This window comes from Cricetulus griseus, chromosome 7 (assembly GCF_003668045.3).
Source record: "Cricetulus griseus strain 17A/GY chromosome 7, alternate assembly CriGri-PICRH-1.0, whole genome shotgun sequence".
NCBI classification, from domain to species: Eukaryota; Metazoa; Chordata; class Mammalia; order Rodentia; family Cricetidae; genus Cricetulus; species Cricetulus griseus.
In genome coordinates, this window is record NC_048600.1 from 82,547,686 (window position 1) to 82,817,291 (window position 269,606).

General features: G+C 43.9%; 5 protein-coding genes, 2 long non-coding RNA genes and 1 other non-coding gene across 17 annotated transcripts; 5 read left to right on the plus strand and 3 right to left on the minus strand.

The window, feature by feature from the left end:
* The first annotated feature begins 30,670 nt into the window (after positions 1-30,670).
* Positions 30,671-158,533, plus strand: Myh10 (myosin heavy chain 10). Of its 2 annotated transcripts, none has more exons than XM_027427091.2 (41): positions 30,671-30,693; positions 37,935-38,310; positions 58,361-58,517; positions 69,748-69,775; positions 83,467-83,569; positions 90,122-90,214; positions 98,812-98,875; positions 101,175-101,273; positions 102,783-102,926; positions 103,171-103,266; positions 104,589-104,707; positions 105,410-105,562; positions 108,825-108,998; positions 112,459-112,632; positions 113,245-113,359; positions 124,655-124,848; positions 124,938-125,059; positions 126,227-126,296; positions 126,486-126,646; positions 126,970-127,078; positions 127,168-127,299; positions 128,405-128,611; positions 131,820-131,957; positions 132,386-132,509; positions 133,263-133,434; positions 134,523-134,735; positions 138,232-138,376; positions 139,277-139,483; positions 141,779-141,883; positions 142,663-142,815; positions 143,182-143,430; positions 143,944-144,156; positions 145,643-145,855; positions 147,517-147,678; positions 151,069-151,197; positions 152,507-152,595; positions 153,385-153,508; positions 153,585-153,793; positions 155,022-155,130; positions 156,154-156,326; positions 156,956-158,533. In XM_027427091.2, the coding sequence occupies exons 2-41, from the start codon at positions 37,966-37,968 to the stop codon at positions 157,098-157,100; spliced, it is 5,931 nt and encodes a 1,976-aa protein (XP_027282892.1). In that variant the 5' UTR covers positions 30,671-30,693; positions 37,935-37,965; the 3' UTR covers positions 157,101-158,533. The 2 variants fall into 2 exon arrangements, with proteins under 2 accessions (XP_027282892.1, XP_027282893.1); XM_027427092.2 differs by lacking the exon at positions 30,671-30,693 and adding an exon at positions 30,806-30,960 and having other exon boundaries at positions 156,956-157,100.
* LOC118238282 lies at positions 144,459-145,755 on the minus strand. Its single transcript, XR_004770724.1, has 2 exons — positions 145,617-145,755; positions 144,459-145,098 (listed from the first exon to the last, which is right to left on the minus strand). It is a non-coding gene; the product is annotated as an uncharacterized LOC118238282 (long non-coding RNA).
* A 4,410-nt stretch (positions 158,534-162,943) lies between the features above and the next one.
* Positions 162,944-214,122, minus strand: Ndel1 (nudE neurodevelopment protein 1 like 1). 9 transcript variants are annotated; one of them, XM_027427083.2, is made up of 11 exons: positions 213,992-214,122; positions 208,026-208,227; positions 203,356-203,480; positions 188,517-188,614; positions 186,888-187,041; positions 184,315-184,463; positions 181,542-181,678; positions 177,984-178,157; positions 175,661-175,752; positions 173,127-173,278; positions 165,526-166,551 (listed from the first exon to the last, which is right to left on the minus strand). In XM_027427083.2, the coding sequence occupies exons 4-11, from the start codon at positions 188,600-188,602 to the stop codon at positions 166,458-166,460; spliced, it is 1,038 nt and encodes a 345-aa protein (XP_027282884.1). In that variant the 5' UTR covers positions 188,603-188,614; positions 203,356-203,480; positions 208,026-208,227; positions 213,992-214,122; the 3' UTR covers positions 165,526-166,457. The 9 variants fall into 9 exon arrangements, with proteins under 9 accessions (XP_027282890.1, XP_027282884.1, XP_027282886.1 ...); XM_027427085.2 differs by lacking the exon at positions 203,356-203,480; XM_027427090.2 differs by lacking the exons at positions 203,356-203,480; positions 208,026-208,227; positions 213,992-214,122 and adding exons at positions 169,753-169,787; positions 197,893-198,071.
* On the plus strand, positions 198,173-201,333 carry LOC118238283. Its single transcript, XR_004770725.1, has 2 exons — positions 198,173-198,589; positions 198,687-201,333. It is a non-coding gene; the product is annotated as an uncharacterized LOC118238283 (long non-coding RNA).
* Positions 214,123-231,586: 17,464 nt separating the features above from the next.
* Rnf222 (ring finger protein 222) lies at positions 231,587-233,864 on the plus strand. Its single transcript, XM_035448277.1, has one exon. The coding sequence runs from the start codon at positions 231,587-231,589 to the stop codon at positions 232,223-232,225; it is 639 nt and encodes a 212-aa protein (XP_035304168.1). The 3' UTR covers positions 232,226-233,864.
* Positions 233,865-238,871: 5,007 nt separating this feature from the next.
* Rpl26 (ribosomal protein L26) lies at positions 238,872-242,498 on the plus strand. Its single transcript, XM_027427081.2, has 4 exons — positions 238,872-239,026; positions 239,725-239,897; positions 241,021-241,161; positions 242,327-242,498. Exons 2-4 carry the CDS (start codon positions 239,730-239,732, stop codon positions 242,453-242,455), a joined length of 438 nt encoding a protein of 145 aa, XP_027282882.1. The 5' UTR covers positions 238,872-239,026; positions 239,725-239,729; the 3' UTR covers positions 242,456-242,498.
* Positions 242,499-248,053: 5,555 nt separating this feature from the next.
* LOC113832630 lies at positions 248,054-248,160 on the plus strand. The gene has a single exon (XR_003487394.1). It is a non-coding gene; the product is annotated as a U6 spliceosomal RNA (small nuclear RNA).
* Positions 248,161-257,807: 9,647 nt separating this feature from the next.
* On the minus strand, positions 257,808-262,404 carry Odf4 (outer dense fiber of sperm tails 4). Its single transcript, XM_027427080.2, has 5 exons — positions 262,361-262,404; positions 261,908-262,206; positions 258,750-258,923; positions 258,330-258,464; positions 257,808-258,148 (listed from the first exon to the last, which is right to left on the minus strand). The coding sequence occupies exons 1-5, from the start codon at positions 262,402-262,404 to the stop codon at positions 257,892-257,894; spliced, it is 909 nt and encodes a 302-aa protein (XP_027282881.1). The 3' UTR covers positions 257,808-257,891.
* Between the last annotated feature and the right edge of the window lie 7,202 nt (positions 262,405-269,606).

A 269,606-nucleotide genomic window follows, 5' to 3' on the forward strand; every position in this document is an offset into this window, starting at 1 on the left:
GTTTTGGTATTAGATTTGATATCAGTTTTTCATTCTCCAGTGATGAATAGTTCATTAATTCCTGCAAGACCTGCAGCATGGAAAATCAAGTTATTTCCTGTTTTGCATACCAATGAGCCTGGCTCCTTCAATAGCCAGGTATTCTTTTAATACAGAGACTGCCTACCTGGCCAACCATACCTACTGAAGATCAAAGGAGCTGTGGGGTGTTCTTAATGACCTCCATGGGAAACAAAGCACACGAAGAGGCATTGCCAGCTGAAAGATTCCTAAGAGAAATAATAGGCATGATACACTGAACTAGTTAAGAGCCTTGTCTGGATTTGAACTCTGGTTCTTCCATGCCTGCTTGGATGACCTTGAGCAAGTTGCTCAATCTAAGGGCACCTTGATTCACTTGTTTACAAAATGGGAACAACACTAGGCAAGTTAGGCTAAGCTGTTCTACAAAGACGAACCCCAACAATTCAGTGGCTTACGATTGCTTATTTCACAGTGACCTAGCTGTGGCTATCACTGTCTACTTTTGGCTCTTCCTTCTGGGACTAAACTGAAGGAGAAGCCCTTATCTGGAACATTCCTAATAGCATGGCAGCAAGAAAAAAGAGGCTGGTGGTGGATCTGTGAAATGGCCCTTCCTTTCTTTCTTTCTTTCTTTCTTTCTTTCTTTCTTTCTTTCTTTCTTTTCCAAAAATAACATTTATCCCTTCTGTTTACATTTCCTTGGCCAAAGGAATTTACAGGGCTAAACTTCATGTCAACATGGTAGAGGGATGTAAGTCTCCCACAGAGGTGCAATAATTTAGTCTACTGCAGTACCTATATATGAAAAATGCTTCAAATACCACATGACAAGGCCCTGCAAGTGTGTGTAAAAGGCTATTTTACTAGTATGCCATTTTCCACTTGAGTTTATTTGGCATTTTTCCTTAGGAGGCCAATTGCTCTCAAACCTTGATTTAAAACAGCCCCTTACATCAGGAACTGTCCAATTTAGCAAGAAACACCAAAATGCCAGGAAGGAACGTGTATGAACGAACAGTTGGAATCCGACCTCAAAGCCTGATTCAGGGTCTCATCGAAACAGTCCAGCGAAGGGGGAAAAATGCTGTTTTCCTGGTCCACTCGGCATGCCTCCCTGAAAGACAGGCATCAAGGTAACAGCCCATCATGTCTCAGCTATTTCAGGATGACTAGGCTTGTGGAGCACAGCCTCTGCAAAGCTATTCTTAACTTGCTTGTCTGGAGGCAGACAGTAATAGCTCCACTTCTGTCAAATGCTTAGACTATGGAGAGAGCGAGCCTGGGCTCAGAGCCAGCCATTCTGTTTCCTCTTAATGTTGGGAGTAGCATTATCTGGGTCCAGTGTGTAGCTGACAACTTTTCCATGAATTTCTAAGGGCACACAGACTGTCCTGTGATGGGGTGTAGCACAGGTAAGCTCATCCTGGCATGGGTTTGGTTTTGGTTTTCAACTAATTGGTCAAAATCTGGAGCTGGGAGCTGACACTGCATCAGAGGAAGTAAGATCTCTCTCTCTCTCTTTCTCTCTCTCTCTCTCTCTCTCTCTCTCTCTCTCTCTCTCTGTGTGTGTGTGTGTGTGTGTGTGTGTGTGTGCAGATGTGTTTTTAACACAGGATTTCATTAGCCTAGGGTTCCCCAAGTAGGCTAGGCTATCTGGCCAGCAAGCCCCTGGGATGTGCTTGTCTCTGCCTCCCTAGTGCTGGGGGCGTAAGTGTGAGCCACCAGGCCTGACTTTTAAACTTGATTTCTGGGATTGAACTCAGGCCCTCATGCTTGCAAGGAGAGCACTTTACTACTGAGCTTGCTCCTCAGCTATCAGCAAGAGGATTTGGCCTTGTTTTGTTTTTCCTCTATGGTTCTTGAGCCGCAAAGCCAGAGTATTGGGGTCTCAAAGAGTCTTCTCAGCTTCCAAGAACATCCCAAAGCTCTGCCATTGAGAGAGTGTAAGAGACCAAAGCTCTGATGACTGCAAGTAGAAAATCAGAAGGAATGACTTGTTTCAGAGGCTTTTATTAGGACAGCTTTGATTTTATTATCTTTCTTTAATGGCTTCCAGATCATTCTAGAATGCTCTCTACAGCTAGTCTTCCACCTTATCTCTTTTCTTCTTAGCAATTCAAATTTCAAGTATTTATAGATTGTTTACTGATGAATGAAATAGATACTGCCAAGGTCTTTGGACTCCACACACAAGGACTGAAACCAGATCTTTTTACCTACAAGCTGTTAGTCAGTGCTTTATGTTAGAGAAGTGCAGAGCCATTACACATTCAGAGCCAAAGGGGATAACACTGCCCCAGAGCTAGGGAGTGCTAGATATTTGTGATGTAAGTGATAGAGGCATCTAAAGAGCGTGACATTTGATACTGTGGATTGGATTATGTTCCTCAACAAGATTTCTTCCCATTCTTATGTCTGCTGTCTATAAATGTGGCAATCTTTGGAAATAGGGTCCCTACAGACGGAATCAAGTTATGATGGGGATCATTTGGGATTAGCGACTGACACCTTAATACAAAAAGAGAACTTTGGATATCCACATAGATACATGGAGAGTGCCTTGTGACAATAGAAACAATAGGGAGGTGTATCTCCAACTCATAGTTTTCCAGTTATTGTTGGAACTCAGTGAAAACTGGAGAAAGCAAAGAAGGAGTCTCTCTAGGGCAGTGATTCTCAATGTTCCTAATGCTGCAACCCATACAGTTCCTCATGTTATGGTGACCTCCAACCATAAAATTATTTCATTGTTACTTCGTAACTATACATGCAACCCACAGATTGAGAACCATGCTCTAGAGCCTTCAGAGAGAGCATGGCTTGCTACCACCTTGATTTTTATATTTCTGGCCTCCAGAAATATAAGAGACAAAATTTCTGTTGGCTTGAGGCACCTGGTTTATAGTGCTTTGTTATTGCAGCCCTGGGAAACTGGTGTTGATGGCAGGGTTGGGGGCTATTGGAAAATACTCTATTGGGACAGCCACGGTAAGTAAATGCAACAACTTTTGAAAGCATATGGAGCCTTTGGGAAATTAGTGTTTTAACTTGGCTATAGCAAAGGGAAGAGGTGGGAAAGGAAGAGCTGACCAGAATGAACTGAGAGGATGGAGATGCAGACCCAGAACTTCTATGCTAAGGATCTGGGGAGCCTTGAGTGTTTTTGACTGAAGCTATAACTATGCTTGAGATAAATACTTTCATTTTTCAGGGGTCAGATATTGCCATCCCAGTATGACTCTAGTTTCTTCTTTGTCCTTTTGCCGGGTTTTGACCCGAGGATGGGTGACTCAAAGGTAGAAGAGGCAGGGCCTAATTTATCATTGCATCCTTAGCATGAAGCATGGTGTAAGTAATGTGTTGTATTATTTAAGAGTTTAGCTGGGCATGAGGGAGTCATCATTTTGCTTGAGGAACCAGGAAATTCACTGACTTACCAAATAGGAGCACAGAATGAGAGGGTGTATTCATTCCCCAGAGTTGCTGTAGCAAATGATTACACACATGTGGCTTCAAACAACAGAAATTAATTCTGTTCTAGGGGCTAGAGGTGACTTTTTTTTTTCAACTTGATTACATCTACAATGAATCTAAGACAAAGAGAAAGTCACATTCACAGTTATCAGGGCTGGAGACTTCAATATATTTTTCTTGGAGAACCCTAAATAAAGGAATAGTTGGTTTCAATGACTCAAGTGGCACCATCTAGAGTTCCTCAATGCTTAGAGGCTTCCTGGCTGGTGGCACTGGAAACCCACAAATATAAGTACACAACAATGGCACCTAAGAGGCAAGGCAGAGGTGAGGCAGTAGGTAGTTGTTGTGATTCATGTTGACGGAGGCTGAGGGGTTAGTACATTAGGGAGAGAAGAGCAAGACATGGTTGTCAAGTGCTACCATTCTGATGTTTATCCCCTCAGAGATTGTGTGTTAGAAGCTTGGTCTTCTGTGTGGAGGTATTGGAAGGCAAGTCCCACAGGAACCCCAGATTAGTAGGTGATGCTTAGGTCAATTGGGGCCTGTCTCAGGAGAGATTGTAGGATCCCATTCTCTCTTTTCTTCCTGCTTCACACCATGACTCTGTCTCCCACAGTGAGTCCTACCACTGTCCCTGGGGTCTTAGCCAGAGGCCAGGCCATGTTATTTGAGCTTTTATACATTTTTCTTTAGACTGCTAACCTGGTGTTTTGTTTAAGTAACACAAAACCGATGACGAGGAAATGAGGTATTTGGGATGAAGGGTGGAGATAGGGAAGAGGGTGGTGCCAATTCCATGCTGTTACATGCCCTGGACACCTTGTTAGCTGGTTGGGGTGAGTCTCTTTAAAGGGTTAGGTCAGGAACACGTGTCCAGCATCAGACTCGAGAAGAGCCTTTTTATGCAAAGTTTGGTATCTTCTGCCAGGACTGGTGGTGCAGGATCTGTTTCCCCCACCCAAGTTCTGTTTGCCATTCCTCTTCTGATATTGGGGACAGTGCCATCCTTTTCCTTTAGAATAATTCTCATCACTACCAACTCTAGCTCCAGGAGTCTTCAGGTGTCTCAACAGTAGGCAATTAGAAGAGCTCATCTTCTTGGCCATTATGTTCCGCCCAGGGAAAGGCCTCTGTGTGCCTAGTGAGTCCCAATCCTTAGACTTTTTCTGGAACTTTTCCTGAAAAAGAAGTGCTCTTTTCCACTTGGGGAGAGGGGTGCAAAGCTTGCAGGATGTGTGAGGCTGCTGGAGACCATCTGTGCCACTACATGAGAAGATTCGGATATATGGTCATCAAGTGACTACTAACAGCCTCTCTTTTCATCTAACAAGATGCCTGAGGGCAAGAGGAGAAACAACATCCTATAGTCTCTGCCCAATACAGCAAAGGCTGCTTGGATTCACCAAAGCCCAAAGGTGAGGCATCCCAGAGCAGCAGCACTGTGAAGTGGAATCTAGACACTCCTGTAAATCCAAGAAATCCTATTCACTCAGCTAAATCAGAGGAGGAAATCCATTGGCTCAGGTGGATTCTGGAGAGTGCCTGGGAAGACACTCTTATTAGGCCAGGACCCGATATATTTGTACAAGCTAGGATCACTCTAAACTCTTCTTTTCTATCCCTATTTGTCTCGTGTGGTTGGGAGCTGGGTGGCAGGACCCCAAGAAGCCTAACAGCAAAAACAACCAACAACAATGAACTTTGTAGCCTGCCCTGGCTGAGCCATCAGTTACATTAGTTATCTTTGGCTTTACTGGACCCCACATAAATTCTGCCCTTCGATGCTTCTTAGCTTTCATATCTCATCTGATCTTCAAAGCAACCATGAAATAGAAGCAGGACTGATGCTATAACTGATGTTATTTCCACCAATGTACAGATGAAGAAATGAACACAGTGATCTGCAAGAGGACAAACCTGGTGAGTGTACTGCTGAGCTATTTAGCACAAAGGGAGGCTAGACTCAGTTCATCACTTACCCAACAATCTCTTCAAAAGACATTGATTGAGGATTTATAAAAGCCAGGGGCCTTGGGAGTTTTATTTTGATTAGTTTCAAAAAGACTTTAAAATAAGTAAATAAGGATCAAGAGGTCAAAAAGATCAGCAGAAAGCTAAAGATGTCTTGGACAAAAGACACCCAAAAGCAGGAGAGCTTGTGAAGTTGGGTTTAGGGAAGAGTTTTGGAAGGCAGATGGGACTATACTGAGGTGGGGATGGGTACTGCTGAGAATAATACTTTTTATTTTATTGTATTGTACATTTAGTGAGTGTGTACAGGTGTGTGTGTGTGTGTGTGTGTGTGTGTGTGTGTGTGTGTGTGTGTGTGTATGGTGTGCATGTAGAGGTCAGAAGGCAACCTGTGTGTGTGTGTGTGGGGGGTCTTTCCACCATGTAGGTTCTAGGGATTGAACTCAGGTTGTCAGGCTTGGCAGCAAGTGTCTTTTCCCACTGTGCCATGTTGCTGGCCCCAATGATAGAATGATAGATTTTCTCCTTTTGTCTTTCTTTCTTTCTTTCTTTCTTTCTTTCTTTCTTTCTTTCTTTCTTTCTCTGTTTCTTTGTTTGTTTGTTTGTTTGTTTGAGACAGGGTTTCTCTGTAGCTTTGGAGGCTGTTCTGGAACTAGCTCTTGTAGACCAGGCTGGCCTCGAACTCACAGAGATCCGCCTGCCTCTGCCTCCTGAGTGCTGGGATTGAAGGCACATGCCACCACAACCTGGCTTTGATATAAGACCTTTATAGTAAGAGTTATAAGAAGTAAGTGGAAGCTGGGCATTGGTGGTGCACGCCTTTAATCCCAGCACTTGAGAGGCAGAGGCAGGAGGATCTCTGCGAGTTCGAAGCCAGCCTGGTCTCCAGAGCGAGTGCCAGGATAGGCTCCAAAGCTACACAGAGAAACCCTGTCTGGAAAAACCAAAAAAAGAAGAAGAAGAAGAGGAGGAGGAGGAGGAGGAGGAGGAGGAGGAGGAGGAGGAGGAGGAGGAGCCTTATTGATCCCTGGCTCCAGAGATTGTCGGCACTGCTTCTGCCACATTTAGTGGCTGAAGCAGGTACAGAACCTACACAGGTTCAAGGAATTGGACATTTACTTAGTTTTCACTGGGAGCATTGTAAAATAATTGTAATAGTCTTTGACTTACTATTAGCAGTCTCTGGAAACGGACAGAGAGTAACAGGATGTAAACTGTAGGAGAGAATTCATAAGACTCATCAACCAAGTAGAGTCATTTATTTGTGAACTGGTTTTTGAGTGTTTGCTATGTTGGATAATATTATAAACATTGATGGCACAGTGGTAAATCTAACAGATAAAAACCTTCACTTCCTAGGAGCTCTGAGGCAAGTCAGTTGGATAGTGAAAGATGTGTCGAGTATCCTGGCTATCCCCAACAGTTCAGTGGTGCCATTATCAAGACAGGGCATCCAGCAGGCCAATTTGAATGCAAGTGTGATAGAATAGCCAAGAAACTAAGTGTTCAATTCTCCTGGCACTGGACTGAAATCATAACCACAGGACTGGCGCCCTCTGACTCCAAGCTATTGAGGAAATCTAAGACTTTTTACTGCAAACCACAGCAGGGCCTGAGAGATTGGAGAAAAAGACAGGCAATTTTAACAGCCTCAAAGATTTCCTGCCTTCCTAGGGCAGGAAAAGCATGTGGGATCATGGGAATACCACTGCAGTAACTAGGAGGGGGGCTGTCTACACTTGGAATTTACCCTCAGCTTCACTCACTCTGGCACTGTAACCTGAGAACCTCTCCTTAGATTCCTCATCTTCAAGAAACTGGAATTTATGACTTTAGAAAACTATTTGGTGGCATTTTCAATCTTAGTTTTATTGAAGTGTAGATTCAAATAGCTACAAATAAATTATTGACCTTAAAACTCAAATTGCAAAATCTTATGTATGTATGTATGAGTATATATATAATACATTTTTGTGCAAAAATAATCCAGTGTATAAAATCTGTACTTATATGTGAATAGGAAAAGGTATGGGAGGATTCATGATAGTCAGGGTAGAAAATATGGCCCAAGACTAAGCCACTTCCAAGATGAGGATGGTGTCTGTCTTAGGGTTTCTATTGCTGTGATAAAACGTCATAACCAAAAGCAGTTGGAGAGGAAAAGGTTTATTTCATCTTATACTTCCAGTTAACAGTCCATTAGTGAGAGAAATCAGGGCAGGAGGGGTGGTGGTGGGAGGGGATGGGGATGAGGGGTAGGTGGGGACAGAGACTGAAGCAAAAGCCATGGAGGAGTTCTGCTTTCTAGTTTGTTCTTCGTGTCTTGTTCAGATTGCTTTCTTGTATCACCCAGGACCGGCACTGCCCACATTGAGCTGGGCCCTCTCACACTGATCATCAATCAAGAAAATGCACCATGCTGGGCAGTAGTGGCTCACTCCTTTAATCCCAGCACTTGGGAGGCAGAGGTAAGCAGATCTCTGAGTTCAAGGCCAGCCTGGTTTACAGAACAAGTTCCAGTACAGACAGAGATACCCAGAGAAACCCTGTCTTGAAAAGAAAAGAAAAGAAAAGAAAAGAAAAGAAAAGAAAAGAAAGAAAGAAGGAAGGAAGGAAGGAAAGAAGGAAATGCAACACAAGCCTAACAATAAGACAATTTGGTAGGGACATTTCCTCAAATGAGGCTCCCTCTTCCAAAATGATTCTAGCTTGTATCAAGTTGACATAAAACTATACAGCACAATTGACTCTTTGTCAACTTGACACACAAATATATCACTATTCAACTAGATTCCTTCCTTTCTTATTTGTCCCCAATATGGCATGCCCAATATGAAACATTCCAGCTTTTAAAAGCTCCACAGTCTTTACAAATTCAAACTCTCTTTAAAACATTCAAAGTTCAAGCCTCTCCAAAATAGCCATAGTCTGATAACTGTAGGCTCCTATAAGATTATGAATTAATAGTAATAATAATTTAAATAATTTCTTTATCCAAGAAAGAAGAACCAGGACACAGTCACAATCAAATTAAAGCAAAACCAAATACCAACAATTTAAAAAGCTCAGTGCTTGACATCTGAGACCCACTCATCCTCTAGGCTCCAAAGGGCCCAGGCAGCTAGCTCCACTTCTTGGACCTACTGTGGTAGTTTGAATTTAATTGGCCCCATAATCTCATAGGGAGTGGAACTATTAGGAGGTATGGCTTTGTTGGAGTGGGTATGGCCTTATTGGAGGAAGTGTGTCACTGTAGGGGTGGGCTTTAAGGTTTCCTATGTTCAGGATACTGCACAGTGTCTCAGTCAACTTCCTGTTGCCTGCAAGATGAAGGATTCTCAGCTACTACCCCAGAACCACATCTGCCTGCACACCACCATGCTCCCCACCATAATGATAATGGACTGAACCTTTGAAACTGTAAGTGAACCACCTCAAATAAATGTTTTCTTTATAAGAGTTGCCATGACCATGGTGTCTCTCCACAGCAATAAAAATTCTAACTAGAGACGCCTGCCATTTACAACACATACAGCTTGTCTCCTAAGCTCAGGCTGGGTCTACTCCATGGCTGCTGCTGTCCTTGGTGGTTGACCCATGATAATAGCATCTCCAAAATGCTGTGTTGTGGTCTTTGAAACTTGGTTGTACCTTCATCAATAACCTCTCCTGGGCTCTATTTAGCGACTCTGTCCCTACCACATGGTGCCAAGCCTAAACTTCTCTCCATGACCCCTTAAATCTTGGAGCTTTGACTGCAACTGAGGCTGCAATTTCACCAATGGCCTCTCCCAACCTCTCTTCAAAGACCCTCATGCTGCTACATCTCTTCCAAGCCTCCTCTGCTATCTTTGATCCATTCATGCCTTCAAAACAAGTATCAACTGTGTGACTCATACTACCAAGTTCTACTGCTATCATGAGGTATAATCTTGGCACCTTCTGGAACACAGCTTCTGTGTACTGACCCTGAGAAAAATTTCCCAGATTTTCTTTCAATGATGCTGGTTTTCTTAAGAACAGCTGACTCTTCAGTCTCTGCTGACCAGTATTGACCATCCCAGCAAAGCAAAGTTTGACTTTAGTAGGCTTTTTTTGTTGTTGTTTGTTTGTTTGTTTGTTTGTTTGTTTTTCAAGACAGGGTTTCTCTGTGCAGCCCTGGCTGTCCTGAAACTCACACTGTAGACCAGGCTGGCCTCGAACTCACAGAGATCCACTCTGCCTCTCAAGTACTGAGATTAAAGGTGTGAGCCACCACCACCCGGCCTGACTTTAGTAGTTCTTAATTCAAAATACCACATGAATCTCCTTTACAGTTTCACAAGACAAACCTCCATTGTCTGAATTTCTCTCAATATTCATATTTTCCAATCACCAACAGAATAACCCACTGAACTCTGAGCACTCAATGGCTTTTCCAGCCCAAATTTCAAATGTTTTTACAGTCCTCCCAAAAACACATGGTGAGGTCAGTCTCCAAAACACCCCACTTCTGATACCGATTTCTGTCTTAGTTAGGGTTTCTGTTGCTGTGATAAAATTAATAAAACACCATGATCAAAACCAACTTTGGGGATGAAAGAGTTTATTCTAGCTTGTAACTTTCATATCACAGCCCATCATCAAATGACGTCAGGATAGGGACTGATGCAGGGGCTACAGCAGTGTGCTACTGTCTTGTTCTTTATGACTTGCTCAGTCTGCTTTCTTATAGCACCCAGGACCACCAGCCCAGGGGTGGCTCTGCTCACAGTGATCTGTGCCCCCCACATCAAGAAAATGCAATACGGGCTTAACAGCAGTTAACACAATCCTGTGGGAACATTTTCTCAATTGAGATACCTTCTTCCAAAAGTACTATAGTTCATGTCAAATTGACATAAAACTATCCAGCACAGGGGCACACATGTGCAAATCCCAATACTCAGGAGGATGAGGTAAAAGGATCAGGAGCTGCAGGCCAACCTGGGTTATTTTGCAAATCCCAGACCAGCCTAGACTATATACTGAGACACTGTCTCAAAAAGCAGAGGGCTGGCCAGATTGCTCAGCAGGTAAGCATGCTTGTCAGGCAAGCCTGGTGACCTGGGTTAGACCCTCAGAACCTATATAAAGGTGGAAGGAGAGAATTGACTCCACAAAGTTGTCCTCTGACCTCCATACATGTGATATGACACCTACACACACACACACACACACACACACACACACACACACACACACACACACACACAGAGTAATAATTAAAAATTTTAAAACACAAATCAAATACTTGTGACCTTAAAATCATAATATATGGAGGACTGGAGAGATGGCTCAGTGGTTAAGAGCACTGGCTACTCCTCCAGAGGACCCTGGTTCAATTCCCAGCACCTATAGGGCAGGTCACAACTGTCTGTAACTCCAGTCCTAGGGGATCCAACACCCTCACACAGACACAGACATACATGCAGGTGAAACACAAATGTATATAAAATACAAATAAATAAATTATTTTTTAAGTCACAATGTATGGAGCTTAGAGATGATTTGTAGGGCTTGCTGCTCTTTCAGAAGACCCAAGTTCAGTTCCAAGTGGCTCACAACCACCTCTGGTTCCAGATCTGGAAAATCTGACACCCTCTTCTGACTTCTGTGGGTACCACATGTGGGATACACACACATAGACACAGAAACAAAACTAAAGCGTAATCTTGTTTTTAAAGCCTCAGGGTAGATATGATGGTACATTTCTTTAGTCCCAGCGCTAGGGAGGCAGAGGCAAGTGGATCTGTACAAGTTTTAGGCTAACTCTGTCTATATAGTGACTTCCAGGTCATCCAAGGGCTGCAAAGTGAGACTTTGTCTCAAAAAAACAAAACAAAACAAACAAACAAAAAAAAAAACAAAAAACAAAAAAGCCAAGAAGTCTTCCTTGTCTACACAGAAAAACATTTTAAAAATTAACACACACACACACACACACACACACACACACACACACAGGTATACATACACTCGTCTATTAAACCATTTGTAGGTCCAGGAGTGGCGATTCAGTCCTGTAATCCCAGAACTGGGCAGACAGAGGCAGGTGGATGGCTGAGCTGGAGGCCAGCCTGGTCTACATAGAAAGTTCAAGGTCAGCCAAGGTTACATAGTGAGACTTTGTCCAAAAATCTATCAACCATTTGTCAGATGGGTGAGAGGCTGAGGGAGATTTTATTTTACTTTCCACTTTATAGAAGTATTACTTAACTGTCTCCTGAGAAACAATAAAAGGAAATTTAAAATCTTACTGTCTTATTTTGGACTCCAACTTGCTATTTAGCTGAGGATGGCCTTGAAATTCTGATCTTCCTGGCTCTACCCACCTAGTGCTGGAAATACAGGCCTGTGTCATCACATCTGGTTTGTACAGCTCTGGGGATCAAACCCAGGGCCTAGTGTGCACCAGGCAAGCACTCTACCAACTCAACTGTATACCCAGTCCCTCTTTTAAGCACACATTTATGGAAATATCTAAACACATGTAAGAAACAGCTTCATGATATCTCTGTTACCACCTTTTCTTAGTCAGGGTTTCTATTGCTGCGATGAAACACTATAGCCAAAAAGCAAGTTGGGGAGGAAAGGGTTTATTTAGCTTACATTTCCACATCATTGTTCATCACTGAAGGAAGTCAGGGCAGGAACTCAAACAAAGGAGGAACCTGGAGGCAGAAGCTGATGCAGAGACCATGAGGAGTGCTGCTTACTGGCTTGCTCCTCATGGCTTGCTCAGCCTGCTTGCTGAACCCAGGATCACCAACCCAGGGATAGCATCACCCATAATGGGCCAGGCCCTTACCCATAGATCAATCACTAAGAAAATGCCCTACAGGCTTACCTACAGCCCAATCATATGGAGGCATTTTCTTTTTTTTTTTTTCTTTTCTTTTTTCTTTTTCTTTTTTTTTTTTTTAAGATTTTCATTTATTTATTATGTATAAAGTCTTTTGCCTGCATTCCAGCAGAAGGCACCAGATCTCATTCAAGGTGGTTTTGAGTCACCATGTGGTTGCTGGGAATTGAACTCAGGACCTCTGGATGAACAGTCAGTGCTCTTAACCACTGAGCCATCTCTCCAGCCCTGGAGGCATTTTCTTAATTGAGGTTCCCTCCTCTCAGATGACTTTAGCTTGTGTCCAGTTGACACAAAATTATTCAGCACACCCCTATTTCATCAATTCTTTTCGGTTTTTCTTTTTTCCATGCTGGAATAGAACCCAGGGCATTGTATATACTAGGCAAGCATGCTACCACTAGTTTACATCCACACCCACCATTCACCAATTCTTTTTTTCTTTTTTCTTTTTTTCTTTCTTTTTTTTTGATTCAGGGCCTTCACTATGTTGCCTTAGCTGGCTTGGGGCTTTCTATGTAGACCAGGCTGGCCTTGAATTTAGAAATCTACCTGCCTCTGCCTCCCAACTGCCGGTATTAAAGACACATTGCACTGTTGTGAAATACTATTTTAATGTGTGGAACATTTGTTTATGCTCTGGAACATTTGTTTAACGATGTAAAGATGTATTGCTTTGTTTATGCTATATTTGCCTAACTCTGTGAAGCTGTGTTACTTTACCTGTCTAAAACACCTAATTAGTCTAATAAAGAGCTGAACGGCCAATAGCAAGGCAGGAGAAAGGATAGGCAGGGCTGACAGGCAGTGGGCATAAATAGGAGAAAAAATCTGGGAAGAGAAAAAGAGTAAGATAGAACAAGGAGAGGAGGACATCAGGGGCCAGACACCCCGCTACACAGCAAGTCACAGTGTTAAAGTAACATTTAAAGAAGTAAAAGAAAGGTATAAGCCCAGAGGCAAAAGGTAGGTGAGTTAATTTAAATTAAGAAAAGCTGGCTAGAAATAGGCCAGCTAAGACTAGGCATTTGTAAGTAAGAATAAGTCTCCCTGTGTATCATTTATTTGGGAGCTGGGTGTTGGGGTCCCCAAAAGAGCAAAGAGCCAAAAAAAAAAAAAAAGAGTAAAAAAAAAAAAAAGAAAAAACAAACAACCAAACAACCAAACATCTCACCACACCCAGCACTATTGGGAATATTTTTAGGTCAGGTGTGGTGGTGCAGTGACACATGCCTTTAATTCCAGCATTTAGGAGGCGAAGATAGACAAATACCTGAGTTCAAGGTCAGCCTGATCTACATAGCAAATACTATAGTAAGACTCCATCTCAAAACACAATAGCAACGAAGTATTTTTGTTGTTATTTTTTTATCATTATGAGCCTGTGTACTTAAATCCTTCTAATATCTCACTTTATTGCCATCATCATAATTATGATACTGAACTTGCTTCCGTCTTTGGCCAGCAGGGTCTCTTCACATTACTTTTTCAATCCTTTTGTCGCAGCTTGGTCATATTTCATTTTCTCTTTCCTTGTTTTCTTTCATGACAAAACATTCCAAACATATTTGGATGTTTTCTTCACTCAGATGTGAATTCGGGCTCTTCTCTGGGAGCCCTGGTTTTACCAGTGGGAAACCCAAGTTTATAGCCACCAGATTGTGCACAGCCCTGGGGATACCCATCATTTTAGGACTTTTCAGTGGATAGAGTTGGAGCTATATTTTCAATAATTTTTTTTTAATTTTCAGCTCATCTGAAAAGATTATAGTTCAAATTCAGTACTACAAAGTATTAACCACATCTGTCTTGAATAGATACTTGTTTCTCCTGCACAGAATAATTAAATAGAATTATTTATTTGCTTTATCCCACAGTATACACACGGCAGCTTCAGAATAAGGCTTCCACCATTGATGTGATTACTCAAAGTGATTTCTTTTCTTTCTTTCTTTCTTTCTTTCTTTCTTTCTTTCTTTCTTTTCTTTTCTTTTCCTTTTCCTTTTATTCCTGTTTTTGGTTTTTGAGACAGGGTTTCTCTGTGCAGCTTTGGAGCCTATCCTGGCACTCACTCTGTAGACCAGACTGGCCTCAAACTCACAAAAATCCGCCTGCCTCTGCCTCCCAAGTGCTGGTATTAAAGGTGTGTGCCACCAACACCTGGCCTCAAAGTGATTTCTTTTGCCTTCCTTCCTTTTTGCTTTTCTTTTTCTTCTTTTAGTTTCCTTGGTTTTTTTTTTTCCCCCAGATGAGTTTGTTTGTTTGTTATCATTAGGATATATTCTACTAAGGCCATAACTCAAGTTTCTAGGTTAATGTCACTTGAAGCAGGAAACAATGGAAACAGCTTAAAATAGTTAAGATAACATGATGTCACTGAAAGGATAGACACAGAGGCCTGGTATGCTGTGACAGGCCTATAACCCCAGCACATGAGTGGCTGAGGCTGGAGAATCATGAATTCAAGACAAGGCTGGATTACAAAGGAGAAACAGTCTAAAAAAATCAAATAAAGAAAAGGAATTCATTTGGAGCTGATGAGATGGCTCAGTGGATAAAGACACTTGCCACCGGGGCTGGAGAAATGGCTCAGAGGTTAAGAGCACTGGCCGCTCTTCCAGAGGTCCTGAGTTCAATTCCCAGCAACCACATGGTGGCTCACAACCATCCGTTATGAGATCTGGTACCCTCTTCTGGTGTGCAGATATACATGGAAGCAGAATGTTGTATAGATAATAAATAAACAAAATCTTAAAAAAAAAAAAAGAAAAGAAAAAAAGACACTTGCCACCAAGTTTGGTTAGACCCCTGGGCCTCACACATTGAAAGCAGAGAACCAATTTTTCTAAGCTGTTCTCTGATTTCCACATGTGTACACCCATTCTTATACCCACATATGAATGTGTGTACAATAAATAATGCAATTTTTAAAAAATTTTTTGAGACAGGGTCTCACTATGTAGCTTTAGCTATCCTGGAACCCACTATGTAAACCAGGCTGGTCTCAAACTCACAGAGGTCCACCTCCCTCTGCCTTCCAAGTGATGAGATTAAAGGCATGTACACATTATATCTGGTGCAATAAATAATATAATTTTCAAAAAAAAATATGTGTCTGTGCCCATGAGTGCAGGTGCCTGCAGAGGCCAGAGGCGTCAGATCCCCTGGAGCTATAGGTGATTGTGATGGGTACTAGGAATTGAGCTCAAGTCCTCTAGAAGAGCAATATGAGCTCTTGAAAATGTCTAAGCCATCTCTCCAGAACCCAATAATTATAATTTTTAAATTAAAAAAGTCCCTTGAAATGTTTTTTTTTCTCATATGGTTGGATATCAACTTGCATAAAAATGTTAAGTTTTTATTTTCATTTGCTTTAGTTTTTAAGAATGGCCTATCTTAACTTTCATAGGTTTTATGTAGGCTTCTGGGCAGGGGAATATTATTAACAATCTTACCCAACTATGGACTACAATAATGACTACCTTGGCCAATATATGACCATGCGTGCATCAGTGGCATGAATTATGGTGGTAACCAATGACATTCTGATTTAAGTCCCACTCCATAGGCTGAAACATCCTGGCCAAGAACCATGGGTAGTGAGCTTACACATGTTAGTGGTGAACCTACTTCTGTTATTCTGCTAAATGGTCATGATATCAAATTGCCTTCTAAGTTCATTCTTTATACCCACAGATGAGTTTACCTCTCAGACCTCATCAATGAAGTTTCTCTGTTCAGTGAACAGTGGTTAATGCAGAAACTTACAACTGATTGAAGTGCTGAGGGTAAGTGTCAGTGGATAGCTTAGTCAGTAGTAGGACATCTAAATCACACACATCCCACAGGGCTGAGGAACCACTGAAGGAGGAGCAGAAAGAATATAAGACCCAGTGATCCAAGAGGACTGGAGCTAAACTGTCTTCTGGACATGACAGGATTGCTGCACTCACGGGCCTTGCAGAAACTGTGTTGCTGGCACAAGATCAAGCCAGCCAAAGTTCTAGCATGGAGGGGAGAGAGGTTCAGGAGCCTTCACCCCCAATGGAAGAGTACAGTTTCTATGTCTCTCCATGCTGTCTTCTCTTTTCCTGTACACGTTTTATAAAAATGTGTAGCTTTCCTTTTGCAAATACACACACACACACACACACACACACACACACACACACACACACACACACACACACACCACAGTTCATAAATTCTATACATACCTTTCTCTGCTTGCTTCTTTGGAATTTTGCCACAGGCATTTCCTGTGGTAGTCTGAAAGAAAATGGCCCCCATAAGCTCACAGGGAGTGGCATAATTAAGAGGTGTGGTGTTGTTGGAGAAGGTGTGGGTCTGGGGATGGGCTTTGAAGTCTCAGATGCTCAAACCACACCCAGGGTGGCATTCTCTTCCTGTGGATAAAGATGTAGAACTCTAAGCTCCTTCTCCACCACCATGTCTGCCCGAATGCCACTATGTTTCCTGACATGATGATAATGGACTAAACCTCTGAACTGTAAGCCGGCCCCAATTAAATGTTTTCCTTTACAAGAGTTGCCATGGTCATGATGTGTCTTCACAGCAGTAGAAACCCTAAGCCAGGTCCCTTCCTGACCCCTGCATTTTAGAGACCTGCACTTATAGATGCAAGTAATACATTCACAAAGAGCTTACAATTGCCTCAGGTAATCAAAGTTGCCCTGCCACAGTGAGTTGCCTAGCCAAACATCTTTTCTCCTAACTACCACTTTTCAGCCTGCAGGGCCACATCTCTCATCTCATGCCCTTAAGCCTGGAAACAGTGGAGACCACATCTGTTGCCATGAATGTGTGTGGTTTGTGCTGCTGCCAACAATGGAGATGGGCACAGTTTTGCAGTTTAGGGAGCATTTGAGCAAGGAAAGTGTTCAAGGAAGAGTAGAGACAAGCAAAGTACCACATCAAATCCTTCTGCCTGGCACATAGATGCTGGGGATTGAACTCAGGTGTCTACATTTTCATGGTAAACACTTCAAATGAGCTGTCTCTCCAGCCCTTGCAGTAGATTCTTACAGAATAAAATAAAATTCCCTACTAAAGCAGAGTGAGCCTGTTTCCCTACTGCCTTGCTAAGAAGGTTTAGCCCATCTGTTAAGTCAGAGATAGTACTGTGTAGTTCTTTCTTTTTCTTTTTCTTTCTTTCTTTCTTTTTTTTTTTCCAAGACAGGGTTTCTCTGTATAACCCAGGCTGTCCTGGAACTAGCATTGTAGACCAGGCTGGCCTCAAATTCTGGCTCTGCCTGAGTGCTGGGATTAAAGGTGTGTGCCACTACTGTCCAGTTCTTGAACATTATTTTTTTTAATTTGAATTAATTTATTTTTGTTTTGTAAGCATTGATGTTTTACCTACATGTATGTCTGTGTGAGGGTGTCAGATCCCCTGGAACTGAGTTACAGACAGTTGTGAACTGCATGTGGATGCTGGTTCTCTGGAAGAGTAATCAGTGCTTTTAACCACTAAGCCATCTCTCCAGATCTATCCTTTACTATTCTTAGGATAAGAGAAACTGAATGGGATTATAGGCCAGGATCACCTTCCCAGGGAATGACACCACTCACAATGAGCTGGGGCCTCCTACAATTAAGATTGTCCCTCACAGTCATGTCCATAGATCAACCTTATAAAGACAATCACACAATTGACACTCTTTCTCAGGTCTAGGCTGTGTCAAATTGATAGTTAATGCTAACAAGGACAGGAGCTGAGGAAAAAGGGGAGATAAGTTATAGTGAATATAAAATAAGAGATCTGCATTTCCCACACATCTCAGCTGCATCATGAACTACAATTCTTGACTCTGATAATTCATCATCTCAAAATAAAAAATCTGAAATCCTAAATGCTCCAAAATCTGAAACTTTGGGAAAGTAAGACCATGATACCACAAGGGGAAAATTCCACACATGATCTCATGTATGTGAGGTTGCTGTCAAAATGAAGGCCATAAAAAATATTGGATATAATTGCCTTTGGGCTATGTGAATAAAGAATGTATGAAACATAAATGGATTTCATGCTTACACTTGGATCTCATCTCCAAGATAGCTCATCATGTGTATACAAATATTCTAAGTCAAAAAAAAAAAAAAAAAACCCTTCAAACCCCAAACACTTCGGGTTCTAAGCATTTCAAATGAGAGATAACCCAGTCCACACTCTAATGGTTAAAATGTGCCTGTCACCCCAATTTACATGTTGACATCCTAACCCTGATTTGAAAACATTAGGAGGTAGGACGTTCTGTCGGTGGTTGGATCATCACAATGGGGCCTTCAGGAGGGATGTTACTATAAAAGAGACTCCCAAAATCTTTATCTTTTTGTCATGAGAAGACACTGGAGGAGTTGTCAGTCTAAAGAGGATGCTCACCAGAATGCAGTCAAATTCTCACCTTCTTAGACTCCAACCTTCAGGACTGTGAGAAACGAAGCTGCACAGTCTCTGTATTCAGCAGCCTGTGCAGACAAAGGCGCATACTCATGTCATAGGACTGTTAAAAGGATGACATGAGACAATGCATGTAAATTGCTTAACACGGTGCCTGGAATAAGAAAGTATTAAACACATGTTAGCTATTTGACATTTTAGGATCAGAAAACAGTTGCTTGGGAGCAGGGCAGGGGTGGAATTCAATTGCTAGAGCACTAACTTAATTAACATATAGAAAGCCCTGGGTTTGAGTCTCCCTTGGCACTGCCTACACTGGGTATGGTGGCACATGTCTGTAATCCCAGTACTCAGGAGGTGGAAGCAGGAAGCTCAGGAGTTCAAAGTCATTCTTGGCTGCATAGTGATTTCAAGACCAGCCTGGGGTGCCTGGAGCCCTGTCCTAAAAAGTAAAACAGTTGCTGGGCATAGAGATGGCTCAGAGGTTCTGCACACGAGTCCTTTCAGAAGACCTGGGTTCTATTCCAGCACCCACATGGCAGCTCAGAATCATTTCTAACTCCAGTTTCAGGGGATCTGACACTCCCTTCTGGCCTCTGCTGGCACCGAACACATGTGTTACAAATACATATGCAGACAAAATATCATACACAGAAAATAAATCTAAGAAAAGTATTTTTAAAAAATGTTGTTGAGCTGGATGAAAAACTAAACCCAAGGATGAATGGCAGTTGGAATGGCAACAGTCTTTGGTGGTAATGATAGCTGTGAGCATCTGATGACTCCAATGTCGCTGTGCTTTTCAGGACACAGCTATCCACTGCCTGGACCCACCCTCCCCTTAGCAGGGATCAGGGCTGGTCTGGCACATAGATTCCCTGATTATACTTCTTTGACAGTTTTAACTGAGGAATTCAGCTAATTTGGGGTAAAATCCCTGAAAGTCCAAGTTCGCATTTCAATGCAGCCACATTTTCTAATGAATAACTACCTCGAATATAACTCCTGGCAAATGATCCTGTGTGTATCGGACAGAAATGTGCCATCATACGTGGTAAATAGTAAGCCCACTGCCTGGGGCTTGCCTCATCCGTGGGAGCTGGGGTATTTTGAAAGCTTGACCTCATTTGCAAACATGTGTCTGCACATACCTTTGGTCAGATGCAACTTTTCCGTTCCCGATTTAGCTCCTCATTTTTCTCCCCTGTAATGAAAGATGTGACTTTGAAGGGATAGACTTTTTATAGATTATAGATACTTATTCCAGGTATGTTCTGGGGGAACTCCCCTGTCTCTAAGCTAATTTCCTGTTGACTCAGGATGAGCCAGGCTTGGGAGACAGAGCAGGAAAGTACCAGAATGATAAGGGCTGCCATTAGGGAGAGGTTACTTTCATGTCAGACAGGGTACAGTGATTTCTTCATGCTTGCACTCTGACCTGGACCTAGAGAACTTAGTGACTTGCCTGCGGCCATGAGCACATGAGTGCAGGCTGCCTGTCTTGTAAATGCCTCTACTTAACCCCTGCACCAGGGTTTATCTGTGTCTTCCCTGTTTTAACAGCATCTGCCATGAGCCTTTCACTCTCTGAGTGGGACCTGGAAAAAGTTTTAAGCATTTTGCCACCAGCAGGCAGTGAGGGAAAGAGGAGGTTTCTGTGATTTTTAAATAGATGCTTTAGGCTCCGCACATGCCTTTAATCCCAGCACTCAGGAGGCCAAGGCAGGCAGATCTGAGTTCCAGGCCAGCCTGGTTTCCACAGTGAGTGCCAGGATAGGCTCCAAGGCTACACAGAGAAACCCTGTCTCGAAAAACCAAAAAAAAAAAAAAAAAAAAAAAAAAATAGATGCTTTGGGAAAAGTGTGGGCCGCCCTTTATGTAAATCCCCCACAGACTTCTAGATGAGGGTGCCATCATTGTGACACCCTGTGTCCACTCAGCTTGGAATAGATGTGAGTTCTGTTCCCAAGTTCTTTCCTATCAGTCCTCAACAGTCTGCTGAAGAAACACGCAATCGTTTTTTAGGGACTTCATTGAGACACGCTGTATTTATTTTTCCAGTGTATAGTTCAGTGTTCCATACATAGGAGATGTCCCACCAAAACCTAGCAGCTGATAATGATGAAACACAGAGGACTGTTGGACGGACAATGGACAGGAGACTTAGGACTGAGTCCCAGATCTCCCCTCATTTGCTTGTGTTTGGGGATGTTCCTGTGTCCACACTTCATTAGCAAAATGATGATTTCGGAAGTGTCTATGGCTCCATCTATGTGAAAAGGTCTGAGTTCTGTGAGTCCTACATGTTTATCTGAAGGGCAGGCTTGGGCTCTGGAGCCCCTTGAGGAAGTCTCTTTTTAGACAGGATTTCTATGTCTCCTGTGCCAGCCAGTCAACTTTCATAAACCAGGTATGGCAAACAGTGTGAGTGGGCTCCCAACCATTAATACTTTCATCAGGAGGAAATTAGGAAATTTCCTTTTACAAGTTCATGTAGGAACAGAACAAGAGCCACTGTTTCCTAGTGTGCATGCAACTGCAGAGCCATGGCACCTTAGAAAATTGGGGCTTTTTTTTGTGAGATGCCCAGTGATGCATCTCACAAAACCAAAAACCCAGCCATTAGGCCAGGTGTGGTGATACACACTGTTAATCCCAGTTATTTTTCTCATCTCTCTGACAAAATACTTCACAAAAGTAACTGAAGGAAGTTTGCTTTAGCTCACAGTTTGAGGGTACTGTCCATCATGGCGGAAAAGGCACAGCCACAGCTTGTCACATTGCATCTGTAGTTAGAAGAGAAATGAAGGCTGGTGCTCAGTTTGCTTTTTCCTTCATATTCAGCACAAGGCCCCAGCCCGTTGAATGGTGCTGCCCATATACACCTTCCCACCTCAGTTCATCAAATCCACAAACTCCCTCACAGATACACCCAGAGGGCAAGCAGACAATCGATACTGATCATCACACAGACCAAGTGCTCCAAAGAGGCAGGAAGCAAAGAAGAGTCTCTAAACTTCTGGACCTGGCTATCCTTGGGGTGGCTCCCCATTTGTCTGTGACCTTCCAGGAAGAAAATGAACTAACTTGCTGAAAATAGTCAGGCTTGTATAAAAATGTGATACACAGCCAGCCACCCAAGCTCTTACTCTCAAGTGACTTGTACAATTTGATTATCCTCTGTTATAGCCCATGCTAAAGAGTCATTTAGATGGTGGAGAGTTTGGGGAAAATATCTGGATATCACCATGGTAAGCTCAAGGGGAAGGGATTCAAGGCTGTTGACAACTAGCACTATCCTCTGAGACCCACAGTAGAAGTGGCTGCATGATTTGTCAAGACCTGGGATCCATCCGCACACAGGATGTCATCATAAGAACCCAGACATGTGCCAGTCGGCGATGGTGCACACCTTTAATCCTAGCACTTGGGAGGCAGAGACAGGTAGATCTCTGAGTTTGAGGCCAGCCTGGTCTACAGAGGGAGTTCCAGGACAGGTTCCAAAGCTACACAGAGAAACCCTGTATATCAAAAAAACAAAAACAAAAACAAAAACAAAAACAAAACAGCCATTAGGCCAGATGTGGTGATACACACTGTTAATCCCAGTACTCAGGAGGCAGAGGCAGACGAATCTCTGTGAGTTTGGGGTCAACCTGGTCTATAGAGTGAGTTCCAGGACAACCAGAGATATGTAGACAGAGCTTGTCTCAAAAATAAACAAAACCAAAACCCAAATGTTGTGGGTATTTGTACACTGTGTGAAGATATATTGCTGTGATTGGTTTAATAAAGAACTGAATGGCCAATAGCTAGGCAGGAAGAGGTTAGGCAGGACTTCTAGAGAGAGTGAGGTCTCAGGGAAGAAGAAAGGCAGAGTCACCAGCCGAACACAGAGGAAGCAAGACATGCAGGAGGAGAGGTAAAAAAGCTATGAGCCACATGACAGCACGTAGATAAATAGAAACTGGTTAAATGAAGTTATAAGAGTTAGTTAGGCAGGGCGTTGATGACACACACCTTTAATCCCAGCACACGGGAGGCAGAAGCAGGCAGAGCCAGCCTGGTCTCCAGAGGGAGTGCCAGGATAGGCTCCAAAGCTACACAGAGAAACCCTGTCTCAAAAAACAAACAAACAAAAAAAAAACAAAACAACAAAAAAAGAGCTAGTTAGAAACAAGCCTAAGCTAAGGCCAAGCTTTCATAATTAATAAGTCTCCATGTGGTTATTTGGGAGCTGGCAGGTGGGGCAGAGAAAGACTCATCATACCCAAGCAAACAAAAGAACCCAGTCGTTGTTTTATAGTGCCTACAATACTGCACTATTGAGTTAAGAATTGAAAGGGGACTGAGGATATCGAAAGCCTGAGACACCTATGTTTTCACGACTGCCCTAAGATATTTAGCACCTGTAAACATCTGAAAAATTGCCTCCTGCTTCTGGTCCACATAAAAAGGAAGCAAAGAAACAAATTAGAAAAGGGAATATGAGAAGGCTGGAGAGCTGCCTCAGCAGTCAAGAATATCTGTTGCTCTTGTAGATAAATGGGGTTTGATTCTCAGTCCTCATGGTGGCTCACCATCATCCATAGCACTAGTTCCAGGGGATCAGATGTCCTCTTCTGGCCTCCTGGTACCAGGTATGTATATAGTGCACGGGTGGTGATTAACTTCATGGTTATTAAACCTGAAGCTACCACAGTGGTCTACCCAGTTGAATTTGTCTAAACACAACAAATTAAATAATATCACATACTAACTAACCACATTTAAAGTTTATACATCTCAATGAACTTCTATACACTTATAAATATCCATTCTGAAGCTGTGGAGCCTCTCACAATAAACTTTCCACTTTCACTATTGAAAACATCTTTGTGTACTTATCCACCAGCAAAAATGAAAGACCTCTGATAGCATTAGAACTTGAAATGATTTTTAATTGGTTATACATTGAGATGTTATATTTCTGATGTATTTGAATTTGGTAACATTAAGATTAAGATGAGTACAAATGATGCGGCTTTTTTTTTTTTTTTTTTTTTTTGACAGAGCTACTAAAGCTTTTAATTAGCTATGTGGCTCAAACTGGTGGCTCACCTTCTATATCTGCTGAGCTGGTCTTATGACAGGCTACAGGGATGTGCACAGATAGAAAAAAGCAAGTTATTGGGACTCATCATGAGTGTGTTTATGAAAGTGTAGGGCACAGGGCAGGATTGTTTTTAGTTCATGAAGCCATGAGGAGGAAGGGCATCAACCTAAAATGTATTATGCATTGTGCTGGGCACTATAAATACCCTCATGTGTGATGATAGGCATTTTAATGTCTTCACACAGTGCTTGGCACTTTAAATATCTCATGTAATCCTTGCAGCAGCAATCTCCTCAATCTGACCTTGTCTCTCCTGCCTGCTGGCTCCTCCCCCATCCAAATTCATGCCTCTTAGCTGCATGGTTTGCTACAGCAGACACTCAGCACTCCCATCCCAGCCTGCCTTTCATCTTCTACCGATGGCCAAATGATCCCGATAAAACACAAACTTCACTTTTGTGTTACTCCCCAAATTAAATTTCTCTCACAGTTCCCCATTGTCTTCTGCCATCTTATTCCACTTTGCAGTGCATAGATAAGATCTGACCCCCCTGCCTACAACCCTCCTGGGTTTTCTGTCCCCTGCCTTTTCTGAAAGAATGTCCCCTTCCTTCATCTGGTTAGCATTTTTCTCTTCAGTCTATGTCTTCAATATTACTTCCCCTGAATCACTTTCTCTGCCACTCTTCTGGGTTCCGTGTCTTTATCACTTGTCCTTGGATCCTGATGTGCTTCTGTGATACAGTGCTGTGATAGTTCATATTCTTCCTCAACTTGGTTGGACCCAGATACCTAGATCAGTAAAATACCCTTCTAGATGTGTCTGCCAGGTCATTTCCAGAGAAAATTGACATGTGGGTAAACCTAAGAGGAAAATACCCACCTTGGGATGGGCAGAATAGTCCAACAGACCAGTGGCCCAAATGGAGCAAAGATGGGAAGAATGGGTTAGTTAACATGTACGTTCTACTCTTCCCAATCTAGATTGTCTACTCCTGCTGAATCATCTGTGGACACCAGACTGTCCTTCAGCCTCTTAGTGTGAACTCACACTGTGACTCTCCAGAACTCCTTCAGGACTTTAGCCTCAGATGGGCACTGCATCAGTGGTCCTTCCTGCTCTGAGGCTTCCTTTTGCTGGATTCTCTAAGTATCCAGAATAAAGATGACTACCATTGGACTGTTCAGTCTCTAATAGTTTAAGCTAATAAAATAAATTGCCTCCCTTATAATCAGTTCTGTTCCTCTAAAGAACCCTAAATTTTGTGGAATATTTGTTTAACTATGCTAAGATGTGATGCATTTGTTTAACTATGTAAAGATGTGTTGTATTTGCTTATGTTGTGGAATATTTGTTTAACTATGTAAAAATGTGTTGAAGTTGTTTAATTATGTAAAGATGTATTGCTATTTTACCTTGCCTGCCTAAGGCACCTGATTGGTCTAATAAAAAACTGAATGCCCAATAGTGAGGGAGGAGGTATAGGCAGAACTTCAGGCAGGGAGAGTAAGTAGAAGGAGGAATTTAAGCTCAGAAAGAAAAAGAAAGAAAAGGAGACAACAAGAAGATGCCAGGGGTCACACAGACTTGGAGGAAGCAGGAAAGTAGGACATACGGGTATAGGTAAAAAGCCCTGAGGCAAAATGTAGATGAATAGAAACAAGTTAAATTAAGTGGGCCAAGCATAAGTCTCTGTGTCTTTAGGGAGCTGGTTGGTGGCCCAAAGAAAATTCCAACTACATTTAATATAGTAATGAGCGTACTATATTGTACACGTGCATCCTTTTCAGATTAAGGGCCTTTATGGGAACCTGCTTTTAAAAGCTATAGATCTCCCCGGGGGAGGAATAGTGCACACAATAAAATCTGCACATAATTTCAGAACTCTTTACAACCATGTAGGTTTCCTTGTACAAATTCAAGATAAAAAACAAACCTCTTCTAATATCGCTGTTTGCCAATATCTTTCATATTTTCCACTAGATTACAATCTCCTGGTCGGGGGTGGGGGGCATGTCTGTGTTATTACTGCCATCTCTTCAGTACTTGGCACAGGCCCTAGGCACAAAAGACAGTCAATGAGCATTTGTCATGGATGATCAAGTCTGCGTTTTCTTTCTTATTTATTTTTGAGTGTTGGGTGTTGACCCAGGGTCTCATGATCCTAAGGACGCTCTGAGGTCCACTCCCAGCCCCAGGTTTTATAAATTAAGTAAAATATGACTTAGCCAAATTCTACGTGATTGAGGAGAAATGTTGAATTATTGAGTTTCAAGAACTACTTCTGGGTTTTCTTAGAACCCCAGAGCTTAAGGAACCTAAGGAAATTCTGGAGGTTTCTTTCTTTGCTCCTTGGAGTTGTCTGTTTTGTCATTACTCTCTCTGTTTTAAAATCCTCTTTGAAGACTCACTGATGCTTTTACCATAGTCAGGTAATATTGGTTTTGGTAGACTGAGAAGTGAATATCAGAGCAGTGTGCGTCTCAAGTTCCCACCATTTCCACAAATGATGCTCATAGGATGGACTTGACTGTACTTCTTACAGACTCCTCATCCTCACCGGCCCCTAACTTCCTACTGCCTCCCTGTCATAACAGAAGCAACTCATCTCAAAAACACCCTTCTCATATCTCTGGGATGATTTGCCATGAATCCTCTGCCCTCCTGCAAAAAGTAACAAAGTGATGCCTATGAAGCCTGGGGTGTAGCTCAGTGGGAGAGTGCTATGGAACAATTTTTGTACTATGTAAATATGTATATTCTCAGTGTGAATAAAAAGCTGATTGGTCAACGACTAGGTAGGATTTTCAAGGCAGAGAGAATGCTGGGAAGAAGGAGAGGTGAGTCAGAGGAGTCGCCAACCAGACAGAAAGGGAGAAGGACATACAGAAAAGCTAAAAGCCATGTGCTGCCTCAGGGCAGCACATAGATTGATAGAAATGGGTTAATTTAAGTTGTAAGAGCTAGTTAGTAATAAACCTGAGCCATCAACTGAGCACTTATAATTAATATTAAGTCTCCTAATAGATATTTGGGAGTGGCTGTGGGGACACAGAGAAAGTTCACCTACAGAAGAGCACTTATTTTTAACATACCCAAGGTCCTCAGTTTGATCTCAAAACTGAAAAAGAAAACAACATCAAAACAAACACACTATAATAATGACCAGATAAATATATTCAATGAGTAAATCAGGTCACCAGTAAGAGACAGCAGGGAGGAGTGGTGACAATAACATCCCAAGGAATATGTGCTTTTTCTAAAAATGAGCAACAGCTAAGACACCAACAAATGACTTTTGGATTTCCAGATCTTTAAATTTTTATAGAAAAGCTAGAAATCTAGGTTTTTTGTGTGCCAGCTAGCTCCTTTTCATTTTTAAAAACAACTTTGAGGTATATTTACATATTTCTATAATTCTCAGTATACAATTTAATGGTTTGGGTTTTTTTTTTTTTGTACGTTTACCAAATTGTGCAAGTGGTACCATAAGTCAATTTTAGAGCATTTTCATTACCCCAGTTGGATCTCTTATGTTCATTTACTATAGAATCTTGTGTTGTCCCTCCTTCCTGACCCCAGAGGTCATCTCAGGCAAGTACCATATTACTTTCTGTCTCTAGCTTTGCCTTTTATGGGCATTCCATGCAGATGGGATGATTCAGTATGTGCTTTTGTGTCTGGCTTTTTTCAAGTGCGCATAAAGTTTTCAAGGTTCATTCATGCCGGTTACACCCATTGTTTATTACTTTTTATTGCCGAATGGTAATCTGTTGCATGGATCTACCACTTTTGTGTATCTCTTTATCAGTTGATGCTCACTTAGGTTGTTTCTATCCTCTGGCTATTATAAATGATGCTGGGGGAACATTTCTGTGTACATTTTTTGGATCTCCCCCAACCTCCCACTTTTTTATTTTTAAAAGATACTTAAGCATAGAATTGTGGGATTGGATGGTAAATTTATATTTAACTTCTTTCTTATTGTGGACAAAAGCATACAACACACTTATCTTTTAAAGAAAATGCTTATTTTCCGAAATGGCTGCAACATTTTACATTCCTTCCCTCGACGACTGCAAAGTTCCTGTTTCTCTGGGTCCTTGCCAGCATTTGCTATGCCCTTACTTTTTCTTTGTAGTCTAGTGGGTGTCATTTCATTACCCTTAACTTTTCCATTGTAGTCTTGTGGGCATGAAGTGGAGCTCATTGTGGTTTCGATTTATAGTTCCCTAATGACTAACAATGCTGGATAGCTCTTAATTTTCAAATGTTGGAATTCATTCATAAAAAAAAAAAAAAAGCTGTCTATCAGTTCTGAACACATGCAACAAAACAAGCTCACATGCTCCAACTGCCCCGAGGGAATGAGTTTGGACTTCTGACCTAGTCCCTGCCAAACAATGGTCTGTGAACTTTTGCTTTTAGAAGTAAAAGCAGTCTACGTCACCAGCTAAAATTACTACAGATAAAGACGAGGGTTTCCTCACTCTTTGTAATGAACTTGTACTACAGAATTTTCAACCTATTAATCCATAATGTCACATTATTTTTACTCAGTAAACCATCAATTCAACATTATTTGATAAATGGATCTTCCAAGTACATATTTATATCTTCTTTTAGAGATGAGGTAGTTTGTCAAAGACTGAGCTCTCAGTGTAGTGGCAGCAGAGTTGCATTCAGAGCCAGGTCTGATTCTAAGTCCTGTGTTTCCTTTGTGCTGGTGAAGGGTAGAGTGGGGGAAGCCTTTCTGGGATGGAGACTGGGGGCCTAGGTTTGAAAATAAGGGAGGAGGAAGCATAAAGGAAGATCCAGGGAACTTGGGAAGAAGGCTTGAGTGGTGAGTTGAAGCATGAATGGGCAGAAGATAGATTTGGAACCTGTTACTTTTTTAATTTCCCTCCTATCCAGACAGAGTTGTGGCACAGACATCTGTGGACATCTTAGTCTAATCATGCCAAATCTTGTTTGGGTCCAGAAGGAAAATGGGACCGGGCTTGATTAGTACTCAGATGGGAGATATCTGGCAGAGGAAACCACGAAGAGACTCCAGAGCTACAAATATACTTAGGGACAGTTTGTTATTGAGCACTCATCAAGACAGATGTCTTTGTAAGTTTTAATTCTGCCGAACCTCTTGTTCTCTTCTTCTGATGGTCCATTGAGCTTGTAAAATTATGAGGAAGTTTTGAAATGATGAGACCCACAGGTCTGACGGCTTTCCTGGGGGCAATTTGTGTGGCTGCTCTAAGCGTGGAATGCTGCTTTTAGAAATGACTTCACTGGGTGACAAAGCTTAGACTCAGCCCTTATAGATATGCAAGTCTTTATTCTAAATACTGAAACAGTGAGAAGAGGGCTACCAGTGACGTGTTTTGTACAGCTGATTTATGCTTCCTCTGTAGACTTCACAAGGACAGAATTCTTCATGTGGTGCCAAAGTCGCAAGCCACCTGGACAGGGGGCAGCCACACCAGCGGGGCAGGTGGGGGTGGAGACTGCACCAGGACAAAGGACAAAGAATTCTGACTTCCACTTGAAGGGCTCTGCATTCAGCTGCCTTGGAGCTTTCTTTGAATTCCACCAACCCTTTCTTATCATTTCCTGCCTTGTTTTTGATTTTTTTCCACTTAAAAAAAATCAGTCTAGAAGTTTCCCAGGCATTTACAAGATATCTATTAAAACAAACTCATATATTCAATACTAAATACTAAAATTCTTGGAGCATTGTTTTTTGAAATTTTTTTCTTTTTATAAGAACAAGTAATCCATTTTGCTCGTGTGATTTTTGACTTTATACATTTGTGCTAGTATAATCAAGAGTTGACTAGATTCTGCAGGCATTTCATTACATTTATTTTTACTTCAACTTTCCAGTTTCCTTATTTTTGAACCCACCCCCACCTAAGGTCCTCGGCATTTTCTAAGGCATTTGAACCACTAATTTCTTTGGCTCTAGGGGATACGACAACACCGCAGGAATCTGCAAACCCTACCCAGCTTCTCTTCTGTAAGGAACTGGAATGAATGAGTGAATGAATATATGAACTAATGAAGTCGCTTTCACGTCTCCTCTGCCAGACCCTTTGGCTTCTCATATTTTTGGAATCTCAGTCCAGCCTAAGAGGTTGAGCAACCAGGTTTTATCCGCTTGCAAACATCCAACTGTGGCGGGCCACGAGAGGATGGTGGATGGCGGGCGCCCGGAAAAAAGCATCAGTAGCGGGGACCCTGGTGGCCTCAGTGTCGAAGCGGACTGCGGCCGGGTCAGGACAGAGCTCTTGCGCATGGGCTGAGCCGCACCCCTCCCCCACTGCAGGTGAGCCGCACAGCAGCGGCTCCCACCCCCTGAAGCTCCAGGGTGACGTCAGGCCTTAGGACCGCGCTCCCGCCCCGCCCCTGCAGGCAGCTCCCGGGTCCCGCAATTCCTCTGTGGAAGCGGGTCTGGCTGCCGGACCCAGTGGCTGCGGCAAGCGGACGGGCCGCAGAACGCTCGAATGGGCTGCAGCCGCGTCCCGACGCTACAGCGAGACGTGATCAGAGGGAGACGGGGGCTTTTGCTGCAGCACACCTGCCCCACTGCCCTCCAGCCCGGGCTAGCGCAACGCGCACGCCCCAGCAGGGTCGGCGCCGCTGCCTCGCGGGATCGCCCGGCTCCCAGTTAGTCTCAGCTGTCCATCTCCCCCCCAGGCCAGCCAATCGCCCTCCACTGCCCCGGCCGCACCTCCCGGCGTCTTTGACGGGCATGAGGGTCAGCCTATGAGATTGAGAGTCTGTGGGCCTAGGTTGGGAGCGGGAGCCAATGAGCATCATTCCAGGTGGGTGGAGGGAGCCGGACTTGGGAAGGTAGCTTCGTTCGGGTTGCTAACGTCTTTCCTGGGAGATGGGCGCGCAAACCGACCAGTGGGTCTGGGGGCGGCGGTGATGGGCGTGGAGCTGGCCCAATGAGGGTGGGAGTGGGTGGGGCAGGCGCGAGCGGCAGTGCTAAAGGAGCCCGGCGGAGGCAGCGGTGGGTTTGGAACTAAGACGCTGGATCTGTGGTCGCTGCTGGGGACGTGCGCTGGCGCCACCATCTTCGGCTGAAGGTGAGAGGTGCGGTTGCCTGGGTCCGAGTGCGGTGTCCCCGGGAGCGGGGACGGTTGGGCGACCCGGAGGAGAAGAACCCGGGCTGGGGGACCGGGCGACTGTGGAGCACAGAGACGGAGCGCTGGGAAAGGCAGACTGGGCTGTGGAGAGCGGACCTTGTGGAGGTGACGGGACCCCAGTGTATGGAGATGGAGAGACCCCCCCGGAGGGATAGGCAGTGAGGTCCCTGAGAGTGAGACCCCTGCAGAGATCAGGGCTGGGTGTGCGTGGGGACGATCCTTGGAGGGGATGAGGATGGAGATCTGAGGGTGGGAATGTGGAGACCAACTCCCGGTTGCATTGGAGCCCTGGAAGCGTGGGGTTGGGAGGTGAGTGCCCTCATCCGAGGCCGGAGGCTCTCGGCGTGTCTGTCCTCTTAGGAAAGGACTGGGTCCTGGGATGTGATCTCGGTGCTAGGGGCGCGGGAAGGAAGGGACCTTGGGTGGGTTGCATGGTGGGTTAGGCCGAGTAGGGCTTTCCCAGGCGCGACTGAGGGGTTCTCCGAGGACTCAGAAGGCGGACCCTGTATCTGTGAGGTTTAGGGACCGGTGGGATGAAGCTCTGCGTGGTCTGGGGAGCGTGCGGCGGGCGAGGGGCTCCCGAGCTGGGCGAGGGGAAGGAGGGCGGGAGTTAAACGGCATGCCACGCTTGCTGGGGACCATGGGGAACCGGGAGGTGGATGCCGGGCGAGGCCTGGGCGGTTGGGGGGAACGAGGCGGGAAATGTGGCCCGGGAGCGTTGTAGCGGAGCGGCCGCGGGGTTGGTTGGGGGGGGGGAGGGTCAGCCCTCGCTTCTGGATCGCTTTATTGTGTAAGTGATCTGGAAATGGCTCGCCGGAGAATCTCTCTCTGGCCTTCTGCAGTTGGGGGGGGGGGCACACCCTGATCCCATAGAATTGAAGTGGAATTGGGTCGGAGGGAAGTTGGAGCTGTGGAGTCCGTGGCATTGGCGGGGCTTTGTGGGCCTGTGGTGGGCGGATGCGGCCCAGGGACCCGAGAGGCCCCCACTCGGGCCTGCCTAGGAAGTGGGGCCTTAGGGAAGAGGTGGCCACTCGGCGGGTCTGACCCGAGCTGGTGAGGTTTGGGTAACCGGGTGTCTACCTACGACCGTTATCTCTTGTTTCTTGGGGCCTCTGCAGCTCTCTTCAAGATCACTGCGGTGGATGGAAGGGGGTGGGGTGGGTTGGGGTGGGGTAGGGAAAAGCAGGCGGGGTAGATCCAGACTGCGGATGGAACAAAGACTGCTGTTTTTGCTGAATAAAATAATACTAAATGTAATACTTTGGCTATGCTGAGATTTTGTTTTTGTTTTTTTAAACATTGGAACTAATGATGCTTTGGATTAGGTTTAATTATTCCTGATAGTATCCGACTCTGGAAAACTTTATAATCTGTTCATTGTTTCATCCCCTTCATCAGTCTGCCTCTATTTTAACTATTCTTGTAGCCTCGTGCTTTTGATGTTTAAGTATGTCCTGTCTGTCTCCGGTTCTGAAAAGTAGCCATTTTATGTATCTCCTTACTTCTGCATCTTAAATTCCGTTCTCCCCATCCTTATCGGCAGAAAGCATATGGTGCAATTGTGTGATATACCAGAAGCTTTTGCAGCAAAAGGATGTGACCTGTGAGTGCTTGGCTATGTATTTGGGCTCCTTAGGGAAATCATTACAATGAAGAGACTGGATAGAGAGCGAGATGGAGGAAAATTTGAAGGGCGCCGTTGTAGGGTGAATGACCATATGCTTCAGCGTTTGATGTACATTGTTAGCACATATGGGGAATTAAAATCCCTGGTTTAAAGATTCAAGTTTTGGAAGTATTTCATTATTTGGGAGCTAGTGCAGGGCTTCATAGCAGGTCTTACCTTTGTGCCTGTGATTGCTTAGATAAGTGGAATTTTGATAAATTAAGAGATTCGTGCAGCCGTGTAATGCCAGTGACCTCGATAGTAGACAGCATTACACAGATTGGGGCAGTTCTTATTTACTTCATCTGTTCCAGAAGCATCTTCTGGGGTGACTAGCTGGCATTATTTTACTTGTTCTTGTGTATTCAGTCTGATCATAAAATTGAATTGTTTTCCTCTGCCCACGACTACCTTGGGTGTTGGGAGGCTGTTGAGAATTTTTGCTAGGTGGCATTTCACTGGAAGTAAAAAATGAGCTGGGTGGATGCCCCAGGTTTTGGTTGTCTACAACCAATGCAAGGGATAGGAACTTTGACTCTGTAGGAGGCAAATTTATATATACACTGATAAACGATTTCATTATAGTTAGATAGTTACTTCAGGTGTCAGAGAATACCTTCAAATTCTCTCCATGCCTGTCTACTCCAGAGATTCCTTTTTATTCCCCCCTTTTCTTAAATGTAGGCATTTTCCTTCCAAATGTAAAGTCTATGCCAGATTGTGCTAATGTGCTCATCGATTGAACCTATAATCTTTAACCCATTATTAGTAGACAGGACTTTTTAATTGTGGTAACAAGTAATATGGATGCTAAATGTCCTTCAAAATTTATTCCCTGTCCACTTGACTTTGATCACTGTAGCCTGGTCTCTGGACTTAAGACTTCCTCTGCTACTTGTGACCTCTGCTGTGTGACCTTGGGCCTCTTACTTACTTGTCTGTTCTCAGCATTCTTTGGATTCTTCATTTGTAAAATGGAGTTATTAATGGAAGCTACCTTGTGCCCCTTTTGTGAGGGTTAAGGCCTTGATATGTGTAATTCATTAGAATAGTGTCTGGATGTAATTAGGGATGCATAAGAAGGTTATTTGTTTTGAAAATTGTGATATTAGCCTTTCAGCAAGGCAAAATATTTGCAAGTTGTACATGTTAAATACCAGTTTAAAATCAGATATAATACCAAATGTGCAATGTAGTACAAAAATGCAATATACTTGGCAAGCACAAGTGAAAAGTTAAACTAACTGAAGCATCTTTACTGGTCTCACAGACCCTATGAATTAAACAGCCCTGGGAGCACCTACCTGCCGAGTAAGCCTTGTAAGTTAGGTAGGTCGAGGAGACTGCCAGAAGGGCAGCGAGGAGGCTGAGGAGAAGGAAGGATTGAATTGCTAGATTGACCTGAAAAGAAAGTGTGAAAGGGTAGCATTTGGGTCAGGAGGGAAGGTTTTTGGTTGTGGGAGGCTGAAGTGAACTTTAAAGACAGGGGCCATTTATGTACGGTAGATCTGGGTTCTCTGTTATGTACCAGGGACCAGGCTAACTGGCCAACACCAGCCAGGGACAGGTAACCATCCACACGGGGTTTAATAGAAAAGTCTGGACATGTTAAAAATAAAAATAATTTGTAATCTACTGCTCAACTAAAGACTCAAAGAATTGACTTCATTTAAAAAAAAATAAATGAGGTTGGGCATGGTGGTGCATAGTGTAATCCTAGAACTTGAGAGGTGGAGGCAGAAACTTTAGGAGTTCAAAACCAGCTTCATCTACACACTGACTTCTAAGGCTGGGGCTTTTGAGCCTGGGGCTCAAAACCAAAGAGGTGTGTGTATGTTATCTTTTCCCCAGAAAGCTAGAGGCATGTGGTGATTGCAATTTCATTATCCACCAGGTTTTTTTTTTTTACATTAAATTAGTATTTCTACATCTTAAACATGTGCCAATAAATTTTTAATGTCCACATTTGATAAAGTAACAAAAAAATTACACAATTTACTTTTTCTAGACCTGCTATAGAAATGACTTGCTAAGTTTTTCCAGATTTAAAATGGTCTCTACATGTTCAGTAAATTAATGTATGCAGACTTACAGACAGCAGGATACTTTTCAAAATGCCATATATGCAGTTTGGCCAACTAAGAATAAGATAAATTGATTTTGTTGTAATTGAATTTTTTCACTTTTATTAGAGTCTGTACCTCCAAAATGTGGCCTATTATTTGCCCTCAAATTCACATTCTTCTGAGGTGACCCCTGCATTCTTACCACTGTGCAGTCTAAACTGGAAAGACAGCTAAGCCCAAACCTCACCATACTTCTGTATTGCCCTCTCTCCCGTATTTGCTTTAGATGCAAATGTGGGTTTAAGTTATAAAATAGGATAGCAACTCTATTTGTAGATGGGAGAGAGAACTGTGTAAGAGTGGTTGTCAAAAGGGATCCAGGTCCAATAGCACTATCACCAGCTGATAGAAATACACAGTCTTCGGCTAGAGAGATGGCTTAGCAGTTAAGAGGACTTGTTTTTGCAGAGGACCTGGGTTCCATTTCTAGCACCATACTGTGGCTCACAACCATCTACTAACTCTAGTTCCAAGGGATTTGACACCTTCTTCTGGCCTCCACGGGTGTGCAGGCAAAACACTCTCTCTCTCTCTCTCTCTCTCTCTCTCTCTCTCTCTCTCTCTCTCTCAATGGGGTAGCTAAGTATAGTGACACATACCTTTAATCCCAGCACTCAGAAGGCAGAACAGGTGGATCTCTGTAAATTCAAGGCTAGCCTGGTCTATGGAGTGAGTTCCAGGATAGCCAGGTCTACATAGTGAGACCCTGTCTCAAAAACAAACAACCCCCCCAAAAAAAAACAGTTAAAGAATAAGGTGGGGGGGTGGGGGTTGGAATACAGAATTTAAGCGTCACCCCAGACTTACCGAGTAAGAAGCTCTGGGGATGGTGTCCAGCAAGCCGTATGTTAATAATCCTTCCTATACTGTCAATGCATGCTGCAGTGTGAGACCCACTGCTTCAGAGCATGGTGTAACAGATACTTTCTGGAGAATCACAGCTCTTTGGCTGTTAGAACCTCTTTTTAGGGGTTAGAGAGCTAGCATCTGTGCTCACTGTCAGCAGTTAATCTTTCAGGGTCTAGATAGCCCTTTGAGAATTTGAAGCTATGGGTGGTTGGTCTCCTTAGAATAATGCACACATTATGTGTACTGCGTGGTTTATACCATTTCAAGGAGCTCATGGAGCTTGAGGTTTATTTATAGACTCAAGGTTAATGACCTATTTACAACTTTGGATGACTTCATAATGTTTTCCATTCAACCTACAAAGGATGACTTATTGATCTTCTCACCTACCAAGAGCCCCTCATATTTCTGGCGAGCTGGGTTAAGGGGAGAAGTCAGAGATCTGATAAGAGTAAAAGTCAGTACTTGGTTTCTTGGGTTGATTTGGATGAAGTCTTAGAAACTTCCTGTGAAGTTTGTAATACCTTGGACTTTGGAGTAATAGCAAGAAATGTTTGATTCTAGAAAGATGCTGTCAGGAAGGAATAACAGGTGACATCAGAAGGCTAATTCCCAACTATAGGAGAGCTGCCTCACCCTAACATGCCCAGAGATTTGCTTAGCTCCTTATGCACCAGTAGTCATTGAGCACTAAACAAACCAATTGTATTTTGAGCTCTGACTGTTGTAACAGTCACAGAACAGACCTTTCCTCAATGTGGCTTAAGTTACTAATGATTCATTTCTTATGTACTGGTTAGATCCTTTTCTGTAATATTAGGTTTGCTTTGGGGCCACACACTGTTAATGGAAGATATGGTGTGTTATTAAGACTTTCCCTCTAGGGATACAGCACACATGTCTCCTTACCCCAGACAGGGAGCCTACTACAGACCAAAGTACAGATACCACTAAAGTTCAACTTGGTGAACCAATGAGTTTTGTTACAGTTACTTACAGGACTGGGTGAGGGCTTACTGGAGTAGAAATGACTCAAAGACAGCTGCATCTCCAAAGCCCACCCTACCATGGGTGACAGCTCACAAAGCTGGGTACCTGGAACACACTGCACAGCTTGCAGGCAGCTGCACAGGTTGGAGAGTGTGTGCTTTCCAGGTGCCTCAGTTGGTGTAACCCTCTTCCAGGTAGTTCAGCCGGTTTCTGCTTCTTCTAGACATCTGGTCTGCTCTCAGAGTCTTCTTTGCTTCTCAGCTTGTGAGAGAGTCTTCTTTATAGCTTGGCTCTGCTCTTCTGAGAGGGGCTCTCTGCTTTTATTGCTTACTCTGGCAGGGAGGGGCCTAGTGAATCTACTTAGTTTCAGGGATTTCCTGAAGCTATGTTGAGTTGTTTACCTTCCTGCTTAAGGAACTTCATGAAGGATGGAATGTTTTAAACTCAGAGGGAACTGTTATACATGGACACTGGTGGGAGGTGAGGGTAGTGGAAGGTGGCGATGCCAAAGTGAGAACAGTTGATGGATAGAGATGGAGAACTGAATAGGTGTCACCACATTCTTGAAAGGCTTGGTTGAAGCCAAGTTGTAATTGTCTTCTGTGGTTCCCATGTAACAGATTAAAGGGCCATTGTGAGGCTATAGGGGGATTGCCTTGAGTCTTGTCTGAAGGTGAACTGGAAGACATTATTTAACTCTAATTGATATAGTCTTCACTTGTGTGTGTCTGTCTCTCTCCTCCTGTTTCTGTACTCTGGGGATGGAACCTAGGGGCCTTGTACATGCCAGTCAAATTCTCCACCATTGAGCTATTCCCTGGACCTGATTCCTTACTCTCTGGCAGTCATAGTGTTTTTGTAGCTATGGCCTGTGGTCACTCACAATAATTCCAGTACTACTCCATGGGCCTTTTATTATGTGTGTTTGTTTTATTTTTCTTCTTTGGCCTTTCCCTTCATAACTCCTTACTTAATTTGCGGTGAGGGTGAAAGAGGAGATAGCAAGGAAAAAAGGTCACACTGAAACCTTGTTGTTTGCCTCTGCCTTTGGTAACTGAGGGCAGATCTTGGATGGTCATTAGACAACCAGAGTCATGATTAGTGGTTACCCCTGAAGTTTACCTTGGAAAATGGGGTAGTGTAGCTGTGGGGAGGGAGGGATACTTGGCTCTTTAACTGTATGTTTTATGTTTATCCAGGGTTTTGCTTTAAGCTTCTTAGAAAGTCAAACTTGTAAATTATTTTGTATTTCATAAGCATCTAATTTTGCCCTTCTCTTCTAGAGGCAATTACTTTTGGATCCTTCTGTTTACAATGGCCCAGAGAACTGGACTGGAGGATCCCGAGAGGTATCTCTTTGTGGACAGGGCTGTCATCTACAACCCTGCCACTCAGGCTGATTGGACAGCTAAAAAGCTGGTATGGATCCCATCAGAACGCCATGGTTTTGAGGCAGCTAGTATCAAAGAAGAACGGGGCGATGAAGTTATGGTGGAGCTGGCAGAGAATGGAAAGAAAGCAATGGTCAACAAAGATGACATTCAGAAGATGAACCCACCGAAGTTCTCCAAGGTGGAGGACATGGCGGAGTTGACATGCTTGAACGAAGCGTCTGTTTTACATAATCTGAAGGATCGCTACTATTCAGGACTTATCTACGTGAGTAGTTCTTCTCAATAGCCCTGGGAGGGTAACCTGGGGAGGTGTACAATCTACATTATACACACTGCTGTAGCAGTGGGAATAGGGGTTCCCACACCCTTTCAACATTATGTTTCTGTTAAAGATGGGAAGATTTTTGCTTAGACAGTTCCTGCTCTTCTTCAGATTTTAACAATGCTACATTTAAGTGATTCAGTCGGCGATTAGATGTGATGAAATGGTGTTTGAAAACTTTGCAAGTGCTGCGCTAGAGGATAACATGTGAAGGGAGTATGTGGCAAAAAGGCCAGGGAATTTAACGATCATTGAGAGTTGATTTACAGGAGGATGGAGACAACAAAGAGTAGAAGGACAAGGAGCCTGGCCTCAGAGGTCTCGGTGGAGAGCAAGGACAGCTTCATTTGGATGAAGGGGAGTAGGAAGGAAGAATGTTGAGGTTTTTCAGAGGAAACAATTGGGGATAAGATTGAGGCTGTGGTTGTCCTGTGGTTGGCATTTATGTTGCCATCACTGATCATGTCTTTGTATAGAAGTTACTGAAAATAACTTAGGGTAAGGCAGAGGAAGAATGCTAGATACTGCAGAGTCTAGAATGGGCTGGGTGTCATGGTTCACATGCATGATTCCAGCACTTGGGCAAGGGTGAGGGGTGGGCAGGAGGATTTCCATGAGTTAGAGGCCAGCCTTGGCTAAAGAGTAAGATCATGTTTCAGAAAGTAGCAAGGGCTGGAGAGTACTCTTCACTCAAGGGTGAAGATACTGGTGGCCTTTCCAGAAGGTTTGATTCCCAGCACCCACATCAGTTCACAACCAGCTGTAACTCCAGTTTCAGGGGATCTGCTGCCCTCTTATGGTTTCCTTGGCCCCAAGACATAAAAGTGGTACAAATCTAGAATGAGAAAATTGGTTTGAGGAAACGACAGGCAGGTGACAGTGACTGAAGGTGGAATGGTGGCATGGATGAAACTAGCATCAATTTAGAAGGGAGAGACACAGAAAAGTTGATAGCAATGGCCTGAAATCGGGAAAAGGTGGTTGGATTTTATATGCAAAAATAAGTTAGTTGACGCTCACAAGTAATTCAAAACTCAGTCAGTGGGAACCTGTTCATTTATGTAATATTACCAAGTACATGTGTTGTGTAGGTGCAACGCAGTGAGTGCCCTGTATTTATGAGGTGTCCCTATAAGGAAATGAAACAGGGTTTAAATTAGGCTAGAAGCAGAATGGGTACCCCAGTGGGTCAGTGAAGGACTCTTTGGCAGGGTAGCATTGGGAGTGGAGTCTGCTGATAAAGGGAACCAGCAGAGGAGAGGATGGCAAATGAGTAGTTTTTGAGCCCTCTCTATCTCCTCTTCATTTTTCTGTCTGTGAGGTGGGATACACAGAGAGAGGGGAAGGGAGGAAGGAAGAGAGACAGAGAAGGGAAACTGGGACTGGCATGGGCTTTTGAAACCTCCAACAAGGGCACGCATTCTAATCCTTCCCAAACTGTTCTATTCCTTGGTGACTAAGCATTCAAATATATGAATGCATGGGGCCGTTCTCCTCCAACCCACAATGATCAAGGGCTGTGGTTTTCATACCACTAAAGAGAGACTGAAGGTATCTCAAGATGTTGTAGTCAGATGCCAATGTGGACTTTGAACATTAGAGGGCACCTCAGTTTTGAATTGAAGCCTGGTGCAGTGACTTAGGCAGGACTGGAAAGGAGAGAAGCACAACCAAGATGTACTGGAGGGTCTGGGAAGATTTCTTCTCACGTAGAGTACGGCTCACACAAGCATGAGAACCTAAGTTTGATTCCAGAACCCACAGAAAAGCTCAGGACAATGGCACAAGCTCATAGTCCTAGTGCTGGGGAGGTGGAGACAGAGCATCTCTAGAGCTTGCTGGGCACCCATCTAAGCCTAATTGATGAGACATAAATCCCAGTGAAAGATCCTGTCTCCAAAAATAAGCACAGCTGGGTGATGGTAGTTCATGCTTTTAATCCCAGCACTTGGGGGTGGGAGAGGCAGAGGCAGGAGAATCTCTGCGAGTTAGAGGATAGCCTGGTCTACAGAGAGAAACCTCTTCCTGAAAAACATCATCAACAAAAATAAGTACCATTGTCTTGAGGAACAACACATTAGGCTGACCTATAACCCACACACACACACACACACACACACACACACACACACACACACACACACACACACACACACGATAAAGGGCATCAGCTTGGAGAGGAGCCAGGCTGTGTTTGTAGAAGGCTTTACCTTAGTTCCATTAGTGGACACTATAGATATTTGCAAGGAGGAGAGAGAAAGGAGATGGAAGGGGAGAGATATTGCATTGGTACAAGGGAAAGAACAAAGGGAGAAAACAACTGAGGAGGTGACATAGTGGATAAAGTGCTTGGTGTGTCCTCAGCAGTCACATGAAAAGCTGGATGTGGCAGTCCATGCCTCAGGGCTCAGCATCAAAGGCAGAGCCAGGAGGATGGGGGGCGGCCAGTCAGGGAGCAGGTTCCATGTGAGAGCAGGCAAATGTCCATACACATAAATAGAATAAATAACTCTAAAAATTAAAATTGAGAACAATAGAGGATGCCTGGTGCCATCCTCTGGTCTTCACACTTGCACACAAGTGCATATACATTCACGAAATTTGTCAACATCCCTCATGATAGTTCAAAGTCTTTGCAGCTGGTGTGTGTGTGTGTGTGTGTGTGTGTGTGTGTGTGTGTGTGTCTGTCTGTCTGTCTGTGTCTGTCTGTCTGTCTGTCTGTCTGTCTGTGTGTATTTCCTCTAACCTAAGTGAATTTCTGAGTTTCTTCAAATCATGATTCTAGGTCTGTACAGAAGGGCAATTTAAGTTTTTTCTTGAAGTGTTAAGTTCACAGCAGGGTTTAGAGAAGATGGAGAAAGGTTCCCACCCAAAATTCTTCTTGGAGCAGTTGCCACTGGGGCTGGGAGAGCTGCTGCCACTGCACTTGCTATGCTTGCTTGGAATTAACTGGGTGGTTGAAACTGTCAGTTGAAGTGCCATGATAGAGAAAGATAGGCTGTGCTTTGGCCATGTGGTGTGGGAAAGATAAAACAGCTTCCTCCAGACAGGCTTGACTGCAAGTAGGCTGTGTGTTCTTTTCTTTGGACTTACTCTCCCTGAAGCCAAATTCTCAGATCACTAATTTTCATCTTCCCTCCTACAAAACCCACAGAAAACTGTCAAGATCTCTTCAGTACTGCTTCCATCACCTCACAGATTTGAGACACCAAGTCTCCTTACTCACTCTTAAGTATTTTCTAATTCCCCCACCCCTTGGTTTGGTTTGCTTGCTTTGTTTCTGGTATTTTTGAGACAGATCTCCTTGGGTAGGTAGCCCTTTGCTGGTCTGGAGCTTGTTACATAGATAAGGCTGGTGTCAAATTTGCAGCAATTCTCCTGCCTCTGCTTCCTGAGTGATTGGACTACAGGCTGGGGTTGTTGGTGTTTTGTTTGTTTTTTGTTTTCCCCATTTTTTATTTGTGTGTGTGTTATATGTACATGTTCATGTATGTGTGCATGCACATGTGTGACTGAAGGCTAGATAGAGGTCAACATTAGGTATCTTTCTCAATCACTTTTCACCTTATTTTAAAAAAATATTTATTTTTATTTTACATGTGTGAGAGTTTTGTTTGCATGTATATACGTGTGCTCTGTGCATGCCTGCCTATTTGCCTGTGGAGGCCAGAAGAGAGTTGGAGTTATATAGTTGGTTGTGAGCTGATGTGCGGGTGCTGGGAACCGAACCCAGATCCTTTGCAAGAGCACTAAGTGCTCTTAACCATTGAGCCATCTTTCCAGCTCCCATTTACCTTATTCTTTGAGACAGGTCTCTCACTAAGCCTGGAGCCCATCAATTTGGCCAGAATGGCTAGTCAGTAACCTCCAGGGATCTTCTGTCTCCAGCCCTGGGATTTTGGCTATGCATCCTACTATACCTAACTTTTTTTAATGAGTGTGTTAGGGGTCTGAACTCATGCTTCTATGGCAAGCTCTTTAACAACTGAACTGTCCCTCAGCCCGTTTTTTGGCGTTTGAAGGCAGGGCAGGGTTTTTTGTTGACTAGGTTATCCTCAAACTCATTGTGTAACGAAAGCAAGTGTAGAACTCCTGCTCCTCCTGCTCCACCTCCCAGGTCCTGGATTAGAGGTGTGTACCACCATGCTTAGTTTCAAGTGTGATTCTTAGTTATCTTTTTGCTGTTGAGTTTTAAAAGTAATCATAAAACAAAGATAATGTCAGTCTTTGTTTTTGTTTTTGTTTATTTATTTGATTGTTTTGAGATGGGCTCTCACCATGTAGTTCTGTCTGTCCTAGAACTCACTATGTAGACCAGGCTGGCCTCGAACTCAGAGAGATCTCCCTGCCTCTACCTCCCGAGCACTGGAATTAAAGGCATGCGCCACCATGACTAGCTAGATCCTTATTTTTATTAAAAATGCTTTTCTGTAAATATACTCTTAGTTTGGGGAGTGTTCTTTATGTTTGTAAAGATTGTAGTCTTTTACTGTTTGGTGTACTGGTCTATATGTGGCCACTAGATCAGGCTTTTAATTGTACTGTTTAAACTTTTATAGTCAGTCAGTAAATGCTTGCCACACCAGTATGAGGACCTGAGTTCAGCCTCCAGGACCCACATAAAACAGCCAGGCATAGTGGCACATAAGAGACCAGGTCTCAAACAAAACAAAACAAAACCATGTGTCAGTTATGAGAGAAATGTGTTAAAATCTCCCAGTGTGTTTTTCAACTTATAATATGTACCTGGTTTTATGTTTTCATGTAAATGAGTCTCATGCAGTGTCTGTGGTTTTTGTTTGCGTGGCATTACATTTTATAGATGGAGCCACACTGTTCTGTGTTGATGTATTTCAGTAGTTTTCATAGTGTGGTCAGTGAGATTTCCTTAAACCCTTTCCAGGAAAACTGAGAGGTCAAAACCACTTTCATAATCATTCTGTCATTTTTCCTTCCCCATTGATGTCTATATGGTCCAAGGGCAGCAATGACTAAAGCTCATGACACCTTCTCATGGGTAAAGGTAGTGACTGCAGGCTGCGTTCACAGTGCTTTTTCCCTTCACTGAGCTTTGTGGGTAGTTTTACCTGAGAATGTCCTTGTCAGAGCAGGAAAAATGATTAATTTTATTGTATCTCAACCCTTGAGAATACATCTTTTTAATATCATCCTGGGTGAAGCGCCGAGTGTGCATTAGTGCTTCTGCTGTGTGGGGACATGTGAGGCTGCCCGACCAGCAGCATGCGTGTTGTAATCGGAATTATAAGCTACACTTGCTACTTTGTCATGGCCTTCATTTTTTATGTGATAGGAGGATTGAGAGGTAAATTGTGGTTGCTTACGAAGGGGTACTTGGCAGACATTTTCTTAAAAATAAAGTGAAGCTGTTACTTGAAAGAAAAAAAAAAGCTGATGGTATTTTGTTGTAGTAGAATTTGAGGGCTTTGTAATGGTTCTTGTTTTGTTGAGACAGTTTCCTCTTTTCCAATCAAGTATCTGTGAGTCTGATTTCCTTCATGTGATCGGGCAACACAGCATAATCACAGTAGATTAAATACAGACACAGATATGTAATGGGGATTGGTCCGAAGTCAGGATCCCCCTGCCTCGACCTCCTTACTGTTGGGATTACAGTCATGTGCCACCACATCTGGTGGTTAAAATTTGATTATCTTTGTGAACATTAGGTTTGGAGGAAATGTCTGTATCTATCACTGTGAACCTAACAGCTTGTCCAGACTTAAAAATCACTCTATGTGATAATAATGAAATACATACGTGTATGTATACATATACATGTATGTATGTATGTATGTATGTGTATATATATATATATATATATATATATATACATATATATATATATACACCACATATATACACATACACATATGCACTTTGTATGTGTGTTATAATTATTAATGCAGTACTGGAGATTAAACACGGCCTTGTGCATGCTAGGCAAGTATTCTACCACTGAGAATTTTCCCCTCTCCCTCCTCACTAATTTTTTTTCCTGTCACATAGTGAAATGATATATAATAAAAAACTTGGATGATTGAACAAGTAATATTTTTCTAAATGAGGTCTGTGTGATATTATAAAATTATGCATGGTAAAGTTTCGACATTATGATAAAATATAATAGTCTAAGTTCTCTGCTAGGAATACAGATATGGTCAGGCGGTGGTGGCGCACTCCTTTAGTCCCAGCACCTGTGAGGCAGAGACAATCGGATCTCTGTGAGTTCGAGACCTGCTGGTCTACATAGTGAGTTCCAGGACAGACAGAGCTACATGGTGAGAGCCCATCTCAAAACAAACAAATAAATAAACACAAAAATGTGGACTGATAATACCTTTGTTTTATGATTACTTTTAAAAATCGACAGCAAAAAGATAACTAAGACTCGCACTTGAAACTAAGCGTAGTGATGCACACCTGTATCCTGGGACCTGGGAGGTGGAGCAGCCTCCAAAGCCACAGAGAAACCCTGTCTCAACACCCCCCCCATCCAAAAAAAAAAAAAAAAGAATACAGATATGACATTGCTTTTTTTTAAGACGGGTCTCACTATGTAGCCCTAACTGTCCTTGAACTCACAGAGATCTGCCTGCCCCTGCCTCCCAAATCCTGGGGTTAAAGGTATGCAGCACCTAACAATTGCCATTTGCTCAGCTGATAGTTTCAAAGGAATAGCCTCAATTATCTAAAAAGGTTGTTAGAGGGGTTAGGGTTTTAGCTCATTAGTAGAGTACTTTCCTAGCAAGCACAGGTCCTGGGTTCTGGACCCAGCACTGGAAAATATTAAAAAACGAAAACTAGGGCCAGAAAAATGACTTAATCAGTGTAAGGCACTTGTTATTCAAGCCTGGCAACATGAGTTTGATCCCCAGAATTCTTGTCAGGGTGGAAGGAGAGAATTGGCACCACGGAGTTGTCCTTTGACCTTCAAGAAAGCAGTGTGGCGCACATAACACACATCATGCACACAATAATAATAAAGAAAAAATGAAAAGGAGGTTAAATTATTCCTCTTTGCTGGCCAAGTATATGTGCAAGTCTGATTTTCTTCATTTGTTTCAGCAAAACAACAAATCACAGGAGATTAAATACAGAGTTAGATGTGAAACTGAGCTGTGTTGTGAAGCCATACAATTAAAACTATAAAAATATTGAAAATGTGTCCATCTCATTTTGTTTTGGAAAACAAAAAGTTGGTTTTTTTTGTTTTTTTGTTTTTGTTTTTAATAAGAAATGTTATTTACACCTGGCAGTGGTGGCTCACGCCTTTGATCCCCAGCACTGGGGAGGCAGAATCGGGTAGATCTCTGTGAGTTTGAGGCCAGCTTGGTCTCCAAAGTGAGTTCCAGGACAGCCAGGGCTGTTACACAGAGAAACCCTGTCTCGAAAAAACCAAATAAAAGAAATGTTATTTACACTAACATATGATATCTTTATTGTTTTAAATGTACATATAAAAAACTGAGTGCATACTCTATACATATACTTAACATACATACATATAGAGTACATAGAATATATAGCATGTCTAATAATGCATCCTATATTAATTAATAATTTCTAAGTGTAAAAAGGCTCTGAAATAAAAAGTTTGAGTAGTTCATATAATTACTGGAAGTAGTATTCCATTGTAAGTGCTTTTGTTTGTTTGTTTTTTGCTTTTGAGACAAGATGTCACTATGTAGCTCAGACTGGGCTCAAATTCATGACACCTCCAGCTTTAACCTCCCAAGATTATACCCACATGAACCTCCACAGCCAGTTTTCTAATGCTATAAGATTTTTGACCTGCCATATTTATCTACTGAACTGTTTTTCTATATTCCCTTTTCTAGTGTGGTACTAGCATGAACTTTAATGACTGCTTTAATAATTGGCCTTGCTTGTGTGCCTCACTGTACATGGAGTGGAGAATTCCTGGGTGATAGGATATGCAAATCTATTACTCATGTAGGTAATGCCTTGTTTATTCAGAGTTCCAGGCTGGTCCTTAGAGAATCTAATCTGTAGAAGGCTAACAGATGCCTGAGGGATGTTTGTAAAGCATCAAGAAGTCACCCAGTGTCCTAGTGCCAGCCACTCCAGATCCCTGATACCTCTGCCATCTGAGGGGTGTTCTTACCTGTCTGTGGGAAACAGGCTCATGACAAGCTTCCTGACAACTGTGCCCGACACAGGGATTCAGGCAGTTCATGAAAACTGGCTGGGAGGGACCCTGGGGAGTAAATTCCCTGGCCTCCATTCTCAATCCCTTTGTAATGCTTGCCATTGGCAAAACTCAGTTTAAAACTAGAGAAGGGAACATGCTTTTCAGGGGGTCATCTTGAATTTCACCCGGGATTGAATTTTGTGGGTGGTCTGGTAGGGACAATATATATATATATATATATATATATATATATATATATATATATTTACAGCCCCACATGGTTATCTGATTAATAAAGTACTAATCACTGAAACATAGTTTCTTCTCCACTGTATGAAGTGCCCTTTGTCATGTCAGGTGCTCATAAATGTCCTTGGCTCCCTCTTCATTAGTATAGCCTTACAATTTGTCTTATTCAGTGTAGCAACTCCCCTCCCCTCCTTGAGACATGGTCTCATTATGTAGCCCTGGCTGGCCTGGACCTCACTCCTGCCTCTGCCTGGGTGTGCTGGGATTAAAGAATCCACCACCATGCCCAGTGGTCCTCTCATTTTAGATTATAGCAATTGTTTATAGTTGGAAGGTCCTTCTCATTTCAATATAATTTTAGTGTCACTTGTCATTTTTTACAAACCTGCTGCATCAAACCGTTATAATTTTAATTGTAATTTTTACAAACCAATTTAGGGAAGAAATTAAATATGTACAAAAATAACCTTAATTCGGGCTGGGCGTTGGTGGCGCACGCCTTTAATCCCAGCACTTGGGAGGCAGAGGCAGGCAGATCTCTGTGAGTTTGAGACCAGCCTGGTCTACAAGAGTGAGTTCCAGGACAGGCTCCAAAGCCATAGAGAAACCCTGTCTCAAAACAAAACAAACAAAAAAACCAAAACAAAACAAAAAACCTTAATTCCTATAAACCCATTTATTTTTAATTTTTTTCTATTTATAATTTTCTTTATAAAAGCATTGTTCATTTTTTTAAAAAAAATCTTTTATTATTTTTTATCTTAACGTGTATGAGTGTTTTGCTAGCATGTCTATCGTTGCACCATGTGCCTGGTGCCCAATGAGGCCAGAAGAGGACATCAGACCCCCTTGTAACTATTTACAGATGGTTGTGAGTGGCCACGTGAATGCATGCAGAACAAAACCAGGTGCTGGTTGTCTTAACTTCCGAGCCATCTCTCCAGCTCCTATGCCTGGATTTGTTAAATTTATTTTTTGAATATTTGGATTTATTTTTCTAGTACTATTTAAATAGTATCTTAGCTTGGGTTTCTGTTGTTGTGATAAAATATCATGACCAAAGCAACGTGGGGAGGAAAGGGTTTATTTGGCTTTTGCAGTCCATCCTGAAGGGAAGTCAGGGCAGGAACTTAAAGGCAGGAGCTGATGCAGAGGCCACGAAGGAACCCTGCTTACTGGCTTCCTTAGGGCTTGCTCAGCTGGCTTTCTTATACAACCAGGACCACCTGCTTGGGGTGGCCTCACCAACAGTGGGCTGGGCCCTCCCACATCAATCATTGATCAATAAAATGCCCACAGACTTGCCTACAGAAGTCTGATGGAAGAATCTTCTCCATTGAGCTTCCTCTTCCTGATAACTCTATCTTGTGTCAAACTGACAAGAATCCAGCCAAAATAGTGCTCTAATTTTACCATTTTGATACATTTACCTTTTTGATAATGTGAATATATGCTCATAATTACTGCCATTGTATAGAAATACTCTGTTCTATGATTAATTTTTATATACTGACTTTGTATTCAATGGCCTTGCTGAGTTTACTCATTATTTATGGTAGTTCCCTGAAGATTCTTGTGCATTTTCTATGAAAACATTCATTATCTGTAAATGATAATTTTGTTTTTTCTTTCCAATTCCCACACATTTCTTCTGCCTGCTTTATTATACTATCTAGGACCCCTGGTGTAATATTTTTGAACAGAAGTGATAGGAGACGCTTTTTAAGAGTATCATTTCAAATCTCAGGGGAAGCTTTCAAAATTAAGAATGACATTTGTAGCTGGGTGTGGTGGGGCATACCTTTAATCTCAGCACTGACTCAGGCAGACATCTGAGTTTTACTTCAGCCAGGTACACAGTGAGACTCTGTCTCAAAACAAAATACTCTTTGTCAACCTAAGGAAAATTACTTTCTATTCTTAGTTTCTACCCAAAATAGTTGATTTTTTAAAAATCTTGAGTTTTAACTTAGCAAATAATTTTCTATTGTCAATGAGATAACAGTATGAACTTTTTTGTTATTTGTTTATATTTCAGAATGTTAAATAACCTTGCCAGGACCAAGGTTCTTACGTCCTCTCTCCGCTCTTTTCTCTCCCTTCTCTCTCCTAGCTAATATTTATGCCATGTGCATATATCTTCCTGAGTGATGGTAACTCAGTTTTCCTCTTCTGTAATATGTATGTGGACTTTTCTGTACCACTAGCCAGTTCTAAATATTCAGAGACTTATTACTAATTATAAATGCTGATAGCTTAGGCTGCTCTCCAGCCAGCTCTTACAACTTAAATTAACCCATTTCTATTCATCTATGTGCTGCTTCAAGGCTCACTTGCATCATCTATGAACTTGTTGTTTCTTCCCTGTCTGGCTAAGAGATTCTGGAGACTCCACCCTTCTTCCTCCCAGCATTCTCTCTGCCCCTAAAATCCTGCCTAGCCAGTGGCAGTCAGCTTTCTACTAACCAATTTGAGTAATACATTTTCACAGTGAACAAAAGGATTATTCCACAGGGATAATATTATTGTCACATTTTGCTGTTAAGATTGTACTGCCATTAGGAATGTGGCTCCATGGGAGAGTGCTTGTGTAGCTCCTGCAAGGAGGGTTCCAGGTCCGTCCTCAGCACACCAGAACCTATGCTAGTTTTATGAGATGAACTGAGGCTGCTGCATCTTTTTGTATAAGAGTTCAAATAGGACTTGTCTTAGGGTTTTCATTGCTGTGAAGAGACACCATGACTGTGGCAATTCTTATAAGGAAAACATTTAATTACAGTTTTTGAGGTTCAGTCCGTTGTCATCACGGCGGGGAGCATGGTAGTGTCCAGTGCAGGCAGATGTAATGCTGGAGCTGAGAGTGCTCCATCTTTCAGGCCACAGGAAGTTGACCGGTTGTCACAGAGTGAAGAAACCCACCTCACAGTGACACACTTTCTCCAACAAGGCCACACCTTCTAATAGTGCCACTCCCTTTGGGGGTCGTTTTCTTTCGTATCACCTCAGAACTCAGCTCATTTAAAAATGGTGATGGAGTTTTCCTTAGGGATAGGTTGGTTTGTTTGTTTGTTTTCTGTGATAGATCTGGAACTTCCCAGACTTCTGCTTTGTTTCAGTTGATAATTATATTTCTCTAGAAGTTTATCCAGTTCATGGACACTTAAATTTATTGGTGTGAATGCTTGATAATTCCTTTCCTGTGGAGAGCTTTGAACTTTTAATGATTTCGCTCTTCTCTCCCGTCTCTTTCTGTTTTTCTCCCATATTGGGGCTAGACTAAGGAGCACAGAGTCATCATGCACACTAGGCGGGCATTCTACCACTGAGCTGTATTCCTGGCCCTTCATTCTTGATATTAGTAATTTTTTCTATTTTTTAAAATGACTCTCACCATAGGTTCAAACCAAGATATGTGATTTGTTGTAGTCCTTTCTATTAATTCTTCCTACCTATGTGTCTACCTCCTTATCTACTTGTCACACAATCGTTTTTACTTTCTGTGGATTAGTTTGTTCATTCTGTAGATTCTGCAATAAATACCGCATTGACTTATTTTTTAGTAGTCATTTTCTAATATATGCTTTGAAAGCTCTGCATGTCATTGTATTGCTTTGGCAGTATTCTGTAAGTTTTATTATGTTGATTCCATTAAGAATAATGAGAATGTTTTCTTTGATTCCATGGGCTATTTAGAAATGAATTACTTAATTTTCAAACACAGAGGGTTTCAGGCTTACTTTGTTATTTCAACATAAACCCCCATGATTAGACAGTGTGTCCTGAAAGAGCTGAGTCCTTTGATAACTCCATAGTGTGTATCGTATGTATGGTCACTTGGGTAGGAGAAGGTGAGCTTAAAAGTCATATGTCCTCTGAAGTTATTGGGCCTAGCAGTGTATGTATACAGTGCCTTTTGATCTTATGTTATAGGTCCTTCAACTCTCTGTCTGTCTGTCTGTCTGTCTGTCTGTCTGTCTGTCTGTCTGTCTGTCTCTCTCTCTGTGTGTGTGTGTGTGTGTGTGTGTGTGTGTGTGTGTGTGTGTGTGTATTCGTGTGTGTATGCGTATGGAGGTCAGCCGTTTCCACCCCAGCAGTGCCGGGTTACAGTGCACTCACACCTACTTACTTCGAATGATTCATTGTTTTCCAATCTTTCAGCATCTATTTGTCCTTTGACTGAAGATATGTCTCCTATAAACTATTTGTAGTTGTTATTTTTGTTCCAGGTCTGACAATATTCTGTCTGGTTCTTTTGAGACATGGTCTTACAATGAATTGGGAATTGATAAACAGATTTTAATAAGGAGAATGAGAAATTGAAGTAATCTGGGCAGGCTGCAGTAGGCTGCTTATCAACAGTCTGACACTATTTCATTTATATACCTGGGATACAATGACTAATGTGTACTATTTAATCTACCATCTAACTTGTTCTCTCTCTCTCTCTCTCTCTCTCTCTCTCTCTCTCTCTCTCTCTCTCTCTGTGTGTGTGTGTGTGTGTGTGTGTGTGTGTGTGTGTGTGTGTGTGTGTGTGTACACATGTGTGGAGGTTTGAAGGCAGCTTGGCAATAATTTGGTCTCCACCACAGTATGGAACCCAGGGACAAACTCAGTCTTGTTGGCAGTTACCTTTACATGTAGAGCCATCTTGCTGGCCCTTCATCTTGTTATTTGAGATAGATTGTCACTGGCAACGGGGACTCACAGATTAAGCTGGAATGGTTGGCCAGCAAGCTCCAGGGATCCTTCGGTCTTTCACCTACCCAGTACTAGAATTATAAGCGTGCTTTTTGGCTTTTTTTATGTGACTGTTGGGGCTTGAACTCAGGTCCTCATGCTTGTATGGAAGCATTCTATTGTGTTCCTTTCTTTTATACTACCCTCCACCCTCTGCTTTCCTCCCCTGTATGCCTCCCTAAAGGGTGTTCATTGTTATAGTTTTATTTTTCACATCTCATAGCGGGGGCACAGATTTCTTTGTGTGTGTGTGTGTGTGTGTGTGTGTGTGTGTGTGTGTGTGTGTGTGTGTGTTTTCTGCCTGCATGTGTGAATATGTACCCATTGTGTGCCTGGTGCCCATGGAGACCAGAAGAAGGCATTGGATCCCTTGGAATTAGATTTACAGATGGTTGTGAGCCACCCTGTCGGTGTTGGGAACTAAACCCAGCCAGTGGTCTAGACTGCTGAGCCATTTCTCCAGCTACTTCTTTTTAGTTTTCTTTTTAGTGGTTATGCATTCTTACTTGTATTCTTGGCCCACTAAAGAATGATGTGACACATGATCTTAGCCAAAGGACTGAGAAATGATTTACACGAAGTAGAATTCTTACTGAGTTATAGGTAATGAAGGAGCCTGAGGGCACTTTAGTAGTTGTATTCTTCCCTCTCAACTTATGTTATTGTTGGTTATTTTAATTTTTATATTTTAAAATCTACAAAACACTTAATACTTTCTAGCAGTCAATAATTATTAGTTTTATCTGTTTATTCTTTCTGTTGATTTTCATTCCTTAAAATACTTCTTTGTTGTTGTTTTGTTTTTTATTAAGTTTTTTGAGGTAGTTTCCCCATGTAGCATAGATTTGAATTTGTAAATTACAGATGTGTGCTATTGTATCTGGCTCAACTTACACCTTTCTTTTAGAAAAGGTAGGTGTGTGTGTGTGTGTGTGTGTGTGTGTGTGGTCTGTAAAGATAGCTCAGTGGTTAAGAGGGATTGTTGCTCTGTTGTGAGTGCTGGAGTTTCTATCCCAGTCCACAAATGCCTCTAACTCCAACTCCAAGGTATCTGATGCCCTGTTCTGGTCTATGTGGACACCTTCACACATACGCACATAAGAGACACACATGTGACAATGAAATGTCTGTTTTTAAAGAGGGAGAAAAGAAGAAGATAGTCTAGTAGGTAAAGTGATTGGATTCCCAACACCCATGCACACCTATAATCCTAGCAGTGGGAGGGAGGAATCAGGAGAACCCTGGGATTTCTAGATAGCCAGCCTCGCCAATCCATGGATTCCAGCTCCAGGGAGAGATCCTGTTTCAAAAACTAAGGTGGAACAGCTGGAGAGATGGCTCAGCAGTTAAGAGCACTTACTACTATTGCAGAGGATCTAAGTTCAGTTCTCAGCACCTACATTGGGCAGCTCACAGCTGCCTGTCATTCCAGCTCCAAGGAGATCTGACCCCTGACCTCTGGCCTCTGAGGGCACCCACACTGACACACATGTACACACATACACAAAATTTTGAAGTAAGATAAATTACCTAATTAAAAAATAAGGATCTCTATGAATGAGTATGAGGCCAGCCTAATCCACATAGTGAATTCTAGGCCAGCCAGAGCGTCATAGTGAGGCCCTGTCTCAAGAAACCAACAGCAAAAAAACACTAAGAAAGACATGATGTCAACCTCCAGCTTACACACACACAGACACACACAGACACACAGACACACAGACACACACACACACACACACACAGAGAGAGAGAGAGAGAGAGAGAGAGAGAGAGAGAGAGAGAGAGAGAGAGAGAAGTCTTTCATTTGTCTGAAAGTGTCTGTTTCCTGTTTGTTTGAGAGTTTGAGACAGGGTCTTGTCCTGTAGCCCAGGCTGGATCAAACTTTCAGCAGTCTTCCTCCTCCAACTGGGATTTCACACCTGGTTCTATTTTAGGTTTTCTTCACTTTTTCTGCATTTAAGATGCTGAGCTGGTGGGCAGTATGCAGACACCACAGATGGTGTGGCACTGTGTTTTGCCTTCCATCTTTCTTGGAATTTAGCTTAGGGACTGGAGAGATGGTCCAGTGATAAAGAACATTTGCTGCTCTTACAGAGGACCAAGATTCTGTCTCAGCACCCACATGACATGCCTCACAGCCTCCTGGAACTTTCCAGGGTGTCTGATGCTCTCTTGTGGCCTCTGGGCTCTCACATGCCTTTGGTGCAAGATGAGCAGGTGAACATGTGCACACACATTTGAATTTCAGCTTATAGTTTAGAAACTTTTGGATTTTTTTGTCTAGATACAGTCCTTGTAGATGGTATAGGTGAATTGTCATTGCCTTCTCCCAACCCCGCCCCCAACCGCTCTTCTAAGAGCTACAGTTAGGGTGTTTCCCTGGTCGACCCCCTGATCCTGATGAGAGAGAGACTGCTGTGTTTCTGCTTCCTGGCATTAGCCCCCCCACCCTCTGCACCTGCTTCTATTTCCTCCTCCTCTAGTCCTTTGATCCTCTGAAACAATGCATACACAAAGCTCCACTTTCTTAAACACAGCCTGACACTTAAAAGACTTAAAAGACATTTTTGCTAGTGGCCTACAGGGAGGATGGCATTCCAGGTGGCAATATAAACATACCTACAAAATTGAGAATTTTTGTGTGTGCTCATATTTTTTATGTCTCTCTTAGGTAAGATGTGCAATCGTGTTGTTACATAGACTTTTCCCTCCGGCCATCTCAGTTCTTCAGGTTTTTCCTGTGGCTCTGGCAATTCAGTATGGCCAACTGCTCACTAAGCATCCTGCTTGACTCGTCTGTCGTCCCACAGACTCAACACATTGAAAAGGGAATATGGTATCTTCCCCACAAAACTCGTTATTTTCCCCTTGTCTCAGCTAACCTTCCAGTCTCTCTCTCAAGCTTAAAACCTGCATTTCTTCCTGACTTGGGCCTTCAGCTCTCTTCCCTGTGGATTCCTTCCTCAGTATGTCTGGGAAGCCTGTATCCAGTCTCTCGTGACTTGTCTCTCTCTGGGCTGCTGCTCTTTCTCTCATCTAGGCTGTGCTGTTGTTACAGGACTGTCCCGCAGCCTCCTCTTTCTCCCGGTTTCCTTCCTCCTGCTCCTTTGATCGTATTCCAGATGGCTGCCAGATTTGTGCTTGGTCTAAAGTGCTTCTTTCCTCCAGTCGCTCTTCGCTCCTGAGCTCCGGCACCTCATCACCTATGGAGGACAGAGTCTAAATTGTTCAGTGTAATTCTAGGCTTTTCTCACATTCCATTGTACAAACTGTTTTCAGCTATGCAGGTCTTCTCAGCCCGTCTCTGTAGGAGTCTTACACCTTCCACTGTTTTAATAGGACTTCCTTATCCCTCCTTTGGACCTCACAGCCTCTAAGGGAAGAACAACAACATCAAAGACCATGTGGGGCTGTCTGTTATGTCTGTTTCATAGCTCTAGACAGGATGCCATGGCTCTTGGTGCCTGGTCTCTGCTAGGTGTTCTGGCCAAAGCTCTCTCCATTGGCAATACATCTGCTTACCATTCTCTTCTCTGTTTTGCTGCCTCATGGTGTGACTGGCTTGTTTAGTTTGAGCCTGCTGTTTCCACACTTAGAATGTGTGCTTCTCGAAGGTGCTTAATATCTATGTACACATTCAAATACTTAATAAAGTTTATTTGAACTTACAGACCCATGTGTCTGTCGAAGGCAGAAGAAATACTGTGTTAACTCAATAATTAGTTTATGTGGAAAAAACAATATTTGAGCTAATTTCCAGGTACGCAGGGTTAGTGAGTTAATAAGATTTCTGTTTAACCATTTGTTACATTTGTCTTAGTCAAGCATGAGACACTAATGATTACTTAATGTTTTCTGTCTGATGACTTAATTCATATTTGTGAGACTTACTCATCTTTGTCCTTAGAAAACTGCCTAACACATGTTGGACTTGGTTCTGATTAAATGCGTCCTTGTTACGATTTGTTACTGTGCCATCCATACTTTGGAATATCACTCTTAATTTGTGCGTTTTAACTTCAAGGTTTTTTTGTTTGTTTGTTTGTTTGCTTGTTTCCCATTACCCCTTAAAAACATGAAGTCTAGATGCTATAGTGTCCTGATAGGCTATGACCTAAATTTTAAATGAAAAAAAAAATGATATGTTTCAAAACTTGTTGATGTGTGGCTATGACTTATATCGCTATATATAATGTAAATGCATTAACAACTGAGATTGCCTTCCTTTGTTTCATCCTTAATAAAATATTTAAAAAATTAAGTCTGTTTTGTCTCGGACACATTAAAAACAATGACATTTCCATGCATGCATACTTTGTGTACTTAGGTCAAATATATCTGTCTCAAACATTTATTATATTTATAATCAATTTCCCCCAGCTTTTTGGAATACATGGTTTATAAGTAACCCCATAGTGTGATAGCTATGTTGTTCCTGTAAAGCCTGTTTTTATTATTTTTTATTGTCTTTTGCATTCTGAGACTGATTAGGTATTGAGAGACTTGCATGGGAAAGTGCAAGAAGGTGGTCTGTGGCCAGGTCCCAGTTAAGGTTACCTGTATATATGCAAACAAGGTTTAGGGTGTGAGGACTTGAGCAATAGTGAGGGAGGCCTTGGATCCAGCCAGCTGCAGGCAAGCAAGGGGCAGGTTCCCATCTCATCAGGTCAGATGCAGGGTATCAGCCACCTCCTGGCAGGCGCCATCTCTGTCAAGCCTGCAGTAGTGAGTGCCTCAAAGAAAGCAGTGAAGAGCAGTGACAGAGATGGTTCTGGTCACTCGAACTGTTTTGGCAAGCTCTGCTCTTGTTTTAGCATTAATAACTGCAGCATTCAAGCTAGAGTGGTCTCAAAAGGGCTTTCTGCAGCAATTGCCAAAGGTTTCAGCCCTTATGGACACAGCTGTTCATTACAGTCCCCCTCAGTCATCCCAGGGGAGCTGGCCACACAGCTCCAGCCAACAGGCCTGTTTCCAGACATTCCCCATCTTCTTTGTATTTTATTGGAGTGTTTGGCTACATGTTGTATGTGTGTGCACCATGTGCATGCCTGGTGCTGGGGAGGTCAGAAGAGGGTGTTGGGTCCCTGGAACTGGAGTTACAGATGGTTGTGAGCTGTTATGTGGGTGCTGGGAACTGAAAGTTTCTTTCTCCAAGAGCAGCAAGTGCTCTTAACCACTTAGTCACCTCTCTAGCACTCTATAGTATCTCCCCAGTGGTTATTTGGTCTAGCCAAATGAAGTAGCCTTAATGCAGCTGGATATCCATTTCAAATGCCACAGTCTCACCTCAGAGGCCTGGCAGGCACATCTGGAAGCTGACCTCCCTATCTTTGTCTTTCTAATCGTGAGTTTTATAGAATAATCTTAGAAGTCAGTATGTGAAAAAATTAAAAACCAAGTCTTAAGTGTTCAGCAAGTCATTTCTTCGTTTTTTGAAATGTATATTGTTTTTTTCTAAATGTTTTATTATTATGTGTGAATATTTTGTCTTTTTGTATATATGTACACCACATGGGCCTGGTGCCCATAGAGAGGGCATCAGATCCTCTGGGACTAGAGTTACAGATGGTTGTGAGCCACCTGGTTCCTCTGCAAGAGCAAGCAGCCAGTGCTCTTAGCTGCTGAGCCATCTCTCAAATGTAGTGTCATTTCTGAGTGATAGCCACCCTGTTGGTCAGAAATGTTTCCTGGAGTCTTCTAAACCTTCATAAAACTTCACAAAAGTTGTTGAAGAGTATTTGGATTATGGTGACAATGCATACCGTATTAGAAACAAAAAAAATGTAATGCTTATTATCTCATTTTAAAGTAATAAACCCATAAAAAGTTAACATCAGGCCAGGTGTGGTGGTATACATCTTTAATCCCAGCACTTGGGAGGCAGAGGCAGGTGGGTCTCTGATTTGAAGGCAGCCTGGTTTACAGAGTGAGTTCCAGGACAGCCAGGACTGTTACACAGAGAAGTCCCGTCTCAACCTGCCACCCCTGAAAAAGTTAACATCAGTTATTTGTTTTGTAAGTCTAATGTCTTAACAAAAGTGTCTGCTTCTGTATCCAATTTGTTGTGAGGTTACTTGAAGGAAATCCTGCTTTATGCAGATGTTTGAGAAAAAGGAGTATGGGAGGGGGGAGTGAAGTGGTTTAGAGCACTTGTTGCTCTTCCAGAGAACTTGGGTTTGATTCCAAGCATCCATCTGATTGCTCACAACCATCAACTCTAGTTCCAAGAGATCCATTTCATTTTCTAACCTCTGAGGGCACCAGGCACAAACATGGGGCATATGTAAATTGTAGGCAAAACACTCATACACATAAACTTAAATAAATCTACAAAGAATTTTTAAAAACCAAGTAATATTTCATCACTTTTCAGATAAATTAGGAATATTCTTCCTTGGTCTTATACCAAAGCTTAGCAATTGGTATTTTCTTCAAGAAAGTAACTTGGGATCTACTCTATATTAACAAGCTTTTCTGAACTTGTGTTTGCATAAGAGAGTACATGTGGAAAGAAAAGGCTAATGATATGGCTTTGAACTCTGATAAAGTCATGAACCGTTTCATATGCATTTTACAGGTGAGGATAAGTTACAGAGTTGACCCCAGAATAGTACCCCAGATAAGTGATGTCTTAAAACTCCCCAGAGTTTGTAGGAAATTGTCCTGGTGAGATGACTTGATTTGTGGGGTAGATGACTTACTGGAATAACACAGATCTCTTGTTTAAATTGCCGTGTTGTTTCTGGCTTATGGTTGGATCTGACTGGTAATCATAGATTTTGTTTGTTTTCACTTTTATGTTTCTTAACTCTGTGTTCATTTTTATTCTAGACTTACTCTGGACTCTTCTGTGTAGTCATAAATCCTTACAAGAACCTCCCTATTTACTCTGAGAATATTATTGAAATGTATAGAGGGAAGAAACGTCATGAGATGCCACCACACATCTATGCCATCTCAGAGTCTGCTTACAGATGCATGCTTCAAGGTAAACGGAAACACTTGGAACTTGTTAGACAATGCTTTCTGATGTCTTAGACTGATCTACAAAGTTTTAATTTTAAAACTAAAAACATGGGCTAGCTATTGTACTACTGAGGAGACAGAGGCAGAGGCAGGTGCATCTCTGAGTTCGTGGCCAGCCTGGTCCACATAGCAAACTCCAGGCCAGCCGGGGCTACACAGTGAGACCTTGTCTCAATCAAATCAGTTAATCAATAAATGAAATGTTTATTGTTGAAAACTTATTAATATTTAAGATTAAAATAGATGAGGCTATTTACCATAGGAAGCTAGAATACAGTTGCTGCTTCATAGCAATACTTCATGTGCTTTTTAATATTAAGAAGCATCATTTTTAATATATGTTTGATCTCTACCACAAACTAATACAAGTACTATTCCATTGTATTAGCCTTAAAACCAGTAGGAAAGGGCTGGGGAGGGTGTGGTATAGTAGTAGAACATTTGTTTGGCATAGTTCAATTCATGGTTTAATCCCTAAGTTCAATCCATCCCCAGCACTGAAAAATAATATGAAATAAAAACCAGCTGAACCTGTAGTGCAGGCCTGTGACTCCAGCTACTTAGGAATAACATAAATTCAAGACCTGCCTGAGTACAGAATGTGTTCAAGACCAGCCTGGGTAATTTAGTGAGATGCTGTTTCAGAATAAAAATATGGGTTGCGGGGTGTAACTCGGGGATCGATAGCCTGCTTGCCTAGCATGTATAAGACCCTGGATTCAATCTGTAATACTGATAAATAAATACATATAAAACAAACAAGAATAATAGGGAAGATGTATACATTATTGAGTGTGGGAGAATTATAATGATCTCACTTGTAGTTTAAAGAGACAAAATACAAAGAGACAACAAAAGTCTTAAAATGTTTTGATTGGTTGACATTAATTGCTTTTGGAACAGAATGAATTTTATGAATGTGTTGAGTTCTTCATTTGAGCCCTGACTTTGCACAATGGTTTATGGAAGGATTTTTTTTTTTTTTTTCCTGAAAGTCTGGCCCTCATGAGACAAGAAGTGGGAGAGAACCCCCTGTAACCAAGTCCATGATCCCTGTGTCAGTTGCAGTTGTTGCCTCTCTGGTGCTTGGATTACTATAGAAAAGGAAAATTCCCAGAAGGCTGGGCATGGGCTCTCCTGCACATGATTCTTCTGAGCATAACGCACATTCCGGGAAGGATTATAGAATCCATTGTTAATATATGGAGATCAGTTTAAAAACAATGGGACTATATGTGCTATGTTATTTTGACTTATTAGCAAAAGGAACACTGAACAATTTTATCAGACAGTTGAGATCTACACCATTCCACAGTCCCCTGTGTGATCATTGCTGAGTTGTACTGGAGCTGCTGATAACTGTATGCAGTTGCCGGGGCTTGTCAGGTTGTGCACCAGAGGGGTGTGTGTTCTTATCAACTAATTCTTCTCCCCATTATGTGAGGATGTGGGTCTGTCTATAAAGTTGGTGGGTGACATGAACTCAGAGAGATACTTAAGTACATCTGAGGAAAAGACACAGTAAATCTTTGGCCAGGTTGAGTGGAGAGCTGACTATAATAGCTTAAGACAGTAAATGTTATGTCCTGTGAATAGGTTCCTAGTCAGCGTGACAAGAGGAAGAAATGAGGAAGATATGGGCATATGATAATACTGTCATTACTAATGCTAGAATGGATAGTTCATTGCAAATTGCTATGAGCTAGGCATTATAATGTGTAGTATGTAAATTTATATTCATATTTATTTCTAGTATACTGAGGCACAAAGAAATTAAATAACTTGGCCAAGAACATGTAGGTTGTTGAATAGTATGAGATAGGGTTAAAAACCAGGTAACCTGACATTTTTCTTGTTTTGAGATAGGGTCTCTGTAGCCCAAGCTGGACCCAGACTCACAATCTTCCTGCTTCATCCTCCAGAGTGCTAGGATTATGGGCTTGAGCTTCCACACAAGGCTCAAGATAAGATAAAACATTCTTATCTACATTAAATGGAATTAATTGATCATATAAAAATTTTCATTATGATACAGAAAACTGCCTTTGCATCCTCTCTGTGAGGAAGGGGCTGCCTGCTCCTGCTTATGTACTATCAGACACAAGAAAGAGGGACAGATAAGGCTCACACAGTCCTTCCAGTCTAGGCCTTCAGTTACCATGTGGATATCTTAGAGCACGGGGCTTCTCTCACCTTTGATGTTAGAGTGAATTCCCCCTTTAACCTGTCTAGGTCTTTTAAAACTCTGTTTCTTTCATCCATAAAGTATCATGCCCTGTGTAATTGTTTGGGGCACATATTCTGCATTTTCAAGCTTACTGATAGAAATGTTGAAAGGGTTTTTGTTTGTTTTAAGAAGCATAGGGCTGGAGAGATGGCTCAGTGGTTAAGATCACTGGCTGCTCTCCCAGATACACAGGTTGAATTCCTAGTACCCACATGGTGGCTGACAACTCTCTGTATCTCTAATTCCCGGAGACCTGACACCCTTTTCTGATCTCCACGGGCACTGCATATTATACATGGTGACAACACACATGCAAGCAAAACACCTACACACATAAAAATAAATGAATAAATCATTAAAAAAAAAAACACTTATTTTTTCCTTAGGTTTGGAGTCTAAGGGTTACCATGTCAGTAAAATGCAGAGTATATCCGGCATATACTGATTGTTCAATAAATATTTGTTGAGTGAATAGGCAGTAGAACTCTTGGGCGTGATTTTATGTGTGTATGTGTGTGTTAGTGTTGGTTTTGGTTTTTGGTTTATTTGAGACAGGGTTTCTCTGTAACTCTGGCTGTTCTGGAACTCGCTCTGTAGACCATGCTGTCCTCTAACTCATATAGATCTGCCTGCCTCTTCCTCCCTAGTGCTGGGGTTAAAGGTGTGGACCACCACTGCCCAAAAAACAACAACAACAACAAACATGTTCTGTAGAAGCTAGGACAACAGTATTGACACAACCAGATGAAAAAGCAGTCTGTCAGAAGGTTAGATGCAAATAAGGAGGAAGAGAACTGTGAGAGATGGAGACAAGGAGTCTTAGGTTCGGGGATAGAAACGATCATTTGGAAAAACACACCTGAGCTAAAGAGAAAGATCTTCCCGGCAGGATAGTGAACGGAGGTGACTGGTGCCTCTCCTACATAGTTTGGCAGACAGGCCAAGGTCAGAAGATCTTCACGGGAAGAAATCGTTAGTATCTGGCCTCTCATTTGTAGTAGAGTCACTCAGAAACCAAAGGCCTGCAGTCTGTCTGCACAGGCTCACCATCATCTGGCCCCGCTCCCTCTTTCCACTCTGCCTTCCTGCCAGGGCCTCTTGATCTAGCTGCATGGAACAGTGGCCGCAGAGGCCTCCTTTTTGTTATACCATAACTATTTAAGAGTGTACTGCTTTTTGAAGTCTCAGAATGAAACCCAAAATATCTTGTTCTACTTTGTTGCTTGTATTTGAATCTGTGTCAGCACTTTCCTCCCTTCCCCTCCCTGGCAGTCTAATGGAGTCCTCACGCTCTGTAGCCAGGGTTGGGTTTGAACTCCTGATCTTGCTGCTTTCCTTTTTATTTGGTCTCAGGTAACTCCCACTCTCTGACATGTCAGCTTCCCCAGATGTTCTGTACAATGTCCATTGATTTTCCTTCCAGGATTTAATTGTCTCCTGGCTTTCTCCTTGAGTATGTCATTTGAGCACTCCATGAAGGCTACCCTATTCTGTGTCCCAGATGGTGGTAGTTGTGTCCTTAACTGCCCCATATCTCTGCTAATTTTTTTCTTCTCTACCTCTTGGGGAAGTTGTACTCTCCCCTCTCCCCTCGAAGCTATCATCTCTATTCCCCTCATTTTTTGATTGTGCTGACCCGACCCCCCCCCCACACACACACACACCAGGCAAGTTTTTCCCCTCAAGCTTTGCTGTGACTGTTAGGAGCTCCATAGTTTTTCATGAACCACCCATGAAGAGGCTTCATTTTACCTGTGCCACCAATTTCTCTGGTGACATGGCAGACTTTTTCATCTTGTTGAATCACCTGATTTTTAAATATTTCACAAATTCTATTGTGATGGCCTTTTAGATTGTTGGTCCATTCAGGAAGTCTAACTATGCTTGCTTCCTGTGGATCCTTGTGTAGCTGTCCCTCAGAGTGACTTCATACTCTCATTTCAACAGTCTTCTCTGGCACATTATTCTTTGTTGTACCCACTTGTCAAGATTCGAATGCAGGATGAGGAGGCTGTTTATGCCGTTGTCTTTCCTCCCTGGGGCGTTGATGCCCCTGGGGTTGTGTTCATACAAGGAATCAGATTGATGCTACTGTAAATGCATGACTGAAATGACTCTACCCTTAGCACAACTTGCCGGCTCTGCCTGGAAAGAGAAGATTGCCATTCTTTGTTAATGACTGATTGGGACCCTGTGTGCTTCAGACCTCTGGCTCCTATGTGTTCCATGGCTTCCCATATAGCAACTTATTTCTCATTCTGAGAAATTAGAAGTCACCAGAGAATTGTCCCAGATTCCCCAACTAGATTGACAAACCATATACTCTTGTGTCTGTTGATATCCAAGGCTAGTCCTGCCGTTCCTTCATCTCTCTCCCAGGAATCTCACAGTGCCGGTTGTCTTGAGAGTCCCTCTATCTGCTGCCTTTCTTTTGACAACTTCCCAACAGCACTAGATGTGCTAATCATTTCCCCTTACTTAAAAAAAAAAATAAAGTAATTATTTATCATGTTTTTTTCCTTCTTCCTGCCAAATTTTGAAGCATTGTCAGGGGTTAGGCAGGAAGGTTGCTATAGTCCGTGGTGGAAAGTTGAAAACTCTGTCTTCTCAAGGATCATAAGAACAAGACTGTGTTTGAGAGCATGAAGGAAGGAGTAAAGATGACCTAGAGAAATAGTGTGCCATGATCATCCGGAGAGACAGATGACATTGGCTTATATCATTGTCACTGTGTCAGATATTTAAACTGATATCTTTGGTGAATACAACTGAATGGGAACCAAGATCATAGAAGGAGATGCCACGTGCTTCTCAGAATTCAGCATTAATCAAGGGGTAAAAGGATATAAAAGATGGAATTTAACAGTTTAACAAGTGGGGATTGAAAAATAAGGATATGGGACAGCTGCCCATCAAGCAAGAAGCACATTTTCAAACTTGGGGCAAATTTTGAAGCAGGCCACCATAAAAACCTCAGTTCCTACAAGAAGAAATGATGGGCCACATTCTCTGACCACGTGTAATGAGACAAAGTATTAATGCTAAAAAAATTTCCCAGTAATTTGGCTGTCATGGGATTGTGTGTAATGGGTTCTTATTACTTCATTGTTTGTCATGTACTTGCACAGGCTTTGAAGAGAAAGAACAACAGGAAGTATATTGTAGATTCCTGACCGCAATACAATATCATAAAAAAAAAAAGGAAGGAAAGAAAGAAAGGAAAAAAAACTGGAAAAGATGGGCTGGAGAGGTGGCTCAGCACTTAGGAGCATTGACGGCTCTTCAGAGGACACAGGTTCAATTCCCACCACCCACATGGCGACTCAAAATTGTCTGTTGACAATTGTCTGTTGGCTGTTACTGTAACTACAGTTCCTGGAGATCTGACACCCTCACACAATTATACATACAGATAAAACAACAAGGCACATAAAATAAAAATACATTTTTTAAAAAAGGAAGAGTTGAGGCAAAAGTCACAGACACATAGATATCTAATTTTATCAGTCAATGAAAATTTTTAGCAGAGTTAGGCATTTACATAGCAAGAAAGACAAAAGGTATTTTATGACCATTTGTGGGCCTGTGTACTGTCAAGTAAGCTATTCTGTGTTTTATTCTCAATAAAAAAACTTCTTTAAAAGCATAGCAATAAAGAGAACCTAAGCCAAAGGACTCCTGCATTGAACTAGTAAGTAAAACTATAAGCTGACTAGGAATGTGCTGTAAACTGGAAGTTAGCAGGGGAGTCCAAGAGATCCACCAGGAATAATAAGGCTGTAGCATCATTAACAAAGATCCATTTGACCCATAATAAGCTTAACCAGAGCGGTGCCCTTGGGGGGTATTGAAGGGCTTGGGAAACTGGAAAAATTCATCTTTATGTCTAAATCACAAGGCCTGGACAATTAGAGACAATGTCTTTTACATTTAAGGCCTAGCTGATTCCTGTTCTCTGAGTGAATTTAGACTACTCAGTACAGAATAATCTCTGTAATTTCCTTCCTTCTCTCATTTGGTTGTATTTTATGAAAGGAGGATGATGACCTCAGTCACTCCTGACAGTTCCTAGACATCACCCATCGTTGGGCCAATCAGTGGTGACTTAGAGGATGCTCTTCTGTGGCAGGTGCTATGCTGAGTGCTGCTAGTATGACAGACACCCATACCCTTCCCTCCTGCTCAAGGCATGAGCACTGTAAGAAAAGAATAGCTGTACTTCAGAAATGGCTCTGGAAACTGAGAAATTGAATGTGAGTTTTCTACATCAGAAGAATTAAAGACAAGACGTCCAGGAAGTCAGAAAACCTGTGACACCAAGGGTCTTGGTCCCAACAGTAATTGTACAGCCTAACAACAAATGTATGCCTTTTCTAAGAAAGACATCTCGGAATGGCCAAATAATAAACATTTGAGGATGGGCAGATGCCTCAACCTATAGCATACAAAAAGGAAGTGCCCATTACAAATACAGTTAAAAGCAAAAATAAGGAAACAGGGGAACACACCACCATCACCACCACCACCACCACCCACCCCCACCACCACCACCCCCCGCCGCAGGTGTGGCAGGAGGGATAGTTCAGTGGTTAAGAATACTGCTGCCTTGCTTTTCCAGAGGTCCTGAGTTTGATTCCCAACAGCCGTATGTTGGCTTACAGCCTTCTTCAATGGATCTGATGCCCTCTTCTGGTGTGCAGATGTGCATGCAGACGAAGCACTCATATACATCATAAGACATAAATGTGTATGAAGTATGAAAAAGTAGCATCGTTTTGTATCAGGAAAAGGACTCTTGTATAGATAGCATAGCTATCTCTGGCCTCTGAGATAAGGAAGTGCACAGTAGGAGAGCTCCCTCAGCTTACAAATGATGAGATTTAGGGGAGTCCTTCTAGTGACACTGTCAGACTTTTATGTCATTGGGGAGGCAAATAGTGGTAAATATTATGAAGAAAGCTAAGAAGTAGAAAGAGTATAGAGAATGAAAGGATTGGTGAAGTGAAATTGACTTCACTGAAGAATTATTTGAAAGGTATAATAAACATCTCTGGCTTGCTTCTATGTTTTCAGCAATGCCTCATTATAGCCAATGAGAAATAAATGCTAGGAATGAATACAGAACTGTCACTTATAATTTCTGGATGTTGTAATCATCTACAGTTGAGCCTTCTTTTGAGTGTTGGCTTCCTTTGTTAGCGTACTGCAGCTGAGCTATTAACCAGTAGTTCACATCTCTTTCAAGCTGAGAAGTATTCCATTGTGTGTATGTCCCATAGTTGTTTGTTGTTGTTGTTTTAAGCTTTTTAAACTGATTTACTCTGGGTGGGTATTTTATTTTGTTTTTGAAGATTCCTTTAGGTTTTGTACTAGACAGTCATCTTCCCTCAAATAGAAGTACCGTTCTCTTCTGTGCCTTTAACTTTTATTACTTTTTGCTTTTCCATATTAAAAGGAAGTAGAGAGAACCGATATCCTTGCCTTCTTCATGGTCTTAGATGTACAATATTCACAAGATGATAGTAGCTATAGGGGTTTTAGGTCAAAACCCTTTATGGACTGGAATTCCTTTGTATTCTAGTTTGCTACATAGTTGTTTATTTATTCATTTATTTTCCCTTTAAAATCATGAATTGATTTCCCCCCAAATGCTTTTTCTATATGTACTCAGTTATAAATAGTCTTCCTTCTTTCCTTCCTTCCTTCCTCTCTCCCCTTCCCTTTCTCTCCCTTTCTTATGTTTTTCAAGACATGGTTTCGTAGTGCTGGCTGTCCTGGAACTTGCTCTATAGACTAGGCTGGAGTTGAACTCACAGAGATCCACCTGCCTCTGCCTCCCGAGCACTGGGACTGAAGGTGTAAGCCACCAACACCTGGCAGTGGTTTTTCTTTTTTAATCTCTTAACCCAGTGAATTAGATTAAGGATAAGCACCACTTGCCCATTATTTGACTTGCTATATTTATTGCTGTATGTTATTTGCTATCACTATGTCAAGAATTTTTGTGTGTTTATTTATGAGATATATGATTTCTATTACATTTTTTTTCCAGGTTTAGCATGTAGCTAAAATTAGACTTGTCTCTTAGAGTAGGCGGGAACCATTTCTCTCTCTCTATTTCCTGAAGACTAGAAAGTCAGTGTTATGTCAATCTTAAATATTTCATAAAATTCATTTTTTTCATGGGAAGGATATTAATTACAGTCAATTTCTTTGACAGTTATAATAGGGCCCTTTGGGCGACTGGGTTTTTTTGTTTGTTTTTGTTTTTTAAGTAAGGTTTCCCCGCCCTGTTTTCCACCATGTTACTTTTTGTTCTTTTCATTTCCTCTCTTGGGGGTTTCATTTGCTCTTTCCTAGGATTTTACAGTGGGATTGTTGATTTGAACATTCCCACTGTTGAGCCTGTGGTTTATGTCAGTGATACTAAGTGCCTTCTCCTGTGGTTTTTGGAAGGCGATTTGGAAAACACTGAGCTTGCTGCGTTAGCACACATTTCCGTTTTAGAAGGCTAGTTGGATTTTTGAACTAAAGTTTTTCCATCATAAGTGTGACTGTCTGAATAAATACATTGAAGGTTCTCAGGTCATTGTGCAGTGACATATACTTCTGCCACTTCAAGGGATGGAGGAAGGAGTCAGTGAAATGACCCAGATGAGGGGACAGTGTCACAGAGTTGGAAGGCACTTGGAGGTTTCAGGCCCATTCCCCCTTTGTACTTAATAAAGAAACTGAACTGATGTTCAGAATTAATACAGGGTCAGAGACAGTGAACTAGATGAGTCTGGTTAGAAGTGAGTTCATTGTTATTGCTGCTGGACAGTTGAGTGACCATCACAGAGAGGGCAGTGGTCTGGAGTACACTGTTGTGGAGGTCTTCAGTTAAGACAACGGTAGGGATGTGTGCAGATCCAAAGGGGAGCTTTTACAGATGCAGAAAAGAAACAGTAAACTGATAGTTGAAGAGACAGCAGGGGGCAGTGGTCACTAGATCGTTGGTACAAGGTAGGCTGAGAACAAAGATTGCAGTTCCGCCATCTTGCCAGCACCAGCATGGTGCCCAACACTGGATTTCTTCCAGTGGACTTGTATTAAAAGCCTGATGGCCTGACAAAGCTGGTCATGCCCAAAATAAAAGCCGCACATCTTAGGGCTCAGGCAGTGCTTTCTAGTGGGGAGCTAATGGCAGAACTGTGTGTTGAGTCCGGTACACGCCTCCAGGAAGGATGTGGCAAGGAGCCCGAGGGAGGATGTGGAGATTTCCTATAGAAATGCATTGAGTAAGCAGATCCTCACAGAGAGGTACCTGAGCCATTGTGGATCTAAGGACAGCACAGAGGCCACATGGGGCCTCAGGGACAGACAGTGAATCTCTGTGAATGTTGCCTGTGGCAGCCAGGGTAAAGGCTAACACCATCGTTAAACGATAGTAAGAATTAATTATTGGGCCAGGCATTGTGGTGCACACATATAGTTCTGGTACCCAGGAAGTGGCTACTAAAGAATCACAAGTTCAGGGTCAACTTAGTACCTACCTCTACAGAAAAAAAAAAAAAAAGAAAGAAAAAACAACTACTAAGTAATGGGAGTGAGTTATCGTTCATGAGTATAGGGATGTAGGAAAGAAGAAATCATTTTAAAGTTTCATAGTGCAGTCAGGTGACCAAGGTTGACAATTGATGGTAGATTACAGAATAAAATAGCTAATGGACAAGATTTTGAATGTTTTCAGTATAAAGCAATGGTAGCTGTCTGAATTGATGTATATACCAAGTCACCCCCGATCACATCATGATATGTTTTATACACACACACACACACACACACACACACACACACACACACAGAGAGAGAGAGAGAGAGAGAGAGAGAGAGAGAGAAATGTCACATTGTATCTTATATATAGATGTGTATATAAATAAAAATAAAAAAGACTTGAAGGGGGTCAGGACAGTAGCATATTCTTTCTGTAACTCAGTTTAAATGTAGAATACAGGAACAAATTTGTTTAGTTTATTGGGTACCTGGTGGCATCTACCAGAGGAATAGTAAGCAATAAAGTAGCTACCTACCCCAGGACCTGTGACCCACAGTGCCCCTTAAAGTAGTGCATGTTGTTCAGTTGTTTTGTGCTTATCTGAATAATTAAATCACTTTAAAATATTAAAAACTGAATAATCATAAAACCATAATAGGATGTTATTGTGCATTCCTTTGTTATATTTGGAATCTGTTACTTGGCTTCTTGTCACCATTACAAGTACCCAAGAAAAAACGGTTTAAGGGAGGACTGATTTATTTTAGCTCACATTTCAGAGGCCTCTGTCTATGGTTGGCCAGTTCTACTGTTGTGGGCCAGCAAAGTCACACTTCCCAATAATGCTATCATATTATGAGTCTACCAAGGGATTAATCATTGACAAGATTAGAATCCAGAGGACCCAGTCACTTCCCCCAAGGCCCAGGAGCCTCCAGGGAATTTCCTAGATTCCATCTGTAACAGGTACAGCTGAATATGGTGACACATGCCTCTAATCCCAGCACTTAAACGATAGAGGCCAGAGGGTCAGATGTCTAAGGTCATCCTCTTTCACATAGCAAGTTCAAGGCCAGCCAGGGCTACATGAAACCATGTCTCAGGACACCAAAAGCCAGGTATAACTTGAGTTGAGGCAGTGGTTAAGCCTCATATAAACTGTTCTCACTAGCAGTGGGTATCCATGACATCATCCCGAAAGCAGTGTTTTCCTGTCTGAGTCCTCGTTACTCCAGAGAACAATGTGACCCAACAGTGGGAGATGGGTTGACTTGATTAGGGTTAGGATTGTGTGATCAGGCTGTGGCAGAGTCAACTTTGACTTGAGAGACAATTACTACTATTTTATAATCTTTTATTGCAACTGTTATATAAGCCATTATAAAATCAGGCAAATGGTCACTTTTTTGTTTTTGTTCTGTTTTATAGATCGTGAGGACCAGTCAATTCTTTGCACGTAAGTAAATGTTGAATATTCAGAATTGATTCTGATTCTTTTGGAAAGTTGAGAATTGCTTTCTTGTTGTGGGGGAGGGAGTTGAGCAAGGGTGTGATTTAAACATTGCAGTTATTCTCAGGCTAAGAGTGTACAGGATACTCATAACATCTGCTGTTACTGCTTGACTGTCAGTTAAGACTTCTCACATTTCATAAGTTAAATCTGTGCAATTCACCTCTTTAATTTGTATGTCTAAGTATAGGCTGGCTGGAGAGTTCAGCAATATATTATTTTTATTACTAAATGTTTATCAATCTTGTCCGGTGCCTGAGTACTGCGTGCCACTGGATAGAACAGTATCCAGGACTGGACATGATTCACTGTGCACATTGGAAAGGTGGCTTTGGATGTAGTGTGGACCTTGGGCTGGAGATGAGTTAGGCAGCTGTGGTTACAGGCAAGGTGATGGTCATGAACCTACAAAGAAGCACTTGAGTTTAAGTGCTGTTCAGTTTAGGAGCCAGGCTTACTGGGACTTGGTTTATGTGCTCAAGAAAATAAGTAGGGGGGCTGGAGAGATGGCTCGGTGATTAGGAGCACTGACTGCTCTTCTAGGGGACACAGGTTCAATTCCCAGCACCCACATGGCAGCTAATGACTGTCTATAACTCCAAGGTCCTGACACCCTCACACAGACATACCTGCAGGCAAAACACCAATGCAAATAAAATTAAAATAAATAATTTTTTACAAAAGAAAGAAAATAAGTAGATTTCTTCATAGAATTAGACTGTCTCCTTACATGAGACTGGGAAGGGAGCACACTCAGTGGGAGACACCAAGCTTGGTTTGGGCCACACTGCTGGCAGGTGTCTGTGCTCATCCATTAGTGTGGAAATGCACTGAGGAGAGAGGCCTGAGCTGAAAATATGGAATCAGGAAACTGCAGTGTGGATGCTGGAGCTGTAAGCTGTGTGTGGAGGCCTCAGGACAACCAGCATTCAGGAGATAAACCAGAAGAAGAGCTGCAGAGTCCAGAATGACTCAAGGGATAGTGGCATTGCCAGGGGATGGGCCTTTCCAGAAACGGGATTGCCCAGTGGGTCTGCTGCTTCCTGATACTGAGTGAGCTGAACAGAAACCATAGAAGATGGAGGATGTTAAAAGGACTTGTGTGATAACGTGTTGGGGGCAGGAGCTGGAAGTCAGACTGGAGCTGAGAGAAAAAGAAATTAGGGAAAAACAAACAGAAAACCAAGACATGCTATTCCTCAGATGGAGAATGTGAATGGAACAGTAGCTGAGAGATAGTGAGAGACCAGCAGAGGGTTTTTAGTGCTTCTAATGTGGCCAAAATGAGACACAGTTGAAGGAGAGAGTAGTGGGAGGAAGGGGAATTTGGTAGGGCTGGAAGACACCACAGCTCTCCTATGGCAATGTCCACAGTCCCAGTGAAGGTCCATGGGGTAGAGAACTAGGAATTGAGAACACTGTCTTGTGTCGCCTCTTGTTTTTCCAAGACAGGGTTTCTCTGTGTAGCCTTGGCTGTCCTAGAATTTGCTCTGTAGACAAGGCTGGCCTCAACCTCAGAGATCGACCTGCCTGTGTGTGCCCTTTTTGGTGGGTGGGAATGGGAGGAAGGAATAGAAAGCTTGATATTTAGAATGTAGTGGGAGGAGAGAGGTATGAGAGAAGAAAAGAGAGAGTCTGCTTTGTCATATGAATTTTCTTCTAGCATCATTTAGCATTTAGCATCATTACATAAAGAACTCTCCCTTGAAGCCTCATGGCTCCACAGCACAGTCCATCCTGTGAGGTGACTTGGCAGTTGCTTGCTGCCTTATAATGCAAACCTGATCACCTGAGTTCGATTCCTGGTGCTCACATAAAGGTAGAAAGAGGGAGGAAGAGAACCAACTACACAGACTGTCCCTGTCCTCCACATATGTCCTTTGGAACACACACACGCAAACACTTAATACACACAAATAATAGACAGTAAAAAAACAAAAAACAAAAAACAAACCAAATCAGCATGGCTGCATGGTCCTGCGGGCTTCCTTGCGACTGTGTTGGATGACTCACTTGGTTGTCCTACTGTATAGGCCAGACGTGGCTGTCTCCCTTGGTGTTCACTCGTGCCTCTGTAGCCAGCTGTGGGCAGCTGACCAACTGTTGGGACAGAGTGCCATGGCTTCTCTCTAGTGTCCTCTCATGCTGGCTTTAATGGGACAGCTGTATTCCAAAAGCAGCAAGAGGTTGATGCTCAGATTTCTACTGTGTCCCTCTCCCAAGCAGACACAACCATGGCCTGAGTCCACCTGAGAACCACTACAAAGTGAAGTATAAAACAATGAGCTATCACTGTGGTCCCCTCTCCTGGGTGCTGGCATGGAAGCACAAATCTAGCCAAATAAAGGTGGCAAACTTAGTTCCTTCTATATTGTGTTTTTTGGAATTTGGATGACTTTGCCTTCTTTCCTGTTGCTGGCAGTTGAACTAAAGGCCTTGCGATGCGATGATGGGCCAGCATGCTCCCTCAGAGATATAGCCTGCCCACCTTTTATTTTGAGGCAAGTTTTCACTAAGTTTCCCAGGCTGACCTTGGACCTGCAGTCCTCCTGCCTCAGCCTCCCAAGTAGTTGGGACTACAGGCTGTGCTACCAGGCTCAACTTCATGACCTTTTTGATGAAAACCTTTGAAAATATTTGAGAACAACAGACCACTGAGGAGGGAATGGCTGCTGTCAGCAGAGTGAAAGGCTGGTAGCCTCCAATCTTTGGGTGCCTAAATGGCCATCAAGGGCATTAGCACTTGTAATTAGATGGTGGTATCATTCAGAGTGGGCTCATAACCTAGTTTCTTGGCAGCTGAGTCATCTCTGCTTGGCTCAAGTAGCAGCCATTAAGAATAACATTTGCTTTCTTTCCCATTCTTTTTTTCATTTTAAAGTTCATTAAAAATTCATTATAAAGAACTTGAAAAAAATTCACACAGCAAAATTAACCAAACCCAAAGTCTATATATATCTCAGTGAACTTCTATATAGTTAGAACAGCCATTCTGAAGCTGTGGAGCTTCACATTGCATTTTACAGTTTCTCTATCAAATTTATTTATATTGCTCTTGTCCAAAAGTGAAAAATCTGGGACAGAGTTAGAACTATAGAAACAATTAGCCTTATTGTCTCTTAGGATTCAAGAGTGAACCTGCTGTTACTTTCTCCCGATGTTTTACCGTTCACATTCTCAGACTTAAAGCAAAGCTGAAAGAACTGTAGTGAACACCCATCCATATACACCCTACCCAGACTCAACCATAACATTTTACTATAGTTGGTTTATCATATCTGTCTGTCTGTTCATCCCTCTACCTATCAGTTCATCTTTCTGTTTATGTTGGAAGGAGGGTAGTCTGGGGCTTCATATTTACTCAAAGGGCCAGAATAACAGGAAGGAAGAGAAGCTTTGTTTACACATAAATAATGGTCAGTGATGATAGATTGGTTTTTGTCAACTTGACACAAACCTAGACGTAGCCGGGAGAGAGAGCCTTTTAAGAAACTTTTTATCACATCCCCACCATTATTTATTTATTTGGCATGTGGGTGAGTGTGCACATGAGATAGAATATGTGTGATAAGAGAACAGCTTGTGGGAACTTTTTCTCTTTATCTATCTGTGGGCCCTAGGCATTGAAATATAGGTCCTCAGGCTTGGCATCTTGTACCTGTTGAGTCTTTTCTCCAGCCCAGGAAGATGGAGTCTTAACTGAGAAAATACTTCTATAAGACTGGCTTATAGCCAGGTCTGTGGGGTATTGTATTAATTAATGATTGATATGGGAGGGGCCAGCTCACAGGCTGAGCAAGCCCTGAGGAGCAGCGAGTCAGCACTATTCAAACCTTTGTGGACCCTGCTTCACCTCCTGCCTTCAGTCCCTGCCCTTGCCTGAGTTCCCGCCTAGACTCCCTCTGTGATGGAGTGTTACCTAGAAGTTTAAGATGAAATAAGCCCTCTGCTCACCAAGTAGTTTGGTCAGTGTATTAGCACAGCAGTAGAAACCAAAAACAGATGCCTTTCCTGCAGGAGCTGTCTGAAAGGCCATACACCACCCCCCTTTAACTTTTTTGCTTGATTTGGTTGAATGTATATCTGATTGATTTGCCTGAATGTACGTCTGTAAGAGAGGGTGTTGGATCTCCTGGAGATGGAGTTATAGACAGCTGTAGCTGCCATGTGGGTGCAGGGAATTGCACCTGGGTTCTCTGGAAGAGCAGTCAGTGTTCTTAGCCGCTGAGTCAGCTCTCCAGCCCCCTGACAGATCAGATTCTAACCTTAACTGTAATGGTGTGGAGGAGGTTAGGCCTTCAGCTGGGAAGCTGGGAAGATTACCACAGCTTTTCCCAAGAGAGACTCAAGGGTGAATGCACATGAACAGAGGCTCTGCCAAAGTTGAGGGGTGTTTATTTTGGTGCCTCCAGTTGTTTAGCTATGGGGTTTAAAGTAGTTTTCTCTTGTTTAGTAAGCAGGGTTCCCTTCATTTAGTGCTTTTCAAGTCCAGTTTAACACATCCATAATTTATCCCTAGATATTTTGCTATATAGATAGCATTTTTTATTATTCTTTAATTACTACTCATATTTACATATCCACCCCCCCTATTCCCTTGCCCTCCCATCCTCCCATGTTCCCCACCAACCCCCTCAACACACCCTCCAACTCCTCCCCAGGGATGGTGAGGCCCTAGATAGTATTACTTACTGTCTAATGTTTTCATCCTTTCTTTGGGAGCAAAATCCATATAATGGGGTTCACATAGTCAAGAGTAGTTTATGCTGAGTCATTTGTAGACGCTCAAGCTCTGTCAGGATACAGAAGACAGGCCTGTCATCCCAGAAAGGGCCTTCCCTGTCCTAGCAAGTGTTCTCCCTGGTCTTTTTCATCCTTGCCTTTTGTTCGTTTTTGTTTTTAGACACCATAATTTGTGAAATTTAATAACTTTTATATTGCTCAGTGGTGGTGGCACATACCTTTAATCCTAGCACTGGGGAGGCAGAGGCAGGTGGATATCCCGTGAGTTCAAGGCCAGCCTGGTCTACAAAGCTAGTTCCAGGACAGCCAGGGCTACACAGAGAAACCCTGTCTTAGGAAAAAAACAAAAACAAAACAAAATGAAAAAAACCTTTCATATTTATATTATAAAGTAACATTGTGAACCAAAAATATGAAAATGTGAAACATTGTATCCCAGGTTTAATAGTCTTATGTTCCTTGGTACTTTTGAAAATCCAAGTAAAGTATTCCAAGAGTGTGTTCACATCTGCCTTACATTGGACCATAACCAAGTTAAAGTTTTCTATATGCAAATAACTAGTCACCTTGATGAGGAAGTTGTTTTGTGTTCATTATTTAGTAATTATTTTATACTAAGTACCTGTTTACATAGTAGCACAAATCAAAAATAGAAGCAATGTGGGTTTTGTTTATGTAAGTCAGAATGTACATGGGGCTGGAGAGCTAGCTCAGAAGAGCTCTGGCCGCTCTTCTAGAGACTTGGGTTTGATTCTCAGCTTCCACATGGCAGCTGGTTTGCAGCCCTCTTCAGGTTCTGAGGGCATCAGGCACGTGGTGCACAGACAGGCATACGTGCAAGCAAACACACGTATAAAAGGAAAACAAAAACATAGAAAGAGTATGCACATAGTTTGATCTTTTATCTTTAAGCTTTACCTTTGTAGTCATTTAGTTTCTTATTTGCATTTCCTACAAAGACTGAACTTCAAACTTATACCCTGAACCTCTTCTGCCCATTAACCAGGGTGAGCTCTGAAGACTGACTTAGTAGTGTGAGCCTGCAGCCCACACTCGCAGACCCACTGCTGGTCATTGTGGGGACACCCCAGGTGTCTTTAAAGAGAGCCACATCTTTGATGTTCAGATTCCACTGCTGAACTGGGAGGGAAAAGTGTAACGCTCATGTTGACTCCCCGTGGCATTAGAATTGAGGTTGATAAAGCAGATACCCTTTTTAGAGAACACTGACACTTTATGACTCTAAGTTTAGACAAGCTGATCCATCAACCCAATTTTCTTTCCTTTCTTTCTTTCTTTCTTTCTTTCCCTCTCTCTTTCTTTCTTTCCCTCTCTCTTTCTTTCTTTTAAGATCTTATTGTATTTATATTATATGTATATGAATGCTCTGTATGTATACAGGCCAGAAGAGGGCATCAGATTCTATTACAGATGGTTGTGAGTCACCATGTGGTTGCTGGGAATTGAACTCAGGACCTCTGGAAAAGTAGTTAGTGCTCTTAACCTCTGAGCCATCTCTCCAACCCTTCTTTTCTTTTTAAATATATTTTAGTATAGTGTAATGACTGCCTGCAGTCAAGATGTGATGTTTATGGTTTTGTGTTGGTTTTTGTAAAGCAGCTGCCTACCATATACAAATATCCAGAGTTGAGTCCTATATTGAGGACAGTTAGTTGTTGCCTTGAAGTTTCAAGATAAACAAATGGATAGAACTGATTAAGCATGAGCTGAGGATGTAGCTCACATGGTAGCTCTAGTTTTGATACCCATCGTCACATAGACCATGCTGGTATTTGTTAATTTTGTTTTTAAGTTGGGGGAAAATAGTGGGATGTGGTGGCATACACTTTTAATCCTACCACTCTGGAATCAGAGGCAGGTGATCTCTGTGAGTTCAAGGCCAGCCTGGTCTGCATAGCAAGTTCCAGGACAACTGGGGCAGCATAGAGAGAGACCTTGTCTGGGGAATTGGGGGAGCTGGGGAAAAATGTTCTAGGCAAGGAAATTAAGCTAACATCTTTACCTATTGTCCCCAGCACGGCACTTTAAGACCCATAAAGTGTTATGTGGAGCCAGTGTTAATGTGGTGGAAGGGGACCTCAGTCTCCATCATAAAGTCTCCTGCTAGTAAGCTACCTTCTAAAGGAGTAGTGTTTGTATATTTGACAGTTTTTCATTGGTAGCTATAATGCTTTAAAGATTTTAAAATATAAGTTGTCTTAATTAAATAGTGGTTTAAATTTTAGAGAAAAGGAAGGATATTGTTTATAGAAATAGAAAATATAACCTGAAAATAACAGGAAACTGGAAAACTATGGGTATCAAACACAGATTATTACTTTTAGACTAAAGTTTAAAAGTATAGAAAACTTGTTTGCCTATGTTGTGTGTTCAGTAAATGTTGGAGGAGTACATGAATAAAAAAAATCAATGTTAATTTTGAAATTATAAGAGACCATTTATTAATATATTACCTACATATTCAATCTAGAAAAGAGGTCACTGTAGCTAGAGTTTTAAGGCAAAATAATAATAATAATAAAAAGTCCTGACTCCCAGAGTTCCAGCTGATTAAGCTTGCCTGCCCATGTCAGAGTGCCTGTCAAAGAGATGAACAATGGAGAAAAGCAGAGGGAAGAGTTAAGAGGTCTATTGACTTCCTGCCCCAGCCCATTTCTAGGTGTGTGGGTTAGATTTAAATAGAGAAGGAACTGAGCCTGGGCAGAGGCATGCAATGAAGCAGGTGTGATCAGTGGTGTAGTTGATGGCTATCTTAGTTCTGGGTCTGCAAGGTGGTTTGAGGAAGTCCTAAGGCTTGAAGGGGGCAGTCTGGTTCCTTTGGACAACTGTTTGGGCATGGTCTCATGTGGTAATAAATCTGCAAGGCTCCGACAGTCCTGGAAAACAAGGTGAATGCAGGTTTTTCTGGAGGCTTGGGGCATCTTTTAGAGCGCCTGAAACAGAAATTTGTAAAAGCTGACAGGGAGATGCCTCAGTTGCTTTTCTCTTGGCACCTTCAGCCTTAGTGGGAAAGGGGTGAGATGATAGAGGGATCACATTTGTAGACAGCTACACTCTAGTGGTTTTCTTGTCCAGGCAAGCAGGTGACTGATCAAACGTAAAGGAGACAGACAAAATTTTAGTCTTCTTTCAGGGGCAAGTGAGGAGCCTGTGCTCCTCAGAAAGAACTGTGTCCAGGTACTGGTCATTGTAGGAGGTATGTGGTGATTTCCAAAAAGAGATTATTGAAAGCAGGGACTTCAGGCCAGAGATGCTTTTGATGCAACACAAATCCAGAGAATTAAAAACAAGAAAGGACTTTTTGTTTGGCAGAATTGGGGTCCAGAAGGGATTCAAAGAAGAACCCAGAGTAGCCATGTGTTAGTCATCTGCTTTTATTTTTATTTTTTATTGGGTTTTTGTTTCAGATTGTGCATCCCTTTGAAGATCTAACAAAGGCTCTAGACTGCTAGAAATTGTGAAAATAGGTTTAAAACTCCTGGTAGATAGTGTCCAGTGCACTTCATCAGATGGGGCATCTGGACCAGGCTTCATGTTTGTACTCCAACTCACACACCCTGTGCAGCAATGGGGTGCACAGTGCAGATGACCTTCCTTCCCTCACTGTGGGCTGTGACACCTGACACCACTTCGAGGCTGAAGCTGCATTACACTTTATTTCTTAGTGGAAATGAAGCCAGAGCCTCTTTGCTGCATCCTGTCTGAGGTCTTGGTCTATTGTTCACCCACTCTAACAAGGTTCTTCTCATTTCTGCAGAAGTCCACTGGACTTTCTGTTTGGCTCTCTTTCCCTTTACTTTTTCCCAATAGTTTTACATTTTAATTTTCTTGTTTTATATGTGTGTCTATGCACCACTTGTGTGCCTAGTGCCCATGACCTAAAGATGGCATCAGAGTCTGTGGAAGAGCAGCCAGTGGTCTTACCCATGAGCCATGTCTCCAGCCCTCCTCCTCCTGTCATTTAGGTTGTTATCTCTTCACCTTCTGTCTATTGAGATATGTCATTTCCCACTGTGTCTCATTTTTTGTTTTTCCCAAAATTGTGTTCTAATTTCTCTATAATCTCTCATGTCAACATAAATCTTTTTGTTGTTTGTTACTTCCTGTTAATATAGCTGCATTGTCATCATCATAATCATCACCATTCACACCACTGCCAGGCACAGTTCTAAATGCTTACATGTTATTTCAGTTGCATGAAATAACTTTTTGTCATTTTAATTTATACACTAAGTCTCTGAGGAGCAAGTAACTCACCTAGAGCACGGGAGGCAGGAATGGTGTTTCTAGTCTCTCTCTTACTATTTAACAACAGAGATAAATCCATCTGTAAAGGGGAAAGGCTTATCTGGGCTCATGGCTTCAGCCCCTGCTTGGTTGGCTCCATTGTTGGAGCCTGTTGACGGTGCATGTGGTGGCAACCTGAGACAAGCAGGTACTGGATTCCAACATCCCTTTCAAGGATGTGACCTCTGTGACTTAACTTTCTTTCACTAAATCTCATCCCTAACAGCCAGAAACCAAGCCTTCAACATGTGGGCCTTCGAGGGACACTCAGTATCTGAACTCTGATGGTAAAGGGGAGACTAATCCGGGCAGGTCAGATTTATTCCATAGTTCACAGTCTTAAGCACATCATCAATACTATAAATTCATAGAGCAACTTAGTGTAGGTATTCAAGCTACCTAGTGTTTAAATCAGTCAACATGAATAGACAATACAAGTAATGTTACCCCTTACTGACAAAGTGCTTTAGTGACTATTTTTTCTTCAATCACTTTACATAATGGGAGCTACTATTATGATGGAGAATCGAGGAGTCATCATCTCTACTCCTAGGAACTGGCCGGTGAGGTTTTGGAATACTTGTCTTTGAAGCAGTAGGTTTTCTTCACTTTTTCCTTTGTGTCTGTATATATGCACTTGCACAGGCACATGCATCTGCACAGCCTCAGGTGTCAGTCCTTGACTCTTTGCTTGTGATTCTGTGCATGCACTAGGTTAACTTGCCCAAGAACTGAAGTTTTCCTATCTCTGCTTCCCATCTAACTGCAGGGATACTGGAATTACTGACAAGTTCTGAGATTTCAAACTCAGGTCCTTACACTTGCCTTGCTAGCTTTTTACCTCCTGAGCCATCTTTTTGGCCCAAGAAGCAGCATTTCCTATAGGAGCGCTCCATTAGATCTGGCAATATGTGCATTTCTGCAGAATTCATAAACCATTGTTGAAGTACAGCTGCATAATTGTGACAGGGAACAAAGGCTTTGGGGACACAGTAAGCAGAGAGGGCTGGGCAACTACAGAGGCAGACGAAGCTGAGCAGTAGCAATCACAATTTCAAGACAAGTCATTGTCAGGCTAAATGAAAGGATTATTTCTTGAGCATAAGAATATTACCTGCTTGCAATCAACAGCCAATATAAAGATTAACATTGAAACACTATTTTGAATAAAGTTAACAACAAAAAGAGTAAATTGTTTTATGGCTATTAAGAAATTATACTTAAGAGGCTGGGGAGATAGCTCAGCAGTTCAGAGCACCACTGCTCTTCCAGTGCAGTGGTTCTCAGCCTTCCTAACGCTGCCACCTTTTAATACAGTTGCTCATGTTGTCGTGACCCCAACCCTAACATTATTTTCATTGCTACTTCACAACTGTCATTTTGCTACTGTTATGAAATGTGATGCAGGGTATGTGATGTTCAATCCCCTCAAAGGGGTCACGCCCCACAGGTTGAGAACCACTTTTCTAGAGGACCTGGGTTCGATTCTCAGCACCCACATGGTGGCTAGCAACCATCTGTAACTCTAGTTCCAGGGTACCCAGCACCCCTTTCTGCCTTCGTGGGCACTGAATTCACATGGTATACAAATATACATGCAAGCAAAACTCACATACACATAAAGTTTAAGAAAAAACCTTTTTTTGTTTGTTTGTTTTTTTTGGGGGGGGGGGTTGGTTTTTGAAGACAGGATTTCCTGGTATTGCTTTAGAGGCTGTCCTGAAACTCGTTCTGTAGATCAGGCTGGCCTCGAATTCATAGAGATCCACCTGCCTCTGCCTCCTGAGTGCTGGGATTAAAGGCATGTGCCACCAATGCCTGGTCTCAATAAATAAATAAACAAATAAATAAATAAATAAATGTAGGGGAAGCTGTAGCCATGCCTTCTTAGGGACTGGCTACAGCTTCCCCTACAAATAAATAAATAAATAAATAAATAAATAAATAAATAAGAAATCTTTAAAAGAAAGGAGAAATTGTGCTTGAGTAAAATCCAAATAATATGCCATGAACTCCCAGGGGTTGTGGCATGTCCTGAGTCTACTTGAACTGCACAGGCTGCCTTTTTCTGCCTTCGCCTTTAACCAGCAGGTCCCAGAACACAGCGAGTTCTTCTCTTCTTGGTGCCTTTGCATGTGCCTTTCTGTCTGTCCGAATGCTCTCTGGTTTTCCCTTCTGCTAGTTCATACTTGTCTTGGAGAAGGTGTCTCCCTGAAGAAGGCTTTTCCTCAAACCTCTCCTTTCAGTGTCTGTCTTACTTCCTTCAGGAAATTCATCATGGTTTGTGCTAATTCTTTTCCTTGTTTGCTTGTTTCCCTCCCCCTAAACTTGAGTTTCACAGGGACATGACTATTCACAGCTGCTATTTCTTGTCCTGAGAAGAATGACTGACCCACAGAAGTATTGTGAATGGCTAAATAAAGGCATAAAACGTCCTTACAACCAGTAGTAGCCAGATGGTTAATATGTCGATAGAAGGATGTCAATGACAGGAACACTGAAACAAGCGAGCAGGGCCTGCATACATTCACTTACTCAACAGCAGTGACTGGGCTGAATCTGCTAGGCTTGGTCCCGGCTGTGGAAGGCAAATAAACCTCCTCTTTGCTTATTTTGAATGAAAGAATTACCTGAGAGATAAAAACCACTGTTTTCCTTAAAAGTTGTGTTGTGTTGATGCTTTCTCTCTCAGAAGTACTGCTGCTTTGAATGGGGTGAGCAGCTGGGTTTCGGGAAGGTGGAGCAAAATTATTTGATGTGTATCTGTGAAACAGACTTCAGAGAATATTTTTCTTTTTGTTTTCCAAAGAATGGTGCTAATGGTTGCTAATTGTATTTCAAAAATCCCTGCATCGTGTTGCAGACCACCACTAGACAATATGTGTGAGAAACAAGTAGGCAAGGGGGGAGATTACAACTCAGATTGCTGGAGACTCCTGATACAGGGATGTGAGCCAAGCCGCCTGTGGGGGGTGATTATATTATCTCAAACTATAATTTTTTTCAGGTTGAGTCAAGATTCAGCTGTAAAATCTGAAACTTATCAAAGGTCTAGAGGAAAATACAGATAGATTTAATAATGCTAATTACATAAAAATGAGAATTTAAAGGATGTAATGTTCTTAAATGCAGGTGTTAAGTATTCAGGCATCTGTACTGGCCTGCCCTTGGGGTTCTGACAGGATACATCCTTAGCTGCAGCCACTAAGAGCACCTCCTGTGCACATTCACTACAAAGTTACCTTTTAAAAGGTCCCTGCCCACCTCCCATCTCTTTCTCTCTCTCTCCCCTTGTCTCTCTGCCCCCCCTTTTCTCTTTGCTGCTCCTGTCCTCAAAGGTCGTTCTCCCACCTCCCCTCCCCTTTTCCCATTTCCTTCCCCCTAATAAAAAACCCTTCCATGGGAGCTCTGTCACTTGGCATCTTTCTCTCTCTTGCCGCTTTTTAAATTACAACAGCAGGCTTTCTAAAGTGGGCAGAAACCTTATTGAAAGTTTGGTACTTTGAGTACCTAAGACTCAGAAACTACTAGGAGACGTAGAGGTGTGGTCAGTGTATTAGTCAGGGGTGCTCGATTGTGGGAGAGGAAGAGGTGGGGGGGGGACTTATTAGAGTGATTTACAGGCTGTAGTCTGACTAGCCCAACAATGACTGTCTCCTGATGAGAAGGCCAAGAATCCGGTAGTTGTTCACTCCAGTAGGCTGGATGTCTCAACTGGTCTTCAGTATGTGCTAGAATCCTGAAGAAGCAGGTTTTAACACCAATGAAGGGAAGCTTTAGCAGCAGGATAGGTGAACTTGTCAGTGAGAGTAATGGCAGGTGGACAAAAGGCAAAAAGCTTCTGTCCATGTCCTTTTATGTGAAGGTGAAGCCAGATTTTGGGTGTGTCTGCTGACTGTAGATGATCCAGATTAGGGTTGGTCTCCCACCTCAAATGATCTGATAAAGAAAATCCCCTGCAAAGTGGACTCAAGCTGCTTGGGTTTAGTTTTGTATTCAGTCAAGTTGACACCCAAGATGAGCATCACAGGCAGCAAGTGGCTTGTGTCTGGGATCATCAGATTTTGGAAGTAGGAGGCAGCAGATCCTTTGCCTCCATTTTTCAGAGTTGCAGTGCGGAGCACAGTCCCTACAGCTGGTCAGTAAAGATCCCTTTGCTCAGCCCTCCTGAGGCTGAGGTTAAGAGCTGGGGAGGCAGGGCAACCAGTAAGCCTGCTGGAAACTTGAGGTGTTAGTACAGTTGAGGCACAATTCTGAGGGAGTAGAGCAGTCAGCATCTGCTGGGTGAGTTAGTGGCAAGCACTTCGAGGCTGCACTTGAGTGCAGGCGAACTGAGTTTAAATTTTAGAGATTAAATGTCTTGTTATCATTCAAACATATTTATGTATAATCTTGATTATGTAATATATAAAGGTATATTTTACATAATGTTTTATATAATCAGCTACACGATTATTTAAAGAGTAAACCATTGCTTACTTTCTGGAGATCTGAACTATTCTGGGCAGAGAGGCGAGAATTTGAGTGTCCCTGAGTACACGTGTGCTCAGCTCTCTTTTTAAAGTAGCTGATGTTGTTTCTTTTAGGGGTGAATCGGGTGCCGGGAAGACCGAAAACACAAAGAAAGTCATTCAGTACCTTGCCCATGTTGCTTCTTCACACAAAGGAAGAAAGGACCATAATATTCCTGTAAGTCTTTGCTCTGTTGCCTTTTGTCTGCATTTCATTTTTTTATAATATCAGATGCAAACCAAGAAAGCCACATCTACTCCCTACACTGCTCTGGCTAGCAGCTCCCTGGCCACACACCCAGCAGCCCTGCTTTTCCTTCCATGAAGGAGGAGCCAGGCACAGTACAAGGAAATTAACTAGGCTTTCTCACAAAGCAAACGGGAATTGTGACGGTGGCTTGAGGCCCAACCTCTGGCAGAGATTGGTGAGAATGGTTACAAATTAATGAGCAGTGCCTATGAAGGTTTCTTATTCCCACCAAATGAGTGTTTGTAAATGATTTTGGTAGTCCTTTCTGGATTGCAGAGTAGCCTGCGGCTGCTGCCTATATAACAGCTCTAGAGGTTTGGGGGAGGGGGGTGGTCTGTGGAATCAGTGGATGGTAGAAAAGATGAAAACACAGAATATGGGTGTCGGTGAACCTCTCATGTTTTGAGATGCTGTGGTAGTTGGTAAGCTTTCGCGTGCCAGCCAAACCAGCTCCCACTGCACGCTGGCTTGGTGCCTTGTGCTAACGTCTGCTTGTCTGTTTGTAATGAGCAGCAGGAATCGCCTAAGCCAGTGAAATCCCAGGCAAGTGATTTTCCTTCTGCTTCTCGGTCTTGAGTGCCTGCCCTGATTGCTGTCTTTAGAGCGAGCCTCTCCTAGAAACATGTAGCACTCTTGGTTCTGAGCGGAATCTCTTCTGAAACGAGATTTAACGTTGAAAATCTTATTGCTAGAGTCTTAGTCTTTCACGAAAAGCAGCATGCACTTGTGCTTTAGATTTGTGTTCTAGATAATCTGAATATTTTCCCTTTTTATCATGACATCGAAATGCATGTTTATGAAGTCTTTAAGCTTAAGATGATTTCATCTGTCATATTAAGTAAAACTATCTTACTGTTTAGCAAACACATGAAAACTTTGTTTGATGCTGTATTTAAATTTTAAATTGGGGACACAACCTTGAAAGTTGTACCTTTGGGGCAACTAAATTTCTAATAAGTTTTTATGGCATTTATAATTTATGCCTGGGTATGTTTTAGCCCAAAGGCTTGTCTTGCTGTATTTAATATTCTCAATAAACTAGAATGTGTGTGTGTGTGTGCTGGGCAAGTAGTGGAGGAGTTATCTGCTGCCTGCCTTTTAGCCCTAGCATCCCAGCATTGGACAAAGCACAAACCAGAGCCAGACTTCCTGCTTTCCAGGAGAGCAGGGAAAGAACTGAGCCGGAGTCCCTGGAGAGCAGGACATGGCTTTGGACCTGATCCTCACCTTGGCACAGGAAGACTTAGGTTTGTGACTTACACAAGTATGATGGCGACATTAATTTAAAGCAAGAAGCAGTGATGTTAAGTCATCCAGTTGATCTACTAATACATATAAAAAAGACCATACATACCTACATACCCAGAGAAAGTGTCACAGATGCTGAGACTTCTCAAGGGTCTTTCTTAGCATGTAAGGTGAGAAATGTCCATCACTGGAGCTCTGTTTATCTATAGGTCTGTGGTGGTCTTTTGTGACTAATGAAATCCAGGTCAGCAGTATAGTTTAGGAGGGTTAATGAATGAGTCATGCAATGGGATATGTAAAGGCTTCTTTGGTATTTGGAGGAGGACAACATGGGAAAGAAACCAGCTCTTCTCCGTGCATCCAAGGTGCACACTCTGACCTTTTAATCAGTACCCAGAGCACAAATAAGGTAGTGTTCAATAAGCAAGATAACTATTTAGATTTTCCAGGTTCCATTGTCATTTGCATTTTGTTTCGATGTCATTGTAAAGTACAGTGCATCCCAGTTGTATGTGAGAAGCATGCCACACTTGCATATCTCAGGGGTTCCAGTCCATCCCTGGAAGCAAACTCTCCCCAACAAGGAGGCTGCTGCTTTGGGCTGCACTGTCCCTGCTGAGTTGCACGTCTCTGCATGTGTTGGCTGTGTGCACAAGGCCCAGGGATGCCTTTCCACATTCATTGCTACCCTAGTCAAGTCATAGTGGCTATGTGATGCCTTTAGAAATGTGCAAGAATTGCTTCCCAGTTGTTCTCCAACCCCAGACAAACATGAGCTTATGCAGTAGTCCCTTGGAACCTGAGTGGGACTGGCTCCAGGCCCCACTCCTTACCCTCTGCATGTGCCAAAATCCTCATTGCTCAGGTACCATATAAAAAATCGAGTCCGTGCAATCCTCTTGTGTAATCTTTAAGTCACACTAAAGTATTTACAATGCCCATTACAATATATGTTCTGTGTAAATAGTTGTTACAGTGATAAGGGGGAGCCTGTATGTCTGGTACAGATGCTACCCCCAACTCCGAATATTTTAGTTGAATTTATGGGTGCTGAGCCTGCAGAGGGCTGACTGTACCTTGCAAAGTCGCTATTTTTTTTTTTTTTAGTTTCATTTTCTTCTCTCACTCTCTCCTTTATTTTATTGGTTTCTGAATTTACATTGAACCTTATTGACCAAATATTGCAATATAATTCATACTATACAGTTTGCTCATTTACACCCACAACTCTGTGCTTTTATATATTCATGGTTACACAATTCAGCCTCATCATAAGTGTAGGACATTTTCATTTCATCTCTCTCAAGAAACCCCTCTGTCTACTAGCAGTCTCCTCCCATTTCTCCCTGCGCTGGCAACCACCAATCCACTTCCTGTTTCCAGGTTATGTGCCTATTCTAGACATTGTATATGAATGAGAATTGTTTTCTGACTTCTTTCACTTAGCGTAATGTTTTTAAGGTTCAGCCTATCTTGCATCATTAGAAGCAGAGCATTCTTTTTATAGCCTAATAACATCCTGTTGTATTAAATATGCCCCATTTTATTTGTCCGCTCAGCAGTTGACAGATGTTTGGGTTGCTTCCAGTTTAGGCCATTTTTGAACATTTAGGTACTTGTTTTGTAGAACACTGTTTCATTGCTCTTGAGCACACACCTAGAATTGTTGGATCAGGTGAAAACAGGAAAGCAAACATGATTGTTTGTTTCTTGTGTCCTCATCCACACTTGGCAATGTGACTTCTGCCCTCTAGTATAACCACCCAAGTGGTTCAGCCAGTCTTTGTTTTTCTTGAAAATATGAGTAAATAAAAGAAACAGTGGTTTTCAAAATTCAAGTTACAAAAGTAAACTTCAAGCAAAGATTTATCTGTGAACTTTTAGATATGTTTTATAACATAATTTAAAGTTATATTTAGCTTTACGCCCTCAGTACCACCCACCAGGCAGCTGCAAGCACAGTACCATCAAGGATTCTCTCCTGGTAGGTCGCTCAGAGGTTTTACGTGGCCATTGTGGCTCCAGTATGAGACATTTCAGAATAGATTTGGAAAATTTTTAAAACTTCACCATCCAGTAAGAATGTGCCTTCAAGCCAATGTACCTGCCTTTCAGCATCTTCAGATGACTATGCCCTTCCTTGGTGGCCTAAACTGCCTTGAACCAAGGCAAATGTGACATAACAGACAGGGAAACTAGAGCTTGCTGTTTGAAATTGGAATCTGATTTCCATTTGTGGTTGAGGCCTCCTGCCTTCACCCTCCTGGTGGCCTAGAGCACTTGTGCTTGGCCCTGCAAAGTACAGCAGATACTTGCCCCACGTCTTAGTTTGGGTTTTTATTGCTATGAAGAGAAACAATGACTACGGCAACTCTTATAAAGAAAGCATTTAACTGAGGGGGGCTCGCCTAACAGTTTCAGGGGCTTAGTTAATTATCATCATGAGTGGGGAGCAGGGCGCCATGCAGGCAGATGTGGGGTGGAGCTGACTGTTGCAGGCAACAGCAAATCAGCTGACTGTCACACTGAGTGGAGCTTGAGAAAAAGACCTCAAAATCCAACCCCACAGTGACGCACTTCCCCCAACAAGGCCACACTTCCTAACAGTGCCACTCCCTTTAGGGGCCATTCTCTTTCAAACCACCACATCCCCTGACACTTGTTGGCCGACCTGGAGTTTTGAAAGAATATATTTAAGCATTTCAAAGTCATCTTCTACCAATAGTGTGTTGTATAGTATAGAATAAATACAAGAATATAGTTTTCACCATGTTTGATAAACCTTAAACAATATATAACTAAATACTTAGAATTTTGTAACTGACTTTAGTAATTTGAATTTATTAATTTGTAGGAACATTAATTTGTAGGAGCGTTTATTGATATTATATAGAATAGAAGCAAAGGTGAGTGCTTGCCTAGTTCTAGTGGCGATATAAATAGTCATTGTTCCCTGGCAGTTTTTAGAGATAGAAGTAACATTTACTGCCTGTGGTAGTAGTTTTATATTAGCTTTGTATAAGATCTTTAATCGATCTCATTGATGTCTCAGTGTTAGGAGAAAGCCAACAGCAGTGACACAGACTTTGGGGACCTCAGCACAGATCATAGAGTTGCCTTTGGCTCACCCAACACCCCCTCCCAGGCACTACTAGAATGTTTTAGGACTTGCTATCCAATTCTCAAACTTGTGTCATTTTGACCTGATACTGACATGAGGGGAAGGAATTGGTGAGAGATATGTGACCCAAAGAAACCCTGTTGCCATACTTAGGACCATGAAACCAGGAATGAGATACATGTTTCTCGGTCTTTTAATTATGACTTGGCAGGATGGTACATGATTTTTTTTTTTTTGATGGTACATGATTTTAAAGAATCTGTATTTCAGATCTCTGTCTCTCAGAAGGTACTTCACTTACCAGATCGTCAACTTCCTTGATAACTTCTGCATTCTAATGCCACAAAATGAATTGAATTGCAAAGGGGAGAGGGGCCTTTGGAGGTTCAGATAACTGGTACAAAGTCAATGTGCATAACATTACAAGATCTCAGTCACAAAGGTGCTGATGGAAGTGATGGCTCACAGAATGGTAACAGACACTCTCCTCACCTTTCTGCAGTGTTAGGGATTGAACCCATGAACTGACACATGCCAGGCAAGCATTCTACCTCTGAGCTATATCCCCAGCCCATACCCGACATAAGACATAATAGCTCTCAGTAATCAAAATTAGTTCAGGATTTCAACCATCTTTAAGAAAATGTAGTGACCAGGAGTGGTAACACGTCCCAGCAATCAGGAGCCTGAGGCAGATGGCTCCCTGTGAATTGGAGGCCAGCCTGTTCTATATAGTAAGTTCAAGAACAGCCAGGGCTACATATTGAAACCCTATCTCAAAAGAAAAAAAGAAAGAAAAATTTAGCATATAATACACATAGATTTACATAAAAAACAATCTAAGTGTTTATAAACTGATAAACTGTAAGATTCACTGCCCAGAAAGTGTAGTGATCCTAGGCAATGAATACAAGACAGGACCAGGCCTTGACTGCGTTCAGCTGAACACAGAGGTAGACTGTGGCGAAGGCCTGTGAGAGTCTGGGTAGTCCAGATAGACATCAGAAGCATGTCTGAATGTTTGTGGGTGCCTTGGAAACACTGCCCTGCCCTTCAAACTGCATCACATCACAGAGTCCCAACTAGGAGGATGCTGAAACCATGAGGTCTTCAGTTGGCCTTGTTGATGCCCCAGATCCATGAGTAGTGAAGTCATACCACAGCATGCATTTGTTCCTGTTTTGAGATTTGATAGTGGCGTGTATCATGCATCACTTGATGACCACTAATTCAAAGTTCTACGTGAGGCTCTTTATAGTTCATCTTTTTTGCTTAGAGAATCACATTTGCTGGGGGCTTCTATTTATTTATTTTCTTTAGACCTAGAATATTGTGGGCAATTTAAAGTATAGGGATAAGATTTGTGTTGGGGGGGGGGCAACGGCAGATTTATTTAGGTCATAAAAGATAATTCTGAAATTACATTGCAGAAACACAACATCACTTTGTAGTGTTTTTCTTGGCCAGGCCTGAGGACATGCTTTCTCTTGTAGATTGTTGTTGGATTTCATGAACCTACACCTCTCATTTGTGAAATCTGTTTTATAGCCTAATTTGCCTATAAAGATTGGCTAAAGTGTGCATTATGACAAGTGGTCTACTTACTAGTGAAGTGAGTGCCAACTTCTGACTGTTGTCCCATCTCCACCATGGCGATGAAATGGAAGCACTTAGGAGGATGGAAATGCACACCAACACAGTGGAGATTATTCAGTCAGTTCCCTTAAATCCTTTGCACGAAGCAGAATAAAAATTAACAGCAGTAGTAATGTGTTCTTAAGCGGAGTGTTACACTCAATTTCATTTCATGGACATCAATACCGAAGTTTTATTTTGTGCCTAGTTTAAATTACCCGTCCAACAGTACAATTTCTTCTCCTGTGATCCCCTCTAGATGCTGGGTTTTTTTTTCTTTCAGCAGAACTCATTATCAAAACCAGGAACAAGGAACCAGTGGAGGTCACTGATGGCAGCAGGATGAAAGTGCCAGGAAGAGGGTGGTTTTGTATTTTATTTTTCATACGAAGGATTGAAGTAAAGACACAAGATTAACATACATCTGTTTTTATTTGTGTGTGTGTATGTCTATGTGTATGTGTGATGTCTTCTAGGGGGAACTTGAACGGCAGCTTTTACAAGCAAATCCAATTCTGGAATCATTTGGAAATGCGAAGACTGTGAAAAATGACAACTCATCTCGCTTTGTAAGTTGAAAAGCCCAGATAAACTTGGACTTCCTCACGTTTCTCATGCAATGTCTACTATGACTTGAGCAAATGAATTGATTTTTCTTTTTTCAGATTTTAAGAAAGGCTAATTAATAGATAGTAATACTTCTAGTAGCCATATATGAAAGTAATTGTAGTTGTATTGTGTAAGAACTCTTTGTTTACCTCTGCCAGCCCCTCTGTTAGGGGATTGGCATAGATACTGGTGTGCTGGCTAGTTCTATGTCAGCTTCACATATAGTCATCTGAGAGACGGAGCCTCAAATAAGAAAATGCCTCCGTTGGCAAATCAAATCTGTAGGGTTTTTTCTTAATTAGTATTGATGGGGGAGGACCCAGCCCATTGTAGGTGGTGCACCCCCCCCCCAGGTGGTAGACCTAGGTTCTATTAAGAAAGCAGGCTGAGTAAGCCATGAGGAACAAGCCAGTAAGCACCCAAAAGCCTGGGCCATAGCTTGTTTTAACTATTCAACTATAATTCCTTGATAGCTTTTCTTTCCCCTCAGCTTGACTAGGGGAGGATTTTTCTATTATCTAAGAAACTTTAATGCTCAATTTTTTTCTAAGTTATTCAAATTTGACCTTTTCCTTTTCCCTCCTGAAATATTGGTGAAGTCAAAATGCCAGGGTAAGAGACATTTTAATTCTAATCATTATTTTTTTCATTAAAATCAAAACCTTAATGAAAATTTTGGAGAACATAGTATTATTGTTACATGCTTTTGAAAATTGTAAAGTAGTGGGTTGGGTGTACAGTTTTTGGTGGTGTGGTTTTCCTGACTAGTGGAAGAGCTGTCACAGAGGCCTAGCCTAGTAAACATGGGTCTCTAGCTCTGTGAGTTAGACAGTAGAGATGTGTTTTTCTGAAGGCTGGAAGTTTGAAATCAAGACATCAGCAGGTTTGGTTTTCTATAAGCCCTCTCTCCTTGTCTTACAGACAGATGGCTATTTTATCCCTCTAGCTCCCTCTGTTTCTCTCTCTCTCCTTCTGAGGACACCTACCCTATTTAGTTAGAGCCATTTTGCTTAATTTCCATTTTAAAGACCCTCTCCTCCATATAGTCACATCCCAGTGTATTGGGGTTAGTACTTTAACAGGGGGTAGGGATACCACTGTTGGTGGTTATGAATGCCTGGCCTTAGTATGGCTTGTTTCTTGCCAGCTTTTCTTAAATTATCCCATCTGTCTTTGACTCGGGGCTTTTACCTTTCTCTATTCCTGTATACCTTTCCTTTTTACTCCGTGTCTGACTGTTGCTGGATGGCTGGCCCCTGAAGTCCTCCTTTTCTCTCATTTCCAGATTTTTTCTCATATTTATCCTGTTTGCCTGCCAGACCCTCCTATTTCTCTCTCCTGCCTCACCATTGGCCGTTCAGCCACCAAACACCACCAAAAACCATCAGGTGTTTTAGACAGACACAGTAACACAGCTTCACAGAGTTAAACAAATGCAACATAAACAAAAGTAACACACTGTAAAATAATATTCCCCAATAAGCCTTGGCATTTCTCTTGCTGATTTGTAGTTGAGGTCTCCCCAGGAGACATTCAGCTATTGGGGAGAGTATCAGTGTGCTGTTGGTAGAACCTGTTGGGTAGAGGTCAGAGATGCTGATAAGCATCCTGTAATACACAGGACAGTTCCCACAGTAGAACTTCCTGGCCCCAAATGTCAGTTATGCTGAAGTTGAAAAATTCTACTCTTGATGGTACACTCAAATTATAGGTCAAACCAAACTAACAGCCCTGGAGTTTATTTATAAAGTGTACCACGAGGGTGTCAATTTGACACAAACTAGTGTCACCTGGGTAGAGGGACAAGGAATTGCTCCTCTTAGATTGCCCTGTGGACATGTGCACAGGCATTTTCTTGATTAATGATTGATGTGGGAGGGCCCAGCCCACTGTGAGTGGTGTCATCCCTTGGAAGGTGGGCTTGGTGTGTATACGAAAGCAAGCTGAACAAGCCAGTAAACAACAGTCCTCCATGGCCTCTGCTTCAGTCCCTGCTGCAGGTTTCTGCCTGAGTGATTAAGGCAATATTTTTAGAGGTAACTGTCTTTGAGCCAAAAAGCAAAGGTCTTTCCCAGTTGTTCACGTTTTTGTACAGTATCAGGGATTTCTTTGTTCATTTGTTTCCAGTTTCTTAGGAATGGTTTAGTAGCTTGCTGCTAGTATCATAAGGTGTTAGCTACACAACACTAAAACAGGTATCTGATTTTAGTTGTTTCATAAAAAAATAAAAATGTAAATAGTTTCACTGATTGCATACTGTTCAGTTAAGATATCCTTTCCGTATTCCTCCATGGGTGTTGACTTTGGTTCTCTGGAGACTTGAAAGTAACCAGTGATCATGACTCAATTTTAAATCTTGCTTATTGGTTTATTGTGAAGTTCAATTAATTATTAATTATTCTTTGACAAGCAATTTTGCTGTTCAATTGGTGTCTCTATGAATGTCTTCTAGATCTCTAAGATTTAATATACTCTAAATGAAAATTTTTCTTTCGGAACTTGTTCCATTATGTCTTACTTTGGTAAATTGAATCAAACAGCTGCTTCAGCTTAAAGCAAAATAAAAACAGCAAAGCCTGGGAAGTCAGAATACCTAGGAATTCAGACCTTTTCTCTTGGCCCATGGCCCAGCTGGTAGTGAATCCAGGTGGTTAAACCTCGAGTGTGTTTGAGGTCTGCGCACGTTTCTCCCAGCTCCTAGCTGTCTGAACGCCATCTGAGAAGTTGTCTGTTGTTGTGTTTGCATCCTGCATAGCTCCCTCACAACTCACGGCAGTCAGTGATTACACTCGGTCTTCTCACCACAATCAGTAGCCAGTTACTGTGATTGTCATCCCTCCCATGAGAATGTGATCTTGTCTGCCTTGTTCCCCACTGTCTACTTGGTTCCAGCACTGTGCCTCATAGTGTAAGGAGAAATGTTTCTAGGATTCATTTAATTAAACGCCACTCAATGCCAGTTACACTCTAGACCTGGGGAATGTCTCATTGGGCAAACTAGAGTCCTGCCCCATACAACTCACCTTCGTTTTCATTTAAACATTAATATTCTCGGTGACATGCCATGTTGTGTAGTCTGCTCACTCTGCTATACCCCCTAAGAATGTGCACGCTCCTGTTTTAGGAGTGTGGGTTGGGGCTGTGTGGGAGGCATTTGGCTCCAAGAACAGGACAGGCCTTGGGTTAGGATGGGTATCATCCAGAAAGTGATGTGATGTTAAAAGATGAGTTGTGTGTACAGTAAGATTTCATGCAGTCAATGTTTACAAGCCACGTGTGTGAGGTGAAAATATTTGAAACTATAAACTCCGAGAGCTTTAGGAGCCATTTGGTTCCATTTCTTTGATCTGATATAGCCAGCTAATTTCCTGAAGACTGACTATCTTTCTTCTAAAGATGCTAGCATGTGGTTCGTGTTAAGGGATTCTTCGGGAGGGCACTACCCGTATGAAAACAATCATCCACAGTTAGTCCAGCACTGTTTATGAGAAGTGAAATGCCTTCCAGATGGAGGCCATTTATAGACAATGGCTTTCTCATAATGAAACTTTGAAGCAGGACTTGAGCTCAACATGGTTGTTTGAAGCCGCAGACAGCTCTCGGAAAGCCATTTGCACGAGTGCTTTATTTCTTGATTAATTGTGTTCCACTGTTAAACCAACCTGAGCCAGTTCAACAATTCGTGGCTCTGCTGTGCCCTCTGGCAAATAATTAGCCTCCAGTAGTTAGAGCAAGGCGAAGGCATGGGAGTCTCCCTCTGATTTGATTCTTGGATTATAATGAAATGAAGCCACAGGTTTACACCTTACTTGTAATACAGACATTAAAAACCCCTAATCCTCTGACCCAAGCTGTCCCTGAAAGATCAGCTGCTGCTCATGTGACGGTTTCAGAGATGAGGTACAGTCTGTGACATAAAACCAGCATCCCAGATAAGCCATGGCATGCTCACTCACCCTTTCAGAGCCCAGCCTTCTGGGGAGCTCCAAGCACCAGGCCTTCTGAGCTGACTGGAGTCTTGACATCTTATTCATGCGTAGGTAGAGAGCGCATTTTTAGTCAGGTCAGTCCTTAACTCCTTACACAACTCGTGTTATCCGGGTAGTTTCTCATCTCCATTACGTTAAGTAGCAGGCCACTTAGTTCACATGCAGACTCATTTTAGTAACAGCAAAGCTTCTGGAGTGGTTTGGAGATTAGGATAATTGAAACATTTGAGGTGGCCATCTGGCTTTTGGATTAAACCCTAGCCACTCCTCCTCAGATGACCTTTCTTTTGTTTAAGGAAAACGGCTGCCTGCAGAATGGAATTTAAAATATAGTGCATATACATCACGACCCATGCTCAAGTGTTTAAAGTAAAACATGGCTCATATATAATCCAGTTAGGTGCCAAACTAGGAAGGGGAAAATAATTACAGAGTGTAAAACGAACCTGCCTTCCCCTGTAGTAGCTGCTAACTAATAATTCATTAGACTTAATTACTCCAGATGCTTTTATAGCCACTCCAGAAAATTTCCTAGAAAAGCTTGTCAGTTCAGAACAAATATTAACTAAATAAGATAATTAAATTTTCTTTATAGCGTTGTCCTGTTAAAATGAAATTCCTAACAACTGGGGTTAGTTCAGCATTATTGCCCAGCATTTGGAAGGCCCCATGTGTAGGCCTTAAGCTAGGGGGAAGATGTTTCTCATGGAGACAGAGTTCCAGGTTTCTGGTTTGAATACTCTGAACAGGCAATTCCAACAGGCCAAGTGCAGCCAAGGGCAGCTGTGAATGTCACCCAATGCCGAGTGTAGCTGTGAATACTACCATACAGTGGATGGTCTTATTTGTGGCCTTTTCCTTGTTCGTTTGTTTGTTTGTTTATTAGTGAGATTCTAGTTGACCATTCCAAGTACCATAATCGCAACTTCATGGAAAGGGTATATTTAGCATGAATTTCTTCACATAATATTTAAGAGATAAAGAGATAAAGGACCCACATAAAACTAGGACTTGTTTCTCAGTTTAGTCTGGATTTATGTTTCAGTAGAAATGTTCATTTGGAATGTGTGTGTGTTTTAAGGTGGATGCTTTTAACTTACAGATTCTGTCCCCCTTTTGTCCCCAAAGACAAATGTCATCTCTTATCCACCCAAGTTCTTGGCAGCCTCACCAGGAATTATGGCACATCCTCTGGCCTGCTTTTCACCTAATTTGCCAGGATATTCAATTCAGTCAAATGTTGAGTTTTGAAATTTCACTTTATCACATTGTTGAGAGTCTGCACAGAAATGCCATTTGGTTTAAGAGCAGGTAGTTTTTCACCTTCACAAAATTGTTGTTTTAGTTTTTGAGATAGAACCAATTCTAGAGCTTTGACTTTTAGCATGTGCTGATTTCAGAAATACTGGTTCCTGTTGAGAGGGATATAGAGAAAGCATAAAGGATGGGATGCCCTGGTCCCCCTCCTTCCTTCACTCTTGCATCCTTGCCTCGCTGGAGTCTGTCTTGTGACTCTGCTTACTTCTTTATATTTACTCCAAGTATCATTCTGTGGCCCACATTGTAATGACTGGAGTGACTGTGGACCCAGTTAGGAAAAGAAGGCTGAGCTAGGGAACTGATGAGGGAGGGGACTGGAATGCTGCATACTGGGAACATCAGTGTTTACCCAAGTGGGCAGCCACATTGAGCTAAATTATTTTAGAACATCCAGTCACAGATTAGCATTGCATGTAACTCCACTGTATGTACACATCTACACATACGTCTTTGACAGACACCCAGGCTGACCCTGTGTCCCAACCTTGTGGATACCGCCATGATAAGCAGGGTGTGAAGATGTTCGTTGTGTGCTGACTTGGTTTTCTTTGGGTATGTACCCAGGCCTGGTGCAGCTGAATCATGCAGTAGTTCTATTTTTAGTTAAGCAGTGTGCTGTTACACACTCAGTAAAGATGTTAGACATGTTGGTATAAGCTGCAAGTTTGCACTATTGGATATAAGGAATTTTGTAGGTGGGCTGTTTTCTTCAGTAGGAATTGGGTGACACCAATGACTTTGATGAACCTTCCTGCGATGTTTAAACCAGAAGCTTGAGAACTATTTGCTTGGGCAGTTCTGGCAATGTGTTGTGGTCTTGGAATATGAGCATTGTTTTTTGACTACTGTCTCTTAAAATAGCAGTTCTTAATTAACTCAGTGAGCTAATGTATGGATGGAACAGCTGTTTAAAATTTATGGAGAATTTTTACCCACTTTTATAACATCAGGACCCAATTTTAGTTTCTGAGTTTTTTTTGAACAGTTAACTATCCATATGGAGTAATGATTTAACTTTATTCTTTCTTGCAGGGGAGGGGAGGTTCTTCCCAGGAACAAAGACAAAATAAACTTATCTTTAAAATGGAATAAAATGCACTGTCTTGTAATTACCACATGGATCCACTGAGCCGTTTTCTAAGGACTTAGAAACAGATGGAATATTAGTGATCTGATTTTTATTCTGTGTTGAAACATTGTGCTGTTGCATCATCCAAGGAATTGGCTCATTATTTATAAGTGTTACCAACTATGCTAAAAAGATTAAAATAACAGTTTGGGATGTAGCAGAGTTGATAGCATGCTTGCTTAGCATGTTTAAGACCCTGAGTTCGAGCCCCAGCACCCCACCCCTGAAGTTTAAAATTATAAGAATAATGGGATTGGGGCCTGGAAAGATAGTCCAGTGATTAAGAGCACTTAGTGTTCTTCAGAGGATCTGAGTTTGGTTCCTAGCACCCATGTCAGGTGGCTTATAACCTGCAACTCCAGTTTCTGAGGATCTGACAGCTTCTACTGGCTTCTCTAGCCTCTTGCATACATAAACCCATGTAGTAAGCACACACATAAACACACAAATAATAATAAAAAGAATAATGGGATTGCCTGAGAGACTAACTATGGTAACTAATGCATCGTCTTTAAGTTGGCTTATGTCTTAATTACTGTTCTGTTACTGTGAGGAAACACCATGACCAAGGCAGTGAATAGAAGAAAGCGTTTAGTTGAGAGCTTTCTTACAGTTTCAGAAGGTTAGTCCATGACAGTCAAATGGTGAGTGAGGTGGCAGGCAGACAGGAGCAGTAGCTGGGAGCTCACATTTGATCTGAACTGAAAGTTAACTTTTCAAAGCCCACCCCAGTGACACCCCTCCTCCAACAAGGTCACACCTCCTAATCCTTCCTAAACAGTCCACTGTCTAGGGACCAAGCATTCAAATATCTTAGCCTGTGGCCGCCATTCTCATTCCAACTAGCACCACCCTATTTCTCAATATGTAAGAAGGTGTGAAAGAAGACTAGCGATGTCTTTTGTAAGCCACTTTTAACTTCGAGGAACACAATTGGAAAAACCAGAAGTTTTGTCTTGTATGCTCTTGTATGTAAATGTATCTGGTAAGGTTCACAGATGCCAAAGACACCTGTATGTATGTGATTCATATGGCAACTAATCAAAGTCCTTTCCATCTCCCCCAGTGTTTAGAAGCAGCTCCCTCAGAAGAGGGCCTGTAAGACCACTGATGGATATTAGTTTATCTTCACCCATGTCAGAGCTTCTTACCAGCTGTAGAATAAGCCCCTCTCAATCACTGCTCCTGCTCCTGTCTTAGGAAGTACTTGATTTGGTTTTTATCTCTTAGAAATACAATAAAGCTACAATCAGGTTTATCTCAATCTCACCTTTCTTGTTTTCATTCTTCTTTGCTAGTTTGGGTACTCAGTGTAATAATAACTATCAGAATTATGAAACAACCACTGCTTTCTCTTTCTCCAAATGTTTCTGTCTGTGGCAAGAATGGTGGGGAATAAACTCAGTTTGTGCTTGCTAGGCCAGCATTCTGTCACTGAGCCATACCCCCGCCCTCTCTCTCCCAAGGGCATATAAGGGGGTCAAGTTGCTTAGTGTTTATAAAACCATTTAGCATTTTAGGAGAAATTATTCTGCTTTGCTACCTTTCATAATTGTGGCTATTCAAGTTCCCTCACTCTCCACTTTTTAATGGATTTCTATTCTCTTGCGAAACCATCTCTACTATTTAAAATGTCAGACCAAACAGTCCAAGTCTAGCTGTGGTGTTCCTCTGAGATCCCTCCTGCCTCAGACTACTCAGAAAAGCTTTCAAGTTCTCATTTGCTTCTTTCCCACCTTTTATGAATTTTTTTTCCATTTATGTGTATGTGTCTCTATCAGTGCCCTGTGCAAGGGGGCCTGTGGAAGCTAGAGGAGGGTGCTAGGCCCAGCTCCCTGAAACTGCGGTTAGAGCTGGTTGTGAGCCTGGTGTGGGTTCTTGGGGACCAAACTCAGGCTCTCCAAGCAGTAAAGGCTTTTAGCCACTGATCCTTCTCTCCAGCTCCTCGTCCTGTGTCACAGTCTAGGACAGTGGTCTATCCTACTGCTGCTTTTTTTTTTTTTTTTTTTTTTTACATTGATGAGGTTTTTCTGTGTTTTTAAGGCGGGTATATTGTCTTGTTGCTATAGTGCTCAGGTCCTCTGTATCCTTATTTATCTCCAGTTCTCTCTCTTTTCAGGGCAAGTTTATTCGGATCAACTTTGATGTAACTGGCTATATTGTTGGGGCCAACATTGAAACATGTATCCTTTTTCACAGTTGCACAGTCCAAAATAAAGAATTCATTTTCCTGCAGCCTTAAGCAGCCATGTGTGATATCAAACCTGGTGGGAGGACTTCAGTGACATTGTGACACGTGCAGGTACTTTAAGCCACGGGTTACCAGCTCCAAAATGGTGTGGATATTTTGTTGTTGTTTTCGAAAACGGGCCTTAGAGGCTAGAAAAGATGGCTCAGAAGTTACTAACTCATGCTGCTCTTGCAGGGGACACTGGTTTGGTTCCCAGGATCCATGTCAGGCAGTTCACAACTGCATGTAACTCCACTTCCAGGGAACTGAGTGCCCTCTTCTGACCTCCATGGGCACTGCATGCACATGGTGGACATAGGCTCACACAGTGTATTCATAAATATAATTAACAAATCTTTGCAACCAACCACAAACTTGGCCTGAGTGTGGACAGTCCCACACTCCGTGGTGGATGACTGGACAGCTATGGTTGTTTGCCCACTAAGCTTATGGTGATCTTTGGCTGTGCCCCTATTCAGTGAGACAAACCTATGGAATTATGGAGTTAAAGTAATTTAATACAGTTATAGCAAAGACAGAACATGTCAGATACATAGAATAATCCTAAGAAATGTCATTGCATAGAATGACCTGAAGGAATAGTAGGTATGTATAAAACAAATTTAGGGGGACTGGGAATATAGCTCAGTTGGTAGGATCTTTGGCTAGTCCTAGATTTGAGCTTGTCACACACAAAATTCCTGTTTGATTAGTGAGATAATAAATAAGTAACAACTATCGAGATCATAAATAACAACTAGTGAGATCATAAATAATCTCAGGTGATACAAATTTATTTTATATAGATGAAGCCTAGGTGGAAAAGTTCCTGTGAATTAAGAATAGAAGTTTATACATCCAAAGCCAGGGCAGGATGGTGCTATAATGAACTTACCATTCAGCTCAGTTCATACTATTCTGCTGGTGGCATTCATCAGACTGTGCTTTTCACAGAATGGTGAGAACATGGTAGAGTTAGTCTGATGTAGAATTCACACATTTTGCACTTAAGAGAATTAATTCATTTGGTAGCCCCAGGAAAGGTTTACCCAGAAGAGGCTATCAGTTTGCAAAGCAATAAAACAGATTCCATGGGCACCTGATGTGCCTGTGGACCCTTCGCCACTACAGCAGCATCCAAACCCTGTGCAGAGGGCCCCAGCAAGTCTCACACTGAGCCCTCCACTCACACATGGGTGTTCTTTGTTTGAAACTTGGGTGCTGCTTCCACGGAGTTCTACTCTGGGAAGCCCAGGCCAGTGGATAGTGTCATGGTTTAGGCAATGGTCTCTCACACTTCAGTGCAGGGAACAAAAGGCCCTGTGGTCAGCGTAGCAACCATGTCATCTGATCATAGCTAATGTCAGAGCACTGTGAGAAGAACCCCACATGTGAAGATGGAGGGCTGGCACCTAGCATATGCAAGGTTTCTACCAAGGTGTCACAGGAGCACAGTGCTCAGGCACATGTGGTTCTGGCCCACGCCCTGATGGTTAAGCTTGATTTTCAGCTTAGTGGGATTTAGACTGAGAAGAAACAACTGTCCAGGCAGGCCTGTGAAGGATTGTCTCTGCAGAGCTGAGTGGGGAACCCACTTTACATGTAGGTGGTACCATCCATGGGCACAGGCCCTGGATCTAATACAGAGGAGAAAGCAAGAACTCATCGCTCTGTTTCCTGAGGATGCTGTGTGACCACGGACTCCGTGCACCCACTGCCATGGCTTCCCAACCGTGATGAATTCAAATTGCGAGCCAAAGTAAATCTTTCCTTCTTTGAGTTGCTTTTGTCCGGAACTGTGCCACAGCAACGAGAAAAGTAACACATAGCAAACCTATGTTCTTAGCTCTTCATTCATTGACTGTCTCCTAGCTGGTTTCTCTGCAACTGTTCCTTGTTTTTAAACTTGTGATATTCTGGTGTTAGATACTATCTACCTTAAGCAACTATATTTCATTCATGTTTAGTAGCTTCTTTTAACACAGTCCACAGTACTGTGTGGTAGGGGGTTAAAGGAAATACCTGTAATCTCTTTGATTCCCTCCCAACCCACTGAGTCTAGAAAATTAATAAGAATCATAAGCTGTTTTTCTTTTGTCTCACATAAAATACAATTCTTTAGATAGGTTCACTGTATCAGAGTTGGTATGTAGCCAAGAAAGAAAGCCACAGCGCCCCCACCATCCTCACCCCTCCATCCCCCACCCTTCAGCCCCCACTTAGTAACTACATCCTTAACCTTCTCTGCTCAGACCTTCTGGAAAAGTCTCGTGCTGTTCGTCAAGCTAAAGATGAACGTACGTTTCATATCTTTTACCAGCTGCTGTCTGGAGCAGGGGAGCACCTGAAGTGTGAGTAACGGGGTTCCTACTTCTCTACATTCAGTTACCAGTTTGACTATTGCTCTTAAGTGGCAGTTTCACTATATTGGCTCTAGAAATTTTCTTTAAATACAAATAGAGTTGGACATGCTGGTACACACCCCTAATTCCAGCAGTTGGGAGGCAGAAGCCAGCCAATCCCGAGTTTGAGGTCAGCCTGGTCTACATAAAGAGTTCAGGACAGCCAGGGCTACATAAAGAGACCCTGTCTTAAATTAAATTAAAAGCCATCTTTGTATGATTCTCTTCCAATATTGATAATGGGGAGGGGTAAATTTACTTAATAAAATGTAAAATAAAAGCTTTCATTCCATGACTTACAACTAAATATAGACTGTATTTTCGTTAACCACTAGAATGAGTAAGTAGTGGGTGTTTATTTATATGAATCATGAGGACTGGAGGCTTAGGGCCAGGGAGAGTAGAAAGTAAAATTCTTGGTTAAAAAAAAAAACAAAAAAAAAACAAAAAAAACATTTAATTTGAAAAGAATTTAAAGTCAAGTATGGTCTAACCTCAGCACTCAGGAGGCAGAGGCAGGTGGACCTCTGAGCATTTGAGACCAGTCTTGTTTACATAGTGAGTTTTAGGCCAGCCAGGGCTACATAGTGAGAGCCTGTCTGGTTGAGGCAAGAATTTGCTAACTCAGAAATGCTGAGAGAAGATGGACAACTTCTTTATTCCTTGAGTCCTAGATTCAGTGTCTCTGCACAGTTACTACATACATTTATATTATATATTATGTAGCTTTACAGTAGATGCATACTGCCGTAAGACTTTTCTCACCTATAATACTGTGAGTACACAAAACTAGAATCTACTTAGGGAAACCTGCAAGGGGTAAGAACTCGACATCACACAGAATTGCTACAAAGAATCCAAACACTCAAAATGATACGTTTGAAGAGAATAAAACTCTGGGGCTTTCATTTGCAAACAGACAAGACTCCTCAATCCAAATGAAATGAATCAAAGGATTTTCAAAGTGTTAAAAGAAGGTGTAGGGGAAGCAAACAGTTTCTAATAGAACGTCAGGGTGATATAGTTAAGAATTAGGGGAAGGAATTTCCAGGGGAATTCTCTATCAGAGAGCAAGAGAGCCAGTTACCTGCTAAGATAGAAATGCAGAATAAGAATTTCAAAGCTTTCATTCAGATGATGGTGAAATTATTTAAATCTGGGGATTTTACTTGTTTCTGAGCCACACCCTTTCAAATAGAAAGTTGTGCAAATCACTATGCCAAAAAACCAAAACAAACTACAGAGGTGTTTACCTGTTCATATCTTCTCTCCTTTCTTCATTGAAACAAATACTGGAAAACTGTACGTTTCCACATTGTATAATTAACAAGGAAAACTGTGCCAGTAATGGGTTGGATGTCATGCCCATTCTCCTGCGGTTCTCGGTGTTCATATGTAGAGTCTTTCAGTCTGTTGATGAGTATGAATTACATTTTATCCCATTGTATTTCCTTTTAGCTGACTTACTCCTGGAAGGTTTTAATAACTACAGATTCCTCTCCAATGGCTATATTCCCATCCCTGGACAGCAGGACAAGGATAATTTTCAGGAGACCATGGAAGCAATGCACATAATGGGCTTCTCCCACGAAGAGATACTCTGTACGTGTGTTCTGATTCTCTGCCCCTCACTGTTAGAACTCCTGTGAATTGGCTATAAATAACTCAAATTAGAAAATAACTGGGCAGCTAATGAGAACTGCCTTTGTTTTACGAAACCCTGAAGAATTACCAAAAAGTTACTAGAGCCAGTTTTTAGCACCAGATAAGCTGGAATATGTCTCTGCTACAATTTGATGGGGTTTTTTTGTTTGTTTGTTTGTTTGTTTTTTTCATCAATATAAAGCAATGCTGAAAGTCGTATCTTCAGTGCTGCAGTTTGGAAACATCTCTTTCAAAAAGGAGAGAAACACTGATCAAGCTTCCATGCCAGAAAACACAGGTAAACTGATGACCACTGCTTTGCTTGTTTCCTTTAGGTTGTGACCGGGGCTGAAGTGGGGGATGGGATGGGGCAGGGTCTCACTGTGTACTGCAGGCTGGCCTCAGACTCTTAAATCCTTCTGCCTTAGCCTCCTGAGTACAGATATGCAGTATGTGCTGTACTCGCTTGGAATCTAGATTTTCTAGTGTGAAATTTTCTGTTCCTAAATGTTGAAAATGGGTTTAAGTGAGCACTGGTCGGGAATAAAAGTTTGCACACCAAGAGGATGCGGTTGCAGGTATTGGGAGCTGCTGGATTGTTTCTGAAGGGAAATGAACCCCTATATCCTGGAGGCTTCACAGGGACTCCCCAGTGCATTGTGGTCAGTGAGTCACATCAGCCACCCTCGACATAGTCTTTCTGCGGCAGAAAGATGGCTCATTTGGTAAAGTGCCTGCTATGTAAGCTGTGTGATGGACCTGAGTTCCCTTCCAGAAGCTACATAAAACGTCATTAATGGGTCACATACTTGCAGTCAAGCCAGATGGACATGGGCAGATCCCTGAGGCTCCCTGTCCAGCCAGCCCAGCCTAATGAGTAAGCTCTGAGCCACTAACAACACCCAAGGGTGGCCTGTAGCTTCCACACGCATGTGCACACATACATACACATGAACATAGGAACTCCCCACACATACAAATTCCTTTTTGGTAACCCACTTGAGGTTCGTCAATGTTTATTTCTGTGTGACTCCTAAGGGACAGACTCTCCTGTATCAGGGTCACTATCTCTTGTTTTGTTTCTTAAACAGGGTTTTTCTGTGTAGCCTTGGCTGTCCTGGAACTCACTCTGTAGACCAGGCTGGCCTTGAACTCCCCCATATCCATTTGCTTTTGAGTGTTGCAATTAAAAGAATGCAACACCATACCTGGGTCCTGGTCACCATTTCTTGACCAGGCAATGGGCCATCTTCCTAGAGCTTTTGACCAGTAGGACCCTTCTGTGTGTCACACAGTTAGATTAGCAGAAGGGGCTCCATCCACCATGTGCCTGTCACCCAGTCACATCCAGCTTAGTGGAGTGATTTAAGACTTAAGGTAAGACATGTTACAGTACAGTTTGACTTTCAGATCTTGAAGTGAGCCATAGGAAAGGCCAGCAGAGCAAAGGCTTGCTATCTCTCGCTGATGTGTTGTTGATCTAGAAAAACAGAAAGCATTTTAGCAGAGCGAAAGCCTTGTCACACTACAAGACTTGAGTTTCTAAAGTTTTCCATTGCTTAAATGCCATGATTGGATTGTGATTGGAAATGGAGCATTTAGGAAACTTTTACACTGCAGTTGCACAGAAACTTTGCCACCTGCTTGGGATGAACGTGATGGAGTTCACTCGGGCTATCCTCACCCCCCGGATCAAGGTTGGCCGAGACTATGTACAGAAAGCCCAGACGAAAGAACAAGTGAGTGCAATGGTGACTGCTTTTACACATGCATTGGCACGCTAAGCTGTGGGTGTTTCACCTTCTGCCTGGCAGGTACCAAACTGAGTGAGTAAGAGCACATGGAATTACCTTGCTATTAGATGAGTTGTGTCTTTTCTGTAGTGATAAATTTCCCCAAGGAATTTCAGATTGATTTTTTTTTTTTTTTTTTTTTTTTTTTTGTAAGTAAGTTTGAAATGTCATCTCCAGTTGTCCCCCAATCTGGTAGACAGATCTGGTGTTCTATAGCAGCCAAACAAGGCCAAGACTCCCACTGTGCTGTCTTCTTACTGGGTGGTATAGCAGCGTGAACAGAGAGATCATACTTACTGTTTAGTCATGCTGGTTTTTAAGGACATTAATAGCTTTGATTAAGAAGATTGGAAGGTGATCCACCCCCACCCTCCAGGGGCAAACTGCCAAGAAACCAGGCTAATGAGAGATGCTGTTGCCCCTGGCTCTAAGGCCAGTGTGGAGGGCTTTGCCCATTCCCTAAAGTGATTAGCCACAGTTCTCATTAAGTGTACTAATGCCTCTATTGATGTGTAACTTTGAGATATAATTAAGCAGTAAATGCCATTTGAAGTGTGAGTTCTATGTAGCATTGAACACCATATTACAGCTACTAGTGTTTTGTTGAGACTACTTCCTGAATAAAAGGCTGATATTATCTAATTACAGGCAGATTTTGCAGTGGAAGCATTGGCAAAAGCTACCTATGAGCGGCTGTTTCGCTGGCTCGTTCACCGCATCAATAAAGCACTGGATAGGACCAAACGCCAGGGAGCTTCTTTCATTGGAATCCTGGATATTGCTGGTTTTGAAATTTTTGAGGTATTCATCTCCCTCCCTTTTGCTCTTTTTTTTTTTTTTTTCTTTTTGTTCATTCTAACAAATGTTAGGTTCACTTATGTATGCAGTTTGGTGCCAGGCAGTCAGAATAAGCAGGTACATACATTCCTTGCTCTTGGTTAGAGCTAAACACAATAGACAGCAAATAATCACTCAGTTCATAGAGTAAAGAGCATGGTGATACAGGGAGCTGGGGAGGCACTTTAAGGCTGTGTGCTCAGGGGATGATTGTCTGAGTGGTGACAGGCATGCTTGTGTGTGTGTGTGAGAGAGAGGTGGGGGTGGGAGTGCTGGGTGCTACCCAGGGCCTTGAGATCACTAGTGAGTATTCTGCAGCTAGGCATTCTTGAAGGACAAGAAGCTGCCAGTTGGGAAGACCTTCCCTTCTGGGTAGTGTCCAGTATGGATCGATAAGGGAGAGTATTTATCAAAGGTTAGAAGTTGCTGGAAAGCCACTGTGTCTAGAGAGTTGACCAAAGGAAAAGGGGGAGAGATGTAGAAGTAGAGCCACCTTGAGGCCAGAGTGAAGGTGGCTTGACTCAATAGTTCCAAGAAGAGCAATTGGAGAGGGGTACATGGCAGGATGATGGCCTGTGTCCTGTGAAGGCACAGTGTAATGATGGGTTCTAATACTGCATCGTTGACCAAACACCACCAACACAGCAAAGTTTCTGGGCACACATCCACTGTGAATTTTCAGAGAATCTCCACAGTTGTGGGCTGCCAACCTCTGATAGATTATGTAGAAGGCATTGCTCTTAGGTGCTACTGCTGTGATGAACATGTCACTTTAGCCACTGTTGTGTTTTGAATTGCCCTGTTTTGAAATGCTATCTAGCCTCATAAAAAGTGGATCACTGTGGTAAGCCATTTTCTCCATTCAGTTTACACCACGATTGTACAAGTCCTTAGTATGAATGATGTGTAAATAACTTGAGAAATCTTTTTATAGTGGCTGGGTACTTTTAAAAATTACATTAAAAAGCAATCTATCACCTTTCCCTATGTAAACAGAAGATACAGTGAAAGAAAGACCCCCATTTATAGCCATGACCAAAGCAGATGAAACATCTAAAAAACGAACATGGAGGAGCCCATGCAGGCAGCCTGACTTCTTTGGTTTCACCACCAGAAATGAAGTGTTTGAGATGCCTGCAGAGTGGGCAGATGCCCCTTGGTGTTTTGTGTAGCCAGGAGGCAAGAGCAGAACCAACACGGGGACCTCAGTCCTGACAGACAGACTTCCAAAACATACCTGTTGGTTTGCTCTCTGGCTCTTCAGCTTCTGAAACAAATTCTGAAAATGACAACTTTTTATATTGTGCATCAGCAGAATTTCAGACCTTGGGGGACTTCCTTTCATCCTACACATCCTATTAACTCACTGGGAGAACTGTCAAATGCCAAGCAAACCTTCCCAGTCAGGTCTTAAAGCTAGTCCATCTGCATCTAACCGTGTGGTGTGTACATGCTGAGCATATCATTCAATACACTCCCGGGGCTGGAGTCATGGCTCACCACTTACACTTCGTACTCTTGCACAGGGCCTGGGTTGAGGTCCCAGCACCCCCATGACAACTCACAACCATCTGTAACTCCGGTATCCTCTTCTGGCTACCTCAGTCACTGCATGCATGTTGTCCGTAGACACACATGCAGACACATAAAATAAAATAAAAATATTTTTTAAAAAAATATTGGTACCTTTTATCCTTTTTAAAGGTTGGTGAGGACTTAATTTAGCATATAATGAGGTGGGGGTGTATAGACTCTAGTAAATTTGTGAAAAGTGAAGGGATTTTGAAAGAACGGTGCTTTTAATAAATAACATAAAAGTTGTATAGGAAATACAGCTCACAAGTTGTTAGCTCAAATATCTTTAACTTTTATACTGAGATTGTAAGCAAACCCCCATTTAAATGCTTTCTTTTATAAGAAGCTGGGCATTGGTGGCACACGCCTTTAATCCCAGCACTCGGGAGGCAGAGGCAGGTGGATCTCTATGAGTTCGAGACCAGCCTGGTCTACAAGAGCTAGTTCCAGGACAGCCTCCAAAGCCACAGAGAAACCCTGTCTCAAAAAAAAAAAGAATCTTGGTTATAACACACATGCCACACATATATACTCATGAACGCGTTAATAAAAATAGTCTTTAAAATATAGTTGACAGTTTAAATATAGATACTCATTATTTTTAAAATCTATTCCATGTAATTGAATATAAAAGCATATCATAAACCCAGAGGCAAAGCAAAATCCATTTATATAGACAGGAACAAACCTAACACTTAGACAAGTATTAATATAGTTTGTCTTTGTGGGAGTTAGTAATATACAGTGTTGGAAGGCAAGCAGTGTGCCCTCCCAGTATGACCTCATTATAAACAGCAAACCAGCTTCCTGGGCTGTAGGGTACTATGTGGCCTTGCCAGGCCACAAATCTATTCCATGGAGATTGATTGAAGCTCTAATTTAAAGACACTTCTTATAATGAAAGAGGTTATTTATGGGTACATTGTACTTGTGAGAACAGCATGGAATTAGAATATGTATTGTACTTATAGGATGAGTAAATTAAGAAAATTACATGTCTTAAATCTTTCCACTCAACAGAACAACAGGAAAGGGGGGCCTGTGTCAGGACAGTAGTGAATGAGGGCTGCTCAGATGCACTTTCTGACAGCAGGGCAGTGTCACATTTGATATTGGCTAAGGTCAGACACCTGATACAAGGAGGACCTTAATAGAAAAGTGGGGGGCCTCACTCTTACTAGGAGCCATTATGTGTTAGGCTCAGGCTGATTCTTATTCATCTTTTACATCACTGTGGAGAGAGAGAGAGAGAGAGAGAGAGAGAGAGAGAGAGAGAGAGAGAGAGAGAGAGTGTGTGTGTGTGTGTGTGTGTGTGTGTGTTTCCATTCACGCACTCACAGAACTCGATTCTCTTTCCACCACATGGTTCCAAGGGATTGAACTCAGCTTGACAGGCCTGGCCTTTCCTCACTAAACCATCTCACCAGCCCTCTCGTCTTTTCAAAAATGCTGTGAAGGTTGGGGTAGATAGGGGTGAGAAAGAGGCAGATGGAGAGAAAGCCCTCCCCTTTACTGTTTAAAGCATTAAACAGTAAACATTAAGCGTAATAATGTCACTGATGCCTCATGAGTAGTTTTGAGTGCGCTTTTGAGGTAACTAGATGGCTAAGTATTCCTGTCTTCCCTCCCATGACTGGACAATGATCTTCAGCTGAACTCCTTCGAGCAGCTGTGCATCAACTACACCAACGAGAAGCTGCAGCAGCTCTTCAACCACACCATGTTCGTCCTGGAGCAGGAGGAGTACCAGCGCGAGGGCATCGAGTGGAATTTCATCGACTTCGGCCTGGACCTGCAGCCCTGCATCGACCTCATAGAGAGGCCTGTGAGTGCCTCCCTCCTGCTCTGCTTCCTGTCCTGTTCAAGTTTCCTTCTGGCATTCTTGCAGTTAACGCCTTCGTTAGGCCTCCTTACCTGCAGCTTCCACCACCTAGCTGTCTTTGTGTTTGTGCATGTGTTGGCTGATGTGCTGTGGTCCCCACAGACCACAGATCCCAGTCTGGTAGTGGCACTGGTGTGTGCCTGTCAAAGGGCACATGGAGCTCCACTTGGCACACATCCTTTCTAGGTAATACAGTGATGCTTAGCTAGGAGCAAGATGAGTCACATAAATTCAGTTTTTTGTTTTGTTTTGTTTTTAGGTGTTTTGTTTGTTTGTTTTGTTTTGTCGAGACAGGGTTTCTCTGTGGCTTTGGAGGCTGTCCTGGCACTCGCTCTGTATACCAGGCTGGTCTTGAACTCACAGAGATCTGCCTGCCTCTGCCTCCCGAGTGCTGGGATTAAAGGCATGCGCCACCACCGCCCGGCATAAATTCAGTTCTTAAATAATTGAATTCAAGCTTTCCCTTTTGTAAGTACTTTTTATTTGGACAGTTTTGTGTTTCGTTTTTTGAAGTATGCTGGCAGGCATTCTTTTGGCAGATAGATGTTTAAGGACAATCTTAGCATCAGAATTTATTTTCTTTGTTATTTTCTTGTTGACTTGGGCCTCTATGGCCTGGCAGTTAGCTTTTGAGCAAAAAGGTATTATTAACTTCACGTATTTTATTTTGGTATCGACCAAAACATAAGTATGATTAAACCTTAACGTCACTTGGTTGTTCTGTGGTGTTTGTGTCCGCCCCACAGCCTCATGCAGTGGTAACCACACTTTACAGACGTTCTAAACCAGTTAGCAAGTGGTTGCTGCAACAGCTCAAAGGCCTCTTTTCTTGCCACACAGTCTTTGGTTATCACCAGTGCCAGGTGTTTAAAGGTAGTAAAGGTTCAGTGTCTGTAGATCTTGAATGGTCCAGCAGTCAGAAAGAAGAGGAACCCAGGAAACAGTCACCCGATTAGTGCAGTAGTTCTAGCTAACACATTATAAATTTGAGTTTAAGGAATGTGGCAGAAAACTTCATTTATCTGGCTTGAACAAAAGAAATAATTTTAACTTTCCAAGCACCACAGCTGTGTATTTAGAGCAGAAGGTTTCAGATTGCCAGGGCTATGAGAAGAGCTGTTTCCAGGTGCCTTGCAATACAAGTTAGAGTAACATTCCTCTCCAGAGACATTGCGGTCTTATGGATTAGCTCACAGCAAACAATAGTCGGCACAAAGAATTTCCTGGTTATGTTTACAGTTATTTTTACAGATCTATTACTGTGACTATTGTTGGATTAGGACAGGACGTTTTAAGACCCTTGAATATGTCCTGGAAAAGCAGAGTGAAGGAGCTAGGGGCTTGCAGGGAGAGCTTGGAGCATGGCAGTGCTCCTCCAGGTCCCAGATCATGTGGGGGCTTAAGGCTTTGCATGGCGTGGGCTCTACATGATGCACAGTACATGTAGAAAAGTCAAAGCCACAGCAGGCAGACAGTGACACAGGGAATTAGAGCCACAGCAGGTCTACAGTGGCACAGTCTTCACAGATGCGATGGAGAGAATGTTCTAGGGAAAGATTTGTTGACAGAACTCGGTGGGTAAGCATCACATTGAAAGTGGTATTTTAGAAAGTATTGGACTGGGTAGGTGCAGTAGTCACAGTAATAAGATATGCCAAGCTGCTCACAGGCAGGAGGAGGTGAGTTCCTTCTCTCTCTGCCTCCTTCCTGCCCTCTGCTGGCCTCCACGGGCACCTGCATGCATGTGCTCAGGCTCATACAAATAAAATAAATCTAAAACAAACAAACAAAAAATTAGGGGTATTTTCATTCAATGGGATTGGAAATTAAAAATTGTATTAAAAGACAAATGTTTCTGTGACCCTAACAGGTGTAGTGCTTCATTTCTCAGAGCCCTGACAGTAGCCCCAGCTGCCTGCCACTGTGACCGTGGCTCCTCCAGGGGTAGCAATCTTGGATACTGTGGACTTTCCCCCCTCTTTAACTGATCATGAACCCTGAAAGTTCTTTGAGTAGGAGCCATGGGGTAGGGGTCTTGCCATAGAAGGATTTCTATGTCCTATGCACCTTGCAGTCCAGTCAGTGCCTGTCACATCACCACATTGCTTTATTTATACTTAACTATAACCTCTTGTCTTTCAAATAACATTTGTTTATGCAGCCAGTTCTTAACCCAATAAATACTTGAAAAGATGGATTCTAAAGTTATGTACCAAAAAAATGTACAAGGATGCTACAGAAAGTGAGTTGAGTACTGTGTCTCATGCTGGCCATGCTGGCACTACAGCAGTAAATGATGCCCAGAAGCACTACTGAGTAGATAGACCACTGCTGTCTACTTTATGAAGACATAATTCACATATACAAATCTACCTATTAAGGCATTAGTCGGTGGTTTTGTGCTGCATCAATCATAACATTGTGTGACCATCACCACTAATTCTACATTTTCATAACCTCACCCCACTAAAATCCTCATACCCATTAGCAGCCACCACCGCGCGCTCGCGTGCATACACACACACGCACACGCACACGCACACGCACACAGAGCATGTTACTGCTGATGTACTTTCTGTCTCTGGATTTCCCAAGGCCTTTTAAAGTGACTGGTGACTTACATTATCACCTTATAATTTATCAGTCGCTGTCTTGCTGCTGTGATAGAACAAAGCCACTTATAGAAGGAAGAGTTTATTTGGCTTATGGTTCCAGAGGGATAAGAGTCCATTGTGGCAGGGAATGGTGGCAGCCGGCAGCAGGCATGGTGGCAGGAACAGCTTGAGAGTAAACCTGCAATGGTGCTTCATACAACGAGGCCACGCCTCCCCAGACAGCACCACCAACCGGGGACTGATTATTCAAATGTCACAGTCTGGGGACATTTTCATTCAGACAGCCACACCGTGTTGTACTTAGTAATAATAGCTTTAGGTGTTTTATCAATAAGAAATGATACAGCTTATTTAATCATTACTTAAACAAAAACTTAAGTTGCTTAGCATGTAAAGTGTCTGCGGTAGCTGGTTAGTTTTGAGTCTTGTATATCCAGCCAACCACTGAACATAAAGTACTCATTTTTATCCTTCCACTCCCCCCCCCCCCAGTTCTTTTCTGGCTTCTGTATTTGATGCTTTTGTCGAGTATCTACCTGTAATTAGTTTACTTACAATGTACATATTTCAAGGCTCATTTGGTAACATACATTTCTACACGGATCATAGTAGTTTCTGATCATGTTTGAGTTATTAGTTTGTTATGGTTTGGACATACGTTCCTTTCTAGAGATTATTTTTCTTTTTGTTTTCATAGATCTTCATAAAGCTAATCATGGTAGCAGTAAGCTGTCACCCCAATAGTCCCAGTGTCAGCTTTGTCAGTCCCCACTGTCTTTCATTATCAGGCCAATCCTCCTGGTGTGCTGGCCCTCCTGGATGAAGAATGCTGGTTCCCTAAAGCCACAGATAAAACTTTTGTTGAAAAACTGGTTCAGGAGCAAGGTTCCCACTCCAAGTTTCAAAAGCCACGGCAACTAAAGGACAGAGCCGACTTCTGCATTATCCACTATGCGGGGAAGGTAAGAGCCCTCGGGTTGAACAACTCCATTCAAGTGCTGCTTGCTGGGGCTGGGCAGATGGCTCAGCAGGTGAAGTGTTTGTTGCACAGCATGGGGGCCTGGGTCTGGATCTTCAGCACCCAAATCGAAGTCAGGTGTGGTGGAATACACCTGTAACCTCAATGCTGGGAGGCATGGTGGAGAAACAGGTCCCTAGGGCTCACTGCCCTGCCAGCTTAGCTGAAGTGACAAGCTGTAGGATTAGGGCGAGATCCTGCTCAAAATGTAAGGTGGGAGTGAATTATAAAGATAGCTAAGTGGACCTGGGCTCCATGTGTGCGTGCTTATACCACACACAGAAAAAGAGGGAGAAATAAATAAATAAATAAATAAATAATAATAATAATAATAATAATAATAATAATAATAATAATCCTAGTATATTTTATAGTATTAGGTGGTGATGAACATGAATGCATGTTTAAATATAATATTACAGATACTTGACTGTAAAAACAATCCAGTTTGGGGATTGTTTAGTGAAAAGTCCTTGATTAAGACTTAAGATGGTAATTATTTTCATATTTGATTTTGTGTTCTCCATTCATCCCACTTGACTCTGGTGTGGGACAGGTGGACTATAAGGCAGATGAATGGCTGATGAAGAACATGGACCCTCTGAATGACAATGTGGCCACTCTCCTGCACCAGTCGTCAGACAGATTCGTGGCTGAGCTTTGGAAGGATGGTGAGAATGAGCTCGTGTTTGTATTTAAGCTTGGCCTGAATCTTCTGTAGTTAAGGTTTATTTATGGTTCTCTCACATACATGTGTGTTTGTATATACCCATATGTTTTTATTACTTTGAAACCTTTCCCTAGAGCAGGGCTGCCGTTGTATCAGAAGTTGCCCGTCTTATGAATACTTGGATTAAGAAATAAATAGCAAGACACCTGCCCCCTTAGTCAGATGCTGTGAAGAGTATGGAAGCATTATGCATTCAGAGCCACAAAAAGCTCCAGGATCCCTCAGGCTCCCCAGTGACAGTTGAGGTTATGACCTAAAGGCACAGGCATGAACAACCCAAGAAGATCCTTTTCCTGGTGCTGGCACGGGTCTAGCTGCATCTTCCATCGTGCATATATGCAGATGCGTGCAGGCAGGCACACACAGTAGCTAGTGAGTGAACACTTCAGTATCCTGCATTCAGGCCAGTTGCTTCTGTTTTCATTACTCTTCAGAGTTCTTCTGTGTGTAGAAACGTCAAGTGATTTCTGATTCCTGGTGACACTTACCACAGGCTAGATTTTACTAGGATATGAAATGCTTATATTTCTTTGGACCTAGTAGGAACACACCCCTAAGTTTATCAGTCAGCCACCCTCTTCATCCTGGTTCTGTCCCTTGCTGGACCTCAGGTGACCACCACTGACTCAGTAACCAACTCATTTCTGCTTTCTTGATAACATCCCAAGGAGTGGTAGTCCAGCCATCTTCTCAGAGGTAGAGAAAAAGAAACATAAGAGACAGAAAGGGATTTGGGCAATTAGGCAAAGGAAAGAGGAGAGAGAGAGAGAGAGAGAGAGAGAGAGAGAGAGAGAGAGAGAGAGAGAGAGAGAGGATGAAGAGAAAATCTCCAGGGGAACAGTGACCATCTACTCAAGAATGACTGTGTGTTCCAGGCAGGACACAAGTTATATGAGGGAGTTTGTAAGGTTGTGGCATATCACTCCCATGTATGCCTGTGCTCTGGGAAGAGATGTGCCTAAGACTATACAAAGGGGATTTAGGAGAAGGCTGGCTCTCCTACAAGTGCACAGCATCCGTTGCAATGACCTAGTTAGTCAAGAGTGCTGTCTGCATACATAGCAAAGGCTCTTGGGCCTTCTCAGTCCACAGTTTCAGAGCGGGGCTGTTCTAAACTGTGATGTGTTAAGTCTTATCACCATGGGCTTTGAGAAACTACACATGAAGCAGGAGAAAGGACCAGGCTTGGGTCACTCTAAGCAGTGACCCCAAGAGTTGGCAGTGTGGGTATGGAAAGTGGCATGTAGTGCTGCCTGCCATAAATATTTGCCTGCCCCACCCAGCGGGTAGGTCATACTCAGGTCCTCCTCATCCTCCTAGAACAAGTTAGATTGACTTGGAGCAGGAAAGCAAGTAGGGTGATCTGATGTGGAAATAGAAAGCCAGCACTCAGGAGTCCATTATGGTTGGATAGTAAGGCTGGGCAGAAGGGCCAGTAGGCAGGAAGTGAGGCTGAGGTGATGTTTGAGGCCTGGATCAACCCCAGTAGCCTGATCCAGATGGAGAAATGCTTAGACTTCATTGAATAAAGGGCATCTCCATAGGTCTGTTTAGTCCAAATGTAAATAGGGTGGGTTGTTTCCTGGGTAGATGGGATGAAACCCCCGGAAGTGAGGGATAGGAGGTGACAGGAAAGAGTGGGTCTGGAAGGAATGCAGAGGGAAAGGACAGAGAAGGCCTACAAAAGCTCCAGAGACCTAGTGACAGAAATTAAGTACTGGGCTCACACACACACTCTAGCATGAACCCCCTTTGACCTCCTCTCTTTTCTTACCAAAACTGTCATGTGAGGCCCTGGCTGAGCGCTTAACCTGTATACATAGCCACATTGGTATTCCACCGAACAGCTAGGAGATGGTTTGGAAGCATGAAAGATCCCTACCCCGCCCCAAACAAGCTTGTCAGGCTGTGAGGAACCTGGGCAAACTGGGTTTGTCTTTGTCTTTGCTCCCAGCTCCCTGGGCTTCCTCCTCCCACCCTCCTTTAGTGGAAGGTACTGGAGAGGTTCGGGTTTTACAGTCAAAGATTTGATGAGTAAGGATGGGCATGGGGGCTTGAGTAATGAATGCACGAAGGAAGGGTCACAAACAGTGGATCTCACAGCTGGGGACATGTGTGAAGAATCTTTACTGCTGTCTTTATGGGTGCTGACACACCCTTCAACCCTACTCATCCGTGCTTAGTCTGACCATGCAGGCTGTGCTAAATGCTCAGCTGATTTTAGCCCTTGTCCTGCTGCAAATGGGTGGCTTGAGTACAGTGGCCACTCTTATCAGAATAGGGTAAGAAGTCTTCTCTACCCCAAGTTTGGTTTGACTCTGCTAGCTTCTGCTCTAGGATAATCCAGTGTTGGCTTTCTTGACAATGTCACTGTTAGCTGGAAGTCCTGTTGCCCACCAGCGTAGGTAGGTGGACAGTTGGTTAAATCTGAGACAAGATCTCAGAGGCCACATGCTATTGTAGAGTACAATATAAGTGGAGAGGCGTCCCAGGCTTTTCCAGGCTTGAGGCCAATGGGTTTCACACACGAGGTCAGTGACAGGCTCAGCAGTTAGATGAGGGAGCCAAAAATCGGGATAGTCACTGTCCCTCAAGATGTCAAGATCTCTTGGGCTAAGAGCAACTTTTTCCTGAGGAAAAAATGGCCCTGGTGAAACATATAATTATTTCCTTTTCATGCTGCTGGAATGCAAGAACAGGAAACGATGATTTGACCACGAATGGAGAAAATACAATGCTTGCATACAGCTTGCCTATGGCAGCACAGTCCCATGAGCTGAAGACACTGTGTGTTAAAATGCAGTTTGTGTGAGAGTTTCACACAGTTTTCTCAAGGCCAAACCAAAAGGAATAAATGTATTGATGGCAGCCCTGCCCTAGAGATTCATAGTGCCCTGCTTTTATTAGAAGCTGTTGTTTGGGGATCTTTCAACCAGCTGCATAGGAATTCATGCCCTTCCTCATTCCTTATGTATATAAACTGCAACAACTAAAGCTGTACTGTTGTGTACAGTGCCTCCTAGGGAGGGCACTTTGATGAGTAATGGCATGATCAAAACTTTAAAATTATTTTAGCATTTGCTATTTGCTACAGCAGAACTTGAGTAGCTAACCAATCTTTTAGAAATTTGTACTTGAAGTAAATTATGTTTCCAAAATCTGTACTGGAAAATTTTGACAGTTAAAACCACTGACTTTGAATTTATGTCAGCACTCTAATTTAGCTGCAGTCTTGCCCTGATTTACTAATTGCAAGACAGATTCATTAGTGCCTCCTTACTCTTAAATATTGTCAGTGTGATGTGATGCTCACACCCGAAGGTGGGAATATGTTCCTTTGATTCAGCTTAAATTTATTGGATACAGAAATTTATCCAAATGCACAGATTCTCGAAACAGTAATTTTTGCCTAGAATCTGCCCTGGGCTGGCTACTTTGGTAGCCCCATTTCAGAGTTTACTTGTGATTTCAAATGTCTTTCACACTAACCGAAGTGTTTGTGTATCTGCTCTTCTGTCCTGTTTTCACTGTTTCTCTGCTTTAGAGATTCAGAATATTCAGAGAGCTTCTTTCTATGACAGTGTTTCTGGTCTTCATGAGCCGCCAGGTGAATGTATACAGCCTGCAGGGCCTTCCAAAACACAAGGGTTTTAAGGCCACAGGAGAAATGGTGGGGGTGGGGGCTGGCAGGGTGGCCTGGGAGGTGAGGTGGGGTGGTCTGGGGGTTTTCTGTTCGTTTTGCTCATAGGCCTGCATGAACGTCCCATTTCATGCTCTGTTTTATTATACTTCAAGGCAACTGTTTGAGTGCATAAACAATTCAGTCGCTACTGCCTACACATCGCTTCTTATTTTACGCATAGCACTTACAGTGTTGCATATTAAAAGGTATGTCACTACCTTTTCCAGTTGCCATTTTGATACACACTTCTCCAAGCAAATTGGTAGGAACTGATCTGCTAAATGGCGTCTCCTCTATCCCTGAATCGCCCTGTAGGGTCTCAGCTCTTAAGGAATTCTCAGAAGGGAGTTTCTCCCTTTACTACATTTTGTGAACAAATGTTTGTGTTTACTCAGGGTTGTTGGTTTCATCATTGTTCCTTTGGTTTGGACTTGGGATGTTATCTGACTGACGGCCTTTTCTTTTTAACTAGAGGCACTAAACCTGTCTATGAGGCTTGATGTATTCATTTTTAGACTGAGGCCCAGTGGAATGTTCTTAGAATTTATACTTTGCTCTTAAAATTAAGCTCCAAATGTTTAGATTCTGTACTCTGTATCCGTCGCCCTATTTTCAGATATATCCTAGAAGTCACTAGAGAGTCCCAAAAGCCCAGAATAATGTGAAACTTACTAGTCTTCCAGTTTTTAATGAAATTGTAAAATAGCAATATAGGAAGGTAAAGTCAGTTTCATCTTATAAAGTGTATGAATTTGGAACATGAGAATGCTAAAGTCTAAAGCCCTCTCAGAAGTTACTTTTTAAAATGTTACAGGCAGGGCTGTGCTATTTTAATCCTTGCCCTCAGTAGAAGCTGGCATACTGTGAAGGAAGCCAACTGTGAGCATGGAGTGGGAGCAAAGACTAGGATATGACAGACAGCGCAGCCCACAGTGAGAACTCCTCAGAATTCTGCAAACAGAAACCTTTAGCCCAGTTGTCTTTGGCCCTGGGGAGCCTGGAAGATGCTGAGAAAGGTGAGAGAGAAAGCAAGCTAAAGCAGTTTTTCAGATTTGTAGCATCTTATGACCTGTGCTCTGTCAAAGGTTGGCATTCTGGGAAAGGATGAGGCGGAAGGATCACTAGTGTGAGGTCAGCATGGGCTGTAGTTAGACCCAGTCTCAGAACCTCAGAAATTAGCAGTAACTGTCGAGGAAGGCTCAGAAGCAAAGTGTCTTCTCCAGAGGTCTCTGAAAGAGTCAGGGCCTGTTGTTGGGTCCTCTCATTTCCCCAGCATCTGGTCTTGGGAAACAGTCCATGAAAAGATGGAGGAAGTCCCTGAGTGAGTTGCAGCCCCACACACCAGTCTCCACGTGTAGCTTGGCCTAACCCTGCCCCTGTGAGACTTGATCTGTTGGGTGCAAGATCCAGTTCAGAGCCCCTCTTTGATGACTTCATTTCAGTAAACAAGCAGCTAGCTCATCACATTTCTACCATAGCACTAAAGACTGTCCCCAGCTCTGTCTCTCCTGTGTTGTGAAGTGGCTTTTGGTTGAGCTCCTCCACTGAACTAAAGTGGCAAAGGTGTCAAACTCTCTTCTCAGAACCCATCCATCCTGGCACTGAACTGTCCTGGCAAGTCCTTCACATACAGTACCACTTAAGCTTTGAGCCCCACATGTGCTAGATTGCAACCAACAAACCAGAAAAGGTACCAGGAGAGAAAAAAAAAGTAACACAGAATGTGGGACGTGCCGTGAAGCATGTTACTTGCTGGCAGACTCTCTTCCACCTTCCATCTTGCAGAGACGCAGTGTTGAGATACAGTAGCAGCTCTTACCTGGGCTGAGAGATAGACTTGCCTCAATTTAGGGGAGTGTTTAAAACCTGACTGACCATGAAGATCTTCTAACTCCAAAAGCGGTCTCGCCCCATCCCTGTCCCTGTCCCTGTCCAGTAAGGTGTGAAAAGAGCCTGATAGACTGTAGTCCAGCACTGGGTAGGCTACAGCAGAAGAAACACGAGGCCAGCCTGAGGTACACAGTGAGATCTCTCAAAACGCTTTTTAAGAAGCCATCGGTGAAAGCAACAGGAATGACAAAGCAGTGTTCACCACTGAATGTGCAGATTCATCCGGTGACCACAGTACCTGTTCTAAGTATCATGCTGGCGTTAGGGGTCTGGGTCTGTCCCAAGTCTGTTTGCTTAGTTAAATTAACATCGTTTTCAGTGACTGGGTTTTGTTGTTGTTGCACATAGTCCTTAATACTGTTTTTTATCTTGAGTTTTATCCGCAGTTGAGAGCTCAAGGAAAAATGTCATTTAAGCACTGCATCTGGGATGACTGACAGCTGACAAAGACAATGGGCTCTTAGTGTTGTCAAGAGTGTAGGAAGTACCCTAGCTTTTTTGTTTGTTGGTTTGTTTCCTGGAACTCTCTGAGGACCAGGCTGGCCTTGAACTCACAGACATCCCCCTGCCTCTGCCTCCCGAGTGCTGGGATGAAAGGCATGCCCCACCATCACGCAGCATGCCCTAGCTGTTGATGTTCAGCAATGTGCATGTTGCTATGGCTGCAGCTGCAGCTGCTTTAATTATGAAAAGTAGTAACTGACTATTTTGTTTTTAGTCAAATCCACATTAACTCATAGTGTCCCCAGGGCTAGCTGATAGATAGGCAGTCAAGCTGGACCACCAGTGTCAGCATAAATCCTAGCATCGCCCTGACAGGAAGGGGCAGATGAACAGTCAGTCACCCTGTGTGAGAAGAAAGGCTTCCAAAGGGTGTGGGAAGGGAAGGGAGAGGCATACCAGTTCAGTTCACCACTAAGAGTGTAGTATCCTTAAGTCACATGATCTCATCTACACTCTTCCTGGAATTTTCCTAAAAATTTCTACCTCTACTAACATTATTCTAATAGATTGACTCTAAGCACCAATTATGTACTGGTTGTAAATCTAATTGCTGTGTAGATATCATAAAGATGTGTTATTTGATGCTGTCTCTGGGAACTCACAGCGGTTAAGTATTCAGTTGCTGAAAACACCACAGGGAACCTGAGGCTTGCCTCACACCTGCTGGAGGTCTTTGCCAGGAGAATGTAGTCCATATGCTTAACCATCCCTGCCGCCTATTAAAATGGACAGAGAATAGATTTCCCCACTCTTCTGACTTACATTAGCTGCAATAAATTTCAAATAGTTCAAAAAGCTCAGTAAGCACTAATAAAAAAGGCACTGAAAACATCTTGTTCCTCCTCACCTCTGAGGCTGCCCTCCTCCACAGGAAGGGCCAGTTAAGAATCCTGGCCCTAGACAACATCACCCTTTATAAAAATTGGTGTTGGCAGTTTTATGGTAGATAAACGACAAATTCCATTTTATAATTATCAATATAAAACTCATCTAATTTCTGACTGTTTAAGTTTTATAGGATAATAAAGTGTAGGGCAAACACTTGCAGTTGTTTGCACCTTCTAGAGAACCCCATAATGGCTCCAAGTGCTCACCGCCAGCCCTAGCTAGGCTTGGCAGAGGCATGGCACTGCTTGCTGCAGCTCGCTGCTGCTGGCTCTTGTTTCTGAATCTTAATTTTCTGCCTCTCTCTGCTTCTGTTCTCATCATTTGCATAAGAAAAGACCCTTCTAAAATCGTGGTGCTTTTTAATGAAATCATCATTTAGTGGTATGTTCCAGGTCATTTCATGACTTTTCTAACGTGTTTCTCCGTTATCCACGAAACAGTTTCAGTGGTGGAATCCAACCCTGAGTTTTCAATGGTAAATTTAAAAAATCAAAACAACTTGAAAGTCTAAAGCATTAATTTTTGGTAAACCTGAATGACTTTAGAGAGTAATCCAAAGCTATTAAATTTGAAATTGGGCTGATGGTGACGGTGCTTTTGATTGTTGGCATTGTACACTAGACCCTGTGGTATGCAGGGTTTACAGACACCCCACACACACACACTAGCCTACCGCAGCGCTGATGTAATTGGATCCTTGGAAAGTAAACATGGCACCATCTCTCTTTTGTGGCAGTGATAATTTGTTCTTTTGGTACTCTTTGTTTTCCACCAGCAGCTGTTTATTAAATAGCTACTAGATTCCTGTGCCATGCTCTGGCCAGCATTGGGTGTTCAGGACGGCAGTAACAGTCATCCTGGCTAGCTGTCAGAGGTCAGAGTGACCATGGGGACAGCTCTAAGCCCCTAAGATGTGAGATGCTGGGAAATGTCCTCCCTGGAAAGCTGAGTCAAGCAGAGAAGATGCAGAGAACAGTGTGGGCTGTTTTCTTAGGAACCTTCTCTGAGAGTCAAAGGATAGAGGAGGGGCTAGCCTGCTGTGCCTTGGGAGCACTGTGGAGAGGAAGTTAAGGAATGGAGACTTACCAGTGTTGGGGAGTTGACCATGTGACCAGTGGGGGGAGGGCAAAAAGAAAGGATAAACAAGTCCTGGTACCTTGGAGGTTGCAACAGTCTGGCTGGCTGGAATGCAGGCCTGTGTGGGAAAGTGGCCAGAGAATGCCAGCAATAAGCACTGAAGCATGGTTCAGATACCACCTCAGCATGCCGCATATCTCCTTGGCTCTATTTCAGAGGAGGGAACTGTGATTTGTTGGGGTTGGCACCTACCACCGAATCACACAGCTCATGGGTGGCAGGTGTCTCTGACTCTGACTCAAGTTATACTTCTGTTTGTACCCTGTGTGACATACTGGGGGAAATTCCAGTTTCATCATTACACTGGGATAGAGGGTAAATGGAAGGAAGGGTATATCAGCCAGGAGCAGAAGGTAAGTGGGACGGGAGGCCAGGGAAAGAGCCGCAGAGTTGCAGAATCCCAGCCAGCAGGAATGGCAGTGACCAGGCAGGAACAGAGACTGAGGGAGCAGTTGGTGCAAGAGGCCTCAGTGACTCCCAGCTTTTACTTGGAGTGAGCAGTGTTCACTCACACTGGGACAGTTGGTAGTAGAGGATGGATCAATATTATTCCTCTTGTCCCCTTCCTTCTGGCCATTGTCCTCTTCATCCCTTGTCCAGCTTACAGAGTGGTCCCAGGCCCTCATCTTGTCTGTTCTCCCTGGAGCAGCTTACCAGGTCTAAAACTTTAACAGTTGTTGGCAATTCCCAGTTTGCCTTTGTTGTTCCACCCTCCCCTTAGTAGCATGCTGCAGCGTTCAGCCTGTCCTCAGTGTCTCTCCTCTTCAGTGGCTACAGGCATGTATCACTTACAGGGTTTAGGTCCTTTCTATCCAGCCACAAACCCACTTGTCTCCCATCTTTCCCATGATCTCACCCACCAGCCAGACACTCAGTTGCTCAAGCCAGAATTCTAGGAGCTGTCCTTGTCTTCTTTTCATATTGAATTAATCACACAAGCAAAGTATCCTGCCATCAGAATATGCCTTGCCTCTTCCCAGCCATCTCCTCTGTGATATCACTCATTCCAACTGCCATCATCCCAGGAGCCTAACCCTTCTTCATGATGCCCCTGTTGAGTGTCTCCTTGGCTCTCCCTTCCCACCCAGCTCCTGTTGGCCCACTCCTCATCCTTGGTCTTCGCGTACTAACTGGCGATGCCCAGAGAGATCCCTTAACCACATTTCTCTCTCTGCATTTTGTGTTTTCTTTCACTGCATTCCCCACTTTGTGATTTAAATATATTTTGTTCTTTCACTAACACATGAATTAAGAATGTTAGTAACAGATGTTACAATGCTGTATGAGACCAGATACAGTACTGTAAAAGCAGACATGAAAGACACTTCACAAGAGTTTGTAGAAGACAGAGTTACTTTTGTGATGTCCAGATGAGAGAAAAATGCATGAATTTTTCTGGTGACTGGGTGCTAGGTAGCCAGGCATATGTAGTTTAAAGTCATAAATGAAATCACTTGGCTGAGAGCATGGCTAGAGACAAGAAGAGAGCTAACGTCTATGCTCATTTCTTGCCACATCTTAGAGAATTTCACATGAGTTTAGGTCCCTAGAGTGCCAAGATGGACAGGATAAGTGAAAGAGAAGTCATCTTGGATCACAAGACTGAAAGAGCTGGGGGTGGGGGTGGAGAAGCTGGGTGTGAGAGTAGGAGGGTCATTAAAGCCAGGAGTCTGCTGTGAGGGTCAGCAGGTAAACATCCAGGGTCGAGAAAAATGCACAGGGCAGCATCCATTGCCTTAGCAACAAGTGGGTCACTGCCTGGGCAATACTGGTGGGATGGGAAGAGTGGGCCAGAAGCTCACTTCCCAGCTGACCAAACACTGGGAAGGCAGTGGAGGAAGGTGACAGTGAACTCTGGAAAGGAGCTGGACTGGTGATACAGAAAGAGAAGTGGACTAACACAAAATTGATGGAGGCTTGTATGGGACAGGAAGGGGTGGTTGGTGCTAGGTTCCACTGCAGGTGAAAGGGAGCAAGGCTGAAGACACAGAGATGGGCAAGTCCTCGGTGGTAGATGGTAGGTGGACTCACTACAGGGCACAAGCGCAGAGTCACTTTGATACTGGCTTTGAAGTCGGTGGCTATGGAGGGGGCAGTTTGCATGCATGGGCCTGGAACCACACAGTTCTTCCTTATCCATCCTCCAGCTTCCATTCCAGGCCTGCCTCAAGGGTACTTTACCCCTGGACCACCAGGAGCTCCTCCTCCTTTTTAAATCCTCACTGGACTGGAAGTCAAGAATCAACTGAGATCTTGCACATAGAACCTCTACCCAGGGGCGGGTCCACACAAAGAAATAGGGTGGCTGTCATAGTTGAAGAGAATATTATTAATGACAGGTCAATTCATGTTCTAATTTCTCATAAAATGTGTCAAGGAAGCACATGGCTTCGTGTGCAGCGGATATGCTAATGGCCAGTACTCTTTTACAGTCTCTTCATTAGAAGGGTCTGTCGTGGTAGATATGTAAAAACAGCATTTGCTTTAGTGATGTGGGAATGTCTGAGGAGGTTCAGTCAGTGGTTTTCAGAAGAGTCCTTCCTGATTTGTGGTTTTGTGTTACTTGCATTTGAGGAGACAGCTGAGGCTCACACATTGCTCAAAACCAAAGCGAGGTAATCTTCCTGCATTTGTTTCTCAGGTTCAGAGGGCCTTCCTACTGAAGATGTGCTGGCTCACGATAACTCAGGTCCCCAAACCCTGAGCATATCCACTGAATAGATCTATACAGCCACTTACCTTTATGAGTATTTGATGAGCCATTTCTTCTTGTGAGACTTCTCCCAGCATCAGTCTGTGTATCAATAATGCCAGCCAGAGATCCTTCCATTTGCCGAGTAATGGCAGTCTCACAGGCAGGACCTTAGCAGACAGAGGGTTCCTGAGCCTAGCGCAGTGGAAGGCACCTGCCCCCAATGTGGCAGGTGGGGCCTATAGAGGCACTGCAAAATCCCGCCATATCAGTGTGTGGCTGTTAGCACCTCGGCTTGTGCAGTGTCTGAATGTGCTGCCTGCCTTTCCTAGACGGCACCTCTCACCATCTGTTCACAAAGCTTGTGCTGCTGAACTATCACTGTCTTTCCTTCCCCCCAGTCATCACACTCCTGTCACAGCTGTCTTCTCTCCCCTCCCCAGTGGACCGCATTGTAGGTCTGGATCAAGTCACTGGTATGACTGAGACAGCTTTTGGCTCTGCATATAAAACCAAGAAGGGCATGTTCCGTACCGTGGGGCAGCTCTACAAAGAGTCTCTCACCAAACTGATGGCAACTCTCCGAAACACCAACCCCAACTTCGTTCGCTGCATCATTCCAAATCATGAGAAACGGGTATGTGTGAGGGAGAGCGCATGCTCTTGTGAGTTGACTGGGGCCTGGCTACTGAGATTAAACTAGAAAACTGTTGTTTGCTTGCTTAGGCCGGAAAACTGGACCCACACCTCGTGCTAGATCAGCTTCGCTGTAACGGTGTCCTGGAAGGGATCAGGATCTGCCGCCAGGGCTTCCCCAACCGGATAGTTTTCCAAGAATTCAGACAGAGGTATCCCTAACTTTTACCTATTTTGTCTGTGTCCAAGCTTCCATAGTAAGAATGAAAATGCCAATACGAGGAGGAAGGTTTTCCTATGTTCCCTGCAAAGGGAAGCTCCTGATTGTCCTACAGTACAGAAAGGCCACTGCTGAGTGCTGAGACATACTCCATCTTTAGAAGCTGGAAATTAGCCAGGAGATGAACCAAACAGCTACAAGTTTAACATTCATTCAGATTCGTCTACTTGAAATTTTAATATGTATTTTAATATAGCAGGTATTTTAAGGATAGTTGAGTAGTGTATGTTAAAATACAAATAAAATAAAAAGAAGTTTAAAGTACTCCAGTAATGATTCTGAAAGTATTTTGGAATGGTTCCATCTTTCTTCGGTAAATGAATCTGTGCATATACTAAAGGGAAGAGACTGGTATGCAGTAGCAATTGATACAGACATGCTTTGGGAAGCAATTTTCTAAAGTTGTTAACTCGGTTGCTTTTTTTTTCCTTTTTCTTCTGGAAATAAGATTTCAAGATATGCCCATTGTTGATCCACAAAATAATTAGGGGCTTCCAGGCCAAAGAAAGGTTGGCATCTCTCTCCCCCCACCCTCCTATCCCAGAAGAATCAACTCAAGAAGCTATTGCTGGGAAAAGAAGACATAAGTGTCATCTGGGTACTGAGTTATAAAGACTGCCTTCCTGCTGCAGAGTTTTTTGGTTTTTTTTTTTTTTTTTTTTTTTAGCTGGGGTGTGACTTTACAGTGCTACATTCTAAGCACAGAACTCAGTGACCATAAGTCACTGCTGAATGTCACCCTGTTGTCTTCTGGGGTTCTGCATAGAAGCTCGTGGTCATTGCTCTCGAAGCTTTTTCTATTATCTGATAAATGCTTACACACTGACTGGTTGAAAGTACAAAGAGCCAGATCCTCTCATCTTAAAGATGTGGACATTTTGTGGGAAATGAAGAAAAATGCAAGGTTTTCAGTACCAACTTTGATTCTTCCCTGCCAGACCTCTAAGCCTACACTTTGATCTGAGAATTAACCTTGTTTTTACTCCACTTATAAGTAGGAACTGGACCTGCAAAGGCCTGGGGTTGTCACCTGCCCATCTCTTGCTCTGCTCTAAATCTGTGGGCTGCCTGTCATTGTTTCACCTTTTTCTTTCTCCAGATATGAGATCCTAACTCCCAATGCTATTCCTAAAGGATTCATGGATGGCAAACAGGCCTGTGAGCGGATGGTAAGATTGCTTTTTTGTTGTTTGTCTTTGAGATGGGGTCTCTATTGAATAGCCCTGTTGTGCCCTGCCTCTGTCTCCCAAGTGCTGGTATTAAAGGCATGTGCCACTGTGCCTGGATTCTTTATTTTTCTTCTTATTATTAATTATGGCTTTCCTATAGCAAGAATAAGCAGGATCCTTCTCTTTTAGATCCGGGCTTTAGAACTGGACCCAAACCTGTATAGAATTGGACAGAGCAAGATCTTTTTCCGAGCTGGAGTTTTGGCGCACTTAGAAGAAGAGAGAGATTTAAAAATCACCGATATCATTATCTTTTTCCAAGCTGTATGCAGAGGCTACTTAGCCAGAAAGTAAGTGGGCTCGTGAATCCAGCGCCTCTGAAGCATATCCTTGGGCTGGGCACTGTGTTTGTACCTATGATACAAGACAGCATGAGACTGACAGGCTCTGCCCTTGTGGAAGGTGCATCCCATGGGAGCAGCATCTGGGTGAACAGATGCATGTCCTAAACAACATGCAGTTACCAGGGAAACACAGGGCCAACAAGAGAAACAAAAGGGGTGGAGCTCTGCTTTAGCCGAGGTCCTGGGGAAGCCATCCCTGAGGGACATCTGCCTTAAGAGGGCCTTCCCATGAGCACCTATGAATGTGTGCTTTCCCTACTGTCCTTCAGGGCCTTTGCCAAGAAGCAGCAACAGCTAAGTGCCTTAAAGGTCTTGCAGCGGAACTGTGCGGCGTACCTGAAGCTGCGGCACTGGCAGTGGTGGCGTGTCTTCACGAAGGTGGGCTGGGCTGAGGTCTTCCTCATGGCAGACTTAGACAATCAGAAGTGCAGCAGAGCTGTAGTGATGAACTGTTCAACTTGTCACAGGTGAAGCCTCTCCTCCAAGTGACCCGCCAGGAGGAAGAACTCCAGGCCAAAGATGAGGAGCTGTTGAAGGTGAAAGAGAAGCAGACGAAGGTGGAAGGGGAGCTTGAGGAAATGGAGAGGAAGCACCAGCAGGTGTGTGCACACTCCTGCACTCACAGTGTCCTGACTTTGTGTGGGTTGTCTGTCCATAGATAGCAGCTCACACATTAATTATAAATAGCCACACCCACGCATCATTGTATTAGGGGATTTCACTCATTTTCAAAGTGTACATGTTTTCACTGTAGAGTTAACACCTGCACTGGGTCTTATGTTTTAGATTTATATTAGTTAAAATCCACTGCACCTTCCTGTCTCTTTCTTTGAACACACAGTGGATCATGCTGGCTGTGAAGCCCCTGTCTAACCCTGTGTGAGATGGGGCTCCCATTGCTGTTTTCTGTGTCTGCTTGTGAAGGAAAGAGAAAGTGAAGGGCAGCATGGCTGAGCCAGGGCCCCACTCTTGCTTCTCTAGCAACAGAGCTTGAGGTAGTGCCTCTCTGCAGGCTCTGAGTGCCCCTCTGCAAAAAGCTGAGGTGTGTTTCTGAATGACAGCATCAGTATCAGTGTAGAAGGTCCAGAATATTCACTTGATAAATGGCAGCTACTAGTAGTTCCCAAGAACTTTGTTGTTGTTTTGTTTTTAGTGTTTGGTTTTGTTTTCAGTCTCACTTTGTAGCCCAGGCTAGCCTCCTCATGGCAACCTCTTACTCCAGCCTCCTAAGTGCTGGGATTACAGTCATGAGCCACCACAACTGGAACCTTTGTAACACTTTAATAATCCCCTCTCCTATTTATCTGTCCTATCCTAACTTAATGGACAAACTATACTTCTTAAAATGGTAAGAACTTGGTCTTTATTATTCAAGATAAATTAGGGCAACAGAAACAACCAAAAGTATTTTCATGTAGTTTATTTTATACATACACACACAGAGACATAATTCAAAGTTCTGACAGATATTTGCTTGCTTTCTTGTTTGTTTGTTTTGAGGCAGGGTCTCTATGTAGCCTTGGCTGTCCTAGAACTTTCTGTGTAGTCCAGGCTATCCTGGAACTCACAGGTCCTGCCTCTGTGTCTCATATTCTTAACTTGCTGTGTCTGAGGCAGTGGGCACCAACTGCTGAAATGGTGGTGGATCTCTGGTGTGAGTGCCCTGGGTGAGCCATGGCACTGGACCCTGTGTTGTGCTTTCAGCTGCTGGAAGAGAAGAATATCCTTGCAGAACAACTTCAGGCTGAGACAGAGCTCTTTGCTGAAGCAGAAGAAATGAGAGCAAGGCTGGCTGCCAAAAAGCAGGAGCTAGAGGAGATTCTCCATGACCTGGAATCCAGGGTGGAAGAGGAAGAAGAGAGGAACCAGATCCTCCAGAATGAGAAGAAAAAGATGCAAGCACACATCCAGGTGCCTGTCACAGCTCTTAGCACTGTATTTTGGGTCTGGTGAACATGTGGATTCCGGTGGCTACTGAGAACATGGGTTTACTAAGTAGGAATTCTGTGTTCTAATGTGGCATCTTATAGTGTGGAGACACAAAAGTCAGAAGCCACCCAGGGTCTGGAGCATGGCTTAGGGCTAAGGTGCTGCTTCATGGTATCAATGTCGTTCTTACACTCACTCCAGTGATGACATGGCCATCTCCTAACAGGCTTGGTTCATAAACAAGAATGCAGATGTGCAGAATGCATGGTGCCTTGAACCATAAGCTCTAGTCACGTAGACTAGAATACCCACACAGAGGGTTTCCCGTCTGTGCCCTAGCACATAGACATCTCCCTTTTTCCTTGCTGCCACCACCACTGCACCTAATCACATGCCCTTCAGTCTCTGGTGTCAACACCTGTCACCACAGTTTCATGAGCCAGCATCAAACTTGTACAGGAATATTTCTCCCCTAACATTCTTACTGCATAGCTCATCTTTACAATGCACAGACAACCAGATGTTTGTCAAAAGGACTAAACATTGCACTGAATCAGCCAGGCATGTCCATTCTTCAAGACAGTTTTCAAATATTCTATGTTAGTGGAGTACCACAAAAGTTGTACAAAGTATAGGCTCCTTAGCAATGTTAATCTAAGATTTTATGTAAGAGATAAATGAATTATTCACAAACAGGGTATTGTCAGACCATAGCAATCCTATACAGGTGTGAGATAAAGTGTGCTTATTTCCATTGGTATTCATGATCTGTTAATAGAGTTACAGAAAGTGTGTCCAATAAAAACTACATATACCTTAGCATTTTTAAAAAACTTAGCTCGAGACCAGTGTACAAGTGCCCTGCTGCTTGTGTGGAGATTGGGGGTGACTTTGTGGAGTCAACTCTTTCCTTCCCCCTTTCCATGGGTTCTGGGGACTGAGCTCCCAGTGCCTGTTCCTAAGGAGCATTTCTCTCTCTCTCTCTCTCTCTCTCTCTCTCTCTCTCTCTCTCTCTCTCTCTCTCTCTCTCTCTGTGTGTGTGTGTGTGTGTGTGTGTGTGTGTGTGTGTGTGTGTTGTGTGTGTGTGTGTGTGTGTGTGTGTGATGCTACAGAGGTCAGGGGACAACTTGGAGAAGCTGAGCCTTCCCCTCTACCTTGTGGGTCCCAGAGCCATCAGGTTTGGTAGCAGGTACCTTACCCACTGATCCGTCTTACTGGCCCTTTCCCTGCTGTTTTGGTTTTTTGCACTAATTTTAACCACTTCGTAAGAAATGCTTGCATTTCTTTACCTATAGGCTCCTGTTTCTTCATTTAAAACACAAATATCCTTGTACAAGCAGTTAGCTTCCTGCTTTGTATTTTTATGACGTAAGGTTCATGTTCTCCTAAATAAACACAGGCTTCTGCATCATGTTTTAATTTAGTTTCTCTTTTTGTGACCTGGAAATTCTTTCAAGTACAATCTAAAATTATTCATGGCATTATGAAATTATGAGGTATCGGGTTTTTGTTGTTGTTTCTGATTTGTTTTTTGTTTTTTATTGTAACATGTCAGAGATTCCAAATTGACTACATGGTCCTAAGAACCCCATTTTGAACCCCTTTCATTGTTTGTTTTTGTTTTGTTTTCTTCTGCCTCTGAGACTTTGGGTGATTTCTGATCACCTTTTTAACTAGGACTGTATTTGTTTTGAAGATGAGTTTCTTGGTTTCAACATTAATATGATTATCATAGAAAACCTAGAACATACAAAATCACTTAAAGGCAGGCCCTCTGCCCATTACTCCTACTCCCAACACTCTTCTTGAATTATTTGAAACAGTATATAGATTTGTTTATCCATTGAAACTATACTGGACATATTGCTGTGTTGCCTGGTTTTGCCACCTTGTGAGTTTGTGGTGCAGGAAAGTAGTTAACAAAAGCCAGGCAATAGGCAGCCAGGGGCTGATAGCCTGGAGAGGGGAGGGGAGAGAAGATAGAGCAACCTAGAGATCAGAGGAGGCTGAACATGCCTGTCACTCACAGCTTGTGAGATTTATACAGATTCTGATGCTTTGTTAAAGAGCCTTTATTTTTTTTTAGAGATGTAGCCTGAAGGCTTTTCAGATGAAATAGCATGCTTGGGATTTGCTTTAGAATATACCAAAAGAAGAAGGTGGAGGCCCCATGAAGGAGACGACGGGCCATGAGCGGACTCCTGTCACATTTCAGGTGTCACAGGGGCTCACTGTGCTGTGTTGTGCCCTTGGAAATGTGCTTGGAGCTTTTCTAAGAGAGGTCATTGTTACACCTCACAAGATTAATTCTGAAATTAACCATAAGTAAAACCTTTTAAGCAAGCAAGGTTATTCTTGGGTTAATATGTACAACCATGTCCGTTCATACACGGTTATTATCATATATAATAGTATAGGATGTAAATAAAGATAAACATGTTAGAGTAAAATGAGGAAGCGCTTAAGAGTTCACTCACTTAAGCTAGACGAGTGTGTGTTTGGTACGGTGCTGTCTCATAGTTTATAGTTCCTGTGTTGCTGATGATTATCGTACAATGAGATTTTTTTTTTTAAAGATTTTATTTATTATGCATACAACATTCTGCTTCCATGTATATTTGCACACCAGAAGAGGGCAGCAGATCTCATTGTAGATGGTTGTGAGCCACCATGTGGTTGCTGGGAATTGAACTCAGGACCTCTGGAAGAGCAGTCAGTGCTCTGAACCTCTGAGCCATCTCTCCAACCCATACAATGAGATTTTTAATTACTGTATGTTACACCATCTCACAGATGTACCAAAGCTTAATTGCTCGAGCCATTTCACAGTTTTCCTGGTATTACAAACAGCGCTGTATGTGTTTAGCTTGGTTTACTTCACCCAGGCTGGCCCACAACTCAGAATCTCCCTTGCCTCAACCTCCTGAGTGCTGGAGTTACAGCCATTGCCGATACCAAATCTCCCTGACAGTTTTCTGTGGTTGTATTTGAAAACATGTTTGCAGAGCTTGCCATGTCGGTTTCCTAAGGACTGACCCAGCTTGTACTTGTTAAGGCACAAGTATGTGCTTTGTCCTTTGAAATCCCATTGAACATACAACAGGAGTGGTTGTTTCTCCTGTGTGCTCTTCCTGTGTGGGTGAATCTGGCGGAAGAACTCGGAAAACTGACGTAGGCTTTTCTTCACCAGGACCTAGAAGAACAATTGGATGAGGAGGAGGGGGCCCGGCAGAAGCTACAGCTGGAGAAGGTGACAGCAGAGGCCAAAATCAAGAAGATGGAAGAAGAGGTTCTGCTTCTCGAGGACCAGAATTCCAAGTTTATCAAAGTAAGACCATTTCCATAGGGCGCCCCTGTTAGAATCCAGAAGAGAGCTTGGCACACTTACCCAAATGTGACTTCAAACAGAAAAGGAAGGGCGGGAAAGTTCTGCAGAATTTTAGTTGCATTTACTTTCTCTGTAAGACTCTTCCTGTCTGGAGTTCTGAAGACAGACAAGTGTTCTTACAACCTTTTCTAATCGGTTCCATCTATGCCACTTGTAACTCACCTGGGACTCAGGCTGTGAGCACAAGGCAAAGACCAAGCAGCCACCAGGAGAGTGCCTGGGTACCCTGGAGGATACAGCCCACTGGAGCAGCAGGGCCCAGTTACCCACTTTTCCTCACATCAGAGAAAATTGTCTGTTCAGAGAAATCCCAATCTCGGGGTGTAACTGTGCGTGTCTTTTCTGAAATCAATTGTTTTTCTACTTAGGAAAAGAAACTCATGGAAGATCGCATTGCCGAGTGTTCTTCTCAGCTGGCTGAAGAGGAAGAAAAGGCAAAAAACTTGGCTAAAGTTAGGAACAAGCAAGAAGTGATGATCTCAGACTTAGAAGGTTCGTGTCAGTGGAGATGCTCAGGACAGGGACTCCAGAGTGCTGGGGTTGTGCTGGGTCAGGACAGTCTCAGGTAGTGGCCATGGTAACTGCTTGTGCCAAGGACTTCAGTGTTAACATAGATCTCACTGGTCATGTCACTCAGTGTCCGATGGAATAAAATCAGGCCGGTTTTCCTTCATGGACTTGGCTGGGCTGGGATTTAACCCTATGGCAATGGGTACTCTGGGCATTTGATCCAAACACTGCATGGAAGTGCCCAGGTGACACCTCACAAGGGTGTGGATTGGCCAGTGGCAGGGTCTGGTGGGACACAGATGAAACCTCAGAAAGTAGCAGCATCAGCATCTCTGGAAGAAGTGATGTCAGGATTGACATGGCTGCGAAAGAAAGGACAGAAGCCATGAAGGGCAGATAAACCTGTCCTTGGTTCAGCAGCTAGTGAGTGCTTTCTGCTCAGGCCTTCCCTGTTAGCTCCCTTTCCATATCTGAGTGCAGTGACAGTGTGAGAAGGTCCCAGGTCATCTTGGCTCTTAACAGAGTAGACTCACTTCCCCAAAATGGGACATCTTTAGACACGACCCAAATTCTCTTTAAAATTCTACCCACATACTCACTCATCTCACCTCCAGCCAGTCTTGGCGGGTCTCAGATAACCCAGCACTTGACTCGGAGTTATCAAGACAGTGGCCACATCCACTCACTGTCTGTGTTCTGTAGTATGGTGAAGGGCTGCTCTGTCTTGCCTTGCAGAACGCTTGAAGAAGGAGGAGAAAACTCGACAGGAACTGGAAAAAGCCAAACGGAAACTGGATGGTGAAACAACTGACCTGCAGGACCAGATCGCTGAGCTCCAGGCACAGGTGGACGAGCTCAAAGTCCAGCTGGCCAAGAAGGAAGAGGAGCTTCAGGGAGCACTGGCCAGGTCTGCAGTACAAGCACACTCTGGGGGGACACACTCTGGGGGACAGCTGCATGGATAGACCTGCTCTCCTGCATGTTGGCCCATATCTGTGAGCATCGGAGAGCCCCAGAGAACAAGATGCGGTTTCTTTAATGTCAGTTATGACATAAGTTCATGAAAAACCCAGCAGTACATAATTTGTATCAGGACAGCAAGGTCTCATAAGCCACTGTCAGTATTTGGACTCACAAATAATTGTCACATCTCAATTCTGGGAGGGTCACACCAGAGAGCACGCTCCTTTACCACAGGATATGTTTTCTTGTCTGTACGTTAAAGATTAGTTTCAGTGTTTTGGAACTTTGGAGGAAATGGTATTTTCTCTCTTATTCCATGATCTGCTGTTTAGTCCAAAGCCATTTGGAATATTGAAACCATTTCAAATATTTATTTCTATCTAGTATCTCATTTTTAAAGAGTTAACTATTTGGCTACATGGTCTTATAATTAAGAATAACTTGTAATGGGGCTGGAGATGTAACTCAGCTGTGTACTTACTTGCCTGCCATGCACAAAGCCCAGCACTACATAAGACTGAGTGGAAAGGTGCATGCTTGTAATCCCAGGAGGTAGAGGCAGGAGGATCAAAAGTTCATAGTTATCCTGGGTTCAGTGAGACCATGTCTCAAATTTGAAAGAAAGAGAAGGAAGAACATCTTGTTACAAATGTTTCTAGTCCTTTTCACTGTGAGTCCAGCCAGATACTCTCTGACCTGGAAGCGGGCTTCTTCCTTGGGAGATTCTAGAATAGAGTCCTGTTGCCCATCAGAGAGCCTTGCCAACACCTAAACCATGCTTTTAAGTCTGAAGATGTGCCAAAAAAAGCCGTAACTGAAGCTGCGATGCTCCGGCTGGTGGGACACCCCCCTCCGGCAGTGTTGTGACCATAATATCTTGTTTCAGAGGGCATTTTAAAGTAGAGAAACAGAGCTCTCACTTGGACCCCCACTGCTAGTTTGGGGGTATTGTCACTAGCACTGGTGGTCAGGGAGGAGACACGGCCCATCCGCATACCGCCTGAGTACCTTTGTCCCTGGATCTTTTGACAGGGGAGATGATGAAACACTGCATAAAAATAATGCACTTAAAGTCGTACGGGAGCTGCAGGCCCAAATCGCTGAGCTCCAAGAGGACTTTGAATCCGAAAAGGCTTCTCGGAACAAGGCTGAGAAGCAAAAACGGGACTTGAGTGAGGAACTGGAAGCCCTGAAGACAGAGCTGGAGGACACTCTGGACACCACGGCAGCTCAGCAGGAACTACGGTGAGTGTGAGGGGTGCCGGGCTGCGTTTTCCTTTAAGATGCCATTCCAATAGCCTGCTTCCCTTGGAAAGATGCCAGGGAATATTGGTGATGAAGCGGCTGTGGTTAGTGATCAACCAAACAACAGGTTGAGGGATGTGAGATATGGTTAGAAGCTGAGATCAGAAGGGTGGGGTAGCCATACTCAGAAAGGTTGCAAAGAGATTTATAGGGGACAAGAGATGGGACCAAAGGGAAAGGTGGGACAAACACAGAAGAAAGAGGCGATGGAATGGCCTGGCACCTGCAGGCAGATGAGAAGAAGAGAGTACAAACAGATGAAAGGCCTGAAGAGGCAGCTCACAGGAAGAGTGCTTGCTGAGCAAGCAAAGGCCCTGGGTTCAATCCCCAACACTAAAGAAAAAAGAGTGAGAACAGGCCTCAAGCATGGGTATGTCCGAGACAGTGTCTTCTCCCCCAGGAGCCAGGCAGGGGCTATACCCACATGCATAGGTAGACACAGCCCGAGAAAGTTCACAGGTAGGAACCTATAGTTATCAGCCCATCGAAAGTCACAAGTCAGCTGGGCGGTGGTGGCACATTCCTCTAACCCCAGCACTTGGGAGGCAGAGGCAGGTGAATCTCTGTGAGTTCAAGGCCAGCCTGGTCTACAGAGCGAGTTTCAGGACAGCAAAAAAGTCACAAAGAAACCCTGTCTTGAAAAATCAAGGGGGGAAAAAAGTCACAGCTCTGTAGTGAGGGATCTTACTCCCTACCTATGGTGCCGACCACGCCCATCGGGGCATGGCCACAGGTGCATACATGAGCATGTAGGACTAGATCTGGGGTCACAGACTCCAGAGCTCCCTCTTGCTGCTGGCCCAGTCACAGGGAACAGCCTGGGAGGATCCTTGGAGCTGGAACCTCTGGCAGCCACCTGCCTCTTGTGTAAGTGTAATCTCTCTAAATATTCTTCATTTAGCCTATACTAAGTCTAGTGAATCTTGATTCTCTTGAGATACAACTCAGATTATGCAGGGCCACTGACATGTAGATGTCATCTGTAAGGCCATTGGGACATGGTCCACCTTGCTATCTTGGCCTCTTACTTGCTACTGCTTCTTCCAGGAACCTTGAATCCAGGCAGAAGGGAACCCACACTGCCTAGGCTAGTGATTCAGCTTGTTATACAAGTGTGCACACCTATACACACCTGCCGGTGGCTCCGGGATGTGGGTGGTGGAAAAGCCACCATTGCCCCGGTGTGAGGCTGCAATACTGGATAAAGTGGAATTGAGGAGTTGAGGGGTTGTTTTTGAATACAGGAATCAGGAGAAATAGGAATGGTACTGAGCACCCAGAAGGGGCGATTAGTGTGCTGAAAACCAGTGTTCTCCCCCTTCCCAGGAGGGTCAGAATGAGACATCTGAATCTGCTCGTTGACCAGGACCCAGGCCTGGGGAGAATGACAGATCACAGTGTCTAGATAGCAGGGTGGCCATGGAGAACAGTGAGACCAAGGTCAGATGGGGGCTTCGGGAGCACTCTGTAAAGACACTAGCAGCCAGCCCAACATATCACCCAGGATTTGGGCCATGAATGCACAGTAGCATTTTAAGTTCTGGCTTGCTTTTAAAGGTTCTGCTTTATAAAAGTCTAAATTTGCAGAGGTATCCACTCTCAAAAGACCTTTTTTATTTTTATCTTTTAATGAGGGTGGGGGGTGAGGTATGTGCCCATGTGTGCCGATGTGCAGATGCCTAGAGAGCCAGAAGCTCAGATTCCCCCAGAACTGAATTTACAGGCAGTTGTGAGCCACATGGTGGAGGTGCTGGGAACCGAACTCAGGACATCCACAAGAAGAGTATTCACTCCTAACCCCAGAGTCAGGTTTCTGGCCCTTAGATGGGCTTTTGACCACAACTCTGATCATTTCTCCTATTCATCTCTTGAGAAGATAAAACTTTACTGGGTATGGTTAGTTACACATGTAATTCCACATACCTGGCTGACTGAGACAGGAGGGGTACCACAAGTTTAGGCTAGCCTGGGCTAGAGAGAAATTCTATGTTAAAAAACTTGAAATGATGTGTTCGCATTTACCAAAACCAGCATGTGCTCAGTGGTGGTGTACACCTGGCACAACCTAGGCTCTCCTGCAGCCGGATGTGTGCTATATCCTCACTGAGGCCTGACAGAGTGCTCTCTACCCATGCCTCATCTGCTGGTTTTTCCTCGGCTGTGAATTGTGGTCATATGGGATTCTCTACCATGCTGGAAATCTACATGGAGTGGCGTTGTTGGGTCTGGGGGAGAGACAAGAGCTAGAGTTCTGTGACTTCTGGATTCAAGTAGAGACCAGTTTGGATCAAACTGAGATGATGGACTGGTAGCTGGGTTTCCTGGGAGTCTGATAAGCAGGGCCCTGGCCACCGGGTATGTTGAAGGGATCTTGATGAAGCACTGACCAAGTATCTAAGGGCTTGTGCTGAATTGGACTTCGGTAACTTCTGTTTAGACTACATTTAACCAGAGCGGGCAGTCCTTTCTTAGCAATGACCTCTGCCCTCTGGTCTCAGCTGTTCCACTGGTGGTCAGTGAGAGTCAGCTGACATGGGTTATACATCTGAAAGCAAACATACCGTCTTCCAGAGATGCCCTTCATTGTGATTGTGGGACTAACGACAATCAAGACATGCTAATTAATGTAGGTCTTAGCAGGAGTGGGTTCACCGTACTGGTTTCAGTGAGCAGAGAAGGTGGGTAGTTCAAGGGTCTCCACATAACAGGCAAGAGCTCTGCCACAGCTGTATTGCAACTCCTGGTTTCAGGCTTTAAGCCATGCACTTCATCGTGGTGCTCAGGTTGATACATTTAAAAACTGGCTTATCTAAAAAACATTGACCGGGTGAGCCAGCCCTGAGGGCATGAGCGTGGGCAAGCTGGCCCCACTACTCATCTGTCATGCAGCAGCGCGGGAGGGAGAGAGATGCCCTATCCCCCACCTTCAGCAGGTAGAAGAGCTGGTCCTGCCCCTCACCAGCTGCAGCCGAAAGAGACATTAGTTCCCTGGAGCTGCTTCACAAAGATGGTAAGAAAGAGGCTTGCTTATGGTGTGGCACAAGGTCCTGGTCCACCTTCATAACCTTAGCTGCTGCAAGTCTCTTGGGGTTTATTTACTTCAGAGAGTTGGCTAGACTGAGGCAGGCAACTTGGCTTCACGTGTTTATGGTTCCTGACCTACATACAAGTGAGGCCAGACCACAACAAAGTACTTGACCCTTATGCATCTCACAGTGAATAATGGCTCTAAGTCAGTATGGAGGGCAAGTTGCACTGTTTCTAGAAGGATTTCCAATGCCATGGTAATGAACATGCCCACATACTAGAAACAGCATGACTGGTGTTTGTCAAGGACTTGCCATAAGGTTTACACTAAGCTCAAACAGTGAGTACATACTTTTTAATTTAACCAGTTAGCCATTTCTGATCTTCATACTTTAAAATGTGTCCCTAGCACAAAACGTGAGCAGGAAGTAGCGGAGCTGAAAAAGGCTCTTGAGGATGAAACGAAGAACCACGAAGCTCAGATCCAGGACATGAGACAGAGGCACGCCACGGCGCTGGAGGAGCTTTCCGAGCAACTGGAACAGGCTAAAAGGGTGAGAACCCCATTTCGTTTTGTGTCCCAGTGAAAATCCCATCCCCCAGACAGACCTATTCTGCTGTTGCATCTGGTCACACTGGCTAGCGCCAGCCTCTGCAGAGCGCCGCTGTGCCTCTCAGCTCAGGCCAGTAGCCACCGTAGCACGGCTAGCCCCTTCCTCTGCCTTCCACACTTGGGTTGCTTTCATTCCTCCCGCTGTGCTCTCCTCTGAGTCTCATGCCCTCCTCCAGGATGGGCGGCCATCCTCACTCTTCCCCACAGGCCTCCTTGCCTTCCTTCCTGCCTCCTCTCTCTTTTCTACTTAGTTACAGATCACCCTCCACTGTTCAGGGCGATGGTTTTAGCAGTGTTAGCGGTCAAGTGAGGGCCAGTCTCTGCTGAGAGTCACTGTAAGGTAACCTGTCACTGTCATTTAGAGAATAAGGAAACTGAGACTCAGTAGCATAAGCTAGGGTCACCCAGCTCGTGAGTGGGAAGGCAGATTAAAGCCAGGTCCTGTGGCCGCAGAGCCCTGGGTAGAGTCGTCTCCAACCTCAGCCATGCTCGGAGAGACCCAGCCCTGTTCCAAACCCAGGCTGGTAAGTTTGGGAAAACGTTTCCACTGACAACTTGTTAGGGAATGCACATAGTTTATTCCCTCTGTCCTGTAAGGACAAGAAAAATTACACAGTACGACGAGTCCCTCACAGTCCATAGTTAAGCGGCCCAACAACACGCAAGGTGCTCCCCATCCAGAACCCTGGCTACTCAGGACATTGGGTGTTTTCATGCATCCCTCCAGCACATGGTGATTGTAGGCTCACTGTGTGCCTCACAGAAGGCTGCAGACACACGCAGTGATTTTTATGGAGTGTTGTAAGACAAACACTAAGGAGTTCTTCCTCCCCTCTCCTAGTTCAAAGCCAATTTGGAAAAGAACAAGCAGGGCCTGGAGACGGACAACAAGGAGCTGGCATGTGAGGTGAAGGTGCTGCAGCAGGTCAAGGCTGAGTCAGAGCACAAGAGGAAGAAACTGGATGCCCAGGTCCAGGAGCTCCACGCCAAGGTGTCAGAAGGTGACAGGCTCAGGGTAGAGCTGGCCGAGAAAGCAAACAAGCTACAGGTAAGCTGGAGTCTGCCATGTTCTATTAGGTACCTGGAAAAGCGTCGTCACTATTAAATACGTGTGTGTGTGAATTGTTTAGACCTGTCTGGTGCTGCTGTGTACTGTGGCTGTAGGTGAGTGTTCTCAAGCACAAGTTCATCTTCTCTGTTAGTCTAGTAACAAGAGCACTGAGAGACTGGCTTTACACACAAGTGTTTAAAAGTATAAATGGGTACAGCTTCTTTTTCCTACTTTGAATACTCTTGGGATCCCCAAAATCGGTGTCTTTCTCTTTTATACTAGAGAAATAAGCCACACACAGGTTCAGCTTAAAGCAGCTCGCTATAGAGATGTGTGTGGGCATTGGATCAGGGACACCTTTGGTATCTAATAATGGACGTCAGCGCAGCCAGTTAAGCAGTTTACAGATGGGGATTTGGTTGCTGCTGCTGCTGCTGCTGCACTGAACAAAACACAGAAAAAGCTGGTTGTCGCAGAGGCTCGGGGTCTCCCAGTGGTTCGGTGGTTTGCTCCAGGGAAGGAACACAGGACAGGGAAGGCAGGTGGAGCTAATGGACCCGGTGATGGCCAGCTGTGTGCATCTGGGGAACCTCCAGCCCAGCCCCAGGGCATGCACTCCAGCAGGGTGGTGACAGTGTGTCAGTGTTACCCTTCAGGAATCCCATCAGACACTCAGCAAGTGGTGGTCATTGCTGAGGTGGGTCCTGTAGGCACTCTGCCTGGAAGGACAACAGGTGCTCAGCACAGGCCACGTGGTTTGCGCAGATAGTCAAGCATAGTGTGCAGTGCTTATCTTTTAGGGAATTGTTTTCTGCATCCTAGCCAGGGGTGTCACAAGCAGGCCTTTAAGGAGAACTGCCTCTGGCCTGCTGTGTGCAAAATGTCTGTGTATGCCTGTGTGTGTGGGCTCTCACGGATCTCTGAAGGTTTTCCTGAAAGGGAGATGTTAGAAATGTCTGAACTCTGCATGGCTCAGAGGCAAGGTGGGTGACATTGGTGGTTTCCTGGGAAGCACTAGGCCTCTGTGGACATAGGTGCTTCCCATTTCTTCTTCACACCAGCTCCACATGCTAGGCAAGAAAGATGAAGGCCATGGAAGCTAAGGGCATACTCTCTGGCCATTTTCGGAGCTCAGGTAGAAGGAGTTCTTCTTAACCCCAGAGCTCTTCCTCAGCACCCTGTACCCACAAGCAATGAAAGCTCAGTTCTCTAAAGGGTGTCACTAGGAAGTGAAAATAGAAGCATGGTTGTCTCGTTAGGTATGCAAAGGTGTCCTCCATTTACTTCCTCTGTGATAGCACAACCAACAGACAGTAAGGACAAGGGTGGCCTGCTATCTCTTCTGAGTCCCTCCTGTATCGAGGGACTCACAAAAAATAAAAGTAAAATAAAAAGACATCTTAGACCATAGGGACTTTTTTTTTTTCTCTTTTTAGAAAATATTTTTAAGCTATCTTTTTTTTTTTTTAATTTTATGAGTGTTTTGTCCACATACATGTCTGCTCAGCACTTGTGTGCCTGATGCCCAACAAGGCCAGAAGAGGGCATTGGATTCCCTACCTAGGACTGGAGTTACAGACAGACCATTGTGGGTGTGGGAACCGAACCCAGACCTTTCTGGAAAAGCAGCCAGTGCTATTACCCTCTGAGCTGTCTCTCTGGCCCCTGACCATCAACTACTACATATTCATGCTGAATATGTACCTGACTTTAAAAGTTGGAAGAACTTTGGGGTGATTGCTAGTATGCCTGTTTACTTTTGAGTCCTTTAAATCAAACTTCAAGTTCTGTAAGAACACAAATTCTATGTGCCCACAGCATATGCCTAATGTAGATTAACACAAAAGAAAACGCCTGCTGGTCCAAAGTGGCCCTCCACACAGCAACTGCAGTGACTTCCAACAGATGTGGTTTCATTGTGAAAGACACACACACTGTCGTGGCATTGAAGCGCCCCTGCCCATTCAGTGGGAGACTGTGGTGAGGAGTCTGTAGAGCAGGTCTTAGCACTACTCCTTGAGTAGCATTCCTTGTGTGTGCTAGTTAAAGTCTCTCTCTCTCTCTCTCTCTCTCTCTCTCTCTCTCTCTCTCTCTCTCACTCACTCACACTCACACACATGCGCGCACACACACACACACACACACACACACACGCACACACACATGCGCACACACACAACACACACGTAACACACACATGAACATAAATGCCCTGCTCTATGTTCTCTTGGAGCTGTGATGATAGATCATTTTCTTACTGTGGAACTGAATTTCATCCTCACCTCCTTGCAGAATGAGCTAGATAACGTCTCGACCCTTCTGGAAGAAGCCGAGAAGAAAGGTATTAAATTTGCTAAGGATGCAGCTGGTCTCGAGTCTCAACTGCAGGACACACAGGTACTCTGGGGGAGCAAGGGATGGGGTGGGTACGTGCTAGATTTTGAAACACAAAACTTTTGGCCAATTGATAGAATGAGAGTAAAACAAAGCTTTGAAGTTCTGTCAGAATGTCACATTGTGTGCCCAGGATGTCTGACAAATGCATTTTTTGTGGTAGAGCAGCTGACAAGACTAACATTGTTTCAGGGTTTCGGAGGAAGGGCTCAGAATATGGGAGTAAACTTCTCAGAGAGCAGAATAATTAAGCTGTTAGGGATAAGTTCAGCACCCAGTGCAGACTGTGGCAAGGCATAGCCTTGTCAGTGAGTCAGAAGAAGCAAAAGCCCTATAACAGCTTTAAAAATGCTCAGGCCTAAAAGCAACAAAGACATCTTCACATTTACATTTTGGGGAAGCAATCAAGCTAAAAAAAGAAAGGTAAAGTGATCAAAGGGTGGCTGAGACTGATCTCAGAGAGAAATGCCTGCTGAATGCTGGGACTGGGGCAGGGAGTAAGAGGAGTAGATTGTAGCAGAGACCGCAGCACAGGGCATGTGTAAGGCAGAGAGGTGTAGCCTGGGCCTGGGTGAGAATGGGCTTAGAGCCTGGTTTGCTTTGCAGATGGTTACAAAATGGTCTTGTGTATTCATTAGTGTCACTAGGTTTTTCTTGTCCCCAGAGGTACTTCCTTTTTATGACATAATTGTCAGGAGAGATTTATTTTAGTTTGGTCCCTAGTGGGGCTCGAGCCCGGGGTTGATGATGGAGGGAACCTACACTCACCCTTACACACACAGGAGCTCCTTCAGGAGGAGACTCGCCAGAAACTAAACCTAAGCAGTCGGATCCGGCAGCTGGAGGAGGAGAAGAACAGCCTTCAGGAGCAGCAGGAGGAGGAAGAGGAGGCTAGGAAGAACCTGGAAAAGCAGGTGTTGGCCCTGCAGTCCCAGGTGCGTGTCCTCTTCGGGAGCAGTGGTGCCCTAGATGTGTGCTATGAGCGGCTATGACTGGCCAGCCAGGTGGGACTCAGTCCCTGCATTTGGGGCAGTTAATTAGGCTGCACTAAATTAAGCTCGTTGCACTTTTTTTCTTTGACCCAGCCAAATGCTGATGTCCTCTTCCTAACATCACACTCTTTGAAGACAGAACTGTGGCTTCTGTGAGGCCTCAGTTGGGCTCCATTTTATAACTTAGCTAAGGGCTCCTTTTCCATGGTTCACCGTCGATGTTAGTTTATAATACTGAAAACAAGGGTGAAATGCAAAAAGTGAGACAAGTTCTTATACCGACTCTCTTTTCCCTTACCCAAAACCTAGTTGGCTGACACCAAGAAGAAAGTGGATGATGACCTGGGGACAATTGAGAGTTTGGAAGAAGCCAAGAAGAAGCTGCTTAAGGACGTGGAGGCACTGAGCCAGCGGCTGGAGGAGAAGGTCCTAGCATACGACAAGCTGGAGAAGACTAAGAACCGGCTGCAGCAGGAACTCGACGACCTAACGGTGGACCTGGACCACCAGCGCCAGATTGTCTCCAACTTGGAGAAGAAACAGAAGAAATTCGATCAGGTGATAGAGGCTGCACCCGTGTCCCAGGCCCGAGACCCCACATCCTGAAGAAGCTTTCACTTTGGTTTTGGTTTAAGACAATCTTTTCTTACTCAAAAGTGATACATACTAATACGGTGTTCAGAAAACATGGGAAGGCCCATGAATCCTGCACAGGGGAATAGCTACCATGCAGGATTCTTGGGATGAACACTGTACCGTCAGGCTTGAGAATATCTCATCTGGGAACATGTGTGTCTACAAATGATACGCTGTGGACAGCACCCAAGTGTCAACCTAAAATTCATTGCTGTTTCACAGAAGCCCATACTAATGGCCTATACACGTTTGTGTTTTGACTGTAGCCTATTACATGAGGGCAAGTATGGAATCTTCCATGTGTGGCATTGTTGGCTCAGAGAGCTTTGCAAGTCTGTTTAGGGATGGTCACCCTAGTTAGTGGTGGTCTTGGGGTAAGCCAGCCTGCACCATTAGTGAGTGGTGTTTTCACTGTGCCCGTCTGCTCTTGCGCAGCTGTTGGCAGAAGAGAAGAGCATCTCTGCTCGCTATGCGGAAGAACGGGACCGGGCTGAAGCTGAGGCCAGAGAGAAAGAAACCAAAGCACTGTCTCTGGCACGGGCCCTGGAAGAAGCCTTGGAGGCCAAGGAGGAATTCGAGAGGCAAAACAAGCAGCTCCGAGCAGACATGGAGGACCTGATGAGCTCCAAAGATGATGTGGGGAAGAATGTAAGTTGCCCATGGCTGCAAGACATGAGGGACCGGGGACACCAGCCTCAGCAAAGCCAATTTAAGCCTTGTCCTATAGGCAGATAGAGGCCAATCTGTTTTCTCATTTGGGCCAACACACATGCAGAATCTTTTTTTTATTTAATCTGTTTATTTTATCTATGAGTATATTGTCTGCACGTATGTCTGCATGCAGGCTGTGTGCATGCCTTATGCCCTTGAGGGATGAAGAGGGCACTGGATGCCTTGCAACTAGAATTACAGGTGGTTATGGAAGGACTGTAAATTGAACCCAGGTCCTCTAAGAGCAATCAATCAGTGTTCTTTATTGCTGAAGCCATCTTTCCAGCCCCCCAGATGTGGAATTCTTGCAGCAACCCTAGCAGGTGTCCAGATGTTTATCCTCGCCCTGGCCCTCCCTGCCCCAATCCATCCTGGCAGAGGCATCCTTCAACAAGGGGATTTCACATCTGCATCACCAGTAGCTGTCAAACATTCCAGGGCCCCCTAGGAGATGGAGGTTGGTGGGCACTGAAGTTCATTTCCCTACTACCACCTGGCCTTCCCTCTGAAGCCTGAGTGCTTGTCTCCAGGGCATCTGCAGTGTCAGGACTTACAGCTGACAAGTTTTTGTGTGTTTTTCCCATGTGTGCCTTCCCCAAGATCACTTATGCTTGTTCCTTGCCATGTGCCCTCCCTCAGTGCCTGACTGGCAGAGAGTCACAGAGTGGGTCAAAGCCAGCCTGGCTCTTCTCCCAGCTTCCATCCTTTTGTTGGTTTTGAAAAGTATGAAACCTACTGTAAATAAAGAGCAGGTGTCATCTGCGTTGGGTGTGGGCCATCTGACCACACTGTGGATGATAGAAGACCACCGTAGTCCTGCTGGGCCTTCTGCATACCAGCTCCATAACCACGAAGAGGCTAGCCAGAGTAGACACAACCCTGTAAAAGTGAAGAGAAAATGCACTAGTGGTTCCATAGTCATTTTCTCTGCCGTAAACCAACACTACACACTCTTGTGGTTTTTGTGACTGCTCAGTTACCAAACACTATTTCCTAGGTCTTCCTCTGCTCGCCCCTGTGAAAGCTAACATGACCATGGACCCCAAAGGGAATGTGTGACAGGCTTAGGTCTGCTTCGGGAGGTTGGGCAGGCCAGCTGGGACAGGAGGTGGAGCACTCAGTACAGTGCCAGGTTCAGAGGCTCGTGTTTGTTGGGGACACTGTTGAGAGAACAGTCAGCATCCTGTGGCTATGCCCTGCTTTTCAGACTGACCCTTCCATCACAGGTTTGCTCATGAGCCTTTCCAGTATGGGTGGTCTCCTCTGAGGCTCTTGTAGCCTCACACAGCAGGCAGGTGCCTCAGCACAGGGGGTGAGTCTAACAAGTGTGAACATAGAAGTCAGAACTGCAGTTTTAAGTCAGGTCACTGAACAGAAGAATAGCAGCCTCCACTCACCAGTTCTGATGCTTTCTGTGTCTTAGGTCCACGAGCTTGAGAAATCCAAGCGGGCCTTGGAGCAGCAGGTGGAAGAAATGAGGACCCAGCTGGAAGAGCTGGAGGATGAGCTCCAGGCCACTGAGGATGCCAAGCTCCGCCTGGAGGTCAACATGCAGGCCATGAAGGCCCAGTTTGAAAGAGACCTGCAAACCAGAGATGAGCAGAATGAAGAAAAGAAGCGATTGCTGCTCAAGCAGGTGGGTTGAGGGAGGTGTGGCCCTCGGGTATGTTTGACTTGTGTGTTCTGATAGCCGGCCCAGCCATCAGCCCTATAGTTCATGCTGGGAAGCATTAGCTGGAGAATAATGATGACTACTGAAGGACTTGGCTGTCACTGGTTTAGATTTTCTCTTTCTCCAGTGACATTGCTGCTTAGCTAGGCTGTCTGACAGAGAAAAACAGTCAAGGTACTCAGGTGTAGGGAGAGAGAGGAAACTGCCCAGAAGGTAGGGGCACACTGCAGATCCCCACCACTCAGGTCCTGAGGGGACTTAAATCTCTCTGTCTCTCTCTCTCTCTCTCTCACACACACACACACACACACACACACACACACACACACACACACACACACACACACTGGGGTGGGATCAAATCCATGACCTTGCACACACTAGGCACTAAGCTATATCTCCTGCCCTAAAAGGGTTCTTTATGAGGGAAAGAAAGGTGGTTGATACTTAAGTATGATTTTTAAATCGTGTGTGTGTGTGTGTGTGTGTGTGTGTGTGTGTGTGTGTGTGTGTGTGTGTTTACTTTGAAAACTAATTTTGGATATTTTAAGTGTCCCTTGGAGTTCATGGGAACAAGTCTTGATTTATATTTTATTTTACTGGTTTGTTTCATTATCATTAACTTGATTGGTTCTTTATTGCTGAGTAAGTTATACAAAATTAGTGAATTAAAGCCTGTTTCTGATGGCCTGGGCTGTACTAGAGGAGCTGTGCACATGTGCTCACCCTCCCAGCATGGGCAGAAGCCTCACCACTTGTCATCAGCCTAGCTGAAGGTCGTTTGTCTGTCCTGAGAGTGAGAGGCCCCGGTACTTCTGAATGAATGGGAAAGCAGGACAGATAAAGAAGCTCATGGCACAGGAACTCAACTAGCGGACCCAGCTCCCATCTCAATGGTTTCCTGTCTGAACATTTTCAGTTCATTGTTAGTGATGTAGGCATTAGGACTGGATTGGAATGATAAAGAACATATTTGTCCTCTGCCTCACACAAGGTACAAGTAACTAGTACTGTCCCATTCCTGTGGTACAGTTAAAGCCTCAAGAAAGCCCCCAAATGAGTGACCATGGGGATGTGTTGTGTTGCCCTGCCCTCCGGCTCACGTTTATCTTGTGTTTGTACTTTCCTCTATCCGTGTTCTCTACAACGCCTCATTGCCCCTCTTTTGCTGCACAGCTGCTAGCCTCCTCTTTGCTGGTGTATCAAATGGGGTTTCTGCCTGGGTCCGAGGCCCAAAACCTGAGTGAGCCCACCTTTGGAGCCAGAATCCCAGGTTTGCCAAGCACAAGTCAGCACTGAGCAGGCCTAGCTCCCCACAGCTCCAGTCTTGCTGCTCCCCCTCCCCCCACCACCACCCCAGCCACTAGCCTGCTGCCCTGCACCCTCTGTGCATCTATCCTACTTGTTAAATCACTGTCTCGTGCCTCCCATCTTCCTTCCAGTTACCTAAACTTTGGGCCTAAGCTCTTCCTTCTTGGGTCTCCAGGTAGCCTCCAGAAGGCATGACCTACTCAATTTTTCCATTAGTAATACATAGGGACTTCTTGGTGACAGGGACCTCTGCAGAGTAACAAGCCCCCATTGCCAAAGTAGCCAATATAATGTAACCTAGCACTGTCCTTCAGGTACGGGAGCTCGAGGCAGAGCTGGAGGATGAGCGGAAACAGCGGGCGCTTGCTGTGGCTTCAAAGAAGAAGATGGAGATAGACCTGAAGGACCTGGAGGCTCAGATCGAGGCTGCCAACAAAGCCCGAGATGAAGTGATCAAGCAGCTTCGCAAGCTTCAGGTAGGTGTGGCAGGCTCCACTCTGTGGGACAGTGTCACGTGGCCTTACTAGGACCAAGCATGTGGTTTTTATACAAGATGAAACTGAAGCTGGGAGAGACAGTGCAAGCACCCAACTGTCCTACTGGGCTGCTGTCCCCTTGGTTATTGGATTTGCTTTAGAGACAGAACTGTGGTGGTCACCATAAAGAACATCTTTACTGGAATTTAGTCCTGTGTCCCGAAACACCCTCATAATACTTACCCGACCAGCTACATCCCCAAAAGGAAGTAGTGTGGCCTCCCTCTACAGTGATGTGAATGTAATCTTTCAGACAGTGCCAATCATCACTCTGGTACCAGATGACCCAGTGAGAAAAGGGGATCTCCATACTTCTTCATGATACCAAGCCAGTGTAGGGTGGATCCTCTCTTTGTGGTTGGGTATAGGCACTGCTAGGAAAGGCTGTGAACTGTCACACAAACTAGAGGAAAGTCTCTTTCCTTTGACTTTGTAATTACACACATAGAACATTCACTAGCTTTTATAAATGTAAATGAGCTACTGCCTGACAGGGCTGTGTGTGTGGACCTACAGCAGGACACGCCACCTGACAAACTAACTGCACATGTGCAGACACACCACAGACAAAGCCTCTGGGGGAAGACTATCTGTGGACAGCAGGTTTGTGGGTAGTGGCTTTGCTTCCATGTACTTCCCTTAAAGCTGGGCAGAGACTGAAGTTATAAGAGCACTTGTTGCCCTTGTCCAGGACCAACCCAGGTATGGTTCCCAGCACCCACCCACATGGCGGTTCAGAACTACACTGCAGTTCTAGAGGGGCCTGATGCCCTCTTCTGGCCTCCATGGGTACAACCAAAGGCAGAGAAAGAGAGCTAACTGGGAATGGTGCAGGTGTGACTTTTCAAAGACCTGGTGCTTCCCATACAGTTCCACCAGCTAGGGACTGGGTACTCAAATATGTGAGCCTCTAGGGACCATCTCACCCAAGCCACCATACTCATCCATTTGTGTGGCTATGTGTTTTCAACTTAACTTTTTTTTTTCTTTCACCTGAATGCCAGATAATATCTATATTTAACTTCAGATTTTATGTGTTTTAGAGACAGGCTCTCACTATGTAGTCCTGGCGGCTGGCCTTCAACTCAGAGATCCACCTGCCTCCCAACTGCTGGGATTAAAGATGTGTGCCACCACACCAGCCTCAGGATACAAATTAGGATTTTAGTATTGGAGGATTTAGGGTGGGAAATGGCACTTCATTGTGGATCTGTGTGGGCTGGGCTTGTGTGCACCTGCACATAAGGATGTCGGCATCTTCCTCACTCACACTCCTTGGCTTTTTCAGTGCCTCTCTCACTGAACTTGCAGCTCAGACTCAGCTTGACTGACCCGCTGGCAGCAGGTCTCGGGGGCCTCCTGTGTCTGCTCCCTGGCCCTGGGATTACAGACACCCCAGCAGTTTGTGTGGGTACTGGGGAATCTAACCCTGAATCTTACGTTTGTGTGGCAACCACCATGACAACAGTTACCCCTCCAGTCCCTCTCACTGTGCTTTTGATTTGCATCTTTTACTAGTATTGGTGAAGGTCTTTTTATGTGCACACTATACATTATCTTTTACATGAAAACATGTCATTTGATCCTGTGTGTGAATCTTTTCAGCTCAAGTGTCTTTTAACAATTCAGTTGAAATACTGAAATTTTGCAGATACTCTAATTTTTAAGGGATTTGTCTTGTGGTTTTGGTTTTTTTCTGTGTGTGCATACTGGGAGGGGGCACTGCCCACCACAGCACATTTGGAAGTGTGATATTGTCTGTAGCACACGTGTTTTTAATTTGGGGGCTGAGGGTATAGTATAGCCCAACTGGTAAAATGTTGTCCTGGAATGCTCAAAATGATACAGAGCCTCCCTGTGTTGACGCATACCTGCAACCCCAGCTCTTGGGAGATAGAGGCAGGAAGATCAGAAGTTAAAGGTCAGCCCCAGGTGTGAGACAAGCCTGGTTGAGTTGGGGGCCCTGTTTCAGAAAAACAAGCTTTTAATTTTTGGCAGAGTTGGGGATTGACAGTTCGTCCTAGGTTTCTTCTAGGAGCTTCACAATTTTGACTCCGGTTTTGGACCATTTTTAGTTTTTGTTGTGAGGCCTTAGATGCAGACAGCTTCATTCTTCCAACTGTCCTGACCTCATTTGTTGACTGTTGTCCCCCACTGAATCATCTTGGCACACTGGGCTTTCAGTTCTTATCCCATCAATCTGTGTGCCTGTCCTGTATATCTACCTCAACATTTTTGATTACTGTGGCTTGTACCACAGTTGGCCAAGCTTCATTCTTTTTCCAGATTGGTTTTGGCTATTTTGTCTGGATTCCTTGCAATTCTGTATGAATTTTAGGCAATAGGCAATCAGAGTTCTAATTGGTTAAAAACTGTAGCTCAGTTTGCTACATTAATTTAATTGGGGGGCTAGAGAGATGGCTCAGAGGTTAAGAGCACTGACTACTCTTCCAGAGGTCCTGAGTTCAATTCCCAGCAACCACATGGTGGTGGCTCACAACCATCTATAATGAGATCTGGTGCCCTCTTCTGGCCTGCAGGGCACATGCAGGCAGAAGACTACACTAAATAAATAAAATCTTTAATTACTCATATATATATATATATATATAATATATATATATATATATATATATAGTTGGACGTGAATTTCTTGCTTCTTGCCATGTATATGCATCTTTAATTTCTGTCTGACATTTTATAGTCTTTGGTGTATGTGTTCTATGCATCTTTTAAGTTTGTACCAAGCTATCTATACTTAATTTTATGACTAATTTTGAATGTAACTTCTGTATATGCACTTGTATCTATCAATCTTGCTCAAGTCATTTACTAGCTGGGATGGCTGTTTTGGTAGATCCCTTAAGATTCCCTAAGTGAAGATCACACCATAAACCCACTAGGTTTATTCATTTCTTCCCAGTTTGACGCCTTGTCCTGTCGAATTACATGGGCTGAACTCGCCACTTTGGGGTTAAGTGGGAGCTTGTGAGACTGGGGCTCCCTACTTGGTCTTTTGAATTAAAGCCCATTTTCTTCAGTGCAAGTTGAATATTTTTATAGTGAAAAAGTGATTAGCTCAGATCTGACTTCTACAGATACTGGTGACATTTGTGCTTGTCACACAGCAGGTGACCCACTTAGTCTTGGTGTAGATTCCATGTTTTCAAATTGCCAGCATGTTTGCTCCTGGTGAGGGTTTTACACGGTATTCACAGGGATCTCAGGCTGTGGTCCTGTGGTAGCTTTGTTACTTCTGTGTGCTTTTTACAATGAAACAATACTAAGAATGAAAACTGCTGCCTCAACGACTTTGGTCTCTACCCTCAGGCTCAGATGAAGGATTACCAGCGCGAACTAGAAGAGGCTCGTGCATCCAGAGATGAGATTTTTGCTCAATCCAAAGAGAGTGAAAAGAAACTCAAAAGTCTAGAAGCAGAAATCCTTCAGTTGCAGGAGGTATGTTTGCATGGTTGTCCATGTGTTCAGCAAATGCTTGTTCTCAGAATCACTCTGAGATCCGATTAGGTGTATTTTTATCACCTTCACAGTATGGTTTCAGTTCAGCACAAAATAGTCCTAACAGGCTAAAGGCAAGATGGCTGATTAGTAACTTGTCCACACCTTTTAGAACTTATCCCCAAGAGAAAGGGGAGATTTATTTAATGAAGTGTGGAGTTAGTCCTGCCCAGTAGGGTTGCTTTTTCACACAGAAATACTGTTGTGTTAGTGTAAGAGACATGTGTTTCATTCCATTCTGGATCGGGACAATTAAAACAAGTCATTTTCATTCATCTTTTCCTAGGGTGTCCATCATGAGTGGCATGTAGTATAGAATTTTGCCCATGTAATAAGACACCCTGAGTGTATTCCTTTCTGTATAAATTTTCAAGATCTTCTCAAAAGACAGTGAGCCAAAACATTGGCATGACAACAGTTCATATGAGAAAACACCAGTACAGGCATGCAGCAGCTGGGGGACAGACTGTCAGTCAGGGAAGAGTTGGTGAGAAAAGGCACTACCATGGTGGCAGGGGTAAAAAGAAACTGGAAACTGGACCAAACAGGAGGCAGAGGCCAGGTTTATCCTGCAGGCCAGCTTTCGGTCCTTTCATGTTTTCTATTTTTTTTGTGTTTATTTCCCTTGGGTTATTTTTCTCTTTCTGCAAGATGTGTATGTCCGTGCACCAGGGAGTGAAACCAAGCTCTCAAGCATGCTAAGAACACACACTCTGCCACTGAGTGATGACTCCTGAGTTTGGAGACTCTTGTCTAATACATTCACAAAAGCCACAAGCTACCCTCTGAAGTTCTAGCTTTGCTTTGCCCCCTTGTTATGATACATGGATGATTTCATTGTCACTTAATTCTGTATTTTTAAAATTTCTATTAGTGGCTTTTTTAATCGACCACTAACATTTCCAAGTATATGGCACTTAATTTTTGAGTTGCTTTCTAGTTCAGCATACCATGGTCAGTAGCTCCCAGGCCTAGAACCTGCTGTGATTTGGTGTGGCCAGTGTTTGCACAGGGCTCAAGGTTAAAGCTTGCGCTCTGTAATAGTGAGGAAGGAACAGGCAATGCTGGGGGTGCAGCCAGGCCACACACGTGACAGTGAAACATCCTGGGTGTGTTTAAAGGGTCTGGTAGCACATCTCACCTCAGCACTTAGCCAGCCCTTTCTTGTAAACTGCAGTGAGTGGAGAGCATGACTGAAGCATGAGGGGAAGTGACAATGACCAGGGTCTAACTTAGTAAACTCATTTAGGAGCTGGCCTCATCTGAACGAGCCCGGAGACATGCAGAGCAGGAGCGAGATGAACTGGCTGATGAGATCGCCAACAGCGCCTCTGGCAAGTGAGTCTCTGGGCAGCAGGCAGAAGGGAGGGTGTCTAGTAAGCGGTGGCACTCAGCCTACCCTCTCCAGCCATGGTTCTCTGCCCTCAAGCATGTGTGTTCACAAAGGCTGGGGACAGTCGCCTGACATCTAAGTGTTAAGTGGGCATATCTGTTCAGGTCTAAAAGGATGACCACAAGTCTGGTTAGACTCAGGCACTGCCTGTCACACATGACAACAACATGTATGCAGGCACCACTGCCAAGCCCAATGGCTTCACACACAACAGGCATCCATAGACTGAGCTGACTTGGCACTTCAAGACCTCACTTTCAGATTCATTGCCTTGGCAAGTAACTTCCTTGTAACCTTCCTTCGAAGGTATTTTAGTTTTGGGTTTTTTGGGGTTTTGGGGTTTTTTGTTTGTTTGTTTGTTTTTTAATCATTTCTTTTGTCCAGTTAAGTTGCTTTCTCCTTGGGAATGCTAGAACATCATGACAATTTGTGCCAGGGATTAGGGATTACACAGTCTCATCTAAGATTCTGGCTGCATTCTGGAGGCAGAGGTAGCCTGCCTCCAGAGGTAGCAGCAAGGTTGTCACTAGGGAGTCACCACAGTGGTTCAGAGGGCAGTGCCAGGACCAGGAAGACCGATGTGGGCAGGAAGGAGTACGGGGAGAGGGTGGGACTTGTCCATGGATCAAGATGGGGGGTGGGGGCAGCAATTGGGAGTGATGCTTAGGTCATACAGTGACCTCACAGTACCCAAGCTGTGCTGCTCTGTGCTGATGCTCCTTCCTTGTATTCAGGTCTGCCCTGCTGGATGAGAAGCGGCGCCTGGAGGCTCGGATTGCACAGCTGGAGGAAGAGCTAGAGGAGGAGCAGAGCAACATGGAGCTGCTCAATGACCGATTCCGAAAGACCACTCTACAGGTACCATGCGGCCTGTCCCCTGGGAGCAGTTGTACAGCCTCTATACAGGTTATCTGAACCATCGCTCCTCTTGTAGGTGGACACGCTGAACACTGAGTTGGCAGCAGAACGCAGTGCCGCCCAGAAGAGTGACAATGCCCGTCAACAGCTGGAGCGACAAAACAAGGAACTGAAGGCCAAGCTGCAGGAGCTAGAAGGGGCTGTCAAGTCCAAGTTCAAGGCTACTATCTCTGCCCTGGAAGCCAAGATTGGGCAACTAGAGGAGCAACTTGAGCAGGAAGCCAAGTAAGATGCTCTTGCAGACCTCAGACTGCCTTCATTGTTTGCTGTAGACCAACAGGGCTACATCATGACACACACATGGCCTACACAGGAGTACCCAGTGCAGGGGACATGGTAACACAAGTGCATGTGGCCTGCATAGGAGGTAGAGGGTTCTGTGAGCTGTGAGGGAAGAGCTCAGAGGCTGGGGCCGTGCGTGGTCCCTGCTGGAAGCCATCCTATTGCCCTGTAACTTGCCAGCACCAGCATGGTGGGGTGTTCATTTTCTAGCAGATTAGAAATGTAACATAGCATAGAAGCATTTCCTCCCACCAGACAGTTGCTATACACCAATAAAGCCTGGTGAAAACTGAGTGGTGCACAGGACAGCGTGAGCAAGCAGCTACAGCACTTCTGTCCTGCCAGAGAGGGCTACAGCAGCCCACAGACCCACCTTGTTGGGGAGCATGAGACCCAGAAATGGGGGACCTGTGTTTAGAGTCCAGCTCCCTCCTCCCTCTGGCATGCAGTGCCAGAACTGCATGCCCACTCCAAGGGCAGGGGGGGGTTGCAAATGTGATCAGTGAGATGTGCTTAAGGCACACTGGCTAGTTTTAACTTGCCCTTTCACCTGACCCCACCAGACCTAGAGCCAGGTAGGAGGGAACTTTTCCTGTCTGTTAGTCACCTCTCAATGGGCAACTGTAATGATTTATTTTACTTAGAGTGGTATGTGGGGTTTGGTGTTTTCATTAGCTGTAACAGCTCCCAGCATTACAGTCAGTGGTAAATAAATTCTAAGTATGAGATAATCTCTTCATAAGTTAGGTTGCCTCCAACACCTACCCACACACACACATACACAAGGGTTTCTCTGCACTGGCTGTGTCCTAGAACTCAGTCTCGAGACCAGGCTGGCCTTGAACTCACAGAGATCCACCTGCCTCTGCCTCCCAAGTGCTGGGACTGAAGGCGTGCACCACCACTGCCCAGCTGCTTTTTTTTCTAAGTGACCACAAGTTTGTTTACTATGATTAATAGGTGTATGCAACATGCTATTTAGGACACTCAATACCTATGTGCATAGGAACAAATGCTGTGTTGCACTGAAAGGCAATCCCTGCTTCAGGCTTCTGGGAGGTCTAAAAAGGCATTCCAACATGCATCATTTTCCAAAGAAAAAGAATTTCAAAAATAGTTCCCTATTTAAAATTAATTTCAAGACTTAAAACCACTGTGGTCATTTTGACAGGGAACGAGCAGCTGCCAACAAACTAGTCCGTCGAACAGAGAAGAAACTGAAAGAAATCTTCATGCAGGTTGAAGATGAGCGGCGACACGCGGATCAGTATAAAGAACAGGTAGGAGAAACCCAGGTGGGGTGAAGGCTACCCACACTGGAAATGCTTCAGCACAAGTCAGAATTAAGAAAACATTGTGGTGTTTCAACTGGCGTGTAACAATATCCCATGCTCCCACCAGTCACAGTGAGGAGAGAGCCAGTAAGGCTTTGAGGTGTGAGCCCTGGACTGGATTTTAAATTAACATTCAGCTTCCTCCACTAAACTGCTTCACAGGCAAACAAGTTTCTCCCAGTTTTACTTCTTGAGTACAGTCAGCAGCCAGGAAACGGGCGGAGGTGAATTCTGGAGATGGTAAACAGCAGAAACTGGGAATATATGAAGAGCGTATGCAAAGCCGGGCGTTGGTGGCACACGCCTTTAATCCCAGCACTCAGGAGGCAGAGGCAGGCGGATCTCTGTGAGTTGGAGACCAGCCTGGTCTACAGAGCGAGTGCCAGGATAGTGTATGCCCATATGCACACCCCTAAATACAGACATACACTGCTGGTCACCCATACATGCCTGTAATTCCAGTAGAGATCAGGGAGATCAGGTCAAGACCACCCCTTGCCTGCACCCTGTCCATGCCTCCTGACCCTACTGTCTCTGTGCACACTGGGTAAAGAAACACCACTGAGGGATTGTTGCCTTTGCTTCCATGCTTGCCAGCTGTACCCATGAAAGGAGCCATTAGTGGGTTTTTAAGAGGCAGGTACGGATTGCACTTCCCAAGAGTGGCTGTGCTATCGGGGAACAGCCATGCTTCATGAGGGTGAAGGCATCTGAACAGTGTCTTTGTCCACAACCCTATCAGTCATGTGTGGAGATGGAAAACTAGATTGTTTCTTCTAAGAAACAAAGGCAATTTTAAGTTCCCAATTGTGTAGCTTGCTCTTTAAACACTGGCTTTGCTAATCGAAGGTAAACAGAAGAGCCTTAGATGAACCCTGAAACATGTGTGCTACAAGATGTCACACAGAGCCATGCTGACCCTTCAGGTACAGATTCACTGTCTGCCTTTCATTCATGTAACTCCCCAAGATGGAGAAGGCCAATGCCAGGATGAAGCAGCTTAAACGCCAGCTGGAGGAAGCTGAAGAGGAGGCTACACGTGCCAACGCATCTCGGCGTAAACTCCAAAGGGAGCTGGATGATGCCACCGAGGCCAATGAGGGCCTGAGCCGTGAGGTCAGCACTCTCAAGAACCGGCTTAGGTAAGTGTTCAGTGAGGACATGGTGGGCTGGCAGGCTTGATCTGTTGGGGCTGATGTCAATTCCTCTGGAATCCCTGCAGTCAAGATTTATGTATGACCTTTGTAGTAATGAGCAAGAGAAAGCAGAGGGGCAGGCTCACTCACTGACCAGACTGGTAGAATACATAAACCTGCAGTCTGGCCTGGTGTTGGTCCACATCCAGACATCCACATTGAAAGAGAGGACACAGCCTCCACTCAATCAGGGCAAGAGCTCCTGGTGGGAACTGATATACCAGCACTCCTCACTGTTCCTATGCAGGACAGTGAAGGAGCCAAAAGGCATAGCAGAGTGAAAGGTATACACACCACCCAGAAAAGCCAGTGGGCAAAAGCTGCCAGTGTCCTGCTTTTTTGTGTGGCCAATAAACTGAAACTTGAGGTTTTGGCCTTTTCAAGGATGGCTATGGGGAGACGGAGCTTCACCTTAATCCACCCTCCTTACCATGTCTATTGGAGGCCTTTCTGAGTAGAGCACCCCTCCCCCCACCTCCAGGGCTGATGCCCCGGGCTGGGGCAGTGGGTGGAGAATGAGTATTGTTTGGGGTTGAATAACCCAACAGCCACATGTTCTTGTGTATCTACTCCAGGCGGGGCGGCCCAATCAGCTTTTCTTCAAGCCGATCTGGCCGGCGCCAGCTACACATTGAGGGGGCATCACTGGAGCTATCCGACGATGACACAGAAAGTAAGACCAGTGATGTCAATGAGACGCAGCCACCCCAGTCAGAATAGACACAGGAGGCTGGAGGAGACGCAGGACAGGCCAGAAGTCAACTCAGCGCTAGTCGGGAATGGCAAGCTCCAGGATTCCTCACAGGAAGATCAACCGTGTCTTAAGGCTTTGCGGCCTGCACAGACTGTATCCTGCTTCAGACTAGGTACAATTGTCCCCTTTTTATATATACACCTCCACCAGACATGCGTATTAAACAAACTGTTTCATCGTTGCATCTATTTTCCATATATTCCTCAAGAGACCACTTCATGACACATTAAGAGGAGATAACCCTTTTTTAACAAATTCTAGACACTTGTTGCCAGTCACTGGGCCAGGGGCCCCAGGATGGTTGCTCAGTTGCTCTGCATGCTCTGTCGTCTGACAGGTACCTTAGTTCTGTGCTCATGTGGCCCTGACCTGACCCCTCAACCACATCCAGTCTCTTAGAACATTGTGAACCTAACCTTCGCTTGTATCATTTCCTTTGAATAATGATCACTGTCTTGGTGAGCAAACTGTGAAAGGGGCTTTTGGAGGTTTTAGGAGGGGTGTGTTGGATTGGGGAAGCAGCATCAATTTGGGGTTACCCTGCCCATCTCCCAAGGGGTGGCCCTTCCCTCAAATTTATGGTGTCCCCACCATCTCATGTGAATAGAGTCTTTGGCCCAGGGCTGTCTGCGCACAGAGAGGATAGTGGCTACAACACAGCTACGGCTTCCCAGGTGACTTCTAGGTGATCTTCCAAAGGCTTGCTGGGATGAGTGAGCCGCTGTGACCCTTGGGATGCTCACAGTCCTCTCCAACCAGCCAGACCCTCCTGCTGACCTTGCAAATTCAGCCACTGCTTTGAGCCCAAAACAGGAATGTTGGTTTTGTGTTGGAGGTGTGTTCCAAGTTTGTCAATGAGGCTACAGGACCTCAAGAACAGATGCCATCTGCCTGAATGTTGACATGCCAGTGGGTGTGTGATCCTTCATTTTTCCTTTTCCCTTCCTTTGGACAGTGTTACAATGAACACTTAGCATTCTGTTTTTGGTTGATAGTTGAGCAAACTGACATTACAGAAAGTGCCTTAGACACTACAGTACTAAGACAATGTTAAATATATTATTTGCCTCTATAACAACTTAATGTATTAAGTTTGACTGTGCTTCATATCATGTACCTCTCTAGTAAGTAGTATAAACAAACATTCAGTGACAGCAAATCAGTGTTAATGACAAATCCCGATCCTTGGCAATGTGCTTGAAAACACAGACCTTTTGGGTTAAAAGCTTTAACATCTGTTAGGAAGAATTTGTCACGTGGGTTTGGAATCTTTGATTTCCCCTGTATGGATTGTACTGGCTGTTGACCACCAGACACCTGACTGCAAATATCTTTTCTTGTACTCCCATATTTCTAGACAATGATTTTTGTAAGACAATAAATTTATTCATTATAGATATTTGCGCCTGCTCTGTTTACTTGGAGGAAAAAGCACCCGTTAAGAACAAACAGACCTCAATAAACAAGAGTAATCATGTGAACATGGAGTCTGTCTCCTCACCTTCTGTTCTTGGTTTACCATCTGTGACCTGATTGGAGGGGGGGTTTGCACATCCATGAACCAGGCCTACCAGGTCTCCCAGAAACCAGGCATACTTGCAGGGTTGGATGCCTGAAGGCAGGGAACAATGGAGGAGTGCTTGCTTGGCCCCCCCCAGTGAAGACTATGGCACATCATTTCTAAGGGGTCCTAGAAGTCTGGGGCTGCATGTTTAGACACTGGTTCCCCACAGGCAGCCTTTCTGGTGTGGACCATCTGGGGCTACAGAGTAACCCAGATTCTAGTAACCATGCATACTTTACTAAAGGTGCATTTAGACCTTCTTGACATAAGAAACCTGTCCCAACTATGGGAGAAGGTGAAACAAACTTTGTGGACCAAGTCTAGTTCCTGATTCCACAAAAACACTAAGTAGAAGGAAAAACCGTTGATCACTAAACAATTCCATACTTTGTCGTTAAATGTAGTTTAAAAACTCTCTATTGGGCACGAGGCATAATTATGCACATTGTTCTAAGTGCAACACTGAGCTAATTCCTAGCCTGCTGGTTTGAAGGCACACTGGAATCCAAAGTCCTGATACCAGGAAAATTCCAGTCCTCTGTTTCTTATCAGCTGAGGAAGCTAAGATGTCCTACTATCCAACTGCTCTGGTTTGGCTGACTCACAGCCTGTTGCCCCGAAGCCAATGTTACTGAGGGACAGATGTTAAATACAGAAGGAAGAACACTACAAAGCATGCCCTCCTCCTCCAGGCTTGCCCCTGCTTCCCACACAAAAACAAAGCTAGACTCTGTAAGGGACCGGTGGCTTCTCTTCCCCCCGTCTCAAGAAGACTGAAAGAAAGCCTGTGGCCACTGGACTGCCTAGCCCTTCTGCATCCCTACCTTCCTGAGAGACTAAAAACAGTCTCCCCTAAAAGGCTGTCCTAGACCAGCTCAGGACCAGACCCTGCAGTCAATCCACTCCTGTCTGGTAAAACAGTTAACTGTCAGGAATGTGACATGAAGCTATGGCAGGGTATATGTTTTACCTCACAGTGCTAGTAATATAATACAGCTAGTATTGAGACCATTACCTATATGCTATGCCAAGAAGTGAGCAAAGACCCTTGAACCCCGTGAGCCTGGAAATTCATTACTTTAACTCATTACAACAGTGGTCTTCATTTGTTTTCAAAATAGGCCAATCATGGGCTCTATTCCAACTGACTTAATGTCATGAAACCCTTTAAAGATGATATAACTGATCCTCCTCTTCTCCCCTTTTTCCTATCTCCTTCCTCTCTTCTCCCGTGCTTCCAATTTGCTCAAGGGTTCTTGTCCCTTTCCCCTTCTCCGGGGGACCATGTATGTCTCTCTTGGGGTCCTCCTTGTTTCCTAGCTTCTCTGTGGCGGTGTGGATTATAGGCTGGTAATCCTTTGCTCTATGTCTAAAATCCATATATGAGTGAGTACATACCATGTTTGTCTTTTTGTGACTGGGTTACCTCACTCAGGACATTTTTTTCCAGTTCCATCCGTTTGCCTGCAAATTTCAAGATTTCATTGTTTTTTTCCGATGAGTAGTACTCCATTGTGTAAAAGTACCACATTTTCTCCATCCATTCTTCGGTTGAGAGGCATCTAGGTTGCTTCCAGGTTCTGGCTATTACAAACAACACTGCTATGAACATAGTTGGACAGATGTCCTTGTTGTATGAATGTGCATTCTTTGGGTATATGCCCAAGAGTGGAATTGCTGGATCTTGAGGTAGACTGATTCCCACTTTCCTGAGAAACCGCCATACTGATTTCCAAAGTGGTCGCACAAATTTGCACTCCCACCAGCAATGGAGGAGTGTTCCTATTTCTCTACTTCCTCTCCAACATAGACTGTCATTGGTGTTTTTGATTTTAGCCATTCTGACCGGTTTAAGATGGTATCTCAGAGTTGTTTGAGTTGCATTTCCCTGATGGCTAAGGATGTTGAGCACTTTAAGCGTCTTTCAGCCATTTTAGATTCCTCTATTGAGAATTCTCTATTTAGTTCTGTACCCCACTTTTTAATTGGATTGTTTGGTGTTTTCGAGAATAGCTAGCTTAAGTTCATTTTATATTTTAGAAATCAGCCCTCTGTCAGATGTGGGGTTGGTGAATATCTTTTCCCATTCTGTGGGCTGCTGATTTGTTGACTGTGTCCTTTGCCTTACAGAAGCTTCTCAGTTTCAGGAGGTCCCATTTATTAACTGTAGATCTCGGTGTCTGTGCTACTAGTGTTATGGAGAGGAACAGAGGAGAGAAAAAAAAGGAGATATCTTGATAGAAGGAGCCAGTTTATGTTTAGAGTGAGGTCTAGCACTAAGGAAATGTTCAGGGATCCACAGGGATGACCCTAACTAAGAATCTAGGCAGTAGTGGAGAGGCTGCCTTTGAAATGCTCTTCCCCTATAATGAGATTGATGACTACCTTGGTTGCCATCCTAGAGATGTCATCCAGTAGCTGATTGAAGAAGCAGGTACCCACAGCTAAGCGCTGAGCCATATTCCTGGAATCCATTTGTTAAGAGGGAGGCAGGATGAGCAAAACAGTCAAGACCATGCTGGAGAAACCCACAGAAACAGTTGACCTGACCTAGTGAGGGCACAGAGTCAAAAAGCTGGGGAACCAGTATTGGACGGAACCAAGTCCTCTGAATGTGGGTGCCAGTTAGGAAGCCTGGGCAGTCTATGGGACCTCTAACAGTGGAGCCAGTCTTTATCGCTAGAGCACAAATGGACTTTGGGAGCCCATTCCCTATGGAGGGATACTATTGCAGCCCAGATACACGAAAGAGGGCCTAGGCCCTCCCCCAAAGGATGTGACAGACTCTGATGATTCCCCCGTGGAAGACCTCACTCTCCGTGGGGAGTAGGAACTGGGATTGATATATAAAATAAGAATTAATAAAAAAAAGTTTTATGGTATTACTGGTATAGATTCTAAAATGCCCAAAATCTCCTGCAGCTCACAGTCATGTCAGTAGGTGGCACTTGGGATGTGGCTATTGTTCCCTGGCTCATGGTAATAAGGCTCAGCGTAAAAAATTGCAGAATGGCTGTCAGCCACTTAGAAAATTCTGGAAGTGACAAAGGAAGGTGCATTTCAGGAATGCCACATCACCAACACCACCGTACAAAGGATGATGAAACTGCTTGGGAAAACATAGACAAGGGCAACTCTGGGTCAAAAGAATGACTCAGAATGAGGGCTCACAGCCAAGTTCTAGGAATCTCTCATCCTTCTCATGGTATATAAACTGTGATAAGAGATTAGAAACATCAAGTTCCAGGTGTGGTGGGACATGCCTTTAACCCTAGCACTAGGGAAAACAGGGCTACAGACCTACTGAAAACTCGTCTCAAAAACCCAAATCTGTCAGAAAACATTCAAAATTTTCAGTAATACAAAAATTCTAAGTGGGGCCTGGAGAGACAGCTTAGCTTAGTGGTTAAGAACACTAGCTGTTCTTCCAGAAGATACAGGTTCAATTCCCAACACTCACAACCATCTGTAACTCCAGATCCAAGGGGTCTGACAACTTCTGGCCTCCAAGGGCACCAGGCTTGCACATGGTGCATATACACACATCCAGGCAAAACACCATACACAGGAAGTTAAGAACTTTCTTAAAAGGTCTAGTTGGTGAGCATTTCCATAGTTCTAGTTGCTACATTGTTCTCAATGACTCAGAAAACAAAGTGGCATCTTCTAATTAGTGTCTGGGGTCCTGCAAACACATGGCCCTCTCCTCCTGTGTCCAGGGCTGGAGACAACCTAGAAAGCTGCTTTAATACTCTGGGGTGGCTATTTGGGCAGGTGAGAGCAGCCACTGTCTGCCTCTCAGCATAGGTCTCAGGCCAATTTGCACAATAAAAGAAAATTTGTGTTATTACTTTGATTTTTCTTTAATTAATTTGGGCAACTTTAGAGGCAATTTTAAAATCTGGAGAGTAAGCCACCTATATACTTTCCATCACTTGGTTTTTCATTTTTAAGCTTTAGTTCTTCTTAGTGTTGCCACTGTATCTCAGTACTACACAACTATACTGGATCTATAAATGCTAAGCCATCCTACCCATCCCCTGCCACCAGACACCAAAACTTACTTTACTTTATTGAAGTTTATCCCAAAAGCAAGCTTTTATAGCTACTATACTGTTAGGCCAGATTAAGACATGGAGAATAACGAAATTAATGAGTTAAAAATACATCCCTTCCCCCTACCCCAACAGTGGGATCAATATTCAGACATTTTGTTCCTAGCTAAAATTTATGCAAATAAACAAGTGTTTCCTAACTCTATCTTTTAGTGCATTGAGCAGCAGGGCTCAGCCACTAAGCCTCACTTAAGTGTATCACTTACAGGTGATATAGGCCCACACTGCCAGCAACCACAAGTGAGCCCCGCCCTCCTGCCAGGCATCCACCCATGACCACAATCCAGGCAGGATTCTACGTACTGCATGGTAGTGGAGATGGCAGTTGAGAATGACACGTGCTTACAAAACGCCGGGTCAGTGAAAAGCTTAAACTTCGTTCCAGTGGGGTCACATCTGCCTCAGGGAAGGCTTCCTAAAGAGCTGACAGGAAACGCCAGCACAATTCCTGTGGGTGCAGATGGACAGCAGGACAAAGAATCACAAAACAGCACAAATCCCATTTGGCCCCCAATATAGGCATTAACACATTTGTTCTTTGTTTTCACATTTGCCCTTTTTTTTTTTAATATTTATTTACTATGTATATGGTGTTCCACCTGCACGTATCCCTGCAGGCCAGAAGAGGGCGCAACATCTCATTGTAGATGGTTGTGAGCCACCATGTGGTTGCTGGGAATTGAACTCAGGACCTCTGGAAGAGCAGTCAGTGCTCTTAACCACTGAGCCATCTCTCCAACCCCACATTTACCTTTTTAAGCCAGGCCCATATATAAATCTCAGAGCTCAGGAGGCTGAGGCGGGAGGAATGAATGCCCAGGTCCATACTACACAGTGAGTTGCTAGGCCTCCAGTGTGGGAAGAGAGCACAGTAGAAAAAGATAATGGTCCCATTTCCAATCCTGCCCTTGCTCTGAGCCATCCCTTCTGCAAACTGGGGGGAAGTGACTACCCTGTGCTCATTTACACAGTCCCCCTGGCCTCACGCATGAGGCTCTGAGCCGAGAAGTGGACATTTGGGGAGGCAAGATCAGCACTTCAAAAGGGAAGACTCCATAGACACACCTAGCTCAATGGGTTCCCAGCCCTGAGGATTCAACAACAGGTACCCACCAGGAAAGCAGGGTCTCGGGAGAAACTTTAGGGCAGTGGTTCTCAACCTGTAGACTGCAACCCCTCTAGGTCACATATCGGATATTTACATTACCAAATGTAAATATCTGTCATTACTAGCCAAATGACAGTTATGAAGAAGCAACAAAAATGTTACAGTTGGGGGTTACCACAACATGAGGAACTATATTAAAGGGTCACAGCATTAGGAAGGTTGAGAACCTATGCTTTTAGAGAATCAGACTTAGGCCAGCAAGTACAAAGAATCCTGACCCATCCATCACAGAGGGCGCTAAGGAGGACCATCAACCAGTGTCCTCATGGGGTTCTGTCAAGAGGGCTGCTGCTACAAGTGTGCTTAAAAAAATAAGTGGTCATCTGCTGCTTCTTTGAACCTGGACCCAAAACAGCAGTAATATTCCATCCCTACGAGAGCAGCAAGACAGAGCAGTCTGGATAAGTCCATGGGTACAAAGCCTCAGAACATCTGAGAAATCCCTGGGAGCCAGAGATGAGGACGCAGCCTCACCCCTGCTTCCACAAAGATCTGCTAACTGCTCAAACCTCTGACCTAATCCAACCCTTCCAAAGGCAGTTTGGCAAGAAGCTGAAGGCGGCTGCTCAGTGAGACATTATCCACGTTTTCCACCATTCAGGGCAATCGATGAAGACAGCAGGGACTTCTTTCCACCATTTACACACATGACTGCAGGTGACTATTGATGAGTCAGCTTAGAACAAAATCTCCAAGAACAAACAATAAGCAGAAAAGGTCTGGAGGTTCTCCTTACTTCATGTTTTCCCTACTCAGGGATCTGACTCCCTTAACTGCACTTGTTTTGTTTTTTGAGGTTGGGGGTGGAGACAGGGTGTTGTGGGGCTCACTGTGTACACCAGGCTGGTCTCCACCACACTCAGAACACTTGTAGTTTTAAGCTATGAAGTATGCTGTTGTGTCTGTACTACTGTGAGCAGGCAGGGTTCAGACACAAAACACACAGACCCCATTTTGCCATTTCCTCAACATGGCACCTGGAACTTAGCACCAACCCTAGGAAAGAAGTATGAGAGAAGCCCATGTCCATGTAATTTTTCTAGGCCCAGGACTTCTGTCACACAATGTTGTATACAGTGCAACTAGAGACCAGTTCCTAGGTCTATGCAGGTACTCCAAGCCCTGGCAAACTCACCAGTTCTGGTCTTCTCTACTATCCTGTGGGGTCTGGACCATTCTCAAGCTACCCCTGGAAATGGTACACGACTAGAAACATGCATGAATAAGGCATCTCCTGCAGTCTCAATCTTCTGTCTCATTTCATACCTGTTTGCCACCACACATCCCATGTGGGAGAAGAGACGCTGAACAGCCTTTTATGCCCTTTTCTCATGGGATGGCAGGAACCAAATAAAGCAATCTCGACCCTTTTTTTTTTTTTCTGTGAAATTTATTGTTTCCACATTAAAAGATTTTTTTTTTTTTGGAGGGAAGTATCTTCTTTTAACCACATGATGATCCTATACAGCTGCCCAGAATAGGACACCATCATAAGTCGTTAATTAACATGCCATATGAGTCTGAATAAATAAAAGCTACAAAGCCCAAGTTATATACAAATATCTTAGGCAATAATGTTTACAAACCTATATACAATAAAACAAATGTAAACAGTAAGTGCAGCATGAGAATAACCAAAGGATGCAAGGGACAAACACTTCTGGCCAGTCTGCCCCCAAGAGCTAGCACCAGCCAGCCCCAGAATCAGGCCCCTCAACCTTTCCCAAAGCAACTAGACGGACCTTCAGAAGAGAAAACAAAATGAGCTAAGAGATGTCATTGAACTGAAGGACTAAAAAGCTGGTAAGGAGGTTGCCACTTGCCTCCTCTGAGTCTGAGGCACGCAGTGGCTCAGCCCTGGAGTGCCAGGTCCCAGATGCCCCGCCTCCTGCAGCTCAGACAGCATCTTGCTGCTTTAGAGAGCAAGCCTATGGGATGGGCTGCTTACATTAAGTCAGAAATACAGACAATATTCCCCAATTCAGAGGTGGTCCTGACTCTGAACTATAGGGCGAGATTCGGGGACACATGATTGTGAGCACTGAAGATGCATGGGTGGGAGTTTAGAAGGGTCTTGTCAACCTGATTGAGGAGAACTTCTAGAAGATCTGCAATGTCCTAAACATAACTAAATCCTATCAGCACAGCAAAATGGGGGCTATGAGGCAGATGTGATAAACGGGTACTTCCACATCCAGTGATCGAGTAATACACGTATGTATCACTTGTGACCCACAAAAGTGCAATCATGTGAAACCAACGGCACTACGGCGAGAAGAGAAAATAGCCAGTATTGATATCGCGCAGAGTCCTGGGGCTGGGCAGAGCCCAGCAGCCGCCACTGCATGCAGCCTGCCCTCTGCCAGCGGTGAAGAGGCAGACAGGGGCACAGGGCTGGACCCAGGTACCGAGGGGCGAGGCGTAGGTGTCCTGGGCTGCTGGAAGAGGGCAGGGACCCCACCTGGAGGCTGGGCACTCACACACTGAGAGGCAGCATACCCGGTGCTGACGATGGGCGTGAGGAGCCCAGCCCAGGAGGAGGAGGAGCTGGATCAAAGCCGTTTACTGCCCTGTGGGGTGACCAGAATAGCAAGGGAAGAAGAGAAGAAAAAAAGGCTCGTTTAAATCACTCTACACATAGGAAACTTAGCTGCTCTCTGTAACTAGTCCTCTTCCTTGCCCACAGTAGAATCCTGAATCCCAAAGTAGCTGCCCAGAAGGCACTGGTGATAAGAGAATAGACAGACAATTCACAGTCCTGAGGTACTGAGACCATGTACCCCTTTCTAGACAACCCTATCATATGGGCCACTATAACCACAATTTGATTTTTTTTTAACCATCAAAAGGTCTAAATGTCTGGCAATAGAGAGATAGCTAAATAATTATACAACAAAACAATGATATATAAATACAACTATTAATATATTCTACAGTATTTTTAATAGCAAGGGAAAATATTTAGTATGTATTTAATGATACAAGGAAAAAGAGGCAGGCCACCCAAACTGCCTATTTTCAGTGTGATGTTAAAAGAAAAAAGAAAATGCAAGCAGTATATAGCCTAGATTCTATTCCAGCCTCTTACACAGACACTATGGATTTATTTTTTTTATTTTATTTTATTTTTAGTTTTTCAAGACAGGGTTTCTCTGTGTAGCTTTGGAGCCTATCCTAGCACTCGCTCTGGAGACCAGGCTGGCCTCGAACTCACAGAGATCCGCCTGCCTCTGCCTCCCGAGTGCTGGGATTAAAGGCAATGCCCAGCTTGACACTATGGATTTATGTAGTTTAGAATGAATAACTCTTTAGACAAATACACATGTAAATACACAACGTGTGAATTATATTACATATACACATATATGTAATGAAATCATCTATATCATAGAAGGAAATTTTAACAAAATGTATTCTTCTCTGGGTTGTAGATAAATTTTACTAGTTTATACTCTTATTATTTTACAAATCTATTGCAATACCAGTATCTCAAAGAGAAAAAAACTAATGTTTAACAAGCAAAGCTAGATAGGAAGACAGTTTTTTTTACTTATACACAGCACCCCAGCTCCACAAAAGGGCATCCAGCAAGGTGGAGGGCACGCCCAAATCCACCCACCAGCATGCAGACACAGGAAGCAAGGGGAAGGGAAAAGGAAAGAGAGAAGTACAAGATCTCAGGGAGCAAATTCAGCCTTTCTAGTCAAAGACACTTCCTGGGCAAATCCATCCTATTAACAACTTTGACAGACCACACACTACCATTCTTGCCCACCACTGTCATCTACTTGCTTATGGAAGGATCCAAGGAGCTAAACACAGGCTCACAAAGAGACATCTCTAAAAAGTGAGCCACATATTCCCTGCAAAGACCACTGGTTCATAAGCAGTCTCTAATGGCACACAGAAACAGACATGCAGAGAAGGAGGGTCTTGAACAAGAACCCCAACTACTTTCAGGAAACAAGAGTTAATGTTTCAAGAGACTGAACACAGCTCATACTTGGAATCTGCAATCAAGCCTTACACAGAAAGCAACAGCAGCAGGAAAGACCCTCTGATACACCCCACTCCCCTCCCAGCCCCCAACAACCCCATGCCTTGTTTTACTGTGCTAGACAGCAGAACTTTCTCTCTTTACGTCTTTCCCAAAAGCTGCATGCCTATGCTTCTCCGCCTGGGACCACAATCTGTTTGCCAGTACAGCACTGGCCTATCTGTTGTTTGCCTATATAGACCCAGAGCTCCCGAGCTCCCGATCTCTCCAACAACCAATGGAAGAACTACACATGAACCAACACATGAACCTCCATCCCTGTCCTCAGCACAGACAGGCAAGCTATACTACAGAAAGCCTCCAACTCATCAGACAGGGACACCCTATAGGATGCCAAAAGTTTGTCATATGGCCAACTGGGGTATGCAAAAGTAGCAACTATGAAGACAGTCCCACACACAGAAATGAGTGCAGGACTAAATTAATGCACTTTAAAGTAGCATCAAGTCCGTCTCCATTGTTACAGAGGAAAGCAAACCAAGAAGATCATTAGCCCAGGCTCACCCACCAAAATATTATTAGTGAGTTGTTCAGCCCCAACTACTTCAGGTATCCCACCCCTTCCCAGCAACCTCTAGTCACAGGCCACTCAGGAGCCCTCAGAGAGCAACCACTTCTTTGTTCCCTGTATGCATGAGCTCTAGTGGGGAGCCAGTGACATCTCTGTGTGGTGGGAGAACTTGGAGGTGGGTTGGGCAGAGGGTCTCACCTAGAACTTCTCTTCTGAATCAAGAGGTAGTAAGCTAAAACCAGAAGAAAAGAAAGCTGACCTCCATGAGTACTTCTAGTCTAGAAAGGCTCCTTCAGGAAACTGTAAAATGTATTCAATGAAGAAGGTTCCCAAGAGAAGAAAAGCCTTCAGATACACCATATGCAGGTATAGAGAAATAAATGCCCAGTGGGCCACACAGAAATAAAACTCCAGAAAGGTACTTTAGCAACAGAAACTGCACCTCTGCGGCCAGCCAGGAGGGCTATTACCTAGCAATACAAAAAAGCAAAGCTCGGTATGTGGAAGAAGCAAGATGAGTGCTTCTGAAAGGGCAGTGGGTGGAAGGAGGGCAGCCTGAACTGATTCTCAATAACATGACAAAATGGACATCCAGAGCCAGCTCTCCCTGTGTGTAAACAGAAACATGGTGCAGTCCCAGGCTGCTCCAGTCCTCTACCCAGGCTATGCCAACAATCAAACAGTTCAGAAAGGAAGGGTAGATTCTACACACCTCCCATTTACCATCCCAGTTTAATGTGGAAACACAAAAGCGAGCACGGAACAAGGGAGTTCATTATCACCAGTTTCTGACAGGAGAACACACAAGGAAACCCTTCCCCATGCAGACAGTGAGATGTGACCCTGCCCTAGAATAGGGAGTGTGCCACCAGGCTAATACTCACAGCCACTCAGGACCACAGCACTGAGGTTTTGTTTTATTTTACTGAAGTGGCATCTCATTCTTGCCAAGCTGGCTTCAACTCCTGAGCTCAAGTCACCTTCTGCCTCAGCCACCCAACTAGCCAAGACCACAGATACATGGAACTAACAGCAATAATGTAATCAAGCAAGACAGGATCTTGAAAGCTCATTCATGGGCTAAAGGTTGATTAACCAGAGTCAGCCCCATGCAGTTAGTAAAACCAGTCTGTTAATGTGTCTTCCACCACACAGCATGAGTAAGACGGAGAAAAGGAAAGCACAGCAAACAAATTGAGTTACCCATGAACAACGTGGGAAATATGACTTTTTCTTGCCTAATAAAAAAAAAGGAAAAATCATTAAACAGCAATACAAACACCATTTTCACATCATGCCCTGAAATGAGCCCACATCTACCTACATATGACCCAGAAAAACCTGACTGCTTGGTCCACCATTTGCACCATGTGCAAGCAATACATATGAAACCAGATTAGTGTTATGAAGAAAAAAATGTTTTAGAGAAAATTCAAGTAACACACAAATTTAGGCTGGAATATAAAAAGAGTGTCAGCAGTAGGAAAAACTAGGGCCACCAGGAACAGCAGCCGGCATCTGAGGGGCTGGCAGAAACCTCAGAAGACAAACTCCTGATTCTAAGAAGTCCTCAGACAACCAGAATCTGCAAATACTTCTGACTCACTTAAGGCCATGGACCCAGTTTAGATGTGTGTAGTTTTATGTGGCAAGGCTTCAAACAAAATGAAGTAAACACTCAAACCTCCCAAGAAAATCCACCTGTCAGTCTACAGTCACACTAGTGAGCTACAGTGATGAAGCTACATACAGAGAGATTCCTCGGGAGCAAGGCAAACACCACAGCCAAGGGTTTTAAGATGGGGCTGTTCACATGCTGAAGTCCCAAGCCACACTTCCCTTTTGTCTACAAAGACTGGCATTTCTTTGACAAGCCAGAATTAATAATGCACCTGGGGGTCAGGCTATTTGCCCTTTCCTCTTACAGTTGGCACATACCATCTTGGTTTTTATCTAGTCAATAGGTAAAAAGCCAGGCTGACCACAAGAAAGCCAGAATGAAAGCAAAGCAGCAAGAAGCAGTAACAGCGAACCCTCCAGAGCAGTGAAGAGATGAGAATTCCTGAGACAACAGCAGGTTAACAGTGTATCCATAAGCTACTTGTTAAATAAAGCAAACACTGTACCAAGGGCCAATCCATAAAAGCATATTTCGTTTTTTGGTAGAAACAGAACAACATAAAATTTTTGTAATTTAAAACAAAACACAAACAGCAACTATCTGGTTCTATCAGGAAGCACATTTCCCATTATTCAGCTCAAGAAATAGAGAAACCCTGCATCTAGCTGTTCCTGGGGGCAAAGTTCAGGCAGAGCTCCACAGTCATTCCCTTCAGCTTAAACCGATGTTCCACATCCAAGGGCGGATTCATCATCTCTGAGCAATGCTGCCCTGGTACTCTGAGATGGGAGGCAAGTGCAAGAGAGCAGTGAGCCTCAATGATAGTCTATTCCTCCCTCCCTATAACCACCTGCCAGCACTTTCCATATAAAGGTCCCTGCCTAACCAATCCAACACTGCTTCATGTCTCCTCTCATACTCTAAGATGCCTTCTGTGGCCCACCAAGAAATGTAATTCCAGAGACAGAGTCTAATAACTACTCTGTTGGAGTAAGCACACGTTTTCAACACTCCTGAAGACTTCCTCTCAATGTCTCTGTATTGTTAGGGGAATGACTAATGAGAAAATGTCTGTCCAAGTCATGTTGTTCCAGAACAGCTCAAAAACTGGCACTCCCAAGTCTGATGAAAATTAATGTTATACTTATCCCACCTGAGGAACCCAAAGAGGTAGAACAGAGTTCTGACTTATATACTGGTATTTTATAATGTGCTTTTAGTAGAAAGTCCTTGTTGTAACTTTCAGGACAGAAGTGTCATAAGAAAAAGCAATAGACCAGAATACTACACTACATAGGTGAACAATAAAACTCTAAAGAGTAAACTGTAGGGGCTGGAGAGATGGCTCAGTGGTTAAGAGCACTGCTTGCTCTTCCAGAGGTCCTGGGTTCAACTACCAGCAACTACATGGTGGCTCACAACCATCTACAGTGGGATCTGATGCCCTCTTCCAGCATAAAGTTGCACATGCAGATAGAGCACACATATACATAAAAATAAATAATCAATCAATCAATCAATCAATCAATCTATCTATCTATCTATCTATCTATCTATCTATCTATCTTAACAAAGAGTAGACTGTAGCCTGGCATGGTGGTGCACACCTTTAACCCCAGAACTCAAAGGCAGATCTCTGTGAGTTTCAGGTCATCCTGGTCTACAAAGTGAGTTCCAGGACACCCAGAATTGAACAGAAAAAAAAAAACCTGTCTCAGAAAAAAAAAAGAAAGAAAATAGCAGACTATATAGAACAATCAGATCTTCCATAAACAAGCTGTAACTATTTAAGACATCAGAAAATAAAAGCACCTTTAAAAATATTGTGAAACATTCTAGAGCTGTCCCTGCTTTGTTTGCTGTTGGTTTTAAAGCTGCCTATTCCATTCACAAGAGACAATGGCAAGGGATCATGAGCACATAAGCTGCTGTTCCAGCAATAACTAAGGTAACATAATCAACAGAGAGATTACAGGTCCTAACTAGTTCCCTATATTAAATTAGATAGCTGTACATATTAGAGAGAAACAAATAAAATAGAATGAAAGGTACTGCCAGGGAAAAAATTGGCAATGTAAATCAAAACAGGCAAGGACCAAGCAACATTTAAAGCATGCTCTTGTAGATGTGCTACAAGAAGCTTATAGCAGATGCATAAAAATCTGATTTTACATGCCTGAAAATTAACTCTAATGACAAAAATAGTGCAAAAGTAGAAAACTTATCTTCACATACTTCTATGACAAATGAAATTTTTTTCACTAATGACATACCACTGCTTCAAGCTTAAAAGCTTTTTTAAATTTGAATCACACACACACACACACACACACACACACACACACACACACACACACACACACCCTACCTTTCCTATTGTTTTCTTTGTTTTGCTGAGACAGTCTTCCTGAGACAGTGAGCTGGCTGGAAACTCACTAGATATACCAGGATGACCCTGAACTCTGACCTGTATTTGAACTAGTGTCTAAATACTTTAGGATTTTGCATTTTTCTAAACTAGTCAAATAAATGGTTTAACATATAATCTGAATACAAATAATTGCAGTATTCTCACCCTTCCCTTAACAGGTTTGCTGAGAGAATTTCCCAAGCTGAGCACCTGGAGAGCAGGCCCACAGCAGCCCTGCACATTCTCCTGAGCCCAACACAGGTCCCTTTAAGAGTCTACTCCCAGAACAGACACTGCAGACTCCAGGGGCAGAAAGCTCCTTGAGAACCAGAAGACAACAACAGATCTCTGTCCTCTGGGACTTGAGTAAGATGATCACAGGGAAGCTCATGAGCACATATGGATTTGTAAATTTACTAAAATGATCAGTGAGTCCAAGGATTGAGGCTGTAGCTCAGTGGTAGAATAACTGTCTGGCATACGAGGCCTTAGGTTTTATCCCTAGAACTGCCACAAAAAAAAAAAAAAAAAAGGTCAAAGACTTACCCTTTATGGAAGAAGGTCCCTCGCCCTGACCTTGGGCACTCTGGGCCGTTGCTATTCATCACCCCACAGTTAACGCTCCCTGGGATATAGGGTTTTCGTGATGCTTGGTCTTTTGCAAAGTTCCTGCAAGCTGCTAATTTGGATTCTAAAGCCTAAAAAGAAGAAGAATGGCTATCAAAACATTGACCATATAGAAAATATTTTCATTTCAAACTATTTCTATTTCAGGCTTCAACCCTTATCCTCCAGGACAACTGCCATTAGTTAAGCCAGAATCATTTGTCTTTCTAATAGAACAATGAACATTACTAATGAACCCAAAAAATTTAACTTATTCCTCTCAGTATCACTGAGGAACACAGATATAACCCACACCTTACAACTAAGAAAACCATGTTACCAATAGGTAAGGAAAGACCCCAAACCTCACAACCAGTCCATTATTTGTTACGTTCTACAGTACTGGTTAAGTTGGGATTTGGTGCATTTGTATAGCAAGCATTACAAAGAATTATCACTAGCCAGGTAGTGGTGGCGCACACCTTTAATCCCAGTACTCGGGAAGCAGAGGCAGGCGGGTTTCAGTAAATTCGAGGCCAGCCTGGTCTATATATCGAATTCCAGGACAGCCAGAGCTGCTACCCAGAGAAACCCTGTCTTGAAAATCCAAAAAAAAAAAAAAAAAAGAATTATCACAAAGAATGTTTTTAATGCAGCCCACTCTTTGTACAGGTTTTTCAGTCTACTTTTCCCCACTACACCAGAAAGACCTGTTTCTACTCTCACATGATATGAAGCCATTTTCCCTGGATAGCACTGTGAACTGTATGCCTGAAACATGTCTATAATTAATGTGCCTGTAAACAATACTGACTCTTTATCATTTACCTCTACATCTAGTATCTTTCCTTTACACCTGAACAATACCTGCCACATGCATGCTCTACCAGCAAACAGATGACTAAAAAAAAAGGAGGAACTACTTTCTCATTTCTCCACACTTGGATATCATGAAATCCCTCCTTCCCAACAAAATTTCTCCCAAATCAAGTTGTCTCTCCACTAGCCCCCTAAAAAAAAGGAAAAGCTATGCCATGTCGAAAAAAATGTAGCCCATTCCAATTCACAACACTAAAGGAAATCCACAGGTAATACAAACGTTCAGAATCTGTTTGGACATCCTACACCAACATTTCTTATGGAAGGCAAAGATGAACACACAAAACTCTTACTCCCACATACACCATAGTGTGTGTGTGCCTGCACTCACACAGGAATACACACACGAGTGAAGAAGTTACAGGGCTGATGCTTAAAAAGAAGCCATTGATGGAAATATGTGACTAATGCTAGACATGCTGACTATACAGCAATGGATAAAATCACAAGGGCCCATAACTTTTTCCAGGAATCCACCTGTTTGGCTATTCCAGATGGCTGGTCTCCTTTATAGCCAAGACAACTATGAAATAATAGTGACAACGAATATTAAGAGTCCTGAAGGAGTAAGAAACAAGTGAAAGCAAGATGGTTGATAAAGACTAACACTATTCTTGATAAGATCCCAATATTAGACACAGTGAAAAATGGATTAAGAAGGGTACATCCTACAGTTCCAACTACTTGGGAGGCTGAGAAAAAAAGGTCACCTGAACTGACAAATTTGAGACTAACAAGATGCTACATTAAAAAACAAAAAGGCATTCGAAGAAAACGCAGTTTCAGATTGGTGAGATGGCTCAGCAGGATTATACCTGTGGCCAAGCATGATAGCCTGAGTTTGATCCTGGGATACATGTAATAGAATTGAAAACTAGACCTGAAAGTTGTTCTGCCTTCCACATGCGTAAGTGTGTGCACACACACATACGCACGCACACACACACACTCTTCAAAAAAACTTTTTGTAAGAAAAAGAAAAAGAAAAACCAGAGCTGGAAAGTCAACTCAGAGGTTAACAGCACTGGCTGCTCTTGAAGAGGACTGAGTTTTGATTCCCAGCAGCTCACAACCACCTGTAATTCCAGTCCCAGAGGATCTGACACCCTCTTCTGACCTTGGCAGGCACCAGGTACATGGTGGACAGATATACAGGCAACTCATACATATAATTAAATAAATCTTAAAAATTAGAAAAGAAAAAACTAGCTTCATATTTCAAAATCCAATCTACTGAAAACAAGTATGAATAGGACACCAAAGCTGAGGTAGCCCAAGAGTAGTAAGACCTAGACAAAGATAGCTGGCAATGCCTAAGCCAGATACTATCCCACAAAATACAAGATGAAGGATAAGAGTCAGGGGCAAAGAATAGGATTTGAGGAGCTGCACGGTAGACAGGACAGCAATGAGCCCAAGCCCTTCCAGAAATGCCTTCTTAAGACCAAGGCTGGGGATGTTTCTCTAGTCTAGTCTCTGCTCATCAGTAGATGCTGGTGCTTCTCAGCTTCATCACCGTTCTCACCACAGGAAAGAAACGGTTTAGCACTACCTCAGCAGTGGAAACACCTAGTGATAAATAATTAAATGCTTACCCCTACTTTCCGCAAGAGATCCCCCACGATGTTTAGTGCTGATATCCTAGCAGAAGGAGTTAGTGGACTGGTTCCAAAACCATTTGGTATAGCTACAAAAAAAAAAAGAAAAGCAGAGTGATGACATCAGCAGCCTCCTTTATATTTGACATATTTGACTTGTGTTGACAATATTACAAAGCAGAACACATTTGAAACAAAAATTGTATCGTTTCAAGATACACCCTTTAAAAGAGAGGTATCATAAAAAATCGTGGCACCTGGTGGATAACCTAGACTACATCAATGTGTCAGTACTCCAAACTGCTGCAAGGACAAAGACCCTTAAACATCTCAACAGGTATTGCTGGAGATCCTAAGAATTGAACTGTGAGGGCAGAGGGCTCCCCTTTTGTCCTTAACAGGTACTACCCAAGATACTCCACAAGAATACCTGCCACATATAAACTCAGACTGGCAGCAGGCACAGTCCCTGCACAGACCCAAACCTGAAAGGGTCCCAGTGCTGAGAAGGGCAAGGAGACATAAGCCCCTTTCCCTAAACAAGAAGTTATCTCCAACTGAAAACTGCCCACAAAGGAAAAGTTAATTACTCCAAGGGAGTCTCACAGGGTCAATATACCACACTTAAGGGTAGATACCCCCCACCCCCCACCCCTTGCCCAGCAGTATTAGATGACCAACACAAAAGTATTTCTGTCACAGAGAAACCTTGTCTCAAAAAACCAAAAAAAAAAAAAAGATCTGGAAGCTTTGGGCATTTTTTTTAAACATTACTGATGTTTGCTTGTACATTATGGTTTCTGATTTTGTGTTTACGGGATGGTGTGTGTATGTGTATGTGTGTGCATGACAGAGTATATATATGTTTCTCATGTTCTTTGTTTCTTTTTCTTGTTAGTTTGGTTTTATTCTTGTATTTTTTGTTGTTGGTGTTAATTATTTTTTTCAAAAGAGAGAGAGAAAGAAGATGTGGAGTGAACGGGTGGGTAGGAGGATATGGGAAGATATAAGCAAGGAAAAACCATGAGCATAAAACATTGTATTAAAAAAAAACTACTTGCAATTAAAAAAAATAAAAGACAACTATGTCAAACTAGGTGCAGTATCAACACATGGATCTACCTCTGTGAGGTTGAAGCCAGCCTGCCCCCTCCCAGATATGTATGTATGTATGTATGTAGGTATGTATGTATATGTACCAGGGCAGGCAAGGCATCCCAAAACTCTGGAGGCTGAGGCAGGCAGATCTCTGTGAGCTGAAGGCCAGCCTGAACTACAAAGAGAGTCACAGAGCTATTAAACAGAGAAACCCTGTCTTGAAGAAGAAAAAAAAAAACTTGCTGGGCGATGATGGCACACGCCTTTAATCCCAGCACTCGGGAGGCAGAGGCAGGCGGATCTCTGTGAGTTTGAGACCAGCCTGGTCTACAAGAGCTAGTTCCAAGACAGCCTCCAAGTCACAGAGAAACCCTGTCTTGAACCACTACCCCCCCCCCAAAAAAAAAGAAAAGAAAAGAACTTTGTATGAGAGACTGGGTGTGGTGGCTCATGCCTCTAATCCCAGAACTTGGGAGGCAGAGGCAGGAAGATCAGGAATTAATTCAAGAAACCAATTTATCCTCAGGCCAGCCTGGGCTGCAGGAGACAAGTGTCTCAAAACCAAACACCAACTTATAGCAGCAAAGAAACATGTACATACACACCATACAGTGAAGAAAAAATCAAATGAAGAAAATATAAACCTTCTGTAATCCAATTTTTTCTATGATTTCAAATTTTCTACATAAAACTGGGAATATAGACCAATGTGCTTTTACCAAGCACACACAGAGCTCTGGGTTCAATCCTCAGGACCAAAAAAAAAAAAGGGGGGGGGGACATAAAAAATCTACAAGAACATGTATGTCTGCAATAACCAAAATTAAACTTTTAAAAATAAAAACTAAAATTTAAAACTTAAACTTTTAACTTGCCAGGCATGGTGGTGCATACCTTTAATCCTAGCAGCACTTGGGAGACAGAAGCAGGCAGATTGTGAGTTCAAGGCCAGCCTGGTCTACAGAGTAAATTCCAGGACAGCCAGGGCTGTCTCAGAAATAAATAACAAATAAAGCTTTTAGCTTTTTAAAAATGTCCCTGAAGTTGTTCCTATCTTCACTGGAGGCATCATCTATCTCATTTGCTACACATCACTGGCCTAGGAGAACAACCCTTTCTTGGCTTCACAGACACCAGAGTAACTTTAACTGTAGCAGTTCCTGTCCCATCAGCAAATGCTTTAAAACTGAACATAACAGAGCCACAAAGAGAAAATACCAACCTTTTGGTGAAGGGAAACTGTTTTCTGTTCCTTTCCCAACAGGTGTTGCTGGCAAGGAGAGTGAGGCTTGGACAGCAGAATCCATCTTCTCACAGTCCAGAGTCGGAGAGCTAGGAGCAGATTTGCGGGTCACTTCCTGTTGTCGTTCCCGAACTGCTAGCTCTTGCCTTAAATCTGCAAAATGTTTCAAACAAAGACAGAAATCCTCACTAGAGAAGCAAATATATCCTGCAAAGTCCCAACCAAAACATAATAATGACATTCCTAAGCATGTCTCAAAACAAAGCACCTGAAAATCATCTCATGAATAAAAATGTGAGTTCTACAATTTAAATAATCTCTTAGAACTTAAGAACATGGGGCAGTGAGATGGCCCAGTAGCTTAAAGCACTTGTTACCAAGCCTGACAACCAGAGTTCCATCCCTGAGACGGATATGGTATACTGTGAGAACCAGCTCCTACAAGTTGTCCTCTGACTTCCATATTTATGCAGTGGCACAAGCTCTCTCTCTCTCTCTCTCTCTCTCTCTCTCTCTCTCTCTCTCTCTCTCTCTCACACACACACACACACACACACACACACACACTCACACACTTTAAATAAGTAGACATAATTTTTTTTATTAGTTCAAATTAGGAACAAGCTTGCTTCAGATGTCAATCCCTTCTCCCTCTCCCTCCCCTCCCCCGAAACATCCCACCTGCCCCTAGCCATCCCAGTAAACGTAATTTTTAAAAAGAATTTTAAAATGCTAAACCTCAAGAGAACAGAACTATGCCCAAAGGCAAAAAGAAATTGATCAGTGAGGGCTGGAAAGATGGCTTTTCCACAAGACAAATTCAGTTCCCAATCCATGTCAGACGGCTCACAACTGCCTATAATTCTAGCTCCAGAGGATCTGATATCCTCCTTCTGGCCTCTGCAAGCACCTGCACACAAGTAGCATACACATACACACAAAATAAATCTTTAAAAAAAAAAAAAAACAAAAAGAGCAGGGTGCAAAATAGAACTCATAGTGAAACTAAATAACACAAAACAAAGTCCTGAAATTAACAAATGTCCTGAAATTAATAACACAAAACACTCCTAACCAACTCGTTCCCATATATATCTGCATATATCACATTTTGAAATAGTAGTTTCAAGACTATTTTACAAAAAACAATGAAGTAAAAAAAGTTTTGTGATTTTTTTAATTTTTTACTTTTTTTTCCCACAAGGTCTCATTATGTAGTTCTGGTGGGCCTGGAACACTCTATCAGTGAAGCTGACCTCAAACTTATAGCGATCCAACCACCTTTGCTTCCCAAGTACCAGGATTAAAGGCACGCACAGCCATACCATAGCTTTTTTAAACCACTGCTATGAAATCTTTTTTCAATACTGAATTTTTAATGTTTCCATTTACACAACTAACCTACAGAATTTCTGTCAAAAAAGAATAGGAAGATTCAGATCGCTGTGAGCTCAAGGACAGCATGATCTACATAGTGAGTTCCAGGATAGCCAGGGCCATGTACAGAGACCCTATCTCAGAAAAGCAAAATCAAGCCAGGCGCCCGGCATTGGTGGCGCACGCCTTTAATCCCAGCACTCAGGAGGCAGAGGCAGGAGGATCTCTGCGAGTTCGAGGCCAGCCTGGTCTCCAGAGCGAGTTCCAGGATAGGCTCCAAAGCTACACAGAGAAACCCTGTCTCAAAAAACCAAAAATAAAAATATAAATAAATAAATAAATAACATAATAAAAAGAAATAACACTTGATTAAAAAAAAAAAAAAACAACAAGCCAGGCAATGGTGACACACACCCTTTAATCCCAGCAGAAGGTAGAGGCAGGAAGATCTCTGTGAGTTTGAGGCCAGCCTAGTCTACAAAGTAAGTTCCCAGGACAGTCAAGGCAAATAGAGAAACCCTGTCTCAAAAAGACAAACAAAGATAGATAGATAGATAGATAGATAGATAGATAGATAATATTTAAATAAATATTTTTTAAAAATCAGCTAACACAGACTTTTATTGTCCAAACTTGACAGTGTAGAGGGAAACAGATTTCTGTGAGTTGGGAGTGACTATGGTTTACATAGTGATATTCAGGCCAGCCATAACTATACCGTGAGACCCTCTCTCAAAAAGCAAAATAGGAAAGATGTTAAATACAATTTTCTATAAGTAAGAGGCTGGGAATGTAGCTCAGGGATAGAGAGCACTTGCCTGGCAGGCATTAAGCCCCACCACCTCAAAACAAATGAACAAAACAATGAGCAAGACTGGGGATATAGCACAGTAGTACAGTGCTTGTCTACCATGCACAAAGTCTTGTGTTCCATTTCTAGCACTGCAAAACAAAAGCTATCAATAAACAATACCAAGTTAATATTTTACATATTACATAATCTAAAGTAGTTCTTCAGACACTGAAGAGGTGGTTCAGTAGTTAATAGAACACTCAGCTCTTCCAAAGGACTGGGGTTTGAGTCCCAGCACCCCAATGGTGGCCCACAACCATCTGTAACTCTGAGTCCAGAGATCTGATCTTTTCTAGTTCCCTAGGACACCCAGCATGCAGGCGGTACACATACATGCAGTCAAGACACCCTTACACATAAAATAAACTTACAAAAATAAAGAAATCTTTTTAAAATTCTAATTTTAAAAAAGTTCCAAATGTCACCACCCTCAGAAAAAAGAAAATAAAAAGGCATTTGAAAATATATAAGAGATGACATAAAATTAAAACACACTTCCTTTAAAACTCCCCTCACTCTTCCTCAGAAGCATAATAAAATTCAGATTATAAAGAAAACAAGATCAAGAGCAGTAAATGCCCCAACTGCTAAGTCATCTCTCTAGATCCAAAAGTCTATTGAAAAACTTGTGATGGCATGTATATTCCTATATTAAGCAGAAGAAAGGGAATGTGTATGCACACTGGTTTGCTTATAGGAAATAAGTCAGGAATTATACAAAGGAAGATAGAAAGACATATTTATGCACAACCATAAAAAACTGAACCAAATATGTCACACCGTTAGTGGGCTTTCCTTCTTTATAAAATTCTGAATTTTATTGTGCTTCTGGAGACATAAGTTTTAATTAAATAAAGTGAGTACTGGCTACATGTATAATAAACAGCAACATATATAAATACATGGTTCTATGTAGATAACATGAAGGTATTTAAATAGAATCAATACAGAAAAAAAAATCCCAAATGAAAGCAGTACTACCTTGGAAAAACCCAAACTCTCTATGCCTCACCTTTCTCATCTACAATATGGATGAATAATAACTACCTTGTAGCACTGATGATAGGTTGTGAAATAAATTACCAGGGGAAAAGCAATATGTAGTGATTAAAAGATAGGTAAATTCATGTGAGACTAGAGCTTCATAGAAATTGAGGGCTAGAGACATAACTCAGAAGCAGAGTGCTTACCCAGCATGCTCTAGGTCCTGGGTTTGATTTCCAGCACCATCAAAAGGGTTGATGCTTGGCTTACTCAGGCTCGAGGACAAGGCAATGGATAAATACTTGCTAAGTTATTACACTTACCTCTTGCTTCATCCTTTAACCTTTGTACTGAGACCAACAAAGATTCCTTTTCATCAAGTTCACTTTCTAAAAATGCATTTCGTTCAATGGCCTGATTTAGCCTTTGTTCAAAATCTTCCAGTGAAACTATTGTTGCCCTTTAAAAAAAAATTAAAAGTTATGAATTAAATAGCATGAACAAACAGCTAATACAAAGAAAACAGTTTATCTCCTGCCGTTCCTGACCCAGTCAGTCTGACCCAATTTGAAGAATGATCTCACTCCACCCAACAAAAATTAGCATGTACCCACTCTGTGGCCTCCCATTTCCTGCTATCTGCTACAGAAATAAAATTCCCCAACCTAAAGTTAGAACTCAGAATGCCAATTCTAATCTTATCAGTTACAGTAGGCTGCCAAAATGTCTCTCCAAAGCCTTTTAGTCTTTGGTCCCCAACAGTCTCCCCTCTCTTGCCTTAATTCTTTTTTCTCATCTGGATTACTGCTTCATAGTTTTACAACAACTCCTTGCTTAAACTTCCCAGTATTGTCAACCGGGCAGTGGTGGCACACCCCTTTAATCCCAGCACTCGGGAGGCAGAGGCAGGCGGATCTCTGTGAGTTCGATACCAGCCTGGTCTACAAGAGCTAGTTCCAGGACAGCCTCCAAAGTCAGAGAAACCCTGTCTCGAAAAACCAAAAAAAAAAAAAAAAAAAAAAACCTTCCCAGTATTGTCTTCTCAAATCAATCAGATGTTACCCTTTGTAAAGAGACGCTCAAACATAGCACACAGGGTTACTCCCAACCTGGCCTTCCATTCTCATACCCTTCAGCTGTCACTAGACCTGCCAATGAAAGCAAACTCTTAATGAAATAGTGCAAACACCTTCTTGCCTCCAGCCTCTTCACCATCTCTCCACGGTGAATTAACTTTTCTTCTTTGCACACTCAGCTCCAATTTGTAAAAGGGCTCTCCAGTACCCACAGGTGCTCTAGCTGCTCTGAAGCAGCTTGTACATTCTTCCTCCTGGAGCATTTATCATAGCAGGTGTTCTTGGGGTCAGCTCCAAGGACAGTGACTAGCATCATGTCAATCAACAGTCAACTGATAAATACTAAAGAAAAAGTACTAGGCTTGGGGCTGGAAAGATAGGCTCAGAGGTTAAGAACACTGGCTGCTCTTCCAGAGGACCTGGGCTAATCCCCAGCAACCATATGGTGACTCACAACCATCTTTAATGACATCTAGTGCCCTCTTCTGGAGTGCCCGCATACACGCAGTCAGAACACTGCATACACAATAGATAAATAAATGCTTTCTTTTTAAAAAGTACTAGATGATAATTGTAAAGTAGTAGGAGTTAGGTTTAGAATGGTAGTAAACAGTAACTGAGACATGAAAATCTGACAACAGTAACAACAAGCCACTGTAGGATGAAAGCAGTAATTAAAGGATCCACTGGTCAATATTAAAAGTAAAGAGACTATCCAGGCCATGGTGGCGCATGCCTTTAATCCCAGCACTCCCAGGAGGCAAAGGCAGGTGGATCTCTGTTGAGTTCAAGGCCAGTGTGGTCTACAAGTTCCAGGACAGGCTCCAGAAAAACCCTTTTTTCACAAAGCAAAAAAAAAAAAAAAAAAAAAAGGAAAAAGACTGAAAGTGTGAAGATAACTGCTGAGTCCAAGCTTAAGATATACAGGCCTACACAACAGGAGGTAAAGACTGAGAACACACAAGGAAGAGAGGACATGTGAGGCACATTTCTGCTTTGCTTTTTGATGTCAGGATCTTACTCTATAGTATGGCAGAACTGGAAATCACTCCATAGCCCAAGGTGACCTCAAACTCATAGAAATCCTCCTGCCTCAGTCTCCAAGTAGTGGGATTACAGGCACAAACCATACTCAGCTGTGAGACACATCTTAAATTTGGAAAAAAAAAAAAAAAAAAAAAGACAAGTAGGGTATGGTGGCGCATGCCTTTAGACCCAGCACTCTGGAAGCAGAGGCAGGCATATTCTGTGAGTTTAAGGTCAGCCTGGTCTACAAAGCAAGTTTCAGGACAGCGAAGGCTGTTACACAGAGAAACCCTGTCTTGAAAAACCAAAAGTAAGCCGGGCGTTGGTGGCGCACACCAGCACTTGCCCCCCCCCCCCCCCCCCCCCCCGCAGAGGCAGCCGATCTCTGAGTTCGAGACCAGAGACCAGCCTGGTCTCCAGAGCGAGTTCCAGGATAGGCTCCAAAGCTACACAGAGAAACCCTGTCTTGAAAACAAAAACAGAAAGAAAGAAAGAAAGAAAGAAAGAAAGAAAGAAAGAAAGAAAGAAAGAAAGAAAGACCAAAAATAAAATAATAAAATAAAAATAGAGTACTTGCTGCACAACAATGAGTACCTGATTTCAGCTCCCAGCACCCACATACCAAACTGGGTATGATTTTGTGTGTGTGTGTAACCCCGGCACTATGAAGAGCAGAGGTCAGAGGATTGTGAAAGTGCTTGGAAGGACTTTATTTAGGAGGATAAAGGCTTTAGGGAGATTTGTTTTTGAGCTGATCTGTAACTTGCTAGGCTGGTCTCAAACTCACAGAGATCCATCTGCCTCAGTCTCCCACGTGCTGGGATTTAGGTTTGCACCACTAAGCCTGGCATGTTGTTTTGTTTCAGTTTATTCTTTTGGTTCCTTTCAATTCAATCTTGACATAAGATACTGAAGGGGGAAACGGGCTCCTAGGGTCCAAGGAAAGCCTGAGCTGACAACTGGTTACCCTCATGAAGCGCCCAGCATCCTTTACCTTTTTGCTCTCTCCAGGTCATCATTGGCCTGCTCCAGCTCTCTCACATACTTATGCAGTTGCTCCTTAATGGCCCGGGTCTGACTTAAGTCATCTTCTAACACTGAGACCTGCTTGTAGCTCTGTGCATACTGATGCTCTAGTTTCTCCTGAAAGAAGGGGAACACAGAAAAATTGGTGGTTAATATGTAATCATCTATTAATAAAAGAATTTCCCCGACGGGCAGTGGTGGCGCATGCCTTTAATCCCAGCACTGGGGAGGCAGAGGCAGGCAGATCTCTGTGAGTTCGAGACCAGCCTGGACTGCAAGAGCTAGTTCCAGGATAGGCTCCAAAGCCATAGAGAAAAAAAAAAAAAATTTCCCCAATTAAAGGAGAAAATAAAAAAGATCAAAGAACTTCACCACAATCTAAGCTAATAGCATACCTCCTCCTTTTTGCAATATTTTAAAAACTACATGGACAGAACCATTCTAAATGTCTTTATTCATGTAAAACTTATATAGTACCCATTCTCAAAAAAAAATGATATTTCTGAAAAGTAAAATAATAGGATCCTTGTCTCAAAATCTAAAGGTCGGGCTAGAGATGACTCTGAAGTCAAGAGGAAGTGATGCTCTGGCAAAGGACCAGAGTGTGATTTCCAGCATTCATGTCTAGTGGTCACAACCACCTGTAACTCCAGCTCTAAGACACCCAATGCTCTTTTCTATGGCTCACAACCACCTGTAACTCAAGTTCTAAGACACCCAATGCTCTTTTCTAGCCTCCATGGGCACTGTACTCACATGACATAGCCACACAGACACATAATTTTAAAATTAAATCTTTAAAAAGAAAACATAAACCTTACTGGGTAACTCCTAGGTTTGCAAGATGAGGACAACTGGACAGAAATACTCTCAAGGATCACAAAGGCCCCCAAATCACACAGACCACTGACATTACTCTTAGATGGCCACCAGAACTTGATATTAAAACGGAAATACCATCCAGGCAGTGGTGGCACATGCCTATAATCCCAGCACTCAGGAATCAGAGACAGGTGGATCTCTGAGTTCAAGGCCAACCTGGTCTACAGAGTGAGTTCTTGGACAGCCAAGGTTAAACAGAAAAACCTTGTCTCAAAAAAAAAAAAAAAAAAACCCTACTACACAAGACACAGCACATATTGGTTATAGCACATACAGAAGTCAGCTGGGACTGAACTGAAAACTTCCTCTCTGCTTGACTAGCTTTCACAGTGCCAGAAGCTGCCATAAAGACTGCTGGCACTACCCAGCAGAGCACCCGACATGCAACAGTACTGAACTGCCAGGCCAGATGTGCCCACTGATACAGTAAAGGGATGAAGGCTAGAGGAGTAACCAACCACTTTTGGATTGTATTTGAAGCCGGCCTCATGGTAGGGAATTCATGCCTGGTATTGTAAACCTGGTCATACGATCACAGGCCCTAATAAGGAACCTACTTAGTTGGGTTTTGTTTTGTTTTGTTTTTGTTGTTGTTGTTGTTAAACAATATGTCTATCTGTTTATACCCAAAGATCAGTACTAATTCAACACTAGCCAAAGAAACAGACTATTGAGTGTTCAGCCCTAAATGGGACATCTCTAACACCACCACCACCACCACCATCCAACTCCACCACCAAGGCTCAGGGAACACTACAGAAGACAGGATGCAAAGAATGTAAGAACTGAAGAATGAGAAGAGTTCTGGAAAATGTCTTCTGGATACATGACCCTTGCAATCACTGCAGCTATAGCTACCTACCTAAGACCTATATAAAAGCAAGTAACAAGATCAGTTAGCATTAGAACAGTAAGAACTAATTGTACTCAGTGGGTTATAGGAGGGAAAAAGACAAGAAAGGGGTAAGGAACATGTTGAGAGTAGCTGAGAGGACAGGAGAGGGAAACTGGTGGTGGATATGATCATAATACACTGTTTACATGAAATGGTCAGAGAGTAAATAAAATATATTCTATTGGTTCTATTTTTGAAAAAAAAATTCAAAAATCTACCTTAAGCTTTTTAAAAATACTTATTTTTTTGCCAAGCAGTGGTGGCACACGCCTTTAATCCCAGCACTAAGGAGGCAGAGGCAAGCAGATCTCTGTGAGTTTGAGGCCAGCCTGGTTTACAAAGTGAGTTCCAGGACAGCCAGGGCAGTTACACAGAGAAACCCTGTCTCAATAAAAATGAACAAAAAAATATAGTGTGTGTGTGTGTGTGTGTGTGTGTGTGTGTGTGTGTGTGTGTGTGTGGTTTGCTTACTTCTTTCAGTACTACTGAATAATATATTTCTCATATTTTAAATATTACTAAATTTCATGTAGTGTATGTATATGCTCTTGCTACATCACATGTGTGAAAATCAGAAAACAATGTGAAGAAAAAGGTTCTCTTCTTCTACCATGTGGGACCCAGGAATCAAACTCAGGTTGTCAGGCTTAGTGACAAGTGCCTTTCCCCACCAAGCCATTTGTCTGGCCCTACATTTCTCATCTAATAAAAGTCAGTACACTAGTCAGTACTGCACCCAGGGAAGTAGGTTCTGCCACAGTTACCTTTAATGCCTCCACTTCATATTTCAGTCTTTGGTTATCAGCTTGCAGGTCTCTATTTCTTTGTTCAGCCTGTACTAACTGTGCCTCCAACTCTGCTTCTAATTCTCTGCTTCCTTCCTGGAATTCAACTAGCTCATCCCGAGCTTCCTGGAAGCTAAGCAGAAGCAAAATGAGAAAGATGAGTTAATAGTTGTGTACTCTCATATAATTACGTATCAATTCCATAATTTCTGACTAAAAATTAATGTTCTCATAAAATATTAAACAGTAAAGAAAATGCATTTCTTGCTCCACATATATTCAGCATTCAATAAAAAGTAGTTATATGCCCTCCCCACAAAAAATCCTACATAACTCAGTAATTCACAAACGTAGTTCTATGTGGCTCAAAACCACCATAAAACTGCAAGAGGAGGGGTGTGTATTTGTACTGAAGTAACTTCAACTGGGAATTAAGTTTGAATTCTAATTGCTAGAAATCAACACATACTCTCAAATCACAATGGCTGGTACAGATCTAAGCATCACTCGCTCATCACTAATTCAGAACCAGGAAGTTTTCTATGCTTCTCCATCTTTTTTACCTAATGTATGCACTAATACATTATTCTAATACTACAAACTAACTTAATATTTAGTTAATTTTTTCAATAACTGGTTTTCTCTATAATGCCATTACTTAATTTTCTGCATTTAAATGTATTCTAAGAAGGGGTTCACAGGCTCCCCTGCCTCTGAAGGAATCTGTAATGTTAGAACAAAGGAAGAACCTCTGTGGATACAGAGCATCTTCATCCCTTGGCCTGATACAACTACAAGGAAAGAACAATGGGATCTGATAAAGCTTAGCTAACTCTGTCAACCAAAGGAGGAAAATGTGCAAGTGTTCTAGTAAGATTTCAAAGGTAGACAGAAGGCTCAGTGGTTGAAAGCACTGGCTGCTCTTTCAGAGGACCAGAGTTCAATTCCCAACATCTACATGGCAGCTCACAACTATCTTTAACTTCAGTCCCAGGAGATTATAACGCCCTCTTCTAGTCTGTATGGTCACCAGACATGCACATGGTGCACAGACATACATGCATACACATACACATAAAATAAAAACAAATCTCAAATAAATATAAGATTTATTAAATAATAGGAATTTAGGATAAGTTTTAAGGCCAAAGAGCTATTTTCTTCCCAACTAAGTAAAATATTATTTTATAAAAGCAATTTTATAAAATGTTCCATAGCTTGGAAGCTCAGCTGCCTCCCAACACTAATAATGCATGCCCGAAAAGATAAAAGTCTGTTTTAAGCATCTCAAATGAGCCAATGATGAGGGAGCACCAGTACTCACACAGAAGGTCAAAAACAGCCCCAGACTAGTGACAAGGCACAGGAGGCAAGCAATCAGAAGAAATCATAGGTGGAACTAAAGCTTCCTGCTATTACAATTTGAAGAACATAAAGACTGGTGGTAGCTTTATACTATTTAAATACAAATATTGTTATGACTATGAAATCAAAATCCTAAAGCTGAAACTCTAAATTTAGCCTTATACTCCCAAAAGAAAAAAATATGCAAGCTATACATGGCATATTCCAAATCCGACCCCTATTTTAATAGTTTTTAAACACTACCTTTGCTTATACTTCAAGGAAAGTTCCTTCCAATAAGCAGTTTCTTCCTTTAAACTTGAAAAGTCTGGTATATCTTCACCATCCATGATCAAGAAAGCCTGTGGCAGTAAAGACAAAGAACCCAAAATATAAGTGAAAGCATGGCACTCATTTGGTAGTTTCAAAGGTTCTAGGAGTTGCTGGAACTTTCCTAAAACTTAAGCACACATCCTACCTCACTCAGGGACAACCAACATTATGGATGAGGTTATAACAGCATATGACATCAACAGGGTCAGAAGGAATGAGGCATTTTCAAATACAGCACTGGGTTCTACGTAATTCAGCAGTTTATGGCCAACTGGTCTTCAGGGAATCCAATGACAGAAACAAACAACTGTCAGAGAATTTGCCACTCCACATGCTTCCCTGATGTGTAACAGCTTTAAAACACCTGCAACAGGTCTGGGGTGTAGATCAGCTGTTTAAGTGTTTGCCTAGGTTTGACCTCTAGCAACACCTGAAATCTCAGCACTGAGAATTGGAGGCAGGTCATTCTCAGCAACACAGAAAGATCAGGGTCAGCCTGGGTTACATGAGACCCTGTCTCAAAAAGAAGTGGGGAGAAAGGGGGAAGGGGGAAAGGGAGACAGAGGGAGAGAAGGAAGGAAGCAAGCTGCTTAGAACCCTCATGCCAAGTGAAACAACTTACTACATCAGGCAAGACCCACATTCTCAAATCATTTTTTTTTTTGGGGGGGGGGGTCAAGACAGGGTTTCTCTGTGGCTTTGGAGGCTGTCCTGGAACTAGCTCTTGTAGACCAGGCTGGTCTCGAACTCACAGAGATCCACCTGCCTCTGCCTCCTTAGTGTCAAATCTTATTTTTGAAAACATCCTCAGTCATCCTTCAATCCAACTTTACTCCAAAGGTCACTCATCTCCAACTGCAATAATCTTTGTCTCAGTTCTTCCCCACAAGGTATTCACAGAGGAAGGGACCTAGTTAGTTGCTCTTGCCATTTCAACTGGCTAAAACTCCCAAATGATCATAGAACAGATTAACACCACCAAGATGTTCCAGATTCCTGCCACATCTTTCCTACAGTCTCCTCTTTACTTCTGCCCCAGCACCACATCCACACAGCAGATACACAGTAATGTCTACCTAAATAGATTTCAATGTGTGCCAGCAAGTAAGGACTGAAGAACAATCTAAAACCAACTAAGAAAGCCTTGGAAATGCAGAGAACTCAGAGTTCATCTTAACAATTCACTTATGTTTACCAAGAACTCAGCCAGAGACCACAGCACATACAGAGCTCCAGATCCAAATGTGTACACAAGTGAGGCATGAGCGTGATGTCTAGTGGGGATAGAACTAAAAATAACATGATATTCTCAGCTTAATTCTTTTGAGGCACAGTGCCAATTTTTCCTTAACCAAGTCTTTGCTGATCATACTATCTATTATTATCTTGACATCTAATTAGTAAATCTTCCAGTTATCTTAAACTCCCAATCACCCTGAAAGCTCTTTCTAAAAGACAGATTCTTGACACACCTTGTATTCCTTCATGGCACTGAGTACAACAGATTTCTCAGAGAAGGCACCTAATGCTCCAATCATTTACTAAATACTAATGAGATTTAAGCACTATTTACTTATGTATTTATTGACCAATTACACTATCCTCTAATCTAATTACACTACATTAGCACAGATTTGTCTGTATCACTTTTTTTCTTAGATATGTCTTATACCATGAGAGTACTTATAGCATGTACCACATAGGGCTGGGAGTCTTGTTGAGGCTGTGTTCTAAGGTTCCAATTCTGCCATTAAATTACTTATACAAGCTGCTTATTCTCTTAGGCTTCAGTTTGTTTCATTTAATAAAGGTGTGGACTATACTCGGTGGCTAACTATTTCAAGTATGTGTACTGACTAACAAATACTGATTGGTTCTATAATTCTGTCCCTTTGTCAAAGTCCCAGAAATTCCCACTTCACTTGCCCAAATACAGGTCACTGCTTGGCTTCTGGTAGTCTATATGGATAGGATGGGCTCTTCAGCAGCCAGAGGCACTCAAATTTCAAAAGATCCAAAGTACAGGCATCACCCTATAGTATCAGAAATTCATAAGGGTTAATACGAATGTCTCCTTAGGTAATTTAACAATCCAGACGAAGACAGAATTAGAGAAAATATGTGGTAGCATCTTTTCCATGTAACATGAAGCAACAATCCATGTGTCTCCTCTTAATGCTCTACATAAGATCTTTTCCCAAAGTGTCCTGGAAACTGTGCTAAATTTGAGTCTGTATAACAAGGGCCAGAGAGAGCACTCAGCAATTAAGAGCATTTGCTGTTCTTTCAGAGGAATGGGGTTCAGTTCCTAGTACCTACATGGCAGCTCACAACCATTTGTAATTCCAGTTCCAGGGGGTCTGAGCCCTCCTTCTGGCCTCTATGGGCACCAGACATGCTAGTGCTGCATGCAGGCAAAATACCCATATGCATGAAATAATTAAAAAATGAAAATGAGAACAAATATTCCCTAGAACTAGGAGTATAGTTCAGTGGTAGAACAGGCCCTAGGTTTCACCCCTATTATAATAAACAAATAAATCAAGCCCTGCCCTCAAATTTAAATTAATTATCTAGATACTGACAACCATGTGTCAATGGGAAGCTAAAATGTCCAGTTTCTAAAATAAAAGTCAATAAATTATGGATTTTTATAGTGTTATAAAGACCAGAGATAACAAAAGAAGCTAAGTTCCACTGCTGCTGATGCTGCCATCCAGAAGAAACAAATGAAAACAAATTAAAGGCTAAGTCTCTCTAGTAAATTCTTTATTCATAAGATCTTGTCTTATAATTCTTCCATATCACTTGAAATAAATGACCTGGAAGGCACAGGCTAAAAGACATAGCCAGGACTGCAATGAAGTCTCATGATAAAGCCTAAGCCAATAGCCTAGACCCAGAGTGGCTCAAATAGAGAGATGGCTCTGAAAACGAGGAGAAAAAAAAATAGGTATTACGACTACAAGGTTGTTTAAATTACAATGTAAGTGCTTACTCTTGTCAATTAGCAAAGTTGTAACTGAAAGCTTTGGTCTCTCATACACACACACACACACACACACACACACACACACCCTCCACCTACCTCTGGAGGGAGGGAAACTAAGACTGTCTTCATCCATATATAAAATTTTTAATTCACGATTTCAAATCTAAGATCTTTCATCTTTTTTTAGAGCTTTATGTTTATTTCCTATGTATGGATTTTTTTGGTCTGTGTACCATGTGTGTGTCTAGTGCCCACAGAGACCAGATCCCCTAGAACTGTAGTTACAGATGGTTATGAGCTGTCATGTGGTTGCTGGGAACTGAACCCAGATCCTCTGGAAGGGCAATCAGTGCTCTTAACCACTGAGTCATTTCTCCAGGCCCCAAATCTAAAGATTTTAACTCGATAGATTAATACTATGGTTTTTTGTTTGTTTGTTTGTTTGTTTGTTTGTTTTGGGGGGGTTGAGACAGGGTTTCTCTGTGGCTTTGGAGGCTGTCCTGGAACTAGCTCTTGTAGACCAGGCTGGTCTCGAACTCACAGACATCACCCTGCCTCTGCCTCCCCAGTACTGGGACTAAACGTGTGTGCCACCACTGCCCGGCGATTAATACTATTTTTAAACCACTGGGATAAGTCCATTAACCATAGCCATCAATGAACTTTCTATTTTCACCCTTGAATGTGTTCTTAAGTTTTGTATGTTGCTTCCAGGATTTGGAAAACAAGCATGTGTTCTTCATTTTACACCCTATCTGATCTTGGCAGACCCTGATGATAGTATCTTAGCTTTGCTCTTCCCCAACTGAACATTTTAGACTATTCAGCAGCCATTCCAGGCCCCATAATTTAGACTGCTCTTAGATTGTTTTCTTAATTTATTTGGCTTTTCCAGACAGGGTTTCTCTGTGTAGCTTTGGAACCTGTCCTAGAACTTGCTTTGTAGATCAGGTTGGCCTCAAACTCAGAGATCCGCCGCCTCCCAAGTGCTAGGATTAAAGGAGAGCGCCACCACTAACACCAGGCAGACTGCTCTTAGATTACATATGTCTTTGAACCATCGCTGCACTTGAGTACTGACATTTTATTCACCAACAGAGACATCTTTTGCGTTTTCTTTCCTTTTTTAAAGATTTTATTATGTATACAGTGTCCTACCTGCATGTATGCCTGAACACCAGAAGAGGGCACCAGATCTCATTATAGATGGCTGTAAGTCACTATGTGGTTGCTGGGAATTGAACTCGGGACCTCTGGAGGAGCAGCCAGTGCTCTTAATGAGCAGCCAGTGCTCTTAATCTCTGAGCCATGCAACATTTGATATTACTGTGTGTACCAAGGACCAGTGTCCTCATGGGCATTGTTAGTGGCTGCTAATGCCTTCCTGGACATCTAACATTTATTTTAATGTATGGTGTTCGAATGTAGAACCAATCCTTCTACGAATAAGGTCCTATAAATTTTATTCACTTACCCATTCACTTTTCTGTGTAGAGGTCATTTCTGTTGTTTGAACTCTGATACACAGTACAAAGGGACTATGGTGGCTACTACTTTGAAGAGCATTTAGCTCAGCAATGGTCCCAGGGGAATAACACTGTTTACACTTCTTCGTATGCTGTAAACTATGCATTGTCTCCAGCTTTTGGTTCTTAAGTGGGAATGTATTATTTCCATATTTCCTTAAGTTACACAGAAAACAAAGTTGTACATATTAGTAGAGTACCATGTAAAAGTGATACATGAATACACTACATGCTACTTAAATAGGGTTAAACACATTCACCTCTTAAATAGATTATCCGTTCTCTCTGGTGAAAACTTTCAAAATCCTTCTAGCTCTTTAAAATGTACACTCCAGAAATATTATCTAAAGCCATATATTCCTTATTCCTTTATATTATTTTGTGTCCTTCTATGTATGTGTTCATATGGTGGTGGACTGTATGAGCATGTTTGTAAGCAGATTTGCATGCATTTGTGTGCACGTATGTGGAGACCAGAAGACAAGCCTAGGTGTCATTCCTCAGGAATGCCATCTACTCTTTTTTGGGTTTTGTTTAGTGGTTTGTTGTTTTTGGTGGTGGTGGTCTACTTTGTTTGAGAAAAGGTCTCTCACTGAACTAAAATTTACCCATAAGGCTATACTGGCTAGTCAGAAAGCACCAGTGATATCCACCTGTTTCTGTACATGTAAATACAAGCACACGCACACAGTGATGAGATTACAAACTCCCATGACCACACCTGGATTTTTGACAACGGTTCTGACGACTGAACTCAGGTCCTTTACTAAGCACCGCCCCAGTCCAAATGAATGTATTCTCAATACATCCACCAACTTTTCCACCAAGTGTTCCTGATGACACAGGTCTGTTTTTGCAGGTTTTGCTTTGAAAGTGTTTTATTTTTTTTTTTTTTTTTGAGACAGGGTTTCACTATATAACCCAGGCTGGACTGAGAACACCAAGATGTCCTTGAACTCAGAGATCCACCTTCCTCTGCTTCCTGAATGCTGGGGTTTGAAAAATGCACCATCAACCACAGAGACACAGGTTTTAAGCAGTCTTTACATGCAACCTCTTGAAAATATAATTTTAGCTGTTATATCATCTTTGTCCCAATATTTCAATATCAAATAATTCTCAAAAAATTTTTAATGTTTTTACTTCAAGAGTGATTCTCAATTTTCTTGCTAAATCTTGGGTAAACTGAATGTTTGCCATGGTTTTTCTACCCAACAAGCTAATCTCACAGCTTATTTTGGGCCCTTTAAGCTATACCATTACCTATGCCAGAATTCTTTTATTTAAATGATCAACATTAGACCTGGTATGGCGGTGTAAGCCCGTAATTCCAGCACTGAAGAGACAGAGGTAAGAGGACCCAGAAAGACAGAAGATCAACACGAATTTCAGGCCATCCTCATTTACATAACAAGTCTTATGTCAGCCAAAGCTACACAGCATCTAATCAAGAGTAAGTCAGAGGAAGGCTAAAGTTCAGCTGGTAAAGTACTTGCCTAGCATAGCACACACGAAGCCCTGGGTTCAATCCTCAGTGCTGCATGAACCAGTGTGACAAAGCAGATCTGTAATCCTAGCCTTCAGCAGGTAGAGGGAGCAGAATCAGAAATTCAAGGTCATCCTTGGCTACATGGCAAGTTGGAGACCCAGCCTAGCCTACATGACTTTTCAAAAAAAATTTTTTAAAAAGAACAGAAAATTATGGGAATAGAGATGGCTCTGCAGTTAAGCACGCTTGCTGTTCTTCCAAAGGGCCAGAGTTAGGTCCCAGCACTCACATAAGGTGGCTCACAACCATCTGTAGCTCCAGCTCCAGGGAATCAGATGCCTCCTGCCTCTGTGGGCACTGCATTCTCATGAACATACCCACATGTGGACACATACCTAAACAGAATTAAATAGAATAAAAATAAATATATCTATTTTTTAAAAGAACAAGTAGGAGAGGGCTGAGATGGTTCAATAGCTAAGAGCACTTGCTGCTCTTGCAAAGAACAATTTGGTTCCCAGCATCCACATCAAGCAGCTCACAACCCCCTGTACCTTAGCTCTTCTGCTGGCCTCTGCAGCCACCCACATTCACACATACACATACACATACACATTCACCCATACACCCACCCACACCCACACCCACACACACACACACATTTTAAAAAGAAAAATAAACCAGAAAATCAGCATACAAAGTGCTTAAAAGCCTGGAGCCAAACTACACACTATCTGGGTGACCATGGGGTTTACCTAACTACTCAGTACCTCATTTCCTCACCTAAAAAACAGAAAAATTAGTATGTTTTTAAGACTGAGTTACTATTTGTACAGAACTTGGAACGAAGCCTGGTGCACAGTAAGTACAGCATAAATGTTAATTCAATGATAAGAAGCTAGTAGGCCAGAAGTGGACTGAAGTTAGACCACAGAGTATTAGACCACAAAGTAAACAGATTTATCCGTTTAAAAACAGGTAGGATTCCTCAAAAGCATTTCATTGTGGAAAGGTCTTTAAAACTTCTCTCCTGCAATATGCTTTATGAGCTAGATAAAAAAACAAGCAGGAGTTCTCACCCTTCAGTTACATTGTGTTTGTTGCTTCCTGTCTGGCAATGCCCAGCTTCATCCCACTACACCTATTTATCAACTATCCTTCTTTATAAATAACAAAATGTGCTACCACTGAAGATAATTTCAAAACTGTTTCAAAGACTGTGTGGAGTTTGCCCCCAGTTACACTGGGAGGATGTGCTCACTGTCATTTGAGATTACGTAAATGGAGAAAAGTAAGGCTGAAGAAAGTTAGCCAATGTCAAATTTTTCACTGCTTTAAAAAACTGCTCAAATGGCACACCTACAATCTTCTGAGGCTGCAATGCAGGCAGCCAAGTGTTCTCTGTTCCTCTCAATCTTCCCTTAATACTATGTCTCACATGGAGTGTGAGTCTCAAAATTATAACTTTAACACAGACATTATCACACTTTGTAGACCTTCAGATATCTAACAACTGACAATTAACAGCCTACCCAACATACCTTATGGCAAAGATACTCTGTACAGTATTAAGAAAAAAAAAGTTTTACATGATAGATTAACATATATGCAGAATGAAATAGGTCCCATCAACACTTTTCTCCCTTATTAAGGGCCTAGAAGCTCGAATCAGAAGTAATTTTAACTTTAGTCCTCAGTCCTCAAATTTATTTTAACATGTTTTAAAATGCAAATGAGCTGGGCGGTGGTGGCAGACACCTTTAGTGCCAGCACTTGGGAAGTAGAGGCAGGCAGATCTCAGTGAGTTCCAGGCCAGCCTGGTCTACACAAATCGAGTTCCAAGACAGTCAGTCAGGACTATTACACAGAGAAATCCTGTCTCAAAAATCCAAAAATAAAAATAAAATATAAATAAGTTTTGTTGGTCTCATGAAAGCATATTCAGGTTTTTTATTTCAAATGCTCTATAGCCAACTTCAACTTAATCTCATTTAAAACAGAGCCACTGCAGATTTAGCAACTTCTACTACAATTAGGTCCATCTCTACTGGGGCTAAAAGTTTTCTTTGTTCCTTATATATTTCCAGTCTAAATAAAGATTTTAGCAACAATTTGGAAGAGACACCCCCAACTCGGTGTCTTTGGCTTCTCTTGACTCCTCCTCAGCTTAATGCTGAGTTTTATCCTATCAGCTTTCTGATTTGGCAGACACTGCCCTATCTCTTAAGTGCAGTGAAAGCAACTTAATTTATCAGACTAATAACCAGCCATTCATGAGTAAGTTTCAGGTAAGATTTCTCTAATAACTGAATGGTGGGGGTTTCTGTTTTGGATTTTTGGTTCTTGTTTTTGTTTTTGGTTTTTTTTTTTTTGGTCAGTTTATTCGAAAATAAATAAGTCATTACTAACTTCTGGTATTATGTTTGACAAGCCCAATGTTCTGGCCTCCTTTCTGACTGAAGAAGGTAAATAAATAGAGAAACCGGAACCCTGAGCCTAGAAGGGTAAACTCTGATCCAAAAAATGCTTCTCCCTAGTTGCTGGAAGTCAAGTAAACAAATCCCTTAATTGCCCCTGAATCTGGACTCAATTTCCCCATCCAGCAAAAAGTGACTTACAGAATCCGTCACAAGTGCAAACAACAAATGCTCTAAAATGTTTACAAACGCTACAGGCGTGGACCGCGATAACGAAAAGAACCCTCACTCGACTTAAATTTAAAGGGTTAGTTACCTCATCGTTTCCCAGAGAAAAATTAGAGGCGAGCCCAAGCAACCGGAGCCGATTGGTGATACTTTCCCCAACTCCAAAGCGGGTGATTAGCAGTTCGGGGCCGGCAGTCACGAGACTGCCAGTCGCTGCCAACGCGGGCTGCTCCCGTTCTCGCCTCCGACATAAGGGGCGCTGGGAAACCAAAATCCAGCCGAGCCCCTAAGCACCCTGGCGGCTCAAGGGAATCCAGGGTGGGTGGAGCGAGAAGCTGGGCGCGCCGCTGCCACCCCAACCGGGCCACTCCTCGAGCCGTCAGCGCCTCGGCCCCCAGTGCCACGTCCCGGCCTCCGTCCCTTCTCTGGAAGCCCGGGACTCGCTTCCCTTGCAGGTGCCCCTAATGGGCCACACCGCCGACAGCGAGGAGGGGACAGTTAGAGCGGTTGAACAGTTGTCTCTGGACCGGCTGCCCCAGAACCCAAGCCCGGCTCGGCCCAGCGGGGCCTGAGACGCTCAGGCTGGCTCCCCAGGGACAGGCCTCGGCGCCGCCCGCCCGGCTCGACCCCAGGGGCTGCCTCAGACGGTGCTCACCGCCAACGTGTCAAAAGCGCATGTTCGCAGCCACTCGGCCGACGTCTCCGCTCCGCTGGCCTGGCCAGGCCCGCCCAGCCGTTCAGCTCTGCTCCCTTCCGCAGCCCTGAGCTCCACTCCGCGTACCCCCGCACCGGGCTCCTCCCCGACACGTCAGGGGCTCCCTGGGTGTCGGAGGCCATTCTGTGACGCACGGGGGCGGAGTCGGGAGCATGCGCAGAAGCGCAAGGGGTGCGGGGAGGAGCTGAGGGAGGCAGGCGTCACACGGTGCCGACCCAGACCCTGCGCACTGACGTCAGGCCGGCGACACAGTCCTGCGCAGGCGTCCCGGGCCCCCGCAAAGAGTGGGATTTTAGCCATCTGCGGTTTCAGGAAGCTGTGCTGTTGTCGAAAGTAGTTCCCTAGGGTAAGAAGGGAAGCAGGAGTAAAGGAGAACCGGCTCGAAAAGGAGACAGGAAAGATGCGCAACTGTCCAGAGAGTGGAAACTTAAAATGGTAAAAGGTATTTGGGGAAGTGTTTTAGGGACTTTTGCTGTCTCATGTTCAATGTAATTCTAATTTTAGTGCTCTTGGAATTGGTTTTGCGGTTGAAGACACAGTAACATAGCGTACTTTTGAGAAGTGAATATAAACAAAAAAAAGGTGCAAGATGGATTTTTAAGGAGAATTCAAATCGATGAGGAGCAGAGGAGAATCGGTGAGGTCTAAAGCACCTTGAATCAGACTGTGAAATATATAGGTTTTTTTTTTTTTTAATGATTATTAATTCACTGTGTTGTTTGTTCCACGGACAGTTGTACTACTCACTGGCCTGCACTGCTTCATCACAGTAACTCCATGTTATTCTCATCGTGCAAGAAATAGCCCCAAGGTCACTCAACTGCAGTGAGAATTCAAACCCAGGAACCATACTATTATCCACCACTCTACTGACAAAAAGGGAAACAATACCATTTACTGGTCTAGACCTGATGCTAAATGCTTTGCATACACTACCCTTTAACCCTCAGCAACCCTACGAGGTTGGAATCATTAGCTCTATTTTCTATATTGTATCCTAAGACTCACAGGTGTGCTCTCCAAGCCGACCTGGAGCAGCTTGGAAACTCAAACTGGAGCTCTGCTTTCCTGCTTGAAGCTGTCTGTGCTCCGTCTAATCAGATCTCAGGCAGGGAAGTCATTAATGAAGGCTTTCCTATAGACCAAGGTGCCAAGACATGAACATTCCACCCCAAAGAGGAAAAGATAAAGCCGTCAGCTTCTGTTCTGCCTCCTGGCTGAGGTGCTAAGAAACACACTGAGTCACCTAATGGCAAGCCAGGCCCTTCAGAAAACATTGACATCATCTCCCAGGCTGCTGCCCCTCCCATGTGCTCTGGCTCTAGGACTGGTGTTTGTCAATATCTTTGTGTCATCCACATCTTAATGAATGGGCTTAGCTTGGCAGAGCCCTCAGAAATCAAAGGCACTTCTCTGATCTTCCTCATTAACTCAGGGGCTGGAATAGGGTCAGAGTCAGCAAACTGCCCCACCTTCTTCTATTATGCCAATCAGTCTCAAAAGGAAGCACAAGTTATACAACCAGCTTTGTAAGGATAGAAAAAGGGAGGACTGCCATACCCTACTGTGTTGGTAAAGCATCCTAAAGCAGTTTGCATAGGTTCCAGTACAAGGTCTTTCTTGTACTGAGCCAGAAAACTCAATGTCACAATCTGAGAACATGCATAAATACCACAACATCTTCCCTGTTACAAACTCCAAAATACAAGAATCAGAGATCAAGTTCCACCCCTCAAATGGGTAGAGAGTTGACCAGCTACCAGAAGGGAGCTCTAGGACCAAACCCAAACTCCAACTAGTGAGAATGCTGGATTTTGACCAATTACATATTCAAAAAAGGTAATTGTCTTAGTTTGGGTTTTTGTTGTGGCAATGAAACACCATGACCAAAAAGCAAGTTGGGGAGGAAAGGGCTTATTTAGCTTACACTACCATATCACTGTTCATCAAAGGAAGTCAGGACAGGAACTCAAACAGGGCAGGAACCTGGAGGCAGGAGCATGGAAGGATATTGTTTACTGGCTTGCTCCCCCTGGCTTTCTCAGCCTTCTTTCTTGTTGAACCCAGAACCCTCCCCCAGTAATCATTAATTAAGAAAATGCCTTACAGCCAGATCTTATGGAGGCATTTTTCTCAATTGAGGTTCTCACCTTTCAGATAACTCTAAATCTAGTGTGTCACGTTGGTGTAAGATTAACCAGCACAGTAATACAGTGTGTACAAACCTGCTATGAAAACATGAGAAGATGTAACATGTTTAACTAATAAATCAGGTAAACAAGACATCTCAATCAAAGGCTCACTGGGTTTGCTGGTGCATGCCTGTAGTCCTGGAAAGTTCCAGGCCAGCCTAAACCACTACATAACAACACCCTGACTTAAACAACAAAGCACGAATATACACACACAAAAAGAATACTTCATTCGGTCTAATTTTTCTATATCCCTGTAATCAGTATGATTTTTTGCTAATCCTTAAGGGTACAGATGAAGTTGAGTGAGGAATACTCAGTAGCCATCTGATTGCTAATGATCTACCTCGTATGTCCACCTGAAGTCTCATGCCTAAACCCCACAGATCTTCCTTTTGTTTCAACTGAGATTTCTAGAATGATTTACATGTTTGTCAACTGTGCCATGTTTTTCTAATTACTGAAGCACAAAGCCTTAATGATCCTCCTCACTGGCTTACAATTCACTTAATGTGGTCTCTACGCTACAGCAACTTTCCCTGTATAAACTCAAGTCTATTCATTTCCCACTTCTTTCTCCCTGCATTTCCCCCAATCCAAAGTCTCCTATTTACCTGTACTTCCTACCCGCAACTTCCCTCCTTTGAATGATATCTTGTTCCACCCTAGCAGTCTCTACAGAGCTATCAGAGTAATATCACTAAAATTCCACTGTATACAGAGCATCCCTGCTTCAAAAGTTGACTTGTCTCCTTGTTACTTTTGCTGTGAAGGATGAACTACAGTCCAGTGGTCAGAGCCCACAGAGCAGCTTCAACCCACCCCGGCAAACTGCATCCTGCAGTTCACCTGAGTCTAAGCGGACTGACCACTGTGCCCCCTTGGTGGTCTGAATGAGAATGGCCCCTATGCTCATATATTTTAATGTTTGCTTCCTGGTTTGGTGGACTGTTTAGGAAGGGTTAGTTGTGAGATTGTTGGAGGAAGTGTGTTCCCTAGGGAGGGCCTTTAGGTTTCAAAAGCCCAGGACAACCCCGGTCTTATTCTTTCTCTCTGACTCCTGCCTACAGACCAGGATGTAAGCTCCAGCGCCATTGCCTGTCTGCCGCCATGCTTGCCACCATAAAAATCATGGACTAACCCTCTAAAATGATAAGCAAACCCCCAATTAAATGCTTACTTCGATAGATTTCCTTGGTCATGGTGTCTCTTCACAGCACTAGAATAGTAACTAAGACACACCCCAGGGGACAGCTCCCTTCCTCTCAAGGACCATCTTATCCCACTGCCCTACAGCTATTTCCAAAGCTAGATCTGCCACCTTTCTCTCTACCTTCTTTAGTCTCATTCACCAGCTTCCTCCTCTAGGAAGCCTTCCCTGATACCCAAAACACAAATAGAGTGCCACATAGTTAAAAGAAAACTTACAAGCACTGCCTTTAAGGGCCAACAAGATAGCCAAGCTGGTTAAGTTGCTAGCCTACAGTGTATGACCACCTGACTTTGATTCCTTGGTTGCACATGGTAGAAGGAAAGAACTACCTGCTCAAGTTGTCCTCTGACCTCCCCTCCCCACCCAGAGATTTTATATTATAATGGAAAAGACAGTCATTAAGCAAACAGAAGTACAAAGAAAAATAACTAGGGCCAATGGACAAAAAGGGGCAGAAAGTGTTTCCTTGCCAAGCATGGTCATTATGCCTGCAAAGCTAAGAGACTAAGGCAAGAAGACTGCTGTGAGTTCAAGGCCAGCCTGGGATACACAATAAAACACTGCTTTCTCTCGGGAGAAGGAGGCAGGTGGATCCCTGTGAGTTTGAGGCCAGCCTGGTCTACAAAGTGAGTTCCAGGACAGTCTCCAAAGCTACAGAAAAACCCTGTCTTGAAATACCAAAAAACAAGCCGGGCGGTAGTGGCGAATGCCTTTAATCCCAGCACTTGGGAGGCAGAGGCAGGCGGGTCTCTGTGAGTTCGAGACCAGCCTGGTCTACAAGAGCTAGTTCCAGGACAGCCTCCAAAGCCACAGAGAAACCCTGTCTTGAAAAAACAAACAAACAAAAAAACAGAAATACCAAAAAACAGACCTGCTTTCTGGGTGAAAACAGGACATAATATCGATGGGATTTTTTTTTCTTCCATTAAGTTGTCAAGACCCTTTCAGCAAGAGGATACAAAAGATATATAAAATAAATTTTAAAATATGCAGATATCTTAGCTAAAGAAATATATCATACTTTTTCATCATAGTTTCTGACATAAAATAGGCACTCAATAAACATGGCTGGATCAATGACTACCTACAGAAAATGCCAGAGTCTTTGACCAATGTATTTCCTCTTAAAAGATTATGAATGACAATTGGTTGTGTTTAATAGTTTAATACCAAAATGCCCAGTTCTAAGCCTAGTATGGTGGTGCATGCCTGGTCCCAACTACTCATGAAGCTGAGATAGCAGGATTGTTGGAGAATAGCTTGGAAAACATAGTGAGCACTCAGTATCCATTGTTCTCAGTTCCAAACCTCCTTCCTGTTTTCCCTTTCTCTTATGGAGAATGCTATCTGCATTCTTGGACCCTGTCAGGGGCTGTTTTCACCCTCTGCAAGTCTTCAAGTGTCCCTTGCTGAAAGGGGGCTTTTTTTTTTTTTTTTTTTTTTTTGGTTTTTCGAGACAGGGTTTCTCTGTGTAGCTTTGAACTCTATCCTGGCACTCGCTCTGGAGACCAGGCTGGCCTCGAACTCACAGACTCACAGAGATCTGCCTGCCTCTGTCTCCCGAGTGCTGGGATTAAAGGTGTGCGCCACCAACACCAGCTTTTTCTAGGTTTTATGAGACCAAGGTTCCTCTGTGTAGCCTTTACTGTCCTGGAACTCACTCTGTAGACTAGGCTAGCCTCAAACTCACAGAGATCCACCTGTTTCTGCCTCCTGAGTGCTGTGATTAAAGGCATGCATCACCTTGAAAGGGGATTCTTGAAGGCAAGAAAAAGGAGTAGCATTTAGTTTGGGGCTGCAATAGGTCTTCCTCTCACAGGCCTGCCCTGATAGCTGGTCCCTGGAAGGGAAGAGCCCTCTTCCTTATCCAAGAAGATAAACCAGGGACTCAGGAGAATCTCTGCCCAGCCACTTATCTTCTATTGGTGGGACCCGATATGCTACCATTGACCCATCACTCTTCTGGAGTCTGTCCTGATTTCTTCCCCAGCCCCCTACCTGGCTTGGAACTTCTTCCCAGTCTGGAACTGTGTGACTTTCCTGACTGCAGAGCCTCCAGTCTCCCAAGCTTCAGTCTTCAGTCCTGGTTCCAACCGTAGCCTATACCCTGGAGTAGCAACTGCCTGCCCAAGAAAGAATTGACAACACTGTTGATTGCTAATTTGGTTAACACCTGGCAACGCCAAGAGTTGTTGACATCACATTTAAACACTGTGACTGTCCCTGGAGGAAAAAAAAATGATGCCTCCTCACACACCTTACACAGACAAAGCAGGCACCTGCTTTGCCTGCTCTCAACCCAGACTGTGACCAGGATGAAAAGAAATGGAATGTTTCTAACCAGCCTGAGCGGATTGTATCACACAATCTCAGCCTAATTCCCACTACTGGGTAAGCCGATGAGTCAGTTACTGGCACCCAGAGATTATGTATTCAGCCATTCAACAAATATTTATTGAGTGCCTAGCACTGTTCTTAGCCCCAGGGAAAAGCAACTAACAAAAGAAGCAGGTCCTTTCCTAGGTTTTATTTTTATTTGTTTGGATTTTTTAAACAAATCATCACTAGTAACCCAGGCTGGCCTTGTAGTCTGAATCCTCCTGCCTCGGTTTTCTAAGTGCAGGGATTCCAAGCATGTATTCTGCTCAGCTGTGTGTGTGTGTGTGTGTGTGTGTGTGTGTGTGTGTGTGTGTGTGTGTGTGTGTGTGTGTGTGTCTGTGAGGGTGCTGGATCTCCTGAACTAGTGTTACAGACAGAATTGAACTCAGGACCTCTGGAAGAGCAGCCAGTGCTCTTAACCTCTGAGCCATCTCTCCAGCCCACCTCCTGCATGATTTCTAACAGTGAAAGGAAAGAAGGGAAACAGAAAGTGCCAAAGTCACATTAGTATGTCAAGCAGTGGCATTTACTGGTGAGAACAATTAGCTTTTTCAATATTTTGCATATAAGAAAGGCAGCATGTAGGGCAACAGCCATGAATTTGCCTCTAGCCATGGTGCCTGGCATACCGTGAGCACCGAATGTTTGTTGAAGGAATAGAAAGTCTTCAGATATTTTAAGACCCAACTCATTTCCACGGCTCTCTTCTGCTGCTCTATCTTGAACCTTTTTCTTTTTTTCTTTTATAAAACTATTCTAATGCTGCTGCTGGATGTTGCATGTCTTTAATCCCAGCATTCAGGAGACAGAAACAGGTGGATCTCTGTGCCAGCCTGATCTCAGAGGGAGTTCCAGGACAGCCATGGCTGTTACACAGAGAAATCCTGTTTGGGGGGGGGGGAGACAACAACAACAAAAATTAAAAAAAAAAAACCTATTCGTAGGCGTTGGTGGCACACGTCTTTAATACCAGCACTCAGGAGGCAGAGGCAGGCAGATCTCTGTGAGTTCGAGGCCAGCCTGGTCTCCAGAGTGCCAGGATAGGCTCCAAAGCTACACAGAGAAACCCTGTCTCGGAAAAAAAAAAAAAAAAACTATTCTTATAATTTAGAACTCTAATAAAACAATAAAAAGTGAGCAACAAGACACAGTTAACAGGGTGAAGAAATGGCTCAGCAGTTGAGCCTCTCATAAGAGGAACTAGGTTTAGTTCCCTATCAACCACATGCTGCTGGCTCACAAGCATCTGTAACTACGGTTCCAGGGGACCCAACACTCCCTCCTGACCTCCTAGAGTACTGCATTCACATGGTGTACAGACATACGTGCAGCCAAAACACTTCATGCACATAAAATACTTAGTGAAAGGAAAGATAGAAGCCAGACTGCAGGATTGATGAAGTAGAATCATGTGATAGCCATAACTCAATAATGTTACAGAAGAATATTAATAGTGAAAATGTCCCCCGTGTTCGGCTAAATGAATAAAGTAGTTAATAATATGTATCGGGTTCCATTTAACATAGAAAAACATTGTACATTAGAAAAAAGGTCTAAATATAGAGACATCAAATGATGTCAATCAAACATCAACAGTGCTCGTTTTCTGAGCATGAGCACAGCTCGCTTCCTCACTCCTTTTTGCTCTCTCTGTCTCTCTCTCCTTCCTTTCTGCATTTTGATCAAAAACATATTAAGTGGGTAGTTTTTCATTCTCCTACAACAATACCACATCTAAACTTAAAGTATGTTCATTTCCTCCACACCCTTTTCAGTGTCTTAAACTGATGGTTTAGGACTTTGTTTTAAGGCAGCCTGTGAGGCAGGTGTGCTGGCACACACAATTAATTGAAGCAGTCAGTGGGCTAAGGCATGAAGACTATAAGCCTGAGGCCAGCCTAGGCTGCAAGACAAGTCCCCGTCTCAAAAATAAAACAAACCAAACCGCAGCCTTTGAGCTGGTGACTGTAGGAGGTATAAGAGTGGCCTGGGCCTTCATGTTCCTGAGGTTTCACTGAAAAGTTTCCCATTTCTGTTGACTGGTAGAATTTACCCCCTTCTGCCCTGGCTCCCTAATTTAGTCCAACCTGGTATATGTTCAGCTCATTACCTTATATGTATGACATATGCTCAGTCTAAAGATGTAAAATTTCCTCCCTACTTCCTTCCTAAGTACTGGGGTTAAAAGCATTCTCTGGAGAACCTTTTCTGCTCAGAACTAGGAATCTGGCTTATTCAGGAATGCTCATACCACAGAAGCCAATTTTGATTCCCCATGCTGAGCTGCAGAAATGAAACATCCCAGGTTTCATGTTCACCACAGAAGAATGTCCCTTCTATAAAAAGAAAGTAAATGTTCCCGCAGAGGGGACAGGCCAAGTGGAGGGGAAATTCACTGCAGCACTTCAAACTTGGGGTGGGATGAGGAGAGAGTGGAGGAGCCCTTGTCCCCAGAATGTCACTGTTTCAACAATCTTCTAAAGATCACGTGTTAGCAGAATGGCTATTAAAACCCCGATTAAAAGATAGAAAAGGGAGGGACATGAGAACCAGAGGCCCACACACAGAGGTGACCAAAGACTGGCAAGATCCACCCCCAGCCAAAGGTGTAGGCCCCACCCCTCCCCAGGGCTCCGCACCCTAGTTTGGGAATCCAGGCATGTCTCTACAGGGTGCCACTCCTCTACCTCTGCCTTAGAAACTGAGCCATTTTTTTTTTCCATCCAGACCTAACCAGCTGCCTTGCTAGTGACTTTGCTAGGGTTACTTCCTATTTTCTGGGCCTTAGTTTCTCCATCCACAAATTGAGCAGGTTGAACTAAATGGCAGTTGTTGACAGTGTCCATGAGTCAGGACCCATTATGTCACCTATCCAAGCATTCTCCTTGTAGGGATGAGGGCTCTCCCTACATTTGTCCAGACTGCCAGACATGATGACTGGACCAATCTCCTCCTAGATAGATTAGGTGGCCAATGTCCCTTCCTCTGCCCTAGGGAAATGCTGCACTTGCAGAATGTATCACTTTAAGTTCCTCTAATACCCAGTGTATTCATTTCCTGTGACTACGGTAACAGATGACCTCAAACTGGATGGCTTCAAACAACGCATACTTATTCTATTGTACTTCTGAAAGTCAGAGATTTCAGATGAGGCGCACAGAGCTATAAAATCAAGGTATTGGCTCCTTCTGAGGTTCTGGGGAGGACAATCAGTTCCTTGGCTCTCCTGGTTTCTAGAGGTCACAGGATAGGCTTAGGGCACATCACCCCATATGCTGTGTCCATCATTGTCCATATGGACCCCTACATCCCTCCTCTAAGGGCCTTTGGACAATACTGGGTCCACACATCTAATCTAATATAATCTTCCCTTCTCAAAAACCTTAATCATATATGCTAAGTGTCTTTTGATGTACACAATAACATACAGGTCTGGGGACTAGGGTGTTGGCATCTTTAAGGAGTTATTCTGCCTCCCACATCTGACATTCCCATGTACAGTCTTTGCCATTTCTACATATCATCTTTAAATTGACTCACCTGTCTAAAAAATGAACTTAAACCTACCTTTGCCTCATCCTAAACTGTCACATCAATGAAACCAAGGAACTGGCAACAATCATATCCCCTTGATTTGAGAAAAGAAATACATAACTGTCAAGATTGCAAATGTTCACCTCTGTACCAAATAAATCACTTCACATGCCACCAGTAGCACAGAGGCCACCCTTGAGGGGATATAAATAAGATCCGGCTTCCTGGTTTTACAGAAAAAGTTAGCATGTCTGAGAACACACACCAGCAAAACCTCAGGCATTCCCACAGCTTTTCCCTCCTGTCTCTGATCTTAGCAATCACAATTTGAAGGAACATCAGCTTTTCTGATGAGCATCCCAGTCATTCCGATAAGCCCTGGCTTTCTTTCCTTTTGTTAGCTCAGAGGTACTCAGACCTTTTATTCTCTTCCAAGAATGGGGTTTCCTATTGTCTCCCCTGACAACCTGTATCTGGGGATCTGACTTATCTGTGTTCAACAGTAGCCTGTTTACTTGACCCACATCTGGACAGCAGCCAGCTCCAAGGGAAGACTAAGCCAAAAGGGGGGTCAGTGGCCAGCGGTGACTTTGTACTGTGCCCCTTGGCATCTTTCCCAGCTACAGATTGAACTCTGAAACTACTTTTGAGAAGACAGAGTTCTTTCTATAAACAATATGGGATGACATAATTATCCTCATCTTACATAACACTCAGCATATAATAAAAATAACTATGGAATATTAGATACTTACTATGGGTCAGACCCTGTCAGGAACATCCGTTAGCACCAACCCTGTGAAGTGCGGATGAGTGTTCCCACTGTTACAGATGAGAAGACCTGGTGCCAGGGAGGTTAAGGCAACTTCTCCAGGATTACAGTTACTGTGACAAAGCTGATTTTCAGAGAACTTCAGAAATCCAAGAGGACAAGTGACATCACTGACATTGAGCAACCTGCCCAAGGACATAAAGTTAGCAGATTCAGCAAGGCTGAGGTATCACATGCCTTTAATCCCAGCACTCAGGAGGCAGAGGCAGGTGGATCTCTGTGAGTTTGAGGCCTTCCTGGTCTACAAAGTGATTTCTGGGAAAGGCTCTAAAACTACACGGTGAAACCCTGTCTCAAAGGGGAAAAAAAAAGAAAACAGCAGGCTCAGGGACAGACAGACCAGACCCTTTGTTCAGACTGCCTCTCTTTAGTTATGGCTTTTCTTTCTCTGTTTTGGTTGGTTTGGTTGGTTTGGTTTGGTTGGGCTTGGTTTGGTTTTTCGAAAGTTTATGTAGCCTTGGCTGGCCTGGAACTAGCTCTCGTAGACCAGGCTGGCCTCCAACTCACAGAGATCCTAATGCTTCTCCCTCCCAAGTGCTGGGATTAAAGGCATGTGCCACCACCAACACCTGGCTTGAAGCTATCTATTTGGTCACTTTCTTTTTTCTCTCTGTACATCATTCATTCCCTGAAGCTTTTGCCCTTTATCATTTCCATGCTAAAGGGAAGCTGTGGAGGTAGCAAAGGAGTCCTCAGACTGACCATTCTCTATGCTTCCCTCTGACACAGGAAAGAACATGAAACGTGCTAGAACTCCATGAATCTACATGCATTAATTTGGAATTAGTAATAAGTGTTTTTAAATATTTTTAGGTTTATTCACTTTATTTTCTGTGTATTTTGCCTGCATGTAAGTTTGTACATTGAATATGTGCTTGATGCCTGAGGAGGCCAGAAAATGGCATCAGATCCCCTGAAAATGGAATTACAGGTGTTTGTGAACCACCATGTAGGTGTTGGGAATCAAACTCAGGTCCTCTGCCAGAGCAACAAGAGCTCTTAATGGCTGAGCATCTTTCCAGCCCCTGAAATTAGTAGAAATTTAACCAAAAAGGGATTGAAAAATACCTCCAAAAATAGATTAAGCAGCTGCTTCATGGAAACATGATTGGGTGAAGTCATGAGAAAAGACACTTATTAATGAAAATCAGCTTAGACTGCAAGTCTGGGGGTGGGAGAGCTAGCTCAGCAGTCAGGAGAGCACACTGCTCTTGCAGAGGACCTGAACTCCGTTCTCAGCACCAAAGTCAAGCAGCTTACATGCCTGTGACTCCAGCTCCAGGCAACCTGACACCCTCTTCTAGACTCCAGGGCACCTGCACAGATTAGCACAAATCCACATACAGAAACATACATATACACATAATTTTTAAAAAAAAAAAAGAGTTGAAGAGAGGGCTCAGTGGCTATGAGTCCTTGCAGAGGACTCTCTCCAGCACCCACACTAGGTGGCTCACAACTACCTATAACTCCAGCTCTGGGGAATCCAACACCCTCTTCTGGGCTCCAGGGACACTGGCACACTCATGCTCAGACCCACACATAAACAGACTTAATAAGAAAATAAACGTTAAGCTGGGCATGCTGGCAAGCGTGTCTTTAATCCCAGCACTCAGGAGGCAGAGGCAGATGGATCTCTGTGACTTCAAAGGCATCCTGATCTACAAAGAGAATTCCAGGACAGCCAGGGGTGTTATATAGAGAAACCCTATCTCAAAAAATACAAGTAAATAAATAAAGAAAAGAAAAAGAAATAAACTTTAAAAATAAATAAATAAATCTTTTTTAAAAGGAGGTGAGTATCAGCTGGATGATGGTGGTGCATGCCATTAGTCCTAGCACTTGGGAGGCAGAGGCAGGCAGATCTCTATGAGTTCAAGGCCAGCCTGGCCTGATCTGCCAAGCAAGTTACAGGACAGCCAAGGGTACACAGAGAAACCCTGTCTCAAAAAACAAAAATAAAAAGTAGGTGAGTATCATCAATATGCAATCAGCTAGGCTAATCATATTTACATAAATAGGATACTGTACAGTCACTTGAAATGATGCCTCAGATGGTGGGTGATGATATGATTTAGCAAGTGAATGGCTCCACTTCTAATTTTATAACTAGAGAACTACAGAGAGAAAAGACTGGAAGGGCATAAGTGGTGAGAAGCTCTGGGAAAGCTATAATTTCCTTTTTGTGTTTGTATTTTCTGTTTTCTACAATGAGCCCATAATACTTTCATAATCTAAGGGATGAAAATGAATCAAACACTGTAGATGTATCACTAGGAGTTGATATTTTCTGAAGCCTGATCCCTGAGTCTGAACATACAAAAAAAGGAATATAGCTCTATGCTGGAGACCTTGCCTAGCATTTGGGAGGTTCCAGGTTCAATCCCAAGAGGGGGAGAGGAGGGGGAAGAGAAGGAAAGTAAGAGAAAAGAAATAGGAATGAAAGAAAAGAAAATACAGAAAATAGATCAATCATAATCTCTTTCCACAGCTGGCTCTGCAATCTAACAATTATCCTAACTTAGTGGATATAAATAAATAGGTGATCATGAAGGAAATATAAATGGTCAATAAACACCTCCTGAGTGCTGAGGACTGCCTTGATCTCAAGGCCAGCCTGCATAATAGAGTGAGCTCCAACCAAATCTCGGTATGAAGACCTGTCTCATAAACAGATAAATACAGCTAGTACCAGCTTAGTGGTATACTACTTGCCTAGCATGAGCAAGACTCTGGGTTTTTGCTGGACCTAGTATCGAACACCTTTGATCTCAGTACTCAAGAGACAGAAGAAAAACTTCTATGCGTTCAAGGCCAGCCTGCTCTATTTAAAAAGTTCCAGAACATCCAGAGCTACCTAGAGAGAGCCTTCTCAAAAACAAAACAAAATACACCCCCCAAAAAAAAAAGCCAAAAGGATATGTCCACACATGATGCTGCAAGCCTGAAAGTGTGTGAAGGAGTGAAAGCCAGCAACAGTCAGGAAGCTGAAAGCTAGATGCCAACCAGAGCAAGTTGTGCCATGCCTCTGAACTCCAGAAAGGCTCCTGAGTTAGGGTTTCTAGCTGCTTCAGAACGCAAGAGGAATGGGAAAACAGGAAGATGTATTGGAGGTAGTGCATTTACAGGGCATTTAGAGCAGTGGTTCTCCACCTTCCTAATGCCCAGATCCTTTAATACAGTTCCTCATGCTGTGATGACCCCAAACCATAAAACTATTTCCCTTACTACTTCATGACTCTAATTTTGCTGTGATTAATCATAATATAAATGTTTGTATGTTCTGATGGCCTTAGGCGACCCCTGCAAAAGGGTCATGACCCACAGGTTGAGAACCACCAATTTAGATACAGACTTCACAGTCTAGGTAGCAGGCAAACCAAAGCATTTGCCTCACCCCTGCCCAACAGCAGAAGGTGAGAAGACCCAGAAGAAGTTAGATTACTTCACCACAAAAAAGGAGGTTCAGGGAGAAAGGACACCTCCAAGGCCATGATGTCTCAGCCCCTGCCTTGGGTGACCCCGCAAAATGCTGGCAACCTCTCTTACACCCTCCATGCAGGTGGCCAGAGAATCTTTTTTTTTTTTTTTTTTTTTTTTTTTTTTTTAAGAAGAAAGGATTTACTTGGGCCTCACAGTTGGAGGGTACAGTCCATGCTGGCGAGGAAGGGATGGCGGCAGCAGCATGAGGCAGCTGAAGGGAATTCTTCAGTGGGTCTCCTGACCACACAGCCTCATCCAGATATGAGCACACTACACACAGGCCAGGCCCAATAGCTGGAAAGTACACACACACACACACACACACACACACACACACGATTACTAAATAAAGAAAAACCTGAGGCAACTATCAATTCCAGGAGCAAAAAGTAAAACAAAAAAGGAACATTATCACCATTATCTGTGTTGTAACTAAAAAAAAAAAAAAAAAAAAAGGCAGCCCAAGAGAGAAAGATGAGATGCCACAGAGTTCAATGGAGGGAAAGGGACCATTAAAGGGAAAGGGGTGGGGAAACCAGCCTCTGGGGAGCAAGCAAAGAGAAGCAGAAAGGGAGAGAGAGAAAGAGAGGAGGATGGGAGATAGACAGGGTCCTTTTTAAGGGAACATAGTGAATATGCACAGGTGGTGCTCTTAGTAGCTGCAGCTGAGGGTGTGTCTGGTCAGGACCCCAAGGGCAGGCCAGTACGGATTCCTGAATACTAACAATCACCATCCTCACAGTTGAGAGTACAGCAGCAACGTAAACAAATTATCTTATTGGGAGGATGGAAACAATAATATGGGTAGCTGATAAATGACTTCTGTACCCTTGCCTTTTATTAACAGAAAACTAAAAAATAGCCACATAGGCCAGATGTGGTAGCACATGCCTTTAATCCCAGCACAGAGACAGAGGAATATCCGTGAGTTTGAGATCAGCCTGGTCTACATAGCAAGTTCCAGACCATCCAGGACTATGCAGTGAAGCTGTGTCTAAGAAAGGAAGGAGGGAAGGAAGGAAGGAAGGAAGGAAAGAAGGAAGGAAGGAAGGAAGGAAGGAAGGAAGGAAGGAAGGAGCAGAAAAGGAAAGGAGAGAAGGAGGGAAGTTACAGGACAGTAAATAGAATTCAACATTAAAAATTGTACTGAAAGTATGTCAATTGGGTGTGATGGCTCATGCCTATACTCCTAGCTCTGGTGTGTGTAGCCAGGAAAACAGGAGTTCAAGGTCATCCTCAGCTATACAGTGAGTTCCAGCTGGCCTATGCTACATAAAAATCTGTCTCTGAAACAAAATGTGTATGTTGAAGCCAGGTGAGAGTGCTGAAAGTGGGTGCGGCGGTGCACACCTAGAAACCTTGCACTCAGAAGTCAGAGGCGGGAAAATCGAGACAGATTCAAGGCCAACCTGTTCTGCATAGAAAATTCTAGATCAAACAAGACTTTATAGACTTGAGACCCTGAATCAAATGGGGGCTGGGGACCTGGAGATGGCTAAATGGTTAAGAGCACTTGCTGATCTTGCAGAGAACTGGCTTTGGTTCCCAGAATCCACATGGAGGATCGATCACACTGTCTTTTAACTCCAGTTACAGGGTGTCTGGCTTCTAAGGGCACCCACAGTTGTGTGCACATACCCACGCACAGACATACACATAAAAATAGATAAATTTTAAGTTTATATGTCAAAGTGCTCATATTTAGGTGTTTACTTATGCAAAGATTTTCAGTGTACTGAACTGTACTGTTTTGATATTTACCAAGTAAAACATTATCATGAAAAAGTATGTCTAGTTTTCTTTAGAAAATGAAATAAAGATAGCCCCAAGCCTTGAAAAATACAACCTTACAATCTAGGAAACATTTTCACAACCATTTTTCTATAAGCTCTACACAAATCTAAACAAAATAAAGATACTTTGCCATCTGTAGACAAGAAAACAGATTGAAAGAAGCAACTATCCCATAAGCAGTTAAGCAGTTTAGAAGTACACAATATCTCAACACAAGCCCCTCACTTGTTCAGTCCAGCATGACACCAGAGCCTCACCCTGATTGTGTCTTCATCAGCTCCAGGTAAACCTGTCTGAACCCAAAGAGCTGCCCAGCCCCTGAAGAAATGCTAGCAGGCAGCCCAGGAAACAGAAACCAAATCAAGGTAATCAGAATCCAGAAGATGGAAGATACTGTGCTTTCAGAAAAATTCACTGTAGCAAACTCCCAGTGTCACCTGCCACTAGGGACATAATGACTTTACAAACTAACTTCAGCCTTTGACCACCATATGGGCAGAAAGAATCCTCAGACTCCAGAAGCCTCCACTCTGCTCTCTCTCGGGGTAGGCCCAGGCTCCCACCCATTCGCTTCCCCTCACCCCAACTCCCCAAAGTCACATCACAAGGCACCTGGTCGCAGGTCCTCAGCTGATCTGGTTCACAGCAGCACGTGGGGGCCACCCGGGGACCAGCTGGAACAAAACAGAAGTCAACAGGAAGAATGAGACTCAATCATGCCTAACAAGAGAGACTCTGGGACAGGAAGTGGGTTTGAGCCAGGAAGGCTGGGGCCTGCTGTCAAGAAGTGAGGTAACCCTGCCAGCCTTGTTACTCAGCTAGAGTTGAGCAAGACCTCAGAGCTTGGGAAAGGGAGTAAAATGCCAGTCATAGCTTCGCAGTCAGAGCTTCAGGGCTCCCCAGCTCTACTGCATGTGTGCGAGCAGCTGGTTGTCTTCTCCCCCACTTTCTTGTCTCTGTCCCTGAATTTGGGAGGGGAGAGTCAACTGAAGGAACGGCTGTCAGTGCTTTTATCTCTATGCCAGTGCAATGCTGAGCCCGGTGAAGCACATAGTATACTATGTGAGAGCTCAAATTAGGTAGGGCTGGGTGTGGCTCAATGGTAGACCACTTGCCTAACCTGTGTAGGGCCCTGGGTTCTGTGCTCACTACTGAAAATCAAAGCAAACCACAGAGAGAGGAGAGGAGAGGAGACAATCTTTAAAGTCAGGTAGCTTAGACTTTGCATTGCTAAGTCTCATGTTCCTCCCTCCCTCCCATGAATTGCAGGTAATACCAGTACCGACGCCTGGTGTTGTGACTTAAATGGGATAATGTGTATAACTGGCACCATATAAGTCCCAAGATCCAGTGAGTCCCTTGGGCTGTCAGTATTGTCCCTTCTCTGCCTTTCCAAGGCTGGTCCATTCTCTAAGCTTTTATCGGATCACGTGGGCCCATCCACGTCACTTGACTCCACAGTGACTCCGTGCCAATTAGTCTTACGAAATAGAACAGGAACCACTGATAAGAGTGGGCTCTGATAACATAGTCAAGTTACTGGCTGGTTATGTTTAGCCTATAAATGTCCATCTAATGAAAAACAAACAATGCCCTATCAGCAGTTAAGGACACAAAACAAGCCGCTTCACTGAAAAGTCCTTTCCCATGAGGGTGTCTTACTTCCCAAAGTTACCCAAGGAAAGCAGGAGCTGTGCATATTCGCCTCTCTGTGCCTAGGAGGAGCCAGCAAGTACCGGAAGTCAGTCTATACAAATCCGTGGATCGTGTCCATCCGATGGAAACATTGCCCCTGTTTAAAGCTGTTTTTGGTCAACCCAGCCCAGGCCTACTGCATGAGAACCGGCCCCAATATAACATGGTTCCACAGACAGGTAGTCAGACTCTAGAATTACACAGAGAGCAATTTATTGTAGGACTTGCTAAGGGAAGTGTAGTCTTGAGTGGCAGTAAAACAGATGATAGCCCACAACCTGGGTCAGAGAGAGGAGTGCACTTATGGGTTGGGACAAAAGTGACTTCACCATGGCTGGACTGTACCCAGTTTATCTTAATATCAAAGAGTCGGATGCATTCCTGGGGTCAGGGTCTGGTTGTACAAAGCCCCATATTTGACTCTAATTATTTTTATCTATTTGTGGTTTGTTGGGAGACTATACAGGAAAAACCAGCTGGGATTACTCAGGGGCAATCGTGGTGGCTATGACTCAAGATGGCTGTGGTCACGTCAAACCAGACCCATACAAAAGCACATAGACAAGATACCTGAGCTGAGGAATCCATCCTAGTGGGGCTAGGGTTTTGTAGGTTAGGGCAAAGCTTTACATGAAGGCAAGGCCAAAGCCACTCTGGTATACCTTAAAAGCTGTTCTCACGATCCTCCAAAAGCTCTGAAAGGAGTGAAAAAGGTGTGTCCTATCCGGGTTTTTGTGGTGGCACACACCTTTAATTCCAGAACTTGGGAGACAGAGGCAGGTGGATCTGAGGATCTGATTTTGAGGCCAGTCTGGTCTACAGAGCAAGTTCCATGACAGCCAGAGCTACACAGAGAATCTGTGCCATAAGAAGGAGAAGGAGGAAGAAAGAGGAGGAAGAGAAGGAAGAGAAGGAAGAGAAGGAGGAGGAGGAGGAATAGGAGGAGGAAGAAGAAGAAGAAAAGAAGAAGAAGAAGAAGAAGAAGAAGAAGAAGAAGAAGAAGAAGAAGAAGAAGAAAAAGAAGAAGTGTATGCCAAAAGCTGCCAAGCTGCCTGAAGGCCTCCTGCCACTCACTCATCCACCCCCAGATGAAACCTGCTAAGCCTGCTAAATCCAACACCCCCTCAAGTCAGGTTTGCTGACCAAGAGACCTGGCCCCTGGCTCTCTGCCCTCATCTCCCTGACCCCCCTTCTTCTCAGATGATGCCTGTCCTGACAGCTGAGATGGGTCCTGTTTGATAATGACCTTCCCCTCACTTTCTGCAATGGACCTTGCCACCAGAACTGCTCACCTGGATCCAATTCTCCAAGCTTTGTCGAAGTTTACTATGCACTAGGCATTGTACTAAAGGCTTTTTATTGTTTCGTTTTTCTAGTTTTTTTTTTTTAACCCGTCCTGATTTAATGTCAAGAAACTTCATAAGACAGAGGTTGTTCCTATGACAGATCTAGAAACTGAGACCCAACATGTTCACAAAAGTTGCCCAAGCTCACACACAGTTATTGGATCCAGAGTAACAGTTTGTATGCATCTATGAAATTGTGTGGAGCTAGAGAGATGGCTCAGCAGTTAAGAGCACTTGCTGTTTTCCAAAAGACTGCGGTTCAGTTTCCAGCACCCAAATTGGTGCTATACCTGTATCTTCTCAGCCCTCTGTATCTTTAGCTCAAGCCTCTGTGGCCTCTGAAGGTGTGTGTGTGTGTGTGTGTGTGTGTGTGTGTGTGTGTGTGTGTGTGTGTTTGAGCACACACACAATAAATAAATAAATAGAGCTATGCTTGCTCTGGTACACTGTAAAGTCTTTCCCTCTCTATTGACTCCTGTGTCACAGAGACGGGACATTGCACAGTAAGCACATACTAAACTCAGACCTTCTGAGCATGAGTCATCACCAAAAAGGGAATTTGTTAGAAGAGCAGAATTAGGCCCCACCCTACAGATATGGACGCAGAATTTACATTGTCTGGGGAAAACCAGGCACTCTGCATGCTCTTCAAAGAGAGACCACATAGGCACACACTGAATTGACGGGTGGTACTGTACAGGCATCCAAAAGCTAAGCAAGCATAGGAAAACAAACCCCTAAACGTCACAGGGCTCTTTTATTTTGTTCTGTTTTCGAGACAGCGTTTCTCTGTAGCTTTGGAGCCAGTCCTGGGACTTGCTCTGAAGACCACGCTGGCCTCGAACTCACAAATATCCGCCTACCGCTGCCTCCCCAGTGCTGAGATTAAAGGCGTGCACCACCACTGATCGGCTCACGGCGATCTTGATTTTGAGAATTTCACCCCTGGATGAAGAACAATGTCAAAAGCTAGAACTAGGAAGCTCTCCACACCCGTTTCAATTTCCACCTTCTGGGTATGCCAGCAGACCTTGAACAAGGGTGGAACTCTGAACAGCAATGGGATGTCTTTAGAGCGCCACCTGCTGGTTCCAGTCACTCTTTTCTGCAGGGTGTCCCCTCCCAGCAGCTCTGTCCCTGAACCTTCTGTATATGGAATCCTTAGGCTCTTAGGCTCCAGATTTACTTATGCTCCCTGAACATTCACCATTCCTTTTTCCAGTGACTCTCTAAATAACAACAGTGCACCACTCCACATTTGCTTCCTGCGCCTTCTCAATTTGGTCCAGTTCATCAGGCCTCGATACTAGCACAGAAAGCATTAAGACTTCCGGAAGACACTCTTCCGACTAGGGTCAAATAAACATACCTCACCCTTCGTGTTCCAACTAAGAATAAAAGCATAAAGATTCAATTGGTCCCAACAATCAAACATTTTTATCATTCACATGGACCTACCGCTAGTTACCATCTAAGAGCCTGGCAAGGCGGCGCACATCTTTAATCCCAGCGCTTGTGAGGCAGAGACAGCAGGATCTCAATGAGTTCCAGGCCAATCCAGCACCTTCTTCTGACCTCCCAGGGCACCAGGCACACAAAGTGGGGCACATACATGCATGCAGGCAGAACATGCAGACACATAAAATACGTGTTTCTAAATTTTAAGCCAGGCATGGTGGTGTACTCTTTAGTCCCACTATTCAGGCAAGCAGAGATAGGCAGATCTTCCTGGTCTACCTATCCAGTTCCAGGGTAGCCAGAGCTACATAGGAAGATCGACCATGTCTCAAATATGTTTTTAATTTTTATTTAATTTACTTCTGTCTTTGATAATAATTAGAACTTTAAATATTTTTTTCATTTCCCCATCAACTTAATTGCACATTCTTTTGTTAGTCTTTTAATAGTTGCCTTGGAGATTACATTCATCCTTAAATTATTGGTCTACTATAACTAATATTTTACCATTCCTCAGACAATATAAAGCTTTGTTGTTTAAGTAAAATTGTTCCTCTCTTGCCTTTCAGCTGTTGTCAATTCTTCATACAGAAACATATATATTTAAGACAGGAGCTCACTCATTTCCTCTGGCTGGCCTCGAACTCACAGAAATCTGCCTGCCTCTATCTCCCAACTGCTTGGATTAAAGGTGTGGACCACCACTGCCCAACTTGGGTAAACGATTTTAAAAATCCAAATATATATGATGAATTAGGGCCAAGTGTGATGGTGTGTGCCTTTAATCCCAGCACTCGGGAGGCAGAGGCAGGCAGATCTCTGTGAGTTTGAGGCCAGCCTGATCTCCAGAGCGAGTGCCAGGATAGGCTCCAAAGCTACACAGAGAAACCCTGTCTTGAAAAACCAAAGAAAAAAAAAAAAGAGTGCTTTTCCTGAGTTGGATCATAGTGACACAGACTTGTCATCCTAACACTTGGGAGGTGGAAACAGAAGGACCAGGAGTTCAAGGTTGCCCTTGACTAAACAGTCTGTCTGTAATTTATCTTGAAAATGAGTTGCTAGGGTTCTTACTGTACGTACTTCTATTTTTTAATTTATTTGTTTCCATTTTATGTGCATTGGTGTTTTGCCTGGAGGTATGTTTGTGTGAGGGTGTCAGATCTTGGAGTTGCAGGCAGATTGAGCTGCCATGTGGGTGCTGGGAGTTGAACCCAGCACTGTCCTCTGGAAAACAGCATGTGCTCTTAGCCATCTCACCAGCCCCCTGTATGTACTTCTAAAGGTATGTATTTTCTCAATTTTTAAGTTTTTTATTATGTGTGTATGTGAGTGTGTGTGTGTGTGTGTGTGTGTTTACATGCGTGTGCGAGCATGCATGCCATGGAATCTATGTATAGTCACAGGGCAACTTTCAGGAGTTAGTTGTCCTTCGATCATGTGGGTTCCAGGGATTGAACTAAGGTCCTCAGGCTTGGTGACAGGAGTCTTTAACTCTGAACCATCTCACTGGCTTGTAATGCCTTTGATTTTGCTTTCAGAAGTCTTACTATAGTACCTCTAGGTATGGAATTTTGTACTCACATTGCCTGAGGTTTAGTTTCTTGAACCTATGGTTCAATGTCTTTTATCTGTATTGCAAAATTCAGTCAGTAACATTTTTCAAATAGCTCTGGTAAATATAAATGAAATCTTTCTACCTTGGGATGTAAAGAGGGTTTACAAATTATATACCCAACCCTCTCCAAATAGTCTTTTCAAATTGGTGAATGAATGTGGCTATTAACTGTGTTCAGCAACTTGACACAAATGCCTAATACCAAGAATTGTTTGGTAAGTACCACACAAGAGGAGGAGGCTTGATGCTTTCAAGGGCTTCTTGAAATTGGAACAGGAGACTTTGATTGCACCTTCACGTTTTACAAGCCAAACATTCTCAAGCAGTGCTATTATATATGATCTACAATCATAACCAGATTTCACAAACATTTTCTGCATGCCTCACATAAATACACATTACAATAAGACCAAGATTTTTTAAAGCTATTTATTTTTATTTATGTGCATTGGTGTTTTGCCTACATGTGTGTCTATGTGAGAGTGCTGGCTTCCCTCGAATGGGATTCATAGACAGTTGTGAGCTGCCATGTGGGTGCTGGGAATTGAACCCAGGTCCTCTGGAAGAGCAGCCAGTGCTCTTAACCGCTAAGCCATCTCTCCAGCCCCAAGACCAAGATTTTTAATAGAAACTTTTATGGCAGAGAAATTCTACAATAGGGACTAATTGTAAACAACCTGAACATCAGCCAACATCAGATTAATTAATCACTACAGTCTATTAAAAATCACCGCTGAGGGGCTATAGAGATGGCTCAACAGTAAAGAGTGTTTGCTGCTCTCCCATCAGGACCAAAGCTCAGATCTCAGCACCCACCTCAGATGGTTCACATATACTTCAACTCCAACTCCAAAGAATGCAATGCAATACCCTCTTCTGGCCTCAGTGGGCACACACACACACACACACACACACACACACACACACACACACACACACACACACAAAGTCACACAGAAATAGGTACACTTAAATAAGAAAAATAAATTGTAAAACAATAAATAAAAATCATGGTTGATACTGTAGCCCAGAAATAGAGTCCTTATCTGACTTTCAGCAGATTCCAAATTCCATCCCCAGCTCTATTTTTAATTAATTTATTTTTTTACAGATCCTCATATAGACCAGGGTCGCCTTGAACTCACTGAGATCCCCCTGCCTCCACCTCCAGAGTGCTTGGGAGTAAAGGTGTGTCGCCACTCCTGGCTGCCTTAAAACTTTAAATAAAAAAGAAGGACCAGGGAGATAGTCCAGCAAGCAAAGGCACTTGCTGATATTCGTGAGGGTCTGAGTTTGATCCCCAGAAGACACATGGTAGGAGAAAAGCAACTTCAAGCCTCCACTTGTACACTGTGGCATGTGCATATCACACACACACACACACACACACACACACACACACACACACACCTAAAAAGTTGCTTTGTCTTTTTAAGAAAAAAAAAAGGAGGGGACTAGAGAGATGGTTCAGCGGTTAAGAGGACATGCTGCTCTTTCAGAGGACCCAGGTTTGAACCCCAGCACCCACACTGTGGCTCACAATCAGATGCTACTCCAGTCCTGGGGAATCAGATGCCCTCTTCTGGTCTCTATGGGCACTGCGCACACATGGTGTACAGACACTTGCAGGCAAAATACCCGTATACACAAAATAAGTTTTTTATTTAGAAAATTGGAGAAAGGGCTTGGCTAGCACAATGGTAGCACTCTTGCTGGGCATCCAGAAGGCTCTCAGCGCCCCAGTATCATAAAAATAAAGGAACAATAAAACCTAAAATGAGGGTACAAAGGAATGTTTATTGGGATCACATGAGAACTGTTGAAAAAAATTAGGTCTTAAAAGAATGTATACAATATGATCCCACTTCTCTTAAAAATAATTGCATATCATCCGTGAGCATGTCATACATAGTCATTTTAGCATAACAATATGTTATGTGCGGTTGTATTTTATCCTGGAAGAATAAACACCAAAATAGTAAGACTGGTTATCTGTGGAAGTGGCATACATCCTGTGTTTTTATTTTGTGCCTGAGTTTTTATGAATTTCCCACATTTATTTTCAATGTTGTACTATTTTTACCATTTAAAAAAAAAGTTGTCTTTTAAAGTCCTGACCCTATCCTTGACTGGGCCTGACCTGTTTCAGAAGCTGAGGCCTCTCAGCCGTCAAAGAACATTTAGGTTCTGGGGTGAAGAAAGAGGGACATCTAAATCCTGCCCCAAAGGCGGCTGTTTCCCCTGCGCTGCAGCCACTCCAGTGTCCCTGAGGACAAACCTCATTGCGATTGCTCCTGCACCTGTCACTCACCCGTCCCTGCACCTGCACTTGGGCATTTTGCTGGCAAGTGAGAGACAATCGGAGGGCAGGGAGCGCAGGCAGCCCAGATGAGCGACAGAAGGAGGATGGCGGCCCCACACAGGTGGGTTGAGTGTAGACCCAAGCCTTTATCCTGCCCCACCTCCACCCCGTGCCGTGCCTTCCTTGTTAGTTTCTCCTGGCATCCAAGCTGTTTTTGTCTTCTAGGGCTTCCTGTCCCAAGGGCTCTCAGGTCAAGTATGTAAATCTGACGTTGGGCTCAGCCACATGGAGTCCAGAAGTTATCTTTCTTTTTTTGTGTCCGTGTTTGTTGTTTAAGAAGGGTCTTACCTTGTAGCCCTGACTGACTTTGAACTTCTGGTCCTTCCTGTCTCTGCCTCCTAAACGCTGGGGTTACAGGCATGACCCACTACCACCAGCTGCCAAATTGTGTCTTACTCTCAGGGGTCTCAAGCAGTCAGCATTCAATCACATGTCCAAGTCAGAGTGGGCCAATGATTTTAGGTGATAGCCACATGGATTTTGTTTTTAACCTAAGAATATGAGTTAATTTTACCATTTATTGAAAACAAAATTAGAATTGCAAACCTCAACTCACAGGCTTGGGTTGTAATCATCCATAAAGTTTGTCTCCACCAACAGAAGTTGCTTCTAAGGTGGACTGCTTGTATTTGGGGATATTGAAAAGTATGAATATTCTTAAGGTATGGATGCTAAGAATGAGGCTGCAGTAGGTATTTAAGTATAAAACAAGGCTCAATATTTCTTTCTTTCTTTCTTTCTTTCTTTTTTGTTGTTTTGGGTTTTTGTTTTGTTTTCAAGACAGGGTTTCTCTGTAGCTTTGGAGCCTGTCCTGGAACTCACTGTGCAGACCAGGCTGGCCTTGAACTCACAGAGATCAGCTTGCCTCTGCTTCCAAGTGCTGGAATTAAGGTATGCACCACTACACCCAGATAGGCTCAATTTTGTGATTCAGTAAGGTGGTGGTAACCAGCTGTAGGCCTGGAAGTCAGTGAGGAAGACAGTGGGTGGGGGACAAAAGAGCAGAGCCCGCAGCTGTCCTAACTCAGGGTTAGGTGGCAGGCCCGATTTTTAAAAATTCAAGAATTGTGAAACTTCAGACACTGTTAGTTTTGCTCCCTTGTGACAGAATGCCTGGCAGAAGCTGCTTCCAGGAGAACGGGTTTGTTTTAGTTATTGCTTTTGTTGTCAGGTAGGGCTAAGTGGGCTCAGGACCCAGGAGAGGTCAATCAGGGATGAAAGCCACCCCTAGTTCTACTAACTGTGCCATTGCTGACCTTCTACTACTACAGAGTGCTGGGGTCACAGATCTGTGCCAACCTGCCTGGTATCCTGCAGCGCTGAGCACTGAACCCAGGGCCTCTTGCACATTAAGCAAGCTCTCCTAACCAACTTAGTTACATCTCCGACACCATAAAACTTATGACTGTATCTCCAGGACTGAAATTGCTAGATCCTATGGTAATTCTATGTTCAAGTTTTGAGGAACCGCCATATTGCTTTCCACAGATACCACATCATTTTACATTCCCTCCAGGAGGGTAGAAGGGCCCCCAACTCAACAACATGTATTTTCTGAGGTTTGTACACAAACCTATGAATGTGGCGTGTGGAGGAAGGCATGGCAATGGGCATGTGGAGGAGTGGGAAGGGACCCTAGCTGAATCCTCTGAATGTATTCTTTTGTCAGCACTTTGAAAACCTTGGTGTGGCAGAATTGAAAGATTCAGACACCGAGAATCCTGGTAGCCATGGCCTGTTCTCAACTACTAGTACACGGTTTTTGCATTATCACAAATCTGCCCATCAATCCTTCTAACATTTAAAAATAAATATTGACTATAGCTTCCTGGGCCTCTCCTAACTTCTGCTGAGTCCTTCCCAATGGCCTAAGCATTGTTTTCTTAATCAGTTATCCAGGGGATTTTGGCATTTGGGAACTTCTGTCCAGATATTCCTCCCATGCAGACATTGTACCTGTAGTTAGCCACTGGCTAGCCAGCTTATCTGGGATTCTTCCTCAGCCTGGAAGCCCTCCACCTTCACAAAAGTGTCTCTCAAAGAAGAGTGTTGGTGTAGGGTTCTCATGTAGCCCAGTCTGCCCCCAATCTAGTGATCCTCCAGCAGCCTCCTGAGCTCTAGGGCAACAGCACCACCACACCCTGCTTCTGAGGAAGGCCTTATCTCATAGGAGCCAATAAAGTCTCCAGACTCACCCACTCCCGGCCAACCTCTTCTCCAGAAAGCGTCAGTGCCTCAGAAACCCTGCAACAGCACATCCAATGTGGTTCCAGTAAAGAATGAGACTCTCTAGGCTGGCCCGTCCAGAGAAGAAATGCCTGCTTCCATCTCTCCAGAACTGGAAATTCTTCTCCCACAATTCAGGCCACAGAGAAAGAAAACCAGGATATCTAAGTATAGTGTTAGCTTGAGCAGGCATCTTATCACTACTCCAAGACTAGATCATCCGGGCCACTGGAATTAGGAGGTGCCCATGTCCTCCTCGATTCCCTGTTTGCCATGTGATGGTGAAGATGATGTCAGCAACACTGACAGGACCCCTACAACAAACCCGTGTTGTTTCAGACACTTTATGTGCATCGTTCATTTTACGGCCACAACAGTTTTATAGAGTAGGTGCCATTATCCCCATTTTTTATGAGTGAAGTCACCTAGGCTCAGACAGATTAAGTCTGTTTCCCAAAGGGGCAGGCATGTTCCCTTTAGTCACTACTAGGTAGGGACACATGCAGTGTACCATGACAGAGTGTGATAAGTATTTATCTATTAAGGGTCATCTTCAAAGTCAAGCTTCATAGCAGACCAGGGGAGAAGATATAAAATACACTTAGGAATTTCTTATCACTAGAAATCAGGTAAGTCTGAGTCCAAGCAACATCTGGTCTGACTCAGTCTCCTTGCAGGGAGACACAGTGGAGACTGGTACTTTTTAGGAAACCCCAGAAATCCCTAGACAGAGTTATAAGCCACACTGCTGAAGAATCTGCAATTTTATCTTATTTTTGGTGATGGCACAAGGCTTTGGACAGAGGACCTCAGGAATGCTAAATAAACTCTCTCCTGCTGAACTCTATCCCCAGATGTTTGGTCCTTTTTCTTTTTACAGTTCTCACTAGATTGCTTAGGCTGGTCTGGAACTTATGATCCACCTGTTTTAGCGTCTCAAGTAAGTTGTGCCATCAGACCCAACTACATTTGGGTTTCAGATACTTATTGTCTAATATAGGTGTGACTCAGGCAGACAGATATATGACAAAAAGCATTTGGTGTCCATCTGAAAGCCAGATTTATCTAGGCATATTGTGATTTTATTTACTAAATCTGGGCCTCCCTGGGGCTCCCAGAGAAAGAGCATGAGGCTGCCATGACAGCTTTCCTCCCAGACATGTGTCCCTGGCTGAAGTGACTAGGTACTCTGGAATGTCCTCCTCTGGGAGCTAGGTGCCCCTGGAGACAGGACTGTGGTTAATGGACAGAATGGTCATCCTATGGGCCATACACATGCCTGGATATGCTTTGTATCTAGTAGCCTTATTTTTCTTCCAGGAAAAATAAATAAATTGCTTTGAGGGACATCCTGAGAAAACTGACAGGGAATGCCCCCCAAATATTTTCCAGTTCCCTCACCTTTGATTCTTCCTTATTCTTGATTGTTTATGTCCCAAAAGAAACACACATTTTTGGCTGGCAAGATGGGTTTGTGTGTAAAGACCACAAGCCCACACCTGAGTTCCATCCCCACGCCCAGGTAAAAATGAAAGGAACTCCATAAAGTTCTCTGATGAGCACATGCAAGCCATGGCACCTGTGCCCCAACCCCCTCCTCGCTGCCAATTGTCAACCTCATGAAAGCCATGGCAATATGCCCCTAACTCCCCCCACAACACACACACACACACACACACACACACACACACACACACACACACAGTAGTAATAATAATTTTTAAAAGAGAGAACCAGGGAGATGCTTAGCTGTTAAGAGCACTTGCCACCCACCAAGCTTGATGACCTAAGTGTGTCCTCTGGTCCCACATGGTGGAAGGAGAGAACCCATGCTGTCCTGTCCTCTGACCTCCACCAGTGCTCAGTGGCACTTACACCTTCCCCTCCAAAATTAAAAAGAAAGAAACACAGACATATTCAGGGTGAAAAAATTCCCCTTGAAAGATAACTCCTATTAGTAGTTTGATACATCTCCCTTCGGATTTCTCCTTACAAACTTTGTCAGGCATTAATCATTCCAACAGACAGTTCTGACACATGAATCTTTGTCCCACAGTAAATGACTTCTGTGGATGTGTACATTGATGCTTTTTTAATTTTTTTTCTGCCTCAACTTTTTTTTAGGGGGGGGAGTGTTAAGACAGGAGCTCCGCCTGCCTCTGCCTCCCAAGTACTGGGATTAAAGGCATGTGCCACCATGCCCCGATTAATGTTTTTTTTTTAGATTTATTAATTTTATTTTACATTTATGCTTGGCCCACGTGTACATATGTGCACTATGTGCACGCTTGATGACAACCAAAGTCAGGACAGGGCATTGAGTCTCCTGGAACTGGAGTTATGCATAATTGTGAACCACCATGTGGGTGCTGAGAATCAAACCCGGATCCTCTGCAAGAGCAACAAGTGCTCTTAACCACGAGTCCCTACCTCAACTTTTAAAAAAAAATTGGCGGGGGGGGGGATGGGGGGACAGAGTCTCATGTATCCCAGACTGGCCTCAAATTCACTAGTAGCTGAGGATGAACTTGAACTTGTGATCCTTCTGTCTACCTTCTGAGTGCTGGGATTGCATGCAGGTGCTACCACACCTGGTTTATACAGAGCTGGGAATCAAACCCAGGGCTTTGTGCACACTCAGCAAGCACTTTACCTACTGCTTTTCATCCCTAGGCCCCTCAATAGTATTTTAACAAATTTTTTAAAAATCTTCAAATGATACAAAATTGTACACAGGCAAGGGGTAGAGTTGGGGTGTGGCATTTCAATACATGAATACAATCTTTATTAATGACCAGATAGATCATCGTGACTGGCATATCCATAAATTCAGATATCAATGGTAAACCATTTCTCTGTGTCGAGAACATTCAAAACCCTCTGCCAGCTATTTTGAAACACATGGTTGTCCAAATTTACTTTAGGACATTCACAGTCATTCCCCTGAACCAATTTAGGCCTGTTTATGCTGGGAGTGATTGGTCTATTGGCGCTCTAAGCCCCTCTGTTTAACGAATAACAGTGGCACATGGGCACATCTCACCAAACTTGGTGGAGGACTTTGGGTGTCACAGCCTACATAGGCTCTGACCTATTCTTTACTCTGCATAGGGTCAGAGATGGAGATCCCTACCTGTAATTTTCCCACGGTTGGATGGGGAAACCCCTGGCCAGGGAAGCCCCAGTCAAAGGGACCCTGGGATACTGCTTCCATCGTGAGACCCTCTGACTCAGGCTGAAGCTCCTCAGTTAGCACCCTCACTGGGATCACCTGACACCAGCAGCTGCCCAACCCCTGGGCAGCACCAAGAGCCTCCTGGCCTCAAACGGGTTGGGCAGCATTCACTTCCCTGCGCTGTCCTCCCGACCTGCTCAGTCATTAGGAAATGCCTCCACAGCCGGCCCAGTGACAGCAGCTGTCAGCCCAGTGCCTCTGGGTGGCTCCATCTGCTCTGTGGAGACCTTGGGTAGAAAGAAGGACACTACTCTCAGGTAGGTACCAGCCAAGGTGTGGGGTCGGCGGGGAGCGGGTGTGTGGTGTGTGTGTGTGTGTGTGTGTGTGTGTGTGTGTGTGTGTGTGTGTGTGCTGGGGAGGCTGTTGCTGGCTAAGGTGGAGGAAGAGAGTGGCAATGCTGTGAACTGAAGCTGGGATGATGTCTGAGAGAAAAGACAAGGAAAGAAAATGTGTGTGTTGCTTATGGGTGGGGAGGCAGTCTTGGCTGAGACTGCCTGACTTGCACTAGGGCTCTGGGAAGGAACCTCAGGTGTCTAGAAGTAGCACTCTGTCTCGTGGGGTGTGATGTCCTTGGGTGGGTGACACCTGTTCCTCATCTCTGTCCTGGAAATATGATGTTCCTGTAAAAACTCACGGGTACAGGAGTTTTGTGAGGTTGGCTCCCTTCAGCTAACCACTGTCTTCTCCTCACTTCATAAATGGCCAGAGGGACAGCCTTGTTTGGGGGCACTTGAGAAACAGGGGTAGTCACTTTTCTGCTGGGGCTGCATCGTCTACTAAAGTCTGAAAGATCTTCCATGGAGGCCTATCTGAACCCCAGGAGAGACGACGATACATCCTATGGGCTGTCAAGCTAAGCTGTCCTGAGTTCGAGTCTTAGTTCTTCCCTATCCTAGCATTATGACTTGAGCCCTAAGCCTTCTCTGTAAAATGGAAATAATACCTACCTCCCAAACTTGTTGTCAGGATTTGGTGAGGAAGGGATTGGAAATGCCAAACATGTAATTAGTGGTCAATAAACGGCCGCTGTTATAATTATTTATTACTAGCTCCACACTGGTCTCACTTTAGCCAAGAAGACTTCTCAGTCCTCCTAGTCCTCCTCTTCCCCCCGGGGTTCCTCAAGGCACTGAGGTGGATGTCTTTGGTATAGGATACTTTGCCCTGGCACTTACCTAGCCTGTGCCCCAACTACAGTACAGCATGGTCCTAGGATTTTGTCTGCTGTGCTCTCCCAGACAGAGTCAGGTCCCCTAGAGCCCTCAGCATGGCAGCATGGGACAGAATGGAGAGAAAGGAGAAACTAAGGAGGGAGGGGTCAAGAAAACATTGAGAAATGAAGTGAAGAAGATGGGAGACATGCATTACCCAAGCATGAATGGCGTGGCTCTCCTGGGGCACATGAAACTGAGAGGTTCTGGTGAGTAACCCAGGATGTCTCTGGCACTTGCTGGATTGCTTTTTGGATTTTCCTGGAGCTCAGAGAAGCAGCAAAAGCTCCTCCTCCCCGGTCAGCCCTAGCATGACTTCCTGACTTGGCTAACATCTACTCACCCAATCTATCAACAGGGCCTAATAACGTTCTCTGCATCATCCATGGAATTTTTCTTCTCTTCTCTCTTTCTATCACTGCCAGGTGACCTTGAGTCACACAGACACACACACACACACACACACACACACACACACAGAGCCCTCCCCCATCTCTAATGCTAAATATCCTAATTTATAAAGCTGTTAGTTTTGACTAAACGATACTGAAGACCTGTCTTCCTCCTCATGTTCTTTCATTCACACACGTTCTCTAGCCTATCTTGAGCTCCATTCCTCAGTTATCCAAACAACTTACATTACTGATCATCAGTCCTCCTTTTTTAAAAAAAAAATCTATTAAAAGAAAACAAACAAACAGCTCATACCCAAGCATGGCGGTACCGCCTGTAATCACAGCATGTGGTGAGTAGGGACAGGAGGACTAAGTTCAAGTCAGTCTTGGCTGTAGAGTCAAGCTCCATGCCAACCTGAGCTACATGAGACCCTGTCTCCAAGAAACAAGGAAAGAATGAAAAAGAAAACTCATAAATGTCAGTTAGGCTTCGTAAAGGATTTTGTGACCACCCTGTATTCCCAGTGTTTAATCTCAGTATTTGGCAAACAGCTGTTGAAATCTGATGATGGGTGGACAGATGGATGAATGACCAGATGCAAAGAGTTGTCACTGTATCTCTTGGAGAGTTATACAATGGAGAGGGGGCAGTTTTGTTGTCAGTTGTCTTTAAAAAAAAAAAATTATCCCGATAGCAACACATTCCATTAAGACTTTGCCCATCTATAAGAAAACAAACCTGAGAATTTGCTGTCGCTATCCTAATTTCTCTGATGCCCACCATTTACCTAACCTACTGTCATCTTGTCTGGTTATTCTGCTTTGAGAAGAGCTGTCCTTTGTCAAGGGTGTGATTCTGTAGGCTAGATGCCCAACAGGGATCTCCAGGCCCCCTCCAGGAGAACAGAGAGGATGTGAGCTGTCTTAGCATATGTCATACTCTTCCATCACTAATGTCACCACCAGTTCTGCAAGGAAGGTGGTACCATTGCCAGCCTCATCTTTTTCTGTTTGTTTTGTTGAGATAGGGTCTCACTCTGTAGCCCTGACTTTCCTGGAAATCACCATGTAAAAGGCATGGGCCACCATGCCCAGTCCTCAATCTCATTCTACAGAGAAACTGGGGTTCAGAGGAGCTAAACAGCTCGACCAAGGTTGACAGGTGGCCCTGGGTGTAATAGATAATAATACAATAGATAAGGGTTTCAACCCAGTTCTCCCATCTAGTGCCTGACCCCCGTCTCCCAGACTGGAGGCCGCATTAGCCACCTCAGAGACCAAAGAAACCTCCACAAAGATTTGGAACTGTTTCTATGTCTGCAGGTCCCATCACCACACTTTTTAAAAAAGTTTTTAAATATTAGTGCATTTTCAACTCAACAAAGGATTTTTAACTAAACAAAGAGAGGGGAATGTGAATGGTTCCAAAAGACTGTGATCTTCATAGATTCTTCCTCCTAGTAGCTAACCTTGTTCCTACCAGGTTGTCTGCCAGATTTCAGGGCAGTCATACAATCCTCAGTGAATCTTGGGTCCTTGGTGTTTGTCACTGGTGGTACTATATATCAATTGCAGGTATTTGGATAAGGCTAGGCTACACAGTTGTGATACCAGAGACATGTATAGGCAACGACTTGAATTCACCACCACATCCAAGCTCCTGTTTCCCTTCAAAGTCACCAGCAGTCCTGCTAGGAGAGTGACTTGGTCTCCCGTTTCCTGTCAGATTCATTTGAAACCCACTGTGAACTTCCGAGTGGCTCTGTAGCTTTGATTTCAAACAACATTATGACCTTGACCACTCATTTTTCACCAGACTCAAGTCTCAGTGGTTTGGGCCATTTCCGAATTATCAGACACGTTCTCAAAGAATGAAAATCTGTTTTTCCTGAGGCTACTCGGAATCTTACGACTGCCTCTGGTAACCCCGGAGGAGAATCTGAAGAGTGTGATTGGACATGGCTGGTGTGTGAGCACTCAAGGCCCAGCAGGCATTTGCATGTGTAAGTTCTTAGCTTCACTTTTTTAATTGCTTTATAGTTATGACTGCCACCAAGAACAAAGTCTTGGAAATGGTGATGTGAGACATGGGATCCTAGCTGGGCCACACATCAGGCAAGCCCTGATGAGGGAGAAGTTTGAAGAATAGTATATATAGTATGTAGTGTTGACCCAAACTAAACACTAATCGGCGCTGCCTATGCATCTGGCCATGCATCGCCTTAGCCCCTATTTGCCCTGGGAGCCAGGTCAGGCATTGAATCAGGAAGAGGTGAGGTGGTGACATCAACAGTGTTTGTCATAGCTGTGGTGAGGCATCGGGTACTTCAGGTATTCATCCCACTCTACACGCTTCCTACCCAAGCCTAGCACTGTTGGTATCTCTTACCTGTTTCCTGATGCCAGCCCCAGGAAAACCTGTACAACTCTTCTATGGATCCTAGGCTCTACGTCTTAGTTTGATCCAGGTAGGCCTCCGAGGAGAACCAGAAAAGAAAGATGAGGAGAAGGAAGAGAGAGCAGCAGGAGAAAGAACAGGTGGAGACGGGGTGTGAGCGGGAGTCAGGAAGGGGGGGGGATAGGAGGGAAAACTCCTAGATGTTCACAACCCTTCACCCTCCCTCACCTTAGGCCCCAGCTAAGGCCTGCTACCTCTGAGGGGCCATGTCAGAAGGGGAGAGCAAGGACAGCTCTGGCAGCGAGTGCCCTGTGTGCTATGAGAAGTTCCGGGATCTGGAGGGCGCCAGCCGGACCCTGAGCTGCGGCCATGTGTTCTGTCACGACTGCTTGGTCAAGTACCTGCTCTCTACCCGGGTGGATGGACAGGTGCAGAGGACTATCGTCTGCCCCATTTGCCGCTATGTCACCTTCCTCAGCAAGAAGAGCTCCCGCTGGCCCTCCATGCTGGACAAGAGCTCACAGACCCTGGTTGTGCCGGTTGGCCTGCCTTCCATGCCCTCACCAGATCGTGGGGGCCACACAAACCCCCTGGCTGTCTCCCAGCAGGTCTGGAGACAATCACCACACCAGGGGACTCAGCTCCCCTTGGACCTGCTGCCCACCACCCTACCCCGAGAGTCGCAGATCTTCATCATCAGTCGCCATGGGATGCCACTGGGGGAACAGGACAGTGTGCTGCCCCGACGCAGCCTGGCAGAGATCTCTGAGGCATCCCCGGCTCCCAGCGCCACCCGCTCCTTTTGCTGCCGGTCTCGGGCCCTTCTGCTCATCACCCTCATTGCCGTGGTGGCTGTGGTAGCTGCCATCCTGCCCTGGGTGCTGCTGGTGAGGAAGCAGGCATGAGTGGCACCGTGAAGAGGATGGGGAAGTAAGGCCAGCATCGAAGCCACGCTCCATGCTGCACAGGCCACGACTTGGGAGAGGGTGGAGGGTCCCAGTGTGGACCATCAGCAAGCCAGCTCCAAAGGGAGGTCCTAGGCTCAGAGTGGGTGGGGCTAGATTGGAAGTTTAAGGGCTTTGTCTCCACCCTTCACATCCCTTGTCAGAGAGGGTTTGGGCATGAGGAGAGGCTGGGGCAGAGAGCCTCTTGGGCTAGCACTGACCCGAGCAGTTGACTCCCCAGGTGTGGCCTCATGAGAATCCCCAACAAGCACCTCTTCTCTAGGCTGGAACTAAGCAAGCTAGAAGGTGGGTGGCCACTGCCCTCCTACAGGGTCACAGACTTTACCTGCCAAGGAACCAACCTGAAGCCAGGTAGACCTCCTAGGCACTAGGAAGTTCTGCTGGCCCGTGGCCTGCCAGGTGGGGCCCAATGGAAGGAAGGCCTCTTCCAGGCCAGAATTCCCTCCCACAGAGGTTCTCTACTGTGCCCTCAGGAACAAACAGAAGTTGATACAGAATCCCAACTCCAGTTTCCCCGCGTCTTAGCCCCAAATCTGACCCTCAAGCATCCCGCTGCTACGTCTTCTCGTCTCCAACCCACCATCTTGAAAGGTCTTCTTTGAGATTATCTCAAAGGCTGTATGTAGCCCAGGATGGGAAGGGGTAGGGACAATAGAAAAACTGTCTTCTGGGTAGTAAAGACCACAGCAGGGAACAGCGTGAAAGAGGCCACAGTTGGCAGAACAGCCACAGAGGCAAGGTTTCTGCAACCCTCCAGGCCCAAGGAGCAGACCCAATTTTTAGTCTTGGGGTTCTCAAGGGTAAAAATAAAAGACAAGGGGTGGAGGGGATGTCCTACAGGTGAGACTTGAGTCAGCTGAGAGCTATGTGAGCAAATTAACCCCTGGGGGCTCCCACCTCCCTCCCTGGCAAGTCCACCTCCTCATGGCCCAACCACTCATTAGAGGCCACACCAGCTGGGCCAGTTTCTCAGGTGGATTCTCTGGAGGTGAGCTGGGTGAGGAAGGGTGGGGAAGAAAACAGCTGTGCTTGTCACCAACACTGCTGTCTCAACAAATGCTGAGAGCCAGGCACTACGCAATGGACTGCTTGGGTACCTCGCTGATGAAGCCTATAAGGAAAGCCTCAGAGTGGGTCTCTCTTGAGGAAGTCCTCAAGGAAGCTAGTCCCTTATGGCTGAAAACAAGGACCTCCAGCTACTGCCACAAATAGGAGGAGTTTGGCATCCAGTGTGTGCCAGTACCTAAGTCCATCTGCAACTTCTCCACAAAAGAAGCTTACTCTCTGTGTGGGAAGAAATAACGCTGTGCCTCTTAGCTGTGTCTCAGCTGGCTGCATGGTGGACATCTGGGGACCATTAGGGAAGAGGCTCACCCTACAGGGTGACACAGCGGGGCTGCTTTACTCGCCAGCTGCTTTATACTCCTGTTAACACTAGAGAACACAGGTGCTGTGTCTACGTGGAGAGGACAGGTAGACTGTGGGAAGTGGGAAATATTTATTATAGAAACAAAAGGAACATAACCTTGCACACTCGTGAGTCGGTGTGCACCTCGGGCAGGGTGCGTGAATCATTGTCATGAGCATCTAGGGAACTGATTCAAGGCCTTTTAGATTCTGTCATGTTTGCCGAGTCTTTTCCAAACTACTTGTGATGTTTTCATATTGTTCAGCTGCAACTTGTAGAAGCTGCTTCTTTCATTTTCAAAAAAAAAAAAGGTCTAAAGTTATTTTTAAAATAAAAGTATATATTTTCTTAGAGTCCAGAGGCCTTGCAATGCATGTAGACTCTTAAAGTGATTCTCTAGACTGAATATACAAATCCCATAGCCCCCAAGACACTGACACTCACTTGTAGAAGAAATGTAAATCAAAACCACTGGCCTCCATTTAACAGTTTAGCTGGGTGTTGGTGGCGCCCGCCTTTAGTCCCAGCACTCAGGAGGCAGAGGCAGGCGGATCTCTTGTGAGTTTGAGACCAGCCTGGTCTACAAGAGCTTGTTCTAGGACAGCCTCCAAAGCCACAGAGAAACCCTGTCTCGAAAAAACAAAACAAAACAAAAAACAAAAAACAAAAACAATAACAATAACAAAAAAGACCCAAACCAGCTAGCTTATTAAGTCCTGCTCTGCCAGGGAGAGTGGGGGAGGAACAGCAGGTGAATTGTTGGTGGGAATTTATATTTGTAAAGCCTTATCAAATGAAATCCAACATATATCACTCAAAATTTGGCCCAGCAATTTGTGTTCTAGAAATGTACCTTCTCAGGCCAGCTGTGTGGATGGGTGGTGGCATGCACACAATGTTACATAATTGTAGTTTTATTTGTAGTAACAAAGGGTTAGAAACTCCAAAGTGACAATCAACAGATACCTGTTATTAACCTTGAGGTCCAGGGCCTGAGGTCCTGAAGAGGCCAGCCAGGCACAGAACGCTGGGTCCTGAACACTATGATTTATTTGGAAAGGGGAATAAATAAATATATTCCTACTTGTTTATATGTGCATTACCTGGGGGAAATAGAAAAAGGGAAAACAACTAATAGCAGTGATTAATTGTGGAAAGGGATGAGAAATTGGCGACATGGAAGCCCTCACTTTGTCTTTTATGCTTTGGGACTTTTAAATCAAGCAGATGTTTATTAAAAACCTGAATCAAGGGCTGTGGGGACAGCTCAGTGGTAGAGAAAGTGCTAAACAGGAGATAGACCCTGGGTTCAATTCCTAGCACCAAAAAGAAAGAAAAATAAAATTAAAAAATAATCAACACTAAAGGTGGTACACTCCTCTTGCCTGGATGGGAGACCATCCCAAGAATATTTGAGGGCTGGAGAAATGGCTCTTACTGTTCTTCCAGAATACATGGGTTCAATCCCCAGCACCCACACAGTCACTCACAACCATCCCTAACTCCAGGTCCAGAGGATTTGATGCCTTCATCTAGCCTCCATAGGCCCTAGACATACAATGTGGTGAACACTGTATACATGCAGGCAAAACTTTCATACACTATATTAATAAAATTTTAAAATGAAGCTGGAGAGATGGCACAGCAGTTAAGAGCACTGGCTCCTCTTCTAGAAGACCCAGATTCAACTCCCAGCACCCACAAGGCAGCTCACAGTCATCTAGAACTCCAGTCCACGGGCACTGGGCATGCACATGTTGAATAAACATATGTACAGGTAAAACACTTGTACACATAAAATAAAATAAATAATATTTAAAATTACAGATTGCCAGGTGTTGGTGGCACATGCCTTCAATCCCAGCCCTCGGGAGGCAGAGGCAGGTGGATCCCTGTGAGTTCGAGACCAGCCTGGTCTACAAGAGCTGTTCCAGGACAGCCTCCAAAGCCACAGAGAAACCCTGAAAAACCAAAATAAATGAATTAAATAAATAAAATAAAAGTTAGACAATTTTAAAAAAAGAACATTTGAGAACTGCCAAAGCACTGGTGCTATGGTTTAAGTGTGTCAGGCATGTAATGTAAGAGTGTCTCTGCAAGGCTGCTTCCTCTGGTTTAGACTCATGGCATTTTATGCATAACAGGTACCAAGAAGTAAAAACAATGTTTCATCTTGTTGATGTTCCTAAACTCTTGTGGATTTCTTTGGGTCCCATCATTCAATGTGTTTGATTTTGTTTGGTTTGGTTTTTTGACGCAGGGTTTCACTGTGTAGCCCTAGCTGAACTGGAACTCACTCTGTAGACCAGGCTGGCCTCCAACTCAGGGATCCACCTGGCTCGGCCTCCCGAGTGTTGGGATTAAAGGTGTGCACCACCACTGACTGGCTCTGCATGTTTGCTTTGATTCGCCTGTCTCTTCCTTTGCTTTATTTTCCTAGAACTGTATCATTTAAGCAGCTCTCTTGAGAAAGGTGGTTACTTAAAGAATAGGAAGATAAAATTTGACAAATAGATGTATGGATAGATAGACACTAGAATGTATTTCCCTGGCTTGGCTTTCCAGAAACAATGAAAAGGTGACCTACAGAGACTTTCCTGCACCCTACCTCAGGTGAACTGACTGTTGCTATGTTTCACACACACACTGCCTCCCGTCTTCTTCCTGGGACCATTGTATTATGTCCTGGGACCATTGTATTTTGCCTCTTTGTTGCCTTGTGTCTCCTCCTTCTGTGCAAAGTGCTCCTTCAGGGGAGGCTACAGCTTACAGAACTGGGCACAGAACTTAGTGAATAGTGAGGGTTACGTAAAATATAAGAGCTACGTAAAATTGTTTTGTGTATTGCACACCTGCATGCAGGCATACACGAATGAATATGATGACTTGGTGTCTAGAAAAACATGTATAGTTCAACTTAGGTGTGAAATCTGGACAAAAATACTTATTTCGACGCATCTCAGCTTTACAAAGACCTGCTTCAAAATGATTCTAGAGCATCAATTTCAGGGATCTTTTTTCAGTCAGGTAAGAAGGCAGAGAAGACAGAAGGTGGATCCAGACACGCAACAGACACTGGCTTCGATAAGCAGACTATAAATGGGCTATTGGCAATTTGCATCTCTGTGCAATTTGTACAACAATCTTCCTGCTGTAGAAATGGCCATACCGTCCCAACCCTGAGTGCAAGGTTTTATTCTGATGAATCAGAAATGGCTCGCTGAGGAAGCAAGGAGGCCCTAGAGAGGGCAGGGTGGCCACAGAGGATGATGGGAGCCATGGAAGAGGAGTAGGAAGAGAGGAAGATGGTGAGCGAGTTTCTGGGAGGAGGGATTGTTAAGGAAACTAAAACACTCTTCCTGAGCAGGCTGGAACAGGAAGAAGGAAAGCCAGGAGGGCGGGAGCTGTGTGTGGCTCCCTAAGGGCCTAGAACCCCAGGGCTTCCATCTAAATACTTCTTTCTTTAGCCAAAGAACCTAGTTCCTGCAAAAAATGTCATCTGCTGCTCACCTCCTCGCCTCATCCTTTCCCTCAAGCTATCCCCTGCCTCATGGAGCTAATTTTAACATTCTTCAAAACTCAGTCAAGGCTGACCTGGCTCTGGAAGTCTCCCTGACCCCAGAGCTAAAGGCAGCTGGCTCCATTTCCTGTGATCCCAAACTTACCGCTTCCCATGCCTATCTGCCCTCCTGGACCATGACTTCCCGGGAGAACAAACCTGGAATTATCTTATCACTCCACCACTCAAGGCTGGCCCATGAAGGGTGTTCCATAAGCACTTGTGGAATAGAATTGCTTGTTTTCTTAAATTTCTTTCCTTTTCTTTCCTTTTCTTTCCGAGACAGGGTTTCTCTGTGTAGCCCCGACTGTCCTGGAATTTACTTTGTAGACCAGGCTGGCCTCAAACTCAGAGATCTGCCAATGTCTGCCTCTCGAGTGTTGGGATTAAAGGCGTGCGCCACCACCACTAGCTTTCAGTTTTTCAATTACTTATAAAACTGGGGCTCCTTCCTTTACAGAATAGTCGATAGCACTATTTTAAAATCATGAAGATACATGGCTCAACTTTTAACCCTCAAAGGTGGGGTTTCTCTCTCTTCAACTTGACAGTAGGTTCCTACAAAGGGAGCCATATATAATTTCCGGGGCGGGCGGAGGGGGTGGGGGCGTTGCTGAAGAGCCAGCTTCATGAGTTCTGCTGTTAGTCACTGGTCCTGCGTTTCCTTGCACGTTCCTCTCACTACTCTGTGGCTCACTAATCTGTACACCTTGAGGATAGCTCACCGGCATTAGCACAACGAAGGGCGTAGAAGAAAGTGTGCTCCGCATTCAGTAAGCTCCCCGTGTCTTATGAAACATTTGCCTCCTGTCAGTATGACACCTATGTGATTCATTCAACAGAAACCGATGCCTCGGAATTCATTTGCAAGGAAGCGGACCCCCTTGCACTGTCTCCATCAGATCTGGGACTGAGAGCAGGCGGAAGTGCTTTGTAGTTTTAAAGAGTCGGTGCTGGAGAGATGGCTTAGTGGTTAAGAGCAATGCTCTTCCAGAGGACCCGGGTTCTATTCCCAGCACCCACATGGCAGCTCATACCTGTCTGTAACTCCAGTACCAGGAGATCTTGTATCCTTACACCAAAGTACATAAAATAAAGTTAAATCAATATTTTAAAAAAAAAGTACACTAGTCTGCACTGACAGTCCTCCCATGACTGTTCCCTTAAGCGTGATCGGAACCAGCACCTTGGCATCACCCAGGTGGGGGACGATCACCATCTCGGAGAAAGTCTGAGAGCAGTCAGAACCTTGCACCCAGATATGGGGCGGGTCGGCTGGAGTTCTAATTATAAGGACTAACTCCTTTGCCAAGCCCACGCGTTTGGGGTGGTGAGCGCCGGCCGAGTCACCTAGGTAACCGTCTGGCCAAGGTCCCAGAGCCACTTGGCGGCCAAATAGGACTTGCGCTCTCCCGGTTGGGGGACGTCCGGCGCCCAGGAATGGGAGGGTGGGTCGCCCGGGTCTTCCACTATCTTCTCCATCTTCCCGGCCTGCGGACGCTAAGCTGACCTCTCCCTCCCCTGTGCACTGCCTTCCCCCCAGAGGATTCAGCCGAGCATCCACGCCTCCGGCGGATGACGCCGGGACCCACTCGCAGTTCCCCCTCCGAGCCGCTAGGGGACGCTGACCGTCCATTCCTAGTTTCCTCCTCTCGCTCTCAACCTCCCTCTCCCTTCTCGTTCCGAGACTCTCGCGAGATCTCTCGTCAACTTACAGAACCGGAAGTCGGGAAGAGACCTCTTTCCTTTTGCGGCCATCGCTGGATCGCAGCCGGTGAGTGTTTCGCGGCTTGTCGCGGGTAATCCGCCGACATCCGTGCCTACGCACCGAGGCTTTCTGTCCCGGGGCCCCGAGACGGCCCTGCTGGCCCCACGCCGACCGGGGAGCCGTGCCGTGCCGGGATGGGATCAGCCAGTTTCCTAGCCCGGGGCCGAGGGCTGGAGAGGGGCGGGGAGCGATTTCGTGGACCCGCTCCCCGGCGCGGGCCGGCGGAGACGGGGTTAATGAAACAGTCCCGAGTCACCGGCTTGTTGGCCCTCCCGCCGGGTGGAAGGGTCTGGGAATGCGAGGGCCACCCTAGTTTCCAGGCTTGTTCGCTTTGGATGGGCAAAATGCAGTCACACTCGAGCCCGTAAATGCGAAGGTAGAAGGCCGACTCCTCCAAAAACTTGGGCTCTGTTGGAGAAGCTGAGTTGTCGGCATGCTTTGTCCTGCTGCTGGAGGTTTTGTGAAGTTGGACCCTCACGAGGTAGCCGAGGTCTAAGACAACTACGCGCTGATGGCATTTCCCACCCCCCCCCCCCAAAAAAAAAACCACCTTGTAAAGCCAAGACTTAGAGGTGACGGGGTCTGGTGGAGTAGGCGCCCAATGTGACGTCTTGCAGTGAACGGTTTTGTGCTTTCGAAAGAAAATGAATTGTTGCTGTTTGGGGCACTCGTTGAGACATTAACGGGTCGTTTTTCTTGTAAAGCCAAAATGAAGTTCAATCCCTTCGTGACTTCTGACCGAAGCAAGAACCGCAAACGGCATTTCAATGCACCTTCTCACATCCGGAGGAAGATCATGTCTTCCCCTCTTTCCAAAGAGCTGAGACAGAAGTACAATGTTCGATCTATGCCCATTCGAAAGGATGATGAAGTTCAGGTATGTGTCTGTGCTTGGTGGGTTCTAATAGACCTTTCCGAGTGACCAGAGATGGGGGGCAAATGCGACAGTTGTCTTTACTAGCCAGTCCCCCGCTATCTCCTCGGTGACAAAAAGTGTAAGGCCACGAGAATAATTCCCATATGGATTCCCTCCCTGTCTTTCATTTACTCGTGCCTGCACTCCGTGCTTGGAAGAGTTGCTTTGAGTCAAATAGAAGAACTAAGAAGCAGCTTTTTTTTGTGTGTGTGTGTCCACCTCGAATCTTACTGTAACTGTTTTGGCAGCTGTGTGGGGTTCTATCCTTTGGTAAATTGGAGAGAGAGTTTTTGTGTCATTTGCAACTAGTGATTGGTAAATTCTGGCAGTTCCTAAAACACCTTACACCTGTGAGGTTAATGGCCATTTAAATAAAATGAAACAGGTTTCCTGATAGGGTCAGTACTGATGAAAAACAACCATGGATCTATGCTTTGGTGATTCTAGACTTACCAGTAGATCTTGGAAATAGTCCTGACTGCTTGTGCAAAAAGCCAGAGTGGGCTGTTATCATTCAACAAGCCTACCTTGGCTAAATTCTTTCAAGAGTAGGTTTTATTTAGGGTTGGAGATTTAGTTGATAGTGTTTTCCTAGTCTGAAATTTCTGGATTTGAACTCTTAACTCCCCACACCCCCCAAAAAGGAAAGTAGATCTGTTAAAGGTGATCAGTATAGCCAGACCTGGTGGCGCATGCCTTTAATCCCAGCACTTGGGAGGCAGAGTCAAACAGATCTTTGAATTTGTGACCAGCCTGGTCTACAGAAAGAGTTCCAAGACAGCCAGGGAGGGCTTCACAAAGAAACCTTATCCCAAAAGAGCAAATGAAGCCGGGCGTTGGTGGCGCACGCCTTTAATCCCAGCACTCGGGAGGCAGAGGTAGGTGGAACTCTGAGTTCGAGACCAGCCTGGTCTACAAGAGCTAGTTCCAGGACAGCCTCCAAAACCACAGAGAAACCCTGTCTCAGAAAAAAAAAAAAAACAAAAACAAAGAGCAAAAGAAAAAATGCACAAATGGTTCAGATGCTCTGATTTACACCGTGAAGTTCTTGCCCTTTATCATACGTTTTTAAATTTGCATTCAGGTTGTCCGAGGACACTACAAAGGCCAGCAGATTGGCAAAGTGGTCCAGGTGTATAGGAAGAAATACGTCATCTACATTGAACGAGTGCAGCGAGAAAAAGCTAATGGCACAACGGTCCATGTGGGCATCCACCCCAGCAAGGTGGGTATTTTTGAGATAAGGAAACCACAGCACTTGGGATTGCTTATTTGTGGGGCTCCCTAGGAGTGGTCCCTGTACTAAGGATGCTAGGAATGTGTCCAAGGCAATGTTGTATTTTTGAAAGTTGGGATCACTGAGGCCTTCTGAAATCAATGTCCTTAAAGTCTGAGAAATGGAGTAACCACCTTCTCATGGCGTGAGTGAGCGTCAACCCTGGTTTCACATGTTCAATAAAATTGAGCAATAGGCCCATTTATAACACCCTTATGAAGTGGGTTGGAAACCACTGGTGTTGGAAAGCAACCTCAAGCTGAGGTTGTAATCACACAGACTAGCTATGGCTAAGCCAAAATAAAACATCCCATAATAGATACTTGTCCAAGCTTTCGTGTCATTGATTGTTTAATGTATGGTTAATATATAGAGTGACTGTTTAGTGCTGAGTTTTAGGGCTTATGTTGAGTTAGTGCTAAAGATGTAATTTTCAAACTATAGAAACTCAAAGACTTACATGTCAGTATTAAAGTTGCCCTGTTTTTTGTTTTGTTTTGTCTTGTGGGTGTTGCTCTATGCATTAGGTGTGTGCCTGTGGGGGTCAAAGACGTGTGTGTAGGTCTGTTCACCAGCCCAGCACATCACCTTTTGTGAGGTGTCTCTTATCAGCAGGAACAGTCTTGTTTTTAGCATACTCCCAATCATTTTTTGCCTCCCACCTCTAAGCTCAGTTTTCAAGGTTACAAATACAGTGGCCAGTTTTTTTGTTTTGTTTTTTAAGATTTTATACAACATTCTGCCTCCGTGTATGCCTGCACACCAGAAGAGGGCACCAGGTCTCATTACAGATGGTTGTGAGCCACCATGTGGTTGCTGGGAATTGAACTCATGACCTCAGAAGAGCAGTCAGTGCTCTTAACCTCTGAGCCATCTCTCCAGCCCCCCAGTGGCCAGTTTTTTTGTCCTTAATGCAGTGTGTGATAGCTGTTGGTCTTCGGTGGCTTCTCTCTCTACTTTTAGGACTGGATATATAGGCTAATGGTTCCAGCTCCAAATCCAAATGATCGTTTGTAGAACTTTGAAAGGGTTAGGTGAATGAAAATGGGACACGACCTTCAGGTGTTGGGCTTAGGTGATTGCTTAAAGCTTGGGGCTATTTCTTTTTCTGCAGGTGGTTATCACCAGGCTAAAGCTGGACAAAGACCGCAAGAAGATCCTGGAAAGGAAAGCCAAGTCTCGACAAGTAGGAAAGGAGAAGGGCAAATACAAGGAAGAAACGATTGAGAAGATGCAGGAGTAGGGGCCCCTCATACACTGCTTCCATTAAAGACTGTTTAAGTAGTCCTGTCTTGTGTGGTGTTTTCAAAGTACCTTGTTTTCTGTGACTTATTCTGCTGGTCTGTCAAGTATTTGGATTTGGAAAGGACAGCCAGCCACCTTCTCATGTGGCCTGACCCCACTCTGACAAATTCTGTGCAACTTGAGTTGGTCTTGTGTTTCAAACACTTAACTGTGTATTTGTTAGTAGGCCTCAGCATCTTGGGGTTCATATCCTGAGGGAACTTACTGAGCAGGTTTACAGGAATGGCCAGTTGAGAATACTAATGGGCTGGTATCTGAATAAAGGGCTTGTTTTACTGCATTTTACTTTGTGGGGCATATATGGAGGTCAGAGGACAAATTTTGAAGAGTTCTCCCATCTGGTGAGTTCAAGAGGTGGTCAGGTTTGGAGGTATGTAAATGAGTAGTATGAGAGTCCAAAATTGGGGGGGGGGACATGAATGACAAGGTTGAGAGCCACTGTGCTGGGAACCGCAATCACCTCTGCCAGACTCCACTTAACCAGTACACACTTACAGACTGTCCAAAAAGGGCCTGTACCCCAAAGCTGTTGGCGGAGTGAATTCCCACAATGGAGGTGGATGCCATCTCTCACAGGGCCTAAACTATACTGGAAAACAAGATTCTGGCTATTTTATCTGCACCACATCCTGCAATGGCCAGAAGAGGGCATGAGATCCCATTGAGCCAGATTGTGAATTCCCAGAACTGAACTTCATTTACTCTGAAGGAGTAGCTGGCATTCTTATCCCCTAAGTCATTACCCAACCCTGGAAAAACTTGTCTGGCTTAAGTAGACAAGAGTAGTTCCTGTGATTTAACTACACTGAGAACTTAATTTATTTTCCTGTAGTGTTGGGTCAGTGCTGTTAAATGAATACCCGGCAAACCTTTGGGCTGCTATATGAAATAACATGTTTAAATAGCAAGCAGCAGTCAGTACATCAGAAATCCCAGCTGAGCTGGAGGTAAAAGACATGGTTCTTGAATTAATTCGTGTGCCCTGCAATGGGCAGCTCTGTCATCATTGCGAGGGGTGCTTGGTTGGGAATCTTGAGTAATAATGACATGGACAGTGGAATCTGAGTAGTTTGCAGCAGAGGTTGGCAGGATCCAGCAGTGAGATGGCTGCTTCCCAGGAGCAAATTCCCAAGCCCTGCTTCACCTGCATTTGAAAGCCAGCAGCCTTGGCCAGGCATGGTTGCCCATGTCTTTAATCCCAGCACTGGGGAGGCAGAGGCAGGCAGATCTGAATTGAAGATCAACCTAGCCTACAAAATAAGTTCCAGGGAAGCTACACAGAAACCCTGTCCTGGAAACCCAAAAGTAAAGCTGGCAGCCTAGTGCCCTGAGTCAGGTGGGTTAGCACAAGGAGAGAGCCCAAACCCAATATGGAATACACAGGCTCCAGAATGGAGGTGGGGTCATACAGAGACCTCAGGAATAAGCTGGGTTCTTTACAGGATAGTACGTGCTTTTTCGAAGCTTAGTTGTGAGGAATGCTAGCATTTCCCCAATTTGAGATAGGGTTTTACTATGTATCTCTGGCTGTCCTGGTACTATGTAGACCAGGCCTCCTCAAACTGAGATCTACCGTGCCTGACTGCATTTTTCCTTTTTTTTTCTTGTTTTGTTTTGTTTTGGTTTTTGTTTTTTCAAGACAGCATTTTCTCAGTGTAACAGTACTGGCTGTCCCAGATCTCGCTCTGTAGCCCAGGCTGGCCTCAAACTCACAGAGATCCACCTGCCTCTGCCTCCCAAATGCTGGGATTAAAGGTGTGTGCCACCACAGCCTAGCTACATTTTCTCATTTTTGTAAGAAAACAAGCCCGAGTAGCTTCACCCTAGTCACATAGTAAGCGGGGAAGGGCAGTCAGGAAGGGAATTCTCAAGTGTGATCATGGCTGCATTGCCAATTACCAATTTTTTTAAGCTATGCTTTGACCATAACTTGAACACCTGTGCTCAGTGCCATATAGCCAAGAGGAGATGCAGGTGATGAGAATCCTTGGCCTCAACCTGTAGGGTGTTAGGCATCTTCGCCAGCTGAGGGCTGTTCAGTGGAGGACAGGTGGTGGTGAGCTGGAGTTCTTTGTGCATGAGGAAGGGGCTGATCTGAAAGCTCTGGGATGACATTCCAAGTCAGGGAGAGCCAAAGCCAAACATGTGATGAGTGAGTGAATAAGATTTAAGGACAGCTCTTTGGTTGCCTGCCTACCCCACCAGCACAGATCACTCAGGAAAGCTGACTTACTAGGGCCTCAACGCATCAGCGTGTTGTGTTGCATAAGAAAACCTGCTGAGGGCCAGGTGGTGGTGGCACCCGCCTTTAATCCCAGCACTCGGGAGGCAGAAGCAGGTGGATCTCTGTGAGTTGAGACCAGCCTGGTCTACAAGAGCTAGTTCCAGGACAGCCTCCAAAGCCACAGAGAAACCCTGTCTTGAAAAAAAAAACAAAAAAACAAAACAAAAACAAAACATGCTGAGGGCCAGGCAGTGATGTTTGTACACACCTTCAATCCCAGCACTTGGGAGGCAGAGGCAAGTGGATCTCTTGTGATTTCAAGGCCACCCTGGTCTACATAGTGAGTCCCAGACAGCCAGAGCTGTTACATAGAAAAATCCTGTCTTAAAATGAAAGAAAACATATTGAAAACCCTAGGGCTGGAGCTTAGTTATAAGGGTTTGTGATATAAGCACTTGGAGCTGAGTTCAGGTCCCCAGTACACATGTAAAATTTGGGCATAGGGGCTAGAAAGATGGCTCAGCATGGTAAGAACACTTGCTGCCCTCTGCAGAGGACCCAGCTTCGGTGAGCAGCACCACACGACTGCTCACAACTATCTGAACTCCAGCTTCTAAGGTATCCTGATGTCATCCTCTGTCCTCTATGGGCACATAGTACACTTGCATGCAGGCAGGCAAAATACTCACATATATAAAAACAACAGGAAAAACCACATTGGAGGCTGGAGAGTTGGCCCAACAGCTGAAAGCACGCATATAATGCTCTTGCAGAGGACCTGAGTTCAGTTCCCAGCACCCACATTCAGTAGCTCCCAGCCTTCTTAACTCAAGAGAGACTATGTGTGTCCTCATAGTGACATGCAGAAAGAATCGTGTGTTCTGCTTGAAACATTTTAAAATGAAGGTCAGAATTGGCTGGACCTTGGCTTGAGTCTGCCTCTCATGTACACCTCAAGAACATAAAACCATGTTGTATTCTTGGCACAGGCAGTGCATTCCAGGAAGTGATTGATCGTCATGGAAACAACAGGTCTCTGGAGCAAAACAAAAGTTGGCTTCAGATCACTGCTCCGTCAGAGAAGAACAGGGGAAAGCTAGTGTAGGTCACAGAATCAGGATGACTGTGATCTAGACACAGTAGAGACTGCCTCAGTCTCAAGGCCTAGACAAAGGAAGGTTTGGAGAGTTGGATGAATAAATGATTCTGCAAGCCAAGTATGGTGGCACACACCTTTAATCCCGGCACTTGGGAGGCAGAGGCAGCCAGACTGGTCTACAGAATGAGTTCCAGGACAGCCAGGGATACACAGAGAAACCCTGTCTCAAAAAAAAACAAAAATAAAATAAGTGATTCTGGCCGGGTGTTGATGACTCACACCTTTAATCCCAGCACTCGGGAGGCAGAGGCGGGTGGATCTCTGTGAGTTCGAGGCCAGCCTGGTCTCCAGAGCAATTGCCAGGATAGGCTCCAAAGCTACACAGAGAAACCCTGTCTCGAAAAAAAAAAAAAAAAAATGATTCTGCAGAGATGCACACAGGGAAGAAAGAAGGGCTTACGGCCCTTTATTCTTCACCTCTGTCTCCCTGCATGTTCCAGAGCCCACTTAAAGCTACTCTGATCGTCCTTTTTATTTTATTTTTTAAGATTTTATTTATTTATTTATTTATTTATTATGTATACAACATCTGCACACCAGAAGAGGGCACCAGATCTCATAACGGTTGGTTGTGAGCCACCATGTGGTTGCTGGGAATTGAACTCAGGACCCTTGGAAGAGCAGTTGGTGCTCTTAACCTCTGAGCCATCTCTCCAGCCCCATCCTTTTTATTTTTTTTATTTTTTATTTATTTATTTATTTATTTATTTTTTTGGTTTTTCGAGACAGGGTTTCTCTGTGTAGCTTTGGAGCCTATCCTGGCACTCACTCTGGAGATCAGACTGGCCTCGAACTCAGAGTTCATGCTGGGTCCCTCCTCTTAGGGGACAGTAACAGTCTACCTCAAAGAGGTGTCACAAATATAAAGGGACTTAACCCACCAACAGTGGTAGATCTTACTACCTTCTTTGAAGAGTTGGAGACTTCTGTTTTTTGTTTTTGTTTTTGATTTTTTGTTTTTGACACAGGGTTTCTTTGAAGACAAGTGGTCCTGACTTGTCCTGGAACTCATTCTGTTATTTTTGCGGGGGTGGGAGGGTGGGAGGGATTAGTCTTGGGGGGATAGTTTCGAGGCGGAGTTTCTCTATGGCTTTGGAGGCTGTCCTGGAACTAGCTCTAGTAGACCAGGCTGGTCTCAAATTCAACAGAGATCTGCCTGCCTCTGCCTCCCAAATGCTGGGATTAAAGGTGTGTGCCATCACCGACAACATCGGGCCTTTACCATTACATTTATTTATTTATTTATTTTTGGTTTTTCGAGACAGGGTTTCTCTGTGTAGCTTTGGAGCCTATCCTGGCACTCGCTCTGGAGACCAGGCTGGCCTCGAACTCACAGAGATCCGCCTGTCTCTGCCTCCCGAGTGCTGGGATTAAAGGTGTGCGCCACCAACGCCCGGCTACCATTACTTTTAAAAAGATTTATGTGTAGGGATGTTTTGTCTATGTATATGTGCACTATACATGCCCGGTGCCTGTGGAGGCCAAAAGAGGTTTCTAGATCCTCTAGAACTGGAGTTATAGATGGTTGTGAGGCACCATGAGCTCTTAACTGCTGAGCAATCTCTCCAGCCCCTGCCATTACCTTTTTGCGTATCAAAGGAAGCTGCATTATTTTTAGATAGGAAAGGACATCATTTCCCAGCTTGTTTTAGGGTCCAAAGTCTTGTTCTGGCCTGGCCAGCAGCTCACATTCCATTCTCCTTCCAAGACAATGTCCTTTGTAATAATCTAGCAGGATGTAGAAGCCTAATTTACTAAAACTATTACACCCCCTCCCTCCTGGTTGCTTGGCAGCCCTGGTGACATCACCACCACCTGCATGGGTGGCTGAGGGGTGCTGTGTGCCACAGCACTACTTTCTTTCCCAGGAGGTTTGCAGATGCGGATGTCTCTCTCCCTGTCTTCATGCTGGCAGTGCAGAGAGGCAAGCGGATCCTCCACCACAAACAGCCTTGGCTGTATTAGCGTATCTCACTGTAGAGATCACCCACTGGTGCGCCATGGGCTCTTCTCGGCTAGAAATATATTTTGTCCTCATGACTTTGTTTTTCAAAAGGTTTACTGTTGTGCTAGGCATGATGGTGTACACCCGGCATGTAGGAGGCGTGAGGTTCAAACGGATTTCAACTACTTGAAAGTTTCAAAAGACTGAGATGCTTACGTCAGCAGCACACATACTACAGATGGAATGATACAGAAAAGATGAGTGTGGTCCCTGTGCAATGATGACCCATAAATTCATAAAGCATTCTAAAGTTTTCATTTTAATCTTTTAATATTTATTTTACGGATATGAGAGTTTTGTCTATATGTATGCATGTATGTGCATGGTGCCCAAGGAGGCCAGAAGAGGGCAACCAAACTCTAGTCCTCTGCCAGAGCAGCCAGTGCTCTTAACCACCCAGGCAGCCCAGCTTATGTTACTATTATTTTTTAAATGTATGCAACATTCTGCTTCCATGTATATCTACACACCAGATCTCATAACGGATGGTTGTGAGCCACCATGTGGTTGCTGGGAATTGAACTCAGGACCTCTGGAAGAGCAGCCGGTGCTCTTGAACTCAGGACCTCTGGAAGAGCAGCCGGTGCTCTTAACCTCTGAGCCATCTCTCCAGACCATGTTATTTTTATCATGAATGGAATCTGCTTTTCTGCAGTTCGTGGGGGAAGAATATTTTCCTCTCAAATTTCTCAGGTCCAGTTGTCAGTAGTTCCTTGATATTAAGAATTAGGATGTCCTGAGCTGGCACTGAGGAAAACCAGCAGAGGAGGCACCTGGGAAGCCCAGACTCCCACTGTTGCTCCCAAATGATTTTGCACGGTTTCTGGTCACGAGTGCAGCAACTAGTTAGAGCACGCCATGCCAATGGTTAGGGCCAATAACTGAGTGATAGTCACCTCTGCACACCTACTGGCACCTACATGGTGACTCTCTAGCCAACCCCCCCATATTTATTTATTTACTTACTTATTGTTGAGGCAAGGTCTTTGTAATCCTGGCTGTACTGGAACTTGCTGTGTAGACCAGGTTATTCTCAAACTCAACTCACAAAAATCTGCCTCTTGAGTGCTGGGATTTTTAAAGACAGGTGCTACCTTACATGTCTGGCTTTGTTTTGTTTTTTTTTTGTTTGTTTGTTTGTTTTTGTAGTTGTTGCTTTTGTTTTTCAAGACAGGGATTGAGGTTGGAGAGATGGCTCAGTGGTTAAGAGCACTTGCTGATCTTTCAGAGGATCTGAGTTCAATTCCCAGCACCCACATGGCAGCTCACAACTATCTATAACTTCAGTTCTAGGGGAGCCAACACCCTCACACAGACATACATGCAGGCAAAACACCAATGCACATTTTTTAAAAAAGAGAAGAAAGACAGGGTTTCTCTGTGTAGCCTTGGCTGTCCTGGAACTCACTATGTAGAAATCTGCCTGCCTCTGCCGAAAGGCAAGTACCACCACCGCAATGTATGATTTACAGATCTTTCCAATGGTTTTGTAAAATTGTATGAAACTTGATTTGAAACCTGAGTTAATTTTAAATACAAAAGCAGGGTGTAGCCCAGTGGTAGATCACCTACCTAGCATTCCAGAGGCCCTGAGTTCCATCAGCACTGCTAAAGGAAAAACAAATACAGGAGCTGGAGAGTTGAGCACACCAGCTGCTCTTCCAGACAGAGGATGTGAGTTCAATTCTCAGCACACATGATCACTCATATAGCACCTGTGACTCCAGGTCCAGGGGTTCTGGTGTTCTCTTCTGGTCTCTGAAGGCGCCAGGCACACACGTGGTGCAGGCAAAACACCCATACACAGAAAGTACATACATACATACATGTATATATGTATGTATGTATGTATGTATCGCCTTCTCAGGACTCTCACTCAAAAAGCTAACTGACGGCAGGGCAAATTTTGCCTGAAATGTTCAGATTTTTGTTCCAAATTTCATTCCGTTGAACTTAAGCTTCTTTTTTCCTTTGCTTTCTTTCTTTTGTTTCTTGTTCCTTTTGTTGTTGTTATCCTGGTGCTAATCTTTGTTTACCCAGGTTCTGGCAAGCTTTTTTTTTTTTCTTTTTTTTTTTTCCAACTCTATAATTAATTACTCCAGATGGCTGAGTCCTTGGAGTTTTCCAAGCAAACAAAGCAGGCAGGAAATGGAAGCTTCCTGAGAACAGCGGCTCCGTGAGTCCGAGAGACGCTTTGCTTTTGGAGCTTGCTTGTCCGCTAAGGTTTCCTTCTGCGCAACCGGCTTCTGATCAGAGGGAAGAGCTGGGCGGATTTTAACCTTACCATTTAAAACTTGGTGCTGATATTCGCCTTCTTCTTTGCAAATCTTTGCTGTTCTGTTTCTTCGGAATGCCTCCACTCCTTCCGCTGACCCGCTGTTCCTCAGAACAACTTTTCTCACGCCGGAACCTTTAGCCTAAGATTGCCTTTTCACTGTTAGGCACTTCCTGCCGTGCTGAAGGCTGTGCGCTTGGCGGATACTCAGCCTTTCCTCTAGGCTTGCACAAATGGCTTGCTTGTGACTTTGGTTGGGCACTCCCGACTGGTGAGGAGACGCCTGGTAGCCTCCCCCAGCACACACCCCGAATCCACTCCACTGTCGTTCTCCGGAGAAATGCCTACTGTAAATGGAGGGACCACAAGAATCTTGGTCAGCACATAACCCAGATCGCCTGAAATTGTGTAACAGCCCTTTAGTCCCAACACACGTCTCTTTGTTTCCAAAGGGGTGAGGAGGGACCACTCTGGATGACTAGACGGTTGCTACTCCTCTTCCTCTCCACACGCAGTTTTGTTTCTTGAAGAGACCCTGAAATCCATCCTCAAAGGTGGTAGATGTGACTTGGCTGGTAGAGTGCTTGCCGCGCATTCACAAATCCTTAAAATTCAACCCCCAGGTTAAAATATAACCCTAGCACTCAGGAGGTAGAGGCAGGAGTATCCGAAGTTCAAGGTCATCTTTAGCTATATAGCTAGTTTGGGCCCAGCAAGGCTACATTGTCAAGGAAGAAAAGGAAGGGAGGAAAAGAAAAGAAATCGCAGCTGATGGGCTTTCTTCTGCTCACTCTCCTGGCAGCCATCCATCCCTCTCTAACCTGTCAGCTTCATTAAGTCAACAATGATAAATGCCAACTCTGTTGTGACAAAGGAAAACCCTGAAGAAACAGGTCACAAAGCAAAGACCCCTGTCTGTAAAGAGGTGCTTATGGAGGGGTCCCCCACAAAGGTCACTTAAGCTGAGTTTTGAAGGATTGTAGTTAACCAATGAACTTTGCTCATTCTGCCTCCTTAGATTTGTGTGTGTGTGTGTGTGTGTGTGTGTGTGTGTGTGTGAGAGAGAGAGAGAGAGAGAGAGAGAGAGAGAGAGAGAGAGAAAGAGAGAGAGAGAGAGAGAGAGAGAGAGAGAGAGAGAGAGAGATGTCCACAGAGGCCAGAAGATCCTCTGGAACTAGAGTTACAGGTGGCTGTGAGCAACCTGATGTGGGTGCTGGTAGCCTGCTTTGTAGCGCATTCTGCCTGCATTGCAGAGGAAATATGCTTGACAAGATCCTGATTGGAGAAAACTGACAGATGTCATTGAGGAGTCAATGTTAACATGCCACATTTAGAAAGATCACCTCTGCGTTCAGTTTGAGGGACCAAGAAGAACACAGCAACATTTCTGTGATATTTCTACCACAAATGCATCATTTGAGTCTTATTATGAAGAAACATGAGATAAACTCAGACATCCTACACAATACCTGGTCTGTATGCATTCCTTACAAAACAACACTTTAATATCCTGAAAGACAAAGACTAAAGAACTGTTCCAATCAAAGTAGGATAAAGAGGTCTGGCAGGAGAGTGCAGAACCTGCTGCACGATCTTCTATTGTTATATGCAGCACAGCGGGACCGCTGGGAAAACCTCAACACTGTCTGGAGATTTTGTAGTGTTGCATCAGAGTTAATGTCCTGACCTCTGGAAAACATGCGCTGTGGTTACATAAGAGCATGGCCTTGTTTTTAGAAAATACTTGTTGAAACATTGAGAGATAGGGGAAAGAGCAGCATGTCTGCAACTTACTCTCAAATGGTACAGGAGAAAAAGAAAGTGTGTGTGTATGTGTATGAGTGTTAAAAAAAGCTGGCAAGAAACAAGCCAAGGCCAGGCATTGGTGGCGCACACCTTTAATCCCAGAACTTGGGAGGCAGAGGCGGGCGGATCTCTGTGAGTTCGAGGCCAGCCTGGTCTCCAGAGAGAGTGCCAGGATAGGCTCCAAAGCTACACAGAGAAACCCTGTCTCGAAAAACAAAAAGAAAAAAAAAAAGAAAGAAAGAAACAAGCCTAGAAAAGACCAGGCATTCATAACTAGAACAAGCTTTATTTGGGAGCTGGGTGGTGGGCTCCCCCAAAAGCCAAAAGAGTCCAGTGAGCCAAAAGAGTGAAACATCACACTACAATGCCCTTCTCAACAAAGAACCCCAAAGCGGAACCATAAAGGTAACAGGCTTAAACAGCACTGTCAACAAACTTAGCCTGACTGACATGTCCACAGTGTGTTATCTGATATCTGCAGAATATACTTTCTAAGTATAGTAAGACTCGTTGAGGTAAACCATATGCTGGGCCATAAAGCAATTCTCGATAGAAGAGTTAATAGCACACAATTGTGATGGGGCAAAGCCTGTTCCATTTTGTTTCAGCTGGAGCCATCTTTGATTTAAACTAAAGCTAACACCCACTCCTTTTTTTCTGCACGATGAGAAGTCCCATGGAAAAGCACCCAGTCCTGTTCTAGAAACTTGGGGTTGAAATGCCCCAGCTAATTGCATGTTTTTGGCTTCTGTTAAACAGCTTCCTTGCTTGATTTCCTCCTGCAACTGCTAATGAGCTCCCTGTAAAATGCATGAGGCTGCTCTGTGAGCAGTGTTTCTCTCCAGGAAATTTGGCTGTTAGCCCAACCAAACCCTATGCATAGGTTTTTGTTTTTGTTTTTTTATTTTGTTTTTTTGTTTGTTTGTTTGTTTTGAGACAGGGTTTCTCTGTGTAGCTTTGGAGCCTATCCTGGCACTCACTCTGGAGACCAGGCTGGCCTCAAACTCACAGAAATCTGCCTGCCTCTGCCTCCCCAGTGCTGGGATTAAAGGTGTGCGCCACCAACGCCCAGCCCCATGCGTAGTTTTTTACAACAGTATTAAGTTAGAAATCAGTAGTAACAAGATATCTAAAAAATTCCCTAGTACCTAAAAAAAATCATATATTCCATGTCTACATAACCTGTGGGTCAAAACAAAAACAGTCAAAGGAAAACTAGAAAAAATTATGAACCAAATGATAATGTAACCAGCATTGAAAGAAAATGGCCCTCAAAGGGAATAGCACTATTGGGAGGTGTGGCCTTGTTGGAGGAAGTGTGTCACTGTGGAGGAAGGCTTTGAGGTCTCATATGTGCTTAAGCCATGCCTAGCGTTTCAGTTCACTTCCTGTTGCCTTTGAAGCAAAATGTAAGGTCTCTCAGCTCCAGTACCATGTCTGCCTGCATACTACCATACCACACCATAATGATTATGGATTAAACCTCTGAAAATGTAAGCCATCCTGATTACATGTTTTTCTTTTATAAGAGTTGCCATGGTCATAGTGTCTCTTCACAGCAATTGAAACCCTAAGACACTACGTATTATGGTTTTGGGGGTGCAGAGAAAACTATGCTTACGAAGAATTTATGCCTTTAAGCCCAGCACTTGGGAGGCAGAGGCAGGTGGGTCTCTGTTTGAGGACAACCTTGTCTACAGAGTGAGACTCTGTCTCAAAAAATACCAAGAAAGGGAAGAGAGAGAGAGAGAGAGAGAGAGAGAGAGAGAGAGAGAGAGAGAGTGGGGCTGGTGGGAATGCTTAGTGAGCAGCAAGGGGCTTGCTGATAAGCCTGGCAACCTGAGATGTATCCCCAGAATCCAAGAACAGAAGTAGTCTAGCACCCAAAATTGAGGGAAGAGGTTTGTGGGTTCAAGGCCAGCTTGGACTACATAGAGAGTTTGAGCTATACAGTGAGACCTTGTCTCAAAAATATTTTCTCTTATTAAAAATAAGAGAAAATCAGAATTCCTTATCAATACCAAGATGGAATAGCAGACTTAGCCCCAATAGCCCTGTTAAGTATGGTCAGACATTACTTAATAACTGGGGGGTGGCCTGATAAATGCTCTATTGTGTTGTGTGAACATCTCGGAGTATACCAAACAATACAGCCTACAAAACAAGGCTCTACAGGGTGTGTGAATGTGGGAACATGTGTGGTGTGTATGTATGTGCATGTATGTATGGGTGCCGTGTACACACATGTAAAAGTTGGTTCCTTCCATCTGCCATCCACCATATGGGTCCTGGAGATTAAACTGCGGTCATCAGGCTTGGAGGCAAGAGCCTTTAGCCATGAAGCCCTAACAGGACTCTTGAGAGAGGCAGAGACAGGATAGCCTGGGCTACATAGTAAGCCCATGTCTCAAAAAACAGCTGTGTGGACTGGCGAGAGGGATCAGTGGTAACAAGCACTTCTTTGTTTATCAAGATCCAGTATCTTTGTGTAGCCCTGGCTGTCCTGTGCTCTTAACCATTGAGCCATCTCTCCAGCCCTGTTTGTTTTGTTTTGTTTTGTTTTTGAGACAAGGTTACTCTGTATTGCTTTAGAGGTTGTCCTGGAACTTGCTCTGGAGACCAGGCTGGCCTCGAACTCAGAGATCTGCCTGCCTCTGTCCCCCAAGTGCTGGGAATAAAGGCAGGTGCCACCAACGCCCAGCTTTTTTTTTTATGTAGGTTTTTTTTTTTTTTCAATACAAGTCTTTTGTTGTTCCTAGAGACATCCCAAATCACGCTTGTAATTCAGGACCTTGTTTCTGAAGCTGAGTGGCTCAGGTCTTGTCTTACTCATTGGTGGCTACACTACTTCCTTTTCAGACACTTAGATGCCATCCAAAACCTTCCCGATATCCTTGTTTTTACCTGTTGTAGCTTATGGAGTCAAAGCCCCTTAATTTGAAACAATTTCAGTTATTGTTTATTTCCATCAAGGGTTAATTCATCCTCCTGGGCTTGAGAGACAGAACAAGAAACACCTGTCCTCATCCGAACCTGAGAATTCATTTTTTTCACCCAAGAAATTTTGGGTTTTCAACCAAAGACCCTTTCTCCTGAGTTATGGGGACATGAGCACACACAGACCTCACCTTGTTATGGAACACTCTTGATTGTGTTCAGAACATGGCTGCAAATGGTCCGGACAGTGGCCAGTTCCTGTTTCCCCAACTTTTGTCAACCAGGAGCCTCTTTTTCTTTCCAAGGAGGCTCAGCTCTAATTGATGTGATTGAAAACCCTCTAGAGGGTTCTTTTGGGGCCCTTCAGAGTGATGTCGACATTTTCTGGACTGTCGACAGCCTGATTGCTGAGAATGGCCTTCGTTCTCAAAGTACATGTGGCAAAGATTAATGTAGTTTTTTTTTTTTTTTCAAAATGCTCAACATCTTCTAACTTATGAGACCAGTATAACACGATGCCACAAAGACTAAAATATTGAAAAAGAATATTCTAAGTATAGACTAATATTCCTTGTGAAAATACATGGAAGTTTCCTTAACATATTAGAGCATCAAATCTCACAATAAAGTTAACTCATGCCGGGCAGTGGTGGCACATGCCTTTAGTCCCAGCACTCCTAAGGCAGAGGCAGGAGGATCTCTGTGAGTTCAAGGCCAGCCTGTTCTACAAAACAAATGTCAGGACTGTTCATAGAGAAATCCTGTCTCAAAAAAAAAAAAAAAAAAAAAAAAAAAAAAAAAAGAAAGAAAAGAGAAAAAAAAAGAGAGAACATGGTATATGTATACAATGGAATATTGGCCTCTAAAGTTTTGTTTTGACTGGTTTTTTTGTTTTTCAAGACAGGGTTTCTCGAGCTGTCCTAGAACTTGCTTCGTGTAGGCCAAGCCAGCCTCAGCCTGGAATGCACAGTGTTTTCCAACTCACAGCCTCTGCCTCTCAAGTGTTGGAATTAAAGGCATGTGCCACCACTGCCCTACCTATTTAATTTTTTTGGGGGGTGGGGGTTCGAGACAAGGTTTCTCTGTGGCTTTGGAGGCTGTCCTGGAACTAGCTCTTGTAGACCAGGCTGGTCTCAAACTCACAGAGATCTGCCTGCCTCTGCCTCCCCAGTGCTGGGACTAAAGGTGTGCACCATCACCACCAGGCCCTATTTTAAATTTTTAATGTTCATTTTACATGTATGGATGTTTTGCCTGTATGCATGTCTGTGTACCATGTATGCCTGGTGGCCTCAAAGGACAGGAGATGGCACTGGATCCCATGGAACAGTTACATGACTATGAGCCACCATGTGGGTACTGGAAGTCAAACTCAGGTCCTCTGGAAGAGCAGCTGGTATTCTTAGCTGCTGAGCCATCTCTCCAGCCCCTTATCCATCCTTTAAAAATCCCAGCACTTGGGAGCAAAGGCAGGTGGATCTCTGTGAGTTCAAGGCCAGCCTGGTCTACATAGAAAACTCAAGATCAGCCTGGTCTACATAGAGAACTCAAGGACAGCCAAGATAAAGGGACCCTGTCTCAGGAAAAGAAAAAAAAAAAAAAAGAGGAGAAGGAACTGAACTCAAGTCATCAGGCTTGTTGGCAAGCACTTTTACCCACTAAACCATCTCAATGGGCCCAAAAGTTTAGCTTTTTATCAGCAAGAAAGAATAAATTAGGATATCAGCACAGTTATAGTACATAACTAATACTGGCGCTCTCTCTCTCTCTCTCTCTCTCTCTCTCTGTCTCTCTCTCTCTCTCTCTCTCTGTGTGTGTGTGTGTGTGTGTGTGTGTGTGTGTGTGTGTGTGTGTGCTGGCCTTGAACTTGGGAATCCTCCTGCCTCAGCCTATGGAATTGCTAGGACCTCAGGTGGTGCACCCACATCCGACTCAATGTATCATATTTTGAAAGAAATCTGAAGTGTAGATGTAGATTTTAGGTGATCTTCCCACATTGAGCCATTCCATATTATATACATGCTTCAAAACATCATGACATATGATACTATCTGATACATGTATACATAAGTTTGATTTGTCAATTGAAAAATAACATCCATTTTTTAAAAAGAACTATTTAATTGAAGTGCTTCCAGGTCCCTGTCCTTTAGACTATATGTAAAATCATGTTTATTCTTACAAGGCGGGGCTGGAGAGAAGGCTCAGCTGTTAGGAGCACTGACTGTTCTTCCAGAGGATCCAGGTTCAATTCCCAGCAGCCACATGACAGCTCACAACTGTAACTCCAGTTCCAGGGGATCTGACACCTCACACCAATGCACATGCAACAACACTTTTACAAATTAAAAGAAATAAAGAATGGTGTCCTTTGTACTGTGTTGTCTGGCTAGCCCTATAGATATTTGCTTGTGATCCCTATAAAAGCTGCAGTTGCTTTCTCTGGTCAGATACATGTGTAGTCCGGTTTGTTATATTTTATTTTTGTTTTTGAGGCCATAGTCTGACTATGGAGCTCAGGCTAGCCATCCTCTTGCCTCAGCCTCCTGGGGTTATAGGCATGAGTATACTTATGCCTACGCCAAGCCTGGCTGTTTACTTTTGTTTTTCTGTTTTCAGTGCTATTGCATCAAACTCAAATTCATATGAATGCCAGGGTCAGCACGGAGTCCCTCCCACCTATATGTACAGGCATGCTATGGTAAGAGGCTGGGAAGGTAGGTTTAGGGACCCAAGAGTGTCAGAAAGTTCATAGGCAGGAAGAACTAGGAAGCAAGCGAACTTTGTTTATCTCCCTTCTCCCTCCTCTTGCAGTTCTTCTCAACAACTAACTACAAGACATGAAGAAGAGATGGACAATTTATTTCACATCACCTGAGCCACAGACAAGGCCGAGTTCAGGGAGAGGAAACCAAAGCTGTTCCCTCAAATCCTCCTGTGCTCATCCTTCCTCACGATGAGGACAGACCTAGCCAAGGGAGGCTGGGTAGGGTCCTAAGAAATAATTGGTCAAACTTGCTGGCTTTTGGTTATCCTCCTGATCATCATCATCAGGATCGGGGATGTGCTTCAGGTTGCTGGAGGACTGTTCCGGGCTGCTCATCAGAGTCTCTTGCATCAGAGACCCTTCCCTTTCTGTAATGCTGCTGGAAGGATTGTTGATGGAAGAGGAGCTGCTCATCATCAGGCTCCAGAAGTTTTTATGGTTGAGGTAGCAAAGGACCCCTGGGGTGGGGAAGCAGAGAGCCGCATGGAAGGTGACAGGTGAGGCGAGCCAAAGGGAAGGTTAAGTCCCTATGGACTCTTGGGTGGGCGAGGGAGTTGCCTGTCCCTTCCCTCCACACATCCTCTGTCCTGACCCACCCAAGTCCCTTCTTCCTTCCCTAGGGCCCTCCTAACCACTCACCACACGTGAAATACAGGACGAGCACCAGCCAACCAATGAAATAGCTCCACCCGATGGGGACCGATATGTTCTTCTTCAGCTCGTAGATCCAGAGGTTAACCGGGAACAACAGGAGGGTGAGGAAAATGAAGGTGACTGGGAGGCAGGAGTGGAGAGATCTTATTCTCACCTAGGAATCGCACGTGAGTTCTGCCTCATCTCCCGAGCTACAGCCGCCAACCGCTCACACTGAGTCCTCGGCCAGGAAGGCTCGAGAAAGTCAACCCTCCTGTCTACAGGATTCCGGAAATAGTGTATCTCTGCTCTCATTTCTCCCCTCCCAGCGCCCCGAACTCTCGCTCCACCCCCAGAGAAGAGGGAGACATGCCCAGGAAGATGTGGGTTAGGGAATTAAGGACCTTTTTCAGAGCTGGGGGGCACCTTCACAGAAGCTCAGGATGATCCCAATCAAGCCAAAGAAAGGCATTCTCTGCAGGCGGGGCAGGTACGGCAGGTGCAGCCAGGCGGTGAGGGCAAAGCCCAGCCCCAAGGCCAGGGTGAAACTTACATTAGCCACCCCCAAAAATGGATGGTTTGTCCACAGCTTAAAACTGTCTGGGGGAAATGACAAAATAGGAACTCAGGATTCACAAACATGAGATACGATCAAATGAACAAATATGAGGGAAATACTCAGGTCGTTCAGAACCAAAGAAACGCAGAGTTAAAAACCATTAAACCTGGTGGTGCATGCCTTAATCGCAGCACCTGGGAGGCAGGGGCAGAGGCAGAGACAGGTAGCTCACCCCTATGAGCTCAGCAATGGCAATGGGAAGGCTGAACTTTGAAGCTAGCTTGAACTACATGGTGAGTTACTGGCCTGGCTGGACTACAGTAGCCAGGTGTGGTGGTTCACACCTTTAATCCCAGCACTAGAGAGGCAGAGGTGGTCCGGTCTCTGTGAGGTCAGCCTAGTCTACATAGTGAGTTCCAGCACAGCTAGAGCTACACAGTGAGACCCTGTTTCAAAAAATAAAATAAAAGATAAACATAAAAAATTTAAAAAGCCAGGCATGGTGGCACACATCTTTAATCCTAGCATTGCAGAGGCAGAGGCAGGCAGATCTCTGTAAATTCAAGGCCAGCATATATATATATATATATATATATATATATATATATATATATACATCCAGAACAGCCAGGGCTATAGAGAAGCACTATCTCAACAAAACAAGACAATAACAAAAATCAGTAAGAGAAAATAGAAAGAAGGAAAAATCAAAACACAAATAAATTCTCAAAAGAAAAAAATATGCAATTGTCAATGGATTTACAATAGCTTTCATGGCTCTCCTTTTTCAAAAGAAATCTTGCAAATGCATTTATAATTTTAGACCCTGAAGCCTGGAATGAGTGGTAACTGGCCAGTTCCTGAGGTTGGCTTCAAAATCTCTTCCCTATTGCCCTAACGTGAAGTGGTTTGGCTCCTTTTGGATGAGTCTAATTTCATTAACGACCCTGGCATCATGGGCCACGCCTTTTACGTTGCTCCTTTCCTGGCATGACTGCATGGCTTTCAAACCCTTTACTGTGTTTTTGTTTTGTTTTGTTTTTATGAGGCAGGGTTTCTCTATGTGGCTTTGGAGCCTGTCCTGGAACTGGCTCTGCAGACTAGGCTGGCCTGGAACTTACAGAGCTCCACCTGCCTCTGCCTCCTGAGTGCTGGGATTAAAGGCATGTGCCACCACCACCTTGCTTTAATTTGGTTTTTGTTTGTTTGTTTTGTTTTTTACTTCCAAGTCTCACTACAGTCTGGCTAAAAGGAGACAGATTCTTCCCACAAACCATTTCCAAAGGCTTCCTTCCTTCCACGGGATCAGATGTGGTTACAGGAAGGACCTCCTCACTTCTGTGACCAGTTTTCTGTATTAGTTTCCTGTTCATCTTTGTGACTAAACACCTAACAGAAACAATTTAAAGTGATAACGGTTTATTTTGGTTCTTGGCTTCAGGGTTTAGTCCATGGTCATTTGGCTCCAGATAATTGGGCCATCATGGTGGCAGGAGTGTGTGTCATACTCTGTGCAAAGCATATTCTTCACTTATTAGAAGACAGAAAGTGCCAGGTGTAGTGGCCCATACCCTTAATCCCAGCACTGGGGAGGCAGAGGCAGGATGATCTCTTTGAGTTCAAGGCCAGCTTGGTCTACAAAGCAAGTTCCAGGACAGCCAGAGCTACACAGAGAAATCTTGTCTCCAAAAACCAAAACCAGCCGGGCGTTGGTGGCACACGCCTTTAATCCCAGCACTCGGGAGGCGGAGGCAGGCGGATTTCTGTGACTTCGAGGCCAGCCTGGTCTCCAGAGCGAGTGCTAGGATAGGCTCCAAAGCTACACAGAGAAACCCTGTCTCGAAAAAAAAAAAAAAAACACCCAAAAACAAAACAAAGAAGTAATGAGTGCATATGTCAAGTGTTGCTGCTCATGCCTATAAAACCAGCTTTCAAGAGGCTGAAGATGGCTGCCAGGTCAAAGTCCGCCTGGCTACATAATGACTCCTAGGATAGCCTGGACTACTGAGTGAGGCCCTGGGAATGTGACTCAGTGTTGGTACTTAGCACGCATAGGGAACTAGGTTCCACTCACATCACCACAGAAAGAAAGTGCACCACAGAGCAAGGTACACATAATTCTACATCTGCCTTTATGAAGTTTATGCTTTCGTTTGTAGGTGGGAAGCACTCAGATATTGCCATTTCATGTGGTATGACCCTAAACTCCAATCTTCCCATCTACAAAATAAGGTCAATTATCCCCTTCTCTTGTGGACAATTTGGTTGGACAAATAGCATGCCATTGATGATTTTTTTCCCATATTTGTCCTTAAAAAGATATAATTGCTATATACCTGCTTTTTGCTTATGTGAAGGAGAATGAACAGATGGAAATGCACATCCATAACTGTACATTTCTGAAGTGGTGAGGGGACAGCACAAAATAAATGAGTCAGAAATTAAGCGGCTGTGAGAATTCAGGAAAGGAAACCACACAATAAAGGGCAGTGCAGAGCTGACACAAGGAGCACAACAGGCCAGGAAAGGGGCACGAGCCGGGGAACGGTTGCAAGAGAACATTCCGGGGTCATCTTAGGGCTCTGAGTATGCAAACCTAGGAGACAGCACCTCCCTGATGAAGGGGATGTTATGTGGGAATGATCCGGACAGCTCTCAACATTCTGTGTAGCCCTAGCTGTCCTGGAACTTGCTCTGTAGACCAGGCTGGCCTCGAACTCACAGAGGCCCACCTGCCTCTGTCTCTGACTGCTGGGATTAAAGCTGTGCACCATCACTGCCTGGCTCCTATTGACATTCCTCAAGCAAAATCCTTCAGGCTTTACCTAAAGAGGCAACATCTACTCGGTCAGGTGAGTTGATTTGGCCAAACCAAAGGAAGAAAATGATCCTCAGAGGTCGCCATGCCAGCAGAGCCCTCTTTCTCAAGTCAAATGAAGGTGGCCGACAGGAGGGAATAGGACTGTGGGGGCCACCACAGAGGTGGAGGCAGGCTGGAGACCTGGCATGGGATGAGGGGACTCACCTTTCTCACTGTCTGAGCTGGAGCAGCTTCTAGATATGCACGTGTACAGGAATCCTGTGGACATTTTATGTATCGAGGTGTAGACTCTATTGGTGACATTTTTGGAGTAGCGCTGATGGAAACGACTCTTCGAGGGGTACAGCCATTTCTTGGAGAAGACCATGACCAGAAGAAGGAGGAGGCCCACCAGGCTGAATTCTGAGGCCACTAACTGGGATAACCAGCGGGAGCTGTGTGTGATTCTCCACTGAAAGGGCAATAGGGAATTGCGGCGTTGCTCCGTGAGTGACCGCCTGTTCCTGCCAGGAGAAGGGACAGAGTCCTGTATGAGTTCTCTGTGCTCTGCCCAGGCTACCCCTCCTCCACCTCCCCTCTCCGCCTCCCTGTCCTTCCTAGGCCTCTGATCCTGTGTGTCTGTCTTCCACCCCCACCTGCTTCCCTTCCCACACTCACCTGCTTCTTTTCTCGATTTCTTCCTCAGTCAGATCAGTTTCCATCACAGGCCTAGCTCTGAGGAAGAATGGGGGACCTTCTTCTCAGGCTCCTGAGCTCCAGATCCGAGAAGGCCTCACCCCATTCCGCTGAGCAGGCCCTAACTGCCATGGAATATTGCTGGGGAGCAGTGAGATGGGGGATGGGCTCTGGATTCAGCCCCAACCCTTTCTCAAAATTCTATTCCTCTGGCTCCTCTAACTGTGGGCCAGACGCCGCCTCTCTCCTAGCTGCTGCTTCCCTTTACCCAAGGTGACGATCTCTGAGACAGCCCACTTCTCTTCTCTAATCCCAAATGCTCACTGACAGGGATGGCGAGGGAGAAAGACATGCTTTTAGGAAAAGGCCTGAATACCTTCCTTCTTTATCTTAGGACGCCGATTCCAAACATGCATGAACCTTCCCACTTTCCCAGCTTCTTCCCTTTCTCTGTCTCACCTCTCTACTCAGTTCCAGTCAACAATGGTCAGCCCCTCCCCCTCTCTCTTGAGCTGGCCTGGAACTCACCATAGAGTCCAGGTGACAAAATGACAAAAGACATAAAATGAGAAAGACATTTATAGGTATGGTGGAGGAGAGAGTTTCTTGTAGATGAAAGGGGGAGTATAGGCAGAGACAGGGACCTCCGGGAGAATCCACAGTGGACGTATTCCTGAGCCATGTGAAGAGATGGGCAGGGAGAGGGGAGAATCGAGGTCGGCAGTCAGGAGGCCCAGAAGACAAGGGGGTAACCAAAATGGTTGAGCTATATAGAGAAAGGCATTGGGGAGGAAGAGCAGCCCAGAGGGCTGGAGAAGTTCAGGACAGGGGGCTGGATATAGGGAGTGAGGGATGCTTTTGGGAGAACCTGGCAGCCAGTGTCTGATTTGATGTTAAATAGGCACCACAACCATTTATTTGGTTCAGGTTTGAGAACTAACAGTGACCTCATAGCAATCCTTTTGCCTCTGCCTCCCAAGTGCTAGTATTTTACAGGTTTGAGGTACCATCCCTGTCTTCTTTTTTAGGATTTATTTATTTTTATATGCATTGGTGTTTGACTACATGTACGCCTGTGCAAGGGTGTCAGATCCCTTGGAACTGGAGTTACAGACATTTGTGAGCTGTCATGTGGGTGCTGGGAATCAAACCCTGGTCCTCTGGAAGAGTAGCCAGTGCTCTTAACTGCTGGCTGACCTGTCTCTCCAGCCCCACCTCTGGCTTCTTCTTCTCATCTTTTCTTCTTAGTATCAGAAGACAGAGGATACAGAATGAAAGTAGACCTGGGGTGTCACATAGACTGATGATTTTTCTAGCCTCTTTTTTTTTTTTTTTTTTTAACATGGGTTTTGGTGATAAACTCAGGTTAATAGGTTCAACAAGAGCTTTTACCTGCTAAGTCATCTCTTGGCCTCTGTTTGTTTGTTTGTTTGTTTGTTTGAGACTGGGTTCCAGGCTATTCATCTGGAAGGCAGACAGAAAGACTTGTCTCAAGGACTCCGTTTGACTACTGAAATAAAGTACTGAGTCCTTGTTGGCTCCCAGTATATGGTATTGTTTCTTCTGAATTTATGGTTGTTTTGAAGTCTCACCAGTAAACAGGGAAAGGCAAAAGCATGACAGATAATATCTGGCTGACATTCTTATATATTAGTTACTGCAACAGAGTTCAAGTGAGTTTAAGCAAAAGAAATGTTAACTCAGAACCTCAAGTTTAAATGAGCAGCCAGATGCCAGGAACAGTTCCAATTGAGGACTCCAATCCTCCCACGTTGACCTCCCCCGAGTAACCCTAGTAGTCCCTTGCCTCTCTGAAGACCAGGGCTCTTGTGCATACGGTGAGAAACATGAGAAATGTGGTTCTGGTCCCCAAGCTGTGCCTCTACCACCTATAGCCCTTAGAGTAGAACTCTCTGAGGCCCTGCGGGATAAGTGCTGTCCTCAGAACAGCCAGCCAATCCGAGGCTGATCCCTGAAGCTGCCAGGTGGGACAGCCCTCTAGTGCAGTGGCTGCCCAGATTTAGAAAGTCCCACTGTAGAGCCATAGAACGTCAGTGTCATGTTTCCTTTCTCAGATCCTTTATGGGGATTCCTCAAGTTTCCAAGCCTTTCTAATAACAACAAGCAGGTCTCACAGCAATTCATGGAAGGCTCTTGAAAATGTGTTTCTGAAGAATTCTCTCTCTCTCTCTCTCTCTCTCTCTCTCTCTCTCTCTCTCTCTCTCACACACACACACACACACAGGTGTATCATTGCATACTATTTTTTTCAAGAAGCAGAAGAGTGGGCTGGAGGGGACCACACTGACATATACATGCTATTGATAATAGTCTAGTTCCTGGGTAAAGTGGTAGGCACTCACACAACATATACTATTTTTTTGAGATTTATTTATTTTTATTTCATGTGAATGGATGTTTTGCCTGCATGTATGTCCATGCGCATGTGCACACCTGGTGTTCTCAGAGGCCAGACAAGGGCATCAGGTCCTCTGGAACTGGAGTTACAGATGGTTGTGAGCCACCATGTGTGTGCTGAGAATCGAACCCAGATTGTCCTGAAGTGCAGCCAGTGTTAACCGCTGAGCCATCTCTCCAGTCCATAATTTTAAAAAAATGACTTTTTAAAAAACAATGGTTGCTCAGTGTTCCAGCAAGATGACTCAGTGTATGAAGGCACCTGCTGCCAAGCCTAGAGACCTCATTTTCATCCCTATGGCCCACATAGTAGAAGGAGAGAATCAACTCCCATAATTTGTTTTCTGACTGCATTCATGAACATTCACACACACACAGTGAGACAGAGAGATAAAAATGTAACTTAAAAATGAATACATGGGGGAACTGGAGAGATGGCTCAGTGGTTAAGAGCACATGCTATTCTTCCAGAGAACCTGGGTTCAATTCCAGAACCCACATGGTAGCTCATAGCTGTCTATATAACTCCAAGATTTGACAGCCTCACACAAACATACATGTAGGCAAAACACCAATGCACATAAAATAAAAATAAATAATAAATGTAATTTAAGAAATTTTGTTTTTGATATTTCAAGACAGGGTTTCTCTGTACATTTGGAGCCTATCCTGGAACTTGCTTTCTAAACCAGGCTGTCCTCAAACTCAAGAGATTCACCTGTCTCTGCCTCCCAAGTGCTGGGATTAAAGGCATGCACCATCACTGCCCAGCCATAATTTAAAATTTTTTAAAGATTTATTTATTATATATACAATGTTCTGCCTGTATGCATGCCAGCAGGCCAGAAAAGAGGACCATATCTCACTATAGATGGTGTGAGCCACCATGTGGTTGTTGGGCATTGAACTCGGGACCTCTGGAAGAGCAGCCAGTGCTCTTAACCACTGAGCCATCTCTCCAGACCCCAGTTTAAAAACTTTAAGAATTACTTTTCCAAAGATAACTGAAATCAGCTTAAGCCAAGAACACAACTATCATCCCAATGTGAGGGGGATGAAGGCGAGCATCAAGAGTCCAAGATTATCCCTGACTATGTAATAACTTTGAAGCTTTCTGAACCTACAGGATACCCTGTCTCAAAAGTTAAGAAAAATCCAGGTGGGTTTCCACACATTTTAAATCCCAGCACTCAGGAGGAAGAGGTAGGTGGATTGGTGGATCTCTGGGAATTGGTGGCCAGCCTGGTCTACATAGCAAGTTGCAGGCCAGCCAGGGTTGTTACATGGCATGACATTATCTAAGGAAAAAAAAAAGGGGGGGTGCAAGAAAGAAAGAGGACAGTTAAAGAAAGGAAATGTAATCTTAGTGGCTTCCAGCTCAGCAGCAGAATGTTTATGTAAGTCACAATACATAAGGTAAACACTGTTTGATGGATTTCCATTCTTAGCATCAACAGACAGACAAAGCTTGGAATACACAATAAAGATGGACACAAGTAAACACAGCAGCATCCACATGACCCAAAAAAAGTCTGGGAGAAAAGGGGAGGGTGGCAGATTCAGGGTCAGCGAACAAATTTCCTAAATTTCTCATTTCCTGACTGGAATAAGTGAGGAATCCTATAACAAGAGCTAGAAATGTTTTCTGTAAAAGTCCAGATAATAAATACATAGGGGCTTTTATGGGGCTGGAGAAATGGCTCAGCAGTGAACAGTACTTACTGCTCTTGCAGAGGATCCTAGTTCAGTTTCCAGCACTTACTTGCACAATAACTCACAATTGTAATTCCAGTTATATGGAATCCAATGCTTCTTTAGACATCCACAGGCTACTAAATGCAGATAATGCCCAGACATCCATTCAGGAACACACACACACACACACACACACACACACACACAGAGAGAGAGAGAAGAGAGAGAGAGAGAGAGAGAGAGAGAGAGAGAGAGAGAGAGAGAGACTGGAACAACTCAATTTCTTTAAAACCACTGAACAGGATGAACTTCTGTGTCGGGTAAACTTAGATTACTTCCCTCGGCTTGTACCTTGGAGTGGCCTTTTAAATATCTTGTAAATAAATAAATAAATATTGGTTTCTTATATCTTAAGCTTCAGGTATCCTAACTTGCACTGGCTTTTTTAGGCCACCTCAGAGGACCCTAAAAGTTGGTTCACCTATTATATATTTCTGCAAGATTTATAAAAATCAGACCAGTTGTGATAGTTCATGTCTGTAATCTCAGGACTTGGGGACCTAAGGTAAGAGGATGGCTGTGAGTTTGAAGTCAGACACAGAGAGGAGACCTTGCTTCAAAAACAAATGAAAACGCAACAAAAACAAACCCCAAAAGCTGGGTATAATTGCGTGTGCCTTTAATCCCAGCACCCAGGAGGCAGAGACAGGAGAATCTCTGTGAGTTTGAGGCCAGCCTGGTCTGTATAGAGAATACCAGGCCAGCCAGGTAACATAGTGAGACCCTGCCTAAAAAGAAAAAGAAAACAAACAAAACGAAATTAGTTATTGAGATCCAACTAAAAGAAGATGAGTTGAGGAAGCTTTTATTTTATTTTCTCTTTAATGACTACAGTAAGTAAACTTCAGTGGTTTCCTGCTCTTGCTATTCATGTCTTTGTGTTGCCTTTTGACTAGGCATTTAGTGACTGAGTGTGTGTGTGTGTGTACATGAGCAGCCTTCACTTTCTGTGAAGTTGGCCTTGAACTCTGGATCTTCTTGCCTCCACCTCACAAATGCTGGGGTTCAGATGTGCACCACACCTTACTTAGTGATTAGGTTCTAACGAATGGCTAAAGTGGTGGGCAGCATGGCCATCACTAGCTTAGTAGGGAAACCAAAGGCCACCAACAAGTGAGTGGATTTGGAAGTAGATTCTTCCCTTGTTGAGTCTTCACAGGAGAACTCAGATCCTAGGCTATCTGCTTGACTCTGCTTGACTAGACTATGGCTATTTTGAGCTGTCTTATGATTCAGATCTTATATTCTGTTTATTTGAATCTTGCTGGGATCTCAGGATGGCATTGAATCAAAGATGCTCTTGCTTTAGCCTTATATATACAGGGAGTCCATACCTGTACCACCATGTCCCACTGGTTTAGATCTTAAATGTCCCCTGAAGGGCATATATTGAGGCATACATTGAAGGCTTAATCAAGGTTAGGTGGTGGGAAGAACCTTTACAACGTGGGGCCTAATAGGATCCGGGCACTGAGAGCATGCCTGTGCAGGGGATATTGGAACCTCCATCATTTCCTCTTTTGGTTCCTATTCATCATGAGGTGAGCAGATCCCCTCTGCCGAGCACCCTCTGCTCTGCCACAGCCCTGGAGCACCAGGGCAAACAAGCAAAGCTAGAAAACTAGAAACCCTGAGTTAAAGTGAAATTTTTCTTACAAGTTGGTTTGTTGGGGTTCTTTGGTCACAGCATGGAAAGTCATGCGAGGCAAGTTGTAACAACAGGATTGCTCCAGATTACTCTGTCTGCTTTCCTGGTGAACCATAAGCAGGTAAGAACAGCTAAGGTGCTCTGCGGAGTTTATGATCAGACTCTGGCACCAGCGATGTGCTTAACTCTTCCCATTGGTCTAAGGCAAACTGGGTGCATTTGACCCAGCAGAAATCACTTTGTCCTAACTGAAACACACACCCTCCTCCCAGGGGTCTTCTTGCTCCTGCTATTTCTCAGGAGTACATTCTGTCAGCAAATCTGACCCTCCTCCCAATAAACTGCATGTTGTACAGTCTTGGAGCTGTCCTGTTTTCCTTGTAGCTCTTTTGTGAACAGCCTTGATTATGCACTGTAAAAGTCGGGTCCTCAAACAAAACAAATGAAATCCCTTGATCCTGCCTATCCTTCTTCAACCTGGTCCCATGATGCACTAGACCAAGCTCACATGTTAGTCTATTAAATTACCATCTACTTCTGTTGAGAATTCAGGGATATTCTGAACCATTTTGTAAGTAGCAAGTCCTTGCTACAGGAATGAATCTATGATCAGGGTCCTCTGGAAATACATAGAAGCATGCCAAGCAGCAGAAATGAGGAACAGTAGTAGTTAAGGGGCTTGGCATACCTGACCTCTAAGGCAGTGTTAGCCCACCTGCATCTTGGAGCTGGCTGGCCTGTGTTCCAGTACCCATTCTACAGTCTGTTAACTGTGTGACTTGATCTTTCAGCTCAGTGCCTCTGTTTCTCCGTCTACATAACAATAATGAAGACATTAGTTGTATCTGACTTACAGGATTATTTAATGCAGTGGTGGCTCATGCCTTAAATCCCAGCACTCAGGAGACAGAGGCAGGTGGATCTCTGTGAGTTTGAGGCCAGCCTGGTCTACAAAGAGAGTTCCAAGACAACCAGGTCTACACAGAGAAACCCTGTCTCAACTCCCTCCCTCCCCCAAAAAGAAAAGAAAGAGGTGTAGATACATCAGGCCCATCTCTACCACTTCTACCTACAACTCCTGGCCTATAGTCCCTTTGTCACACTCCCTGGATCATTCCACAGCCGCTTCTCTCTTGCCATCGGGGTCTCAGCTCAGATGTCATCTCCTCCAGGATCTTCCCTGAAACTACTCTCCATCACCCCAACACCATTCTGTGTCACAGCCTTTGCTGGGTGCGTTTTCTCCATAAGTGTAACCTCACTTTATCTTACATATTAATTTGCTAATTTTGGAGTCCACTCAAGTCAACATAGGCCTCCTAAGGTGAAGGGTACTTCTTACCTTGTCTTTTTTTATCCCCGAGAACTGAGCATGGCACGTAAGAGATGGTCAATAAGCAGGCACAG

Excerpts from the sequence above, each read along its gene's own strand:
- Myh10 (XM_027427091.2), top strand. The coding sequence starts at position 37,966 with ATGGCCCAGAGAACTGGACTGGAGGATCCCGAGAGGTATCTCTTTGTG. Across the intron at positions 83,570-90,121 it reads GAAAGGACCATAATATTCCT|GGGGAACTTGAACGGCAGCT; the intron begins GTAAGTCTTTGC and ends GATGTCTTCTAG. Across the intron at positions 153,794-155,021 it reads CAACTTGAGCAGGAAGCCAA|GGAACGAGCAGCTGCCAACA; the intron begins GTAAGATGCTCT and ends TCATTTTGACAG.
- Ndel1 (XM_027427085.2), bottom strand. The coding sequence starts at position 188,602 with ATGGATGGTGAAGATATACCAGACTTTTCAAGTTTAAAGGAAGAAACT. Across the intron at positions 184,464-186,887 it reads ATGAAGTGGAGGCATTAAAG|GAGAAACTAGAGCATCAGTA; the intron begins GTAACTGTGGCA and ends CCCTTCTTTCAG. Across the intron at positions 173,279-175,660 it reads ATCTCTTGCGGAAAGTAGGG|GCTTTAGAATCCAAATTAGC; the intron begins GTAAGCATTTAA and ends TCTTCTTTTTAG.
- Rnf222 (XM_035448277.1), top strand. The coding sequence starts at position 231,587 with ATGTCAGAAGGGGAGAGCAAGGACAGCTCTGGCAGCGAGTGCCCTGTG.
- Rpl26 (XM_027427081.2), top strand. The coding sequence starts at position 239,730 with ATGAAGTTCAATCCCTTCGTGACTTCTGACCGAAGCAAGAACCGCAAA. Across the intron at positions 239,898-241,020 it reads GAAAGGATGATGAAGTTCAG|GTTGTCCGAGGACACTACAA; the intron begins GTATGTGTCTGT and ends ATTTGCATTCAG. Across the intron at positions 241,162-242,326 it reads TGGGCATCCACCCCAGCAAG|GTGGTTATCACCAGGCTAAA; the intron begins GTGGGTATTTTT and ends CTTTTTCTGCAG.
- Odf4 (XM_027427080.2), bottom strand. The coding sequence starts at position 262,404 with ATGGAAACTGATCTGACTGAGGAAGAAATCGAGAAAAGAAGCAG. Across the intron at positions 262,207-262,360 it reads GAAATCGAGAAAAGAAGCAG|GAACAGGCGGTCACTCACGG; the intron begins GTGAGTGTGGGA and ends TTCTCCTGGCAG. Across the intron at positions 258,924-261,907 it reads CAGCTCAGACAGTGAGAAAG|ACAGTTTTAAGCTGTGGACA; the intron begins GTGAGTCCCCTC and ends CATTTCCCCCAG.